Consider the following 219751-nt stretch of genomic DNA (forward strand, 5'->3'; position numbering starts at 1 on the left):
TTTGAGGAACAAGGTATTATCCAGCAATGCTCTGTTTTGGCCACAGCTTCTTCCCAAACAAATAAGGGCAACAAAATGTCTAACAGTCTTGTCTCCTCTATTCCATATTTGGGGAGCCATCAATAGCACCAGACAAACATATCCTTGACAGACCCAGCATCAGCCAAACAACCAGGGGAAAAGCCAGGTATCACAGCTCAGGAAGGTCACTTATTTTCCACCCTGACTGGCTAAAATACATCATCACGACGATTTAAAAAATATACCAGGGGGTAGCTACACTGCAGTACTAAAGGAGTCTGAAACCACTTTAACAGCCCTGACTTTATCTTACAGAATCTTGGGATTTGTAGTTTGGTGAGGTATTCAGCTTGGTCTGTCAGAAAGCTCTGGTGCCTCACCAAATTACAAATCCCAGAATTCTGCAGGATAGAGTCATGACAGTTAAACTGGTATAAAACTGCTTCAGTTCTGCAGTGTGAATACTCCCCGAGATGGCATTCCCTCCCCCGTACAAATAAAGAAGATGACTGGACCCGGTGTGGAATCCACCACAACTGAAATATGATGTTAGTTTGGAGTCTCCTGAAATAATAATAAATAATAATAATACGTTTTATTTATAGACCACTATTCCGCAATGATCATAGCGGTGTACAGTAAAAATTGCAATACAATACAAAATACAAGGTGACAGTTAAAGGGGGAGAAGTCTCGTCCTTCAGACAGTCCCTGATGGTGCTGGGTCTGCCTGATCGCTCCCTCTGAGGCCGAGATGACAGTTGAGGAGGGAGGGGCCTCTTCCTTCAGGCAGTCCCTGATGTTGCTGGGTCTGCCTGATCGCTCCCTCTGAGGCCGAGATGACAGTTGAGGAGGGAGGGGCCTCTTCCTTCAGACAGTCCCTGATGTTGCTGGGCCTGCCTGATCGCTCCCTCTGAGGCCGAGATGACAGTTGAGGAGGGAGGGGCCTCTTCCTTCAGGCAGTCCCTGATGTTGCTGGGTCTGCCTGATCGCTCCCTCTGAGGCCGAGATGACAGTTGAGGAGGGAGGGGCCTCTTCCTTCAGGCAGTCCCTGATGTTGCTGGGTCTGCCTGATCGCTCCCTCTGAGGCCGAGATGACAGTTGAGGAGAAAGGGGCCTCTTCCTTCAGGCAGTCCCTGATGTTGCTGAGTCTGCCTGATCGCTCCCTCTGAGGCCGAGATGACAGTTGAGGAGGGAGGGGCCTCTTCCTTCAGGCAGTCCCTGATGTTGATGGGTCTGCCTGATCGCTCCCTCTGAGGCCGAGATGACAGTTGAGGAGGGAGGGGCCTCTTCCTTCAGGCAGTCCCTGATGTTGCTGGGTCTGCCTGATCGCTCCCTCCGAGGCCGAGATGACATTTGAGGAGGGAGGGGCCTCTTCCTTCAGGCAGTCCCTGATGTTGCTGAGTCTGCCTGATCGCTCCCTCCGAGGCCGAGATGACAGTTGAGGAGGGAGGGGCCTCTTCCTTCAGGCAGTCCCTGATGTTGATGGGTCTGCCTGATCGCTCCCTCCGAGGCCAAGATGACAGTTGAGGAGGGAGGAGCCTCTTCCTTCAGGCAGTCCCTGATGTTGATGGGTCTGCCTGATCACTCCCTCTGAGGCCAAGATGACAGTTAAAGAGGGAGGCGCCTCTTCCTTCAGGCAGTCCCTGATGTTGATGGGTCTGCCTGATCGCTCCCTCCGAGGCCAAGATGACAGTTGAGGAGGGAGGGGCCTCTTCCTTCAGGCAGTCCCTGATGTTGATGGGTCTGCCTGATCGCTCCCTCCGAGGCCAAGATGACAGTTGAGGAGGGAGGGGCCTCTTCCTTCAGGCAGTCCCTGATGTTGATGGGTCTGCCTGATCGCTCCCTCCGAGGCCAAGATGACAGTTGAGGAGGGAGGGGCCTCTTCCTTCAGGCAGTCCCTGATGTTGATGGGTCTGCCTGATCGCTCCCTCCGAGGCCAAGATGACAGTTGAGGAGGGAGGGGCCTCTTCCTTCAGGCAGTCCCTGATGTTGATGGGTCTGCCTGACCGCTCCCTCCGAGGCCAAGATGACAGTTGAGGAGGGAGGGGCCTCTTCCTTCAGGCAGTCCCTGATGTTGCTGGGTCTGCCTGACCGCTCCCTCCGAGGCCAAGATGACAGTTGAGGAGGGAGGGGCCTCTTCCTTCAGGCAGTCCCTGATGTTGCTGGGTCTGCCTGACCGCTCCCTCCGAGGCCAAGATGACAGTTGAGGAGGGAGGGGCCTCTTCCTTCAGGAAGTCCCTGATGTTGATGGGTCTGCCTGACCGCTCCCTCCGAGGCCAAGATGACAGTTGAGGAGGGAGGGGCCTCTTCCTTCAGGAAGTCCCCGATGTTGATGGGTCTGCCTGACCGCTCCCTCCGAGGCCAAGATGACAGTTGAGGAGGGAGGGGCCTCTTCCTTCAGGCAGTCCAAGATGTTGCTGGTCTGCCTGATGGCTCCCTCTGAGGCCGAGATGACAGTTGAGGAGGGAGGGGCCTCTTCCTTCAGGCAGTCCCTGATGTTGCTGGGTCTGCCTGCTGGCTCCCTCTGAGGCCGAGATGACAGTTGAGGAGGGAGGGGCCTCTTCCTTCAGGCAGTCCAAGATGTTGCTGGGTCTGCCTGATGGCTCCCTCTGAGGCCGAGATGACAGTTGAGGAGGGAGGGGCCTCTTCCTTCAGGCAGTCCAAGATGTTGCTGGGTCTGCCTGATGGCTCCCTCTGAGGCCAAGATGACAGTTGAGGAGGGAGGGGCCTCTTCCTTCAGGCAGTCCAAGATGTTGCTGGTCTGCCTGATGGCTCCCTCTGAGGCCGAGATGACAGTTGAGGAGGGAGGGGCCTCTTCCTTCAGGCAGTCCCTGATGTTGCTGGGTCTGCCTGCTGGCTCCCTCTGAGGCCGAGATGACAGTTGAGGAGGGAGGGGCCTCTTCCTTCAGGCAGTCCCTGATGTTGATGGGTCTGCCTGACCGCTCCCTCCGAGGCCAAGATGACAGTTGAGGAGGGAGGGGCCTCTTCCTTCAGGCAGTCCCTGATGTTGATGGGTCTGCCTGACCGCTCCCTCCGAGGCCAAGATGACAGTTGAGGAGGGAGGGGCCTCTTCCTTCAGGAAGTCCCTGATGTTGATGGGTCTGCCTGACCGCTCCCTCCGAGGCCAAGATGACAGTTGAGGAGGGAGGGGCCTCTTCCTTCAGGCAGTCCCTGATGTTGATGGGTCTGCCTGACCGCTCCCTCCGAGGCCAAGATGACAGTTGAGGAGGGAGGGGCCTCTTCCTTCAGGCAGTCCCTGATGTTGATGGGTCTGCCTGACCGCTCCCTCCGAGGCCAAGATGACAGTTGAGGAGGGAGGGGCCTCTTCCTTCAGGAAGTCCCTGATGTTGATGGGTCTGCCTGACCGCTCCCTCCGAGGCCAAGATGACAGTTGAGGAGGGAGGGGCCTCTTCCTTCAGGAAGTCCTCGATGTTGATGGGTCTGCCTGACCGCTCCCTCCGAGGCCGAGATGACAGTTGAGGAGGGAGGGGCCTCTTCCTTCAGGCAGTCCCCGATGTTGCTGGGTCTGCCTGATCGCTCCCTCTGAGGCCGAGATGACAGTTGAGGAGGGAGGGGCCTCTTCCTTCAGGCAGTCCCCGATGTTGCTGGGTCTGCCTGATCGCTCCCTCTGAGGCCGAGATGACAGTTGAGGAGGGAGGGGCCTCTTCCTTCAGGCAGTCCCTGATGTTGCTGGGTCTGCCTGATCGCTCCCTCTGAGGCTGAGATGACAGTTGAGGAGGGAGGGGCCTCTTCCTTCAGGCAGTCCCTGATGTTGCTGAGTCTGCCTGATCGCTCCCTCTGAGGCCGAGATGACAGTTGAGGAGGGAGGGGCCTCTTCCTTCAGGCAGTCCCTGATGTTGATGGGTCTGCCTGATCGCTCCCTCCGAGGCCAAGATGACAGTTGAGGAGGGAGGGGCCTCTTCCTTCAGGCAGTCCAAGATGTTGCTGGTCTGCCTGATGGCTCCCTCTGAGGCCGAGATGACAGTTGAGGAGGGAGGGGCCTCTTCCTTCAGGCAGTCCCTGATGTTGCTGGGTCTGCCTGCTGGCTCCCTCTGAGGCCGAGATGACAGTTGAGGAGGGAGGGGCCTCTTCCTTCAGGCAGTCCAAGATGTTGCTGGGTCTGCCTGATGGCTCCCTCTGAGGCCGAGATGACAGTTGAGGAGGGAGGGGCCTCTTCCTTCAGGCAGTCCCTGATGTTGCTGGGTCTGCCTGCTGGCTCCCTCTGAGGCCGAGATGACAGTTGAGGAGGGAGGGGCCTCTTCCTTCAGGCAGTCCAAGATGTTGCTGGGTCTGCCTGATGGCTCCCTCTGAGGCCGAGATGACAGTTGAGGAGGGAGGGGCCTCTTCCTTCAGGCAGTCCAAGATGTTGCTGGGTCTGCCTGATGGCTCCCTCTGAGGCCAAGATGACAGTTGAGGAGGGAGGGGCCTCTTCCTTCAGGCAGTCCAAGATGTTGCTGGGTCTGCCTGATGGCTCCCTTTGAGGCCGAGATGACAGTTGAGGAGGGAGGGGCCTCTTCCTTCAGGCAGTCCAAGATGTTGCTGGTCTGCCTGATGGCTCCCTCTGAGGCCGAGATGACAGTTGAGGAGGGAGGGGCCTCTTCCTTCAGGCAGTCCCTGATGTTGCTGGGTCTGCCTGCTGGCTCCCTCTGAGGCCGAGATGACAGTTGAGGAGGGAGGGGCCTCTTCCTTCAGGCAGTCCAAGATGTTGCTGGGTCTGCCTGATGGCTCCCTCTGAGGCCGAGATGACAGTTGAGGAGGGAGGGGCCTCTTCCTTCAGGCAGTCCAAGATGTTGCTGGTCTGCCTGATGGCTCCCTCTGAGGCCGAGATGACAGTTGAGGAGGGAGGGGCCTCTTCCTTCAGGCAGTCCCTGATGTTGCTGGGTCTGCCTGATGGCTCCCTCTGAGGCCGAGATGACAGTTGAGGAGGGAGGGGCCTCATTCCTTCAGGATGAAGCCTTGAAAGTGATATCAAACTGTAGTATCTTAATTCAAAGACATAGCCATGTTAGCCTAGAAAATCAGTATGCAAAAGGATCTTGGAGCGACTTTGAGACTTAGGACTTTATCACATGTGAGGAAAATCAGGGGTTTAAATGGGCATTATCCAGTGTTATTTGTATGATCATCGGGGACTTCCTGAAGGAAGTCCCCGATGTTGATGGGTCTGCCTGACCACTCCCTCCGAGGCCAAGATGACAGTTGAGGAGGGAGGGGCCTCTTCCTTCAGGCAGTCCAAGATGTTGCTGGTCTGCCTGATGGCTCCCTCTGAGGCCGAGATGACAGTTGAGGAGGGAGGGGCCTCTTCCTTCAGGCAGTCCCTGATGTTGCTGGGTCTGCCTGCTGGCTCCCTCTGAGGCCGAGATGACAGTTGAGGAGGGAGGGGCCTCTTCCTTCAGGCAGTCCAAGATGTTGCTGGGTCTGCCTGATGGCTCCCTCTGAGGCCGAGATGACAGTTGAGGAGGGAGGGGCCTCTTCCTTCAGGCAGTCCAAGATGTTGCTGGGTCTGCCTGATGGCTCCCTCTGAGGCCAAGATGACAGTTGAGGAGGGAGGGGCCTCTTCCTTCAGGCAGTCCAAGATGTTGCTGGGTCTGCCTGATGGCTCCCTCTGAGGCCGAGATGACAGTTGAGGAGGGAGGGGCCTCTTCCTTCAGGCAGTCCCTGATGTTGCTGGGTCTGCCTGCTGGCTCCCTCTGAGGCCGAGATGACAGTTGAGGAGGGAGGGGCCTCTTCCTTCAGGCAGTCCAAGATGTTGCTGGGTCTGCCTGATGGCTCCCTCTGAGGCCGAGATGACAGTTGAGGAGGGAGGGGCCTCTTCCTTCAGGCAGTCCAAGATGTTGCTGGTCTGCCTGATGGCTCCCTCTGAGGCCGAGATGACAGTTGAGGAGGGAGGGGCCTCTTCCTTCAGGCAGTCCCTGATGTTGCTGGGTCTGCCTGATGGCTCCCTCTGAGGCCGAGATGACAGTTGAGGAGGGAGGGGCCTCATTCCTTCAGGATGAAGCCTTGAAAGTGATATCAAATTGTTGTATCTTAATTCAAAGACATAGCCATGTTAGTCTAGAAAATCAGTATGCAAAAGGATCTTGGAGCGACTTTGAGACTTAGGACTTTATCACATGTGAGGAAAATCAGGGGTTTAAATGGGCATTATCCAGTGTTATTTGTATGATCATCGGGGACTTCCTTCAGGAAGTCCCCGATGTTGATGGGTCTGCCTGACCGCTCCCTCCGAGGCCAACATGACAGTTGAGGAGGGAGGGGCCTCTTCCTTCAGGCAGTCCCTGATGTTGATGGGTCTGCCTGACCGCTCCCTCCGAGGCCAAGATGACAGTTGAGGAGGGAGGGGCCTCTTCCTTCAGGCAGTCCCTGATGTTGATGGGTCTGCCTGACCGCTCCCTCCGAGGCCAAGATGACAGTTGAGGAGGGAGGGGCCTCTTCCTTCAGGAAGTCCCTGATGTTGATGGCTCTGCCTGACCGCTCCCTCCGAGGCCAAGATGACAGTTGAGGAGGGAGGGGCCTCTTCCTACAGGAAGTCCCCGATGTTGATGGGTCTGCCTGACCGCTCCCTCCGAGGCCAAGATGACAGTTGAGGAGGGAGGGGCCTCTTCCTTCAGGCAGTCCCCGATGTTGCTGGGTCTGCCTGACCGCTCCCTCCGAGGCCGAGATGACAGTTGAGGAGGGAGGGGCCTCTTCCTTCAGGCAGTCCCCGATGTTGCTGGGTCTGCCTGATCGCTCCGTCTGAGGCCAAGATGACAGTTGAGGAGGGAGGGGCCTCTTCCTTCAGGCAGTCCCTGATGTTGATGGGTCTGCCTGACCGCTCCCTCAGGTTTTGTAGCATTAGTGGGTCTGTTTTCCAAAAGAGCTGGAAACTCACAAGGAACAGCCAGCAAATTGTTGTCACTGCTTCCTTCCAGAACCAGTAAAAGACAAACCTGCTCTGAACAAATCTTGCCAAGAAAAGTGTGTGATAGGTTTGCCTTGGCATCATCATAAGTTAGAAACAACTTGAAGGCACACAACAACAACAATAATTATACACACACACAAAACATTTGCAAAGCTTACCTGACCAGGTTGTTTCATTTCATCTGGGCATATTGAATGAAAAGTTTTTTTGTGATGGAAGAACCTATCTCTGTTCTTTTCATGTTATTTCTACCTCTGGTACCAATTTTCTATTGAAGAAGTAATGCCCACAGGCACATCTAATAGCTAATGGAAGTACACCTGTGGTAGGCTATTCCATGCACTGGGTAACTTTGACATCTATTATCTATTTAGGAGATTCAGGACCATGCTGCCTGCTGCAACCCATGTTTATGCATGTCCCTGCAGTAATTCAGCTCCTGATTTCCCAGTTCTTAGAAAATGGGGGAACAACAATGTTTTTGTCGTGGAAGATAGATACATTAACACAAATGTCTAATAGAAGAGGTGGAACCTGCAGGTGCAGCTAAAAGGTTTGGATTTGATGCACCAGAAGGTGTGATTTAATAAATAAAAGCTTACCTGTTCTGACTACAAAGCCAGTCTGGATGGCTGATAGGCCTCTATTTGCAGAGGGAAGGCCTATTCCACAATTGACCTATTACAATATCACAATAGACCTTTATAGTCATAGTATAATTTATTTTAATGAGAAACCTGAAATGAAAACATATTTAGAGTTCCTAGAAAAGGTTATTGTGCCTAATATATTGAATGCTACCAAAAAGCTTTATCGTGTTCACAGTTCAAAGGTGTCATGCATCCATGTCATGTTTTCTTCCTTACCAGATTTTATCTGGTAAGAAAAATAGTATGTAGAAATAATGAGAAACCATAGAAGGGCTTGAAAATGATGTCTCCTGAATGTTCTATAAATTTGTATAAATTATAAAGTGTTATTCCATTGTAAAGGACTGATGAAGAAACACCACTGATAAAGTCAAGACAGTCCAATGAATGCCTTAACAGAGGATCTACAGTGCTCAAGTTAATATCTTAACTAAGCCCCTGGCTCAGCTCACTAGGCAATCATGGGCAAATTAGTTAATTATCCTAGAGAATTAATTTCTCATTTGAAAACTGGAAATACTAATGAGTAACCTATGGCAACTTATCTGGACAGTGTAGAAAAACACAAATCATGGTCTCCTTCAGACAGGGCAAATGTGTCAGGAATCATTTGCTGCTGTAGTGCTTGGAGTTTGTTTGTTTGTCTGTTTGTTTTGCGAGGGGGGTATCCAAATTATGTTTCTGTTGTCCCAGATTATTTTCTGGCAATTCCCAGCACCAGCTGCAGCATTTCATTCCCATCCTCAAGTGGGATTCTCTTTAATTTTGAAACATAGCATAACATAAGATGTATTCTTCTCTTGTCTCCTTTTTTAAAAACAAAAATGCTTAGTTATAGTGCATCAGTAAAATGGCCCTGAAACAGCATGAGCACTATGGGAGTTGGATGGCATGTACTCTCAGAGGTGCCCACTGGGCATTCCTTTCCGTGTGCCATTGGAACTGGGCAACAAGTCTATGAACAACCAGAGCCTAGCGAATGGATGAGAAAGGAATGCCTTATAAAATGATGGTGCTGGGCATAACCTGAGTACCTGCCCTTTGGTTTGACAAAGTGCTTTGTGGGGTTGACTGATTAGCTCTTTTATCAGCTTCTTCTAATTATGAGGTATCTCCATAAAAGTCTTAACTTTGCAAAAAAAAAATTAAAATGCAATAACTTGAGGCATTGGTTACTAAATACTCCACTCTTAAACTAAACTTCTAAGGCATGCCTTATACAGTGGACCCTTGTTATACTCTGGGTTTGGTTCCAAGATCCCCCGTTTATAACAAAATCCGTGTATGCTCAAGTCCCATTAAATATAATGACATGGCAAAATGGTGTCCCTTATAAAAAATGGAAAATCAAGGTTTGATATTTGAAATTTATCCTTTTTTGAACATTTTCAAACTGTGGATGCTTGACTCCATGTATAAAAAAATCTGTGTATAAGAAGGGCCGACTGTATATTTTAAAGATTTTGAAGCCCTTTTCAGAAACAGGAAAGCAACAGCAAAAATGATAGCAACGATGCTACAATGACAATGAGCTGAAAACTGAAAGAAAACAAAAGTCATGGAGTAACTGTCAAAGTGGAAAAGTACAATAGAGCAAGAATGAAAATGATGGGGGGGAAATAATGTCAGGTGGTACTCTGCATTGCTCTTACGGATTTGTAACTGAGGCTCCATCTGCACTGCAGAAATAATCCAGTTTGACACCAGTTTAACTTCCATGGCTCAGTGCTATGGAACTCAGGGATTTGTAGTTTGGGGAGGCACCAGAACTCTCTGACAGAGAAGGCTAAATATCTCTCAAAATGACAATTCCCAGAATTCCACAGCATCAAGACATGGCAGTTAAAGTGGTGTCAAACTGGATTATTTCTGCAGTGCAGATGCAGGCTTATGGATCCATAACTGCTCTGTATTCAGATATGCTACATATTCATGATTGGAGCACTATTGTCACTAATGGAAATATATCCCACTCCACATGCAGAATCCACCTTAGACTTCAGGGAGCTACTCCGAATTACATAAATCTGAGGCATGGGTGAATGGGATGTATAAAGACGATGTGACTAGCCCCTTCCTAAGCTAAACTATGGTGTGATAAGCAGAAGCTTCACTTGCATAGTTATGAAGGAAAGGTAAGATCTCAGACATCACCTATTAACATTTTTAAAATACAATAAAATACAATGCACTAAATTTAAAAAAATAATTTAAAATTTAAAATCCATCAAAATTGTTGGGGAATTTTTTTTAAAAAAATTAAATACTTTAAAACAGGACAGGAATGATAGATGTGCCACTGGAAAGAGAATTCAACAGTCACAGAGCTTGTCTCTGGTCACCAGCCACCTAATGTTCAAATAGAAACAGCTGGAACATGGCATCTACAGAAGATCACACTCCATTGGCACCTTCACATGGAAGCAGGTGCTCTTTCAGATAATCCAGATATTGTATAGCATGGCTAGTCTCAGCTTCCCTTCCCCTTCTTAAACTGCATAAAAAGCCACAGAGGGCTGGTATCAAGGAGACGCTTCTCCATGAATTCATATGGTCTCATGTGTTATTTGTTCAGCCTTGTATGATGTGGCTAAGTGTTGCCCCAGCACGGCTAGGAGAAGGGGAAATTGGGGCTTTTCTGACTGGGGAGGGGATTTATCAGAAACATCCCTCTGCCTTCAAAGAAGTATCTGTATTAGTCTCTGGCACCATAAGGAGAAGGACAGAATGGGAAGAAAATGAAAAAATAATAATAAAGGAAATGTGGAAGCACTTTTAAAAATAGCAGGCTTTTATTTTCATATGAGCTTTCATGGATATGAAAATACCATGATTCTCACCTCTTCATGATGGATGGTATTATGGGAGTGGGGTAAAATCTAATAGGATCCAGAAAGATGCAAATCATGTCTCTTGCCCTAAATTTCCAAAGGGTAATTAGGTCTTTCAGATCTTTAGAGTAATTTGTTAGTGGAAGTTAGCAGCAGCACCCACCCCACTCCAGTGACCAGAGTTGATGGAAGCAGAGGCACCCTGGTTGGCAAGAGAAGGCGGGGAGGTCTTGGGATGGCCAATGAGTGACCACCCCATCCAGTGCTCACCCTTCCCTGAGGTGTCACCTGGTGCGCTCCACATCCTCCACTCCCAGTGACCACCCCCTCCCCCAATTGCCGATAATACCTATAATGGAGAGCAGATTAATAATGGAACCTGGGGGCAGGCAATTTCTGTCTGGAGATCTTGAGGCACACATGGGCTAGATGTCCACTGCGGATGCCCTAACTTTGGATTTCATAGATTGAGAAGGCACAGGGAGTGCATAGCCTTCAAGATGTTATTAGACATCAAGTTCTGGCAGCCCAGGCAATGTAGCCAGTATTGAGAAATGCGAAGAGTTGTACCTCATCAGCATTTGAGTGTCACATAATTCCTACCTCTGGACTAGAGAATCATCCCTGTTCCCTTCAACTCTCTTATTCTATTCAAACCCAGCACCTTGAATTGTACCCAGGAACAAAAAGGCAGGCATGTTGTAGTGTTGTTTCATTAAAAATGCTAGTGATGGATGTTCCAAGCTGACACATTTGGAACCAATTGCAGTTTATGACTAATCTTAAAAGGCAACCCCACATACAGCAATAGTCAAATATGCCAATATGAATAAATATCACCCCACCCCTCACAGCAGAATCTTATCCATGTTTACTTGCAGTATGGCCTGGGCCACCTTGCACCCCATTTTGGGGAAACAGCTGAAATATAATTAAAATGTTTGACTGAGTGATTGATTGATTGATTGATTGATTGATTGATTGATTGATTGACTGTTCTACTCTTGCAACCCTATGATGCTATGACTTTCTGTTCAGTGAGTATTGTTTCTTGGCAGTGGCATCACTAGGACAATGTGAGCTGTGCCAAGTGACACCCCAGAGGGGGGAGGTGTCACCTTGTGGGGTGGTACACCCAGAGGGACTGGCACAGCTACTGTGCAAGCAGGAAAGGGTGCTTTCCAGTTTGCCCAGCAGCTGCACCAGACCCCAAAGGGATCCTCCGGAGGCCACACATCCACCCTCCTATGTAGCAGCAGATGCTAGGGGTGGCAGTGCCTTCAAGGTTCCCGGCAGCAGCTACCATGCGTGACTCTGAAGGCCAGGGTAGTGGCAATTTGACCAGACCAAGTGTGAAGAGACAAGGGAATTCAACACACATACACTCCAATCTGGGTGACACCAACCCTAGTGATTCTGCTGTTTCCACGCGTATGCATAAAACCGCTGCTGAAGCAATATTATCCAAATATACCAGCAGGAGGTGGCTGCAGTCTCAAATCAGATGTATGGGATTACAGTCAAACTTTAAGTACCTGTCAATGCCCCAGAATGTATAACTGCTTGATATTATTCCATAGTGGTCAGTATGGTTCATGACCTTCTGTTTCACAAACTACCAAACTTCATTTGGACTGGTGTATTTTATATGCTAGCATACAATCACACATTTAACTCTATGGAGAACACACATTTAACTCTATGGAGAACCATTTTCCCCTGTGGATCTCTCCTTCTTGTTGTAGATCAAAGTGAGAGCTGGAGCATTGTAGGTGGTAGCTCTTTGGCTCGACTGCTCTGCAGAGATGTATTGGACCTCCCATGAACAAATATACATCCGATGTAACATTGTAATCACTGCTTTGAGACTGAATGATGCTGGAGGGTGGGGGAAGGTGAAATTCCTGCCCTTGCAATAATGCAGAAATGAGCCAAGTATTCTGTCCGTGATCTTTAGATGTGAACATTTAAATGGCCAGGAGTCTGTCCATCCCCACCTCCCAAAATGCTGGCTATGAGCACTAACATTTGCTTGTGAACCGAATTTGAATGCTCATAAGCAATGAGCACATGTTCCCAGTTAACGTTTTCATCAGGAGACACTGAAACAAAACATACGTTGGCACAGTGCATCTAAATTGGCTGGAATATCTTCCTGGTGCTGTATATTATTACAAGTGGACTAGCACACAGAAAAATACCTTGGCTGTATATTTTATGAGCAAATGTTTGTGTATATGTGTACATTAAACACATATGCATTTCAGCACTTCAGTCAGCATCAGATTCTGTTCTTTTTTGTTTGGCTTCTACAGCAAACCCTGAGGAAGAATGTTTTCCTATCAATCCTGGCATGTTATACAATTAAGAGACGTCTCTCTTAAGGCATTTTCCAGTATGGTAATCTCATTTCTTCCTGCAAATAATAGAGATGTGGTCCTTTAATTACTAAAAAAGTCTAGCCAAAGGAATATGGTTCCTTATTAATAACATATCTCCTGAATAGCTCTATTGACTGGCTGTCAAATAACTGTTCAGAGCATTGTATATCAAGGCTGTTAAGATGTCCTGCTGGGTTGCTAGCATATATAAGAGTGAAGGAGACCTCCAGTGTTGTCAAACTGTATTCATTACACTGAGCCAACATTTTCTAAATCTAAATCATACAAGCTGCAGACGTTTACCCAGCCTTTCTTTGAAACCCCTGCCCCTCTTTCCTGACCACATTCTATGTATGTACAGAATTAATCAGACTCACAGTTCAATCTCAAAGGGAATGGGGCAATTCAATCTTCACCCCTTTGCACCCTTCAGCTAAGGCAACTGCTTTACTCTCCCTAACAGTTAGGCTAACCCTGTTTTCCATACAACCCTATAGTTATTCTTTGCATTGTCTAAGAAAAAGAGAAAAACAAACAAAATATCACAGAATATTAGGGTAGGAACTTATATTTCCCTTTCATGAACATTAACTTGGTGCTACATACCAGATGCTTGGAAATAAGTACTTGTCAAGTCAGGGATTTTGAATCCTACCACTTGATCTAGAAGTGGTGGGATATGTAACTTTCTGCATGCTCCTGGTGTGTTGCATCCAGTTAATGTTTCCTGGGATTGAAAATGTCATTTTCTGCCCTAAAATATTAATGGTAGAATATTTGACAACACATAATGATGTGCCTATATATGTTGCCATGAAATGGCCAACAGTGACACCATGGTGTTAGAAGTAAAACAGTGTCTTTATCTGGTTTGGCCATCAGTTTTAAGAAATTTCATTTGTTTATTTAAATCAAGAAGGTATGCGATTTTTGCCTATATGAACTGGAGGAAAATGATGAATGAGAAGTGGGTGTCTTGTTGTGGGTGTAAATTTCAGCCCTCTCCATGCTGGACACTGACACATGTTACTGTTGTACCATAAGCTATATTGATGGTAAATTATGGAGGAGATGGTACAGCACATAGGAGCATTCCAGTCCTTTCATTGATGGGGTCCAGAAACCCTCACAGCCAATGACAGAACTGGCTCCCAAACAAATTATTTCTAGGCTATTGCATGACCAGCAATCAAATTCCCAATTTCTGGAATAAATGGGGAGCCCCTGGGCTGGAGTGCAGCCCCTTCCTGGGTGAGGCCAATGCAAGATGGACTCTCAAGGATTATATCATGCAACAAGGCCATTCATACCAGTTAACTCTTTCATACCATTGAACAGTTGTCAACGTTTGACCATGATGCTAACAAGGACTCCTGAACCCATCTGCCTGGTGGCAGAGGCCCACCTCACTACAGTGGATTTTCAAATTGAACTGGAAATATTGTTATTTGTGCTTGTGGACAAGCATAACTAAATCACATTGTTATTGACCAAAGGGAAGTAGTCGCACTTTTGAGACTAACTGAAAGAAATAAGGTGGTAGCATGAGCTTTCCTAGACTTGGGCCTACTTCCTCGGATGCATAGGAAGTTCCTATAAACCTGAGGAAGTAGGCTACCACCTTCTTTCTTTCAGTTAGTCTCAAAAGTGCTATAATACTAGATCCCTTGGAATACTGATTTTCTAGACTAATGTGGCTATGCCTCTGAATTTTACATTATTAAAGAAAAGTCCAACAAACCAAAGGGAGGAAAACCCTTCTAGACATTTGCTGTTTGGTTTAGGAGGTTTAAATAGGAAGTGGAAGGTTTAAACTAGCTATTTGTTTGTAAGCCCCAAGATCAAAATATTTCAAAAATTACTTTTCTCTCAAATTAAAAGTTTTCCATTCCAAAACACAAAATGCCCTGGCTAAAACTCTGCAAGAAAATGTGAATGCTGGAGACCTGTGTTTATTCTTTCCTGAGGACAAGAGAGGATAATAACAATTTCATTCTCATTATTTCGTTAAGGAGTGGTTTTTCAGCTCTGCTTCCAGTGGAAGAAGGGTGTGGGAGAGACAACTATTGCTGGCATTCACTGATTCTAGTAGAACAAGAGCACATGATTGTGGCTGACTAATGCAGTCTGAGGTTTGCTTCATACTAACCAATGCTTATCATGATCTTTTTGTGATTACATATTCCTGGAGTTCTTTATATCATAGACTGCTTGTAGAACAGCCTTTGGGCCTGGAGGAGCCAGTGTCTCTTTTCCTTCCCCAAACATTTGACATTCTGCAGCAACAGCTTGGCATGATCTTGGGAGATAAAGTAATCAAGATTAATATTAAGAGGCTAACGTAACATCTGCAAAGCTTTAAGAGGCCGAGAACTGAGGTTGCAGCAAAAGATATTGGTCGTTGTCTTACTGGCCAATAATAAAAATAAACCAAAAGCTTCATTCCTTATACATTTTACACAACTGTGCTTTCATATGTTTTGTAAGTACTCTAGCAAGAAAACAGATGGGCACAGAAAAAGTATATAGTAGTCACCCTGCAGGAGTAAAGAATTAGCTAATAAAAACAAGGCATCTTGCTTTGAAAAGGTATCTTTGTTAGAAGGTGTCAGAAGCAATCATCTGTACAGGAGGAGAGATGGCATTATATGCCTTATTTTTCATTTTAAAAAAAAGACAAGACCTCCCTGGAAGATCCAACAGCTGAGGAGAGATTCGTGCCTCATTTTTAGTGGCTTGTGTGCAGCCTGAGTATGGCATCTGAAACAACTAGGGCAAAAAATGTTGTGACCAGATGTCTTTGGAAAATTAGCAGTTGATTTAAAATATAAGTTTTCAGCCATGTAAGAGCCTTGTGCAAACACAGGCGCCCTTTGTACATTTTCAGCAAAAGCACATCTATGACAACAGCCACAGAGTTCAAGTAATTAACACATTTGGTGCATTACTTTGCATTTTAAACTGCTTAAACTTTACAGTCACATTTTACATATACATTTTAACATTTGGGAGTCAGAGCTTTGGAGAACTTAAGAATTTACCAATGTGAGTGCTATATATATTGGATACAGTGGTAGCTTACAGTACAGTTTACACACATTTAGCATTGCTGCCTCTAAACTCACATGAGGAACCCATATGAGCCAACACTAGAAAAATATTATATTCCTTCTTCACCATTAAGGAGGCCACACCCACATAACTATAAAAGTAACTTAAAAGATAACAAATACACTATAAAAGGGGGGAAGTTGTCCCTCATTAATGATGGTCATCATGTAACTTGATTAGACCTTAGCTGTTGCAAAAAAGAATTGATTATCATATTATTATTTTTTGTGGGTTTCTCAGGCTATGTGGCCATGTTCTGGAAGAGTTTATTTCTGACGTTTCACCAGGAATAAACTCTTCCAGAACATGGCCACATAGCCCGAAAAACCCACAAAAAATATGGATGCCAGCCGTGTAAGCCTTCGACTTCACAACTGATTATCAGTTTTTATTGTGTGCCTTCGAGTCATTTTCAATTTATGGCAATGAAACTATCACAGGGCTTTCTTGGCTAGATTTCTTCACAGGATGTTTGCTTTTCCCTTCCTGTAAGGCTGATAAAGTGTGACTTGCCCAGGATCACCCAGTGGGTTTCCATGGCTGAGCAGGGATTCAAACCATAGTCTCCAAAGTCCCTGTTCATCTCCCAAACCACTATACCATACTGGGTCTCCGATTATCAGTTATAAATCAGCAGTTATTTCTTAACTCTATAATCCCAAATATTGGTCATGCCTTAGTTATTATAAAAAGACATCAGCAGCTAACTAACTAGTCATTTGTAATTAATTATTTTCATGGTCTGGAATGTCATATGTTATGGAATATAATTGCACCACAAGAGTGTCTACTGAAAGCAGAAACAGTGGAGGGAACGGGTGGATAACATAGTTTTGTTGCATTAGGGGACAAATTAAAAATGGGAAGTGTACGCTTGCCCCTAGTGTTATTTTACCATGTGACATAGAAAAAGAATGACAGTCGCCTTTCATCTCTAGTTAGCAATCCATGACACCAAGATAAAGACTCACATGGTCAATGTGGTGACTTGCTCTAAATTCAGTGGATATAAAGCAAGGGCCATAAATCAGATAATCAAAAAGTAAGAGACAGTGAAGAAAACCATATCTTTATTGATGCTACTAGGCTAACTAGGCCATAGGCCTATTATTTTATAGCTACATACCCCCTGCTCTGAACAGGAAAAAACAGAAAATGATAGATAATGGAAAGAATAGGCCCAGTTCCATTATACCTGTCCAAATGACTGACAAAAAACAGTTTCAGTCAAGTCCAAGACAATTCTGCTCCTCAATGCTGAATTAACTGCTATTCAGACACACAGTAGACACATGGCACAGTACTCCTAGTGACCTAAATTATCGTTTATATATAGGGCTTCTGCTGCTGGAGACAGTGAGTAATGAATAAACTGTCATTGTTAACAAGCAAATATCATAGCTAAGTTTGTAATGTCAAATCAAATATCTGCCAGTAAGCTCATCTGTGAAAATACAGCTGCTCCACTATGAACAGTTTAAAGTTTTCAACCTACATCTGCATGCTTGATATGATTACACATGGGACCAAGTGGACAACTTTGAATAAAGAATTTAATTTAATATGGTATTTTCATGCAGCAATCCAAAAAGTGAGTATACAAAAAATGTCACATGATGTGGAGGAATTATGGCAGCTTTTATGCATTCACAAATGTTACTGCACACAACTTAGGCACTGCCAAAACATATATCACCAAAAAAAGGATAAAGTATGAGCCATAAAATGTGCATATATTAATTTTAATCTGCAAGTCCTGCAGGTTCCCTGATTCCCTCATTCCTCCCGTGGCCCCATCTTAGTGATGGTTGAGGATCAACAGAGGGATATCAGGGTTTTTAGTTTTAATTGCTGTTTTTATGCTTGATATTGTGTTTTTAATATGTTATACTATTTAATACTGTCTTAAGGGGGGGGAGGGATAAAGGGTTTTTAATTGTCATATTTTATATTTTATTGTTGTTAACCGCCCGGATTGGTTTGCCACAGGGCGGTATATAAATAATAATAATAATAATAATAATAATAATAATAATAATAATTATTATTATTATTATTATTATTATTATTATTATTATTATTAGTCCAAATTTAGAAATAATGTCTACAATTTTACTTAATCATCTCACCACAGAAGAGGAGGCTTTGACCAGTAGACTACTATACAGTTTTGTGCGTTGTTTGCCTTTAAGTCATTTCCTACTTATAGCGAATCTACCATAGAATTTTCTTACCATGTTTCTTCAGAGTAGTCACCCATTTATTGGACAGGTTAAAGACCAGAGCATTGTCAAAAATTGGAAATTACTGAAATGTGGAACCCATATTATTGTATAGTATATTATACTACTGTATATGTACAAATATAAGTATGAATATCTGTACAGAGCTGGATTATACGCACACAGTGGCACCACAAACAACATCTACAGTATGCAGTACACAGACTGAATGAAAGGATGGTGCCAAGTGTGCGGTCACAAAAGCATTGTGCAGAGTGATATCTTTTTGTTCAGTCTGTGTACTGTTTACTATAGAACTCATTCGTGGTGGTGTTGTGCGCTTATAATACAGCACCGTACAGCTATTCATACTTACATTTGAGCTTATATTTGATGAAAGAGCAGAGCACGTGTTGAATAAATGGGTTCTGGTAATAATTTAATAGCATCAAAAGTGTGTCTCATTGAAAAGCAACCCATCAAAAAAGCAGGAGATGCATGGACAGTTATAGCACTTTGATTGTATTTCAACTGCCATGGCAGCATACTATGGAAACCTGGAATTTCCAGTTTAGGAATAGGAATTTAGAATTCTCAGCCAGAGGGCGAATCTGGTGCCTTACCTGACACCCAAAATGCCAGAATCCCATAAGATGGAACCATGGCAGTTAAAGCAGAATCAACATGCTATAATTGTGTTCAGTCTCTAAGCCAGGCATCCACTGTTGAGTGTCAAGGCCTCTGCTCTCCCTTCTGATGGTTCTCTGCTTTTAAATTAGACTTGGACAAAACAGCTTCATGTAGAAGACCCTCTTCTGTAAAGTAAATGGTCACGCTCATTCATATATATATATATGTTGGCACTGTGCAGAACTGTGAAAGTTGAGGTGGAGCCTATTGTCCCAATTCTTTCTTGTTGCAAGGGACCACTCGTAGGGGTGCCCTTTTTGCTGTCAAAGCAGCTACCCTGAGAAAGCAAGAAATAGAAAAAGGATTAGCCTAGTTTTTTTCTTGTACAGAGGAACTGAATGACCTTTTTATGATTATTTATTTTAACTGTATGTCATTTCTGGTATTTTATCATTTTAGCTGTTTGCTTGCTTTTGCCATTTTGAAATGATTGGGGATCCATTCAATAAAGGAATGACATGCAGGCATCTGACTAACATCTCCAATTATTTTCCCACCTCCAGTTTGGTTTGTAACATCTTGCCTGATAAAGAAGCCCATGGAGCTTTGAAAGCTTGCAACAAGTTATATTGTTCATTTCAGTTGGCTAATAAAGGTATCACTGATGGATTTTTGTTTGTATCAATAATGAATACTTTGGTTTACTGTCTCAGTTCCTCTTCCCCCATCTGTAGGGTTGAGGGCATTGGCCCCACAACAAGAATTCTGTTGTCCAAAACGAATTTTTCTTCAGTCTGCACCTCTCAGGCTTCCTCATTCCTACCGTCCTCATTATGAAGTCTAAGGGATGAATGCTCCCAACAAAGCCATATCGTTGTAAGCTATCCTTGTTGTTAGGCAAAATATTTGGTGGTTGGCTTGATCTTGAATGGTCAGCCAAGATCCACTAGTTGTTTCTAGTCCTTGTGGAGATGAAAACTGCTAGAACTGGTTTGTTGATCTGGAGCAACACAGCTGTTTGCAGTTTTGGATCCTAATGCAAGGGGGAGGTTGTTTGTCTTTTAGGATGGTTGTGCTGAATGTCTTCAATTCAACATTTACCACTGTGTCACTGAGTATTACAATGACTGCGCAAACAATTCAATAGTTATTTTCTTTTAAAGTAAAAATGCATGGATTTCATGGTTTCACTAATCTGTGTTTTGTTTCAAAATCTGAAGCAAACTTGCCATTTTTAGATTCATTTGGATTGTTTTTTCTAGTCCATGAGACCTCAGGAGTGTCCAGGGACAAAAAAAATTGGTCCCCAGTTTGTTGGATTTATTGTAGAAATAAAGTGGTTTAAAACCCTCAGTTGTCCCATATTTTACCACATATGAAACAAAGCCTCTTGATTTGTTTACCATTCTGCTGTGGTTTACAGAGATAGCTGAAGACATTTTACTGCTTGAGAACAAGATGCTCCCAGCTCTCCTTCCTCCTTCTGAAACTGTCTCTTCTAGTATACTATTTGATACCACATATTAATCTTCTACAGCAGGGGTAGGCAACCTGCGGCCTGTGGGCCGGATGCAGCCCAGCGAGGCCTTGGGACCGGCCCCAGCCCGGTCCTGCCACCGATTGCCGCCAGGGCCTTTGGCCTCTCTTGCGAGGGGCATGGTGGGGCAATTGTCTATAGAAGCCTCAGAAACATGCATTTATCTTAACATTTTTTTAAAAAATCAGCAAATTTTTTGCGTGTCCTCCAATTTTTTAAAAAGTGTCCTCCATTTGAAAATTTTGTCCTACATTTGTCCCGGTTTATTTATTTATTTAATAAATTATTTAATTATTTATTTTTTGGCTCCCCCCCCCCCCCCCAGTTGTCTGAGGGACAGCAACCCGGCCCCCGGCTCAAAAAGGTTGCCTACTTCTGTTCTACAGTATGCAAAAAGATCTTGCAGCTCCATTGAAACTAACTGAAAGAAAGAAGCTAGCAGCATAATCTTTTGTAGATTTGAGCCTACTTCCACATGTGTCTGAGGAAGTCACCTACAAAAGCTCAAGATATCAGTGTTTTGTTTTGTTTTTCTGGGTTTTCAGGGATTTCCCAGTGAATGATTTGTTGCTGGTTATTCCCTAGTTATTCCCAGGGTAAGCCATCTTTAATCATGATGCATGTGAAAATCTTCACCATGATCATACAAATAACACTGGATAATGCCCATTTAAACCCCTGATTTTCCTCACATGTGATATAGTCCTAAGTCTCAAAGTCGCTCCAAGATCCTTTTGCATACTGATTTTCTAGACTAACATGGCTATGTCTTTGAATTAAGATACTACAGTTTGATATCACTTTCAAGGCTTCATCCCATGGAATATTGTGGAGGTAGTGAGAATTTTCTGCTAAGGAGCTCTAGTGCCATAGTCCAGGGAGTAAACCAGAACTCTGTAGCAGATAATGCTATGTGTATATAACCAAACTATAAATCCTAGGATACTGTAGGATAGTGTCACAACAAATTGTATCAAACTGCTATAACTGTGTAGTTATCGATTTTCAAAATCTGAACTAGGCAACTCCAATAATCCCCATCCTCAATACCTACTATTTCTTACAGAGCCAGGACCCTTCTCACAGGTTTTTTTTAATGCAGAGAAATCATAAGCCTAGACTTATCTGGCTACAAAGACAAGCCATAGTAAAAGTAGAGGAAAAGAGCATAAGACCATGGTCTGGTATGTTAGGGCTAGAATGCCAATGGATGTAAAGGACAGATAGTTGGCAGGGCTTTTGTACCTTTAATTAACAGCTTTATGATGAAAAAATACAGTCGATGGAGCTTTCCCCATTTTACAAAGGCAGCCTGGCACATTTTGCTAGCCAAACCAAAGAACAAGTAAGATCATTCTCATTCTATGTTCAAAAGCTAACTGTTGAATAGTGCAGATTATGGGATAGTGTGATGTAGTGGTTTGAGCACTGAACTACTCTGAAGATCAGGGTTTGCTTTCCCACTTAGCCATAGAAACCCACTGGGTGACCTTGGGCATGTTACACACTCTCGGGGTTAGAAAACCCCATGATAAGTTTGCCTTAGGATTACTGTAAGTCAGAAATGATTTGAAGGCACATAACAACATCCTCCACTATAACTGCTTACAGCTTAAGGGACCAGAATAAGCCACACAGCACACAACTCACTTGTCCAGCACCTTGCTGCCCCATCTCAGTGTCTGCTGCCTAAGACAACCACTTCACTGACTTGCCCTACATCTGTATATAATTTTAAATACTTGTGTTGGGGAGAAAGGCTTTGCTTGCTAAATTTCTCATTGCTTCTCCATTGTTAAAGAAAGAGGAAACATGATAGTGCAGTTAAAATATTTGCAGCTAAATGAGATTTATCCTGCCATGGTGATATGAAATGAAAAAAGCTTAATGGGCTAAATCTCTCTCTCTATATATATATATATATATATATATATATGAAATTTGAACTGACAGGCACAAGGTGTTTAGGTATGCTGAAAACATTAGGCGTGTGGTGTGGTATACCTCAAATGGCTCCAAGATAAACAAGAACAATAAAGAACATTGACATAGGGATCACATGGATCTTGCTAATCCCTGTTCTATAGTAGAATCATAGAATCATAGAGTTAGAAGAGACCGCAAGGGCCATCCAGTCCAACCCCATTCTGCCATGCAGGAAATCTAAATCAAAGCGTCCCCGATGCTTAAACACCTACACTCCGAGGGAGTTTGTTCCATTGTCGAACAGCCCTTACTGTCAGGATGTTCCTCCTAATGTAGTAGTCCTTTCCTGTTTGTCTCATAGAATGAGGGAGGCAGATAAAAGCAGATAACTTAGACATGATTTTAAATCAGCTACTTGGCTATGTAACCACCTTAGTCACACACGTAAGTAGCATCTCCTGGCCTGATCCCTCCCCAATCTAGATTTACAGGGCAGCAGCCACTGTGAGCAGCAAGGGTCTGTTCTCCCATTGATCAGGACAGAGCAGACTGACATTTCCACCCTCCTATCTCTGGTGCAACAGACAGAAGCATGATCTCTGTCCTAATTCCCCCTCACATTGGCACTTCATGATGGGAGAGAGGTGGAAACACCAGTCAGCTACATACCAATAACAGGAAAACAGATGCCCATTACTTGCAGTGGATGCTGCCTGGTAAATCTGAATTGGGAGCTTTCACAATCACTACACATTCCCTGTACTATTGTATCTCTACTATATTATCTCTCTACTATCCCTACTATACTACGTAGAGATCGTGAATTCAAACCATTACAAATGTATAACTGCATTTGTAACTCTGATTGCAAATTCCGGCCTGTATCTTTAATCCAGATCTTGGAAAAAGTAAATTTCAGATCTCTGAGTTGTAGATCCCAGAAATAACTTTCTCAAATTGTGCTTTAAGCAAGGACCAATGACAGCCTGAACTTTTGGTAGTTGCCAAACAGGTCAGACCTGAGGGAGAAGGCCCTGCAGGTGTAGGTTAATAATGGTCATAAAACAACAGTGGAGGAGGCAGCACCTTGCCAAGCCTGACAGGTGATGCTTTAACCACAGAGACATACATACATCCCCAGGGTGTGGAGCCGAGGTCTGGGAGTGCAGATGGGGCCAAGTGATTCTTCTCTCTGTAAAGATAAGCATTAGCATAAATGGAATTTGAGCAGGTGCAGCCAAGCCAGGATGATAAACACTGGACATGCTGATAAGGCCATACATAACTCAGTGGCTAGACAATATACTTTGAAGGTAAATGACCCTAGGTCCAGTGCCCCATACTTCCAGCTATGGATGGATGGATGGTGAGTCAGACAAATACACAGATTGTTAGATATACATGCATACATGCATGCACACCCACACCATATTATGAAATCATGAAGCCCTCTGGATGTTGTTGATTGCAAGCCCCCTCAGCCCTAGCTACTGTATATCCAATGGTGAGGAGTGCTGTGAGCTGCAGTCAAACAACTCCTGGAGGATCTCATGGTTCTCACCTCTGCTGTAACCAGAAGTAAGTCCCTTCTTAGCTCAGTTGAGTGTATGCCCTAGACCAGTGGTTCTCAGCCTTTTCTATGCTCCATACCCCTAGGAAATGTTTGATTCATGTTTGCACCTCTTACAAAAGTAATATCACATTTGAAGATAAAGAAGTCTAATTTCTAATTTTTGAACCACAAACTGAACCACAAACAATACTGTGGATGAAGAAACTGAACTTTAAAAAAAGCTTTTAATTCAGTGAATAAAACTGAGCAATTAGATTCAAATTTATTTAGAAAAAATTGAATAATGACTCATCACTCAAAGACACAAGCCACTTTTTGTTGCACCCCCTGAAATTCAATTCTGCACCCCTTGGAGGTGTGGGCACCCCAGGTTGGTAGCCCCTAGAGCTTATGCTTATGCACAGGACAAGGCTGGCCCTACCTTTAGGCGCACTGCTTCAGTCACCAAAATCTGTGGGGCATCAGTGGCATCATCCTGGATGCTTTTCCTGAGCTTCCCAACCATCATTTTCTGTTGCAAGGACAGGATGGTATATGCCACACATGTGACCTTGTTCTTCCTAACTATTCTTCTGGCCTCTGGCTTGAAAGAGGATGTTGTCCTGTCACAAGTATTGAAGTAAGAGTCAACTGCCAGCCCAGTTGGCTTCTGTAAATAGAACTGGAGAGTGCCATCTTGACTTTCACACTAAGCAGATTGTCCTAGGGCACCTTTCACGGACAACAGTCTCAGCTTTTTATTTGAAGGCTGTCACATGGATGATGGAAACAATTTCTCATCTAGGGTGCCAAAGAATAAGAGTCAAACAAACAAGGTAAAATGATAAGAATGGGGAGTGACAAATGCCTTACCAGGGGTGGCCCCATAGTTCCCAGTTTTGATAGCCTGTGGCTCTCACCTCGCCCTAAGGTCCCTCCTTAAAATCCCTCCTTGGATTTGGGTCATTGGCCTCCACGTGTGGACAACTTTGTTTTAAAAGTTGTTTCTTTAATTGTAAGTGTGACACCCCCTTGAGACAAGGTGGATGAAGCTGGTCGGAGTCAGTTTTAGATGTTTACCAAAACAGTTTAACTTTATTTATTATATCAGACAGAATACTTGATGCTTGACAGAGTTCCGTGTTTAGTTCCAAAACAGTTAATAGGCTTCAAGCTAAGTATTGTCAGGCTGCTTTCTTTCATTCACACAACAGCACCCAGTTTCATCCACTCCCAACTGACACTCTCTGAACAGATGCTCTCAACTCTCCAAATATAGATTTTAACAGACTCTTCTCCCAGATACCCTGTCATCCCATCACACAGGGATTTGAACTAACCATCAGAGAAACACCCTGATAGCAAGAGCTGTTCAGTGACAGAACAGACTGCTTTGAAAGATTTTTTACCTCATTCATTAGCTATTTTTAAGCAGAGGTTGGATGGCCCTACTGTAGAAATGTATTTCATTCACCAGTAGGGAGCTGGAGTAGGCAGATTTTTTTGGTATTTGGCAAATACAGTGGATCATTGATATCCACTGGGGTTTGGTTCCAGGACCAAACCCATGGATATCAAAATCTGTGGGTGCTCAAGTCTCATTAAATACAAGTTATTGTGAAATGGTGTCCTTTATTATATATTGTGCCAAAAACAATATTTTCTTTTGTGTGTGTGTGTGTGTGCGCGTGTGTGTGTATGTATATATATTCAAGCCATATATCACCCAAACCCTTCAGAGTGAAGGCTCCCATCCAGTGTGCTAGGGTCCCAATTTACATGCTGAGAGCGATTCTTTATGGCACATGGATGATTGAATCTGTGGATAAAGAACCCATGGATACAGAAGGCTAACTGTATATCATTCTAACAGAGCATTGCTTATAGAACTGTATGCCTCAGTGAATCAATTAAAGTTCTGACTCACTTTCCCTTCTTTTTTATCTTTTAGTCAGAAATATTTCCTACACGACATACATTTTACACTTACCCCCAACCAGTGCTTAAAAATCATGTTTATCATTTAGCCCAATGTACACCTATGTCTTTGTTGTTGTGGAGGTTGGAATGGATGATCTACCATAGAATAATGAGACCAGACATGAGAAGGTGTAAAAATAGAGATATTTTGTTCACCTATTTACTAATGCTTCCACTCCTGAAAGACCACAATAGGGTGATGTCATGGCACATTGCGCCGCCTGCAAGTGATCCTGGTCTCCTCCCACTGGAGGCCCTCAAAGCCAAGTTCTTCCCCAGCAGCATTATACACAATGAGCATCTGGTTATTTCTTTTCTATCAACTCCAAGCAATTATCAGACTTCCCAAACTCACCTTTTTATCACTGCAGCATCCCATTTTTTAAAAAAAATATTGGCCAGTTAAGAATGGAGTGGGAGTTGGGATGGGAGCAGGGGCAGGAGTGGCAGAGAAGCATCCAGTTATGTTCCTACACCTGATATCACAGCACAGATCTCACCTTCCAAGATCTCCAGAAAACCTCCAGGAGAACTGAAAGGATGCTTCAACACTGTGCTTCCAACTATAGGAACACAACTGGATGTTTCTCTGCTGTTCTCTCAGTATCTGCCAGACCATAAATTGGCACTAAGGGAGCTACAGCAGGCTAAAAGGTGGATCCATAGACTGAGGAGAGGTTTCATAGTTCCACTTGTGTGGAATTTTATGATACATTTCCTGGTTCAAAACCCAGCCTTTATTTCCTAGTATGAGTAATCTGATTTTAGGAGAGTAATTCATAACTGTGAGGGGAAAGAGAAACCCAAAGTTTATGGAGTTTATCACATAGGGGCTAATTTCAGCATTGAGAGATTAAAGCACATTTAAAGCATCCCACAAATAAAGTGAAAATGGCGAGTAATTGTGCAAATGATTATCACACACAATTGCACAAATAAAGTGATATCAGAAATGCATTGTCACTGAAATCTCGAAAGTAAAAAGATGCATATTAATGCTTCTTTGTGACTAGTGATGAGTTTTGAGCAACATCGTGTGAAATCGTATTGCATAATTACGTGATTTTTCTGGGATATTAATGGGATAAACTCCCAATCTCCTTTGTGTGATAAACTCCTTTGGCATTTGGACAGAAAAGGGATTTGCAAGACATACAGCTTTTCATAACCCTGTTGGCAGGCATCTGGCCAGTTTTAATGGCTTGGTCTTGATGCCCCTTTTCTGCTATGCCCTCCTGTGGAGGGTAACTTTTTACATGGACAAATTTAGTAAATCTCCATTTGTTGTCTCAATGAATATTGTATTATTTGTTATATATCACAGGATTGTATTTTCTTCTAAACCACTTTGGGGCATCTTTCGGTTATATGATATTGTGTAACAATACATTTAATTAACTTGAAATATAAAGACTTTCATGAAAGATAAAATATAAAAGAGATTCTTGTCTGTTAGCGCTGAGACGAGGACCCTGCAGCCCTCTTGGTGTTGTTGGACTACGACTCCCATTATACCTGGCCACTCACTGTAGTAGCAAGGGCTGGTGGGGATTGTAGTGCAACAACATCTGGGCCACACTTTCTTCCCACTGCATTAATGCCACAGCAGTAGTGATTTCAATGTTGGATGAAGACTCCTGGAGACCAGAGTTTGAATCCCCCGCTCAGCCATGGAAACCCACTAAGTGATTTTGGACAAGTAACACACTCTTAGTTTCAGAGGAAGGAAACTTTCTCTGAACAAATTGTTCCAGGAAATCCCTATTATAGGTTCACCTTAGGGTCATCATCAGTCAGAAATTACTTGAAGGCACATAACAACAGTACTGCCTCTAAATCAGGTTAACAGAGATGGGGAAGGATACTTTGCTCTTGCCATAGTAATAGTTAGCTGTGCAATTGCCAGAAAAGAGAGTGCTTAGCCAAACATCTGGAAAGACACTAATTTTCAAGCCTTGGGACAGCAGCTTAAGCATTAAAAGTGAAGCTTTTTATGTACATCTTGAACGTGGAAGTGAAGCCTTTGATACCATGAAGAGTGTCAGATTAAACTGGACTTAAAAGCAACAATTCCAGTGGCTGATTCAAAGGTTGCCAGCCCTAAGCCCTTATCCAGCAGGGTGTGAGATGTGTGTGTGTCATATTATATTGACAGTGCTTTACATGAAGAAAAAAATCCTGTGACAAGTCGAACTATGTTTGATGTTCTTCCAACTGGCACATAGGCAAATTCCTGGCCCTCCCACCTGCTGAGCTGTAGAAGAATCAATCTGCTCCATTAGCCTAGGGAAAACAAACAGGTTCCCAAGGCAATTACTTCCCCCTTCAGTTTTTCTGTGTACTTATTGTTTCTTGTCCCCAGTTCTACAACAACATGGCTGGAGAGAAATCAACTAATTTTCCTTTGTGGCTCTGCAGTCCTTACCCCACTTTTGAACTATGTCATATCAAACACACTGGAAGACTCCTACAAGCAGCAAGAAGGCTGCAGTCCTCAACCACATCACCAAAGTGTACACAGAGCGAGTAGGAACAGGTACATTTCACCCACATTCATAGCTGGCTGTTGAACTGGTTTGTAAATGCATGAATGTTTGATTTAATGTTATGGGAGGGGGGTCAGGTTCACCCAGCCAAAAAGCCAACACTACCACATCCTTCTGCAATTATGGTGCCTTCTGGGCTTTCCCATTTGCCTCCTTTGTATGTGAAGGAGCTCTATATGCACCCTGATGTAGGATCATAGAGGTTCTCCAAATGAAGGACAGTGCTGGCATAAAGGAAAATTCATACATTTACTGAAATGTTTGCAGGAACTTCCATTCATGTTGTCCTTCGTTCATAAGCCTCCCCAGTTTCACCACCATTTCTTCCATATTTTTCCTTACCTCAGAAAATCTGTTAAGAAAAAAAAGATGGAATAGTTGCAAAGTGCTTTCTAACAGCTTATCTCTTGTCTGAATCTGCCTCGAGGATGCTGGGGATATGAAGATTAATCGTAAGGTTAGAAAATCTGATGTGTTGACCAAGAAAAGGAAGAAAAGTATCTCATGCTACTTGAATGTCTAAATATTGCATCCTCAAGAATGGCCATAGTTCCTGGTTTTTTAAAGGTACATAATGAATTTCATTTCCACAAAGGGGTAGGCTGGACAACTAAAGTTGAAATTAAAATAAGTCATTTAGTGAGAAACATCATTGTAAATATTTAAAAAATCTTGATATGCATAGGCCATAGAAATATAACATGGGTGCCATCTGCTGTCTGTAGATGAAACCAGCAAGGCAATGCTTAGGGAAAACCACCTGTTCAAGCATCTACTAGCTCTTATCTGTAGTGTTATATCTTTTACATTCCCACCTAGAGCTGAGCCCCATCAGTGCTTTCATTGGGATTTATCCCCAGGTAAGTGTTTGTAGGTTTTAAAGAAGACAGGAGCCTTGGCCTCTTATATCTTCCACAACAGTTCTTCACACATGTCCCCTTGTATCCTGCTTGGAATGTTCTACTCCAAAGTATCTTCTTTTTTAGAAGAGCTTCCATGATTATGAAAAGTCTGGACTCAGCTTCTGATGAGAAACAATGCTCATTGGTCCCAGTATAGTCTTTGTTGTCCAGTTGGAAGGCTTGGACTTAGTATTTTTGTTGGATTTGGTATATTCTTATAACTCATACACATACACATACACATACACACACACACACAGGAAACTGGCTAGTATTCATTTGATGTCTGCTCACTCTTTGTGAACTGTGAACAGAAGGAACAGCAGGACTGGTACTTTGGCCGTATTTCCCTGAGACTCTGTATGCATGATTCTGCTATTACAGTAGACTCTACTCTTGTTAGTGCATTTTTAACATGCTTGTTTGGATTACTCCTGTACTAAATGCTTCTTTTTATCACATTTCCCACCTCCATTTAATCCTGGGAATACATGTCTATTTTGCCATTATGTTGAATATTGGTCCACGTCTAATACTCAGTAGTAACTCCATGACTTTATAATAGCACCTAGAACAAAGCTATAATCACACCCACACTCAGAAGAGAGGCACAGGCACTTACCAATTCAAAGTATCCCGGAGCAAGTTTTTGGATGCTATACAGTACTGTACAAATGTGCCCCCTTGTTCACAGAGTCATACATAAAAGCCAATGATGAACCATTTTCTTGGTGATTTGCAGTTTTGTCAAGATTTTCTCAGGGGTGGTGGGTTCCTGTCTGTCAGTTCCCCCCTTCCTTTTTTCAAGTCACTGCTTCCCTCTTGCTTTATCTCTCCTTCTGTGCCCTGTCGTCACAACTGCTCAGAGAAAGACCACAACTGCCCAGAGGAAGTGGAGGCAACACTGGCTTCTCATATTTTTTGCATGCTTTTAGAGGTTGGGTGAGCAGGCAACAACAATGAAAAGCAGGAGGCTCTAGAGCAAGGGTGGGCAACTGTGTGGGGGCCAGCTGGCAATTCCTCCCCCCCAAGGATCCACTCATGGGCCACATCCCATTAAGCCCCAATACCTCCACTATCCTCTGCAGTCACTCTCAAAATGGTTACAAGAACGTCCAGTTGCCATTTTGTGAAGGACTGCAGAGGAAAATGGAAATATTTGTGGTAGTACATGGTTCAACGTACTCATGGAAGTGCTGCAAACGTATTTTTACATATTTCCATGCATTTGATGGGGCATTTCTATGTAGTATGGGGGCAAAAATTGCCTGACAATTTGTAGACAACGTTTTAAAAAATATGTTTGGCATGCCAGAAGGCTTTGGGGTCTGGTGGGGACCTTCAGGATCCACAAATGTGGGACTCAAGGATTGCATGTGGCCCACAAGCTGCATGTGTCCACCCTTGTCCTAGAAAGTGGCATTAGCTTCCTCCACAGGAATGTGATGTTGGCCTTGGCAAGTGCCAAACAGTTTAGAACTGGCCTTGCCTTTTCCCATGTCATTCAGAAATTATAATGAAATGCCTGTTAGTCTAGATGAGCCTTCTATACATGCAGCCAATGGGGAAGAGTTGTTGGTTTTTTAAAAGAAGTAAATATAGATTCTGTGGTCTATGAAATTGAATTATGAGTGTAAAAAGCTGCAGTCTTGATTTAAATAAGAACATGAAAGTGTCACTGCCAGAATCGCCTAGCCAGCATGCCTAGAAGGAGATTTTATAAATCCAAAAGGGTAATACTTCCAAATGAATTTGAACATATGAGCTTTCTGGGTATCAGCTTTTCCTGTAGTGCTAGCACCAAGAGACTTCAGCAGGAAGTCTCCTGATGCTTCTTTGCATTCACATTACAGATGCAGGATATACAAAAACTAGTTTTAATATTGTTTGTGACGGCAGATGCAAGGCAACAGTTCTCTTGTCAAGTTGCTCTATTAGCTTTCCAGGGAATCAGGACTGCATATCAGTTGATCAGCCTTAATCAAGGATAGAAAATTAGGAAAGGATTAGTGAATATTTTGTAATGGTTCAGGAATGTGATTATGTAACTTCTAACCCACTCACCTCACAATTGCCTCATTGCTCTTCTCCTGTGAAAAACACTATAAATGTCCTCGCAATAAGTGGAGTGGGAGGAAGCCTGATGCTGGAAGTGAAGCACAGAAAACTGCCGAGGACTCTTTTTACGAGAAAGATCTGTATGAGTGCTACAATGGGCCCATTGAAAGAAGGTTGCAACCACATTCCACATGACCCAAAAAGCAGGGGCAGAGGAACCTGTTCTGTGATGAGTACAATTCATTACTGTTTTAAGAAAAAAGACCAGGGAGGAAACAATATTCTACAAATAGCAACTACACAGCAAAACATGTGACTTGACATAGTTATGTATTTGTTTATATTTGCTTTACGTTTATATCTTATCATCCAGATTTAGACGAAACTATTACCTTCATAGCAACATGGTCAGCTTGTTCAAATGTAACAGAAAACCATCGTTTATTGGAATAGCATTAGGAGAGAAAGCCTCAGTGAATCCCAGATATGCCTGCTTCCTTTCTCCCTTCTCTTCCAGTGTAACAATAATGAGGCAGCTTTCACAGCTTTGACAGATTACTGTCATCCAAATTCAACAAACTATGATTAATTTTAACTATGATTTGTTGAAGCAACCTGACTTTGAATGCCTTTATTTCAGTTAACAGACCATAGGCACTATAAAAGCAAAACAACAACAGCAACAAATTAAATAACAGCTTTGGTTTAAGAAACTGGCTTGTTTCAACAAGCCACAGTTCAAATGAACCATAGCTTGGGATTTGGACAGAATGCTACACTAGTTGATCTAAAATGGAAACAGAAGTTTCCAGTCCCCTCCTTTCAGCCACAATGGAGGAAAAGCTGCAAGCTATCTGCAAGCTAAACCATGGTTTAGTGTGATGTGGAAAAAAAGCTTAGTTGCAGGTTAGGTAGAAAGGGACCAGCACAAGAAGATCACATAGTACTTGGTCTGACTTCTTGGCAGGTTTGGAGAATGTACCACATATGGTGGGGCCCCATTAAGGGAAAGATATACAAATCCTGTTGTTCTTTAATCAATAAACTGAGCGATACTTACAAATTTAAATGAAACTCCATGACTACTTTTTTCAAAGACAAAAGCCACAATGAAAAGTTGCAGTTTAAGAATTTAGAATTTAGTCAGGGATGCACAACTCTTTTCCAACCCCCTCATGTTTACTTCAACCATCATTTCTCAGTCACCTTGAGGCCTTCCCCTTGACATTTTGAGGAAGAGCTAGAAGAGGAAAAAACTGCACCTGAAATCCCAGAGAGCCCCTGCAAGTTATTGTGGATCCGGAGTAGGAATTGTCTGGACTTCCAGATGCTGCTGAACTGCGACTCTCCCAACAGACCTAGCCAGTACAGCCAATGATAAGGAATGTTGGGTATTCAGCCCAGCAACATCTGGAAGGCTGGATGATTCCCCCCCCCCCCCCGATGGATAATGGAGAAGAGGACAGAAAGGGGGGATTTCAGCACAGAATAAGTAAAGAGATAGTACAGGAATACCTGTTTAACCTAAATGAATATGTCTCCAGGACCAGATGAACTACATCCAATGGTATTAAAAGAACTGGCAAATGTAATATCGGAGCCATTGGGAATAATCTTTGAAAACTCCTGGAGAACAGGGGAAGTGCCAGCAGACTGGAAGAGGGCAAACGTTGTCCCCATCTTCAAAAAGGGGAAAAAAGAGGATCCAAACAATTATCGTCCAGTTAGACTGACATTAATACTAGGAAAGATTCTAGAGCAGATCATTAAACAGAGAGTCTGTGAACATCTAGAAAGCAATGCCATAATCACAAAAAGTCAACATGGGTTTCAGAGAAAGAAGTCAGGCCAGACAAACCTGATCGCTATTTTTTTTAAATAAAATTACCATTTGAAGGGAATGCTGTGGATATAGTATATCTTGATTTCAGTAAGGCCTTTGACAAAATTCCCCATGATATTCTTGCAAACAAGCTTGTAGAATGTGAGCTAGACAAGGCAACTGTTACATGGATTTGTAATTGATTGACCAGCCGAACCCAAAGGGTGCTCAACAATGGCTCCTTTCCATCCTGGAGAGAAGTGACCAGTGGGGTCCCACAGGGCTCTGTCCTGGGCCCAGTGCTATTCAACATCTTTATCAATGACTTGGAGGACAAAATTGGGGGCATACTTATCAAATTTGCAGATGACACCAAATTAGGAGGAGTAGCTAATACCCCAGAGGACAGGATCAAGATTCAAAATGACCTGAACAGACTAGAAAACTGGGCCAAACCTAATAAAATGAAATTCAACACAGAGAAATGTAAGGTACTGCACTTAGGGCAGAAAAAATGAAATGCACAGATCTAGAATGGGGGACACCTGGCGCAATGAAACTACGTGTGAAAGGGATCTGGGAGTCCAAGTAGGCCACAAGTTGAACATAAGTCAACAGTGTGATGTGGCAGCTAAAAAGGCCAATGCAATTTTAGGCTGCATCAATAGAAGTATAGTGTCTAGATCAAGGGAAGTCATAGTGCCGCTATATTCTGCTCTGGTCACGCCCCACCTGGAATATTGTGTCCAGTTCTGGGCACCACAATTCAAAAAGGACATTGAGAAACTGGAGCGTGTCCAAAGGAGGACAACTAAAATGGTGAAAGGTCTGGAAACCATGCCCTACGAGGAATGACTTAGGGAGCTGGGAATCTTTAGCCTGGAGAAGAGAAGGTGATATGATAGCCCTGTTTAAATATTTGAAGGGATGTCATATTGAGGAAGGAGCAAGCTTGTTTTCTGCTGCTCCAGATACTAGGACCCGGAGCAATGGATGCAAGCTACGGGAAAAGAGATTCCACCTCAACATTAGGAGGAACTTCCTGACAGTAAGGGCTCTTTGACAGTGGAACAAACTCCCTCGGAGTGTAGTGGAGTCTCCTTCCTTAAAGGTCTTCAAACAGAGGCTGGATGGCCATCTGTCGGGGATGCTTTGATTGTGATTTCCTGCATGGCAGGGGGTTGGACTGGATGGCCCTTGTGGTCTCTTCCAACTCTATGATTCTATGATTCTATGATCTAAAACATGTTAGTTGATGTTGTGTGCCTTCAAGTTGCTTCTGACTTATGGTTACCCAAAGGTGAACCTACCATGGGGTTTTCTTGACAAGATTTGTTCAGAGGGAGTTTGCCCAAGGTCATCCAGTGTGTTTCCATGTCTGAGTGGGGATTGGAATCCTGGTTTCCTAGAGTCCCTACGCTCAACCATCTTTGCCATGCTGGAACTCAAAATATATGTTCACTCTCTCAAAAATAACTCTGGAATCTTTCCCTTCAACCCAAAGGAAATTAGTCATACCTGGCCCACTTTGAGTGGAGAAACAATTTGCAATCTTCCCTACCTATTTTCTCTAAAAATTACAGAAAATAAAAGAAAACGATGCTTTTGCGTGTGTTTATAAGGGGGATGGTCAAAGTTTGGCTCTTCAAAAGTTTGGGCTTACATTTTCCATTTGCCTCAGCCAGACTGGCCACAGAAACTACAGCGGTTGTGGTCCAAAATATCTGGAGAACATCAGATACAACATATTCTTAGGCCCTAAGTGGTTTTAAAAGCAAGTTTGGGTGTCCATGTATCCCATGTTTATCCTGTTTTAATTGTGACAGTCCTCCTGTTAAAAGCTTCTTCTATTTGAAAAACTGTCCAGTCCAGGTCAATTTTACAGATAAAGAACTGTAAAAAGGGAGAACAGGTTTTGTGTAATAAAGGCATTTTTGTTCTCTGTTTGTAAAACACAATGCAGACAGTAACATAATGCTTCATCCTCCATCTGTTTTTACTTCCTCTCTTTTTCAATACTGGTCTCCAGGATTTCCTAGTTTACCTAGCACTCACACATCACAATTCAGTGCCTGCGCACTCAGAAGTAATATCCATTGGTTAACCGGATAAACACAATAGCCTAGGTAACATACATATCACCCACCACCACAATGCATGTATATTTGAATTACAAGTTGTAAGCAACTATGTCTGTGTATCTGCCTTTAAGTTACATACATAGGGTTTTTTTAAGCAAGGAATACTCAGAGGTGGTTTGCCACTTCCTTTAGGCTTCCCATATCCCGCCTGGGGGCGGGACTTTCCCGATTTGGGGCAGGTCCGCACGGTCCCGCCCCGGTTTGGCCCCGCCCCCGGGACTCCCCCCCCCCAGCGAGTCCTCCAGGCTTGGCTGGGGCTTGGAGGACGGCTGTCTTCCAAGCCCTAGCCATGCCCTGGGGGCTCCTCCGCGATCGCGGAGTCCTCCAGGCTTGGCTGGGGCTTGGAGGACGGCTGAAGCCAAGCCCCAAACCTCTGCCTGGCTGCCTCCGTCTCTGGGGGGGGGGGGAAATCCCGGGGGCTTGGCTTCAGCGAGGCCCCATTCCCTTGCCTGGCTTCCTCCGTTGGCGACGGAGGCAGCCAGGCAGGGGAAAGAGCCTTTCCTCTTTCTCCTCCTCCTCTTCTTCTGCCTCCTTTTCTTCCTCCCCTTCTTCCTCCTCCTCTTCTTCTTCTTTCTCCTCCTCTTCCTCCCCTTCTTCTTCATCTTTTTCCTCCTCTTCTTCTTCCTCCTCTCCTCCTCCTCCTCCTCCTCTTCTTCCTCCCCTTCTTCCTCTTCCTTCTTCCTCCTTTTCCTCCTCTTCTTCATCTTCTTCCTCCTCCTCTTCTTCTCCATCTCTTCTTCTCCTCCTCCTCTTTCTCCCCTTCTTCCTCCCCTTCTTCCTCTTCCTTCTTCCTCCCTTTCCTCCTCTTCTTCATCTTCTTTCTCCTCCTCTTCTTCTCCATCTCTTCTTCTCCTCCTCCCCTTCTTCCTCCCCTTCTTCCTCTTCCTTCTTCCTCCTTTTCCTCCTCTTCTTCATCTTCTTCCTCCTCCTCTTCTTCTCCATCTCTTCTTCTCCTCCTCCCCTTCTTCCTCCCCTTCTTCCTCTTCCTTCTTCCTCCTTTTCCTCCTCTTCTTCATCTTCTTCCTCCTCCTCTTCTTCTCCATCTCTTCTTCTCCCCCCTTCTTCCTCCCCTTCTTCCTCTTCCTTCTTCTCCTCCTCTTCTTTATCTTCTTTCTCCTCCTCTTCTTCTCCGTCTCTTCTCCTCCTCCTCCTCCTCTTCCTCCCCTTCTTCCTCCTCCTCTTCTTCTTCTCCTCTTCCTCCTCCTCTGCCTTTTCCACTCTTCCTCCTCTTCAATGCCCAAATATGCTGTTTGGAATGGGGGGGGGAGGTTAGCTAGAAAGGGAAGTACATTTCTGCCATCTGTCTAGGAACAATGCCAAAATGTCCTCCATTTTGATCATGCCTAAGAAACATGCATTTATATTAACATTTTTTTAAAAATCATCAATTTTTTTGCGTGTTCTCAATTTTAAAAAATGTGTCCTACATTTGAAAATTTTGTCCTACTTTTGTCCTACATTTGTCCCAGTTTGGAGGTCCAGAATTATGGCAACCCTAACTTCCTTCCACCTGAAATATAGCCTACAGCACCTGGTACTCATTGCCAGCACTTAAGGCACAGAGCTTCAGAACATCACCTGCAGCTGTACCTAAGAGTGTATCCACACTGCAGAATTAAAGCAGCTTGACACCACTTTAACTGCCATGACTCAGAGCTTTCTGACAGATCAGGCTGAATACCTCACCAAACTACAGATCCCAGGATTCTGTATGATAGAGTCGTGGCAGTTAAAATGGTGCCAAACTGCTTTAATTCTGCAGTGTGGATTTGTTCTTGTTGTGTGCCTCCAAATCATTTTTGACTTATAGATGACCCTAAGGCAAACCTATCATAGAGTTTTCTTGCCAGGTTTCTTCAAAGGGGCTTTACCATTGCCATCCTCTGAGGCTGAGAGAGTGTGACTTGCCCATACCCCTTTGGAAAGCTAAGGGCCTGGGACAATCCTAAACTGGTAACCCTACTTCTCATCTACCCACTGAAGAGCAAAGAGGAAAAGGCTGTGTCATTGTGATAGTTCAACATTTTAATCCTAATAACAGTTCAGCCCAGCATTTGAGAACAAGCCAAGAATCGCCCTGGCAAACGCCGCAGGAATAGTTTCATCCTGCGCCACCAGCACATTCTCATTTTGCTTCTTTTGGCTTATTATTCTTTCTCCAACATGAAAGGCTGTCCCCATTAATAATCACATTTTAATTAGATGTCCATCCTTTGTAATTAGTCGGGGAAACATCAAAATGATGCATCAGGGAGAGGGCTGCTTTCATTTCAGTAAAAACTAGAGGGATATGGTAGAGTTGCATGAAAAGCAAACTCAAGATATCTAGGATACATAGCTTTGTTTACAAGTAATGTTTGGCTGCCTGGAGATAGCTCGGGTATGTAAACAAAAGAGCATGTGTCATGTGGTGTGTCTGTAACCAAATGATTCAGAGGAAGAGAAGCCAAAATTACCACACACTTTTTCTGTGGTGGAAATACAAATAATCATGAGGAACCAATTCATCACAGTTACTATTAGGACTGATCTTCTGCTGGCTCTCACTGCGATTTGCCAAAGACTGAACTTATTGCTAGCCTCCGGTAAAAGATTACTACAAGATGTGTGGAATATGCTTCTCTAGAGCTACAAACCTCAGATGTCTATTTAAACTTGAGAATTAGGATTTGACCCAGTTTACTCCATTTCAGGACAAACAGTCTGGATCACAACCTTACGTGTCTTATTGAGAGGATACAGCTTATCAGATATTTTCAAAACATCAGTCCTGTTTGGAGACTTCATGTAAAAAGGTCCTTCATGCACAAAGCAGAACTTGGGAAAGGTTAGTTTTTTTCAAACTGGATTACAATTAGAATCCCCCAGTCACCATGGCCACTGGTCATTATATTCTGGAAACTTCTGGGAGTTCTAGTTTAAAATTTAACCTTTCCAATCTCTGGCAGGGAGTTACCCAAGTTTATGTTTGCAGTCTCCATGGCTGGGCAATGTTAGGCTTAAGAGTTTCAACATATCCAACATATTCTCAACAGCAGCTGTTTCAGCCGGTCAGACTGGAGTAAGGTCTGTTGTCACTTCATTTATGGCAAGGGCAAAAGTTCTATTGTCATTGTTTTTGAAAAGGGAATTCGTAGCTTTCCTGTGATATGCACACACACACTTTGAGCTGCAAATGTCAGGAAGACAACATGCAAGGCTATCTTTGTCTTTGGGGTTGTTCCCACTTAAGATTTGAAACGATTTAAAATACAACGTTTTTAATAAAATCGATTCAAAATAACACTGTTCTTATCCCGCTATCCGAATCGCTTTGTTCATCGTTCCCATCTGGTTATTTAAATCGAAGTTTTTACCTGCAAGCGTTCCTACTTGGCATGAAATCGGTGTCTAAATAAAGCGATTCTTCTCCTCCATACCTTATTTGGAGCTGTCAATCAATAGTACGTCAGAATGACGTAACGTTAATCCGGAATATTTGGAAGCGATTTATCTTTTGGCATCGTTTCCATTTCATTGACAGCCAGGGAGAATCCCTTCAGAGAGCACAGAGATCAATGGGAGAGGCTTCTGGCAAAAAGCGAAGCTCTTTCCAGAGGAACTATGGGATAGGTTTTGGAGGGCAGCATCCTGTCTCCCAAGACAGCCAGGGAGAATCCCTTCAGAGAGCACAGAGATCAATGAAGGAGGCTGCTGGAAAAGCAGGGAGGGAGCACTCTTCCCAAAGATTCTCTTTCCAGGGTTGGAGGAGAAGGCAGATTCCATTTGAGAAAGGGAGGGAGAAAGGCTCTATTCCCCCCCCCCCATTGATCAGAGCCCTTCCTTGCCTGGGCGAGATCAGATGCCTCCTCGCGAGGAGCCTTCCCTTCCCTGCCTGGGCGAGATCAGTGCCCAAGCGGGCAGGGAATGCCTCTTTGAGAGGAGCCTTCCCTTCCTGCCTCTCCTCCGTTAGAAATGGACTCTCCCCACACAGAGGGGAGGTTGCAATCCACCGGGGGAAGCCTTGTAGTCCTTTGGCAGATGCAGGCGCTTGAGCAGCTGGGACTTCAGGCGCTTAAAGCGCTGAAGAGATTAAGCGCCTGTAAACCATTAAAATAAAAAATAAAAATAATCCTTATCTCTTATTGAAAGACCACAGCGGACAAAGGGGTGAGGGAAGCAAAAATGGCGACAGCCATGACGGATGGGGACAGAAAGGGCAACTCCCCCAAGGACAGCCCCATCGCACTCCGCTCCTCCCATTCATCTAACGCAATTTCAAAGGCTGTCGTTCCTATTTAAATGCTCCGGTTCCTAAATCGAATCAATGGAAAAACGTAGGTCGGACCCTAGTGTTTTTTTAACACGCGTTAAATGAGGAAAACTCGAATCAAAATTTTATTCCGCTCTACAATTCGATTTGTAGTGGAGACGATTGCGGGTTGCTCTAGAACCGTTCTAGGTTTAAATCGGATCATAATAGGAACGCCACTCCTTGGATTCGATTCAGAACGCGGGGTTTCACCTAGTGAGAACAACCCCTTGGTTACTCACTGGTTTCTTTCTTTAACATGTCTCTATCAATCCCTAATAGCCTATTGCCTGCTATTTTTCTTAGAGCCCCAAGAGATTCAGACAAAAGTTTTTTTCCCCATTCTTTTCCAACACATTTGTTTTTCTCAATACTTTTAAGACAGAGAAGTCAATACAAAAAACAAGGAATTCTCAGTCATCTGCATGTTACTATTTCATACATTTTGTTTTAGTCAAAAATCCAAGGTTGGTCCAAGACATTTTGCTGAGGCAAAGCAATAAATAGCTGTTTTCCCGCTCCCCAATATCCCTAAACCAAATTTAATAGTACCTAAAGCCAGCCAAGTTATTTTGGCACATGAGGTAGAAAATCCCATAAGTGCTTTTCCCCTTGCTAGCAGTAAAACTACAATTATAACAAATTAAACACTAAGTATTTTGCTGTGTTTTCATATTAAAATGTGTAGCCTAAGGCAGTAGCCTCACACTGTCTAATGACAATATGGACCATGTCTGGATATACTATATGCAGAATATCAAATGGCTGCAAATCAGAGATGATCACCAATTAGCAAACATTAAACCTCTAGAACATGGCCACATAGCCCGAAAAACCCACAAAAAACCACGAGAACTCTGTTTTTCATCCAACTATAAGGGTAGACAATCTGTAATGTATGGTACTTATGGTTTCCAAAGCCTTTGGGGGGAGTTCCTGCCTACTGGGAAATGCGAAAGAAAGTAGTTTATCTCAATAAGAGAGTAATTTAAGTTGGCAAACAGAAGGTGAACAACAACCAGTTCCACATACACACACAGGGTCTAGCACAGGGGTAGGCAACCTGCGGCCCGTGGGCCGGATGTGGCCTGGCGAGGCCTTGGGACCGGCCCCAGCCCGGCCCTGCCGCCGATTGCTGCCGGGGCCTTTGGGGGGCAATTGTCTATAGAAGCCTCAGAAACTTGCATTTATATTAACATTTTTTAAAAAATCAGCAAAATTTTCACGTGTCCTCCATTTTTTAAAAAAAGTGTCTTCCATTTGAAAATTTTGTCCTACATTTGTCCTGGTTTATTTATATATTTAATTTTTTAAATTTTTAAATTATTTATTTTTTGGCTTCAGCCCCCCAGTTGTCTGTGGGACAGCAACCCGGCCCCCGGCTCAAAAAGGTTGCCTACCCCTGGTCTAGCAGGTCAAGAACACAGGCTAGTGTTCTTGGTAAAATATATCATGAACTAATGTTACATATATAAAGAGATTACATGTAGTTTCACGATGAGAGGCTCTGCAAGTGTAGTCTTCAAACTTAAGAGGAGAAAGAGCAAAGTACTACACACACAAAATGGAGGAGGAAAATCTTAGATTAGATGCAACTTAACTGAAACTAGGTGGCGCAGGAAGAGAGAAGGTGTAGCTAAGACCAACAAACAGATAATAACATGAATATATAATGTGCCTAAACCCTTAAAGTGACATACACACTAGCAAGTAATGAGTATAAACATGCTACGGATGCTGTCTCTAACACTGCCACCATCATTGGCTGCTGCCACACCCAGAACCCCACTGTTGAACACTGATGGCAGTGAAATAAAGACCCAGCCTTTCTGAACTTCCCTTCCAGAAAGGAAGGCCTAGCAGAGCTCTGGGATTCATAGGAATACACCATAAAGAACTGCCGAGTTTATGCTTGCTGCCTTAGTTCCTGTGCTAGGAGACAGATGGGATAGGGGCCCAAGCATGCCCCTCCCAGCTTTACAATGGCAGTGGAGGCCTCCTCACAAGAAAGCCTCCACAACCATGGCAAAGGAGAAGCCTGAGCTCACCCTTTTGGCCACTGCAGCCCTCCCCCCGCCATACCAGAAGACACCAAGGGTAGGGATGCCACTATCCACAGGGTCGAAGTCAACTGCAAGGCAGTTAACAATAAGAGAAATATGACTTTCAAAAGCAATACACCATGCATTCAGTTTAATTTCACAGGAAACAGGAGACAACAGTGTCCATCTCCAATTAGTTCTAATAAGCTAGTGCTATCCATTTATCAAAAATATTAATGTATTAGTTATGACAACTAATGCAATCTGAATTTCCTGAAAGCAATATGTGGTCTGTTATTTTTCTTCCATTGTCTAATTAAAAGGGAGAGGACCAGTGATTATTTCAACATCTTTTCTGGTTTCTGCAATTTCTTGGCTTGAGCTAATTGATGAATAACTATACTCTGTGATTTCAGCAGAAGAACAGCCAACCAAACTGAAAGCTGCTAAACAAAAGCTTCTGGAATTGAAATTGACTCATAGTGCTATTGAAGGAAACAAAATCATGTCCTGTTTATATAGTCAGACAATGGGGGGAGGAATCTCAAGCAACTGTTGTATAGGCACATGTGAGGGGAAGATGGAGAGGCATCTCTTAATAAAGCACTATGTATTTTTGTACATTCAATTATTATATATCATGAACTATGGGAACCAAGCAAAAGAGTTAGAGGAGTATGAACAATGATGACAAGGATGTATAGGTACTGAAGTCAAGGGGACATATTGGACCACCTACCCATCAGAGGTTACACCACTGTTGGTCACACTGCACTAAAATTGGGTGGCTATTTATAATAATAAAATTGTGAAAAGGCTGCATCTGCCTCCGCAGTGATGCCAAGAGGGGTGTGCTTACCCCGCAGTGGGAAGAGGGCCTGACTGGGTATCATCCTTCTTCTGGGGTGTCACCCAGGGCAGACCGCATCCCGTAGTGACACCGCTGGAAATGGAAGAGACACCTCCAAGGGGCAAAGCAGATCGGCATAAAGAACCAGTTTCAGAGTGGCATGGGGGCATGGCATATGTATGCCAGAAGCCTGAACGTGCCTCCCCAAGCCAGTGTCACACCACTTTGCTGACCACACAGTGGGCAGCATCATGGTGTTTCTGTGGCACGGCATTTACATACGCAGTGCCAAAGAAATGGGGAAAAGCTGCCACCGCAGCAGAAAGGGTGGCTTTTTTCCAGTCCAAAAAGGAGTGATATACAGTTGCTGTGGCTGTCTGTTTTGCCCCCAAGACTCCCTCTCCTCTGCCTCTCTATTCAAGTCCTATAGGCACAGGCCTGTGGTCTCTCTGAGTGAGTTTAACCATTTGATGTGCTGTCTTCCTCTGTTTCTACTGCCTTCCGCCTTTCCTAGCATCATTGTCTTTTCTAATGATTCATTTTCCCTCATGATGTGGCCAAAGTACCACAGCCTCAATTTAGTCATCTGTTTTTCTAGTCTGCTCAAATTAAATAATTTTAATGTAATTTTCTAGTGTTCACAATTAAATAAGAAGGAAAAAACCCACCTTGTAACTTAACAAAGAACTGTTGAAATTACACTGGATAAACCAGCCACACAAAGGAAGAGAAAGAGACTGGATAAAACTGGATTATGATATATATCTGACACAACATACCACTGGAACAAGATGTTTTTAGTTTGACTCTAAGAGTGGTTTATGCAATCATACTGTACATGGATAGCCTTCCACTGTTTAGACCATGGAAATAAACATTCCACACTATTAGCTGTTTGCTTTCAAAGAAAGCTGATCTGTCTAAGCAAGATGAAAGGGGAAAAATATACCTCTTCCTTAAAGGAAATGAGAATAAAACCAGAGTATTGTTCACTCCAATACACATAGAACTGTCATTCTAAACAGGGAAATTCCCCAAGCCTTCTCATTATAAGGTCTAAAAGATTGTGAAGCTATTAAGCAGAGAACTCACAATATTCTGTGTAGGTAAAACTTCCCAGTTACAGCTTTTATTCAGGATTGAGTGGGAGCTGTTTATTTTCAGACGTAATGAAATCATAGAATCATAGAATCATAGAGTTGGAAGAGACCACTAGGGCCATCCAGTCCAACCCCCTGCCATGCAGGAAATCCAATTCAAAGCATCCCTGACAGATGGCCATCCAGCCTCTGTTTAAAGACCTCCAAGGAAGGAGACTCTATCACCCTCCGAGGGAGTGCATTCCACTGTCGAACAGCCCTTACTGTCAGGAAGTTCCTCCTAATGTTCAGGTGGAATCTCTTTTCCTGTAGCTTGCATCCATTGTTCCGGGTCCTGTTCTCTGGAGCAGCAGAGAACAAGCTTGCTCCCTCTTCAATATGACATCCTTTCAAATATTTAAACAGGGCTATCATATCACCTCTTAACCTTCTTTTCTCCAGGCTAAACATCTCCAGCTCCCTAAGTCGTTCCTCATAGGGCATGGTTTCCAGACCCTTCACCATTTTTGTAATGAATCCCTCAGTCTCTTTCTAAATTATTATGAAGCACATGCCAGCATGAGTATTTTGTAACCCTCTCAGAGTTAGGCTACTACAAAACATTTTTAAAAGACCTGTGTTTAAATCCTCTTCAATGCATTGGATGTAGAGAAAGGAGTTGTAGCAAGTATCTATGCACAATCTTAATATTAGTATTTTTCCTTAAACTACCAGAGAAATGGAAATGGTCAGGAATCTCTGCTGAGCCCCAAGAGATAATCTTATTTACTTTTGTGGTTCAAAAACTTCATTCTTCCACATTATGCATTTCCCATCTTTGTATTATGCAGTAATGTTGTGTTTCCCTGGAGGTGAGACTTAAGGATGTGTGGCTTCAGCTCCTGGATTTCTCTGGTTAAAACAGCAGGTGGCTCAGTTTCTAAGCTGCTGCTCCCCCACCCCAATCATTAAATCATTTTCCACCTGGGAAAAATGTTTACCCTTCCCTTCAAGGAAAGTCTAATTATCTCAGGGGAAGGAAAGGGCTGGCCCATCTGTTAGCAGTTTTGGGATGCCATGAGAGGGCAGCCACCATTTAGTAATTTAATTTGTTACTATCATGTTTGTTTTTTACTGCCAGGAATATGGAGATTTGCTGTGGAAAATTTTGGCTTCATGTTTCAAATAGCTTGGCTGCATTCAGATTCTGTGCACCATGATCTGGGAGACTGGAGGCAGTTCTGCCTCAGGTGGCAAAATGTTGTGGGTCAGCCCTAGAAAAAACCAGGTCTAAGCGCAGTGCTTCTTTTCATATAGTTTATTTTATTTATTTATTTATTTATTTATTTTATTTAGGTATTTATATCCCGCCCTTCAGCCCTAATGGCTCTCAGGGCGGCTTACATTTATTATTATTTTTTAACCAGACAGTTCCCTGCCCGCAGGCTTACAATCTAAAAGACACGACACAAAAGGAGAAGGGAATGGTGAGGGGGGAGGGGATCAGGTCTAGCAGTTCTTCTCTCCCTCAGAGGCCTGGACCAAGGCAGATGGACCGGAGGGAGGGCTCTGCTTCTTCCAGGCAGGCCTGTTGGAGTTAGCCTGCCTCTCTCTCCCTCAAGATGGAGGATGATGGGAGGGCTCTTCTTCTTCCAGGCAGGCCTGGTGGAGCTAGCCTGCCTCTCTCCCCTTCAAGAATTTATGGCACAGTTTATGACATAGTTTATGGCACAGAAGAGCAGTAGCAACTGCTCATTTCAGAAAAGGAAACTATTTGAGTGAGTGAGTAAGTGAGTGAGTGATCGATTGCACTGTCACATTATGCCATGCAAGGGGCTTTCCATCTCCCGGGGGCTCCTCTCACACTCTTACATGTCATCTGGCAGATCTTCCTAATTCTGCCACAGGTGACAGGACATCCATGATAAATTTATTACTTTTTAAAACTTTGTTTATATCCGCCTTACCCCACAAAACCAGGAGTCAAGATGATTTTAAAAAGCGTGCTCTTGAATGTATTGTTGGACCAAAGCAAATATGTTCTGTTCCAAGGAGTGCAGACAGTCAGAAAGGGAGCAACCATTTATCTTCCACCCAAAATAGATTATCCTTCACATGAGATATTATATGTGCTACTGTCATCATGTGCACCTTAACGTGAGTCTGATGTACTTCAGGACTGAACTGATCTTTGCCAATGTGATTACTTTGCTTGAGAGTTCCAGTACAATCTCTCATATTTCACAACATGAACTAGTTATTAGGAGGAAAACATAAAGTCCCCAGTGTCTGTAGGGGCAGAAGATTTGGTTGATTTAGACCCAGAAGAAGATTAAACACGCCTTCCTTTCAAACTGCAGTCCTTCCATACAATTCCTCTTTAAGTTCCTGACTAGTGACCATGATTAGTCCCAGAAAAAACAACTTTGGCGATACTTATTGAATGACACTGCCTCCGACCCATAGCTGCTGTATCACTTTTTATTGGTGGAGGAAACCTGTCAATGAACTCCCAATTGCACAAGTTGCAAAAACATCACTGCCGGATCAACTGTGATATTGGCAGTCATGTGGTTTTAGTGTCTCCTCCTCTCCTCATCACTATTCCCAACCAGCCTAATTGCCTTTATTTATTTTTTCTATTTCTTTTCTTTTTTAAACTATATCACAGTTGCTGAGTTTTGGAATTATGTGAGCAAGTTAAAAGAAAAATAATTTAAATTTAAAGTAATAAACCCAAAAAGCATGCTGGGCAGGGCATAGGGCAGGGAGGTGAGCTTAAGGGGAAATTGAGAAGAGAGCATGATGGAAGAAGCAGCCCCTATAGCACAATTGTTAAGACATGCGATATTGGCTGCTCTGAAACTGTTATGTTTCCATTTTTAAAAAACTGACGCAATTGCTGCAAGAACGAGGCTCATGTGGTTAATGTTCTGAGCCTTGCTTCCCATCCCACACTCCACTGACAGCACGAGGACTTTTAAAGAGAAGAGGGTTCTTGAGGCTGGAGCAGATGGAAATGATGCAGAAACTATTACATGCAAAAACATCAGACTGCAAAAATAGTGTGAGGCTCAAGCTGTAACAAAAAGCAATTAAAATAATCAGTACCTTTGCCCAGGAGTACCAAGGTATGAATTTTGAAACCTGGTGTGCTACAGTAAAATTAAGAAATTACCTCATTTCATTTCTTATGCATCTTTCTGTGGTACGACACCTGAAAAACCACTTGGCAAAGGCAATGAAAGCATAACCAAGGCCTTGTATGTTCTGGGATTTGGCCGACATTTCAAGCAATCTGCTTCCAGTGGCTGGAGTCCAGAAACCACTTATTAGCACTTGGTCCTCCTATTGAAAATTTGGGCTACTTGGAAGAAAAAGAATGCTCAGATTACTGCCAAGGGCCATTAACATTTGTATTTCTCAGCTCGTTTCTTGTTGGCATTAGGCCAAAGGAGTTATTATCCATCCTTCTTCCTTTAAGAACCTCCATTTTAAGAACAACAAAGACTGGTGGGTTTTAGAGGGAGAGGAAGGAGGGGGTTCCTGTTTATTTTTGACAGGGCCCCTGGGGTTTCAACAGCTGCTGCACAGACAAAATGTAAAAAGTTATATTTTATTTATTAATTCAGACATTAATAAATAATATCTGTTCAGATATCAGAAAAAATGAAAAAAGAATGGCCAGCAGGTTAGTATAGTTTAGTGTTTCATGTTTCAGACAGTTTAAACTAATGTTGATTCAAGGATTTGTTTCATCTTGCAGCTTGATGCATACACAAGCAACACATACTGAAACCAAATAATTTTAGTTCAGAAAGCTAGGCATCTTGGATACCCAAGCAGGACTTGCAACAAAATGTTGTAGCATGGAATATTTTGTTTAGAATTTTAGCCCACCGTTTGAAAACTCCTTTGGAAGATCCCTAGTCTAGATCAAAGGTATTGCTACAAAGAGCCCCCCCCTTCCAAAAAAAAAAAAAAAAAAGAAGACTGTGAACCACAAAAGTAGGGTTACACATGACCCACAAACAACACTTTCTCTGTCCCTTCTCTAGAGACTTGGGAGAGTATAGTATTAAACAGATAAACTGATCTCACTGTTTAGAAAATTCCAACACAGACGAGAGACCAACATTTTCCTCTGCTTTAACTACTTTGCTTTGTGTCAGCCACAGAATAACCTATTGTAAAAAGCAGAGGAGCAAGTAAAAGGAAACACAGCCAATTCAATTCTATCTGGGGAATTATTCTCAATACTAGCAAGAATAATCTCCCTTAAAGAAGTGGTTTATGGCTGTTTTCCTCTTCCTTGCCTCATTTCCCTTTCATCATAATCTGAAACTTTTTCTCCATCATGTAAATCAAAGTAATTGCCATGTGAATCGGTCAGGAATGTTTCAAAAATTTGAAGAGAAAATTTCTCACTACAAATTCACCTGAAAGGTTGTAATAAAGATTCTGTCTGCCAAATAACATACAGAAATGTGCTTTGAATAGAGGGGGGGGAGACAAAAAAAATGTGTATCCAGTCTAGCAATTTTGCAATACACAGGAGTACCAAGGTACCAATATGTTTCCATGGCTGAATGGGGATTTTAATCCTGCTCTCTCAGAGTCTTAGTCCAACACTGAAATCACTACAACACACTGACTCTCAACTTTATGTTATTCTTCAATAATCAGAACTTTTAACTGGGACATTATGAAAGACACTAGTGCTATCTGGCTGTTAAATGTTTAAGAAACAAAACAAGACAAGATGAACTTACATTATTATTGCATAATTGAATTCCTGCTCTAAAAGCAAAAATATTACTTTTTCTCCTCATTCATGGTAAGTCTATAAATATTGCTGTTGATAATATTATTTGGCATCTGTAAATTGCAAAAGGCTAAAAAGGGAGCCCATGGCTCTTTAAATTTATTAGCTATATTCCTCTCCCCCCCTTTCAAATTTCACAGATCAGTTACACATGATTTTTGTATACCATATCTATGACATGCTGGGCCCAAACAGACAGGCCAAAATAAAGCTGCTTCGGATCACATTGGAGGTATGTTGTTTAAATGATGCATGTGTCCTAAGAGGCTGGAAGCTACGTCAAAGTCACGCTCCAGTCCTAAGGATTAGAGCACAGCTCTGGTCTCTTAGATGCATGCATCATTTAAACAGCATACCTCTAAAGTGAACCGAAGCAGCTTTATTTTAGCCTGTCTGTTCGGACCCGCTATCAGTTCCCCCATGTTTGGCTATCAAAGTTTGCAATAAATATTACATTAAGAACTATTTTTATTTGTTTTTAGAGTACATATGGATTTAATGACTTGAAAATTTATGGTTCCAAATAAATATATCCTTAATTACATACCATTTTGATGAAGTATTCCATGCTTTATTGTGTTAGCACATGGAACTGGAATGTTTTGTGTAACAATGCAATTCCTCCCCAGACCCACTTTTTAGCTGCTGCAGCCCCCTAAATGTGGTGATTAGGAGAGTAGCACTGAAGCATCCTGCTACGTTTCTATAGCTAAATACAAAGTAATTGAACATTTTTTGGATGAGGACCTTCAGAAGATCCCTAGGAGATCATGGAGGATGCCTCTTCATTGTGTGTCCAGCTGTAGGAACATAACCAGATACATGTTCTGATCAAGTATCTCTACTTTAATTCTGATCTCTCCACCTAAAAAAAAGCTTAAAGAGGATGTTCTTCACTAAAAAGAAAAACTGTCAAAGACAAGAGACCATAGTCTGAAGAAATAAATTCCTGAAACACAGATGAACAATTGATGGCAATTCTTCTAAGAAATGCAGTCCTTTGAACTCTTGAATCTGGCCTTTATATGAAATATCATATGACTGTTATGAAACCTCTATTGGTCAGGTAAAGGAATATCCAGTCGTAACAAACAGTAGGGGGCGGTGCTCATCTCAGTTTCTAAGCCAAAGAGCCAGCATTGACCAAGGACTGCTCTGGTGGTTATGTGGCCAACATGACTCCACCGAACACTGATACCTTCCCACTGAGAAGTGGTACCTGTCTATGCACTTGCATCTGCAGGCTTTTGAACTGCTAGGTTGGCAGTAGCTGGGACTAGTGACAGGAGCTCACCCCATCATTGGCGGGATACAGACGGGCAGGGGAAGACGTCTTGGAGGTGTATTCTGCTGAATACGGAGCTTGCAGACTGCCCGCCCCGGGGGCGTGGCTCAGGTGATGGGGCTTCCACATGGGGGGTAGTGAAGACGCCTCACCCGGGGCCGTTTCTGACCCACAGTTTCCATACCGCCGCCTCGGAGGACGCTGCGAAGAGAGAGGCAGCTTCTGCACGGGCAGCCAAAAACGGGGCTTTTTTTTCCTTTTGCCGGCTGGCGGATGCGCAGCTGCGCAGCTGCAGCGCTCAGCAGCGGCGGCAGAAAGCTTATGTGCACATTTAAAGCACCCAAGCCCCTTTAAAACTTTTTCCCTCGCCCTGCCCAAGAACAATAGTGGTCTCCTGCCAGCTGGTGATCAGCTGGTGTTGGCATCCTTGTCTGCTTGCACGTTGCCAATGTCACCAGCATCATGGATGCCTCCTCTCCTTTGGTCCCCGCGCTTTTGCTGAATCTGCAGTGCACAACCACAGCTGTTGCCGCTGCCACCGCTGTCCCCCTGCCATCCCCCATCACCTCCCTTGTACATATGTAAATATTTAAAGTTTTAGGGGTTTTTATTGTTAGGTGAAAATGGCACAGGAATGTGTGTAGGGGCTCACTTTAAAGTCCAAACTTTCCCCGATTCTAGCAGCGCATGCATACATGTTGCTCTAGGGTTAGGGTTAGGGTTAGGGTTAGGGTTACGAGTCTTAAAATGCGCTGCAGCTGTGCTGCAGCTTCCATACCTGCATGGCAGCTGACGCTGCAATTAAAGCCTGACTGCAAACTGCGCATGTTCCAGGACCCCGACTCATTATGTGACGCAGCAGACACGGAGCTTTTAAATGGGCAACTTAAATTAGCAGCGTAACAATTCTGGCGTACCGGTGCAGCAGCTTACAGACGGAGCTGCGCAGCTGCGCATCATACAGAAAAGAAGCGGGGAAAAGCAGCACCTTTTTAATGCCGCTTCTTCCCGCTTGGGGCGTGCGGGCGGCGTGTTCATGGCGGCATTCAGGTAAGGGCCGTCTGAAGGCTCTACCTTCATGACGTCATGAACACACCCCTTTTTGCCCGTCTGTATCCTGCCAATGTTTCTGTTTTTAATACCAGATGTTTCCCATTCCCATCCCATCTTAAACATAGCAAAATGATTCAGAATCATTTCTTGAAAAACACACTTGGCACAACAGAAGGGAAAACAATTAAAATAATTACTCCTATTTCCATTTATTCCACTATTGTGTCATCCCTTATTTTATGATAGGGACAGTGGGAGGTGATAGGTCTGTATAGACTAAAAGGCTTTTCTAGTAGCTCAAGACATAAATCTACTGCCCCGATAAGGGAGCATTTGCAGCCTTATGGTTTCTACTACACCTAACCTCTCAGAAGGACATTAAAAATAAAGAAATTATGCCTTTTATTAAAACTGAAAGACCACAATACAGCTCAATAGGTAATATTACAAGTCTCATGTCTACACAATTTATTCTGATAGAAACAATCTGTGACCTATTGGCTTACTTTCATGAACATGTGCTAAAATCTGGGCATAGATATAACAGGATAGGATTGGGAATGTATATGGCAGCGTTTACCAAGAAAGACAATTTCTTCACAAATAAAGGGACATAGCTTTTACTATTGGTACTGAACTCCCTTGAAGCAGAATTATTAAATGCACAGATATAGGATGGGGGACACCTGGCTTAAGGAGACAACATGTGAAAGGGATCTAGGAGTCCAAGTAGACCACAAGTTGAACATGAGTCAATAGTGCGATGCGGCAGCTAACAAGGCCAATGCGATTTTAGGCTGCATCAATAGAAGTATAGTGTCTAGATCAAGGGAAGTAATAGTGCCACTATATTCTGCTCTGGTCAGGCCCCACCTGGAATATTGTGTCCAGTTCTGGGCGCCACAATTCAGAAAGGACATTGAGAAACTGGAGCGTGTCCAAAGGAGGGCGACTAAAATGGTGAAAGGTCTGGAAACCATGCCCTATGAGGAACGCCTTAGGGAGCTGGGGATGTTTAGCCTGGAGAAAAGAAGGTTAAGGGGTGATATGATAGCCCTATTTAAATATTTGAAGGGATGTCATATTGAGGAGGGAGCAAGCTTGTTTTCTGCTGCTCCAGAGACTAGGACTCTGAGCAATGGATGCAAGCTGCAGGAAAAGAGATTCCACCTCAACATTAGGAGGAATTTCCTCACAGTAAGGGCTGTTTGACAGTGGAACACACTTCCTAAGAGTGTAGTGGAGTCTCCCTCCTTGGAGGTCTTCAAACGGAGGCTGGATGGCCATCTGTCGGGGATGCTTTGATCTGGATTTCCTGCATGGCAGGTGATTGGACTGGATGGCCCTTGTGGTCTCTTCCAACTCTATGATTCTATGATTCAATTGGAGGAAGCGTGGAGAAGTAGACACTTGCAGTCTTGACAGGAATGGCCTAGAGTTATCTGGTTTGGGAACCAAATCTGATTACAATAAGTAAAATCGTGTACCAGAAACTGGCTTACTTTCCTTGTTCTTGAACAAAGATAAAACTTCAGTTACAAGGACTTCATTGCATTACTTTGTTTGGAAGCACAGTTAGAAGATAAACAGCATTGGAAAAACTGCTGTCTATCAGTGGTTATCTGAAAAGAGTTTGGGCAGTAGCTCCTATAAATAAAACAGCTGATAAAAGTTAGTAGCACAAAAATGATACAGACAAATGACTTTATTACATTATAGTTTCCATTTTTTAAAATTATATTAATAAATCTTTGGACTCTTCTTCACCAGTAGTAACTTGCTGATCTATAGAACAATGTTTTGAAAACAAGAAAACAATTCTCTTTATGGATCTTTTTATTACACATAAAATGGCTCAATCCAGAGGAAGGTCCATAGGAATGTGTGTACCATATTGAGAGTAAGTCAGAATATTAATTAAATACATATACACACATAGACTCCTGAATACTACCTAGTGGAACTTGATAAATACAGTCATCCCTCTGGATTTGCTGACTTCCCATTCGCGGTTTTGAATCTCCGCCGATGGGAAGTCAGGAGGGACAAAATGGTGCATGCTCCCATGGCGCGCCCGCAGTGCTGTGCACAGGAGCATACAGCCATTAAAAACAATGGGGCTTCAATATTTGCATTTTTTCTTATGGGGGGGCGGAATGGATCCCCCACAAATCGGAAGGGATGACCGTAAATAGAAGTGCAGATATATTCAAATTTTGCACTCCTTTCTCTACCTCTCTACTTTCCTTTCCAGATCTATTATGAAAAGAGCTTGTTTCCTATGTAAGCAACATTAATGTTTTTGTTGTCTTCATATAAAATCTCTCAAAAATTACATTAAAAATTCAAATCAATACCAGAGTTAAGACTCTGCCTCTGAGGTTAATATCTGCAATGGTACTGCTCAGATGTTGCATGGGACTGAAATCTGGGGTAGGGTGGAGGCTAAATAGCAAGGGGATACTCCCCAAAATAAAAATTTCATGAAGATCTTAGGAATTTTCTCCATGAACTCTACTACTGTCAGAATTGATCTGCTCTATCTCAGCTCTTGGCTTAGGCTGAGGCAAAGAAATGTCATGGCAAACTGAGGAACTGGCGAATGAAGCTGGAAAATGTCAAGAAAATGGCTACGTTAATGCTGTGTCAAGGGCACACATTCGCTGTGTCCTTGCTGGGCAATGTCCCCCATACTCCCATCTTGTTGAGCTGCCTGATTAGCTCCATGTTTGTGGCTGTCTCCTGTATCATTCACATAAACAAGATTGCTGTAGGCAATAAGACATCTCAGTAATATAATGCTGTTTAAGAGACTTTTTGATGTTTAATCTTTCATGACTTTGGTTTGTTTAAAAATAAAGCAGACTAGAAGAATACAAAACACGTCTTCCCACAGAATACACTGGAGCCATATTATCGTTGGGTAATAGTACTACACAAACCAATCTGGAGACATCCTTGAACAAGAGACAAGATGAACAAGACTGATACTCCAGTTCTAGTTATTCGTGAGGTTCCCTCTCACATATGTGCTGATGAATGAATTCTCCAACAGAGCAGCAGCCTTTTGACTGAATTGTAAAATAAATCCTCATTAAACAGAAACATTTTTTTCTTTTTGTCAGTCTGTTGTATCACAAATTTTTCTGTAGTAAAGTGGGTAGCACAGCAGAAAATCAATCCAACTCTATTCAAACATTCTGGTCCAAGAGCTTACCACCCAAATTCACATGTTGAAGTGTCTCTCCACTTGTTATAAGGCCAATGGCACATTTGAAAATAAAATAGCAGGAAATGGCATGTCAAAATCAATTTTCAGAAACACCAAACATTGTTGCATATTGATTCCAGGTGTCTGTTGAGTGTCTCTCATATAACTTCTGCATTTATTCAGCAGACATCATGGAAATGTAAAGGACATTTTATATACATGAATGTATAATTGCCGCTATGTAATGAAGATTTAATCTCAGATTTACATACTCAATCTTGTTTATACAAAACAGGTAGCCTTTTGTCATAGATGAGAGTAAATTAGGGTATATAATTAGTTATAGAAACATAGTGTGATAAGGGGCCTCATAGACCAGCTAGTCTAACATTCTTCTCAGTGGAGAATTATTATTATTATTATTATTATTATTATTATTATTAACTTTTATTTATGAAGCACTGTAAATGTACACAGCGCTGTACATACAATCTTTTTAATTAGACGGTTCCCTGCCCTCGGGCTTACAATCTAAAAAGACATGACACAGAAGGAGAAGGGAGTGGTGGAGGGAAAGGGTAAGAGGTCCAGCAGTTCCTCTCTACCTCCAAGGCCTGGACCAAGGCAGATGGACTGGAGGGAGGGCTTGGCTTCATAATGGATGGTTAATCTTCTCCCAGGGAAAATACATACTCTCAAGTAGGATAATGCATATACAGTACATAGCAATACAGGAAATGGTTTGATAAACAGACAACAAAAGAACACCAAATAGCAAGAATCTCCTGCTAAAGCATCCCAACAAGGATCTTTTAAAATTGATTTTGTACAATTTTGTACAATTTTTATGAAAAAAGTTAACACTTCCATGGGCAGTAATTTGGTGGAGGCAGCCTGAGGACTAGAAAAAAGATGTATGAAGTAGGAAAGCAAAGAGGCAGGCAGCCTGGAACAAGGTGGGAAACAGAAGGGCAAATGTAGGCAAGTACTATGGAATTTACTACGTACTTCCCAAGTACTAAGTGTAGCCAAGTACTAAGGAAGAGAACCTGAAGGGAAAGGTAGATGACGGGCAACTAGTTTTGAGGAAAAGGACACGTGAAGAGGGAACTGAGAAAAAATAGAATGCCCTAAATAATAATAATAATAATAATAATAATAATAATAATAATAATCAGAAGTGGGGAACCCTCCAAACTTGTTTTTGTGAAAACTACAGAAAATGACCCTCCCAATCCAAAATTTGCTGCTATAAGTAACTGCTTCAATGCAAAGCTTGCCATGGCAAGAAGTCAAATGAAGAAGCAGAACCAGAGCAGGATCTCACTTTCTTAAGAGAAATGCTTAATATTGTTTCAGCCATACTGTTAAATGTATTTGAGCTTCCTGAAATCAAACTGATTAATGGCATGTTTTCCTTTCTTTGACCCTGGAGATAGAAGGAATTGGTGATTAAAGTTACTATGCCACTGATTGAAGGTTTGTGCATAAAATGGGGATACATTAAAACTGTGGCACTTTCCACATCTAAGAATTGCTGTTCTTGTGCAGTATTTATCAATCTGTTGCTAAGGCTGTGATAGGTACACAGACAGACTAGGAGCTACGTTAGTAAATGGTGGTATGAAGTTGCAAAGATGGCAGTTTTAGGCATAACTATTCTGTTCTATTGGCTTTAATGGGATTTTCTCCAATGTGTGTGTAAATTATCAGGTCTAAGTGCAAACCAGGGGTGAGCAACTGCAGCTATCCAGATGTTTTTGAGCTGTAAATCCCACCATCCTTCCTAATGCAAGTTCAAATTGTCCATGTGTTGCATAAAAAATACTGGGAAACTGTCAGTTCAAATCACATCAATCCATTAGCTTCTTTTAGAAAATTAATTGTATCTCAGCCTCCCAACTGCAATATTGAAAGAACTATACTGACCTATCCTCCAGAATGCTTGCCAATATAGTGAGATGAAAAAATTGTTGGTAAATGTTGTCAAATCAGCTTTGACGCATGGCAACCCAGAGACACCCTGTTAAAGCCTTGCAAACTCAGGACTTCTTTGACTTAGGTCTATTCTTCTGTAATATACTGTAATCTTTCTTTTCCTAGTGCTTCCACTTTGCCAAGGATTATTGTGTTTTCTAATGAGTCATGTTGTCTCATGAGATGTCTGAAGCACAACAGATTCAGTTTAGTCATTTTGGCTTTTAGGAAGAGTTCAGGCTTCATTTGCTTTATATCCCATGTCTTTGTCTTTTTGTCAGTCCATGCAATCCCTGGAAGTCTCCTTCAGCATCACATTTCAGATGAGTTGATTTTCTTGATGTTGCCTTACCTTACAGTCCAGCTTTCACTCCCATACATAAAATTTGAGGAAAAGATATATGAAAGAAAACTTGACTTACCATACAACAGTTGATTCAGTAGAGCTACTCTAGCTGGGGAACAGCAGTCATATCTAGGTCTAAATTATAATACAGAGGTAGCAGGAAAGGTCTAGGATCAATACTCTAGGCTAAAACTGAAATTAATTTATACATCTATTTTATTTTATTTACCTTGTCGCACTACAGGACTCAAGATGTCCAAATGATTATAAAGAGGCCCACCATATTGATTAAAAAGTCGGAGAACAATAAATAGCAATTAACCTTGTCAGTCTTTGCCAGTTGGTAGAAGGAGACCAGAACGAGGGGACCAGCTCAGCTTCCCATGGAAGGGAGTCCCACGGATCTGAAGCAGCTTACATACCATAAATAAGTGATATTGGGCAAATATTTTATACTACCAGTTTAACATATAAATTCTATTTGGCTGCATCCTTACTGCAGAAATAATCCAGTTTGACACCACTTTAACTGCCAATGGAATTCTGGGAACTATAGTCTTCTACTCTTGTCTGTTAGAGAGCACTCGTGCCACAATTACAGTTCGAGAATCCCATAACACTGAGCCATGTCAGTTAAAGCAGTGTCAGACTGGATTGTTTCTGCAGGATGGATACAGCCTTTGATAAATGCATTTGTTTATAGCTTGCACGATTTCTTCTCCTTCCATAATTCACAATTTCAATGAACTTAGAGGCTTTTTTGAGGGTAGAAGAAGGCAGCTGAGGAATAAAAATAGAATTTATATTTAGGGATGACAAACAAAGCAGTAAAGGAGCATAGAAAAGTCACTCTTTGACCACCAAACTGAAGGAAGAAAAAGTTGAGATGTTTGGTATCCTCTTCAGCAACGATACTAGCTAGCTTACAGTGCTAACTGTACAATGCTGTTATGATGCTGATTTAATGGCGTGGTTTTGTGATCTGATGATAATTTATGAGTACACCCTATCCTGAGTCTTAGAATCAAAGAATAAACTAATGCAGCATTGGAGAAAGCATTTTCCAGATTTAGTCTTATCATTCTATCATCCTCAATTGTCCAAAACTCTTATCATAAAATATATGGTTGTCAAAAGAAAGTCAACTCAAACCATCATAGGGAGAGTAAAGTTATTTTATTAAATCATGCACATCACGTGTGTTAGTGCAAATAGTTCAATCTGTACTCCAGAAATTCTATTGTTTCTTTTATATCTTTACAAAATAGATTTTAAACAATTATTTACTTTTAAAAATGTAATTCTGAAGTTAAGTATTTTCAGAATAATATTTGCAATAACCTATATACAAGAGGTACTGAGTACCACTGGCGTGTATATGTGTATGTGTGTGTTGTGTGTGTTACAGCTTCCTGCAACTGCAAAGAATGAAATGAACAAAAATGACATTTTCTACATCTGTGTACTAACATTCCCTTAAATCTAAATGATCCTCCCATTAACAAATCCCAAGACAGAACCTTTAAAGTAAAATGACCCTCAAAACCGCAAAGGCAAATTATAACTAAAATCTATTTAAATATTTAATTAAATCTGTTGATTGCCATTTAATCCATTAAACCAAACTCTGAGATAGTCTTCCTGTGAAATTTCCATGAGCTGAATTATTTCACTTTGCAATTCATTTCATAGAATTATAGACCTTAATGAATAGAGCAGTTGTGTTGTGTAAGCCCGCACTTCACTTGGCTTTAATAGATGGCCCTATTCATAAGTCAACACTAACTGGAGACATTAATATTAAGGCCATATAAACTGTGATGTAAAGCTTCTAATCATTGACAGCACATTCTTTCAGTTTAAGTTGTTGCATAGAGGACCAATTAGATTATTCTAACTTTCCCAAAGGCTTGTGCATTTATTTATATATATTTTTTGCTTTTTCTTCTTCATTTCCCTAACAGTAGAATCACTCAAGCACTTCACATAATGAAGTTATGCCAATGAAAGCGCAATTAAAGAGACAAATATTATTTCTCCAGCTCAGTTTTGATAATATGTGACTGGAAAAACCATTTCTATAATGTGATATGTGAGAAAATACATTGGGTTTTATAGTGTCTATATACATGAGATTTAATAAATTACATTCAAACTAAAAGTTGAATCACTGCACTATGTCCATCAGAAAAATGGAAGATTTTGCTCCCAGAAAAACCTTAGTTCACTCAGGCACACACATGCACACACCTGCACACAAAAAGTCTAGACTGAGGCTTTCCATTCAGTTTCTTCTAGAGCTTTTTAAGGCTGACAATGAATTGTACTATTTCCCAAGTCATCAACAAAATAGGACCTTCACTGAAGAAAAATATTTGTTTCCATCAGAAGACTTGGAAAAAAAGAAAATTGTTCCCAATAGCTCAGTGACTCACAGCAAGTAAAAAATAATAATGGTATGTTAATATACAAATAAAGTCAAACTGAAAGGCACTGAGCACACTGCACCTGCTTCCATGTATTTAAAGGGTATTTGGCATGGGTGTCCAAATCAGAGAAAAATGCATTGCTTTCAATCTGGCAATCAGATTTTTAATTAAATTATCCACACACCTAACCACCATAAATAATTTGGTACCAAGAAGCCTACTTTAGGCCACCATAATAGTATTTAGAACTCAAACATACTATCTTAAGAACTACATGAAATTGTAAGCAACAGTATTGCTCACGACAGAATGAAGTAATAATTTTATTCCCTCTTTATAAGCAGATACATTTTGTACAGTTTAAAGCAATGACCCTACTGCTGCTCTGAAGCCAAACTCTGTGGTACTAAGAGGTTATTTAAAAAAAAGAAAAAGAAAAAAGGAACAGGATGAATCTGTTTTCCCCCCAGTATGTGAATGATGCCAGCTTCTAAAAGGAGGACGGTGTATGGATTCAACAACGGGTCTCATGGAGACGCTCTGGTTAAACCTGGGTACAGCACCATGGCTGTCACAGCTACCAAAGCTGCCATCACAGGCATCCAAGGCCATTGTCTCTGTGTGGGGGGGAAAAGAAAGAAAAGAATCAATATCTCATTTGCTTTAGTGGACAGTCAATCAGTTAATCCCTTTAAGTACCTGGCAGTCTCTAAAATAGTTCCCATCTGATCTAGCTTTAGAAAATTTCAACTGGATATCAAGGATGTAAATAATGTTGATCTAAGCAAAGGAATTCCAATGTCTCCATGATGTGACTTCTTCAGATTGGCAGCTGCACAATTTCATATTTTAATATAATGCTTCCAAATAAACCCTTTGTAATCTAATTCACTAACAACATTCCTTCTTTGTGTTAAGGTAAATCTTAGTTGCATGCCATGCCAAATTATGAATTCTCTAAACATCTTCCAACACCCTGCAACAACACATGAGGTGAGTTTTACCTTAGTTAACTTTTTTTTTGTCCTAGGTTTAAAGGAGATCTAGAATGCAGCAATGACATTTTACAGGTATATTTGTAATCACAGCTGCTTTTTATCTTACATTTTGACTTGTATGAAGAACATAATTCCATACAGAGGGCCATATTCTCACAAAATATATTTTGGAATATATTAGAAATCAGAGCAAACATCTGATGGTTTCATCTTGTTTTCCCCATATCTTCTTCATTACAAAAGTGAGAAAAATAAAAAGCATTCAGCCCCAAGAGAAACATCTGAATTAGTTGTAAATAAAAAAGAAATATAAGGACCAAATGCAAATATGCAAACTCCTAATTTGTTACATTTAATTAAATAGTTAGATTTTTCTTCAAAATCCTCTCCTTGCAGCATCTTGCAAAAGACAAACATGTTAGAAGAAGAATAGTCAGAAACAATTAGGTTATAAGAGGACACTGTTAGCACTAGCACAAGGATACCAGACAGATGTTAAATGATTAGTTTGCTTGTTTTGCCAGTATTACACATAATAATGGCTTGTTAGATGAAGGGTTTGCATCAGGTACATAAATACCTGTTTTTCACCATGCACTATTACAAAAATGGCACAAACAGGTGACAGGGACGAACATACATGGACTGAATAGTGCTTGTAGTACCTTTCTCTACCACAAAGGGCTGTAACACCAAAACAGGAAAGCCAGGATTAGGCCGATGAATACGGCTGGGACGGGTGGTAATATGGAAGGCTAAAGGGAAGGGAAGGGATATTAAAATCATTTTGTGCTATAAAATATCAATTAGGTAAAAATGATTTAGATAGGGGGAAGAGCTCAAAGATCACATTTTGTTTCAGTTCAAACATTAAAGACATCTAACAAGACACAACTAGTTTGGTATACAAAGTTAGTACACCACTATACAAAGTAAACATGGATACTGAAAGATAAAGCATTTTTCCTTCTAAGACAATTCTTGAAGTATTTCATTTAGTGTTTTTAGAACAAAATGAGCTCAGACTCATTTTGAAGCAGAAGAATGCCCGCCTAGGCAATAGAGCATAGCTATGTTTTATATGCACAAAAATTACAGAATTTCAACCCATAGTCAACAGAGTATTCAGGAAAAAAATACCAATCAGGATTTGCTATCCATTTTTATATGTTGCCATTTAAAACAGTGTTCCTCACGTATACCTTTTCCTTTTCCATCTTACAAATGTAATAGGATGTATACTGTGCAGTATTTTTTTTTAAAAAAAAAGATGGGGGCCATTTCACATAGAGTCGTTCCTGTAGAAGTATAATCTCCATGTAGGAAGAAAGGAATACCAAAAAGGTGACCACCATCAGTTGTGAAGAACAAATACATTTATGTGCCTATAAATCCTCTCAACATACAAGGATGCTTCCTCTACAATCAGGACCTTGATGTTGCCTGTTTGTGGACTGCCATTCAAGTTACTTAAAAAAACAACCTTCCCAGGCAAAGAACTAACTTTCAGTGCTTTATGCTGTGGCACTGAGATACCAAAGACCATATTTATGTCAGTATTCCCTATAATGTTATATTTATTTTTATGTGCTGCTTATGTTCACAATTGTGTTAGCATCTGTTCATCTGAGGCTGAGCTCAAAAGAGCAACTACAGTTAGTCCTCCATATCCCTGGATTTTTATTCACAAATTTAAGTATCCACGGCTTGTAAATATTATTAAAAATATAAATTCCCAAAAGTAAACTTTGATTTTTGCCATGTTATAAATGGGACACCATTTTACTATGCCATTGTATTTAATGGGACTTGAGCATCTATGAATTTTGGTATCCATGGGGGATCCTGGAACCAAACCCCAGCGGATATCAAGGGTCCACTGTAATTACTCCAACTAACCTGAGACTATAGTAAAATGTGAAAAGGTCCCCTTCTCAAAGCACTCTGCTGTCATTTGTTTGTAATCCAACAACTCAGTTACCAGGTCTGAATGAGCCTGTGTTTTTCAACTGTTTCTACAAGTTAATGTTTGATGAGACAATGAGGTGTTTCTCTTTCACAGAAGTCAACAGGAATTCAATGTACAAACAGTAGTCAGATCACTGCTCATGCGAGACCCTGTTTCTTGCCTACACAGTTTGAATGCTATCTGTCCAAGAGAATGGGGAATATCAAACTACTGTAAGTGTTTTTTGTGGGTTTTTCAGGCTCTAAGTGTGTCCATCAAAGCCTATGAGGACAGTGTATATCAGTTCTATACTGTCAAGGATAATATTTATTATTTATTGGTGATTGGCCCATATCATCAAATCCTAATGACCTGATGACTCAGACTCATGAAATGAATCTTTTCAATAACAGCATTCAGTTATGGCACCTGGTACCTATTTTATATTTTTATGACCTTCTTACTCTCTCAGGCCTTTTAATCCTTTATATACTGTATTTCAGTGTTTCCTTTTTTTAAAAAGTACCATATATACTCGATTATACTTGACTATACCCTCATGTATAAGTTGAGGGCAGGTTTTGGGGCCAAAATTATGGATTTTGCCATGATGCATAAATTGAGGGTAAAGCTCCTTCAGTGTGAGTATATGTGCATGCAGCAAGAGAGACTCTGATTGAGGCTTTTTATTTCAGTGTTTCAGCTTTTGTTTCATCCTTCATTCCCCAGACAGCTGGGGCTGGTTAGCAGGATAAGGACTCTGTTGGTTTCCTTAACAGCAACAAATCACCCAGGACTCTTTTTGCTTGGCTCCAGAGAGAAACAGACTCCTCTCTGTACAACATGGGAAAATCTGAAAGAGCTGCTATCACATTACCATACTGACCCATAAATAAGTCGGTCTGGGATTTTGGGGTCAATTTTGGGGCATAAATTTTTAGATTTATAGACACATATATACAATAATTTTAATTTGTTATATTTTTAGATCGTCTTGCGATGCCTGTTTTAGGCCCTATTGCTTTTATGCAATTTCTGCCTTTAATTGTTCATTTTGCAAAGATTTTAGATTTCGTATTTTTATTGTGTTGTTGTTGTTCTTGCAGCATACCTTCAAGCAATTTTTGACACATGGTGACCCTCAAGTGAACCTAGCATGAGTTTTTCTTTGCAAAATTTGTTCAGAGAAAGTTTGCCATTGCCTTGCCTGCCCCTGAGGTTGAGAGCATGTGATTTCCCAAGGTCACCCAATGGGTTTCATGACTGAGCAGGGAATCAAACTCTGGCCTCCAGAATCATAGTCAAACACTCATACCACTAAGCCATATTGGCTCCTTACATTTTATTGTACATCGTACTAAGATCTGTTACCCATAGGGTGACTAATAGTTACCTATAGGATGTTATCTACAGGGTGACCAATTAAATGCATAGATCTAGGATGGGGGACACCTGGCTGAATGAGACTACATGTGAAAGGGATCTAGGAGTCCAAGTAGACCACAAGTTGAACAAGAGTCAACAGTGCAATGTGGCAGCTAAAAAGGCCAATGCAATTTTAGGCTGCATCAATAGTATAGTGCCTAGATCAAGGGAAGTAACAGTGCCACTTTATTCTGCTTTGGTGAGGCCCCACCTGGAATACTGTGTCCAGTTCTGGGCACCACAATTTAAAAAGGATGTTGAGAAACTGGAGCGTGTCCAAAGGAGGGCAACTAAAATGGTGAAGGGTCTTTAAATCCTATGAGGAATGCCTTAGGGAGCTGGGGATGTTTAGTCTGGAGAACAGAAGGTTAAGAGGTGATATGAAAGCCCTGTTTAAATACTTGAAGGGATGTCATACTGAGGAGGGAGCAAGCTTGTTTTCTGCTGCTCCAGAGAACAGGACCTGGAACAATGGATGTAAGCTGCAGGAAAAAAGATTCCACCTCAACATTGAGAGGAACTTCCTGACAATAAGCGTTGTTTGACAATGGAACACTCTCCCTCAGAGAGTGGTGGAGTCTCCTTCCTTAGAGGAGCAGAGGCTGGATGGCCATCTGTCGGTGATGCTTTGACTGAGAGTTCCTTCATGGCATGGGGTTGGACTGGATGGCCCTTGTGGTCTCTTCCAACTCTATGATTCTAATACATTTTAAAAAGTCAAGAAATCAACAGCACTTATAAGTACAATCCCACTTTATAAAAATATGTTCATATGCTCTTTTAGTAAGAATCTCACGTAAATACTCCCTTAACATAAATTTGCCTAGCTATTCCTCATCAGAGCAACAAGCAAGGAAATTGAAGATATACATGATAAAGTTGTACTTGTAAAAGCCCGCAGGCCCAAATAGCAGGAAGAACAGAGATTTTCTTTTTAAAAAAACAACTTGCCAGCAAGACTAACAGAAAAGAAAATTTTGTCAACACGAAATCTTTAAAACAAATATAATTAGTATAAGGAAATAAGAGCCAATGTGTTATAATGGTTTGACTGTCAGACTATGACTTCAGAAACCAGGACTCCAATTCCCCACTCAGCTATGGAAAACCACTAAGTGACCTTGGGCAAGTCACTCTCTCAGCCGCAATGGCAAAGACAAACCCCCTCTGAACACATCTTGCCAAGAAAATTCCATGATAAGATCGCCTTGGGGTTGCCATCAAGCAGTAAACAACTGGAAGTTACACAACAACAATGTGGAAATAACCAATGCTGATCCCACCTAAATAAGCAGTACTCAATTGGAAGGATAGGCTTGTGTGCTATCACCTATGTAACCTATGCCCAAAAGGAGAATTAAGTGACTTGGAAAAACATGGAGGTTTACAGCAGTTCAAATCTTTAAGAAGAAAATATGAAAGGGAGAAGAACCCAAGAGCAACCCAGTGAAAACTGAGCATTCTCAGGGGCCACACCATGCTAAGTATTTAAGGCAGGGGAGGCTTGCAAACTAAAAGAGTGGCATGAAGTAGCTGGAGAATGGCACATACATTTCATAAGGGCAGAGAGAAGCAATGAGAAGCACTTCATTAGCTGAAGAGAGCATTTCAATGAGACACTAAAATGTTTTTTCCAGCTGTTGACATTTTCTGTGTTCATTCTACATCCTGTACATGGGCTAAAATGATCATGTAGCACGTGATATGAATATGATGGGTTTAGTCATGAAGTAGCAGAGGCTGAAGTCAGCACAGAATGAAAAAAGCATGGCTTCTATGGACTCAAAGGTATATATTAATTCTTACTGATTTCCATATTGTTATCTCTAGACACTGAGCACTAGATTAAAACTATGCAGTGGCAAGACCTTATTTGAGAAAGTGTTCAGCCATTTCCCATTTCTGAAACGCCAAATCCTATATATCTACTCCTCTTCCAGTAAATTAACTCAGTTTTCCAATCCTGCAGTTCTATCTTGATTTTTATCTGAAATTATGAAGAATTTAGGGCCTTGTGTCTTATTTAGAGGTGTGCATAATTCACCCCTGAAGTTTGTTTCTCAACCTGAGTCAGGTGATCTTTGCCAGCATAAACCTTTTTTATATAAAAAAATGTATTATTTAATATAATCAAAACCAAGTCTTTGCCATGAACTTTAAAATGAAGGATATACTGACACCTCTTCCTACTAGTCCCAGCACGCGGAGATCTAATTCTGTCCATTAACTCTATGTGATACCATGGGAGGAATAAATATATCCAAAATAATAAAGTGATCAAAGGAAGCCAAACATTAATTTCCCTCTTATTGTAAGCAACTAGATAAATAATTATTAAGGGGGTAACATAAAGCAAACTAACTGCCATAAAGAAACTCCCACTCTCCTTTATCCCCAATGAAGGACACTTTCAACCACATGAAAGGGGGTAAGGCTGTTCTCTCTTCAGTTCTGTTGCAACTTAGGCGTGGTACAGACCACCCAAAAGGGCGGCCTCCTGGCGCCTGTTTTTCCACCGGAGGGAAGCTGCAGCCACCAAACCATGCAGCTTCCCGCTGGCAGAAAAAGAACCTACAAAAAGCGGGTTCTTTTGAAGCCACGGTGGCAGCGTAACAAGCACGCCACTGGCACACTAGTTATGTAAGCGCCGTGCGGTGCTTACATAACAATGGTGGCACCCATGTATAGAGGGTACCACCGTTGTTACGCCCTTGACACATGCTAGGGTTGTGGGGGGTGTGGGCGCTCCATCCCCAGGCAACCCTAGCACGTGACGAGGGTATCACAAAGGGCCCGTATGTACCTGGCCTTAGAACTGGCATCACGTGTAATAAAGTGATCTTTGAATCTACTGCTACTATGAAGCTCATAAAGAAAAAAATCCAAAGGTAAGTTGATTTGAGCCCCAAGGTTTTAAAGTTCAAAAAACCTTTAAAGCTAGTTTGCTGTCAATGTTCTTCTTCTTGCTGAATATTTTTGGCTGATGAGTTATTGTATGCCTCTTATTTACCTTCTTTAAATTAGCCACTTTCTCCACACATAACCATCATCAGCAAATTAATATTTAATAATATAGCAATCCAGGAAAAAGAGTGGTATGGTAGGAAAAATGATCCCATTTCAGCCAATCTGTTAGCCAATCTAGAGAGAGGTTTTCCTATTCCCGAAACCTAGATCAAGCGCTGTCATCAGAATGTTTCTGATCTCCTGAAACCAAACATTAGTTTAGACATTCAGGCCCGCCTGATCTTTTTGTTTAACTGGTCCAACACTTTTATGCCTGAAAACAAATTCTGTGAAGGTTATGTCAGAAACATCAATGAGCAGACAACCTAATCTACACAGATTCTTTATTTCAAAATATAACATATCACATTTGTTCAGCTGCAGGTATAACAATAGTTTGCTTATCTAGCTAGAGTAAAAGAATTCTGTCTTTGATTTAGGGCAGGGATTCCTAACCTTTTTGAGTCACTGAACTCTTTTTAGAATTAGTTTCTATGGTGGAGCCCCTAAGAGGCCTACCCTGTGTTTTACAAGTTAATGGTGTTTAGGAGTGATGGTATGGTGGGGGGGGGGGGGGAGGAAGATGGGATAGACTGTGATTTTCCTGGAGCAACTGCAGAGCACAGGTTGGGAACAGCTAATTTAGGGGATACCCTGAAAAAACAAAAGAGAATACAAGAGAAATAATGATACTAGTATTGGCAGCTTTTTTGGAGACGGGTGAGATGGAGGGGAGGGGGATCGAATTTTCAGAATTAGCTCTCAGGTGGCAGTGCAAAAGAAAACTTTTTATTTCTCAAGGAAGTATGTAAGAGATTTGGCTTTACAAAGAAGTAGTAAACAAAAGATAATAATTGAAGATGAGGAGGTGAATGTCATAAAGGATATTCCAACTAGAATTTTCAGGAAGAGACAAGATTATGCTTTTCTGACTGATGTATTGGAACAGTTTGCGATTCCTTTCTGGCAGGAGAAGCTAATGGGAGCCTCATTCTTTTTCAGTCAAATAAATCATGTACTGTATTCAGTTATGAACGCCAAGGAATTTTTGCGGAGTTATGAGAAGAATTTCAAAGATAATGCAGCTTCATATCAGAGGAGATAGGAAGGCAAACCAGATTCTTCAGGTCATGAATCTAAAGCCAAGACAAATAATGGGATGACAATCATGACTTCAGGAAAAGGTGACTAGGGTACAGACAATGGTCAACTAGTGAAGTAAGAATAGATTTGAAGTATATTTCATGGAATATTAGAGGCTTAAATTCACTGCAAATAATGAAGCAATTTTTTTCATTTCTTACAAAAACATAAAGCAGATGTGATTTGTTTATTTAAAAAACATTTTAAAGGATCAAAAATTAAATATTTACACCATCATAAATTAGCAGAGAATATGTGACATCCATGAACAAGAGGGGTAAAAAAGGAGTTGCAATATTTGTGAGATCGTTAATTCTATCTGAAGTGTTAGTTGATACACAGGGTCAATTTATGGTAGTACAAATTCAAATCCAAGGAGAAAAAATTCTTGAGGTTGTAGTTTATGTTCTTACAAATAATAGGTTGTCATTTTTTGTAAATCTCTTACAGATTTTGCTGAAACTACTTTTGAAAATTTGATACTAATGGAAGATTTTAATGGAGATGTTTCTCTAAATTTAGATAGAAAATTCAAATTAATCTAAGAAAAACTAGCAAAACTTGATTTCACAGAAATTGTGGGATTAAGAGATGGATGGAGAGTGAAATATGATAACACCATAATTATTTTTTTCAGAGAGAGATTATTCATTTTCAAATACTGGTACGTTTTGGATATCTACAGCTTTGAGTATGAGAATGCTTAAAATTGATAATTTACTTAGAATTATTTCAAATCATAATCCAATTGTGATGCATCTGAAAGGCAAGAAACTACATATAACTGAAAATTTGATAAGTTTATTCTTCATAATGGTAAGAGTTTTGAAAACGAAAGGAAGAGTTATAAATTATATTTTGAAGCTAACATAGGCTGGAAACACACAGGCGAAAAGAAGCAGCTTCCAGCTGTGTTGGAGGCGCACCATTTATACGATGCATGTCTCCAACGTGGCTGAAAGCCATGCCAAGGCTGCACTTTGGTCTTTTAAACCAGAGCAAAGAGGAGCCAGGATAATCTGACTCCTGGTGACACAGCTTGGGGCCAGCAGCCACAACCCACTTTCTGAGCAGGCCGTACAGTCACCACAGACCCAATCTGCTGTGGCTGGAGTGACCTTGGGCTGCACCTTCTCAGCTGTCTGCTTTGCCCCTTAGATAAAGATACAGATATTAAAGTGGTTTGGGATGCCGGTAAGGCAGCAATGAGGGTCTTTTTTAATCCTGCAAAACTCAGAACTTAAGAAAAAGAAAGAAAGAATAATAAAAGAAAATTTTAGAAGACACACAGGAGGGAAAGATTTGAAAACTTCACCTAAAAACTAAAAATTACAACATGAAAAAAAGATGTTACAATCGCAATTGGATATGCTGATAGTGAAAGAAACTGCAAAGAAACTTTGATATTTGAAGTTTAGACACCTTGAATCTGCCAACAAATCTAGAAAATGGTTGGTTTATAAACTGAAAAAGAGCATGAGAAAAAGACAATATCTTCCACTTATAATAAGGGAGAAGTAATTCATAGTACTGTTAAAATACAAAACATTTTTACATGTATTATTTAGACTTTTATAAAATGAATCAAACTTTGAAAAAAGAGATAGAGACATATTGAGACCCACCAGGGCTGAATCCGCACTGCCGAAATAATCCAGTTTGACACTACTATAACTGCCATGGCTAAATGCTATCAAATTCTGGGAATTGTAATTTGTTGTGGCACCAGAGCTCTCTGACAGAGAAGGCTAAATGTCTTACAAAACTACATCTTGTCTCCACTTCAGTGGCACTGATCCCTTCTCCTCCTTCTGGGACTTTGGGGAAGGCATCGTAAATTGAAGACACATACGTAATCACAGAATTCCCAGAATTCCCTAGCACTGAGCCATGGTAGTTAAAGTGGTGTCAAACTGGATTATTTTGGCACTATAGATGTAGCCAAGTTCTATACTGTCTATGAGAAGCATAAAAGGAACAACTGTATGGATTGATCGTTTTGGAGGAGGTTTATGTAGCAATTAACATGATAAAGACATGAAAGGTTCCATGATCAGATGGCTTTACAGCTTTATATTATAAGAAATTTTAAAAGGATTTAGTTCTGCATTTAAAGCGAACATTTAACTCAATTTTGATTAAGAAATCTCTGAATCTTGGAAACAAGTAACTATGTTAATTTTAAAAGTATGAGACACAACTAATGTTGGTAACTGCAGACTGACTTACAGAATAATGATTATGAATTATTTGCATCAGTTTTCACTGTGAGACTAAAAGGGATATTACAACATTATATCCATGCAGACCAATGTGGGGTTTTGTTTTGTTTTTACCAAAAAGGCAATTGAGACACAAGTTAAGATATGCACTAGACATTATTGAATTGTTAGACAAACATAACAAAAAACAAGCTGCATTGGTATTTATGGATATAGAAAAGGCTTCTGATAATTCAAATTGGGGCCTTTTATTTCCATTACTGGAAAATATGGACTTTGGATACAATTTTAATACTTGAATAAAGGTGATATATATATATATCATCAATTCGTGAGAATTTTCATTAATGGAGGACTAAAATTTGTGACATACAGAAGGGTATGAGACAAAGCTTTCTGTTTTCACCATTATTGCTTATTTTGGCATTAGACACTTTACTAAGTAAGATCAGAAAGGAAGACCAATCAAGGGTTGAAAGAAAAACAAGACTGGCTAATGAAGTTATGATAGATGATAGTATTGGAAGAGCCATAAGAATTAATTGTGCTTTTGTTAGAGATATTAAAACATTTTAGATCTGCTTCAGGATTTAAAATTAATATAAAATTAATATACAAAAGACTAAGGGGGGAAACAGACTGGCATGAAAAGCCTGCTTCCAGATGGCCGGAAATCATGCCGGTGCTCAGATGTGGGCCAGTTTCCAGGTGCTCAAGAGGCATTTATATGCCGCTGGAGTGGCTTGAAGCCGCCCATGGGCCACGACATGGCAGAAAAAGCCACTTTTTTGCCAGCCCAAAAAGGAGCAGCTCTTTGTCACTCCATTTTTGGCTGGCTGCAAGGCAGACTGGGACTATGGCCTGTGGTTGATGTCGCCCCAATCTGTTTTTGGAATGGGTAACTTAGTTAATTAATAAAATGACAAAAGGAAAAAATGAGAATGTGGACCTTTTATCTGGTTTTACAGTTGAGACTAAAGTGAAATAAGTATCACTTTGACAAACAAAAATTCAATTTTAAAATAAATATGAAAAGGCTTGGCAGGAGATAAAAAGTTTTTAATTTTTGTATACTCAGTATGCTGTACAAATTTACAGCACTTTATAAATAAAGTTTAATAATAATAATAATAATAAACAGAATTTATAAAGGTTAAAAAGCTTGCAGTTATCACTGATGCAATGAATTTCAATGAATAAAATGAATGTCTTATCAAAGATGTTGTTTTTTGTTTGAAACTCCTATCTTAACTAATCAATTGGCTTTTTTTGAAGTGGCAGAAAGATTTATCATTATTCATTTGGCAAGGTAAGAAGCTAAGGATTAGTCTGAAATTGTTAGAGGACTCTAAAGAAAGTCCTATAACAATTTCAGTCTAATCCTTCGACTACCAGATGTAAAACTATATTATACTGCCTGTTTGTTTGGTTAAAACATTAGTTTGGATAACATTAAAGGACTGTTAAACCTAGTGAGTCATGATTTGAGCTTTGGTTGGCACACCTATTTATGGTGTGATAAAGTTAAAGCTAACTTAGGCCCTTTCCAGATGGGCCTTTTAGTACGTACTGTGTATGTACTAGGGTTGCTCGGGGGCATCTCTTTCAGACGCCCCCAACCCTAGTACGTACACAGTACATACAAAATGGTGGCGCCCATTCTACATGGGCGCCACCATTAGGACGTCACGACCGTGCCGCCTCCAAACTTACGGCACTTACCATTTAATTAAGTGGGAAGATAAGGAGGCTACATTTATGTCAAAGGAGGAATCATAGAATCATAAAATTGGAAGAGACCACAAGGGTAATCTGGTCCAACTCCCTGCCATGCAGGAAATCTCAATCAAAGCATCCCTGACAGATGGCTATCCAGGCTCTCTTTAAAGACCTCCAAGGAAGGAGACTCCACCACTCTTCAAGGAAGTGTGCTTGGAGTTGGCCAGAGAGGGATTCACTGCTATCTCTATAAGCAATTGCTGGAAAGATTTAAGGTAGATTAAAAAAATGTTTGGGTTTTCACAAAGAAAAAATTGAGTCTGGACTGAATTTATGTACTGATGATGACCATTTGATTAGGAAAATGTATACAATGTTACTGAAAGTAAAACTGGAAGATGAACAGGTAAAAGATGATCATTAAATATGATCAGGATTTGGATTATAATATTGAAATGGAACACTGGAAGAAAATGTGGATAACAGGATTGAATAAGCTATCATCCTAAATATGAGAGACAATTTTTATAAGATGATTGAGGTACAGATAAATACTTGATGCCAGAAAGATTGTCTAAAATGTATAAAGGATTCAAAAACAAATGCAGGAAATGTGGTGTACATGAAGCTGCTTTTAATCCTTTGTTTTGGTCTTGTAATAAAGGCAAAAGCTATTGGAAACAAATACAAAAGCAATCTATTTTTAAATGTAGAATTGAGTTAAGACCAGAGTTGTTTTTATTGGATATATAAACAAAGAAATTTAAGGTATAAATTACAGTGATGCATTATATGATTATAGCAGCAAGACTGTTTGCCCAGAATGGAAAACGGATCGTCTTCCTTACAGAAGAAGAGTGGGACTATTAAGGTTTTTCATTTGGTTGAGAGGAGCGAATTGGTGATGATGATCAAAGAAAAATCACTGGACAATTTTTTTTTAAATATTGGGAACTATTTTGTCTTCTATGAAGATGAAAAAAAGGAAGATTATATTTGTGGAAATAGAGGCTTAAAGTAATTTTGTTTCATTATTTAGGTCACAAGTAATATAAAATAAGATAGCATTAATGAGAAATATATACTGAGAGTTTGCGAAGTGGGAAATCAAGTATAGTTTGTGTTAGTGTTTAGTGGGTTTGTTTGTTGTGTTAATTGTTATAGGTTTGTACAAGAGGAGGGAGTGACATGATTTGGGGGTTGGGAAGTAATATAAATTAATATGATTTATGGTATGTTTTAGTTTAGTGTAGGATTATGTTATGTGTGTAACTGAGTAATAGTTTAGTTATGTATGTTTTAAAATTTATTTTTTTTAAAAAAAAAAACTTCCTTATCTGTATGTATAACCTATATCAAAATGGGCTCCAAGAGAAAGAAGGAACACATGCTGAATTTGATTTCAGTTGTTGATACTTTAATGGTATTTTACTGATTGATGATGACATTCATGCCTGTTCTTCACAGTTTTATTGTATTTTCAAGTTGCTTTGAGAATTTATTTTAGTGAAAAGGAAGCAATAAGCACTATTTGCCAAGAAATGCTCAAACCGCAAGCTGATGGATATGTTAAGTGTTTTCACCCCAGTTCCAATGAACATACACAGACCTACATCAGAGTACAGCCAGTAGAAGAACTATATAACTGTTTTAAAGCATCCATTGCGTGCATCCTTGGTATGAAAAGTTCTTATTGCTGACTGAATCCTCCTTGGATAATTTTAAGCTACAAAAAGATAATTCTAGACACTGGGAAGGATACTAGTATACCCAAGGTATGCTTTACCTAATGCGAGCAAGGAAGTTGAAATGGCACTCATTCTTGCAAGAAAGTTAAACTGCTGTCTGAGAAAGTATTCGCTGAACCAGTCTGCTGATAAAGAACAACACTGAATCCTTCCTCCACCCCCATATATACAATTAAATTTTATGAAGCAAGATGCTTGAGTAATTGTATATAGTAAATGGTATATATTCACTGGTCAGGTTCTTGGCCTCTACAGGAATACAGAAGCCCAAGAATAGAGATACCAGTGAGTTCTCCCAAACCAGGCTCAGCTACAAAGTCAATGAGCTCATTTAAACTTGTTTCAAAAGAGGTAAAATTTGCAAGCCTCAGAACAGTTTTCTCTGACAAAGAAGTGTTATCTGAGTGTAAATGGGTTATGTCTCTTATCATTAACAGGAAGAAATCAATGTCTGCAAGGGCATAAAGCAAAGAGGGGGAAAACCCTTCACCAATGCCTTTCCTAAAACACACTTAGGTCCAGAACACACTGCAGAAATACTCCAATTTGAGACCACTTTAGCTGCCCTGGATCAGTACTAGGGAATCTTGGTAATTGAAGTTTATTGTGGCTCCAGAGCTCTCTGACAGAGAAGGTTAAATGTCTCACAAACTACAGTTCCCAGAATGCCCTAGAATTAAGACACTGCAGTTAAAGCAGGCTCAAACTGGATTATTTATGCATCTGGTCCTCTTTATTATGGTTCCATTTCATGTAAAGAAAACCACTAATTTGATGTCTGTGTAACATCTTGTAATCAGATTCACAGTGGGTTATACAGTGAAAGTAAGGAATGCTACAGAGAGACAGACAGCAGAAAGTCAGTTTTGTGAACTCTCTGACTGGCTAATTTGGATAATGTCTCAGTTAATCTCAGGTTAGTTTCCTAAAGTTTTCCATCTCAACTGAGGAACCACCTGACAGTACTGTGGATCCTACTGTGGCCTACTGCACTTTACAAAATAAATAAATTAATAAATGTCTAAAGCCTTAGCACATATATACTCATAAAATGGAAATGAAATTACCAGATTCTCGCACACTCTTTATACCAACTTACATGGTTTCCTTTTTCTTGAAGCAGCTTCAGGTTTTCTTTACACTGTTTAAGTTCATCTGTGATTGATTGCTTTTCCTGCTCAGTGATTTCAAACTTCAACTTCAGTTCTGAGAGTATGGTCTGTGTCTTTTCATACTAAAGACAAAGAAAACAAATATCTGCAGATTCATTTAAGCCAGATATCTGTAGTTACAGTAGCTTTTGACAGTGTTTCTAAACTTCTCAAAGTACTTTTCACACTGGGTTTTAAAATGGAAGTTTGTGGAAACAGTTTAAGATGTATTTATTGAGAAAGATTATGTCTGTTTGCAACTGGGCAATAAGTGTGTGTGTATTAGACACAAGGGTAAAAGTGAAAGCAAATGCATAATGCATGTCTATTCCCTATCATAAAGACAGATCTACTAGTGATCTTTGAATAAGGCTTATCTCATATTGTTATTACTGTTGTTTTTGAAGAGGAGGTGGTGTATCAAAAGATAAGAAAAACATATCTCAAGTCTGCTTGACCTGTTCTCTCCCACCCAGCCTAATGCATGACAAGTTCCATGATATCATTTGTTTAGTGTTATTACACATACATAACTGTGAGAAACAATGAAGAAGACTGCAGTCACTTTTAATTCTAACTAATTTTTCAAATGAAACAGAGCAAATATGTTAGGCCTTCTATTTTCCATGGGATACTTAGAAATCTTCCTATAAACGTGTATCAAATTTCATTATGTGTTTTACAAATGCAACTATTAATATGCAGACATAAAAAGACTAAAGCTTACTATGTGCCTACACAATCCGCCCTGCACACTTAGAATATCTGGGAAGTATTTATTGGAACATCATAACACTAGGTTAATGGCAATTTCCCACGGGGCATTTACTACTGCATTTCCAAAATTATGAAATAGCCTACCGGAAGAGACCTGTCTTCACACTACCTTAGAGGCCTTTAAGAAGGAACTCAAAACGGATCTCTTTCAGTGGGCTTATCCACCAGACTCCATATAAAAGGTTATGACTATTGCTCCACTCCTATGATTGTTGGCTATTGATGAATTGTTATTTTAGAGAACTAAATAAGAATGTTGGTTAATTCAGTATTAGTGTTTTATTGATCATATTTTGTATTATTGTATCATTTTTACTGATGTAATCCTGCCTCGATCCTTGGGAGACGATTGATATAAACATCCATGTAGGTGAAATCAGTTTGCTATCTACCTCATTTTGAGCATCCTTGGCTTGGTTTTCTGCCTGATGAAGAAGGGTTTTTAGACTAGCGGCATCTCGCTGATGTTCTTCTTTCAAAGAACCCATTTTATTTTCAAGCTCCTTTCGGGTCAGTTCAAGAACACTCAAGTCACTGGTAAGTGCCAAACTCTGCTGCTGAGAGCTGAAAATGACAAAATGGAAAACAACAAAGGAATATTGTACGAGTAGAAAGAAATATTTTTTAATTAATTTGTTATGTTTCATCTTCAAAACCATGTTTTATAATCGCTGTACAGTACTATGAGAGAACAAGTGTGGTGCAGTGATTTGAGCATTGGACTATGACTTTGCAGACCATGGGTTGAATCCTGACTCCACCAGATAAACCCACAGGGTGACCTTGGGCAAGTCACACTTTCAGCCTCAGAGGATGGCAATGGTAATCCCCCTCTGAAGAACCCCCCCCGACACACACACCATGTTGAAAGTTGCTAATTGGTACAAAGGTGTGTCATCCTCTGTTACATTTCTTCAGAGGTCCAGCATAAAATGGGAAGGAAACAGAATCTTGCTGCACCTTTTAAGAGCAACCAGTCCATTCTAGCTTAATTTTCGGCAGATTTATGTCATAAAGGTGCCGCAACACTGTGCCTTATACAGTAGTTCCTTCCTTCCAGACTTTCTTTTTGAAAAAGGAAAGCCAGTTACTTTCTCTTTCCTACCTCACTGGGCTGTTGTGAGACTAATTAATTGTATTCAGTTTTGGAAAGTGGGACTAAATTAGTCATGATAAACTTCTGGTAATTTCTGGTAAGAGCCAGTGTGGCTTAGTGGTTTGAGCATTGGACTATGACTCTGCAGACCAGGGTCCAAATCTCTGCTTGGCCAAGACACCCATTGGATGACTTTGGGAAAGCCACACTCTCTCAGCCTCAGAGGATGGCAATGGCAATCTCCTCTGAAGAAACTTGCCAAGAAAACCCCATTATAGGATCACCTAAGAATTGCCCTAAATCAGAATGACTTGAAGGTACAAAACAACAACAATGCACTACTATGAATCTGAGACATCCCCTAGATTAAAGAGAATATTGATGCACTGGCATCGTGTATACAAAGGAAAAATCCATGCTCTATGGAATGATGAAGGTTTGTTCGTGGAAGTGCAAACCATTTATTTATATTTATTTTGTTATTAAATATAATTGTATTTGCCAAAAGATTATATGGGTAATCTTTTCAGTTAAATAAATAGGTTATCAAGTTGTTGCAAAGAATATGAAGTATATCCAACTCAAGTGAACTTATCTTGAAAGTATATCAGGTGTGATAAAGTATTTCCTGTGTGCCCAGCAAGACACACAATAATAATAACAATAATAACTTTATTACGGCCATTTGGCCAGCACAAGCAAGACACACAAGAATTGTTGGGATCACATCCCATTCTACTTTAGGACATAACAGCAATACGACAGAAGTATAGTACATAGTTTGAATGCAAAATGGCCCAAGTTCACTTCCTGGCATCTTACTGAAGGTTAGGAAAGATACTGTGTGAAAAACAGTGGGCCCTTCCCTTATGCAGGGGATCCGTAAGGGAAATATTGTGTATGCTGGAGCTCCATTAGAAGTAATTGGGCTTATGACCGCTGTGTGCACCACCGTGTGCGCCACGGGCTCACGTCCCATTACTTCTTCTGGGGCGCACAAGGGTTTTTTCCGGCACGGCTTTCGGCTTTCAGCATATGACAGTCAGATCCAAATCCCTAAAAGTCACTAAAAAGAAGTTTAACATACATGTTTAAAACATTTAAAACCTGACTGACCTTAAGGAACTAATTCACATCTCTTGCTCATATTCCTAACTTGTATCTCTCACTGACTATTCTAAGTGAATGACTTGAATCTAACCAACATTTGTCTTTGACCCTGACTAACTTTCCTAATTTCTCTCATTCATATTTCTAACTAATTCGTAATACTGACAGACTCAGCTCTCACTTTGACAGCTACTTAACCTTTTTAACATCCTTTCAAATCATCAGTCAGTCTCAACATTTTATATTCCCACCCCCTAAAAGATGCTTACCTTATTACATATACTACACATAACTATGTTGCTGTGTGTTGTTGTTGCATGCTTTCAAGTCTTTTCTGATTTATGGCAACGTAATGCACACCTATCATTGAGGTTTCTGAGGCTGAGAGCGTGTGACTTGCCCAAGGTCACCCAGTGGTTTTCCATGGTTGAGTGGGTCCAATGCTCAAACTATTATGCCATGCTGGCTTCTCCACATAACCATATTTTACCTTAATTTCTCTAGTAAACACACTTTTCCCTCCCTTCTTTTTCTTACAAACTTCCATATCATCACACATTTCCTGTTCTATACATTTTATATTTCCACCCTTCTTTTCATGGAGGGATATCCATTTTCCAGAGTGGGAAGCCTTCTTTTTTTTAGCTGTTATAAGAACTGCCACTGCTGCTGCTCTTATCACTAGGTCAGGGATCTACTTTGGAGGATAGATGTCTCTTCACATACATGTAAATGTTTTGTGTGTAAAAGAGAGGGAGGGAGAGAAGACAGTGAAAGATTTGCAAATACTATCCTTTTCCAAAAAGAACAAAAACTTCTTTTCCTTTAGACACATTTTTTTTACAACTAGTATATAATAAATAAGATAAGGCTCTGTTTTACTCATTCAGTATTTTAATTCAGCAACACTTACTTATGTAGCTCCTTCTCCTGTCGCTGAAGTTCACCCGCGAGCAAAAAATTCTCCTTTTTTAATGAAAGACATTCAGCTTCAAGAGCAGTCCACTCCTTTCTCAACTTTCCAAGTTCACCTACAAGCAAGTAAAGCTATGTTATCCATGAAAATGACCAAAAATATGTTCAAAGATATCCAGCAAGTCTACAGATATATCTTCATATAATCTGAATTGTTACATTAATTGTTATGCTTATTTTGTGGCGTTTAAATGTCTGAATAATGAGTAACCAACATAATTACTGCATGCAGATTACTGCAGAGAGAATAGTCGGCATTATTATACGCTAAGCAAACTTTCCAAAAGCAACCATTCACACAGTGTTATGAACTACCAATAAAAGGTTTAAACATCTAATAAAATGCTACGATAAATCATAATCCTACTCATCAAACCAATCTGAATTGAAAAAGAAACTGATTCAACACAAAAGCAAGAGCAAAATATGGGGGGAAAACCAAATGATTATTAAGACTTTATGCCACTGTAAGTACACATGCAAGTAGCTATCTTTAGGGTTTTATCAATAATTTAATGGGAAAAATTTTAAGTATCATCTTAATGTCATAAACCAGCTCATTTTGAACTAGAATTAAATATCCCCTTCTAGTTTACAGACATCAGTGTTCTATGTGCTTATGGCATAATTGCTATCAAGGAAACTACAAGAAACAAGGGACACTAAGCTAACATATATAAAATGTACAAAGAATCCAAACAAAATATTGGGAGCTTAAATATCATTTAGTACTAATCAGTCTAATTTGCACTGAATGAAATCAAATGAACTTTAAGGAAGCAGATGAATGTGGCCACAATTCTTGCAAAGACCTTTACAACTAATTAGCACAAAAGTTTATATGTGCAAATTAACCCATACACAAGTTTGATAAATTATTAATATAAAAATGGCATCACAACAGAGTGGCGTATTACATTAAATTACAGTGCGCCCTTCCTTTATGCGAGGATCCATTCTGCCCCCCCTGCGCAAAAGGGAAAAACATGTATGCTTGAGCCCCATTAGAAGTAATGGGGATCATGCATGTGGCTCGCCGCAGGGCTCGTGCGGCACGCCGCAGGCACACACCCCATTACTTCTTCCAGGGCGCGAGAGGTGCACTGTAAGCTCTTGCACATTATCACCAATCTTAATTTTTCTGGTGGTCCTTCCTAACCAACAATTCAGAATCAAAGTACTTCACAGATGATATGCATAGGTAAACTAAGAATAGTTTTTTTGTGAGTTTTTTGGGCTATGTGGCCATGTTCTAGAAGAGCTTATTCCTGATGTTTCGGCAGCATCTGTGGCTGGCATCTTCAGAGATGCCAGCCACAGATGCTGGCGAAACGTCAGGAATAAACTCTTCTAGAACATGGCCACATCACCCAAAAAACTATGGATGCTGGCCATGAAAGCTTTTGACTTTAGACTAAACTAAGAATGTTTTGATATGGTCTGCTAATATAGCATTACTTAACATTGCATGCCTTTTCCAGGAGTGCAGGGGCAGTTTCTAGAAAAAGGAGTTTAGAAATCCATGTGCATAAAGTCATAAGCAGTGCTAGGGACTGTGGTGAAAGTGTCTACACAGAACAATCATATTGACAAAGACCACTGGTTCCTGGGCACAAAAGCTTATCAGAGACTAACCTCTGATATTGCCACTTTTCTAAAACATGAGGCACTATAGTGGAGGACTGAAGTGACAAAAATAATGCCATGCTCTGTACTGCCAATACAAAAGAATAAAGGGAAAGGCATAACAATAACATTTCTACACTAAACAAAGAGATTTGTTTAGTCCACCATCAGCTAGATGTCCCTAAGGAACCCAGTGAGAGAACATGACGGCAGCAGTGCTCCTCTGGTATTACATCTCCACCCAGTAAGTGGGATTGTCTTATCCCTTTTCTCAAGTTATGGACTTCTATAATTATGCACTGTGTGAAGAAGTATCTTCCTTTGTCTCTAATATACAGTCTATAAATTTCAGTAGGTGACACCCTGATTTTTAATGCAATAGGTGATGGGGTGGACACTGCCTTTGTGACCTTTCTTTATATTGTGTGCAATTTTAAAAACTCTAACCTCTCCTTCTCAATTGTAATTTCTCTAAACTAAAAAGTCTCCACACTTACTGTATATACTCAACTATAAGTCGAAAAATTTATGCTAAAAACCTGAGCCCAGAATTCTGATTCGGCTTCTACAAGGGTCAATATGGTAATAGTGCTGAGAAAGTTCCGCCTGACACACCATTCACCTTACCTCCGCAGCTGCTGCTCAGCCAAGAAGAGTTTATGAGTTCCTCCTTTCTCTGGGAAGAGGGAAACAGCCCCGATTGCTTTTGCAAGGTGCTCATGTGTGTGTGTTGTCTCCCTCTTTCCCAGAGAGGGAAAGAGTCCCCATTTCTTTTTGCAAGGTGTGTGTGTCTTCTTTTCCCAGGGAGGAGGGAAAATGCCCCGGCTGCTCTTGCAAGGGGTGTGTGTGTCCCTTTTTTCCAGAGAGGGAAAGAGTCCCCAATGCTTTTTGCAAGAGAGGTGTGTGTGTGTCCCTTTTCCCCAGGGAGGGAAAGAGCCCCCATTGCTTTTTGCAAGGTGTGTGTGTGTGTGTGTGTGTGTCCCTTTTCCCCAGGGAGGGAAAGAGTCCCCATTGTTTTTTGCAAGGTGTGTGTGTGTGTGTCCGTCCCTTTTCCCCAGGGAGGGAAAGAGCCCCATTGCTTTTTGCAAGGGGTGTGTGTGTGTGTGTGTCCCTTTTCCTCAGGGAGGGAAAGAGCCCCATTGCTTTTTGCAAGGTATGTGTGTGTCCCTTTTCCCCAGGGAGGGAAAGAGCCCCATTGCTTTTTGCAAGGTAGGTGTGTGTGTGTGTGTGTGTGTGTGTGTGTGTGTGTCCCTTTTTCCCAGGGAGGGAAAGAGCCCCATTGCTTTTTGCAAGGTAGGTGTGTGTGCATGTCTCCCTTTTTTCCAGGGAGAAAGGAAAGAGCCCCATTGCTTCCCCCCCCCCCTCTGGAAAAGGAGAAAGAGGGAGACATGCGTGCCTTGCAAAAAGCTATCAGGGTTCTTTCCCTGCTCCCTGGTAAAGAGAGGAAGGCATAATAATAATAATAATAATAATAATAATAATAATAATAATAATAATTTATTCATACTCTCTCTCTCTCTCTCCCCTTGCAAAAAGCAATCAATCAGGGTTCTTTCCCTGCTTCCTGGTAAAGAGGAAGGCAAATGCACATGCCTCACAAAAAGCAATTGGGGCTGTTCCCCTGCTCCCTGGGAAAGGAGGGAAAGAGCCCTGATTGCTTTTTTTTACAAGGAGAGTGTGTGTGTGTATGTCTCTCTCTTTCCCAGGAAGGAGGGAACCTGCCCTGATAGTATTTTGCAAGGAGAGCATGTGTGCATATCGGGGACTTTGTCATTTACATCCTCTGTTACATGCCCTTAAGTTGTACCCTCGACTTATCCACGGGTCATATCAAAAGCCAAAATTTTGTCCTCAAAACCTGCCCTCATGGCATCGACTTATACATGAGTATATACGGTAGGCATTTTTGTACCTTAGATGCAATGCAAAGTTAGAAATTGCCATCTTCTTGTCCCCTTCTTGATTTAGATTAATGATATAAATGGAGATCATTTAATCTAAACCACAGGACTCAAAAAGACTTGCAGACAATAACACTGTGAACACTGCACTTTATACATTTCATTAATTATGAAGCACTTCTGCTATACCTTGTAGACGGGTGGCTTCCTCTCTCTTCTGCTCTTCATACTGCTGACATCGTAACTGAAAACTGGCCTGGAGATTAACAATCTCTTTTTCATATTCAGAAGCCTCTTTGCGCCACCTTTCAAGCTCAGCTCTTACATTCTGAAGCTCTTCTTGTAAAGCAGTGACGTCTGTTTCCCTTTCTGATGCAGCCTTTTCAGCCACTTGCTGCAGCAAAAGAATCTCTCTCTGAGCACTAAACAACTCATTCCGTGTACTGGAGATCTCATCCTCCTTTTCCTTACGAACACGTTCAATTTCTTCCTGCAGCCGGTGCAGCTGAGCTGTGAACATATAGGAAATCAGATTTTCTGAAGCAATTACTAGCAGCTAATGGAACTTTAAAACTTACTTAAAAAAAAAAAAAGAGATCCATACAGGGAAATAAGTTGGGAAACAATGAACTTAATGCTAACCCTTTAGTCATTCTACCAGTACTAAACTAGCATCCTTTTAAGTATTTGATTTAAAAATGGAAAGTGAGGTAAATTAGTATTTTGCACAAAAGCACAGCACTGTAAAAATGGGAAGACTTGGATGTTCGTATCTTTAGAGGTCCTGAGGTTTTTAATCATAGCTGACAATATGTATTTTCTTGTGATAGTGTTGAAAATGTAGCACTGCTTGCCTGGATGGGCATCTGCCTACTTGAAAAGCTGAGAAGTGATCACCAGAACACTGTCACCTTGTCCTGCATTTTAAAGGAACAGGAGCTACCAATACTGTTATAAATAGTAACAGCTGTAGACAACAATCAAGGAGCAAGAGTGATACCTGCTCCTGAGCTTTTTTTTTTCTCTGAACATCAAGAAAGGTGATAGTGTGCCACTCTCCAGATGTCTTCACAGTGTGTTTTGATCACTAATGGAAAGGTACCTCCTCAAACAGACAATAGCGCAAATCTATAGTTTCTCATTAGAAAGACAAGTGTGAATATTTCTTTCAGCAGACCTGTTTTTACAAGAATAATGAAAATGAAGAAAAAGACTCAACATAATCATAATCATGATACTGAGATTGAAAGGAGCTTAACAGAGGCGGGATACATACCGCCATTTAGTACGTCTTCTATACGTACTAGGGTTAGGAAGGGGCGGTGCTTCCGCACCCCCCTAACCCTAGTACGTATAGAATACGTACAAGATGGCGGCGCCCCTTCCACATGGGCGCCGCCATCTTTACGTACTGGACGCACAGCGTCCAGACGTGTCGCGCCGCTTGTGACGTAGCGAGCGCGCCCCTGGCGCCTCGCTACGTCGCAAACGCGACGAAAAAAGAAGCTCCATTTTGGAGTTTCTTTTTCGGTCCGCGCGGGAGTCGGGCCGTGTGAAGGCTCCGGCTCCCCCGCGGACCTACTGGCGGCGGCGGCAGAGCGGCGCAAAGTGGCGGTATGTACCCCGCCCGAGACTTGTAAAAATGATAAACTGCAAAGCCAAGAGAATGAATTACCAAGGGAAGTGACAGAGATTCATCCCTGGTTGATTCAAAAAAGAGACTGGATCAGGTCATTCAGTGGTTGACAAAAGACTATTTCCTCCCTCAAAATTCTGTCAAAGTACAGTACTGGAAAATCTCAACTGGAGCCGATACACTGCCAGAAACCTGGTATTTAGATGTGTGAGCCTTTCTTACTACTATTTTAATCAGTTCTCTTTTAAATGCATATTATTAACAGCATGCCAAAATAAAATATTTGCTGGTCGGTTTTACATAAATAGAAAATTTAGATTTTTAAACACTATGGCAGAATACAGACCGCCCAAAAACACTATGGCAGGATACCGACCACCCTGGTTTGCTCTGCGAGGGAGCCGCAGCAGACAAACTGCACGGCTCTGTCGCGGAACAAAAAGAACCCGCAAAAAGCGGGTTCTTCTTGTGGCGCCTTTGTGGTGCCACAAAGGCGCTGGGACGTGCGGACGCTATGCGTCCATTGCGTCAAAATGGCGCCCGTGTGTACAGACGCGTAAAGGCCTATTTAAATTGGGCCTATATTAGATAAATTATTAGGGATGCTTACTTGTCAACCAGTATCTTTTTGGTTTCCAGTGACAACATGTTTTTATCTTTCTCAATATTAATGTGTTTCAGGACCAACATATTGCTGACCTGTTTATTTACAATTATTTTAAAATTATTTCTGGACATTCTGAGACCCTTTGAGCATATGGGGAATGCAAATAAATATATAATTAATAGGTTAACAAATGAAATCTGTAAAATGTTACAGAGAAATTGCACTATCTGATTATTTTCTGATTATTTAAAATAGCCATGGGCAAAGGATAGCAATTTAAGGGTTAATATTTCGCAATGAGGACCGAATGCAGCCAACACCAGGCCAAATAAGTCTAAAAATAAAACCAGTATTTATGTAATTTATATCCTGATTTTCTGCTTATACAGGATCTAAGGCAGCTTACAAACTTATTTAAAAAAAGAATGTCGTTTAAAATATTATTCCAATGTAAGTTAAAAAAACAATTAAATGACAATTCAACTAAAAAAATACAAGGGCAAAACAATACACAATCGTAATATACTAAAAAAAAAAAGATTAAAAACCCCATTCCATTAAAAGCCACAAGTTCTTGGAAATCCACTTTAAGATTCTTTGTTTTGTTTTGTTTTGTTTTAAAAAAAAGCACACACACACATTATGGTTTTATGGCTCTCCCTAAAACCGGAATTCCTGAAAGCATCCAGGAGTGGAAAAAATGTAATTTCTGCTGCATTTGTGTTTTCAGTACAGGTTAGCCACCAGGAGTGCTTATGGCAACAAAAAACAGTGAATAGGCCAGAATGTTTATACCATTGACTAGAATCTTTTTTTTATTGATAAACAAGCATCAAGCATCATTACAAAATGCATGAAGATGTACCTGAAAGCTATATATATGCACCTAGGCTTTACAACCTCCTCCCTATTTGGTCTCTTCTGCTGAAATCTCCCTCCCTCCAGCCCATATGAAGAAACACTTTGAAGTAGCTACCAATGTAAAACAAGGAACTGCAGTTAATGTATCCGTATGTTTGGGCACGTATATATTTAGCAGTAGTAGTAGTAGTAGCAGTAGTACAGGGAGCACAATGATGATTAGAGAGCACTTTTCACAAACTACTTGTCTATTGACATGTCGGCAGCAATGGTTGTGTTGTTTCATATGTAATGCAATCACTCTTCTCTGTTAATTTGTCCAATCATTATTCAGAGTAGAGGCTTTGTTGTTTTCAGAAGAATGTTTGCAATTCCCTGCCCCTTTCAATGGCATCATCTCCCCACAGTCATCCTTTGTATTATTGAAAATATTCCTTCCTTTTACCTTGGAGTACTTGAATTTGCTTGGTGGACTCTTCAGCTTGCAGTCGGTAAGCTTTTCTCTCTTCTTCTAAGAGAGCTGTAAATACAATTAAAATATCTTAACATTTTAATTGGTTATTTTTACTGGTAGGTAATTCGAATATTAGAAATTAGTCTTTAGACAGGTTATTTCAAGTTTAGTAGGTCATAACAAAGCCAAGGGAAGTAAATTAATATATTTAAATGACTGAATTATTTTGCTAGTTAATAATAAATGTTAAAGTTTGTTCAAAATGTTCTACACCTCTTTTCTTCCATGACATCACTATGCTAGGGAACATAATGAAACTGATAATAAGAAAAGGGTCTTACCCTGTTTCCACTGACTACATTATATATACATTTACTCTTAAATTGCAATGCAATCCTATACATGTGTACTCAGAACAAAGTCACAATGAATTCATTGGGACTCACTCCCAAGTAAGAAGACAAAGTAAACAAAGGATTACAGCTCTTTTCCCCCTTCACTAAATGCAGAGCATAAACTCTATGTATATAGATTTAAGCATCTTTTCTATCAGTTATATATTTGGGCATATACTTTCCTGGATATTCTGCAGAATCAAAGGAATCTTAATCTCACCTTGCAGTTCAAAGCATTTTTGTTTACTTGTCCTAGCTAGCTCTTGGGCTTCAACCAGTTCCTTGTGCAGCTGCTGAATTTCTTGTTTAGTTTCAGTTTCTGATTGTGCACCCTGCAATTCATCTGCTAAAAGAACATTTTTCTTTAAAGCATCAGTTTTGGCAATGACTTAATTTCAATTAACTTGTTAAGACAGGATCTTAAAGAGTCATGCAAAATGAGTCAGCTACACATCACTGAATTAGACAATGGTTAAGAGATAAACTGTTGTTATGAAATCAAATACCCGTACATTCAAATCCAGCATGCCAAAATAAAGTATACATCAGCAGGGATAATGAAGGCTGGTTTTGTCATGTTAAGATTTCAGACAAGAGCAATTTTCATAAATATATTCAAATTAACATGAAGATAGCTGATATTTCATTTCAGATACTGATTTTATTATTATTGCATTTATTATACAAAAAAGAGTATTTAGTATGCCAGATATCTTGTAGAAGAGAAGTGAGGCTTACTATACCCAGAGGAGCATCCTGTGGGTAGCCACAGGCCTCCCCTTCTATTCTGCTAAGACAGTAAACAGTGACCTTTGCTCTGATACACCAAAACTTTCAGTCCTGAGATATGGGTGCAGTGAGGCTTGGAAACACCCTGAACCAAATATGTCCATCTGTCACCCATCTCCAAAATAGCCTGGCACCCAATAGAAAGCACTGGGTTCTTGTTCCACTTTGGAAATGTTTCTGTCCATGGCAGAAATTATAAGAAGTTGAGCTATTAGTTCCTCTCTTCATCCCCACTGTTAACAACACCTTGCCTTTTTATTTTCCTATACACAGTAAGAGGAATTGATTAGATCAGTCACATACAAGAAATGTGGGGCTATCAGTGCAAGACAATTTTTATACTTTTCGCAAGAAAAATAATAATAATAATAATAATATGTTTTATTTATAGACCGCTATTCCGCGATGATCATAGCGGTGTACAGTAAATGTTGAAATATGAAAACGTTGGGGAGAATATCAATTATAGGTTTAGCATGAACCCTGATGGGATATTTAAGATCATTTTTTATCGTAGTAGAATGAGTGGCACTGACTTTTGAAGTAAAAAGTAAAATACTGCATATGAGAACACAACTGTAATAAATTACAGTTACTCCCAATGACATCAAGTGGTACAGCTTCCAATGAAAAGGACTTCACTGGAGTGGGGGAAGGGATGAACACTATTCCTACATGCAGACCACTACGAGATGTACAGACTACTAAAACATGCCTCATAGGGCTTTCTCCATTGCCAGGATAATAACCACTGTGCTAATCTAAATAAAACACATACATTAAAATAATATACATAAAATAATATAAAATAACTCAAAGGAAAAAAGCATTCAGTTGGTAAAAAAGTCAGATATTTAACAGGGTAACTGGTTAATAAACCAAACAAAAGGAATTCTGTATGTACTCTGATCATGAGGGGAAATAGCACCCATGAGATAAAATACCAATGTATGACTCAAAAATGAATGCATTACGCTAAAGAAATCTACTCCCAGAGAACTGTTATAGGCAAAAGGTAAGACACAAAAGGTTTGTGAAGGTTTATTAAATGATGCATATATGTTGAAATGATTTATCTAATTCAGTAATTAGAGGATAATTTAGCACAACACAAAGAAATGACAGTTTTGTTTTCAAAAGAGAGTGTCAAATTATAACTTTGATCTCTAATTGTACTGAAGATTTCTCTATCTTAACTGCAAAATGATAAAAATAGTTTTAAATCTCTGTCTCACCAAACTGCATGGAGCATATGAAAAGCCATAGTAATCAATTGGTTTAAGCACACTTAGTTTTGTGTTTATCTCTATCCTGAATATTTATTTTATAAAATGTGCTAAGAAAATAACTGCTGACATACAAAGTCAAGACTCAACTAATTAAATGTTGTCTCCCAATCAGTCAGACATTAATGTTCATCCAGAGGTATGAAATTCACCTGTACAGATTCATTCTAATTCCTAATCTTAAATCCTAATCCTAATATTAAAACAGTCATGAAAATGCACTTGGTTCAAAATTCACAAGTCTGTATAAATGCCAATGGACAAACTAGATGAAACAAAAGAGATACATTTCTTGCCATCTTGCTCTCTGCTTCAAAACAAGTGAAGGTGGAGCAAGGATTGAAGTTGCAGCATGCAGGAAAGACTGAAGTCCTTTTACCCACACCAGTTGCAAAAGGTAATTTCCTTCCCTTTTTCTCCTCCTGCAACTAAGAGAAATCTTCAGGGGCTGAATTGAGGAATGGCATGTGTCAAAAAGGGTTAATCCCTTCTTGCAGTAAGCAATTTGTGTTTACTCCAGCTTGCAGATGCCTTTAGGCAAAAAACAAGAAAATGGGAAGGTCAATCAAGGATCTTCAAAGCCAAATCTTATTTGGCACATAGTTAACAGTGACTGGTACACTGCAAAGCCTTTCACAAAGAGTCACCTGCTTCTGAGCAGGTAGAAGTAAGCAGTAGTTGAACTGAGCTTGGTCTCCATGCCATTCCTATATGACCCATGACTGTATCTATGAGAAGTGTCTGCTCTTCAGTTCTAAAAACCTGATGAAAACCCAAGCATGCCTCTGCAGCACTAGCACAGATATGTACACTGACTCATTACATTACAGCCACACATGCTGCATTAACTTCATCTGAATTTAAATAAGACTTCTGTGCAAGCAATAAAAAACCCGAGAGGAAAGTGTATTATTAGACGACTTTGTAAAGTATCAAACTTGTTACTTCAGATATTTCAGTTTTATTGAACACTGTTTTTGAAAATAATGAAATGAAAATTAATTAAGTATTGCAGTTAATTGGATCTGGTGCCCAAAGGTGGAACCTTATGAGCAGTTTAGCTTACAAAATTGTTAACAAATTCTTCACAAAGTATGCATTCTAAATAATTCCTTAAGGCTACACTCCTGTGCAGTTACACTACAGTAAATTGCAGCAATCTTAGTAAAAGATACTTCTACAAACGAGTCAGCTACTGGTGGCACCTATCCTTACTGCATCAATTCAGATATCAAGAAACAATTTTAAAAAATCTTCATTGCTTTCTACAAGCAAAATGTATTTTTTCACTCCACCATATTTCAAACTTAACATTCTTCACTATCAAAACTTTAATTATATTAAGAGAAAACATCAGGAAACAATTTGAAATGTGAAGAAAATCAGTAATTTACCTTTTAAGAGGGCTACTTTAGCAATAGGTTCGTTTAATTCATGGTCATCCATTTGAGCATCTAAGGGGGGAAATGAAAATATTTTAGCAGTCCAAGCATCGTATTATTTGAAAAATCAGCAAAGTAGCAACATAAGTTTGCCTGAAAACAAAGTATTTAATCCCTTAATGTAAAATTGTAAAAAGTTTGTTTTTATCTTTTTTATTTTTATCTATGTACATTTAAACTTCACCCCAAACATACCTGTAGTGTCGTCACTGCTTTTCTCTTTGCTTGGGCTAAGAGTATCTGACAATTCTGCTTCTTTAGCTTTTGTTTGATTTTCTATAAAATAAGAAAAATGCCTCTGTTACAATATGTATATATATATGAGCAGTATTTTTGTATTGCTTCACATTGTATGACTTGTAAAAATGTAAGATCAAAATCAATGTTTTCTTATGCCTTTCCACTCCTGTTCCCAACTGGATTAAATATCTCTAGGTCACATATTTAATACTTAACAACCCAACACAGGATGCAGTTGCCTCATGCATAGTTTAGCCTTTTGTTTAAAACTTGTACTCTGGCCAGCTGGAACCCAGTGTAAAGTTTGTTGTTTTGTTCACTAATTCAGGGAGCAAATCAGGAGAGAGGGACACACAAAACCAGTTCCAGAACAATACAGATATTGTAACATGCTAGAAAGAAAAAAGCTATTAGGAATGAACACTGCTTTACAGCACGTTGTGTTGGATAAGGGAAATGCTTGCATAATAATAAGAGGAGGCATCAAGTACAGTAGCACAAAGTTTAAAATAACTCAACATTTAAAGTTATGCAGATCAATACGAACAATTTTTCAAAAGGAGTGTTAAAAGAAAATGAAGTTCAAGTAGTCCTGATGAATTCAAAACTACCTCCATTTCTCATACTCATATTTTATACAACCTACCCACCCACCCACAAATTATGCTTCAAAGGTTATCTGAAGCACTAATAATAATAATAATAATAATAATAATAATAATAATAATAATAATTTATTTATAGCCCGCCCAATCACAAGGAATCCGTGCAGGTTACAACAATAAAAATAAAGAGAATAAAATAAAATACAAAAAATAAATAAAATACAATAAAATTAAAGAGAGTGAAGTGAATAAATTAACAGTTAGGCCTGATGGAAATCGGGCCTCTCTTTTTCACTCCCTCCCAGGTCTGATGATGACGAGATGGAGGGAGGGCTCTTCTTCTTGAGGCAAGGATTTTATTTTAATTAATTATTTTATTTAATTCTTCTCATTAAATTTAAGAGAAGAATTGGTGGACAGAGTGACATAAGTCACAGTAAATGGGGAGAGGAACTAGGTAGGGAAGGCCTGCTGGAAGAGATCCATCTTAAGAGCCTTCTTAAAGGCTGTAAGAGTAGAAATGTCGCAGATCTCCTTCGGCAGGTCATTCCATAGCTTCGGAGCTGCGATGGAAAAGGCCCTCTGGGTGACTGAAGTTAGCCTAGATTTTATTGACTGAAGTAGATTCTTCCCTGAGGACCTTAGAGTGCAGGACGGACAGTACGGAAGAAGGTGTTCCCTTAAGTATTCTGGACCCAACCCATGTAGGGCTTTCACTTAGAGCTGACTGAATGTTCACCAGTTATGAGAAGAATGAATACTTGATTGTGAACTTTATTTCTCATCCTATTGCATTCTATAAATCTAAACACACTTTTTGTAACAAAATTTCATCTAGAAATATGTAACAAAAAATAATGGTAGAAACAATCTAAAAGAAGCAAAGTATGAATCATTTGGAAAAACTAATTCAGTTTTAACAAAGTACTCAGAATTGAAGTTATTCCTGTACTTCTGGAAGATACAGCCATTATCATAGAATCATACAGTTGGAAGGGCCACCCAGTCCAACCCCCTGCCATGCATGATCTCACAATCAAAGCATTCGTGACAGACGACCAACCAGCCTCTGCTTAAAAAACTCCAAAGAAGGAGACTTCACCACCCTCCAAGGGAGTCAAATAGCTCTTAATGTCAGGATGTTCCTCCTGACATTTAGGTGGAATCTCTTTTCCTGTAGTTTGATGTATCTGCCATGTTTTCTTATGCATAACAAGTAAGTAATTATACTGCTTTTAAGTAGGTGTAAGCCCATTGTTACAATAAACGTGATATATAAATAAATAAAATAGTCATAGAATGATAGAGTTGGAAGGGGCCTCATAGACCAGCTAGTCCAACCTCCTCTTTTTTAAGACATCTTGAGACCCCACCACCTCAGTAGGCAATTAATTGCACTAACTCGCTTATTGTGAGTAGGGCTGCATTCACACTGGAGAAATGATTCGATTTGATAACACTTTAACTGCCCTGGCTCCATGCTGTGGAATTCTGGGAATGGTAGTTTGTTGTGGCACCTGAGCATCACTGTTCAAAATGTGCTCTCCTGTAACTTAAAACCATTAGATCTCATTCTACCTTCTGGCTCAGCAGAGAACAGCCTTTCTCTCTGTGATAGCACTTGAGGTATTTGAAAAGTGCAATCATCACTCCTCAAGTCAACGCCCAGTTCCTTTAGCCTTTCTTCACATTTTGTTCTCCACACCTCTTATCATCCTTGTCAATAAATGACATCCACAGCATATCCATCATCTACTAAACTAGTGACCGGATTGAAAAAAGATATAAGATCAGTTTTGCAGGATCTGTTCATGACATACCATGCTGGCTCCTCCTGATCACTGCATTGTGATCAACATACTTGCAGACAGACTCCTATATAATCCATTCTATTATTTTTCCTGGTATCAAGGTTAGGCTGTCCAGTCTATCTATAGTTTCCAGGATCTTCTTTTTTGCATGTTTTGAAAAGTGCGGCAATGTTTCCTTTGGCACTTCACCTGTCCTCTAAGATTTTTCAAAAATGATGGCAAGGGGTTCAGAGAGTACATCACCATGTTACTTCAGTACTTTGGGATGTAGTTTATCTGGCCCTGAAGATCTGAACTCATTTAACTTAGCAAGGTGATTCCTGACTAACTCTTGATTTGCAATCCAGATCCCTTGCTAAGGTCTCTGCTGCTGCATGGAAGTGCACAGTTCTCTTTGGGGATGGGGGGGGGAGACCTGAAGCAAAATAGTCACTGAGTCATTTTGGCCCCACTGTCTCCTTAGTCATTGTCTTGCCTTGAATGTATCGGGGGGAAAAACCTCCTTTTTGTTGCTCCTTGATTGCCTAGCTAGTCTCAATGCATTCTGAGCTTTAACTTTCCTTACATTATTCCCGCAGGGTTGAACTACATATCTCTACTCTACCTTGGTAATTTGTCCTTTCTTCCATTCTATATACATACTCTTTTTTCTTTTCTTTTCCTTCCTGCTGTGCAACCACACTGGCTTTTCCATTTTAATTCTTCCATGGGATTGCTTGTGATTGTGCTTTTTTGTAACGCTTTCTTCAAGCATTCCCACCCTTGCTGGGTGTCTTTTTCTTTTATCTTGTGTCGCTGTCCGGATGGCTTCAGAGCACAACATTTTGACACCACACGCTCTGAAGCCAGCTTCACACTGCCCAGCTGCCCACACGTGGGCCGGCTTCCGGGCGCTCCAGCAGTTCGGCTTTACATGGTGGGGCAGAAAAGCCAGCTTTTTGACGGCACAAAGAGGCCACTTCTTCCAGCAAAAAGGTGGGTTCAGGCTGTGACGTGCAGTTGCCAGGCCCCCAATCTGGCTTTCTCAGTGGCCATCTGTTTCACTCCTTAATCTCCCAGCAGATATCAGGGTAATATAGCCAAAAGTAGAATAAAGCTGAAGAAGAACTCAAAATCAATCACCATGCTAAAATATGATCTGAAGAACATTCCAACAGAATTTAAAGGACGTATAGTCCCCCCTCCCCATATGCGTGGGATCCGTTCTGGAACCTCCCCCCCCCCATGTATGGGGAAAAGAGTGTATGCTCAAGCCCCACAGAAAATAATGAGGTGCACATAGTTAAGGAGGAATGCAAAATGATATCTATGGCCAAAAAGAAGGAGAAGAAACAGTGGATGACAGATGAAACACTTCAAGCAATTAAAGAAAGACGAGAAGCAAAAGAAAGGGGAGACAAAAACACAATTAAAACCTTGAATGCTACTGTCCAATGATTAGTGTGCAAGGACAGAGAGAATTACTACAACAAACAATGCAGATAAACAGAAGCTGACAACAAAAAGAACAAGAGATATCTTCCATAAGATCTGGAAATTCAAAGAGAAAATGAAACCAATGATGAGGAGACTCTACAATCCGAAGAGAAACACAACACACAACCATGAATGAAATGACCAAAAACCATAGCCACGATACACAGAAGAGCTACATAAAAATGTGAAAGGATGAACAGCAAATGAGAAGAAGAAACTTACTAAGATGAACCCCAAATTCTGGAAAGTGGAAGTCGCACTATTTGGAAAAATAAATCACTAGGAACAGATGACATACCAACAGAACTTCTACAAGCCACAGAGACAGAACCAAGAACAGTTCTAACTAAAATATGTAAACAAATATGGAAAATAAAGCAGTGGCCCACAGACTGGAAGTGATCAATATACGTTCCCATCATAAAAAAAAGAGATAAAAAAAGATTACAGTAACTACAGAACCATTGCAGTAATTTCCCATGCAAACAAAATCATGCTCAAATTCTGTAGCAAAGACTCCTACCATATATGGAAACAGAAATCCTAGTGATGAGGGCAGGATTCAGAAAAGGAAGAGGCACTAGGGATCACATTGCAAACATATGATGGATAACAGAGTGCACTAGGGATTTTCAAAGGAAAATCTGCATGTGCTTTTTGACTAAAGAAAGCCTTTGACTGCATAGATTATGAAAAGCTATGGAATGCCCTTAAAGACATGGGAGTGCCACTACATTTGATTGTCCTGATCCTGTACTCAGGACAAGAGTCTGCTGTCAGACCTGAACATGGAGAAACAAAATGGTTTCTAACAGGCAAAGGGGTCAGACAAGGCTACATATTATCACTCTATTTATTCAACCTGTATGCAGAAAATATCATACCAAGAGAAGGCATACAGACAGGAGGAGTTAAGATCAAAGGAAGGAACATTAACACCCCAAGCTATGCATATGACACAATACTACTAGCAGAAGCCAACAAAGACCTCAAGCAATTACTCAGGAAGGTCAAGGAGGAAAAGGCCAAGGTTGGATTAGCAAAACAAAAATAATGTCCATGGAAGATCTACAAAAATTCATCCTAGATAACAAAAAAATTGAAATTGTCAAACGGTTCCCATACCTTGGATTAAAGATCGACCAGAACAGAGACTGCAGTCAAGAAATTAGAAGAAGACTAGGACTGGGAAGAATACCTATGAGTGAACTGCACAAGATCTTGTGTGTTTGTGCAATGGTATGTTTGCAGGGGGAGGCAAAAAAAAAAAAAAAAATTAACGGCGCAGCTTGAGGCCACATGGTGCAGACTACCCATGAGTGTTTGGCATGCTGTGAGAGTGGGCCATATTACCACCTTGGAAGCCTTTTAAAAGGCTATTAAGATGGATCTCTTCTGGCAGGCCTTCCCAGACTAGGTTAGATCCATTAGATCTGCCTCCCCACTCTATTGATACTGACACCAAAATTGATTAACACCATCACTCCCATCCTCCCTCCTCTAGAGGAAGATTCATTTCTTACACTAATCTGCCCGAAATCTTTAATGTATTCCTATTGGATAATTTTACATTTTTTGATGTTTAATCTTTTTTAATAGGTTGATTAATGTTTTTATCACTGGGGGTAGGGTTGTGGTTTTGGAGTTTTTTAATTGCAATTTTTAATTGTTTGATATTTTATTTATACTGTTGGAATCTGCTTTGATTCCTTGTGAAAAACCAGAATAGAATTATTATTATTATTATTATTATTATTATTATTATTATTACTACTACTACTACTACTACTACTACTACTGGCCTGTGGAGAATATCTCTTTCTTGGGTAAACCACTTGAGGAGATGCTGGCTGTTCAGCATGTGCTGTAGTTCAGTAACTAGACAGCTTTTCAAAACAGCTTTTCATTCTGTTTGGGTCACTGGGGAAGGGGGAATGACCTTCACTGGGAAAGCAACAGATTGTGTGTGTCCCTATTGTTTTTTGTTGGACCATAGAGTAGGTTTTGAAATGATAAAAATATAATGCCCTTCTGGATCAAATCCGCCAAAAAGTTTCTATATGTTGCAAAGTTAACTTTGCCCAGTGATTCCAGAAGTTTCCGAACAGCACTGCGCAGGCGCAGTGAAACCCATTTGTATGATTCGCAGAGACCACGAAGAAGAATTGAAGCATTTTGTTCAAAAGTCCTGCTCCTAACTAGATGACCTATTCCAGAGTGCAGTGACAGGATACTGTTGGTTTTGGTGCCATGGCACTTGTGCAATGGTCTTTCACAGGTCTCTATTTTATCCCCCCACTTCTTCATCTACATAAACCTACTGGCAGATGTTGTCCACAGGACTGGGTGAGATCAATATTCATTCACAATATTTATGAACCAGTTACATCTGGGAAAGTTTGCTGAAACAAATGCATTTCAGTAGCTGTTGGAAAATCAAAAGAATAAGTATCTTTGAAATTTGAACTGGGACAGAGTTCCAGACAGTAGGTGCAGTGACACTAAAAACTCTGTTCTGCAGCATTCTGTCCTGCATCTCTGATATCTTCAGCACCAGCTGGAGACACAATGAACACAGCATCCCAACAAGGAGACAAATGATCTTTTCAGTATCTTTCCTCGGATTGTTTAAGACTTTGTGAACAAGCACAAAAACTTTAAACCTACACTACTTTTTTTTAAAAGGTAATTAAACGTTAAAGCAGTGGTTCTCAAACTGTGGGGTGGAACCCCCCAGAGGGGTGGGAAAGAGCTGCTCAAGGGGTGTGTGAGACTTGGAGGCCCTGATCCCTCCTCCTTCTCCCCTTCTGCTTCCTAAACCTTTTTTGCCCTAGAAGAGAAGAGAAAGGCAAGAAGGGTGCTTGGGACCTCTGCCTGAAGAAGGAGACCCTTTTCCTTATGTGTTAAAGTATGAATATATTTGAATGTATGCGTGAACAAAAATACATACACTAAACAATTTTTATGCATATATTACATCAAGCGAGGTGTGTGTGTGATGTCCAGATGTAGATGTAACAGGGGTCAAAAGGGTAAAACGTTTGAGAACCACTGCCTTAAAGCTTACAGATAGTCAGCTCAGTTCCCTCAACAAATGTGTAAACTGCTGGCCATAAGCCACTACAGTCACCACTCACCAGCCTGGTTATGGCTTTCTTTTGTAGCTGAAGATTCTGGACAAACCTAAAGGGCAACCTACTATAAAGTGCACTGAAGTAAACAGCAGTATAGATGACACATAGTTCTCTTCTTTTCAATCAAATCCAGAAAGAGATGTGCATAAGTCTTCCCACCGAAGTGGTACCTATTTATCTACTTGTATTTTATATGCTTTCAAACTGCTAGCTTGGCAGAAGCTGGGATTAGTGATGGGAGCTCAACCCATCACGTGGCACTTGGGCCTCAAACTACCAACTTTGCAATAATCAGAATTGGCATCTTAACCACTAGCTTAGACCAATAACAAATTGGGAGAAGTCTAATAAAATATTGTTCAATCCAAAGAGAATTAAGGTCTTGTTGTTTAATGGCCTACTAGCCTAGGGCAGATGTACTCAACCAATTCAAAGATCATTTTTGGCCATACAATCATATCTGTAGCTTGGTGAATCTTTTTTTAAAAAAAAATTAAAGCTTTATTCTTATAGAAAGAGAAATACATAGCACATAATATAATGACGATGTATATCGGTATCACATTCCAATTTTCATAATTTATATTATATAATATAAATGTGTATAATATTTATCATATTACATATGATTACATGGTGAATCTTTTAGCTCCACAGCACTGAACATCCTTCACTTCTTTTAGTTGAAACCTGTACCAGCTGTCAAACTCCTTGGAGAGAAAATTATAGATACTTTAGTAAAATACAGGCCAGATTATTGTAATATGTTACATATGGAAGTGCCTTTATATAACTAGTATAAGGCATAGCAACCAGATTGCTAAATGCAATTGACTATACAGAGCCAATGATGTCCACATTAAAAAAAAAAAAAGATGCCCTGGCTACCCTATTGTTTCTTGGATGGATTTTAATCTGGCTTTAATCTTTAAAACCCTGAAGAGATTCTATTAAAATCTAGGTAATGAAGGTGCCTACTAGTTCAAAGAACTTCCAATGGATATCACCATCTTTTCAGGAAGTGGATAGTTACCAGAAAAATGATGACAACATTTTTTAACCTCCCTTGGAGACATGTGTGCCTTTACTATTAAAAGCATGTCTTGATTCTCCCTTATCTTTCAGGTTCTTCACAGTATCCATGATTCATTAATGGCTTTAATTGATCTGATACTTTAAATGATTTCAGTGTTGTTGTTTTCTGCTGCTTTTATTGGGGGTGGCAGGAGTGAATGCTAAAATGCTACCAGACTTCTTGATAGTTTACTGTCTTTAAAATATTAATCTGAGCATGCTTTTTGCAGCAGTGTAATTCATATTACCCTATATGGACAAAGAAAAAACAAAGGAATGGCTTGTCTGTGAGGCATGGTGGTGAGTCATTTGAGACACAGGCATTAAAAACAGCAGTTTAATGCCACTGGGTTTCATTCTCTATTATACCTACTCCACTTAGTAATTCTGACTCTAAGCTCTCTCTCTCTCTCTCTCTCTCTCTCTCTCTATATATATATATATATATATATATATACACACACACACACACACACACACACACACACACACACACGCACACACACGCACACACACAGGTGTTTGTATAAAAAGTAAAAAAAAAGTGATGACTACTCTTCAGTAGAAGATAAGGCATCCAGTTTTTTAGTACAGCTAAGTATAATGATAAGGACACAAAGACCTTTCAACATGTACTGGACGCCCCAAGGAGAATTTTACTTATGTTTTCTGGATATCAGATCCTCATGCTGCATAGAGAAGATGTTTGAAACTGAGAGAAGTGAGAAAGTAGTTTGTGATATGTCATAGCAATCTGCTGCTGATGAAAATTCAACAAGTCTACTTGGATGGGTAGTCTACTGTAGCTTTTAGATCTCAACCATTAAATTATGTTTAATATTTTTGAACTTGGTTTTAGATTTCAAAGTCATTCTATGAAATATTTCATAGGAACCCACACAGACCGTCCTGGTAGGCAACTCCCAACAAAGGAGGTCAAAAATGTTATGGATCTCATACATTAAGGAGACAGCATATTTTGCTGAACCTTCTTAATGGAGCCACCAATTATTTCAATATAAGAATGATCACTTGTAATATTAAGCTTACAAAGCTATCCTACACTAAGTCAAGCTATGCATCCATGCAGTCTGACAACAGTTTTCCGAAGTCTCAGAAACTGATCTTTTCTGTCACTTGATTTATTTGTTTTTTAAATTGGTATGACATAGATATAATCTCACATCCTCTGTACAGACAATATGAACTGTTCTGCTGGTACCTTTCCTTGTAAAAATGCAGCTATTTGTGTTTACTGTTATTGTATTTGTCAGTTTTAATAACTGGATTCTACTAGATAACAAACTCACTTTTTATCAGGGAGGACTTTATAAATTTCCCTTATTTTTATATTATAACTTAATATTAAAGTCTTGAACTTTATATTATTTTACGTTTTATTTTAAAACATCATCTCTGGATCTTTTGAGGGTTGATGGAATGTATTACACATCAATGCAAAAATAACTCACCATTCTTCAAGATAATACTGGCATGTAAGCATTAAATTACACTTGCATTTATTGTCTGCATTCTTTTCCAAATATGGCATGCCGCCTGCACTTTGCACAAACGGAACACACAGAAAACCAGGTGCATACAGATTTCGAAAACTGTCACTGTCTAGAGATTTAAAATGAAAGCATTCATCTGTGACTAAAATAATTTGATGAAATTATTAAGAATTCAATAAAGATATTCACAGGGTTCGGGGAAATGTTTACAATACAAACATTATAACAGCAAAAATTAAAACCTTTAATAAAATATAGTTCACATGGGTGGGAAATTTTTACCAATAAGGGATTATTTATCAGAAGGGAATTTATTTGTAGGGGGAAATATTTGAACAGAACCTATTTCTGTATTAAGGCTGAAAATTTCAAAGCTGTACCTGTAATGTCAAAAGTACATGTTTGAAATCTTTCTCCATTCTTCCCCCCTCCCCCCGTCATGAAGGCTGGCATTGCTAAATACATAATTTGGAAGTAAGGAATTACATTTTTTTTCCAGAAATGGGGGGGGGGGGGGCAAAAACAGTAAGGATTTAGTGTATTATATTCCTTCAAACATTCTTCACATTTAGAAGAAAACCCCAATGCCCAATCCAAGGATTCATTACATGCCTAAAAAATAAGTAAAATAAGTAAATTAAAAAGTCTAACCTTTCAGAATCTTTGTTTCATCCACTCTGGAAAGATGTCCTTCGTCTATGAGCTTGTCTGCTGAATAAAATATGAGTTACTATCCAAGCTGAAACTGTCCAAGCATTTCTTTGTACACGTCTCAATCTACATTCCATGACCAAATTTAAACAAGCAATTACCTCACACTTCTCTGTGCTTGTCTGTGAGATTTTTTTTCTCCTAGTGCAATGAAGCAGTTATACAAAACACAGCTTTAATTATTTATGCCAAAATTTTAATCTAATTTAACTTTTATTTAAAATATTGTGAAAGTTTTTGCAAACCAAAACCATTAAATGAAACACAGGGACATAAAAAGAAGCCCTGCTGGATCAGATCAAAGGTCTAGCTAGTCCTACATTCTGCCCCTACAGTAGCTAAAAAGATCCCTATAAGCAGGAGAAAGTACAACAGCACTATATATGTGCCTTAGCACCTAATATATAGAAACATACTGCTTCCAACAGTGTTTAACACCAATGACCGGTAGCCACTACCACTGCTTATGATCCACTGCATGAACACAAAGATTTACATGCTTATGTATTTTGAAGAAATTCCACAACAGAAGACTTTTAAAAGCTTGTGTGAAATACAATTCACAAACACAAAACGCAAAACAAATACATATACTCATCACTGAAAGTGTCTCAACAAAAAAAGGACATCTTTCCATAAACATTATTTACTACCTCTGATTTACCTATACTCCTTTCTGTATATTCCTTACTTCATTGTTTTAGGTGCTCAACGGAGATTTGCATTGTTCATTCAACACAATACACAGAGGTGCATTCCATTACAAATACCTAGTATCCACAAATGAGCCACATGATGAACAGTTCTGAAGACAGTACACAGAATGCTGGTACGTCATCTAGCTCACACCAGTACAGAAATACTACTGTAGACATATCTTATACTTTTAAGAGACCAGCTATCTCTACAACTTTATTATTTTATTTAATATATGTCCCACCTTGCTCCTGACATGAGACCTAAGGCATCTAGCAAGATATACTGAAACAAAGTACAGCTACTTTTATCGTATACCTCTACGGCACATTTACTCCAGTCCAACTATGGCTTCCCCCTGTTTAAATTGAAGGGGGAAGAGTAGAACAAGATTCCTCTCCCATGTAGTTGGTAATAAGTTAGCAAATCAATACTAGACTTTTGATTTTTATTTTCTTGTAATGATCACTAGTATGACTAGCAAGTGGGAATGAAAGAAGATTGGAACAAGATGTACAGTCTTGGTGGCCTCATGCTTTGTTAGCAAACTAATGAGGCAGGGAAAACACACAATACAAGAATAGGCAGGAAAAGAAAATTAAGTTAACATGACAATCTGGAGACATCAAACTAAGAGGCCAAATTAAACTATGAGGGGAAAGAACATACATAACAAGAAGAGCAGTGAACTGAGGTATGAGAGAAGAACAAGAGGTAGCACAAGATAGATGGGGCAGTAAATGGGACGACTACACGCATTCTGTACTATCCTAATGCCAGAACCAATAACAATATGGTCAGGAAAATGTGAACATCTGTGGAAATAATTCACACAGAGTTCAACTATGTATTTTAGTTATTCAGTATATTTTAATGATGTCCTCCTGTTAATGACTGTGGCATTACAATCTGAATGTATGAACAACCTTCAAGAACAAATCTCAGCCAAAACTGTTTTCAATTAACATAGTTCATATGTCCATATGAAAGATGAATTGATCAGATGCATTTTACTACTTCTGATGAATGTTTCATGTATCTGAACAAGCACTAAGCTTTTTCATATGCATTTTTGCTAGACAGACTAACAGAAAGAAGGCTGAGCAAGACAACTGAACAAGACAAATGCCAAAACTTATGCTTAGAGATAAGAGGGCAGTGCAGTGCAAGCAGAAACTATTCAACCTAAGAAGTGACTTTAGGTATCTTATCATAAAATGGAGAGGCTAAGGAAAGCTAGGCCACATTTCATCTAAAGAGAAACTGATGCTTGATGTGTGTGTGTTATCCATCAATGATAAACCTTATCTATGTTTTCATGATAAACCTTGTCTTTGTTTTCATGATAAACCTATGGTTCTCTTTTTTGTTTATCTTGACCAAAGCATTACATATGAACTCATTTATCTATTGTTTCATGCCAAGCCAATAGGTATTAAATAAGAAATGCATCTTTCCTAAATTACCATTAGGCAACCTTGAGATCAAAGCACTGTCATGCATCTATCAAAGTAATGTAATACTGTTCACTGGTCCCATAGACTGAGGAAACCATGATGCAAGACCAGCCCACAATATAAGGTTCCTGAAACAGATCCGTTTTGCCAACGAATGCACTAACAGGTTACTCAATCTGATGCTTCTCAAAAGTTAGAAAAGCAATTTTATATTGTATTTTATCGCTTCAAGGATCACTTGCAGACTGTTACCAATTCTTTGTTTATTAACTAACTCCCCGATGTTTCTTGAAATACCATAACAAAACAGTACCGGCCTAGCACAGTGATTAATTAGGAGCACAACTAATTGTTTTGTTTTGCATATTACAGTCTGCCCTTCGCAGGGGCTAGGGGCACAATACCCTCACAAAAAGTGGAAAAACAGGAATATGCATGACTAGTGGTGCCCCAGGCCTGAAGTCACTCAGTGCGGGGTAGCAATGGCGGGGCCTCCCATGCCTTCCCAATTCACCTGCTCACTCAGGCAGCTGCTTGCCTAGAGCTGTCAGATGGGGGCTGGGCAAATGAGGCTCCAGAAGGGAGAAGGAGAATGCAGACACCCTTCCCAGCTGCTCTTTCCCAGGCTTTTCCCCTCAGGAAAAAGCTTGGGGTGGAGGAGGAGCAGATAGCAACCTTCTCGGCTGCCCTGTTCTGGGCTTTTTCTCCAAGGAAAAAGCCTGGGACATAGGAAGAAGAGGAGAAGTACATGTGCACTCTTCCTGGCCATGTCGGAGGGAAGCACGGTTACCTTTTAGACACGGACAAACTCATGAATAATCAAATCCATGAATGTTAAACCTACAAATCTGGAGGGCTGGCTGTAGTTTATTTATTACAGTACCCAAGGTCCAATGATCTATACCGGTACACATATCAACAGAATCAGAACTTTTTTCCACTTCCCATGCTGCACCAACAGTCTGTTTTGACAAAACCCTGCAGAGTAGACTATCAGGGTGCATATGACAGGGTGACTATCAGGAAGGGGAGGGGGTCATAACTCTGGCAGAAGCAGCAAGAGTACATCTTTGGACTCTGGCTAGCATTTTTTACCCCATTTTAATATATGAACAGCCTCAAAGAGACTTACAGTAAAGCTAAAACTCAGCACATTAAAATAAAAAAGCAGTAGCCAGAAAAAAATAACACTGGAGTCACTATGGTTGGCATCACCTAGAGCAGTAACTCATGGGGTCACCTCCTCCATTGACCTCCTCCTGTACCACACCATATAGAATCCTTAGTATTTATTTATTTATTTGCACTGATGTTACTCTTAAATTGTAATTCCTGTATATCACTGAAAGTAATGGTAATAGTTGTGACATAAACACCTAGTAAATTTAAAACATACCTTTATGTTACAATTTCATACACACAGCCTAAATGTATTTATATGTAATAGTGTCATGTAGTTAAAGTAAAAATCTGGTAAGATGTGATGTTTTTAAAGAATTTTTTAAAAATTAATTTAATTTTTTTTCAAAAAATTCAAAATGTGAGGCCTTTCCTTTCTCCTCCCACTGAGCTTCGCTCCACTCATACCATCTCTTTAGCATTTTAAAGAGATGTAGGTGAATGCCACACTCCTTCTGCTAAAAGGCAGATGTCTGGGGAGCAGTGCTGTCACCACCACCCCCTTAGTGTGTCACCTGGTGCAGCCCACATCTCCTGCATTCTCTAAGTGATACCCCTGACAAATAAAACTAGAAGGTAAAACATCACAAAACTATTAGAAGGGGTCCAGGTAGTCAAGATAGAAAAGTTTGGCTTGCTCTACACCTTGTATAGATTTCCTGAAAATTAGCAGTAGTGATTCTTCAAGGGGGTGAGCAATGCACTGGGGGTAATAAATGCCCAGTGAGCCACTAGGAAACTGTATTGGGAGTATACCAAAGCATAGCCATAATACAGTAGTAATAGTAATAAAATTTATTCAGTCATTGACCAGTATAAAAACAAATCACACAAGCAACATATCAATATAACAATAACAAATTAAAATATAAACTGATAGTAGACTGTACATGTATGGTATCAAACAGTTCTTTCTACACAGTAATAAAATGGCCATTTGACAGCTGAGGGTGCAGTTTACAAACAATATAACATAATTTAGCCACCTTAAGGGATACTGTAGGATCATTGTTGTCCAATAGGAGGCATAAATAAAAGGAGTCAGGTTTGCCTGGGAATTTACACAGTAGTGGGCTAATCAGTTGGTGACGAATGTCTCTATAGAATTGACAATAAAGGAAAACATGCTCATTGGTTTCAACAGTGCCCGAGCCACATGGGCAAAAACGGATTTCAAAAGGTGTTTTTTTAAATCTACCTTCCAACATGGCTGTGGGCAACACATTGAAACGTGCCAGAGTTAGAGCCCTTCTGAACTTCGGGAGAGTAACATGGAACAGATATGGAGCTGGGGAGGGGACCAAAACTTGAGCACTGAACATGACATATTTTGAAAGGGAAGTTGAGTCCATATATCTTTCTGCTTCTAGGATTTTTTTTTTAATAGTAGATTTGGCTCTATCAGTGTCAAGCTTTAAAATTTCTTTTTTATTGAGACCAAGCTCATTTAATTTCTTAAGGAGGGAAATTTCCCAAGAGGATTTAAAGGAATCTAGGAAAATTAAATTTGTCAGACCTCCAGAAGTTTTATGCAATTTTTGCCAATAGGTGAGTATACTAATCCACAGACTAGATTCTATTTTAATAGCCCCAGCCTCCCTTCTGAGAACAGCGTTCGGAACACAATGGGCAACCTGATACATAATACAGTCTTACACATAACTTTCAGGCATCTGTTTTGTTGTTGGCATACATGAAAATATTCTGCAGCTTCCGGATGTATAAATATGACAAAGCAAATATACACTTACATTTTCACACTCTTACGTATGTTTTCTATATGCAGAAAAAGCTGTCTTATGTTAAGTTCATTTCTTACCAACTGCCTACATGGTAAGCCCTTCTGCAAGACTATTAATGACAATCTAACTACAGATTTCTTTATTTCAAACTTGTCTTTAATGCTGTTTTTTAAAATAGAAATTTAGTTTAATTATGTTTTAACTTATGTATGAAGAATTTTTAAATTGTATTATGCTTTTAAAACATATGCCACCTTGGATCCTGTCCTGGCAGAAAGGTAGGATATAAATTAAGAAAATAAATTGAAGTGATTCCTATGTGAAAAATCCATAGTTCTTAGCAATATTTTTAAAAAAGTTATTCTCAATTTTTACTAAAGTAGATGAAAATCATTTAAGCATCCACAATAGTAACTTCAACTTCTCCAACAAATTCAGTACTGAGAGAAGTTATCTTCTTACACTTGATCTTAGCCAAAAGGCAGAGAAGAAGTTATCTTCTTAACAATCTCTGAAAGACTGTGGAAATCGATGCGCTTGTGAATATGCATCTGGAAACGATCCCATGTTTTGGAACCTTTGTCAAATGGTGTTTTCCTTGTAATAATTTGCAGAGCTTTGGTGGGCATGCAAATTGGTCCTTTGCTTTTGAATTAATCATCTTAGTACACTGATCAGACCTGCACAGCAGACCTTTTCTAGAGACTTCACGTTCTATGATTCTACGATTCTATAAGTTAATTCTGATTAAATGAATTGCTTTCTCATTATCTTTAAATGCCATGGCTGCCCCCAGCTGAGCTTTCCTGACTGACTTACTCCTGGCTAAAGTGAGCAAGCGCACAAGGGTAACAGAACAGCAATGAATCAGGGAACAGCCCCACTTACATTGAGAGAAGAAGTTCTTAGCAATCGTAAGAAACTAGGATGAACCAGACTAGTGTGTATCTATTAGTGTTAAAGAGCTAAAAATAAGAAGAAAAATCAAGGGAAAGGTAGATATTTGCAGAGTTTTTTCTGTACAGTTGTTCTTAAAGAGAGAGGAACATTTGTACTGTTGACATGGAAAATCCTGGAAGCCTTCAGTCAGTGTAACCATCTATCAATATTTTAGTTCAAGGATTTAAAAAAAAAATTCTCATTAACTTATCAAAAAATAAAAATAAATCCTTTTTAGAAAAATGAAATCACCAGTAGAAAATAAGTGAATAACAGAGCTGCAATGTCAGAGCTATATTACTGAATATAATGAAGGCAATTCTCTTTTAAGATTTTAAAAATGAAGGATAATGATCATCCAACTGTTTCAGTTAACAACGTAACGTTTATTTGGTAAACCTCATCCCACAAAAAAAAACAAAAACAAAAAAAACTGAGACTTGGTCCCATGCTGGATCTACTAAAGCTACTTAAGGTTGCAGAATCATCATAGCTAACATAAGTATTCAACTAGGTGTAGCTATTTACTGATACAGTAATACTGTCTATAATTAAAGTACAGTTGCTAACCTAGTAACATATGTTAAAATACACTCAATTATAGTGATCTGTGACTTTGGAATCATTTTTCAAATTCTGTAGCTCTTACCATATCTCACAAAAATACCACTAGAACTGCATAGGTGATAGATGATGTTTTTTTAATAAACTTTTTAGTGAATGTGATGAATGCTGTGTACTCACTCTGGCACTCTATGAACTGATGAATAAAAGTGCAGTCCCCTCCACTCTTTGAAAGAAAGAGCTCTAGTAAAGAAAGAAAAACCTTTAAGTTCACATCTCCATCTTTTGAGCGCTCACAACAAAATTTATAAGCCTCACAGACACAGGGGAAGGGATGACTGCTTAAAAAAAGGCATAAAAATAAAAATAGAGGATACAAAAAATATCCAAACAATAAACAATAGTGAAACATAGAATATTCTGAAGACATAAATATGAAAACTTATTAAACCCTATGATATACAACAATGCCTGTTAGATATGTAGACATCTCACATATACCAAATGCAGACTGTGTCAACAGTCACTTTTTTTTACAAGTTACCATTAGTTTAATGGGAGAAATGTGTTTTTGCCCCAATTCAGTTTTATGTGAGTAATGAGTAAATATTCCCTCCAAATTTTATTATTCCAAATTAATAGTACTTTCAACAAATCCAGTTCCCTATATTGGACTTTACATAGCATGTTAGTGTGATTATAACTACTCTTCCTATTACCTAAAAAAACCCTCAGAAAAAGAGTAACACTTTTTAAAAAATAAATGAACTAATAGATTAATAAATAATTCCAAATAAACTCCTTCAATGCAGCCTTTACATGATTAAGGAGAATGCTGATAAAGTCTGCTGGATACTATCATCTGTTTTATATAATATAGCACCAATTTCTCAAATGGCTTGTTTTTAATAATACCAAAATAGATGAATATAAGCTGTAGTTGATGTATCATATCTTCATCTCTCCATAATAATATCATGATTTACCTAGCATATTTTCTTAATACTGTATGGATTAAAATGTGTAGAGTAAGAGTAATGGCAACTGGTGTAATGTTTTAAACAATGATGCTATCCAACTTTCTTCCCATTCATCTTCAAATATCAGTAGGCAATTCTCTTTCAAGATTTTTTCTTGAAAGGCATTGTATCTGTCATTTAAGAACTGTACTTTTAAATTTCAAAGGGGCTCCATGAACAAGATTATACCTCACTACAGGCTAAGAGGGGAAAATTCACTGATTTGTTATATTTGTATTCTACTCTTCTTTTCAAAAACCTGATTTGACATGGCATTTTAGAAACACAATAATCCCTTGAGGCCTGTTTTCTTTCTAAAAGTACAGACTTTCTTAATGTTACCAATATGATTCATAGGTAAAATCTACTTTTCCATGTCCAACTGCATTCCAGTGCATCACTTGCCAATTTACCACTCAGGCATCAACAAATACTGCCATTATATTTATGCTTTGAAAAGAAAAATAAGTTCATTTGAACAGGACTATCCACAACAGACAGGGATGAACAGAGATCTTCTAAAGCACCACTGCAAAGAGACTCATGGGTGCTTACTCTCTACTTATGGTAGGGCAGCAGCAACCACCTTGAGAATTTGCCCTGAGACTAAGCATTTATGTAACATCATGCCCAAAGCAGCCAGGAGGGTAGGCGGTACTGTGGAAGGAACTAAGAAACTGTAGGTATAGGGCAGAATCCTGTAGGGAGTTGATGAAATGGCACACAGCCAAAATTACAGAAAGTGTAATAAGAAGAGTGGGTGAAGTTTTGAAAGGCAATACTAGGATGAGATATGCTTCTTTTACACAGAAGGAGTAGCAATAGCCACTGTATCACAAGAGCTACATGAGACAGCAGGACTGGGATAGCCTGCCTGCCTTTGCTCATGGAAGGATGATGGCCTCTGCTACAATCTGATGACACTGCTGAAACTGAAGTTAAAACAGGGGTGAGGAAAATACAATAAAGTTCAGGAAAAGGTTTGTTAGGAATTCCGAGTAGCAAGCAAAAGAAAGTTGCGTGGCAAAAAGAGATCCTGACAGTTAAACTGTGAAGAAAATATGGAAATTAGGTGACATTAAAAGAGAGCTGGGGCAAAGAGGGGGAAATATGAAGCTCATAAAACAAATAAAAGGCCAAGAGGAGCTTCCTAGAAAGGCCTAAAGAACAAGAGCGCAATTACTGAGCCCCTATGATAAAAAACTGCTTGAATTGGTGTGAATGTAATTTGGGAAAACAACCAAGATTTGTTTTGAAGTGAATATGCCTTATAAAAGCTGGAGAGACAACTACAGGTTTTAAAATAATTCAACTCCTTACAGCTGGATAAATGTACAACATCATGCGCTTTTGAATCTTGGCTTTGAATAGGAAACAAATTTGTTTGTAAGCAAATATTTTCAAAGTATATGAATTCCCAAAGGCAAAGCTTGATTTTGCCAGTTTATATAGTGGACACCATTTTTCTGTGCCATTGTGGTTGAAAGGACTTGGGCATCTATGGATTTTGTTGTCCGTGGGGAGTCCTGGAACCAAACCCCAGTGGATACCAAGGCCCCATGGTACTGACATTTTAACCACTGTGCCACTAGGGCCCCAGGAAGGGAGTTGGACTTTGATGGTCCTTGAGGTCTCTTCAGTTTCTGTGATGATTCAAACAAAACCTCCAGGAAAGGGCTATTCAATGAGGCACAATTTGCCAATTCCAAGAAATACATATGTTTTCTGCTGAGATCAAACAAGGTAGTGATTGTGACTTAAGGCACTCATGACTTTGGCCTTATTTATTTGGAAAGGAGGTAGTTTATCACAGGAAGGAAACTGCATGGCCTGCTAAGGCCCCAGGGAATCCCATCACCAAATCCTTGCCCCCACCCAAGATTTGGCTTAAAAATGGACTATCACACTCACAGAAGCCTCCAAGGGACCTAGCTATGTGCTGTAATGTTTTTTTGCTACACCCCCTCACCCACATACCACACACACAATCGCAAGTTACCCTTGGTTGCTTGTCATTTAAAAAAATAATAATAAAAGGAATAGTGAGAGTATGTAGAGTCAGGGTTATGTACAAAACAGGATTGGTGCAATCCACAGATCATAAAAAGTTGCCTACCCTGATTGGTGGATTGGGAACAGTCCATAAAAGTATCCTCTCACACTTTTGCATGCATTTAAGTTTCAATTTTCCAAACATATTAATCATCATGTTTGTTATAATGGCTAACTCTGCCAAAATGAAATCTTATCTGGACGTTTTCCATCGCCGCCCCGGCCCTCTGGAATACGCTGCCCGCTGAGCTCCGCTCGACTACCTCCCTGGCCCAATTTAAGAAGGATTTAAAGACCTTCTTATTTCATCAAGCATTCCCCCCATGAACATCTTTTTAGGGCCTCCCTCCTCTTCCGTGGCCATGAGGAAGGGCTAATTGGGGTTTTATCTTTTTTATTGTTTTTATTGTTTCTTTGATGCACTGTTTGCGCGCGATTTGTTGATTTATGTATTTTTCACTGTTGTAAACCGCCCTGATCTATGGAAGGTTGCGGTATATAAATAAAACTTTTATTATTTATTTTATTATTATTTATTATGATGCTTCCAAATTTGCTTTGATAACCAGGTTTCAATAAGGTCCCCAAAATGAGTATGGAGATAACCAGAAATAATTTAAATTATATCTACCAATTGTCACATAATATCAAACTGGGCAGAAGGAAGAAGGGAGAATGCAGATGTAGGAGAGGATGCACAGAATTCTGTGGCTCAACCCCTGAGACTTCAGTTCTATTTTTTCTATCCTAATTCTCACATCTTTATTACAGCTGATGATGATAAGTCTTTTTATTTCATTTTAAATGTATGTCTGGTCCATTAGGTATGGCAGTGTAGCAGTAAAAACTATAGAGAAAGCCCCAGGTGTCCAAGAGGCTTCTCTGGATTCCAGCAGGAGTTGCAACAACGTTTAAGAGAAAGAAGATTAATATTTTAAAAGAAAGAAGCTGCTATTAAAGTATTATCTAGACTAATGTTGAAGGACTATTTAGGAAAAGGTTAATGCTCAAAATCATGACATCGCTAAAATTTTAATGGCAAGAACAATGTGCCACATTAGCAGACAGTTATATTAGTGTCAGTAGGCAATCAAATGAAAGATTTTGAGGCCTGCAACATTATACTACACACCTAGCTGTGAGAAGTCCCACTGAACTGAATGGGACTTATCAACTGGAAATAAACTTCTATAGTCATCCTTATTCAGTTTTGAAGATATTACTAGCATCCCAAACAAAATGTTTTCAGTGTTTTGATATGTCTAATAGCAGGAATTTTACATGAATTTAAAAGAGACTACAATCAGCATCAAAGTTAAAATGTAAATGTTACTAGGATTATTATCCTAAATTGTTGTGCAGGTATTATCTGCCTTTTATGCTGCAGTTACTTCCCTGCAATCTGACAAATTGTCATATTGTGTAGGCATGATTCTGTTTATTAAGATTTCCTCTGTTGGTAGAGAAAAATTTCAAATCAGACCAGTGTCACAATATGTAGACCTCGTTCACTAGATTCTTTAAATTTATAAGGAAACACCAATAGTTTTGTCTATAGTACTTTATTTCTTTTATGTTTTAGAATAAAAATGAGCAAAACTAATATGCTCAAAATTAAAAATACCACCAGAAGAAAAAATTGTTATTATTCAGGATACTCTACCTTTTTCTGTGCTTCCATTAATTTTAGGAATGAAGTCATCAACTTGTATGCCTAGAATTAACAAATGATATTAATTCTGAATATGTAAAATCTCAGCTTCCTGCATTGCTTAGAGCTGAATTGAAAGACCCACTGAACTTTGCTACCTCCATTTAAAGGTGGCAAAAGTGAGGTAGGCATTTAAGTTATTTCCAAGGGATAATTTCAATGATAGAAATGCACAATTTATTATGGTTCTCATTCCTTGCTACTGTTGGCCTTCACTTCTCATAATGTCCCCAGATATGAGTGCAACTCTAAGAGGCCACCTTCTTATTCTGCCTACCAGAATGATCTTCAGAGTAACAGTAACTCTGGGAGCATTCTGAGGAACTACACTGTGGGCTTAGAGGAACCAAGGTAGGGAAGGAAGAACCAGTAAACTGTGTGCTCCTATGCTTCAAATGTAAGAACAAAGAAATTGCTTAATACCAAGTCAACAACTCATCCATCTAGCCCAATATTGTATTTTACATTGCCTGCCTACCAGCGGCTCTCGCTCAGAGTCCAAAGATAAGAGGTTTTAAGCAAAGGACTCAATTCAGACTTTTTGCATTCTTCAGTACTATTCTATGTTTTATCACTGTGCTACAATCATCTGTTGAGCTATTTTCCTACCAATCCCCAAAAGGAAAGAGCAGAGGCAATTACACCTTCCTCTTCTGCTGCAAATCTGTTCAAAACTTTTTGAATGTCTAGCTAAGTTCTAGCATGCTTTTATCATCCAATTTACAGAAAACAAGAGAACAGAATTATGTCCTTAAAAACAGATACGCTTACATATCAGATATGGCAATGCCAGGGTACAAACCGAAATCAAATGGTTAATGATGTAACGAAAAAACCCAGAAAAAGTAATACTGTGACTTTAAAAAATGCCTAAAGAAGTTCTTTCTGATAAAATACTATAAAAGCAGTGCCCTCTGCTGGCATTTTCTTGCAGCCATTTATTAACTAGTTTATCAACTGTTCAGAAATTAAGCTACAGCAAGAGGAAAGTATATTTTAGACATTCTTGCTCTGTATATAATCATTTAACTGTTTTGCTATTCTAAGAAAGGGATAAAAGTTAATCATTCAAAATCAGCATTAAGCAAAGTACTTTAATATTAGACCTACCTAAGCTGTTGTGTTCTTTAAGAGCTTTCTCTTGAAGATGTTCTAACCGGACTGTAAACAGAATTCCAAAAAATGTATATATTTCACAGTTTAAAAGAAAAACGTATAATAGAAATATGTTTGGACTGCTGAACTGACCTTGCAAAGCAGTTAGCCGTTCATTGGTGAAGTCATTATCTGCTTGCAAAGCCTCTATTTTTGCCTGAAGTTCCTGCTCTCTCTCTTCCATTTCTTCTATTTTCTGCTGCAATTCCTTCTTCTCAACCTGTCCTTTTTGCTGGATTTCTTCTTGTCTTCCTTCAGCTGCCTATATAAATACCAGAGAAAATATCCATACATCAAATCAATTTAAGGGGAAAAATAGAGATGTGCTTTGTTTTGCTAACAGCATGTCACAATATTTGTTCTGTTATGTAAAATGCCAATTTTATTCTTAGAACAGACCACTGTAGACTTCCACACGCCTAGTTTTTGTCTGCCCATTGTCATCTTACAGCATAAAATGGGATATGGGCACAGCCATGTGGGGAAGCCCAGTGAGTTGGATTCAAACCCCAAAAGCACTGGATTCAAACCAAAGTCTGACGTTTGTCACTCCTGATATAAATGAACATATCTTCAATCTGCATTACATTCTCATCTTACTTGTCATGAAGTACTCATACATGAATGTTCATGCTCCCAAAAGCTATGACAGGTTTCTATTCATAAAATGACAAACTGAGGGGCTGGACAGACAGGCAGGAAGGGGCAGCAAGACTTTCTGCCCTGGATCTTTGCCACAGCAACGATCCGCTCCCTCTTGGGAGCAAAAAGTAGCTGCTGTAAGCACGCCATGACGACGCTCCTTCTGGCCAGCACCATTTGGGCGCTGCACCACCCTTGTAAATGGGCATGCACCATGATGGCACCCGGGCAGCAAACTAGGGTTCTCAGCCATATGGATACCGAATCCCAGTCCGCATACAGGCCGGCGTAAACTGCCGGTCTGTACGGGGCCTTTGTCCATCCCACCATAGAGAAGTACTGTATATTCTGTTCTGTAGCATCACCAAACAATACTTTTGGGACATTGTTAATTATCATTCAAACTCATGGCGAGCCTACACCTCCTAAAATGGCTATAAGTCAAACTGTACCATACAAGATAAATATCAGATTTGAACTCTATACATTCTAATACTTTCCCAGGAAAAACTTTCCACATGTAAACATTTGTATGTTTATGTATAATATATAAAATTTAGTGGGATTTCCTCCTGTTCTTTGTTCCTTAAGTTGTACAACAGCTAAGTGAAAGCTGTAAAACTCCTCCAGTGAAATTGTAATAGTAACAGTAACATCCCTAATCCCACTTAATTATTTGCATGCCTGGTGAAGGAGTTTGAAAGAATTTGGGAAAACTAAAAGGTTTTGTAGCATTTCAGTAAATCCTAGGAAATGTCTTGTTCACCTGTGCATTTTGGCTTTCTTTTGTTGTAATTGAGCAACATCCTGATTTTACATGAAATTTAGAAGTCTTTTGAAGAAAATTAAAATCTGAATATAAGATAAGGGCATACAATAAAGTAACAATTAGTAAATAAATTACACTTAGAAATCAATAAGCTTCTTTCTTATTTTTAAAAAATGTTTGTTATTTAGACTTCTTGTTATAAAATTAACAAAATAAAAAGTATAAATTAGTGTAGTGAGATGTTAGATAAATAATTATTTAAACAGCTTCTTCAAAGGACAGATGACTCTGTGGAAATGAGTATAGGTGATTACCTAGAAGCATAGAACTCTTACCATTTAGAATGCTGTATTTGCCCAAAATGCAAAACAAGCTAGTATCTCGAACGGCCCTTAAACTAAATAGTTATATGCCAGAAATCTTCAAATGACCACAACACACAAAACTCTCTGTACTAGACCACCACTAGCAGCTGGAACACTTGGAAAAATTTGGGAGAGGACTAAATTGTTGCACTCCCCAAACATGTCTTTCATGCTGTTGCTGACCTTCTTTGTCAGACCTGTTTCTTCAGGGATCAAACTGATGTTCTTCACTAGCCTGGTCCACTATCCTAAAAGCCCCACTACTTGGGACTGTGCACATTGCACAAGAACCATCACTGCCTTTGCTGTGATTGGTTTGCTTCCATGTTAGACTTTATTAGAAGTAATGTTTCTCCACAATTCACTGGGAATAGAGTTTAAATGGTAGTTCTATACAACACGTATTATGGCACTACCTAAGATCAATACCTAAAATCCTTCTATAAAGTTTACTAATGGTTGAAACAGACAGTCTTTTTGTTGCACCACTTGGATGTTTACACAGGTGCCAGCTTCCAGACACTCCAATGGTGCAGCATTTATACACCGCACACAACTGGAGCACCTTAAAGCCAGCTTCCAGCCACAGCAGGGCAGAAAAGATGGCTTTTTGCTGGCCCAAATAGGAGCAGCTCTTTGCCATCCTTTTTCAGTCAGCAAAAAGGTGGATTGGGGTCGCAGCATGTATGGTTGCCACAACCCCAATCCGCCTTCAGTAGGGGCGGCCTAGGGCGTACTATATACATACTAAATAAATAATAGTAATAAGATGTGTTGAGCCCTGATAACATCAATTCCTGTTCCTTCTGTGTGGGAGCAGGAACTGACATTAGAAAGATTCCCTACATACTCATCAGATAGTAATGTTTCAACAACAAAATAATGAATGTATGTAGCCATCAATACCTTTAGTTTGTCAGTTAAATCTTTAATTTCATTTACAGCTCCATTGTATTTGTTAGCCAATTCCTGCAACTCTTCCTGAGTCCGTTCATTCATTTCTTTCAAGTGCGTACATTCATCTTCAGTGTTGCTTAAACTTCGCTGTAAGAAGAAAAATTGCACGTTACAACTAGAAAAACTTTATTTAATCTGTTTTTAACATTTTCAATAATTGCAAAAAGTTAGAGAACTATAATCACTTCCCAAGGTAAGTGTACTGAACATCAATCAAAGCATCCTCTCTTAAGATGGCATCTGAAGCATGTGGCGACAAACCTTCTAGAATGTGTTATTCATTAGAATTAAGTGTTTGCAAAAGATCTCACCGTAAAATAATCCTCCTCTGTGTATTTACTAAACTGGTTAAGTATTGTCCAAAAAAGTTATCTCTAAAAGTTATCTCTACAATTGTAAATAACATGAGCAGTAACTAAATCAGTTAACACAAACTCTAATTCAGTCTTCTCCAATCTGATGCGTTCCAGGCTATAGCACTGGCCATTCAGGCTTGGTATGTTGGGAGCTTAATCTGAAAAGCAACTGGTTGGGAAAGGCTTAATATTAACATGTTAAAAATATACAGCACTACAGTGCCACATAATCCAGTTCTACAATCACTAAAGAGATCTCCTTAATTACAGGGTCTCCAGTGTATGATGAGTATGTGCAGCATCCAACAGTTTGACAGCCTTCAAGCCAATTGACTGTCAGACCCAAGAATTAGCAGCACCTCTGACAAGAGAAGAGAATAAAGGCAATACTCTATCTGTGCTGCTTCCTTTTTGAATTTTCATTCATTCTGAAAGTAACATTCAGTGTGGTGTGATGTCTAGAAGATCAGGTCTGGGAAAACCAAGTTTAAATCCCTACCGAGCTAAACAGTTTTCTTTGTGGTCTTGGGCACTACATGATCAGCTTTCATGTCAATGACTACAGGATCACTGCTTGCTTGACAGTATAAAGTGTTAACGGTATTAACTGGACATCCATTCTCTGCTGAAGAGAAGGCCTGTTCAGGCATTCTTAAGCAGGTTTATTCAATATAGAAGGAGGAAACCCCTGCCCACTTTTGATATCACTTTGTTCATGTGTAAAGCAATTACATCTGAAGGAAAGAAACTCTTCTATCTCTGGAGGCTTCACACACCAACCAAAAACTTCTCATATCAGGCTTCCATGGGCAAAAGAGTTTCTCTGCTTGTGACATGTGAATGGTAAATTAGTAAAATGCCAAATTTACTAATAGAGCTTTACACTAACACAAACTAACAATAGACAGCATTAATGAATTTTAACAATGAATTTTCATGGTAAGGAATTCTGGACAACAAAGTTTCAGATAATGGGACCTCAGCTATAATCCAAATATCTCCCTAGCTGTTTCAGCTTCATGCAGTGTTATTCTGTAAAAATGTATTTTAAAAAACCTTAATTGCTTTTAAGCAACAGTCCAAGTAATTAGCACTAATATATTTCAAAGAATTGTTCTATTATGGATTCACAATTAGTAAACATCCCACCAACCTGCAAAGTGAAACCTCTTTGACAATCATCGAGATTAAGAGAACATTTTAGTCCTCCAGAGTCACATTTGATTTCAGAATTCACATGTAGCTAGACCTAAAAATAGGCGTGTCACTTGAAAAGCTGTAAGCAATGTCCTTGAGTTTCAGCCATGTACAGTTTTTGTTTCATTTTTTACAGAAACATCTGAGACAAAAAAAAACCTTCCAACAAACCTACTGGATTTGTGTAGGCTACATTTTTTGGCAAAAAAAAAAAGGGGGGGGGGGCTGAAAGCTATTCTAAATAAGTATTTCACCTCATGTGAACATGCATTTTCTGGCCCTGGGTGCTAGGATACTGGACTACTCTATAGGGTACGAGATGTTTGCACTCATAAATGCTCTTGTGGGCATGGGGCATTTTTATACCCTGGAAGAAACTGGAATTTTCATTGAGATCAGAAAATAGCCAAGAGTAAAGCACTGAATGGAAGTTTTAAAAAAAATAAAAAACAGCCTGGATGTAGATTAAAGAAACATGATTTAGCTTTATTATTTCCCACAGTGAAAAGAAGAAAGAAATATGGAGCATGGGAGCCCAAAATGCATTCCCATTTTCCCTAGAGATAATCATGGAGGTAAAAATATCTGTTCATAGCCATAGACACCTTAGGATAAACCACAAAAGATAAACAAGACTGAAACAAACAAACAAACAAGATCTTAATGAAGATGTAAACACAAGGTTTTATTTTTATGATATGTGGGTGAAATAATTTTTGTGCTATAAAATTGTGGACAAAATACAATTAGCAAATACCTCCACTTCAGAAAGTTTTCTGACCACTTCAATTTTTTCCTGAAGGACCCGCCTCAGGGACTCTTTGGCAGTTGTCTCATAATTATGTTTATCTTCTTGTAATGCTATAAGTTCCTTTCGTAAACTGTCTTCTGTTTGATTCTGTAAGTAAAAACAACAAGATGGTCAAGATTTAAAACCCACAGGTTTTCATTTATATTTTAAAAAGTATTGCATTCAGTTAGAAAAGCTCTGATCCATTTTAGAATTACATATTGTTTTCACTGGAACTGAAGACATTTGTGACTCACAAGCATCTTTGATCATCCCTGGATATCAGGAACTGCTCTGCTTTCATTATTGTAAGAAAACTATGGATTAATATCCATTGTGAACCACTTCTTCTCTCATGGCTTAAATGTACAATATCACTTAATTTATAGCTTGTGATTTTTCACAATCTAATTTAATTTCTATAATTCTTTATAATTCAATTTTTATAATTCTCCCTGATTGCAATATTTTATTCCATTTCTCCCTATATTCTCTATTCTTACCTTTAGTGTGTGTGTGTGTGTGTGTGTGTGTGTGTGTGTGTGTATAGAGAGAGAGAGAGAGAGTTAACTGCAAATAAAATTTATCAGGTTGCTAAGTGGAAGACTTGGTTATTTAAAATTATTCTTTAAAGATGTAAATTAGAGATTATCATTGATAAGGACAAGATAAGACTACAACCCTTTTCCAAGCCTGAAGAAAAAGAGCCCTCCTTCCGGTCCATCTGCCTTGGTCCAGGCCTCAGAGAGAGAGAGAGAGAAGAATGCTGGACCTGACTCCCTCCCCCCCCCCCCTCACCATTCCCTTCTCCTTTTGTGTTGTGTCTTTTAGATTGTAAACCTGAGGGCAGGGAACCGTCTATTATCCCCTCTGTTGTAAGACACCCGGATTCCCAGTGATTGGGCGGCATATAAATAAATCCTATTATTATTATTATTATTATTATTATTATTATTATTATTATTATTAACAGAAAGAACAAGTCCAATGTTAGCAGTTATGGGGGGGGGGGTAACTAACCAGATTGTGGTTAGAAATGGTGATGACTTTTTTAAAAAAGGATTAGTTTTCAGTGACCAGGAGTGCTTTTCCACATTTAAAGCTTGTGTGCCAACTGCAACCATTTCTTAAGAGTCAGATATGGCCACAGTAGTACATGACTTGATTACATCCTGTTTGGACTACTGTAACACACTCTGCTTAGGGCTGCCTTTGAGAAGTGTTTGGAAACTTCAACTGGTCCAAAGAGCTGCAGTCAGACTGTTAATGGGGACAGGTTACAGAGATTACATAAGACCCCTATTGAAACAGTTTCACTGGCTACCAGTGCACAACTCAAAGTGCTGGTTATAATCTATAAAGCCCTATAGGGCCCAGGTTCAGACTACTGACAAACTGTATCTCCCTGTATGAGCTGGCCTGGGCTCTGAGATTATCAGGAGAGGCTCTTCTCTCAGTCCCACCACCATCACAAACATAGTTGGTGGGGACTCCAGAGAGAGCCTTCTTGATGGCTGCCCCTAAACTGTGGAACTCCCTTTCCAGAGAGGCCAGAATGGCCCATTCCTAGTTGTTCTTCCACCAGCAGGCTAAGACCTCCCTGTTCAGACAGACATTTAAAACAGAAAGTTTTTAAAGAATGGGCTGGGGTGTTACACTGTTTTAAAGTGTTTAAAACATTTTACCTTTTTAACTGTATTTTATCCTTTTCACATGCAATTTGTTTTAATACTGTAATAATTTAATTCTATTTTAATGTATCTTTTTTGTATGCTGTTGTACTTATCTTAATAATAATTAACCTCCAAATTCAGGTAATACACCACTGAATACCAATGCAGCTAGGAAGAGGTTAACAGTGGGAAATGTCTGCCCAATTTACTTATGGGCTTCAACATTGGGTTTGCCACCGTGGGAAACAGGATGCTGGACAGACCTTTGATCAGATACAGCAAGCCTCCTTTTAAGTACTAAGTAACTACACAAATACATACTTGCATGCTATTAGATTTTTCTGAGAACTGAAATGTTTTATATCACAATCAAGCAAGGTACTTACTTTTGAACACACTTGTAACTGGTTTCCCATAACCTCTAACCTTGATAGTAGCCTATCTTCATCTATCAATGCCTGTTTAAAAAAAAATCCAAACTCATTTTTAACTTAGCAAACATCCAGCAAAATAAATACACACAAGAAGCATTTCATAAGGAAATGGTTTTCATGTGGCATATGCAATACTTTATCGCATGCCTAACTGCACCAGATCCGGGTAATTTAGTTGTAATCCATAGCTCCAAAAACTGAAATTGGAATAGACAGACTTAGTGAAAGGGGCCCACACAATACCTGCCAGCTAGTATCTGATGCCTCTTGAGTGACAGCAAGCAATCGTTGCAAGGTGGCCAGCTTCTGTTCCAACATTTGCTCCCTGTGTAAGGCTTCCTACATTGAACATACACCAAAAAAAGTCAATTCAAAACAGTAGCAGTAGGAATTTTAACAATACATTATTTTAACTATTTTCTTTTACATTTTAAAAGCATATGCAGTCTAAAGAAAGTAAGAAATCAAGGGACGAACACTGATTTATGCCACAATGTTTGCGCTAAAGCCTTTGGTGTTTTTGAATGGATTCAGACATTTATCATACTAATGTGAATTTCTACCATGTGGTAGAGCCAGGAAACTAAGCAGATGACATAATGTGTGGCATTCCACACAGATGCCAAATCTGAGGATTTTCTCATGTTTATCTATAAAACAGGAGATTTGCTGACATATGTCACAAGAACAGTATTTTCTTCTGTTGGCAACTGGAAAACTGCATTGAAAGTTTTAGCTGTATTGATACGATTCCTTTAGGTCAAGGTATCTGGAGAAACACCAAGATATATCAAGAAAAAAAATCAGTGGCAACGGTTTGTGCTTTCTTCCTTTTATGATAAAAGCAGGAATAACTTGAATACAATGGTGCATGTTCTTATGTCTACCGCAAAAGGCTTGGGGAGGAGGTGCTAAAGGATTCCTGGGTGTTTATCAACATTCAGGGATTGGGAGTGACTGGAAGGGGAAATTTCGTGAAGCATCTAGATCAGGTTAATGATGGCACTGCTAATTCAACCATTGGTTATACATGGCAATCATTCTTATGTTCTTACCAGCAGCAATCCGTGCAACATGCTGGATTTTTAATGAGAATATGAGGCTTTTGCCTCCTAAGACTCATTGGAAATATTACAATGCTTCATAAAGTAAAAGGCAGTAGCAAAAGAGGGAGACCACACTACAAGTGGATTGATTTAATTGAAGAAGCCATGGACCTGAGGTTGCAAGACCTGAGCAGGACAGATAATGCGTGAGCTTTTGGAGACCTCTTGTTCACAGAGTCACTGTAAATTGAAATCAGATAGATAGCAATTAACAATAAATTTGTAGGTTTGCATTTATTCCCTGTAAGTCTTTTAAATTCCATATTTTCTTGCATTTCCACCAGTATATCCTTTGAAATTTTGCCTATGAAAAAAATTGACATTTGTTTGGAAAGAGTATCCTGTACTGTGGGAAGTTCTTCATGTCTCTCATTTTTCTGAGTTATATCTGATTGCTTCAGCCTTATTAATTTAGCTAAAGGTTGTATAGGCTAGTTTTAAGTCTCTGGCTTTAGTGTTACTCTATGCAAAAACTTAGCCATTGGTTTTCTTAGGAAATTATGAATGAATGAATGAATGAATGAATGAATGAATGAATGAATGAAATATTTATTTATATCCCGCCTCTTCCATTTTGGGGATCGAGGCGGGTAACAACATGATTATACGATACACAATGATAAAACAATAAACCCACAAAACTCTAACCTAACCCTCCTCCCTCCCAGTTTAAAAATTACAGTTTGAACTCATGTAAAGACAAGGTAAAATAGTTACTGATGAATGGACAAAGCTGAACAGGTTTTAAGATGAGATCCCATCCTTTAGGTCAGCTTTTCCTAATCCGACAGTTTCTAGAAGTGTTGAAGTTCCACCATCCCCATGCAACAATTTCATAATGAACTGTGCAGTTCATTCATAGCTAAAACCCAGTTTGGGGGAAGGCAACATTAAAAGGCAAGCTTACTGCTGAACATTAAGAAAACAAAAATAATGACCATGGAGGATATACATAAATTATAGATGATGAGAAAATTGAAATAGTTAAAGATTCTTCATATCCTGGATCAATCAGTGATCAGAACTGAGACTATAGTCAAGAAATCAGAGGAAGACTAGGACTGGGAAGGGCAGCTATGAAAGAACTAGACAAGATCCTGAAGTGCAAAGATATACAACTGAACGTTAAATTTGGGACTGTTCATGCCATCATATTCCCAATCATTATGTATGGCTGTGAAAGCTGATGGAAAGAAAATCAACTCATGTGAGATGTGGTGCTGGAAAAGAGTTCTGTGGATGCTGTGGACAGCTAAAAAGACAAACAAATAGGTCCTAGAACAACTCAAACCTGAACTCTCTTCAGAAGCTAAGATGACTAAATTGAGGCTGTCTTATTTTGGTCACATCATAAGAAGGCATGACTCACTAGAAAAGACAATAATCCTTAGAAAGGCAGAAGGCAGTAGGAAGAGAGGAAGAATGTATACAAGCTGAATACACTTAATCAAGATGGACTTGAGCAGAGCTATTGAGGATAGATAGGGTATCTTGACGGTGTCTCATTCATAAGGTCAACATTAGTCAAAGTCAGCTTTAAGGCAGTTAACAACAACATTAAAATTGTTGTTGTTGTCATCACCTTTGAAGGTGCCAAAAACAAAATATGTCCCTCAGGGGTCAATGGTAACAACCTCCATGTCATTTTCTGTAAATCTTATGGTCTGGCTTCAGTCAGAATTTGAAATGAACTAATTACTTATTACATAAATAATGAAACTAATTCAGTTTGTTGCACTGAAGGAAATAAATTAATGTACCCATTTCTAACATTCTAAATTATCAAATAATTTTCAAACGTAATGATCTAAGCTCTGCTTATCATGACTAGAATGCATAAATGACAAAACACCATTGGTATTCCACTATAACCAGGTTTTTCATTTTGAATTATCTCTTAATTGGGGCGGGGGGCTGCTTTCTCAAATTTCAGACTTTGTTTGTTCAGTTGCACATGTTGACAAACGCTACTATATGTATGATGCCACTACTTTACACCAGCCTCATATCTACCAAATCAAAACTTTTGATTCTTTATACACAAGTCAACCAAGTCAAATCTGCAGTATGAAACAGAAATTACCTGTAGATACTGAGAAAGCTGAAACAGTTCCTGAGAATACATACTGGGAGTGTTAGCAGCAACCTGTGAAAATGGAAAACATACATGTTTATCAATTTTGTTTCACACTTTTAAGATTTCTTTACAGCCCATATTATTTTAAACTCATAAAATGAACTGATCAGCAAAATTCCTCTGGTTATTTTGGCTGTAGGTACCTTTTATCTTAATCCATCCAAAGATTGCCCCACAAGCTATCAAACTGAAGCCATGTTACTAGTACTTGCTCAGATTGTTTTGTAATTAATCTAATAAGTTTGTAAATAACACTAGTAGACTCTTCAGATTCTCACAAGGCCATACTTAATTCATCAACACCAATATACTTTAGTAAGGAAAAAAGAGAACATGTACAGACTTGTGTACCTCACTTTGAGAGAAAGCAATTTATTCAGAACTTCCTTAGCTCAACTGAGCAATCTGAAATAATCAAAATGCCTCTACATTAGTTTGCGAACAAAGGGAAGAGGGAAGCAACAGACATCTGTCTGTTAAATACATTTTCTTTATATGACAGGTATGGGACGCAGTGGTTTAGTGGTTAAGATGCCAATTCTGACGATTGTAAGGTCGGAAGATTGGCAGTTCCAGACCCAAGTGTCGCATGATGGAGTGAGCTCACGTCACTAGTCCCAGCTTCTGCCAACCTAGCAGTTCGAAAGCATGCAAATGTAAGTACTGTAGATAAATAGATACCACTTTGGTGGGAACGTAATAGCGTTCCATGCAGTCATGCTGGCCACATAACCATGGAATCGTCTTCAGACAACACTGGTTCTTTGGCTTAGTAATGGAGATGAGCACCGCTCACTATGGTCAGTTACAACCAGACATACATGCCAAGGGGAAACCTTTACCTTTACATTTTATGGTTCTCATAGGTAAGAATGATGTTATCTTGGCACAGTTCAGCAACCCCCAGAAGGGATGTATTGGAAACCTTGGAGGAGTACTGTAACAAGTTCTGCATAAAATGCTGACAGCTCCTCTGACCTTTACTGGCACTAGAACTCCCTTTAGAGAAGTCCAAAACAACACCTGGTCTTGCTGTTTGAGATCAGTTTTAGTTGATGTGGTCTGAGGGTGCAGACAATGCACTTGGAGGATTGGGCTGACCACTACAGATCATTAAACAAAGAGTCTGTGAACATCTAGAAGGCAATTCCATAATCACAAAAAATCAACACGGGTTTCAGAGAAAGAAGTCATGCCAGACAAATCTAATCTCTTTCTTTGATAAAATTACCAGCTTCTTACATGAAGGGAATGCTGTGGATATCGTATATCTTGATTTCAGTAAGGCTTTTGACAGGGTTCCCCATAACATTCTTGCAAACAAACTAGTGGAATGTGGGCTAGACAAAGTAACTGTTACATGGATTTGTAATTGGTTGACTGGCCAAACCCAAAGGGTGCTCAACAATGGCTCCTTTTCATCCTAGAGAGAAGTGACCAGTGGAGTCCCACAGGGCTCTGTCCTGGCCCCAGTGCTATTCAACATCTTTATCAATGACTAGGATAACAGAATTGGGGGCATACTTATCAGAATTGCAGATGACACCAAATTAGGAGGGGTAGCTAATACCCCAGAGGACAGGATCAAAATTCAAAATGACCTTGATAGATAGAAAGCTGGGCCAAGGCTAACAAAATGAATTTCAACACAGAGAAATATAAGGTACTGCTCTTTGGGTGGAAAAATGAAATGCACAGATATAGGTGTTACCTGGCTGAATAAAACTACATGTGAAAGGGATCTGGGAGTCCAAGTAGACCACAAATTGAACATGAGTCAACAGTGAGATGCGGCAGCTAAAAAGGCCAATATGATTTTAGGCTGCATCAACAGAAGTATAGTGTCTAGATCAAGGGAAGTAATAGTTCCACTCTATTCTGCTCTGGTCAGGCCCCACCTGAATATTGTGTCCAGTTCTGGGCACCACAATTTAAAAAAGATGTTGAAAAACTGGAGCGTGTCCAAAGGAGGGCAACTAAAATGGTGAAGGGTCTGGAAACCATGCCCTATGGGGATGTTTAGCCTGGAGAAGAGAAGGTTAAGAGGTGATATGATAGCCCTCTTTAAATACTTGAAGGGATGTCATACTGAGGAAGGAGCTAGCTTGTTTTCTGCTGCTCCAGAGAACAGGACCCGGAGCAATGGATGCAAGCTCCAGGAAAAGAGATTCCATCTAAACATTAGGAAGAACTTCCTGACAGTAAGGGCTATTCGAGAGTGGAACAAACTCCCTCGGCGTGTAGTGGAGACTCCTTCCTTAGAGGTCTTTAAACAGAGGCTGGATGGCCATCTGTCAGGGATGCTTTGATTGAGAGTTTCTGCATGGCAGAGGGCTGGACTGGATGGCCCTTGCAGTCTCTTCCAACTCTATGATTCTATGATTCTATACTTTGTACTGGCTATCTTTGCCAATCTTGCCTAGCTGCATCTAGCCTATGGGAATCATTAGGTGGGTCCTAGAAGTGATTAATGTCTAATTAGAGATGGGAAATGATACAGTCTGTCCTGGAGGATATTACTGTGTGGTCATTACTTGCAGTCTATGCAGTGGAATGATAGGACAAGTCTCATGCAGGGGATATGATGAGCGCTCCTTAAGAAAGCCTCTCTGAGCTTAGAAGATGGCATTGGCAGAGCAGAAAAACTATGCTTTAGGGCAAAATGCTTGAAAGGGTAATAACAATCCAACTCCCATTTCAACCTGGGTTCTGATTTAGTTTTGGCTATGAAACTCCCTTGGTTGCCCTAACATATGACTTCTATCAAAAGATAGAGGGATTTTATATGATTAGGTCTCATTGACTTCTCAGTGGCAATGGATCACTGTACGTTGCTAAACTGTCTTTATCTGGGGGACACGTTGATTCTGCTTCTACATACAGGACCATTTCTGTTAGAGGATTTCTGCTTCACCTGATGGCTTGGTCTGATGGCATATTTATTATGATATCCCACAGAGTTCTATTCTACCCTTTTAAAATTAATATTGATATGAAGTTGCTCATTGAGGTCATCTGAGGATCTGGAATGAAGTTCAACTAGTTCTCTGCTGATGTTCCACTGTTTCTCTTTGACAGTAGAATCGACAACAGCCATGATTAGGTTCAGCGTCAGACTAAGTGAAAGACAATAAATGGAAGCTGAACCCTGACAAGATGGAGCCACTATTTGGGAAATGGACCTTGGTTCAGGAAAAATGGCATTCAGTGCAGTTGAGATGGGTTGTTTTCCCCCTTAAAAAATATGTAACTTCGCATATGTAATTTTGTCAACAGAAATTTGAGTGGTGTCAGATGCACAAAAGTACATTTTATCAGCATCAGCTGATTCGCCAGTTACTGTCAGAGACAAAGATAGTCTGACCACAGTGATTCATGCTCTGGTGAACAACTTGGATTACTGTAATAAATTATGCATACACGTTCCCTTGAAGAGGACTCAGAAACCCACTAGTATAGAATTTGTGTACCATAATTTTATCTAGTACAGATACTGCCTGCAGAGCTGGTACAGGAGGATACTGAGGTTGATGGCACCAAAAGTCATTGAAAGATCAAGGAGAATTAGCAAGGCTTTATTCCAGCTGTCTCCCTCCTGAAAAAAGTAATCCATCAGGGTGATCAAAAGCAATTGTATCCTGGATTGGAAAACTTCTAGATACTCTGCTTCCCCAATAGAATTATAATTATCGTAAGCCACAAAACCCAATATGGGCTTTTTCAATAGGCACATTATCACTTCTTTATAATTGGAGGCATCAATCCATTACACAAATATGTTTTATTCCAGATCCAACTCTAAACCCATCCAATCATTTTTTCTTACTCAGCCACAATAGGCAATGGTTGAAGAGGAAACATGGCAAATTGCTACAAATTTGCCTTAAACTGACACTCAAAGGATTGTAAATGAAACACCAAACACACACACACACATCTTTAGAGAGGGGATTCCAAAGCCTTCTTGTTTGTAATTACACATAACATTTCCAATAGGGAATCCACTTGAAGTAGGATTTCAGTTGCGGATCTCAAGGCAAGATGACATGGGAAAAGAGATACTTCCAAGTATGTAATATCAAGCCAAAGATGCAACAGTACTCACCACGTTTCTTGTGTAAACACATTATTTATTTAGTGTGTTTAATCCCTTTCTTTTGACTAGAGTACCCCAGAAGGACTTCTACAATTTCAAATGGGATGGTAGGAAGAGATGGGTTATGATGAAAGGTACTCATTAATCAATAGCCTCATAGTATGATATTCAAAGTGCCTGCCTCATTTCTTAAGAACTATTTAGACATTGATCTGACAGAAGGAAATAAATGTTCTAAGACTTACCTTATCAACAGGACTTGGTAATGAAGCATGGATGACACTGCAAAAGAAAAACATCACCATTTAAATAGAGCATTTCTGCCACTCATTCACTGTTAACAAATATTTAAAGTTACAATTTCTGCAGCGCTTTACTTCTTAAGTGTTTACAATAATGACAGCTCATTATATTTGAAGTGTTCTAATATAGATTAAATAAAAAGATTCCAGGAAAAGAATACCTTTTGCTATAAAATAGTGTCATCCAATAGCCCCACAGGTACAGTATATAGGATCTTAAACCCATTTCTTAATATAAATAAGCATTCATGTTGTATATCCCAATGGACTATACAGGTGGGGACAGCCAGGGCATTGCCATTTTTAAGTTCTTACACAATAAAATGAAGCGGTCCCTGATACATAGAAATTCTGTAACATCTAAAACCTGTTGGACATTAGAGCAACAACTTTGAAGTTACACTTACTCTGACCGTAGCCTAGCTTCCATACCATCCGGGAGAAATAGTTTTATTGTGGAAACAATGCATCCATGGGTGACTGGAAAGAACATTAACAATGTAAGTTCTAAGTAATAAGTTAGTGAGAATTTGTTAATAAAAAAATGAAAATTATTTGAACTGTTCGGCATAACTGTAGCAATGCTATCCTACAAGAACACATATGCACACATGAAAGCAATTTTCCCAAATAATTTGATGAGAGAGAAGAGCTGGCTCAGAAAGATTTAAGTCCATTACCAGCTCCCACCTTTGCTGTGGTTCCCATTCTGAATTGTTCAGACAGTAAGAATGAAACGTCTTTCAGAAAACTGTTTATGATTAGGCCAAAAAAAAACCAAACCATATGTTAAATAAATATATTTATATCTGGGATCATACAGTAGATCATTTTCAAACTACAAGATGATAGGCTGGTAAAAAAAACTAAGATCAGACTGAAGCTACATCAGAAAAATAAAGAAAGAAAAAATAAGTAAATCTACAAGCAAATAGTTCAGACTTGCTATTCAGTTAATTTGGCCAAAAGAAATGTTGACACAATTATACAGTACATCTCAACAGGGAAAATATTACTGTAAGAAAGCTAACCATGTTTGGCTTAATACTGATTTATACTTAAGAAAACAAACTAACTCAAAGCACCCGCTACAGTATTTTCCAGACTGTTAGCAGCAACCTCCAAGCCACCAATGAAACAGTCCTTAGATAGCCAACCATGAGATCCCACTACCATCCCAAGCACAGTTGGTAGTGACATGAGAGAGGGCCTTTTCTGTAGCTGCCCCTAAACTCTGGAACTCCTTGCCCAGGGAGGCCAGAATGGCCCCTTCCTTGTTATCCTAAGACCTACCTGTTTAGACAAGTTTTTAAAACAGGAAGTTTTTTTTAAAAAATGGGATGGCATTGTATTGTTTTAAAGTATTTTTAACATTTTTGTCTTTTTAATATGTAACTTGTTTTAATATTATAATAATTTAATTCTATTTTAATGTACTGTTTTTGAATGCTTTTAATTGTACTGTTTTTTTAATGTTGTGATCCACCTTCAGTCCCAGTTTTGGGGAAAGGGTGGGATATAAATATATCATCAACATCATCAATATATCATCATCATCTGTGGGGTTACACCAAAAGAAAAAAATACTAGCAAATTGTTTGTATCTGTACAAAAAGACAATGCCTGCATATAGCAGTGCCTCTGAGTCTATCTAAACAGAAAAATAGTACTAATGAGAAATGAAAGATTATGATGGAAACATGACATTCCCAACCCAGCATCTCTCTCACAGTGGTGCGTTACAGAGCGCCCAAGAAGGGTGCTCTGCCGGCGCCGCCGGTTCCTGCATCCGGGAACCACAGCGGTCAAACCGCACGGTTCCCGTACGCAACAAAAAGAAGCCCCAAAATGGCGCTTCTTTTTGCGCCCCGGAAGTGGCACCACGAGTCACTAGTCACACACTCGTGGTGTCACTTGTCGCGCAATGTCAAAATGGCGGCGCCCGTGTAGAACGGGGCCGCCATTTTGTACATCCTCAGGACGTACTAGGGTTAGGGGCGTGCGTAAAGCACGCCCTTTCCTAACCCTAGTACGTCCCCAGGACGTACTTTATGCCCGTTTGTAATGGGCCAGTGACAAAAAAAGAGCCTAGAGAAGATTTGTATGGAAGAATTCATTAGCTGCATATTTTCCTTTCACTTATTGATTCTGCCTTGTAAGTTTGTCCTATCCTGCATCCCCTATTATATCAGCAATGGGCAAGTGGTACCACAAATCTGTTGGTGTAGCATACATTTTGACCTTTATTATTTCATTACTTGCAATTCAAATACTGAAGGAAATTCCAGATTTCTATCTTGTCTATCATTTCATTTCATTGTGAAACAAAAATGTTAGTACAAACATTAAATACCAATCCTTCCAGCCATACAGCAATAGGGAGATTTTCAAAGTCCAGGAAATTTAAAGTCCTTGCCTGCAAAAGATATCCTTCCCATCATAACATCTTTACTAAGGACTAAAACAATATGCAGGCATCTGACTAACATCTCCAATTGTTTTTTTCTCCTGTTTGATTTGTAACATCTTGCCTGATGAAGACGCCCATGGAGCTTCGAAAACTTGCAACAAGTATATTGCGCATTTCAGTTGGCCAATAAAGGTATCGCTGATAAATAAATAAATAAATAGGTTTTAAACCAACCCTGGTTTCATGTTCAAAATTTATTTTAAAACCTTATACAAAATTACTTTCATGTTATGTATACATGGAACATAAATGAATTTAGTATTCAGTCCTGGGTCCCATCTCCAAGATATTTCATTATGTACATATACTAAAATACAGGTATTCCAAAATTTAACAAAAATCCAAAATCCAAAACACTTTTGGTCCCAAGCATTTTGGATAAAGGAGCCTCAATCTGTAATATCTACCAATAAAGGCAGTGTAAACTACACACTGAGAGACAGCATGGCATAGTTGTTTCAATATTGGACTACAACTCTGGAGACCTGTGTTCAGTTCCCCGCTCTGCCATGAAACCACTGGGTGACCTTGGGCAGGTAACATGCCCAAGCTCAAGGGAAAGCAATGGCAAACCTCCTTTGATGAAATCTTGACAAGAAAACCCCATGATAGGTTCACCTTAGGGCTGCCATTAGTCAGAAATGAATTTAAGGCACACAACAACAACTACACATTATGTTAAATGTAGTTTGGCATCTGTGTATAGCTGGTTTTCTAATCAGTACTTGCATGGTGTAAGGAGAGCAATCTGGGAATCTTGGAGCACAATACAGACAGTTCTCTACAACATGATTCTGAATTAAATCTGCATCCACAGCTACTGCTCCTGGGGCTAACAACAACCGTAGAAGGAGAGAATTGTGTACCAATCACACATGCAACAATTGCTGAAATCCCCTCTCCTGCACAACTATTAAAGGAACAGGATCATTGTACCATATTTCATCTAGCAACTCTATCCAAAGGGAAACACATTAGTTCTGGAATGTATTTTGGCAGTGATACTTTCAATTCTGTGTTATTACATTTTAATCAGTAATCAGTTCTGAAGGAACTGATATCTAGAGTTTAGAACGCATGGCGCATGGAGGAGGGGAGAGGAGGAGAAGAGAAGAAGAAAGAGGAGGAGGAGGAGGAAGAAGAGGAGGAGGGGGGAAGAGAAGAAGGAAGAGGAGGTGGGGGCAGCAGAAGGAGGAAGAGGAAGAAAAGGAGGTGGGGGCAGCAGAAGGAGGAAGAGGAGGGAGGAAGAGGAGTAGGGGGCAGCAGAAGGAGGAAGAGGAAGAAAAGGAGGTGGGGGCAGCAGGAGGAGGAAGAGGAAGAAAAGGAGGTGGGGCAGCAGGAGGAGGAAGGGGTGGGAGGAAAAGGAGGGGGGCAGCAGAAGGAGGAAGAGGAAGAAAAGGAGGTGGGGGCAGCAGAAGGAGGAAGAGGAAGAAAGGGATGTGGGGGCAGCAAAAGGAGGAAGAGGAAGAAAAGGAGGTGGGGGCAGCAGGAGGAGGAAGAGGAGGGAGGAAGAGGAGGAGGGGGCAGCAGGAGGAGCAGAAGGAGAAGGTTGTGAGTGGCCAGAGGCCTCAAGGTTTTTTTAAATTTTATTTTGTGTGCTTTTAATGCTAACAAGTCTCCCTTGCTTTGACAATGATAGTGTGGTGATGATGATGATGATGATGATGATGATGATATGACTCAGCTTCAGAGGCATGCAAGCACTGTTTCAGAAGCCGAGAGAGTGTCACCTTCTAAAGTGTGTTTTGACTCAGCTTGAGAGGCATGCAAGCACTGTTTCAGAAGCTGAGAGAGTGTCACCTTCCAAAGTGTGTTTTGGGTGCTTTTAATGCTAACAAGTCTCCCTTGCTTTGACAATGATAGTGTGGTGGTGATGATGATGATGATATGACTCAACTTCAGAGCCATGCAAGCACTGTTTCAGAAGCTGAGAAAGTGTCACCTTCCAAAGTGTGTTTTGGGTGCTTTTAATGCTAACAAGTCTCCCTTGCTTTGACAATGATAGTGTGATGATGATGATGATATGACTCAGCTTCAGAGCCATGCAAGCACTGTTTCAGAAGCCGAGAGAGTGTCACCTTCCAAAGTGTGTTTTGGGTGCTTTTAATGCTAACAAGTCTCCCTTGCTTTGACAATGATAGTGTGATGATGATGATGATATGACTCAGCTTCAGAGCCATGCAAGCACTGTTTCAGAAGCCGAGAGAGTGTCACCTTCCAAAGTGTGTTTTGGGTGCTTTTAATGCTAACAAGTCTCCCTTGCTTTGACAATGATAGTGTGATGATGATGATGACGACGACGACGACGATAATGATATGAGTCAGCTTCAGAGGCATGCACACACTGTTTCTGAAACCAAGAGAGTGTGACTTTCCAAAGTGCCTTTTCTGTGTGTTTTTGGTTCTTTAATGGTGATATTGATATCAGAAAGCCTCTGAGGCAAGGCCAATGTAAATTGCTCTGATTTTTACAAACTCATGCGCAGTGAAGAAAAACCAAAGTCCCTTGACCAAGTACACACTTCTGAGAAGTACACTCGGTGCAAGAACAGTGAAACCACCTTGACATGTTCAATATGCATAGCCATGTTAAACCATGCTAAGTGTGAAACCCAAGGGGGTTTGGTTATGGAATAAGCCTCTGAAATATGCAAGAGGCCACATTAAGTAAAGCCATGTGAAATGCACAAATGTGCTGTTGTGTGTGTTTTGGAATGCAGGTTGGGGGTGTTTGGCCAGAAAGGGACCGAGGAGGAGAGGGCGTGCACGCGCCTCCTCTTCCCCGCGGGGCTTCGGTGGAAGCTCCGTCCCCTGGCATGTGCCCCCCCCGAAGGGTGGAAGCTCCACCCCCAGCTTCGGCCCCCCGAGTTGTCTGAGGGACAGCAACCCGGCCCCCGGCTCAAAAAGGTTGTCTACCCCTGGTTTAGAATTTCTCAGGTATCCTTACACATGCATCACTATCTGGACAAATAGAAGGTAGAACAAACCAAACAAAAGATAGGTTAAAAAGATTCATTGTCTGAAGGGAGGAAAGTGTACTCACACAACTCCATGGAAATTTCTTTCAAGAACATATTTTACAACATCATAGGTTTTGTTTTTTTCTTTCCAGCTTAAATCTAAATTAAAAATAGGAGGGAAAAAATGATCCGTACCCTTACCTTTCCGCGTGTTCTCCGTCACATCAACGCCAAACTGGATTATGTCGCCAGACAGAATTTCACATGGTGGACTCTCTTCAGATCCTCTGCTTAGTCTCTGACTATTTATAAAGGTACCATTACTACTCTTAGTGTCTTGAAGATAGAACTGTAAAGGAGACATAAGAAGATTGTAAGTCATACGTAAAAAAAACCTAGAATAAAGATGAATGTCAAATTTAAGGTTAAAATGTTACACAAGCCACAAACATGCAGATGTAAATAGCATATGGATGGATGGATAGATGGATGGACAGACAGATAGGAGAGCCAATGTGGTTTGCATTTTGGACTAGGCTTTGGGAAACGAGGGTTCAAATCCTTGTTCAGTCATGCAATCCCACCAGATGACCTTCAGCAAATCACATTCTCTCAGCATGAGAGAGAGAGAGAGAGAGACAAATGACAGCCAAACAAATCTTGCCAAGAAAACCTTACAATAAATTGCTTTAGGGCTGCCATAATGCATACAAAAAACACACACAATTTCACTGCATAGGCAGATAATATCAACCAGTAAGATAATACCAATCTTTATTATGCTCTATGATCAAGAATATGAAATAAAAAGCATACAACAAGATTAATGAATAGACCAGGCAAGGCATAAAACGGATTATACTTCCAAGGGGAGGAAGGTGCTGGTTTGTACAAAAGCTTGTTGAACAGAACATGAAACTGCACAAAATCATAATCATCAACAGCAATGATAGCACCATGAATTCACATGATTTAAAGGTATGTTTTTAAAGTAACTTCTTAAAGGAGCTCTAAAAATACTAATCCCACTTCTGCATCTGTTATTGGACACTATTATTTCCTATTTTGCTGTTTACACATCCAGAGATAGGTGTGTTGACAATACAGCAAAATACAATAACATCCAAAATCAACAAAGCAGCAATATTTTTATTGGGTCCACTAAAAATGCACAAAATACATGTTGTAGCTCCACTGGCCTCTTTATTAAGCAAAGGCGTTAAAAACCATACAGGAGCAGAAGAAAAATGACGATGTTAGAGTCAAAGGCCTACATTTTGTCAAGAAGTTGCTGTGTGAGGCTGTGCATTAGTTAAGAAGGTCTAGGGATCAAGTGCCCAAACTAAAACTTTAGGGATCACGTGCCCAAACTAAAAGGCCTTCCAACACCAGGTGTTACCCAGTGCCAGGGGCAGGCCTTCTGAGGGGGGGAGACAGGATAGCACAAGAAAAGACTTCGGCGGGATACAAACCGCCATATAGTACGTATTCTATACGTACTAGGGTTAGGAAGGGGCGGTGCTTCCGCACCCCCTAACCCTAGTACGTATAGAATACGTACAACATGGCGGCGCCCCTTCCACATGGGGGCCGCCATGTTTACGTACTGGACACATAGTGTCCAGACGTGTCGCGGTGCCTATGATGTTGCGAATGCGCTAGCGGCGCCTCGCGACATAAAGGCGCCGCAAAAAGAAGCTCCAAAATGGAGCTTCTTTTTTGCTCCGCGCGGGAGCCGCGCGGTTTGGCTGCTGCAGCTCCCGCGCAGAGCAAATGGCGCCGGCGGGAAACCGCCGCAAAGCGGCGGTCTGTATCCTGCCTTCCACTCTCTAGCTGCTGGACTTCCAGGATGGGAGACAAAGAATCAACTCCATTAACAATAGCAATAGCAACAGCATTTACATTTCTATAACGCTTCATAATGAGCTAAGCAGTCTCTAAGGGGGTTGCAATGGATAAGCCAATTACCCTCAACAGAATTAACAACAGAAAAAGTAACTTCTCTTGAAATCCAGGCTGCTTCTGTCCTATGTAAGGCTGCACATCCCTTTCTTAGGCTGAAAACATCAGTCCCTTGGCTCCCTCTTCTTTACAATTACCCTGTTGTGGCTAAAATGGGACATCCTCAGATCCAGAAAACATATCCAGAGCTAGCTGTGCTGACCATGCCGCAAAATACAGTAACATCCTGAATCCACAAAACCAATCAAGGTAAAAACTTTTTTTAAAAAAAAAAAATTCTAACAATCTGACCAATTTGTTCATCTCCACTTTCTTTCCAAGAACATATGGGCTAAAGGCACTACATCTTATGTGGAGAGAACTACTCATCCCCTTCACTTGATTCTATTAGTGCATGATATCAGGTCCCATAGTTCCCTCTACTTCAAGAGGTTACTGGTTGGGAAAGTGGGGTTATATAAAAACAGAAAGGCAGGATTAATAAATTTTAAATTAAATAAATAATAAATTTTAAAAGGCTAAAAGAAAGGAGAGCTTTAAAGCACCCTTCTATTTAACACTAAAGCAACTGCATGCAAGCAAATGAGTAGGCTGAGGAAGGATGGAGTACTCAGATTGTCTTTTCAGCCCACCAAATAAATTTAGCAAGCTGCTGGACAAAGAAAGCCCCTTCTTCCTGACCCAGCATAAGAATGCAGCTCTCTCTGTTCCTCATCTAGTAACTGTCAGGGGGCTAGTTACAATTTTTCCTTGTATGGTAGTAACTTCTGGGGGCTTATTTATAAAATCAATTGAAAGAGAAACATTTGAGAGTTGAGGCAGGAATGATTTTGTCTGCAGAGTTCTGGGCAAAAATGAAAGGATTATAGATGCAATACTTTGTTTCCATATCAAAGGTAAAATTATTTTTTGCTTGAGTGCCATAAAATACTTTACTTATAGCTTAGTTGGCATATAAAACTGTAGTACCTGAAATGTTTATAAAATTTAAAAATATAAAAGGCTTGTGTGCATGCTCCTTCAAGTCACCTGATGACTTATGCCGACCATATGAATTTTACAGGGTTTTGTTAGGCAAGGAATACTCAGGTTTTGCCAGTTCCTTCCCCTGAAATATAGCCTACCGTACCTGGGATTAATCAGTACAAATTGGGAATATATGCTAAACTAAAGAAAAAGCTGAAAACTGCTACCTAAGCCCATGAATCTTAGTTTTTGTCATCTGAAAAGTAAAAAATGGGAACAGAAACCACAAATATTGTAATTAATAAAGTGCTTTATTTGGACAAAAACAGTCATGTGCAGTGACAATCAAAGTATTAGCTGCATGATGGTGAAGAGGGGATGTAAAAACATTATTGGTGCCAGAATGAAGCAGCAGTTTTGCTCTAAGCGCATTAAACTTTGGGTTGGGAAATAATGGGATTTTACTCTGGCAGCCAGAGTGGTGTAGTGGTATGAGTGTTGGACTATGACTTTGGAGACCATGGTTAGAAACCCATCTCAGTCATATAAACCCACTTGGTGATAGTCACAGTCTCGCAGCCTCAGAGGAGAACAATGGCAAACTCTCTCTGGAAAAAAACTGCCAAGAAAACCCCATGATAGATTCACCTTAGGGTCACCACAAGTCAGAAACAATCTGAAGGCACACAACAACAGTTCTACTGTAGCTGTGTATACCTTTTTACAACAGACAAAGTAAACAGCTGCTGTCTTCAGAATCTCTCACTCAACACCCACAAACAACAAATCAGTTATACCATTAAATTTCAATATCATACGCACAGCCTAAATGTATTTACATGTAAACAGTATCATGTGGTTAAAGTGGAAATTTGGTAAGGTGTGACATTTGAAAGAAAAAAAATTAAAGCTAATATTTTTAATTTTTTTAAAAAAATTAAAATTTTAAAATGTACTTTAAAAAAACAACAACATGGATCTTCTCCTTCTCTTCTCACTGAGCTTCTCTCTACTCTCACCACTAACTTCCAGTGACCTCCAGCATTTTAAAGGGACACAGGTGAACACCACAGCCCATTTCTATGAAAAGGGGAGCAGTAGTGTCACTCCTTTAGGGGGAGACCTTGTGCAGCCTGCACCCCCATAAGCAAGAGTGAAGGAAATTGTGTTAATACACAATTAACATGATTGACGTGTTAATTAACTGTGGGAGGTCAGAGGCTCAATAAACCCTTATTATTTATTTGCTTGCTTGCTTGCTTTCTCCTGGAAAGGGACCCAAGGTGGCTCACAAATAAAAATTCTAACAAACATATTACAATACAACAATTAAAACATCAGCTAAAAACAAAGCCTTCTCCTGGGGATCTTCCGATATAGTCTCTCAAATAGTCTGGACCTAAGCCGTGTGATGATAATAGTAATAATAATAATAATAATAATAATAATAATTATTATTATTATTATTATTATTATTATTATTTATACCCCACTCTTCAGCCAAAAGGCTCTCAGAGGTCATGAACAGCACTTTGAATTGTGCCCAGAAACAAACCTGTAGCCAGTGAAGCTGTTTCAGCAAGGGAGTTATATGCTCACTATAACTGGCCCCAGTCAGCATTCTCGCTGTGGCGCTTTGCAGCCGCTGAAATTCCCAAACAGTTTCCAAAGGCAGCCCCAGGTATAGTGCATTACAGTAGTCTAAATGAGATGTAATCAAAGCATGTGTCACCGTAGCCAGATCTGACATCTCAAGGACGGGCACAGCTTGCACACTAGTTTTGTTTTTGTTTTAGATTTGATTCTTTTTATTGATTTTTCATAAAGTTCAAAGAAATAATATATCAATATTTCTCATTTGTTTAATGTCCTCAACTTCCAAATTTTGCATTTCCCCATATAAATTATTCCCCCTACAATGTATCTTAACACATAATAAATTATTGCTTATTTAGACTGAGTATTTTTTATATCTTTACATGTTCTCTTTTATCCCCTATGAATTGCTTAAGGCACACTAGTTTTATTTGTGCAAATGCACTCCTGGCCACTGCTAAAACCTGGACATCCAGGCTCAGAGTAGAGTCCAGGAGCACACCAGAACCAGAGTCCAAGAGCAAAAGAATGTTTATTAATTCTGCTGCTCACTCAAGATTTCATAAAATATGTTTTTAACAAATGTATGTATAAAAGTAAATACTTTTTAATAAGCTTTCAGAATCTGGGTGGAAGAATAAAATTTTCTAAAAAGAAAAGTAAAACAGGTAACACAAATAAATACTGTATTAACCAAGTGAAACAGCTACCTTTTTATTTGTTTGGAAGTTATGGAATGCAATAGCACATATTTACTTATTCAGTGCGCCCGCGCCAGACACCACTTCCAGCATACGCTGGAAGCCGCAATGGAAAAACTCCTCTCACGCCCCAGAAGTAGTAATGGGGCATGCTGTGGGCATGAGCCCCATTACTTCAAGCATACAAGTTTTTCCTTACACGGGGAAGTCCAGAACTGATCCCCACATAAGGGAAGGGCACACTGTAATGTAAAGCAAAAAATGGCATTTAAAAATAAAAAATTAAGATCCATGCTTCAGTCCTATGTCAAAATAACTGAAGGACATTGTTCTTTTTTTAAAAAAGATTATAAGTTTAGATTTCTAAAGCATTTGAATGGGTTTTGTGTCCAGTGTAATTGTGTTCCTAAAGTCTTCCAAACATTACTATACATTGGCAAACAACCACTATTAAAAAATGCTCAAATGCCACTCCAATCTCTCATCTTTAGTGTACTTATAGCTACTGTCTCAGTATTATTCTTGTTATTGTGCCTGACACCTACTCATTCCCAGAACTTGCCTTTTTCCAACAGCACTAAATTTGTTGCATTATCACATATCAGGAAGTAGATGAGCCAGGAAGATCATATAAACATATCCCCAGAAGCAGCATCAAGTGAACAAACAGGAAATCAGAACATTAATACAATATGCTTTCTTTCATTATAAAAGAGTAAAATATCTCAGTGGAGCACTCATAGGATTGGTTTATAAGTAATTCTTAGATTAGATTACCTCACTGGGCAACGGATTTATTTCTAATACAAACAGAGACTAAATATCTAAATATTTTAAAATCTAAATATTTAATACAATTTTTAAAAATAATGAACTTCCTAGGTTCCTTCATTTTACATTAAACCTACCATCATTATTTCCCTCAACTATTGCCAGTCATTTTGCAGAAAGTTTTAATTCTGGTGTGGATTATATCCAAGTACTAAATCTTCATTCTGTCTCCAGGGTGTGGAATCATTGAAAGTGAAAAGGCCAAAGTCAATGTCAGAGAGTTTCTTCAGGAATGCATTCCAGTCGTAGGTGGAACCAAAGGCATAATGGTACACCCAAAAATATCAGCATATTTTAGTTTAAAGTTCTTACTGCCAGTAACTAAATCTAAGGAGAGGTATAAAAAGAAGAAGGAGGAAATGGTAGGGCCACTGCGTGGGGAAGATGGCAAAATGCTAACAGGGGAAAGAGAAAAGGCAGCATTACTCAACACCTTCTTTGCTTCAGTCTTCTCACAAAAGGAAAAGGATGCTCAACCTATGGAAAATGAAGAAAACGGGGGAAATCTCAGAGCCACTGGCAATAATCTTTGTGAACTCCTGGAGAACAGGAGAAGTCCCAGCAAACTGGATGAGGGCAAACGTTGTCCCATCTTTAAAAAGGGAACAAAAGAGGATCCTAACAATTAACATCCAGTTAGTCTGACATCAATACCAGGAAAGATTCTAGAGCAGATAATTAAACAGAGAGTCTGTGAACATTAAGAAGGGAATGTTCTTCATATGTTTTCAATTTCAGCTTCCAGAATTTCCTACCATCATATCCAAAGGTTATGATACCAATGGTAATGGATACCATCATGGTCAATGGTCATGGATTCCCCCATGGATACCAAAATCTGTATACATATAAGTACCATTAAATACAATGGCAGAGTGAAAGAGTGTCCCATATATAAAATGGCAAAATCAAGCTTTCCTTTTTGGAATTTATATATTTTTAAAATATTTTCAAGCCATGGATATACATGGATAAAAAATCTGTGCATAAGGAGGGCCAACTGTGTATTTGAATGGCATGGTCAAGGACACCATCTATAGTGATTTAAGTGTATACAGTGGGCCCTCCCCTTATGCGGGGATCTGTTCCAGATACCTTCGTGTAAGGGGAAAATCCGCGCATGCTGGAGCCCCATTAAAAGTAATGGGACTTGCACCTGCTCCACACCACAACCCCATTACTTCTTCCGAGGAGCGCGAAGGGCTTTTCCAGCACAGCTTTCAGCATATGGACAGCTGACTGTAATACTGTCTTGTACATTTTCATTTCATTGTATAATGAACATCTTAATTTCTAAGTAAATATATTCCCCTCATCTACTTAAATTATATTTGTCAATTTTGGCCTAATATAGACTGGCACTTTGCGCCAGCCTGGGCCCAATTTTAGGGGTCCACAGGGCTGGGCGTCCATACGCATCCAGCCCTACTTTCAGAACCCATGCACAATTGTGCCACACCCCCGTCCACACGGGGCATATGACAATGACTCATGGGTGTTAGAGCACTCAAACGGCACTTGGCAGAAGTGGCATCGTCATTATGACGCCCTTAAAAGAAGCTACTTAGTACAGCTGGTGCAGCACCGATGAGGGACAAAAACAGGCGGCATGGAGCCGCTTGTCTGTATGTCATTTATGCTAGATTCAAATTCTCACTAAGTACTCAGTAACTATATAGGTAGAGGTGATTGTTCCATTTGTAACATAATGATTATTATTGATATTATCTGAGAAATCAATTTGAAATCTCACTTAAATTTGCCTTTTTGTGCTGCACACAAAAGAACGTAGCACATCTCAAGATATTTGTTAACAATAAAGCATCACCTCACAGCATTTTAATAGTATCTCCTTGATGGATGGGGTTTATCAGATGCTTTCAGATTTTTGCCATTTCTGATGTACATCAACCTATTCCATCTTTACTAGAACCTCACATTTGCAGTGATTTTTTTTGTTTTTTGTTTTAGGGGAACATGACTCATATTCTCTGCAGACATAACTGGTGCAGTCCAGTCTACTAATACATTCTGCTGCATGTGTAGACAGGCCTTGGGTAATTCCTCTTACCATTAATTAGACAGGTGCTGTGAACACATTCATATCTGCATTAAGCTGCATTGTTCATCCCGATCTGATGACTCTTTGGAATCTGATTTTCTACTCATAAAACTGAATAAACAGCTTGGAAGTTGATGCATATGCTCTTGAGTGCAAATGTGGCAGTCTAGTTTTTAAAACCTCAGTATATTTAAGGTTAATTGCCAAAAAGGCTCTGAACAATATTTTTGTCTAACTAAACATCTTTATGCTTTCTTTATGCTTACACACATATTATTATTATTATTATTATTATTATTATTATTATTATTTATCTTTATGCTTAAACTCTAGGAGACACTGCTCACCTCTACTTTGCTTGCCTGTGTTGCTCTCTTAGCACTAAAATTCTTACTAACCTTTCAAGACCTTTCATATTCTGTAGAAAACAAAACATAAGTAAATGTGATCGGAGAAAATGCAACATCTATAAAATTAAGAAAACAGGCCTTACAGAAATGTTCACACAAGCCAGAGATTATATTTTCAATTGAATCAACAAAATTGGCTGAATTGATGAATATAAATGCATACTGAACTTTTCTTTCAAAAGTTCAGAAGCCCAGATCAGTAAAGAAATATGATTCAAGATAACTCCACTTTGACCAGGAAAATATCTCAGTAAAGAATTATGACTGAAGAATTTTTAATTTAGTCAGAAAATATATATGGAATCATGGACTAGGGAACAGGTTGCTTACCTATAATGTGGTTCTTCAAGTGATCATCTTACACGAAATGGGATCTTTACACCTGCGGAGTGCAGTTTTCAGGGGGGGGCCTAGATGACGGTGGAGGTAAACTGGGATATTGTCTCAACATATAGAGATGGTGTCGAGGGGGTGGTTGGTACCAATGGTATTTGTCTATCTGCCTGTGGAGCCTCCTGGTCAATCTTTTGATCATCACCCGGACTGATTAGTATCATACAAGGTTCAGTAGGAAGATCAAAATGCAACCGGGCAGATGGGTCTCACCCAAAATGTCCATCTTTACACTTGTTTAGACCAAATTCAGAAATAGGTGCATGATTATGTGCACGCACACACACACACACACACTGATTTAGACTGTTAGCTACTGAGTTGTGAAGGTTACAGAAAAATATTCATATCTTTCATATGTTTCTGAAAATAAAGCTGTAACATTTAATAACATTAAGAGCCCTTCCCCCGACCACCATCTTGAGGGAGAGAGACGAGGCCTGGCCTGGAAAGACTAAGAGCCCTCCCCCTGACCACCATCTTGAGGGGGAGAGAGGCCTTGCAATTTTTTGTATTGTATTGCAATTTTTACTGTACACCGCTATGATCATTGCGGAATAGCAGTCTATAAATAAAACTTATTATTATTATTATTATTATTATTATTATTATTATTATTATTATTATTATTAGGAGACAGTGACTTCTCTCTTCTACAATATGGACCTTTCCTTAACATACAAAAATAACAATACAGGCACAGATTATGTAACTAGAATTTTTAATATAAAATATAGTGACAAAACAATCTAATTTGCAAGTGAAATTGTGTGTGTGCGCACATATTCATATTCTTATATATGTTTTATACTGACATTCTGCAAGATTTATAGCAAAATATTTGTCTCCATAGCTACTAATTAATACTTACACTTTTCTTTTCCTAAAGTTTGTCACAGTTGTCTCCATAAAAACTGACAATTATTTTTATGTCATAAATTCTGGACATCTCTAATATAATTACATTTTTAAATATTTCCCCCACCTTTAAACAGAACGTATTTATTCTACTTCAAATGTTAATATTTTTCATCAACACCTGGCCGGGTTTGGGGGGTGGGGGGGAACCAAGACATTATCTTCAACAAAATTGCAAATAGCCACAAAATATATTTTCAAAATCAGTCCAAAAATGGTACTTTGAATTGACTTAACATAAGACGTGTAATCAAATTAGCTAGGCTTTTATGGCTCCCCAAATGGAAAGCAATTTGATTCTCATTAACTACTGGTTTACCATATATAAACTATAAGTCAAGTTTCTGCTACTCCAGAGAACAGGACCCAGAACAATGGATGCAAGCTACAGGAAAAGAGATTCCACCTCAACATTAGGAGGATGGCTATCTGTCAGAGATGCTTTGATTGTGATTTCCTGCATGGCAGGGGGTTGGACTGGATGGCCCTTGTGGGCTCTTCCAACTCTACTCATCGTTCGGCCTCTGAGGGAGAGAGAAGGCTGGCCCAGTACCATCAGGGGCTAGCCTGAAGAAAGAGGCTCCTCCCTCCCTAACTGTCATCTTTCGGCCTCTGAGGGAGAGAGTAGACTGGCCCAGTTCCATCAGGGGCTAGCCTGAAGAAGAAGAGCCCTCCCTCCGGTCCATCTGCCTTGGTCCAGGCCTCAGAGGGAGAGAAGAATGCTGGACCTGATTCCCTCTCCCCTCACCATTCCCTTCTCCTTTTGTGTCGTGTCTTTTAGATTGTAAGCCTGTGGGCAGGGAACTGTCTGTTATCCCCTCTATTGTAAACCGCTCGGATTCCCAGTGATTGGGCGGTATATAAATAAAACCTATTATTATTATTATTATTACTCCAACTGTTGCAGTGACTAAGCATGGCATCTCTCCTCTGGATGCCTGCCTCAAGTCGGTAATGGGCTGGATGAGGGAAAACAAACTCAAGTTGAATCCAGGGAAAACAGAGGTACTTGCGACAGGTACCCCAAGTCCAGGGACGGAGATTTGTCAACCAGTCCTAGACGGGATCACACTTCCCCTAAAGGATAAAGTTTGCAGTTTGGGAGTACTCCTGGATCCATCTCTACAGTTGTCATCTCAAGTAGATGCGATGGCCAGGAGTGCTTGGTACCACGTTCGGTTGATACACCAACTGCACCCCAACCTGGACCAAAAGGACCTTGAAGCAGTGGTACATGCACCGGTATTAAAATCCCTTCATTGGTTGCCGATTAGCTTCTGGGCGCAATACAAAGTGTTGGTTATTACTTTTAAAGCCCTTCATGGCTTGGGCCCAAGTTACTTGAGGGAACGCCTCTCCCTACACAATCCGCCCCGCACTCTCAGAATATCTGGAAAGAACCTATTGGAGTTCTCAAAAACCAGGTTAATAACAACTTCTTACAAACATTCACCGCTGTGGCCCCCAGATTATGGAACAGCTTGCCAGAAAAGATCCGGTCTTATCACCACCTTAGATGCCTTCAACAAGGCACTAAAGACTCTTCCAGCGAGCCTATCAACCTGATCTTTTATAAGAGATCTTAAATACTCCGCTTCTTGATCTGATTGTATGAATGTTAGTGTGAATGTTAGTTGATGATCCGTTATTTTAGTGAATTAATAGTAATGTCATTGTTTTAACAATTGTATTTTATATGGAATTATTTTATTGCTGTAATCCCACCTCAATCCACAGAGAGAGGTGGGAAATATAAATTATTATTATTATTATTATTATTATTATTATTATTATTATTTTCTAAAATTCTGGGTAAACTTATATATGGGTCATTAAAGTAATACTGCTTAGAAAGGTCCTGAAAGAAGCACAACCCTGTGTACCTTGCAGTGATTTCTGAAAGAGCTGTCAGGCAAAAAGAGTGAGAAAGAGAGAAAGAGAGAGAGAGAAGTGATGTTTTCCCCTTTACATCCTTCGTTACATGCCTCTAAGTTTTACCCTTGACTAATCCATGGGTCATATCAAAATCCATGATTTTGGCCCTAAAACTTTCCTTCGACTTATACATGAGGTCAACTTGTACAAGAGTATATATGGTAATTAATCCATCAGTCATAAATTTAATTGGCTGGAACACCAGCCAGGAAAGCATGGAAGACAGCAACCACCCTTGTTGAATACGCTCGAACCTGAGCTGGAGAGTCCCTTCGAGTCAGTCTCTATGCCAGATGGAGGGCCAAAGCCACTAACCTCAAAAAATGTTGTAAGGATATGAGCCTCCATATGTAAGTGAACTGCAATTCCCAACAGTCCTCACCATTATCTATACTAGCTGAGGCTGCTGGGACTTGCAGTCCCAACAACATCTGAAGGGTCATATGACTTCCACTCCTAAGCAGAGCTTAACTCAGAATAAATGTCCTGCCATCTTCAGTGCTCTCTCTCCATTTGCAGTCCCAGTGCCACTTCAGTCACTGTTCCAGCTGGCTCCTCAACTCAAAACAGCAAATGTTCGAGGGCACAGAGGAGTGGGGAGTTGACAAAGATACAGTGGGCCCTTGGTATCTCTTGGGTTTTCATTCCAGGACCCTTTGTAAATATCAAAATCTGTGGAAGCTCAAGTCCCATTATATATAATAGTGTAGTAAAATAGTGTCCCTTATGGCAAGATCAAGTTCGTCTTTTGGAATGTATATATGTATTTTTAATATTTTCAAGCCATGGATAGTTGAATCCATGGATAAAAAAATCCATGGATATGGAGGGCCAACTGTACTTGCTTGATGAACACTGGCAGTTCTTTTTTCACAATTCATGCAGCAATCACAATTCCAATAGCCTTCTTCCTCTCAAAGGTAGGAGCCAAGCCCTTCTTGACTGAATCCACTTGTAATGTGATGTTCCTCTTTTTTAGTATCTTCTACCTTACCAAGCATTATTTGCTTTTCTAGTGAATCGTGCCTTCTCATAAGGCCAAAGTATGATAATCTCAATTTAATAATCTTGGCTTCTAGCAAAAGGCGTGATTTGTTTTAGGATCCATTTTTGTCTTTTTAGCCATCCACGGTACCCACAGAACTGTTCTTCAACACTATCTTTCTTTCTATCTGCTTTCTTCCTGTCCAGCTGGGAAATACAATGATATGGACAATACTAACTTTAGTATTGAGTGATATATCTTTACACTTCAGGATCTTGTTTAGTTTTTTCATAGCTTTCCTTCCAAGCCCTAGTCTTCCTCTGATTTCTTGACTGCAGTCTCCATTCTGATTAATGACCGTGCCAAGGTATGGAAAATCATTATTTCAATGTCTTCCTTGTCTACTTTAAAGTTATATAAATCATCAGTGGTCATGATTTCTGGGGTTTTTTTTTGTTTGTTTCATGTTTAACTTTAACTCTGCATTTGCACTTGCTTCCATGATGTTTTTCAGTAATTGTTCCAAATCTTTGTTATTTTCTGCTTATAATATGGTGTTATCTGTACCTCCTAATCTTTGATATTTCTTCCTCCAATTTTCATGCCTCCTTCCTTTGAGTCTTAACCTGTTCTAGATATACAGTCGCCCCTCCATTTTTTCAGATTTCGAATCCATGTCTCTCGCCCGTTCACAGGCAGCAAACGGAGGGGGACAAAATGAGGCGCTTGCTGTTATTCAAGCCAACAGGGCAATTTTCCATTTTGCAGGGAGGGGGTCCAGAACAGATCCTCCACGAAAAGGGCTACTGTATTTTCAGCATACAAGCTGAACAGCTAGGGTGTTAGAATGCACCTTTGCATGATGCTCTTTCCAATTAGAAACCACCGTGTTTCTCCATATTCTGTTCTGACAGTAGCCTCTTGTCCTGAGTACAGGCACATCAAGACAACCAAATATTGTAGTACACTCATTTCTTAAGGACAATTCATAGCTTTTCATGATCTATTCAGTCAAACGCTTTATTGTACTCTATGAAACACATGCTGATTTTCTTTTAGAATTCTTTAGTATATACAGTATGTTTGCATGTTGATCTTTGGTGCCTCTTCCCTTCCTGAACCCATCTTTCACCTCTGGGATTTCCCGCTCCATATACAGTAGCTCCTCCTCATTGGACAGGAGAAGCTTTCGAGTCTTCCTTGACGCGGGGATCGTGGTAACCAGTGCAGCAGCAGGGAGGCTGGGAGGTTTGTTTTGCCTACTGGCTTGGGGAGCAGCAGCAGAGGCCGGTGACTCCAGGAGAAGTGTTTTAGTTTGTTCATCCCCCACTCCCTCCTCCCCTTGAAGGCTGGTTGTCCAAACCTGAAATTACAGTCGGCCCTTCCCTTATGTGGGGGATCCATTCCGGACCACCACCACCCACCCGCATAAGACAAAAAACATGTAGGCTCAAGTCCCATCAGAAGTAATGGGGCTCGTGTCCACAGCTCATCAGCACTTTTTCCAGCACTGCTTCCAGGATATAACGCGGATGCACTCCCTCAGCCTCAGGGGATGGCCATGGGAAAAAAAACCTCTGAAGAAACTGGCCCCTTTCCTCTTCCTTCCTCCTGGCACAGTCTGTTTGTCCAAACCTGAAATTATTACACACTCTCTCTCTCAATCTCCCTATGGTCACCACTCTGAGGCAAACTTCCTCCTTTTCCTTTAACCCAGGGGTGACCAGATGTCCTCCTATTCCAGGACATGTCCTGCACTTCACAGGGTGACCAGATGTCCTAATTGCAAAGGAAGACAAGGCACTGCAAAATGGAGGAATTCAAGAAAAAGGGAGAACATGGCTAAAGAAAAGCAGAACACACTCCTAGAAATTATAATTCTTGCTTCTTGGCCATGCGCCAAAAAAGGGAGGACCTTTGTGAATTCCTCCTGGACAGAAGGCTGAAATGTAGGGCATGTCCTGGAAAAGGAGGATGTCTGGGCACCCAGTATATCTCCACCTTCTGTCCAGGAGGAATTCCAAAATGCCCTCCCCTTTCGAGCATGGCTGAGAAGCATGAATGAAAGCATGAATTAATGTTTTTGGCTTTTAGTTGGTCATGTTCTCCATTTTTCTTGAATGTCCTACATTTTGTCCCAGTTATATGGAAAAGAATTTTGGAAACCCTACACAAGGCAGATGTCCAGAGTGTGTGTGGGCCTATGTGCCTTCAAACTGCTGGTTGACATATGGTGACCCCATGAATTTCATAGGGTTTTCTTAGGCAAGAAATACTCAGAGATGGTTTTGCCAGTTTCTTCTTCTGAAATATAGCCTACAGCACCTGGTATTCATTGGTGGTCTCTTATCCAAGTACTATTTAGGGCTGATCCTGCTCATCTTCCAAGATCAGAAATGATCTAGTGCCTTTAGGGTACATCCAGTGGGCAGCTCACTTAATTTAGACAGAACATCTTTTATGTTTAACTTATTTCAGTAAATGAATGAATAGATAAATAACTAAGCAAATCAATGAATTCAAGATGGCTGGATGATTATGTGCTTTTGGATAAAGATGTTGTTTTCCTTAAGAGGTCTCTTTGTATCTATGAATAAACAATGTTATATTTAGATGTTTGTCCTGAAAGTGATTTATGTCATGAAAGAGCATTTGGGACTAAGTTTTAATCACGCATTGGAACACTCAATATATTTGTAGATTACATTATACAGATTCAGGTTTTGAAAGTTATTATATAACACTGCACACTTCCACTGAGAGTATGAGTAATTTTTTGGAAACAGGGCCAACTGCAGAAGGGTGCAGCCTCTCCAAGTACAATGATTTATATTTATAGTGCAAAAGTATAAGTTATTTCTGATCTCGAAAATAAAATCTTCTTCCTCAGCCAAATATAGTAAGAACAGTAAAATGGCCTAGTAAAAGAATAAAATTTCCCACCACAAGCCTTCTTTAAAATCATGAAAAAGAACAAGAATTATAATTCCCTGACATACAGCTGAAGCATTATTGTGCCTCCTTTGGACTCAAAAAATAATACAGGCTAACACTTTATTTATTTATTTATTTATTTATTTATTTAGATTTCTGTATTGCCTTCTAGTTCACAAGCACAAGGTGATGAATAAATAAAAACCAGTTAAAACAATACAAAGATAAAAACATTTTAACACACATTAATATATAAACTCTATATCTTCTGGGGTCATTACTTTTGTTTTCTTAATGTTCAACATCAAGCGTACTTTTGCACTTTCCTCCTTGACCTTCTTCAATAACTGCTCAAGGTCTTTATCAGTTTCTGCTAGTAGTATTGTGTTGTTTGAATATCTTCGGTTACTAATGTTCCAATCTTCACTCCTCCAGCCTCTATGTCTAAGCCTGCTCTGCCTACGATTTTTTTCTGCATACAGGTTGAATAAATAGGATGACAGTATGTATGCTTGTTGTTGCTGCTGTGTGCCTTCAAGTCACCTCTGACTTATTGCGACCCTATAATAGGGTTTTCTTAGCAGGATTGGTTCAGAAGATATTTGCCATGCAACCTTGCTTGACCTTTTTTCCAAGTGGAAGCCATTCTGTTTCTCCATATACAGTTGTGATAGCAGCCTCTTGTCTTGAGTACAGGTTACATATCAAGCCAATCAAAGGTAGCATTACTCCTATTTCTCTGAGAGAAGCATTATGCCTCTAGAATACTCTGCCGTCTATGTCAAAAACACTAAACATTCTAAACCAATACAGTCCTGCAAACAGGTACCTTTTTGTGATAAAAAAAATTATACAGTGCACCCTTGTTTTACATGGGGGATCTGTTCCAGACCCACCTCCCCCCACATAAAACAAAAAGTGTGTATGCTCGAGCCCCATTACAAGTAATGGGGCTTGTGCTCACGGCGGCGCACAGCACCAGAACAAGAGACGCTGCTTTCCGCGTATGCTAAAAGCAGCGTATAATGCGCCCGCATATGACGCGGGCACACTGTACTACTTAAAAAGCAACTGGCCTCTGTGCTCATGTCCGCATTGTATAAAAATATGTATTACCTACTTTTTACATTATTCTAGTAGATTTTTATGGGATGCCAGAAAATATTCTACAGATAAACTAACAACCAATATTTAAAAATACTTTATGAACAATTTTAGGTGTTTCCAGCACAAGAGGAAAAAGTCACATTTTAATGATATTCCCCTGATTCTATCTAGCACTTATACATTTCTATTTCAAATCTTGATCCAATACAAATAATTTTTAATTAGGTGAACACTTAGTATTAATCTAAGAGATGAAGTTTTGTTTATTTTATTATTCAGTGGTATCCTTCCATTTATAACTACACTCGTCCCTCCACATTCACTGGGGTTAAGGGCACAGGACCCCCATGAATGTGGAAAAATCGCCCACAAATAACAAAAACACTATTTTTACCTGAGAGAACACCTCTCTAGGAATCTCTAGATCTTCCAGTCCAACATCTGCCAGACACAGACCTTAGAATTGCGCTGGTGGAGCTACAAATGCTTACTGGAGTGTTCTCTCTAGGAATCTCTAGGTCCTTCAGTATGACTTTTGGTTAAAGTTGTGCTGGAGGACCTAGATATTTTTATACAGAACATATTACAGTTGGCCCTCGCCTTACGCGGGGATCCGTTCCGGATCCCTCCGCGTAAGGTGAATTCCGCCTATGCTCAAGCCCAATTGTAAACAATGGGGCTCATGCGCAGTGGCGCGCGGGGTGCAACGGGCGCGCGCGCCCATTCAATTGAATGGGACGCGCCGCCCCTTCCGCCCCGCACGCGCCCCACGTCTTGAGCACGTATGCTCAAGCCGCATAAAGCGCGCCCGCGTATGACGCGAGCGTGCTGTGCTAAAATCCGTGAATAATCAAATTCTCAAAAGTTAAAGCCAAAAATGTGGAGAGATGAGTGTATTCTGAAATGATTCATCCTGCATACGTTTTTTAGTATCTCATTATGATCTCAGCAGAAAGTTCTACACAGTACTGCAGCTTTTTGCTACTGCCTTATAACCAGAGTAACAAAACTAACACCTTCCTTATGTTAGCTAATTTAAAATTAGCTAACATAATATTATGCTTTGTGGCACTGCAGTAAACACCACTCTCTGTCTATTTAATTTAAAGAACATTCTGTTTTACCTGATTAATACTGGCTTTGGTAGCACTTTTTAACATTCCTGGGAACATCTAGACTTAAAAAGTTCTCCAACTCAAAAGGTCACTTACAGCACTTTAAAGATTAACTGGCAAAAATTAAACAAGTTATGCTTGCTCTGCAATTCTCACAGTGGTCTAATCACACATACACACACAAAAAAACTGAACATGTATTAAAAGAAGGATAAGCGGGGGGGAAGAAAAGTTTTTTTTTTCATCTGTCCTTGTGCTACAGGCGTATACACTATACAGCTTGTAGTCTCATGAAAGCCACAAAGCCAAATGAGGTGTGGGCAAAATGCAGCCTGAAGCATCCCAGGGCCATTTTTGTGGCCTGTAGTGCCCCAGAGGGTCAAAAATTGTTTTTTCTCCAAAATGCCAAAAGAAATCAACTTTCGGGTGTGTGGAAGGCATAGCTATCTCATATGGAGCCTCCCCTCCCCTCAGGTGTCAAAATGAAATGCTGTGATTTTTTAAAATTGCCTTATAATGCCACATTTTATTTTATTTTATTTAGAGCATTTATATCCCACTCTTCAGCCAAAAGGCTATCAGAGCGGCTTACTTTTTAAAAATTAGATATTTCCCTGCCCTCAGGCTTACAATCTAAAGAGACAAGACACAAAAGGAGAAGGGAATGGCAGTGGGGAAGGGGGAATGTCCAGCAGATCTTCTCTCCCTCTAATGCTGGACCACGGCAGATAGACTGGAGAGAGGGCCCTTCTTTTTCAAGTGAGCAGTGACTGCATTTGGTCAATCAACTAATTACAAATTTTCCTAAAATGAGCACAGACTAGGTCACAGTTTGCCACCTTGCTTTTACTTTTGCTGTAAGGCTGGTGCAGGCAAAAGGGAGGGGAGCTCCTCTGGGAGCTAGGAAGATCCAAATACTGTCCTAGTTCACTTGGGAAATGACAAGTTGGGTGGTTGATTAGCAGTCAAGAGCCAGGATACAGTCAGAAGTCATGGTACCAAAACCGGTGGGGGGGAGGGGGAGACATAGAAGAGTACAGAGAAGAACAGAGCCTAGTGTCTGACCTGGCTTGAATGTCTATCACACAATATGTGACTGACATTGTTTCCAGTGGCCATAAAGAATACCTAGGGAGGATGACTGTTCAGTGCAAACAGCCAGGGCCACACCAATGGAGCTATAGGTGTGCCGAGACTCTTCCCAACACATCAGATCTTCTAGTATCTCTGAGGGAACCCTAACAAAACATGTCATCATCTGCTCTATAAGTCAAAACACTGATTTTTATTTTTGCAGGAGCAGTTGCAGTGGAGAGTGCAGTCCTCCAAGGTCTCCTGCATGGCTAAAACAACTCCCACAGTTGCCAACACCTGGTCTAGCCCAATGCTCCCGATAAGGGCACACTTTATATGACTACCTATCAGATTAGTTTATCTGTCAAACTTACAGTGAAGTACACACCTAAAACACACAAAGCAAGATATATTAGGTCAGAGGAACTTGTTGGACAAGAAGAAAATTTCAAACCAGTAGACAGCATATGCTGCGCAATGGGGTGACTTAGGGTGGGGTGACTCAACTATTCCCACTTCCACACCATCCCAGGATTTAGTTATCTTATTTTTGTAAGGTAACTAATTTCTAGACAGCAGGATGGTAACAAGGACATCAAATTAAATGTGACTGTAGATGACTGAATTGATTGACACCTGGCACCAAGACAATTCCTAAGAGCACCAGTGACTGGGGGTCAAAACTATTTTAGCAATTCCCTAAACATAAGGGACCTCTCTAACAGCCATATTACTAGCAAGGCTTAATACTGTAAATACAGTCAGCCCCTCTTTATCCACAGATTTTTAAGCCACAGATTCAAGCATCTGCTGCTTGAAAATATTCCAAAAAAGTATAAATTCCTAATAGCAACCCTTGCTTTTCCATTTTATATAAGGGATACCATTTTACTATGATATTGTATTTAATGGGACTTGAGCATCCACAGATTTTGTTATCCATGGGTGGTCCTGGAACCAAACCCCAGCGGATAACAAGGGCCCACTATAGTTTTCTCTTTGTCCATATTACTGTATATACTCATGAATAAGTCTAGAACTTTTAGTCAAAAAATTGACCCAAAAAACATGGGTCAACTTATCCATGGGTCAATGTAAGTTTAACTTTTATCAAAAAAGGAACTCTCCCCTGGTGAAAGACGAGAGCTTAGTCCCTCCTTGCTAAAAGAAGCACTGACCTCCTCGCCTACTCTCTCATCCATCCAGCCTTTAGGGTGAGCACAAACAGTTCTGCTGCCACAATTCTGTACGTTCTTTAGCATTGTTGTCCTTTGCTTCATCCTTTACATTCTTTGGCAGTGTACAGACCACCCCTTTGGGGCAGCCTGCACCCGCCCCTTTCCCTGACAGATCGGGTCCTCAGCTGCCACAGCGGCAGCCCTGAGGCCCCGATCTGCCGCTTTTCCAGGCTGCAAGGAAGCGGCAAAAGGTCACTTCCCCACGGCCTGGAAAGGGGTGTCCTTGGGGCTTCATGCCCCAAGGATACCCCAACAGCGGCGGTGAACAAGAGAAATGGGCCGCTTGGCCCCTTTCTCTTTTGTGTCGCTGGCACAACCATGTAAAGGCTGCGCCAGTGACATAAACAAAGGAAAGAGCTCCGTTCCTTCCAATGCCGCTGAAAAGGCACCACAGACACCCCCATTTGGAGGCAGCGTGGCCATGACGTTGTAATGGCGGAGCCTATGTAGAATGGGCGCCGCCATTACAATGTACTAGGGTTGCGGGGCGTCTGGAAAGGATGCCCCGAGGCAACTCTAGTACATGTGCAGGCTGGTGCAAAGCGCCAGTCTGTACAGCGCCTTTGTTACATGCATCTATGTTTTACCCTCAATTTATCCACAGGTCATATCAAAATCGATAATTTTGGTGTCAAAACCAGCCTTCAAGTTATACATGAGGTTGATTTACTGTCAAATGTATACAGTAATTTATCTTATCCATTTCCAAAGTACTCCTTGATCATTTTTTGTGGGGGTTTTGGGCTACATGGCCATGTTCTAGAAAAGTTTATTCCTGACGTTTCGCCAGCATCTGTGGCTGGCATCTTCAAAGAATGCTTGCCAAGAAAAAGTTGAGTGTGTGTGTGTGTGTGTGTGTGTGTGTGTGTGTATACATACATACATACATACATACATATACTGTGTGAGCCTGAGAATGCAGGAGTGATTTGCATGTGTATTGTTCTGTTGCTGATGGTAGGCCTCAGGCTGGGAGGCTAATGCAAAAGAGGATTGGTGTCTGCAAATTGGTGATCATTATCTGCTGGGACAGCCCCTGACTCTGAGGGGTTTACCATTTGCTGAGTCCTCGTTTTGCTATTCTTCAGGACTGGTAGCCAAATTTTGGCGGGTTACAGACCGCCATGAAAGTACGTAGTCAGTCCGTATTAGGGTTAGGAAGGCGCAGTGCTTCCACACACCCCTAACCCTAGTACGGACAGTGTCCGTACAAAATGGCGGTGCCCCATCTACATGGGGGCCGCCATGACGATGTCACGACCGCGCCTCCTCTATAAGGGGCGGGGCGGACGTGACATCGTCGCTCCGCGACAGGGTGCTTAGTGAACCCTTTGCGCGGAGCAGGAAGGAGCTCCGTTTCAGAGCTCCTTCCTGGTTTGTGCCACTGGGCGCAGCCTTCACACGGCTGCACCCAGCGACACAAAGGAGAAAGGGGCCAAGCAGCCCCTTTCTCCTCCTCCCCGCCGCCGCGGGGTGTCCTTGGGGCTTGAAGCCCCAAGGACACCCCTTTCCAGGCTGCGGGAAAGCGGCCTTTTGCCGCTTCCCCGCAGCCTGGAAAGCGGCAGATCAGGGCCTCAGCGGCTGCCGTTCTGGCCACTGAGGCCCCGATACCCCGGGGAAAGGGGCGGGTACAGGCCGCCTCAAAGGGGCGGTCTGTAACGTGCCCGAGTTAATTTTAAGGGTTTCTTCTTTCTGGTTGAAATTATCCAGATGTTTGTGGATTTCAATGGCTTCCCTGTGCATCCTGACATGGTAGTTGTTGGCATGGTCCAGAATTTCAGTGTTTTCAAACAGTATTTTATGCCCAGGATGATTGTGGCACGTTCTGCTACTGCTGGTTTTTTTGGCTGGCCCAGTCTACCATGTCTCTCGTGTTCCTTGATTCTTGTTTGCACGCTGCGTTTGGTGGTCCCTATGTATACTTGTCTGCAGCTGCATGGTATGCGGTAAACTCCTGCGGCTGTGAGAGGGTCTCTCTGGTCCTTGGCTGAGCAAAGCATTTGCTGGATTTTCTTTGTCGGTTTGTAAACCATTTCAAGTTTGTGCTTCCTCACCACTTTGCCTATTCTGTCTGTGACTCCTTTGATGTATAGTAAAAATACCTTCCATTTGGGTGGCTGCTTGTCTTCACTTCTCTGGGTTTTCCTGGACCTGGCAGCCCTTCTTTGTTACATGCATAACATTATTACAAAAATTTATAAATTTATCTTCAAGTGTATATAAAATGTAAATTAATTTTGTGTTTAAATTTGGGTCCTATTTCAAAGATAGCTCATTATGTATGCATACGCAAATACAAATATTCCAAAATCCAATAAAATACAATAAAATACAAAATACTGTATTTTCTGGCGTGTAAGGCTATTTTTTAACCCAAGAAAATCTTCTCAAAAGTCAGGGGTCGTCTTATACGTGGGGTGTCCTCTTATAGGGCAGGTGCTGAAACTTCTGAGTGGGACTGGAGAATCTGTGGTCGCCGCATATGATGGGAGGAGCTCAAAAACAGCCGCAGCCGCATCTTCACCATATGCGGCGACCATATGAAAGCAGCAAGGGTGGCGCTGTACAAGTACGGTAGAAGAAAATCCATTCACCAGGATTCATGGCAAGAAGTGACTTAATGTGGTCCCAATGACGAGGTGAGGGGGTGTCTCACCAGGAAGGTGTAAGTGAAGGGCGGAGCAAGCTGCAGGCATTCAGGACGCCCAGGGTATGGAAAAAAGAGCTGTGTTTGTGCTACCGCTCTGATAGTCTTGGAGACAGGGAGGGCTGGGCAGGCAGGGAGAGCTGACCAATCTAAGCAGGCTTTCTATACAACAAGTTTTCCTGTTAAGTACCTGCATGTCATAAGCATTTGAATTAAAATTACCATATTGAAATAAAATCTGATGGTTTTTTTATTTTTATTTGGTGTGCGTTGGAAGAGGGGTAGTCTTATATGGCGAGTATATCCCAAACTCCATATTTTAACTGGAAAAGTTGGGGGTCGCCCTATATACCCAGTCGTCTTATACACCAGAAAATACGGTATTTCTGGTCACAAGCATTTCAGATAAGGAACACTCAACCTGTATTTCCAGTCTTTCTTTTCAATTTGATTCTATTCTTTTCATAAGAACAAGAGCTATACATGAGGCTAAGGGAGACTAACTGGCACAAGATCACCAAAGAATTTCCATGACACAGTATGGATTAGAATCTGGATATTTATGACTGAGTCCAGCATTTACACAGACATCATAGTCTAGTGCATTGTTTCTCCTATTAACAATTATTTTGGACAACTTACTCATGCATCCATTCAATCCCAACCCAAATAAGACAAAGGAAGTACTGAGAAATAAAATTAATTGGCTGAACATTAAAATATGCAATAGGGTACCTGGATGTTTTCCCTAGCACTGATTTACATGAGGACTGAATTCAGCTGAAGGATCATCATGCTATAAAACAAAAGCCAAGATCACATTTGTGTTCTTCCATTAATGTTCCAGCCCACAACTTTGAATTATAGAGTCTTTGCCAAAGAAGAAGAAAAATGGTTTAAAGCAAATAATTACAGTTGATGCTATAACCTAAAAAAGCAATGAAATCATGACCATGAATCAACCTCCTCCTTAAATGAAAACACGGACACACTGATGGACAATGAAATGTATTAGGATGAAATTTATTTTTAAAAACACACCTTTAAATGGACAAAAAATCCTCCCTATTTATTATGCATTGATTCTTGTAGAGTTTTTAAAAGTTTTAGTCTGTTATAACAATTACTTGCTCACCTACCCCATTCTCTCGTCACTTCAAATATTTCAAACTTCACAAATTCCCTTTCCAACTGAACCAAATTAATTCTGTTTTTATTTATTAAGGAAACTTATATGCCACAATTCCAATGTACTGTCAAGACAGCTTATAGCACAGAAAGCTACCTCATACAGAACCAGACCATTCATCTATCTAGTCTAATACTGACATGCTGAACAACAGCAGCTCTTCAGGGATTAAAGCTGGAACATTTCACGCACAAGTCTTTCCATCCTCAGTCCACCCCAAGATCCTGATGCAGACTGCTGTCTCCTTCATTGGAAAAGCAGTTTGTACTGAGACAACAGGGGAGTGGAGAGAACACACTCCATACCTTCACAGTGACAAAAAAGGATCACTTGTGTGTGGGTATGCATACACATGTGGCTCCTGACCCATAAACTAGCACCCAATGAGGTCCTTGGGGCTGAAAAGTTTATGCATTTGAGTTAAAATATATCTGGCAACAGAAACTTGGAAGTATATCTGGCTAAAAAAAAAAAATCTTGGAAAGCAACCACTGGTCAACACAAACTGATAATCTTCAACAAATAGGTCAGGCCCCAGAAATGAGTCACAAATAACCCTGAGATAGGTCATATCAGTGCTGCCACTGTCATTTTGTTCTTTACTGCTAGAATCCAGCACCATCCTAAATATATAGGATCTTAGAAATGGATATCATGTTGTAGGGTGATGTTCCAGGTGGGTTCCAGCTCATGACCTGAGTAAATAATATTAGGCTAGATAAATCAGTGAGCTGATACAATACAAGACAGTTTTATTGTGCCAAGGACATCAGTAAACAATCCTTTGTTAGGCTGAAATCTTGCCAACAATCTAAATTAATCTGCTACTATTTAGAAGATGGGAACTAAAGACAAAATGTAGACCTGGTAGCTAGGGATCTATCTCCAGCTGTCAGCATGCAATTCCCATCATGAGTTAGAGAAGGTAACATCTTTCTAGGTAAAAGGGAGAAGCAGCAGAACAGTTTAGGCAGCATTCATAGTTTGGATTAGGGTAACATTATTTTAATCCTCACTGGCCAAGATCCATACCCACTACTTGGAAGCTGTCAAGACCAAGGAGGGGCTCCTTCTGCTGTTGTCTCTAGGTGGAACGGGAAAAGGAAAAACAATTCAGAGCACAGAGAAGCAGCTCATCTCTGCTCAGCAGGTGGGTGGGAGAAATGAAGGTGCACTATTAAATGGAGTACACCCATCTTTTCCTTCCCTTGGGATCTCACAGCAGCTGGATCTACACTGTCTGACTCACCTCCCCCTCACCACTAGTGAGGGGAAGCAGCAGGAACAACAGCAGGAATCTCTCCTGGGTTTGATGACTCTTAGATGCTGGAAGGTTTTTGGATGGCACTCAAGGACAAAGGAAAACTCCCCTGAGCATAATCCAAAATGAGACCTAGGCACATGGAAGGCACTAACAGGATACCAGCTAATAGGTGGAAAATCTTTCTTTTCATGTGTGTGTGTTCTGTCTCCTGCATAAAGCAGTCAGAGATATAAATCTGGGAATCTGTTCTTAGCTGTGCACTACACAAGCTTTTAAAGGATATGGCTATACATATTACATATAATTTATGACTTTGTGGCAGTCAGATAAAAGACAACTTTCACTTTGTGGAGCATTTAAAATTGTCCTCCATTCACAGAAAAATGAAAGCAACAATAGCTAACTTCTTTTAACTATAAACATTTCACATAATAATTTCAGCTCCTGTAACGGAGGCCCATTTCCTGAAAAAATATTGTACCTATCAAGTAAAAATGTAAATAAAATGGCAGCAACCAACCATTGCCACATACAGTATTTGCCCTAAAAATAGCCCACCATTACACCATTTAACCACCACTTTACTATAAATAGACAAATCTGTATGCAGTGGAGAATCCAAGACAAGCAACTAAGCATTCATTTCTAGCTCCTAATATGAAAACTGTTCCACAACAGAAAACAAGGTTACATTATTGACTCTGAAGATTCTCAAAATGCCATAACTAAGCTTGCCCAGCAATTATAATAGCATGAGGCATGTGCAGCTAAAAGAATATCAGCCTTTATGTTATAGTACAGTAATTTTATGAAACAATTCTCCCTAGCAGATGGCTGATCAGATCAGTGATTTGTTGTGCTATGGCTCCAAGAGAACCATGAGGGGATCTATGTTTACTGACTTAATAAATAACATAATTATTTTATCTAATAAACTGAGCCTTTGTAAAACGTAGGTTGTTAGATATAAAACTTTGCTATCTGCCCTAATGTACCAAATATACACTGTAGCATCTCATTTGCTTGTGCTTTACATAGCTCAGTACATAATCTGTTAATACTATCTCCAGTCTTCTTAAAATAAATAGCTTTATGTTGATCTGGTTCAACAAACATTTCTCTTTAAAATACCGCATTCTTCAGTTATTCTGCTTCACATTTTCCCCACACTTGATGGGGTGCTCTGCTACAGCCTATATACCAAAGAAAAATATGATAATGTTTTTAAAAATTAAGAATACTCCTTTGACTGTCCTTGGAGGCAATTTCTAGTCTTGCTACCATGGGGCCACCTTAGGTAAACAACTAAATTTCGTATTTGCTTGGGCAAAAAAAATCTTTGTAACCTGTTTTCCACTGGCCTCCTTACTGTTTGGACAGTGCACTGGATTGACTGCAGTTGCATTAGACAGAATGGAAAATTCACATAATCCCTACATCTCGTCTCCAAAGAAAAAGAAATGAAAAGAAAAGAAAAAGGGCATTTCCCCTTTCCCCCAACAATTCAAGCTACTATTCGGTTTTCATTTTTAAAACAGGGCCAGATACAGCCAGCTTTCCATATCTATGGATTTAACCATCCACAGATTCAACCATCCAGGTCTTGAAAATATTCCCCACCCCCAAATTTTTTAAAACACTTATTTTTGCCATTTTATACAAGAGACCAGAGTTTTATTACATCACTGAATATAACAGGACTTCAGCATCCACAGATTTTGGTATCCATGGGGCATGCTGGAACCAAACCCCAGTGGATACCAAGGGCCACTTTACCAACAACGATTAGTTCAAGCGCAGGATTTTTTTTTTGGAAATGATGCAGAGTAATGGTATGTTTTCATAACTTTCATGACCTTACACAGCATATATTCAGCCAGGCAAACCACCAATTTTTAGCCCAGCATATATTTCACTTTTTCACTGAAATCAACAGGATCACTTAGGATTTCTTGGATGTAGGCAATTGGGGGTGGGGGGGGGTAATTTTATATCTTTCGGAATGTATGGGCACACTCATAAAGTTTGTTCTTGCTGTTGTGTGCCCTCAAGTCATTTCTTAGTTATGGTGACCTTAAGGTAAACCTGTTATGGGGTTTTCTTTCCAACATTTGTTCAGGAAGGGCTTGCCTCTGCCTTCTTCTGAGGCTGAGAGTGCGACTTGCCCAAGGTTGTCCAGTGGGTTTCCATGGCTGAGCAGGGATTCAAACCCTGGTCTCCAGACTCACAGTCCAACACTCCAACCATTAAACCACACTGGCTCCTCAGATACTGTTCTACTACATGTAAAATTACCACAAATACAAACAGGCAATTTCATCCACAGTTTTATTCTGCAACTACCCTAATAAAATCTGGAACATAAAAATCAACACTAACTGTCTTAAGGGTGCAAATCTAAATTCACTTTTTAGTGCACACGCCACAACAAATGCAACAGGACCTACTTCTGTCACACACAGGGATATGCTGCAAATTCTGTCAAAGGACAATATGACCTTGATTTGACTATACAGATCAATTCAGACTATGACAGAATCCACCTCCAGAGAGTTAATTAATGCTGTACACTTTAATTCTAATTAGGGCATTTTAACTTTGTAGGAACTAACCTTAGCTCAGTTGTATTATTTTATTCTTCCTATGTTACAAAAGCAAATCAAACAAAATAATGAAGTTCTCCACGTGTCATTGGACTGTATATCCCCAACCAGCATAGCTAATGGTGAGCAATGCTGGGATCAAGAATTCATCAGTAACTTCTAGACTGTTCCCCTTCACTTAAGACACTTTAACTAAATAATTTAAAAATCATTCTAAATGTGAGTCATTCTGACACTAGTATATTCCAGTTTAATACAAATGTATCAGTTTCATACCAATGTCAACATTTTATTAACCTAGTTATAGTTATTTGAAATTAAGTTAGGATTGGTTTAGGACAGTGATCCCCCAAATTTTGGGGGCTACTGCCTCTTAGACAACAATGCTAGTGCCCCCCAACACCAACTATTTTTTGATATTAGGTCAACTGTTTATGCAGCAGCCAGACAACTAGTGATGTCTACCCTCAGCTGCACTCAGCTCACCGTTGCCTCCTCCTCTACCTCAGCCTCTCAGGTGTGAACACAGCAGCATCAGCCCAGGCCCGCTCCTCCCTCTCACCCACACCTGCCTTACATCAAAAGGAAGTGTAACTGGCTGTTTAGTTGCTGTTTGTAGGATAACTGGGTGCAAACAGAGCAGTGACGAAGCAGCCAGTCAAGCAATGGCTGAACAGTGTTGCCAACAGGCCTCGAAGATATTCCCCAGAATATTTTACCAAAATCCCCAGAATTCCCTTATATCTACCGGAATATTCAGTCAAAATCTCTGGAAAGAAATTAATTAAATTCCCCAGATTCTGGGGAATTCCCCGGAAATTTGCAACGCTGCGACTGAAAAACCCCTCACTTGTGCTGGCTGCTCAACTGGCTGCTCAGTCCCTGCTCCCATTACACCTTAGTCACCCTGGAAGCAACAAGCTTCTGGCTGAGTAGAGATTGAAAAGCTTCTCATCCAAAGGCTAGAATAGGTGAGAGGCTTCTCAGTCGCTGCCTGACCAACTGTCCAGCTGCTGCTCCCAAGGTGACTGGGTGAAAACGGAGAAGCTTATCCCTGGAGAGAAAAGACACTCAATTCTTCATTGGGGTGGGGGAAAGTGCAGACGGCTTCCCACTTTTCTACCTAGTAAGGAAGGAGACCTCTTCAAAAACTGACCCTGGATACTCCTCCCCCTCTTTCCCCAGAGATGTGTCTTCCTCACACAGCTTCAATTCATCCCTCCACCACATGCGCACACTCACACACACACTGTTCCTGCTCCTACCTCTTTTCTTGGCCTGTCCAATGAAACAAAGCAGGAGCAGCAACACAGCTCCAACCCACCAGCCAATTCCTGGCAAAACTAACAAAGCTTAAGCTGGGTACCAAATGTGAAAGCTACTTTTTACAGCCGCTTCTCCCCCACTGCCAAATGCTCTAATTTCTCATCCCCACCATGGTCATAAAGGCCATTGGTTCCCTTTGTCTTTCTGGTGCACCAGTACTTTGAAGGTCGCCCTGATGCCCCCTTTTCCCTTATAGCCAGCCTAGAGCATTCCACTTCCCCCAGGGGAATGATACCATCCGATTTGGGAATCACTGGTTTAGACATATTATGTAAATGATTCATATGTTTATGCTTCTTCAGCATATAGTCTAGTATTTGCTCATACTTCTGTCTGAGTGATGAATCAGAAACTATTTGAAGCCACACAACAATAAGCAGTTGTTTGCTGTGACATCTTCACAAGCCAATCTATGATTTGCATGGTTTGTGGTTTAGAACAAGGACTAGACTGGCAATGGTTTCCCAGAGGACTTTTTCATTTCCTGCTCCCAGACTGTGGAATGACCTGCCAGAAGAGATACAACAGCTGAAAATGCTGACCGTTTTTAAAACAGCCTTAAAGTCATATCTCTTTCGGCAGGCCTGCCAAGTCAATTTTAAACCATGACTTTTTAATTGTATATGCACCCTAAGTGAGTGTATTTTAATGATTTTATAGTGTTGTGGGTTTATGTGTCTTTAATTGTCTTCTGTATTTTAATATGTTGTACCCTACCTTGAGACTTGAGGATAGGCGGGAAAGAAATACTTATTATTATTATTATGCTGATGAACCCACTCCTTCAGATGCATTCCAGAATGATATCCAGGCCTCTGGGTGTAATACAGTATTATATAATCAGCATATTTAGATAGGAGTAGGAGTGGAATGGAATGGAATAAGATCCAGGAAGATACATATCATGATCTTTGCCCTAAATTTCCAAAGGGCTCCTTAAGGTGATACAGGTCTTTCAGATCTTTACAAAGGTCAGTTAGTGTTGATGTGTGTAAGCAGTAAATCTGCTTCCATAAAGTCTGCTTCAATGGGTTCAAAACCATCTTTGAGAAGATTCCTTCTGTTATGTTGTGTGTGCAATAGTAAGGACTCTCGCATTAATACATGTAGTGTGCCATAAAGCTATTGTCTTTATTCATGATAATATATTCACTCCCTTTTGTTTTTAATTGGCTGTAAATCTAATACACATATAATTGTGGGGAAACACTGATCACCTTATTAATTGAAAAGATAATCAACCTAATATTCTAAAATCTGATTTCACCTAAAATGATACATATTGAATTAAAGATAGTTCTATCTAAAATTGTTCATTTTCGCTCAATTTATTTAAGTCACACATTCAAATGTTTCTTCTTCTAATTTCCCCCTCCCATGATGCTACTCTTTCAAAAGCTATTCAGATTTCAAGAAAATTCTCAAATCAAAATGTATGCAAATTATACCTGTCATCAAAGTGGAGGCAGCCACAGAATTACAGCGTAAGTACAACTTATTTTTAGCTGAAGGAAGAATTTAACTGTTGACTCACACTGAATACTGAAATAAGTAACTTTTTTAAAAGTACAGCTGAATTTAGCTTTTAAATAGTTAGCCTTTAAAATATTTTCAATAATATCAGACAGTATTTGCTGTTTTTCTTTTTAAAATACAGAATTAAAAATCATTTGAGAATATGCAATTCAGAACACAGTAAAACTGAATAAATTAGAAAAGTGAGTTGCCAATATCTATGCTGCTTATAGAAGTACAGCTGAGAAGAGATTGTCTTAACTGTCTGGAAATTTCTGTAGATACTGCTGGCTGAAAAAATGTTTGTGGATAATGAAAAAAAAGATTAACAGGCATTTCAAAGAGAATATTCTAAATATAACTACTGTAAAATATTACAGGAGCTACAGTTGTCTTAGCAGTTTTGCAGCAATTCTGTCTATGCTTTCCTGAGAATAAGCATAACTGAACACAGTAGCACTTAACATTGAATAAGCAGACTTAGGATTGTACTGTTAATCAGTTTTCTCCTTTAATCAAATGACTTTACAAGTAATTCTTCAACATCACATAAACCAGGGACAAGAACTGTGTTCCAGTGTTAACTCCCAACATCCCTCACTATTGGCTACAGTGGCCACAAAACATTGGCAGTCAACAACATCTGGAGGGCTGCATATTCCTACCCTTATATATGTATGTATACAACATATACTCCTAATACATTAAACACAAATCACATGAAACGCCTCGGAAATATAACATTACCTTAATTTGATCTGGAAACCCTCCATATTAAGAAAGAACTCTGCTACTGGAACAACCTAAACTTGATCAACATTTAGTAAGTAATGAGTTAAAATGAGGAAGTGATAGCGCACTTTTTAAAGTGTTTGGCAACCTAGGATGTGAAATATCTCCTGCTGATTACAACTGTGCAGACCTGGAATTCTCACATTTTGTGAAAGCTGGCTGCTGTAAATAAAGATTAAATTAAACACCTTCTTGAATGTGAAAACATGTGCTCTGGTGTTTATTAGGGTACATTTTTAATCTGCAACTGCCTACTGGATTTACACAGCCAGACAAAAAAATCTAGAGTTATTGGCTATGCTTATATGGCAGCATAGTTTTTAGATAATTTTATATTTTATATACTTTTTAATGAAATGAAATGAAATTTTATTTATATACCGCCGTTCCTATGATCACGGCGGTTTACAGCAAAATAAGATACAAGCAGCATAAAAACCATATACTACAATACAACAATAAATCCATCCTATTCAATTAAATAATAAAACAATCTAAAAATACATTAAATAGTATACAGCAGCGAGAAAAAGACAGGACATGTCCCAACCAACCCCTAATAAGAAAAAAAGTAACTAAGCCCCTCTCTATCTCCCTCCCTCTAGAGAGTCCCCAACAGCGGGACCAGGCAACAGTCCTTGGCACTCCGCCCTGGTGGTATAGGCGGCGGACAGAGTCCCCTGGGCCGCTCCTGCCCAGATGGAAAAAGGGTGACAGCGGCGTCCTCTTCAGGGGGAGCCGGCGGGCCGGCTTTTGTAGGGGCCGCTCCCACCGGCCCCGCCCCCCGGAAAAACGCCGCGGCGGCGGCGGACAAAGTCCTCTGGGCCACCCAGCCCAGATGGATTAAAAAATGACACTTATTTAAATTTATAACAGAATCATCCTGGATCATTTAAAGTGAAGGCAGAGGGTGAGCAGGCATGGGAAATCTTATTCGCTCTAGAGACCAAATTCCAATTTAAGAAAGTTCTCAAGGGGCACTTTCCAACACTGGACATGACTGATGACATAAAGTAAGACCAAGGACAGAGCAGGACCAGGTTTACAAATTAAACATGCAGTTTCATACAAAGCTGAATTTTATGCATGTCAGGAGCAAGCCCCAGTGGAACAGCTTTTCTTACTGTAAGCCGCATTGTATCTAATTACTGTTCAATAACCTCTATATCAAGGGTAGGCAAATTGTGGCCCATGGACAACATACAGCTGCAAAGTGGAGTTCTTGAAGCTCCCCAAGGACCCCAGCCCCTCCTTCCGAAATTCAAGCAAAAATTGTCCTTTCCCCTCTCCACAGCTGCCTTATATTAATAATTGCCTGAAGACAGCAGGAGAAACATACAGGCAAGACAGGAACCACCACAGGCCACAACTGATATCTTGGGATTCCTCCTCTCTCTATGCAAAATTTTAAAATATGACAACTGCTCTTTGGGCCAAGAAGAATTCTCATATACAGGTAAAGTCTCCTTATCCAAAATGCTTGGAACTAGAAATGTTGGGGGGATGAGTTGTTTTGTTTTGTTTAATTTTGGAATACCTGTATTTGCATATGCATACTCAATGAGATATCTTAGTTGCAGCCAAAAAGTCTTATTTTCTGTGAGTACGCTTTCAGTAATGTTATTTATTTTTAAGCACTAAAACTTCACTGATGCAAACGCAGAAGAACAGGTGCTAACAAAAACTTGAGTCCTCATGACAGAAAAGGGAGTTGTTGCAAAAGCATTTCAATGGGAACTGAGGTGGTGACTACAGTGGTGACCTGAAGGATCTTTCAGATCAAACTGTACAACTGTATCTCATTATCTATTTTGTTAAGAGCAAAAAGGAACTTTTAACATGTATTCCTCAGATACAAGAATCTATTGTAATGTGCCTTGAACTCATTTCTGACTTATGGCTCGTCTAAAGCGAACTTATTGTAAGATTTTCTTAGTGGGATTTGCTCAGAAGGAGTTTGCCATTGCTATCCTCTTGAGGCTGAGGAAATGTGACTTGCCCAAGGTCACACAGTGGCTTTCCATGGCTGAGCTGGGATACAAATCCTTGTCCCCCAGTGTCCTGGTCCAATGCTCAAACTACTGCACCACACTGGCACTCATGGCCTCCTTAAAATGTTATGTAAACTAAAGGCATTACCTGAAGACTGTCTGAATACAAAAGGCAAGAAAATACAAAACTGTATGTTAACTGTAATTTAAAAGTTACACTGCAATGTAAGATAACAAAAGGGGCCAGCGAGGAAAACCACACATACATTTCTTCTGTAAAAAATAAAGAAAATGTCTCATTTCAGCCGGCAGGAAGGCACTCAATATATATGATTTCTGATAGAACAACTAAGATGTCATTTTCTCCATGGGGGAAAGAAGCACTATCAAAGTTCAAAAACAAAGCAACTACTGAGAAAATACTACTGACATTAAGCAACTCGCTGGGTCTTACACTGAACAAAAACTAAAAAATATTGAAGAACAGAGGGGATTGATTTAGCTCTTTTTCACAGTGCTCCCTTACAAGAAAAGAATAAATTGCACAATAATACAATTACTACAATTAACTATTACAAAATGTGTTGTATATGCTGTATAACACAAATAAGCCTTAGGACCCCATTCAATATGACATTCACAGCATACAGCTGTGTCATTTCACATTCCATACAGAAGGAACTTAAGAATTGCTACTGTAAGCAAACAAACTGCTTTTGTGCACACAGATTAAAAGACATCTGAATTTCTACTCCTAAAATCACAGTTACAAGAATCCAGAAGGGTCATCCACTCCAAACTCTTTCATGCAGGAAGACACAATCAAAGCATCCCCGACAGATGGCCATCCAGCCTTTGTTTTAAAACTTCCAAAGCAGGAGACTCCACTACTCTCCAAGGCAGCATGTTCCACTGTCAAATGTTGTTTAAGTGGAATCCCTTTTCCTGTAGTCTGAATCCATTGCTCTAGTCTCTGGAGCAGCAGAAAACAAGCTTGCTCTATTCTCAATATGACACCCCTTCAAATAATTAAACATGGCTATCATGTCACCACTTAACCTTCTCTTCTCCAGGCTAAACACAGTGTATCTTGCACTGGTTGCTGCTCTAGAAGTCTCCTGTCCTTCAAGGGATTTCTCAGGAGCAATTGTCATAAGAAGGCTAACCAGACTATCATGCATGAGGTTTTGGAACAGAACCATGATCATGCTATTTAATCCATGCTTAACATGGTCTCCTCTTGATCCCATCCCTCAGTCCAAATCATTTCCTTCCTCCAAAATCACATACTCACAATCTTCAGAGTTCTGAAGTTTACATTCCATGGTTTTCTAAGTTACCAAAGGAACAATTTTTTAAAAGCTAGTGTTTGCTAGGTTTCCAACAAAACAATTAACTTTCACCATAGTATTTCCCTCAGTGTCAGAGACTTACACAAAGTAACTGACAGCTTTTTAAAAAGGAAGACAGCATCTATGTAGGCGAATTCACAAATGTCATCATACGCAGCTTCAACATTTTAAAGGGCAAAGTCTCATCCATTGTTGAAACACCAGAACTCAGAAGAATTCTTGAGATGGCTTGTTCTTCCATCACTATTTGCAAGTGAAATATTTTATTAATGAAACATAAATAATATATTCTTATCATTTAAGGATAAAATTATACTTAAAACATTAATACCTTCTACTGAAGTCTGATGAACTCCCACATCTCTTGATTGAAATCCTGTTAGTGATTTACACTAGCATAAATACCATTATGCAAGTGGTGCAATTTCTGGCAAATTACACTAGGGAATATCATGATCAGGGTTGCACATGTGGTATAACTGTTGTGTAGCACATCACCACAGAGCATTGTGATCCCATTCATGCAGATGTTTAGTGACACAATCCAGTATAGCATACTTGGCATAACTAAGCTGCTGCAAATTTACACTACTGAACACCATTACTAAACAGGATCTTGGTCCATATATACTTAATTCCTAGCAAATAGTGAAGGTCATCGAAAAAGCACCATCCAAAATATTTCCAGCATCTTTACTTATTTAACCTGAACTAATTTACAGATATTTCATTTGAAAGTATGATTGTACACATTTAGCACTGGGATCCCAATAACTCATATACAGTTGACTACATCATTTTCAGAACCATGACAAATTTCAAAGTTATAATCTATAACAAGTACAGTTCCAGAATACTTAAGCGTATGATTCAGTGAATGCACAACAGATTTTGTTGTTGTTGTTGTTGTTGTTGTTGGGTGCCTTCAAATTGTTTTTTCTTGGCAAGATTTGTTCAGAGGAGGCTTACCATGGCTTATCCTTGAGGCCAAGCCAGGAATTGAACCCCGATCTATAGAGTTGTCATTCAGCACTCAAACCACTATGCCACACTAGCTCTTGCCATTAGTACTTACAGGCTGCCATCTTTTCTTTCAGATAGAACTTTGTTGAAAGAAATGAAATGCAGTGCTGTGGGATGATAAAGGAAGGGGGAAGACTCCATCCGTTGACTTTCTCTAACTATGCGAAGTCACAGTCTGTGTTAGTAAAAAAAAGGAGAGAAAAGCCTAATTTTCTATGGCAATGACAGCAATTTGTATTTTGTGGAATTCTGTTCCAGAGGGTCACCCAGCTTTTGAACGTGGGGATGCTAAAATGTCCCTGCCAAGGCAGCCTTCAGTACATAGGAACCTTATGAGGGCTACGCTAAATTCTTCTACCCAATTTTTAGCTGCTGTCCCCTTCCAGAACATCTTGTGAAGACATGATTTACATGCTCTGAAGCCCTCTATGGAACTTTAGAGAGGCCTTTTGAATGGTATTGGGGTATGCAGAGGGAAGAGAAAATTCCCTTGTGCACAGTTGTCATCCATCTCACCCCAAGCACTGACAACAGACTAGGTTACAGCTTTCCAATGCCAGGCAATTTCCATCCAGGCAGCATTCATGATTATTTTGTGTAATAATTTTGTTCAACTCTTCAGGAAACAAGATTAAATAAAAATCCCCTAAAATCAAGATCAGCCATTGTCTTGTCATTTTGCTAGCTATTTGGTAAAGCTGTGCCCCAAACCTGAAAATAGCTCCACAGCTACATCACAGGACAGAATTAGCTTAGAATATTGCAACCCTGCTACACACATGTCAGGGACATTCTGTACATTTAGTGAAGTTTAAAATATGCCTAGTTCCTTGCTCCATTTGTAAAGGAAATTATTTTTAAAAGGGGATTTGTGGCATATCTATACATTTCTTCTCTGTGATGGAAGAATTTCATGATTTTTTTCATCCTGGATAAACACCATTCATTCCCAGGTCTATTTTTCTAGAAAGACTGTTAGTACAGTGCTAAACAATTTTACTGATATGTCCCTCTTAAGCTTATAGATGACAAACAGATTGGTAGAGGTGATGCAACTATTAATATTAAATCTACTAATGGAAAATTCTGTATTTTAATAACAGTTACCTATCTTTAGCACAACTGAACTAGAGACATTTACACTGAAAATATACTACAGATTATTATATTCACAGAAAAGCAGGTACACACAACTGGACCCAAAATTCCAAATGTATGTCAAAATCATATTTGGTCAAATTAGCATAGCCACAGGAATTACTGACTGAAGCAAAACAATACAGAGAAAAACATGTTGTTCAAATTTGCACACTGGGTTTGACACAATACAAATATCCATTCAAGGCACTGGCACAGCAAAAGTGAAGACTATATGATGTGGGTCCTGCAACTGCCAATTGTTTGAGAACTAATTAGTGCCAAAAAACCAATTAGCTCCCAAGTAAGTTGCATGCACCTTGCTTAAAAGTTCTCACGTAAACACCGCACTGGAACTTGCTAATTGTTGTGCTGATATGTGTGTGCACACATGCATGCATATTTCATAACATAGGTTTTAACCTGTTTTTAATTTTTTATTGTTTAAATTTGTTTTAACTTTTGTTTCTGATGAACATTTAATTATGTGGGTTTTTCACATTTGTTGTAAGCCGCTGTGAGTCTTGTACTGGGAAAAAACATGATAGAATGATAATGATAATACAGTATCTCTTTGCTGCAGATTTCAGCAGTTCATGTACAGCATTGGGAGGGAGACTTGGGAACACAAAAACTGTCAAAGGATTGCATTTGTTGCCCACTCTTTGCACAGAGTTTTAGATATTCAAGGAAATACATCCACAAATGCAAATATATGTACTAATGATGTTGTGGGGGATCTTTTTGTAATCCTTAAAAACCACAACAGTGCACTAGTTGCTTTGAAATTTGACCTGATGGATCAAACATACATTTTTACCTTTTATGTTACAAAGGGAGACCTTTTGGACAAATGTATAAACCCAGTCTCATCCATGTATCTGATTAAGAAATCGGAGTTGTTTGCAAGATATGTATCAGTTTGGAACTACCGTATACCTAATTATTTTCCAGAAGTTTAAATGGGTCACAATGATATAAATGGGATCTAAGCCACTACATGAACTGAAAAATTTCCAGTCATAGAATTGTGTTTATGAAAGAATTTCAATCACCAGCAGGTTACATTGAGTCCAACCTTCTATGCTTATGTACTGATGAACTCAGCCTCATTGCTTTTTAAAGCATTGCCGTAGCATCTTATCTGTAAATCCATATTTTGTCTGGGATGGTGGACTAAATAAAGTTAAATAAATAAATAAAGCTTATTAAACTCAATAAAGCTTATTATGATCCAGGATGAGGAAGTTATCATGTGTACTTGTTGACTCGGTCTGATTCAATCAACTAATAGGAGAGGATCTCACTAGGTATGTATCAATAGTGTGAGTCCTCCATACATGCAAATGTCTCCTTCATTACTTAGTCACTAACATAATCATGCTCCCAAGATATCGACTGAATTGGCAGAAACAAAGCCCTGATGAGGAGAAACTCCATACCTAAAATATTGCCACTGCTGGTAATCACAAGAATCGGTATGGTTAGATATCTGCAAGCAGTGTTTGCACATGAAAAGCTAGTTGAACCCAATATAAAGTTATGCACTTTGCTCAAAAACCTCAATTTTCTTTTCACTGTTACAAATACAGTTGGACCTCCATATATGCATCTTTGACTTCTGCTGATTTAATTATCTGCAGTTTTGATTGATATGTTCTCTCTAGGAATCTCTAGATCCTTCATGGCAACTCTGCTAGACACTGACCACAGAATTGTGCTAGAAAATCTATAAATTCATAGAAGAAACACTCATCTAGACATTTGTAGGTCCTCCAGCATGATTCTATTATCAACTTTTGGCAGATGTTGACCATAGAGTTGCACTGGAGGACTTGCAGTTTCCTAGAGATCTCTTTCAGGTAAAAAGAATTGTGTTTTTTTATTTGCAGTTTTCCCACATTCATGAAGGCCTTTCACCCCTAACCTCAGTGAATGTGGAGGGACCACTGTAGTCCTAGTTTAGAACATTCCTAACCTAGTTCTCACTTACCTGCATTGATGTAGTAAAATTCTCCTCCCTCCCGCATCCAAACCTATAAAATCCAACCTTAACTCTGTGTTCAGACTTTGCATTGCCACTGATCTGTTTCACCTCTGTATTCCATGCAGCAGGCAGCAGAATCTACCTTCTACTTACTCTCCCTGCCATCTCTCCCACTTACTCCTATTCTCATTTTTTTATGTTGTTCTTAGTACAAGGAATATTTCTACTAAGGCAAGAAAGTGTAACTTCTTTGGATCAAGGGACTACATTGAACCCCAGAATCCAATGGGGGGGGGGGGGGCACTGTCCAAAAGAGCCTCTACCAAATCTGGGTGGTACATCACCCTCTTGTGCTCTCTTCTGGAAGTGATAGGGATATGAAGCTGCTGCAGTTCTCATGGTTAAGATGGTGGCTGCCATCACCAGTCCCACAACGGCAATATTATGAGGAGGATGAAAAAAACAGGAGCATAAGTATCTACTTCACACTTGGCACTGTAGCCTTATACTCTAAAAAGTGTCAGTCATCTGCAGTACCCCACTCATTTAGTCCATTTCTCCACTAGATATTACTTACTTACTCCACTAGGTATTACTATTAGTATCCTTGTGCTTAGGACAATTTCAGTGGGACCTTGTTATCTGCTGAGGTTTGATTCCAGGATCCCCTGTGGATAACAAAATCCACGGATGCTCAAGTTCCATTAAATAATGCCAAAGCAAAATGGTGTCCCTTATATAAAATGGAAAATCAAGGTTTGTTATTTGGAATTTATACTTTTGAATACTTTCAAGCCATGGATGCTTGAATTCATGGATAAAATATCCGTGGATAAGGAGGACCGACTGTATATGGACCAATGATTTCTCTCCAAAAAGAAATATCTTCCTAGGTGAAGTAATATAGATTTTACAAATGTACATACATTGCCCAAATATCTTATCTTCCTGTTTCTCTCTCCCCACTATTTAACTGCAGTCTTTCCAACCTGTACACATCCTGTACACAGCCTTTTCTATCAAGTCACACATCACTTATATCAAGACTTTGCCCAGCTATGATTAGGCAACCTGGGTGTCCCTGTTTCCCCAGCACCCTCCCACATCCTCATGGAACATACATGTCACCTGCAGGCTGCTCTTTCACCACCCAACCATAAAGTAAGGTCATTGTGCCATTCTGACTTGTACTTTGACATCATCCAACCTCAAGAGGGAAGAGAAAAGCCAGCCAGCTCCATCAGGCCTGGCCTAAAGTAAGAAGAAGAGCCCCCTCTCCAGTCCATCTGCCACGGTCCAGTTCTCGGAGAGAGAGAAGAACTGCTGGATCTGATACCCCTTCCCACTGCCATTCCCTTCTCCTTTTGTGTCATGTCTTTTTTGGACTGTTAGCCTGATGGCAGGGAGATGTCTAATGAACTATCTGTAAGTTGCTCTGAGAGCCTTTCTGGCTGAAGAGCAGGGTATAAATACAGTAAATAAATAATACTTTCAAACCAGACATTTTCATATTTTGTGGCCCTGCAAGAATTTCAGTTCAAAACTATCCTGTTTCCAACTTAGAACAGATTTTCTCCATTTATTTCAAAGGAAAGGGCTGAACTAAGCAACATATTCATTTGCATGTACCAAACACTCACTCTGCTGTTAGGAAGAGCCACAGATGTACCTTCTACATTTCAATATATTAATATATACATGGCTCTGAGTGGTTGAAAACATATACATTATTTTATATGTTTATTTTGTTCTCAAACATTTAGCATAAATATATGCCTACCACAAATTTCCAAATAAAGGCACAAGGTATGGCATGGATCTTAACACTCATTTGTAAAAGGAACAGATTTCATATTCCCAGAACATCACATTTCTACAGCTTCTGTGCTTCCCCTAAAACTTATTTCTGAGGTTTTGGGGACCTTCAGGAATGATGTAGATACAGTATAAGGGACAACACATAGAGCCAGAGGTGGCAGAGATCCCACTTTATCTGAATGGTAATCAGCAAACAAATCAAATCTGTATCAAGAGCAGCACGACTGATAGTTGCTTTTCTGAAACAGAACTTTGGAAGAGGATATTTGAATATTCCAATTTCAACCGAACAGCTTAAAATTAGAAAGTATCAGCTGATAGTTAAGAACTTGATTGTTGATTACAATAACAGGCATGAATAATTTTATTAAAGCAAGAAAAAACAAAAATCCTTAAGCTAAAATTTTGTGTCAAAGCCTTGAATACTTTATACAGAAGAGGAAAAAAGGATATCCCCCCTTTTTATAACATGGTCAAGAAATACTAGACAATACTACAAATTCCATCAACAATAGGAATAACAGGGCAAGTGCACTCAAATTCATCAAGACTGATAAGCTTGTTTAAGATTAAGGATTTAAGAAATGATACACAAGGGACAAAGAACTAGTATAGCATAAATACTGGAACAATATTTATAAAATAATAATGCTATAAAGCAGAAAGTCAGTCCTTAGTTCAAATTTCACCCCAGTCATTATATCCCTCAATGATTTTAAGCAAGGTGAAATCACAACTGAACTATGTGGGTAATACTGTCTAACATCCGAAACAGACCAACAAACTACACGACTTCCCAGAAGCTTGGGGCCATGGCGTATGCACCCAAGCCACCAAGCCACCAGGAAACCGGCGTGAAGCTGCCCAGTCATTTAAATTGTGGCAGATTTTTGGTGCTATGGCAGTGCAGTGTTTAGGCTCTGCACACCGCAGGAGCGCCGGAAAGCTGCTGCGGCGGAAAGGGCACACTTTTTCTGGCATAAAAAGGAGTGGCATTTTGCCGCTTCTTTTTGCACCAGAAAAAGCTGTATTGGGGCTACAGCATGCAGTTGCTATAGCCCCAATCCAATACTCAAAGGGACGGCATCACGCCACCCCTTTGGGCCAGTCTCTTTCAGCCCTAACTTTAATCTTGTTTTAAAGATCCCTGCCCAAGCACAGTATGCTGAACATTCATTATTAATATCATCAGTCATACCTGTGTCTCACCAGGCAAGTTATTTGTTAGTGAATATCTGAAATGAATTAGAAATAAATATAAAAAGATAGATATTAAATAAAAGTAAATATTTTAAAGTTAATGTTAATTTATCAAGTATTTTTTAGCAAAAGTTGTCAAGGAAATGCAACATGGGACATGCAGTTATAGAAATAAAATATGTATGTGAGAGTCAGAATGACTAAGCATGAACAATTAAGAAATCACACAGGTGTAAAGGATGATATAATTTAGAAGTCTTGGGAGCCAAGGACAAAATTAAGGAATGTACATTGGTAACACCTGAGACTTGCTACATGTACAAGATGATCAGATGATGTTCATGGGTTGGACTTGAGTATGGGATGAACAAAAGTCAATCAATCATTGTGAATGTACACACCCACTGGGTGGTAATTGTCTAGTGGGTGGTAACAAACATTTGCTATAATAATTGCCAGTTTTGCTAATGTAACTTGTGGGTAGTTGTGGAGTATTGGTAGAGTGTAGAGATATTGTGGATTGTCGGGCATATAGAGATAGTAACTATATAGTAGAATAAAGTAGATCTTTTATCTAAGACTACTGAGTTGTGTTGGTGTCTTGAGTGAAGATACAAGAACCAGCAGAATCCTGATGGTGTTTGGAGACATATGAAGAAGAAGAGTGAGAAGGCTTGGAGAAGATTGTCAGGGTCTTCAGCCTATTCTCAGAAAACTCTGCTGCTTTGGGAGAAAGCAATAACCACTGACCAAAGCTGGTCAGCTCAGCTTCATTAACAAGGTGGTGAGTTACAGCCTGAGGTGTAGAGCAACAACTCCCATCATCCCTGACAAAAGTATGTTAAAAATGCTGTTAACCAGCTTAATATTGACACAGATTTAATCTTTTCTAAGCAGTTCAGAGACACATTGTCTATATGTTAGTTATGTATTTACATACTATTTTTCAAATAATGGTTCCCTGTTGAGTTTAAAAGGAATGATTCTAAGGAGTGATTCTAAACAAATGCACTATTTTAATTATAGCAGAAAACTCAAAGGAAACTCGCAGAATGGAAAGAAGAGGAAGGAGGACCTTCATGTCTGGCTAGGTGGACACAATCCTGATAAGAACAGTACTGATTACTCCAGAGTTTCACCCCTATAGTTACATTCCTATATAACTATTTCAGGATGCTTAGCCAATCACAGCATGCTAGTCAAACAGTTCCAGTCACTGCTATAGGTATGCAAAAGATAGATTTTGAAATGATGAAGAGATCCAATGAACACATGCCTCAAACACTTTATTACTGCTACTTGCCTTTTTGCAAATATAAGTAAAGCTAATTAATGTTTTAGTTTTTTAAAGATCCAAAGTAAGCACATATCCCTTGCTGCCATATGGTTATTTTAAAAGCCAATTACAAACTACAACATCTTTCTTAAATAAATAATAATTTTAGCTGGCGTTCTGTTGCATCTGGGTCCATCAGTGTTTTGGCACATTCTTTACCTGGTGCCTTGTCTGACCAGTTCATAATTACCATTCCCCAAATTACTCTTCCCTCACACAGTCCACTTGAGCTTGAGAAATAACTTTACATCTCTCACATTCTGTGCTCTGCTCAATGAGTCAGAGTAATTAACCTGCAGATACCAGATGCCCAGCTCTTTGAAAATTTAGGGCAAGGGACAGGATCCTATTACATTCTATTCTGCTCCCACAACAGTATGAATATGTTTTATACCTGAGGCCTTAAGATACTCAATACTGCATCTGAAGAAGTGAGTTTATGCCCATCAAAGCTCATGCTAAATAAAAACCAGTTAATCTTAAAGGTGTTGCCACATTTCTTTTTTCTCTCCCTCACTTCCTCCTTTTTTATTGTACAACTCTAGTCTCTATCAAGATGTGGGGCAATTAGGCATGTTTATCACCCTGCAATCACACCCAAATGTTATACAAACCTTCAAGATCCATGACCTAAATCTAAAAGATTGAAATATAGAATGAGAATATCCAAATGCCTTTATTTACCATGCTCCTCTCTTTTCTGCTCAGACAACATTACACATAGTTGGTGGCTTTAAAAAGAAGCAAATTTTTATTTGTGGGGCAATTAATTGCTATGACACAGATTCTCAAAGCCTGATTCTTCTGTAGAATCACATGGTCACACTAAAAGAACACAGTAAAACTATCAGGTTCAATACAGCTTGTTGGTCAAACCCCTTTAAGAATACATAGAGTAACAGCAAAAATTGAGTATAGTACCCAGTTATCGTATCCGCAAAGGCATCTCATTAGATACCTTTTTTAAAAAACAGAGCTATTCAATGGCTCGATCTAAGTGTAACACTAAGCAGAGGTTTGGCATTATGTGCATGATGACTCTTGGGCTCCATAGCAGTTACAGAACCAAAAAATAGCAATTCATCTTGCAATGTTTAACACATGAGCCCTAAACTGTGGTTGATCTTAAGTTTCCCTTAAGTTAATTTTGGCTTAAATCAAATCAGTTTGGGGTTAAAATTGACTTGATTCCCTACATCAATGTTATGACACCAACCATTTACCTGGGATTACTCATAAAATGCACTCAGTTAAAAAGAAAAGTAAAAGTAAAAGATTCTGATTTTCTTTTGACAGAGAAGGAGAAAACTGAGAACATAAAATGAAAAGAGATATCTCTAGTCCAGGGGTAAGGAAAGTGTGGGCATGGGGCTAGAAGGGACCCCAAGTCTATTTCTGTAAACTCCAAAGCCATTTTGGTCCCTGCAAATATATCAAACAAAAATGTCTGGATTTTTACTAAAAAGAGTGTGGAGCAATTTCACCATGTTTTGGAGATGCCAAGACCCTTTTATTCAATCAAGAACTGAATCAGTACTCAACATTATGGTGTGAGCGATGTTTCTAGACATGAAGAAATCAGAAAAAAGCTTTAAAGAATTCTGAGGGTAAGGTCTGTATTGATGAGGGCACAACAGGGGAGGGGGTCCTCTGCCAATTGCTGTATCCCCAAGTTGCCCACTCCTATGATAATTCTATACAGTTTGCTTGTTGTATCAAAAATTTGGAGGACAAAACTAGAATTAACAGTCCAAGTGTGGATACTTCACCAAAATAATGTTTCCCAAACCAGCCTGTTATTTACAAAATTACATCTTTACTTTGACGCTAACTACTCATCATGATAAATATTCACTTCTGAAAACACATAATTAAATAGTTTTATTTTTATTGTTATCTAGCAAGGAGCTGCTAGCAAATAACAAATTTATCTACATGCTTTTCTTTCAGTTAATATGAGTGAGGTAGGCAATGTGTACATTTGGATCTCATCATAAACCATAGTTTCCCATGCCAGGATCTGCCACAGACAGCATGGTGAAATGCTGCCTATTGTGGGTGGCCTGATAAGGATTGCAAATAAACATTCCTCTGGACAGCCTGCAATGCGACTATAACCAAACCCACAAACAGGAATCTTCACAACAAGGAACTACAAACCAATGACAAAATTTGTTCACAACATCTCTGTTTAACACAGATTGCACTGTGCAGTTAGGGCTAACAGCATTTAATTGTTTAATTAAAACCAAACTGCTACAGTAACTCTGGTATTCAGTTCAAAGACACAGACATGTTAGTCTGGATAAATATGCAAAGGGATATTGTAGCACCTTTGAGACTGAAAGACTTTTGTAGCATAAGCTTTCACAGACTGAGGTCTGAAACAGACTGGCAAGAAAGGGTGGCTTCAAGCTGCCCCTTCCAAAGACAGATTGGTGCTGTGGCAACCACATGTCATGGCCCCAATCTGCCTTGAAGCTGGCACAAAAAAGAGCCGGAAAAAAACTGCTACTTTTTGGGCTGGAAAAAAGCTGGCTTTTGTGGCTCTACCAAAGCTGGCTTTAAGAAGATCCAGCAGCATGCTGCATGTAAATGCTGCGCCACCGGAGCATCTTGAAGCCACTCTCATCTGGGCGGCTACCTGACCTCCGGGCAGCTTCAGAGCATGCAACATATAATCGCCGTGCTCCCAAACCACCAGGACAGCAACTTTAAAGGGCCATCCGTTCTGGACTCGAGTCTTCTTTATCAGATATATGGAGTGAAGTGTCTCTGGACAGACATTTATGACCACAAATGAGCAGGGGTGTGTGTGACTTATAATAGAAATGAACAATCTTTGAGTATGGTGATAAGGTGCAAGTTCAGTTTTAACTATTGCTATTAGGGGATAAAAGTGGGAGGAAAGACACTGCCTAAAGCCAAGATGAGCAGATAATGATATGAATGGTGGAACAAGTTCTTAGAATATAATTTGACGCTAACGGGGAACCAGAAAGGAGTTTTGATAAAATGGTCAAGATAGGCCTCATGAAGCTAGAATGTTAACTCATGTTACAATATGTGCAGTGTGCCAGGAAGCTATCGTGTCTGTTGACAGAGTGGAGTTTATGGATATAATCCAATTCAACTGTTTCTCTGTCCATCCTCCCTTTGAGGGTTTACTGTTGTTGTGCAAAGACTGCCATTCTGAGGTCCAAGACAGAATACCCAGGAAGAGTGAAGTATTCTGCAACTCGGTTTTGTGTATTCCCATTCCTAATATCTGGTGGATATCCATATATCCTCTGGTGCAGAAACTGACCGGTTTCCCTGATACAGGATTCTGAAGGGCATTGCTGACAGAGGATGGCATATATCCCATTAGAACGGTGGTCCCCAACTGTGCCCTTTAAGAGATTTTGGACTTCAGCTTCCAGAAGCCTCAGCAATGTTGGTCAATAGTCTGTGATTCTGGGAGCTAAAGTCCATAATCCCTTAAAGTGCACAGTTTGGGGACTAGTGAATTCGAGAAGGACCAAGTTAAAGTACTTTTAATGTTATGGGTGATGTGATTAGATCTACCTTACCCAAGTAGATGTGAGGACAGAGTGAGTTAGTGGCAAAATTTTGTATCCGTCTCCCCATCCATCTTGCATCCTTTTATAGGTAAGTAACTATTTGAGATTGCGAGGCTGTCTGTTGGCAAGTAAAGGCCTGTGACCATGAGCCCATGAGAGCATTATTGTCCAGAACAGATTATAGTTCATTGATGATACATCTATGTTGTCTCAGTTGGGAACTATATATGACCACTAGTGGGATTCTGCCATTTTCTGTCTTTGGTCTGATCTGCAATAGAGTAGTGCTGGGTACAAGTCTTGCCTTGTTGATTTGTTTTCAGGTTTTTTCCTTTATATTGTAGGTACTGTTGCTGTAATTCCATGAATTTGGCACCCCTGTCTTGTGGGTCTGAGCAGTGGCAATTGTATCAGAAGGTGTGGTATTCAAGTAAGTGTTCATTTTTTTTAAAAGCCTCTGATAAAGGATTTGCCATGTTTTTTATTTATTTTTTTAAGTATGCTGGAGATACGCAGCCCAAGAATTTCAAAAGAGCAGTTATCCACCTTATAGAGAAGCATATGCTGTTGATGTAAAACAGCTCTAGAAAAGAAGACTTGGAAGACTCATGCATTTAGTCAGAATGACAGTGCTTCTATATCCAGATATTTTAGCAAAAATTCTACACATAATTCATTGAAAGAGCATTTACTATACTGCCCTCCATTTTTCCTTGCAAGAAAGTGGCAGAGGTTGTATTACAACATTCATTTGTTGTAGTGTCCCTACAAGTTTCCAAACTATGGCAAACCTGAGGAAAATCTATCACAGGGTATTGTTGGCAAGATTTTTTTGATGTGATTGCCATTGCCTTCCTTTGAGAGAGGAGACAGTATGACTTGCACAATATGATCCAATTGGTTTCCATGTCCAAAAGAGATTTTAATCCTGGTCTGCTGGAGTCCTAGTCGAACACTCAAACCATAACATGCTTGCTCTCAGCATACTGTTATCCCAGTCTATATACACTATACACACACCTCCAGGCTTCCATATGATCAACATTATGTGAGGCTAAACACTAGACTTGTAGCTCCCCTCCTTGCCATAACAAAGAAGGCTGAACCCAGAAACCCATTTTAAGAACAGAGTGCTCTCCCTCCATAACTTCATCTTTCGGCCGTTGAGGGAGAGAAGAGGCTGGCCCAGCGTCATCAGGGGCTGGCCTGAAGACAGAGTGCTCTCCCTCCATAACTGTCATCTTTCGGCCGTTGAGGGAGAGAAGAGGCTGGCCCAGCGTCATCAGGGGCTGGCCTGAAGACAGAGTGCCCTCCCTCCATAACTGTCATCTTTCGGTCGTTGAGGGAGAGAACAGGCTGGCCCAACATCATCAGGGGCTAGCCTGAAGATACAGTGTATCTTAATTGTAGATTTTTCTGTTTTATAATTTTCTTGTACACCGCTATGATCTATTTGGAATAGCGGTTTATAAATAAAACATATTATTATTATTATTATTATTATTATTATTATTATTATTAAGAAAAGAATATTCCAGATATCTACCATATAACACTGTATTCTGCCCTTTTAATATTCCCAATCAGCTGATTGGCTTTTTGAGTGTTCTATGCACACACACCATCTTCTAACACAATGTTAAATTAGGAGAAAAAAATCTACTCTTAAAATGAATGTGTGTGTGCATTGCATAGAACAACTGGGACATGTAATAAAATATTGCAGTATAGGCTTATATTCTTTTCAGTATTTTTACCAGAAACTTATTCCTTTTTCCAGGACACTGCACCCAACCTTGCATTTTGGGTTTCCATTTCTCCCTGCAACAGTGAGTCAGAATTCTTTAGTGTTAGGGGTACTGGAGTGCCATTACGTTGTTTGGGAGAGGACGTCCTCCCATGACTTTTCCCCCCTAAATATATTGTTGAACTTTTGAAAATCTTGGTGTTATCCCAATCATATTCATACAGTACTTCCTTGGTGTTATCCCAATCATACTGATACTTCCCACATAGGAAGTATCAGTATGATTGGGATAACACCAAGATTACATAGCCAGTGAAATCCAAATACTGGAAATAGAGAAAATAAAGGTGGCTCCACAGGATATTGCATGAATATGTTTGGGAGAAAAGATAATCAAAGCTTCCCTTCTGAGATATCAGTATGTAGAGAGATCTTGTAACAGCTTTGAGACTAACTAAAACAAACAAATTGACAGCATGAGCTTTTCTAGACTTCAGTCTACTTCCTCAGATGCTTTTGATGGAGTGGCTTGCACACCACCCAAAGCATCTGAGGAAGTAGATTGACGTCTACGAAAGTTCATGCTGCCAACTTCTTTCTTTCAGTTAATCTCAAAGGCATTACAAGATCTCTGTACATACTGATTCTACAGACTAACATGGCTATATCTTTCAATTCTTCTCAGGGGTGACCATTAGACACCAGTAAGTAAAGAAGTTCTCATTCAGATGCTTCTGAGATTTCTTTCCCGTCCCTAAAATCTTCCTAAAGATTGTTTTAATTACTTCTACATACTTCAACATCACCTCAGGTTTGCTATTATCTCTCTTATGCATACAGCCGTTTTGACAATATAAATGATGGCACTTGGACAACTGAATCAGAATTAGAATACAGAATGATCCTTCAAAATGAAAACATCTGCACAGTCACTATCAAAAGGGTCCTTTTGCCCTTCCATATCTTGCTCCAAAGGGCACCATAAATTTGTTCTAAGTCAAAGACATAACTGTGTTCATTTGGATTTGTATGCAAAGGAATATTGTGGCACTTTTGAGACTAATTGAAAGAAATTAGTAGCATACCGGTAAGCTTTCCTAGGGGTCATGCAGATGGGCCCAAATGAGCGGAGCAAGGCCACTCTGGTGCTGACTGTGTGGGGACCGTGGCAACTGCAAGCCCCAGTCCAAAGCCGACAGGCCACCAGCAGGAGCAGAGTATATCCAGTCCTTTCTGGCCTGGTTCCTTTTCATCGGTGCGGCCTTGCCAAGTAGTCTAGGGCCTGTAGCCCATCTGTTTTGGGCCCTAGACTATTTGCTAAGTAGATACAGTCTACAAAAACTTATGCTACAAACTTCTTTATATCCGTCTCAAAGATGCTACAATATCCCTTTGCACCATTTGATCTAATCAACTCTCCCTAATTGTCTCTCAGAAGTACAGGTTTTGTAATATTTAGCCAGTTTTAATGTAAGCAAGAAGCCACGAGTCCAAGAAAAGGTGGCTATTTATTCCTGGAGTTATATGCCTGTATCTTCTTTGTTCAACCTCACACTGAGTATGTTAAGCAATGACTCTCAATTCTCTTCAACGCCAACCATCCTGATTGTGGGTCTTGATACAGAAAATACATTGTCATACTGGTCTACTAAAAAAACATCTAACCTGCTGCATATTCCTTCTCCTCTGTTCCTAGCACTCCCCATTTCCTCCTCTGGTGATAAAACTCAAAATTTAGAGTCACTGCTCTTCTCTCTTATTTGTGCTGCCTTACAAACCTGGACAAAATTCTACATCCACAGAGCACACACTGATGTCCTCAAGCTACATCCATTTCAATGCTGCCATTACTTCAAAATTTCTGTCTGCCACACTTGAGGGCTCTCCCATTTTGAAGGTATGACCACATCATTTACAAGCCTATTGATGCCTCAAATAGCAAGAAGCCATATCCTGCAGTGAGAAAACTACACAATGGCTCAGAGCTATTGACTTAGGCACACTGGTTTGTCCTCCTGCAGCCAATTATAGAGTCAAAAGGTGCTGTGTGCCAGAAATTCACTCCTGGAGAAGGTGCTCCAACACTTCTCAGTTCTAATTCTTGCTTGTGTTCCCTCTATGTTTGTTATTTGTGTGTGAGAGAGATTTCGAATTTAAGAAAAACTATTCCAGTGATCTCCATTCTAGATTCTGTTTTTTAACTGTATTAAGACTTGTGCAAGGCTCTGGAGTCCTGAGGCAGTCATTAGTCTTCCTACCATTACCTGTATCAGCCGGATCTGGATCGGACTGAAAATTATGAGCTGAGTCCAAAGGTGATTAACTCCACTTTCTGATCCAAAAGCTGACCAATATCAGGACAGCCTATGTCCACAGGGAATGGTTCAATAACGAATAACTCAGTGACCAGCTAGAAAGTAAAATCCTCCTTTGAAGAAAGGTAAATATACATGCTCGGAATATTTTCTTCTTATTTGTCCTATTACACCTTTGAATGTCTTCATCCTGAACAAAAGCATTCATAATTGCAGCACTGTGTCTTAAGCCCCACTTCTCCTTTAATTCACACTTCAACCATGCTCCCAAGTGATTAATATGTTTCAACCACAATCATAATTCAAAATCTTAACCTTTCTCTATACCTGAAAACCCCTTCATCTGTGGTTCAGGGTTCCCACATTTCCATTAGTTGGTTTAAAGGCTAGAAAATGATTTTTGAAATGTCTTGAAATACTCTTATTATTCAATCAGGATTTGGGTTAATACTAACTTAACAACAAATAGATTTTTTTCCAATCAAACTTAAGAGAGCAATGAGATGCCCTTTTGAGATGTAGCAGTCCATTTTAAGGATTAATATGTGGTTCTAGTTCTGAAGAACCAAAGCAATGTGACTATTACTGGATCAGAGCCAACAATTACAGTATTAGCTCTGCAGCACTGGCTACATTTGGTATCACTGCAGGAAAATCCTGATCAGTAGGCAGTAGCATCTCTCACCTAGTAACTGCTGGAATCTCTTCTCTTCCAGATTCTAAAATTAGATGATGCGATAATGAAGTTTGTTTTAATTAAATTAAAATGCATACTTCTCACACCAGAACATAAACTGTGCAAACCAATGCTTCTAATAGAATCATTTTCTATCTTTCATTTATAAGTCACACTCTGCTTCAGAGATGAAAAGATTCAATGTCTGAAAAAGAAAAAAATCCTTGTAGCACTAAATACTATTGAAAACAAACCAAATAATTGTACCAGCTTCAAATCCAGCTATTTCCCTATTCTTTTATTTGTCTCAATGGAAAAATACTGACAAAAATAATAACATTCTGCTAACCTTTTACCCTGGGCTAAGTCTGAATTTTACAACAACTGTTCAGTTATGAAATTCCTTTCTGCTTGTTATGAATTTTCTTACATTTCATGCTTTATATTTCCTTTAATACTGAACAGTCATACAGCTTTCAGCTCTTTTGTAATTATTAAGTTTCACACCATTTAATGCTTGTTATTTCCATGGATTTGCCCCTCACTGGCTCTGACATAAGACTGACACAGAACCGAGCAACGTCCTGATGGTAATCTACTTTGCTTAAGTGTTCAAGGTAGGTTAGAAAGAATGTAATGTTTCCTAGCTGAGAAATTAAGTTAAGGGATCATTACAATAATAATGGACACGTGCTTACAGGTCACATGCATGTACACAGGTATACAATCTGTTACACTTGTTCACTTGACCTTCACTCTTTGATGAGCTCTGCAGTATCCATACAGAGAGACAGGTATGACTTTAAAAAAAACAACACTGTGTTTTTTCTAAGAGTGGCTATTATTACTATTTTCCAACCCTCTTAATAGAAAAACAATTGCTGTTTGGATTTAAGCATTTTAACTATAACAGTTTATTGGCAGTGTTCCTTGTTAGACCAGTATCCAATGTCAGTTGCTTCTTTTTGATCACTTTATCTTATAGTGCAAAAAATGCCGTTCGGAAGCAAATCCTTCAATTAAGACAAGTTCAGCCAAAACAACTTGGTTTAAAAGAGCCCATTTTAAAAAAACAAGTATTGAAGCTAGTGGTTATAACAGTTGAACTGCATTTTGCTACTTAATTTTCTGAGTTAGTTCTGTACTGGTGTAATCCTACACGTTAACACAAAAAAACTGGTTTAAACAAAAAAAAAAGTGTCTTTTGACTTGTTACTTTATTAACTGTTTTTTTCCAGCCCAGAGGCCAAAGCATCTAACAAATTACCAAATAACTGAACAAAATCTGTTTTGACAAGTTTAAAAAGGCATACTCCCACCCACTACAAATACAACCCAAACTGCATAGATGGGTTTTATAAATACAACTCAAGTGAGCCCAGATACCTCCTATACTGGGCCTACTAATATTGCTAATGGTTTGACATCCTAAGCCATTAACAGTTGTTTCAACACAAACTAGTTCTAATACACACAAGATAATGCAATACCTGTTGCGGTGTCCAACACCATATGTATTCTAAAGTGACCAAGATTTTCAACTGGAGACTGGCAATATAGTCCAATTTTCTTACATTCTATGCTACCACTGGCATGGTCTTTGTTATCTTTCAGTAAGTTTATCATGGATGGGCACAGGATGGTACAGCTGTTCTTCACACTAAAGGGATTAGGTCAGTGGTTCTCAAACAGTGAGGCAGGACCCCTGGTGGGGCACAAGAATTGCTCAAGGGGGGCATGAGACTTGGGGGCTCTAATCCCTCTTCCTCCTCCTCCCAAACTTTTTTATGTATAAGATTTACACATGTTGACTTAAACAATGAGTTTACAAAAATAAAACTGTTCTAATTTGAATGTTTTCCTTATATTATGTTAATAATAATAATAATAATAATAATACTGTTTATTTATAGCCCGCTTTTCCAAAAAATGATCAAAGCGGGGTACAGCATAAAAAGTTAAAATGTGAATATACATGAATGTACAAATGAAAATACACACACTAAAGAAATAAAGTGGGGGGTGCGATATCTATATGTAGATGTAAAAGAGGGGTGCCAAGGTTAAAAGGTCTGAGTACCACTGAATTAGGTGAAGGGAAGGGGCCTATAGGGCTCCATGTGGTGTGCAGTAACACTGCTAATAGTGGTCTGGCTCCTCAGTCTGAGCAACTTGTTGTTTAGATCTCAGTAACTCTCTTCCCCTCTTACCTGCCTGAGTGGATTCCCAGATTGGCTAGCAGCTTGTCTAAAGCCCATCTGCTCCTTTTTAATACAGAGCACTGCCCTCCCAAGTACATGTATGGCTGTTATTTTCCCTTCTAAAGCTCCAAGAGCTACTGGCTCTTAGGTTAAAAGAGCTGTATACATGGGCTTTTAGTTCTGCATTATGTTAAACAATGCAGTGCCATGAGAATTCACATGTAATTCTATCTCAGCTGCTCGCTACAAGTTAGGACAGAGACTTGTGGCAGCCAAGAGAAGGGCAACCTACTGTAGCAACACCTGCATGGGTGTGGGGTGAGAAGCAGTGGCTCAGGCACGTAAAACGGAAGATGAGCAATACCTCCAAAATATTTAGATCCCAGATTCTTACAGCCAACTTAAGCTTGTATCCTTATTAAGCAATAACAAATCCTTACTAGTAACTCCAACCTTCCAAAGTGTAACTACATACCCTCCTATATATTATAATAAATTAAAACCCATTTAAAAATATGTTGCTGAAGCATATAATTACAGACTCAAAACTCTGCCTCAGTTTTCAAAGTCTAGTACCATGTGGCTGACCTGTCACTTTGCGCACTGGACTATGTTTTTTTGTGGGTTTTTCAGGCTAAGTGGCCATGTTCTAGCAGAGTTTCTTCCTGACGTTTCACCAGCATCTGTGACTGGCATCTTCAGAGAATGTTTGCCTGGAAAGGACTTGGCTATATATAATGTGTGACCTGGAAAGGCAGGAGTGATTTGCATGTATATTGTTTGTTGCTAGTGGCAGTCCTCACCTTCCTTTTGGGTGGCTGCTTGTCTTCACTGCTCTGGGTTTTTCTGGGCCTGGCAGCCCTTCTGATGTCTGAGCTGGAATAACCATTAGCCTGTAGAGACTTAATCCAGCTCAGACATCAGAAAGGCTGCCAGGCCCAGAAAAACCCAGAGAAGTGAAGACAAGCAGCCACCCAAATGGAAGGTATTTTTACCATACATCAAAGGAGTCACAGACAGAATAGGCAAAGTGGTGAGGAAGCACAAACTTCAAATGGTTTACAAACCGACAAAGAAAATCCAGCAAATGCTTTGCTCAGGCAAGGACCAGAGAGACCCTCTCACAGCCGCAGGAGTTTACCGCATACCATGCAGCTGCAGACAAGTCTACATAGGGACCACCAAATGCAGTGTGCAAACAAGAATTAAGGAACACGAGAGACATGGTAGACTGGGCCAGCCAGAAAAAATAGCAGTAGCAGAACATGCCACAAACCATCCTGGGCATAAAATACTGTTTGAAAACACTGAAATTCTGGGCCACACCAACCACTACCATGTCAGGATGCATAAGGAAGCCACTGAAATCCACAAACATCTGGATAATTTCAGCAGGACCCACAAAAAGCTATGGATGCCGGCCATGAAAGCCTTTGACTTCACACTGGGCTATGACTCTGGAGACCAGTGTTGAAATTGCAACTCAGCCATGTAAACCCACTGGGTGACCTTGTCACACTTTTTCAACCTCAAAGGATGGCAATGGCAAACCCCTTCTGAAGAAATCTGCCAAGAAAACTCTGCGATGGGTTCATTTCACCTTATGGTCACTGTTAAGTCAGAAACAACTTGAAAGTGCACAATAACAACGACCTTTATAACATAATTATCAATCATTAACCGTAATTTTCATACAAATAATGGAGTAATTCTGACCATAGGAGATATAGCATGACATGTGCCATGTTTTAATCAGAACTGTAACTGAATATTTTGGGCTATTTCAACCCATTCTGTCAAACTGTCAGGTACATCTTCCCGGCATGGATAAATGGCATCTGCTAACAACTGAATGAAATCTTTTTTGTGCAAAAGGAAATAGACTCTCCATTGAGAAATGGCTAATGTTCTTTCTATATACATACCAGATATTCTTCGTTCAAGTCACATGAAATTCATGTTACACCTTATGAAACTGACCTTTTAACTTGCCCCATCATCTTTGTCATTACACAATATAAAGTAAGAGACAGAATAAACATTCTTACTATGCCCATGTCATACTATGCCAATGCAGCAGTCAGGAAGTACTTTTGTTAATATATTAATTATTAGTCTTCTCCAGAACCAGAAATACTTACACAACATACACAATAAAAGCAACAAGAGATTATATTTGTTAAAGAGAGTAAATACATGACCATATCAAAAATATATTTGTCAGTTAGTGAACTACTTAGATTAATGCTTCATTTCTAAGAAAGCTGTTTAGTTACAGCGAAATTGGTTTAAGTGTCCCAGTTCAGTACCTAATGGACAGAAGGCAACACTGCAAAGCCTGTAGCATTTAAACTGCAGCTGTTCTTATTGGAAAGGCCTAGCATGAGCTAAGATGACATATAATGCACATGCACCAACTCTCTCTTGATTTGCAAGGAAATGTGTGCGTGTTAAAGAAACTCAAATCCTTCATAGTACCTGGTAAAATTACTGTCATTCAGGAAAAGCTGGTTTGGATCCAGACTAGGTTAGTCACAGTTGGGCTCCAATGAAATCAATAAATGTGAAAAGCTAGACACAAAAGCTAGACACAACTTATATCCTAATGATTTCCATAAAACATAAGCAAGTAACCTAGTGTGGATCCAACCCCATTGTACACAATTCAATCCTGTACCAAGGGAAGCCACAACAGCTATAATAACTCTACCCGCATTTATTTTGTCAAATGCATAAAATTAATCTGACTGTTGTCAATGCTAAAATATTCTTGCCAGACTACACAAACACCAAATAAACCACACAAGACAAATACATGTTTAGATCCAGTTAAGCAGACACGCAGTTTCCAATCCACTTAAGAACTCTTCAGGTGTAGAGGAAGGAACAGTAGAGTAACTTTCAGGAATATATTTACTTCTTTGCGGCAAAATGTTTAGGATGAAAGACTGAAAAAAAATGTTTTTACTAAACTGCATTCCTTAGCATGACAGGCAAGAACCAATTTCAATATTAGATGACACATTTTGTTTTGCAAAACTGGAACAATCTCCAGTTTTGGGCCGTTATCATCAAGCCATTACCAGATCTGGACCAATAACAGTTTGGATGCTGGTAGTGGATGTAAATTTCCACTGTGGATAAAGACTTGAAGTCAAAAGACTGACTTAACCAACCAGTATTTACTATGGACTAGTGAACCTGCTGTCCACACATACTATCAGAACATGGTGTTAAGACATCACTGGGGTAGACCATGAAGGCTTCAGATAGAAGTAAGAGTAAATTAACAAGTAATTTTCCAGTCCTGATTATGTGTCTCTCATGGAACAATGCTTTATAGGCAACAGCAACCAAGCCAGTTTTATTTTATGAAGGCTGAGCAAGAGCAACCACTAATGAAAACAGTGCAACATCAAGTTTATCATACCTCTTTTGGGGGACTATGTCTTGTGTCTTACCTTTCCCGTCTTCTGATCAAACCAGACCAGCGCATGGTTCCTAGAGAGGACCTTGCAGTCGAAGGTGGCGTTGTTCTGGGCCGGTCGACACCGAGCCACCGAGCGGCCGATCTTGACGGGCTCATCCAGGTAGACATGGCGCTCTTGGAAGGGGTGAGAGTTCGGGCGGCAAGTGAAGATCGCCAAGGCCGAAGGCATGGAGGACAGATATGGGGCGCCACAGCAACCAGGGGAGAAGAGGGACTCTTCCTGATCCAGGCCTCCCTCCACAGTCGACAGAGGCCAAGGTTTCCCACAGCGCTTCACATCAAAGCAGGGGCAAGCGTTTCCTGCAAAGGAGGCCTAACAGCTCACACTTTTGGTGGGCAAACCAAGGCTGGCCACAATTGGGCAAAGCAGCCCCATGGCCTCCTCCCACAAGGCCCACTTCAGTCCATTCCTGTCCATAAAGCCAAGAAGCATCTGACAAGAGAAAACAGAGCAAGGTGCGGATAGACCCACAATCCAGGAGGCAGCCCCTCTATTCCCTCCCAGAGTTTTCCTGCTCCATTAAAGGAGGAGAAACACCGCAAGGTTCAGGGAAGATGGAGGAGAGGGAGGCAATGGGGACTAGAGGGCCAGTGGAGCAAGGGCAGCAGGAGGGCCACCGGGGACCCTCTCCAGCCGGAACCCTGAAGGAGGAAGCAGCAGGAGAAGCAGCAGCAGCAGGAGTCCAGGGGCCATCCTCTCCAGACATGGAGCCGGGAACCTCCTCCTCCTCCTCCTCCTCCTCCTGGGGACTCCCCTGGCAGAAGGCAAGGCCCAGGCAGGGCTCCTAGGCAGGCGGCCTCTGGGCTACGAAAGCAGGCAGGGGAGCTCTATTCCCCATGGAGCCTTCTTAGCCGGGGGTCTTCCATGCACTTGGCAGCAGGGAGACGCAGGGGCGGCGGCGAGGGTCTCCAGCAATGCGGCGAGGAGGCGGCCTGGGGCGCCGCAGGTGGCGCCGGCGGAGGAGGGCCCGCGCTGCCCTCTCCCTCGCAGCCCGGAGCCTGGTCCCAGGGAAGGCCTGGCTGGAGGCCGCGCTCTCAGGCCGCGCTCGACGGAAACTTTCCCTCAACCTGTTCCGAGAGAGAGAGAGAGAGAGAGAGAGGTTGAAAGGCGCCGTCAAAACAAACACTGGGCTGAAGGGGAAGAAGGCCGCCCCAAAACCAAGGCTAAGGCTAAGGCTGCTGCCGCCGCCGCCGCCGCCTCCCTTGAAGCCCTCCCAGCCGCGCTCCTTACCTCCCCTGCGGCCGCCATAGTGACTGGAAACCTACCCGGTGTGGCAGCAGCAGCAGCAGCAACAGCGCTGCCGGGGAGGGAGGGAGGGAGGGAGGAGGGAAGGGGAGGAGCCAGGCCACAAAAAAAAAAGACGGCGGACCGCCCTCATCCTCTTCTACGCAGGCGCCTGTCCGCAGGGCCCTCGTTTTGGAGCATGCGCAGAGAGAGAGATTGAAGCCACAATTTCCGGCTGAGCGGATGTTGGCTGCCCTTAGCTGTGCCCAGGCCTGCCTTCCGGGTTACCGCATGCGCGGCGGGAGGGACTGAAGCCACAGCTTCCGGCTGAGCGGATGTTGGCTGCCCTTAGCTGTGGCCAGGCACTGCCTTCCGGGTTTTCTTTTAAAGAGGGGAGGGGTGAAAGAGGAATGAGGCAGTCGAGGGATGGGTTTGAGGCGCCCCAAGGAACCTTCGGAAGGTGGACAAGGGGCAGAACTGCAGCCCTCCGCTTGGCCCCGGTGGCGCAGAGGTCAAAGGCCGGTACTGCAGCCCACTCGCGCGCAGAGCACAAGGTTGCGAGTTCGATCCCAGCCAGGGGCGGTCTTCAGCTCAGCCTGGCATCCCGGCTGAAATAAGAACCCAGATTGTTGGGGGCAATTGGGTTACGCTCTGTAATTAGGGAGTGTTCAGAGCAGCATGAAGCAGTATGTCAGCATGGCACTGTAGTGGTTTGACTAGGGCTCCTCTGGAAGGCGGCAGGAAGAATTCAGAGAGATAGCCCTGCTAGTCTCTGGGAGCAGTGTGCAGAGGGGCCTTCTGAAGCGCCTTTGAGGGAAAATGAAAGAAGTTGGCAGCAGGAGCTCCCACAATAGACTAAATGCATCTGAGGAAGCGGACTGAGCTCTAGGAAAGCTCACGCTGCCAACTTCTTTCTTTCATTTACCCTCAAAGGTGCGGCAAGACCCCTCTGGAGACCAGGGTTCAAAGCCTGGCTCAGGCAAGTAAACCCATTGGGCAACCTTGTCTGTTTATGTATTTTCATGTAGATGCCGCTTTTCTCCCCAGAGGGACCCAAGGAAGTGGCTCACAGAGAAAGCATTTGAAACCTCAATAAAATCCACACAATTAAAACATCTGATTTAAAATCACATAAAACATACATAAAAGTTAAAAACAAGCTAAACCCCCACCTGCTCCATAAAACCTGCCCTGCTGTGCATTAGATACAAAGTGCCACTCTCTCTCAGCCTCAGAAGATGGCAGTGGCAAAGCCGCTCTGAAGAAGTCTGGCCAGACGTCCTACGTTTCCAAGACATGTCCTACATTTTGAGCATGACTAAGAAACATTAATTTATATGAGCGTGGTTTTTAGCTTTTGTTTTGTAACATCCTACATTCTTCTTCTGTGTCCTCCATTTTTGCAGGGTCAGTCCTCCTTTGCTCTTAGGACATCTGGTCACCCTGCCCATGATAGATAGATAGGTTCACCTTAGGGTCGCCATAAGTCAGAAATGACTTGAAGAAATGAACAAATAGCCATCTGAACTGAGGACAAAAGCCACAACATCTTGACAAAATGCAGGCTTATGTTTGCCACTGTTGTTTTTTTCCTTTCTCCTCCATCATTTTTAACACCTTTGCCTAATGAAGAAGCAAATGGAGCTTTGAAAGCTGGCATGGTGTGTTTTGTGTATTTTGGTTGGCCCCATAAAGGTATCACTGGTGGATTGACACTGTTGTTGTTGTTGTTGTTGTTGTTGTACTTTGCTATGGCCAGCACATATAGGAATCACTTTCCCCAAGGGATCAGAAAGACATAAGCGTGGGAAACAACGGTGTTAAAAGAATATGACTGGCACCTTTGCCCGCAATGGGAAACGCTTGCCTTGGGTAATGATTCCAGACCCGTAACAGGATGCAGCAAGTGAGCACTGGGCCTGAATTCCTGGAGAGAGAGAGAGAGCGCATGAGCCCAAGGCTTGCTGCGTGATGCGTCTTGTTGCTGCTCACAGACGTTGTGCTAAACTGTGATTAACAGGAAGCCCAAATACCTGAGAGGCACCCAGTGCCAGGTGCGCCCTGGTTAATACTTGGGTGGGAGACCGCCAACATGTATCAGGTGCTGTAGGCTACGTTTCAGAAGGAGAAACTGGCAGAGCCACTTCTGGGTATTCCTTGCCTAAGAAAAACCTGTCAAATTCCTGAGGTGATTAACAGGCAACTTGAAAGCAGATACACACACACTAAGGATATGTGCCCTGTGTGTGTGTGCATGCAGGCCTTCAAATAGTCTGTCAGCAATGGCTAAGTCCAGTACTGTCCCCCAGCTAAAGAGGACCATGGAAGTTAATGGGATTTCACAGCCGGCATCCATAGTTTTTTGTGGGTTTTTCGGCCTATGGGGCTGTATTCTAGAAGAGTTTATTCCTGACGTTTCACCAGCCAGAGCTGCTGGAATAAACACAGCCTCATTGCCCAAAAAACCACAAAAAACTATAGACGGAATTTGTTGGTCACCATAAATTCTCTTTATTTCAGTGAATGTGCTCTAGTTAAAACTAGTGCTGGGTTTAATTTTAGGGTTTGTTGTTCCTTCAAGTCATTTTTTACTTATGCTAATCCTACGGCAAACTCATCATGGGATTTTCTTGGCAAGATTTGTTCAGAGGAGGTTTGCCATTGCCTTCCCTTTAGGGCATGTGGCTTGCCCAGGTCACGCAGTGGGTTTTTATGCTCAAGACGGGAATCAAACCATGTTCTCCAGAGTCATAGTCCAACCTTCAAACCACTTTTGAGTTGCCTAGGAGTAACTCTCATTTACCTCAGAGAGGATTATTTCTGAATAGACTACGGAGTTTCTCACACTGGGGCTAATTTTGGCCTTAAAGTGCATTTAAAGCATACAGCAAATAAAGCGAAAATGGCAAGTAATTGCACAAATAATTATCACACGCAATTGCACAAATAAAGTGATGTCGGAAATGCATTGTCACTGGGCTAAACTCCCAGTCTCCTTCGTGTGATAAACTCCAGTAGGTTAGTGTCCATGGAGCTATAATTGTAGATTTGCTCACAGTTAAGAAAGCAGACTTTATGATACTTGTCAGAAGAGAGAAGAGGTATTTGTATGAAGTGGTGCCTGAAAATATCTCCTCCTGACCAAGAAGGGAATGACCTAGAGCAGTGGCTCCCAAGCGGTGGGGCAGGACCCCCGGAGGGGGGGCAAGAGTTGCCCTGGGAGTGTCTGTGTAAGATGTGTTATATGTTGAATTTACTTAGATAAAACATTCCAATTTGAATTGCTATTTCTTTATAAATTGTTAAAATATGACTATACACTCAGATTTTGGGAAGTGGATTGGGCCAAGAACTTTTCAGCACCCATTCATGTTGTCCTCCGTCTTTCACTGAATTTTGCAGGGGTTACAGAGGCTGTTATTCTTCTAACCCTTCTCTGGTTTTCTATTGCTTCTTACATCATCTCTACCACATGGAATACATTAAGGAGCAATGGAAGCACTACACAGCACTTCAGGCATTCCTTGACGGAGCACTTCTCATGCTAGCAGCTGGAAGGAAACGTACAGCTATTCTGTGTTTTTCTCCTCAATGGATTTTCTGCTCTATTTAATTAATTAATTTGTATTCTGTCTTTCTCTCAATGTGGGAATCAAGGGGACTTCCAACATATTGATGCAAAACACAGCTGAAATACCAGAGTGGACTCAATAAAGGTCCAAATCAATTTATCAGATTATATTAACAGACTGTTTATTTCTAAGGCTGGAGAATAACACAATGCAAAGAGGCCAGTACTTGGCAGCAATGTGTGCTCTAGTGTTTCAGAATGGACAAGGCCTTGGGGAGGAGTACATACTGCCCAGTAGGGCTAGCAAGGAAATAGGGCAGTTAACAGTGGATTTCATGATAGACATAACCAACAATAGGTGGAATCAGCTTAACCTGGAATTGTTTTACAAAGGAGGGAAGGGAAAAACCCATGTGCTACAAAAAAATACCCATTGAAGCTATCATTATATATTCCAGAAGGACCTCACTGCACAGAAACAGGAGCTGAGGCTGTTTTTTTTTTTTAAGTTACACTTGAAACAACAACAATAACAATTTGAAAATTTGAAAAATAACAGGTCCAAAACATACTGGAGAAATAATCCAGTTTGAGACTGCTTTAACTGCCCTGGCTCAGTGCTAGGGAATTCTGGGAGCTGTAGTTTTGTAAGACATTGAAAGGCTAAACAGACCGGCCAAACGGGCTGGCATCGGGGCGGAGTGGGGGTGTGGCGGCCACACGCCGCATGCCCTGACTCCAACCCCAAGCTTCTGCCACACTACATGCCTGACAACATGGCAGGTAGTGTTACGGTGCTCCTTTGGCGCAGCGTTCAAATGCAGCATGTCGACACGGTGGCAAAGGTGCCCTTTTCCCGCTCCCAAAAGGAGCAGGATTTTGCCGCTTCTTTTGGGGCAAGAAAATGCCAGATCAGGGCCACAGTGTGCGGTTGCTGCAGCCCCAGCCCAGCACTCAACGGGGCTTTGGAGCGGTCTTCTTTGCCCTGTCTTCTTGTCAGAGACCTCTTTTGCCACAATAAACTACAATTCCCAGGAATACCTAACACTGAGCTAGGGCAGTTAAAGCGGTCTCAAACTGGATTATTTCTGCAGTGTGTTTTTGGACCTTAAAGAGGAATAGAGCTCATTGGACACCCACATCCTTTCATGATCAATCTGCACATCCAAAATGCTAGGACTACAAATAAGAAAATGGTTTTTCAGGGACTCTCAAGATAACTGTCTCTCTCAATCCTACTTTTATCTCTCAAACAGCTACACCGTTACTTTCATGACATCTGGATTAGGTTTTTAAAATGGGAGCTGCAGGGTGGAAACCCAAAGCAACATGCCTACAAACTTCTGTTCACTTCAGTCCCTCTGAACTTCAAACCACAAGCTGATGACTGACTGTGAGCTGTTACTCCTGCAGAACTCATCACACACATATAGAGTCATCGAGAACTACAGGCACCAACCACTCTCACTACCCCTTTTCACTCTCTCTCTCTCTCTCTCTCTCATTGTCCTGTGTGGTTCAAAGGCTGCAGTTGTATTTTCTTTTCTACGTTCCGACCTCAAGGAGAGCAAGAGAGCTAGATGACTGTTTTGGCATAATGCATTGGCACAGGAAGACATTTTTCAAAAGATGAGTTGTCTGTGGGTGGTCACCAAGATGATTTTTGATTGCAATATTTATATTACAAGTAGTATCACTAATTATAGAGAGACTCATTCATTCATTCATATACAGTATTAATGTTGTGGTGGTTATTTTAACGTAGCATAAAGACTGAGCATCTGATGGGACTGCTCCTTGGTCCTTGAAATATGTGTGGAAGAGGTGAGCATGCATGTGCAAAGAGGACAAGGAAAGAGCAGAGAGATGAGCAGACAACAGTGGAGAGATCATATGTGCAACAGCCGGAACAACATCTGTGAGACAGTTGTAAGATGGGAAAGCTCTCTAGGAGAATAGATAAAGAGAATGGGGAGATGGGCAGACATTGGTGGGAAGGTGCTGCCCTGCCCACCCAAACCCCTGCTGCTCTTCTATAATTGGGGAAAGATATTTACATCTTGCTGTGACCAGAGAAATTATGCTTGGGCACTGCATCAACCAAAGTGAAACAAAACAGAAGGCGGGAGAGTATAGATCAGTGTATTCTTGAGGGATGGATACAAGATTGAGAAGGCATCTCAAAGCAGATGAGATGTTAGGAATGTGTCCCTGTAGTTCTGATAAATGAAGCATGCTCTGAATTAAAAATACATGCATAGTTCAAGTGTATGTCCCACATATTTACTTTTAGGCCCTATTCCCACTGGGCAAAAAAAGTGGCTTATTTCGCTGTGATTCTGACTCAGATTCTGACTCGAATCTGACCCATTGTTCCCATTAAAAACGGGTGCAAACAGACCTGGACTTTTTTACCCCTTTTTTCATTCCCATTGGTATTTTCCCTGGGGTAATTTGAAGCGGGTTATTTTGCTCCCCATTCCCATTGCCCTTCCGGAGCCTTTTTTTTTAAGGCAGCTGTCAGCCAATTGCTTAACCGCTTGATGTCACAGCCAATCAGCTGCTTAGGCGCTTTTCCCCTCTGGGAAAGCGAAAAGGGAGCCGCTATTCACCCCAAATCCCTTTGAGTCCCAGGCTTTTCTGTGTCTCCCCATAGTTTCTCTGGGAAAGAGAGAAGAGGAGCCTCTCTTTGCCCCCAATCCCTTGGCATCCAGCCTCTTCTGTGTCTTCCCATAGTTCCTCTGGGAAAGAGAGAAGGAGCCTCTATTCCTCCTAAACCCCTTGCATCCGAGGCTCTTCTGTGTCTCCCCAGACTCCCTCTAGGAAAGAGAGAAGAGGAGCCTCTATTCCCCTCAAATCCCTTGGCGTCCAGGTTCTTCTGTGTCTTCCCATAATTCCTCTGGGAAAGAGAGAAGGAGACTCTAATCACCCCAAATCCCTTTGCCTCTCCCATTGCTCCCTGGGCTGTCTGGGGAGCGATCAAGCAGGCATGTCCTGCAAAGCCCATCTGCTGCTCAGGCGCTCAGGCAGAGGCAAAAAAGAAATAAAAAAGAAAAAAACAATAGTTTAAAATGGTGTTCAATGGCTCTCCTCACACATCAGTCTATGAATGTGGAGCAGAGGGGAGGTTGCAGGAGGAGTAATGTGTTTACTGCATTTGGAGCTCAGTGTAGCGCAGTCACCTTACCCTGCTTCCCAATCCACTGGGGGAAAGGCTATGCGAATGGAAGAAAATGGCACTGGCGATGCAGAAAGAGAATAAAGAGGATGACACCCCCAGGCGAGCCCCTTGAGCGCTGCTCCTCCCATCTCCAGGTTCCCGAATCAGACACCCTTTTGTTCCCATTCATTTGCCCCGAATCAGACTCATAGAATCATAGAATCGTAGAGTTGGAAGAGACCACTAGGGCCATCCAGTCCAACCCCCTGCCATGCAGGAAATCCAAATCAAAGCATCCCTGACAGATGGCCATCCAGCCTCTGTTTAAAGACCTCCAAGGAAGGAGACTCAGGAAGCTTTAAAACCATTTTTTAAAAAACTGATTTTTCGACCTATAATTTGAGTTTTCCTATATAAATCGAATCAGATTCGAATCTCAATGGGAACGATTTTGGAGCAATGCGGGTCAGATTCACGCTCAAATGGAAACGATGCACCCAAAAATACAGCATACAAAGAGATCCTGTAGCATCTTTGAGACTGAGATAAAGAAGGCTGTAGCATAAGCTTTTACTGACTCAGTGTACTTAATCAGATGCAGAAAGACAACAAGGAGCCAAGACAGAGCTTTCTTTTTTTCCCCAAGCATGATAAAATACACCAATTGTACCCCATGCATATAAATTACAGAAGCACAATGCTTTCGTTCCACATTTTGTTGTGTTACAATTTGGAACTGAAATGGATTTAGCTGGCATTGTTACAACACAAGATACTCAATGCTGAAGCTGCAAAATATTGTTGCTGTAACACAAACCAACTAAAGAAAAACAGCTACCATGTCTTGGTTGCATAAGCACTTGCCTCCAATGCTATGGACACCTAAATAAACTGGTGCAACCCATGCCTCTAAGAGACACATTAAGTACTGTACTGGAATGGCATGCAGAATGCCACTTGATTTCAGATTGAATACACTTGTTTCTGGAAGGCCTCAAAATTTGTCATGGAATATAGTTTTTAAAACAGATTTATGGTGGCCAAGAAACTATGAAGACAAGGGAGTTTATCAAATGGACGGGAGGCTCTCAATTTCAAAAGAGAAGATAGTGAGGTCAATTGAAAATTCATGCAATTACGTGATTACTTATCACACCTTAAATTCGCTGTAATGGCCTTCCCGAATGCAACCCAGATTCTGTGCAAAGTAAGCCATCACATCGGTGGGTTCTTAGAATTGGCACACTTGCACATGCTCAGTGAGACTGGAGCATAGCATATTTAGGCGAGTGAGAGAGAGGAACCAAGAAACCCCACAATTTACAAAAGAGGTTGGAGGGGGCGGGAAGAATGGTTGAAAGAAAATGTGCTATTCACGTTAAAATGAGCATATAGTCACTCTTGTCATGTTAAAATGTGAATATAATGGTTATCCAATAGCTCCTGGTCCATGCCTCTTAATTAGCAGGCAGCAGTCCCCCCTCAGCAATGCTGAAGGACAACTGGAAGCAAAATTGAAGTGGAATTGCAGCATGGCTTCATGGGAAACACCCCCTTCCAGATTGGGAGGGGGGTACCAAAGGAGACATGCACATCACACCAAACAACAGCGCACTGAGTGCAAAGTTGCCTAGGAATAGGGTTTGTGACTTTGCTAGTTCATCGAATTTACTTAACTGTGGATTGACATGTGATTGCGTTCGGAGTGCGTTCAGATTGCCAGCAATCGCGTGTGGTAACCTTTCGTGCAATAACGTGAATATGCATGATTGCATTCAGGATGACATTGGATTATACTTCCAATTCAGTTGTGTGATATCTTCCAAGTTCAGGATAAAGTAGTACAGAAGGGCAAGGTCATGTCATGTTGGATTATTTTTTAAAATACCAAAATATGAACAGCTCACAGGCCACCATTAAATCCACAGACTAGTGAGTTTATTGCATCCCAAAGAAACCCAACTCACCTCTCCCAGGTTAGATTTGATTACAGGATGCAGTCGGGTATTATCACAGGGAAAATGCTGCCACCTGACTGCATCCCACCTAAAAACTGACTACAAGCTGCACTCAGATGGCTGATATCCAAAGTCAGGAGCTTCCCGACTTTGCAAATTGGCCATCTGAGCTCGACTTATAGCCGGGTTTTAGGTGGGATGCAGTTGGGCAGTGGCAATGGTGACATTTTCCTTGCGATAATACCCAATTGCATCCTATAATCAAATCTAACTCAGGAGAGGTGAGTTGGGTTTATTTGGGGTATGATAAACTCCTTAGACACAGAGCAATGGATGCAAGCTACAGGAAAAGAGATTCCATCTCAACGTTAGGAGAACCTTCCTGACAGTAAGAGCTGTTCAACAGTGGAACACAGTCCTTTGGAGAGTGGTGAAGTCTCCCGCTTTGGAGGTCTTTAAACAGAGGTTAGATAGCCATCTGTTTGGGGTGTTTTGTTTGTGTATTTTGCACGGTAGGGGGTTGGACTGGATGACTCTTGAAATCTCTTCCAGCTCTACATACATGCATACATACATACATACATACATACATGTTTTATTTGGTCAATGACCAGCAAGATTTTTTTAAAAAATCTTCCAGCTCTATGATTCTATGATTCAAATCTATTACTACAAAATTGAGATAATATGGTCCTTCCACTGCTCTGGCTAGAGAAGGCTATCCACCCAAACTAAGATGTTTATCACACTATGCTCTTAAAGAGCTACTATTCCAGTGTGACTCCTCTAGCAGCCTCCTGTTGCATGCTGGGATTGGCAGTTTTAAGGAGCTGAACTTCTCTGCCTGAGAATTCTAAATACCCCTCCTTAAAACTGCCAATCCCAGCATGCAACAGGAGGCAGCTAGAGGAGTCACACTGGAATAGTACCTCTTTAAGAGCATAGTGTGATAAACACCTATGTGACTGGTGAAGAAGACACTAGTCAGAGAAACAAGGGTCCAATAGACACTCTGAAGTTGCTAGAGAGATCTGCAGCTAAAATGGGAAAAACTGAATAGACAGCTATCACAGATGTTACTACAAAATGAGTCTTAATGGAAGAGTAGTGAGAAGAAACACAATGCTGAAACAAACCCATATTAAAGTCCATTTGGAGTTTGCAGCAAAAAAAAGCACGTGGGACATGCAGCAAAAATGTAGAGGTGAATTATCTGATGAGATAAAAATGTAACTTTCTGAACTTGATTCAAAATGCTATCAGTGGCAGGGTACAAACCGCCAGAAAGAGGTGCCTCCCCAGCGCCTCTCTTTGCTCCACAGGAGTGCTGCAGCAAGCAGCTCCTTTTTGTGGTGCTGATGCGATGCTGCAAAGTGCCAGAGCCAGCGCAGTGACATTGCAGCTGCGCTGCCCCATCTGGAAGCAGCACAGCTGCGACGTCATCATTATGCGCTCCGTCTGGTGGGTGCGCCGCAGCTGCAGCGCTCTCGTCACGTGTGAGGGTTGCCGGGTGTGTGAGCGCTCCGCCCACCAGGCAACCCTTGCATGTGACGAGGGCACCACAAAGGCACATCTGTTCCGGGCCTATGTGTGGCTAAAAGCCAAAGTGTTTATTGTCCCAAGAACACCATCCCCGCAATGAAAAATGGAAGTAAGAGCATCATGTTGTTGGGATACTTTTCTTCAGGGACTGGAAACCTGATCAGAATTGAAGGAGAGATGGATGGAAGCAAAGACATGCCAATTCTAGAGGAAAACCTGTTTAAGTCTGTGAGAAACCAAAGACTGGGCAGAGGTTCACCTTTTAAACCCACAGCCTAAGTGATACTGGAGTGGCTTATAAACAAGAACTTTAGTGTCTTAGAATGGCCCAGACAAAGCCCAGAGCTCAATTCAACTGAGAGTCTATGGAAAGACTTTAAAGTTTTCACAAATGGTTCCCAGCCAGAGCTGGAGCAATTTTGCCAAGAAAAATGGCAAAAATTACATGAGCCAGATGTACGAAGCTGATAGTGAAGAACACCCAAGAAGACTCACAGCTATCAAAGGTGCTTCGACCAAGTACTGACTCAGTAAGGTGAATACTTACATAACCAAGGAGTGCCAGATTGTTTTTCTTTTGCTTAACCTTTATGCTGTTACTTTTGTAATATTTTGTTCTGCGTTAGGACAACCTGATAGGGAGAGAAAGTTTCTTTTTACCCACATTGTACATTTAATCAATAGTAAAAACAATCAATACTGTTATATTAAAATGGACTTTTTAAAAAGAAAACCGTATGTGATGGTGGAAGAGATGATGATGAAAACAGTAATATAACAATTCATATCATATTCACTCAGAGTGGCGTACCATTAAAATGTGATGTTCTGCAGTGAAAAGTAATACTTTTTGCTAAATGTTGTTGGCTATCTGACATTTCTGAAGCACATTCACCTGCACAGAACCAAGTCCCATTGAATTAAATGGGGTTAAGTCCAGGTTGAGTGTGTAATGGACTGCACTCTTAATAGCATGTCACCTTTTTTGAACATTGGGGGAAAATAAACTTAGCTTAAAAGATGAAAATATCTATCTTTCACCTCCCTTCCTCTCCATGGATCAGAACAAATCTACTCCACCATTCCATTTGCAACTAATAACGGAAAAGGCTGTTATCTTGACTCTTGATTGGCTTTGTTAAATGAATTAGCCAATTGGTGGTCTGCCACATACATCCATGTATCTTTCATTTTCCCATCATTGGGAAGAAACTAGATTCTTTTTAACCTTTTCAACAAATGAGTAAAAATATGCAGAAAACTCACAAAGAATATTGTTTCAGCATATGTACATAGACACCTTAGTCATGAGAAAATAACACATTCAAAAGTGTACATTAAGAAAAATGTGTAGGAAAGTAAATCCATCTCAAGTGCAAAGTAGAATAGATAGGAATTTCCATGCAAGAAGAAAAAAACAAGAGCACACAACTTAATACCAAAAGAAAAAGATAAAGGGAAAAAAAATGAAGGTTGGATTCAGATAAAAGTAATCAAAAACTAAGATTTTCACATCTGTGTTTGCAAGGGTGTTGTCATAACTCATCCTCTGGACTCAGAGGATTCAGATACAGAGTCAGATGTCCAAAAATGTACTGCTCCTGATGACAGTGGTATTTCCAAGTCTGAGGACCTGGGGGCAAGGGGGGGCACTACATACCCAGCAGGAGGTGGCAGACACAGCAGATGAGTAAAGTACACTGCTCCCGTCTCAGGGGCTCTTAAATAGGGAATGCTGATTAGACACCTGGTGTTTTGAGACAGCTGCCTATAAATCCCCCAGCAGCTAGCTGGCTTCTTTGCTGCTTCCAACTGTCTTATCTAGATGACTGGCAGTATTCTTCAGTTTTGTAGACCTTGCACTGTCTACACTTTGGTAACTCTGTTTATTCCTTGCTGGCTTCATGTATCAGGACTACTGACTTGCTGTCGTAGCTTCTGGACCAGCTGACAGCCATCTTCTTGCTTCTCCCTTCCCCTTGGATAACTAGCGACTGACTGTACTGGATACTTGACAGCTCTTGCACTCCAACCAGTTGCTTCCTGGGTCACATACTGACTAGAGTGCAGGAAAAGTGGCAGCTTCCAGGTGTTTCTAAGAAACCTAAAAGGAGGACAAATGCAATAATGCATATTAGCAAAAGCAACAGCAAGTACATTAAGTACTTTACAATGTGTGTAAGCTAATTGTCCCTAACAAGCTGGATACTCATTTTAGCAACCTCGGAAGGATGCAAGCCTGAGTCGAGCTTGAGCCCTTTTGCTGGTATTGAACTTGCAACCTTATGGTTTGTGAGTGAGTGGCTGCAGTACAGGCATGTAACCACTGCGCTACCAGGGCTTATTTGGGGGTAAAATAGGATATTACTAATTACCTAATCATCCTGTATTACATCTTTCACTGGTATTCAGGAGTATAATGCTCCTCAGCAGGGAGGCTTCATTTAGTTTTCATGATCAATAACTATTGCTGTCCTTTATCGCTGGTGGTCACAATGTTGCAGTGACAGCAGAAGTGACAAGTGGAGAATCCCTACAGTAGTGGAGTAATCTTATTGGCATATAGACTTCACTGGGCCATTCTACCCTATACTGGCAATTGTGGGCACCCACATGTATTCAACTTACAACTCCCTCACACCTAACTAAGGACAAAATAACACTACCCTGCTATAGTACTATTACTTAACCTGCTATGTCTGCCTCTTGTGGAATCCTGGAATTTGCAGTTTAGGGAGGGGTATTTAAAGTTCTCAGTCAGGGAGCTCTTGGGCCTACAAACCCCACAATTCCCCAGAACCCCAGAAACTACAAACCCCAGAATTCTACAGGAAGTAGACATAGCAGTTAATGTGGAATAATAGAGCTATAACAGCATATTGTGATACTGACATTAAATTGACCATGGGTTGTGAGAGTTGCAGTAAAAAAACCATTAACAGGAGCATAGTTGCCCATACCTGTTTTCAACCTACCAATTCTCTGACTCTGTGTCTAATAGCCCCTGTTAAATTTCCATTACATTTGCTCCTTTCATCTATCCTTACTCTTTGCTGCATTACACACAGCTGTATATTCTCCAAGGCCTAACACGTTTTCTCAGCTCTCTGTTCTCCAGGGCTATCTCATTGCCTGCTTTTCAGTTTAAATCCTGTAAACTAATTTGTCATATTTCCTTTGTCATATAGGACATAATTTTCCTCACCTATATATTTTATACTTAGCATGCCTTGTTTATGACAGATCATTAGAATGTAATCAGAGCTTAATTTGCAGGTCTGGTTCCTGAGGCAATTATGAAACCCTGCTGTGGGAGGGGAAACTAGTTAATTGCAGGTTCTTTCATATTTCATGTCCCCACTTCCCATAGCATCAGGCCTTTCTGTTACCCCCCCCCCCCCCCAAGCTTCTTAATATCATGATTCCATTTTCCTCATGCCTCTTTCACTATGTTTTCCCCTCTGTTCCCACTTGCTTACTTTAGTCCTTAGGGCTTCTTGTATCTCTAGGTCTTAAAGAGGTTTTCTTATCAATCACTTTCCAGTACTTTACAAAAATTGGGTGAACGTTTCCCTGAATACGTAGTTGGAATGTTTTTGAATTATATTACATTCTACTTCACTAGTTCATAAGAACATAAGGATTCTGTTAGATTGGATCAATATCCTGTCTTCTAGTTCAGCATTGTTATCTTACACTATGGGAAGCCCACAAGCAAAGTATGAAAATAATAACACTCTCTTATTTATTTTCTCCAACAAATGGTCTTCAGGGGCAAACTGCTTGTAACAATAGGGGTAATATATAGCCCTCATGATCTGTAGATGTTGATAATATTATCTTCCATTAATTTGTCTAATCCCCTTTTTAAGCTATCCACGTTGGTATCTTTCACTATACCTGTGTCAGAGCACAATGCATTGTTGTTTGCCATTGTGTTTTTCTCTAAGTTATATACATAGTAGTGTTTACTTCTGCCACTATATAATACACTGTATATTATATATAGCAATAGAAGCTTCATTTATATACCGTTTCATACCGCCTAAGCAGTACCTAAGTGGTTTACAATGTGTGTAAGTTAATTGCCCCCAACTAGCTGGGTATTCATTTTAGCAAACTCGGAAGGATGCAAGGCTGAGTTAACCCTAAGCCCCTGGCTGGAACTGAACTCGCAACCTTGTACAGGCATTTAACCTCTGCGCCCCCCGGGCTCCTCACTTTACACTATTACACTATATAGGCAATACGTCATGAATCTCAAATAATTTAGGATTGCTCTCCCCTTCTCATTCTGCTGTTTCCTGCTGCTGTTCTAGCTTTAAGGGCTGTTATTTAATGCAAAATGCGCTGGCTCCAAGATGACAACAACTATCTATGATTTCAATCTTCAGCGGGAGTGTATTGCCTTCAGTTTTCTATTTGTATATCTGCTTCTGCTTTCAAATACTTAAATAATATGTCAACAATCTCATTGTCCTTATTCTCAAGCAGTTGCTAGAGAATGTGCCATGATGGTGTATTTTGCACTGTATGTTTCCATATTATGCATTCATTTCTGGCTTACCTAAAGATGTCATCATGTGTAAACATAGGTGTGTTTCTGTGTATGGATAACTGAGAGGCCAGTTCTGCAGATACATGCACGCTAAATTGCCCGACTCTGACTTCATGCAGTTCTTCCCTTGATATGACACAATCACACAGCTTTGTTATGTAAGTAGTAACTTTTAACTTTGTATTGTGAGCAAAGTAAAATGTTATAAATAATTTTTTACACATTAGGCAATGAAAGAAATGACGGAATTAAAATAATGTGGTGTTTAAAGCCTTTAGCCTAGTGAAGTAAACTGAAAATGTTTCAGATTGCCTTTGTAATTTTAATTTGCAGAAATTGTCTTATTTCAATTTGGAGGAAAACAGGTGGATGTTGTACAATAGATGTTCTCTTTCGTATCCCTGGAAGTTGTTTTTCATGGTTAGTTGACTGATAGATAACTGCTTATGTGAAGTTACTACCATAGAGATAGGAGAGGTTACCACACATCTCAATAATAATATGCAAGCCATAATGTGTAATGGCAAGAAGACAGTTAATTGAGCATGTTAGTTTAGAGAATGTATCCCTATCAAATAAAGTCTCAGCGCAGCCAGTCACAGCTTCATTGTGCCTTGGCCTCAGCTGAGAAGCCCTCCCTCCATTCCAGTTGCCATCACTGTGGCCTCTGTGAGAAACGAAGAGAAGGTAGTATCTGCTGGACTTAATCCCCCCCCCCCTGTCCTTAAGTCTTCTTTAGACTGTATGCCTAAGGGCAGGAACCTGTTTAACTACTGATGTGTAAGCTGTTTTTGGATGATAGGATGGGATATAAATACTCCAGATAAATTAGGTTTCAGAATAATTAGATGTTTTTATGAACATATTTACTATTTAATATATTTATTTTAAATTTCCTGTCGGTCTTTCTATCTTTCTATCACTTTCCCAAAGTTAAAAACAATTTTTAAAAAAATAAAGCAAAATACCATAAAACAAAGTATGTACACTCACTGGACCTGCATTGTCTGGAATCTTGTGGGACACTGACTTTATGCTTTTACTTTCAGGGTGTGAATCATGTAGCCCTCCAGATGTTGTTGGAGTGCAGCTCCCAACTTTCCTTATCATGGGGTTAGACCTGCCAGGCATGCTAGGAATTGCAATTTGATAGCAGCAGGAGAGCTACATAATCCCCGTCCACGTTCTGTTTTTGTTTTTAAGTGGGACCATGAAGCTATAGACAGCCCACATTTAGCCTTAAATAGCTTGGGATCTTCATATGTGAAAGAGCCCATCTATGTATATATGTCTGCCCAAGGAATGAGAGAGAGAGAGACACTCTCTATTAGTTGGAAATATGCCTTAAAGAAAGACATGGAAGAGGGCCTTCTCTGTCATGGCATCCTATTTCAACTTGTTACATTGCTTGTTGCTGGAGCTTATCTAGTGCCATCACAGCTGCCCTTCCAAATCCTAGTCTTGACTGCAATGTCCATTATAATTAATTGCTGATTATTTAATTAAAATTTTATTGTAACATTCCACATTTTGCTAGCAACAATGTTATTTTGTCCTTGCCCAATTTTGCTCCACTTTGGCCACTGATCTCCATCACTGAAATGCCCCTCAAAATGTAAACAATTTAATGCAACCCTTGGGTTAAAAATATTTTTCTACTCCTCTCCTAAATGATACAAATAAGGTTTACACTGTACATATGAAAATATAATCAATATATACTTTTGCATCTAAGGAAATTTAGAATTTAATTTCAGCTAAAATAATCAACTGGAATTGCAAGAAAATGCATGATCAAAATGTAAGTTATTTAACAAATAGAATAGAAACTCATTGCTTTAATAGTACTTAGTGGTTAAAGTCATGAACATATTTCAAAAGATTTATTTCAACAACAAAAAAGTATGAATCATATTTAAGTTGCAGAACAATCTTGCATAAGACTTGAGGCAAATCTGTGGCCAAGAATGGAACATTGAATTTAGAAAATAATTTATGGAAAGTTATGCAATACAGGCAGCCAGTTCTGACTGCATTAATCTACTTAGGCTTTGCTGCTCCCTGGAACATTGCCACTGATTATCAGCATTTTTGCCAGAATGCCTCCCATCATCCTTTCATAAAAACAAGCTAGATAAAACGCATGTGTAAAAATGCTTTAGAAGAGAGACAAAACTGTCGAGATTTATAAAATGTCTGGAAATGCCTGGCTGCTGTGGCACTCAGGAACACTAAAATGGTAGAATGAAGTGGTTTTCTAAAGTCATTTAAAAAAAAGTAATTTGTTGGTTGTTCTGTACTTATATTTAGTTGTCAACTGTGTATGAGTGAATATATGAATGCCCATAAAGAAAAGAGAAAAAATAATTTAAGAGAAGTGTGTCTTACGCTGTGTGTCTGCTCTCTTACGCTCTCTCTGTGAGTACAAACTTGCTGGGGTCTGAAATGGAACAATTATAAATAGGTGTGTGGGGGTAGGGGTTAGAAAATGATTATAGAGAATGTTTTCTCTTTCAGGATGATGAGTTATTTTTGAAGAACAGTGTTTTTAAACTAATCTTGTTATACAGAATGATTGCTGCTAGAAATACCTCAAATCCAAAATTAAAAGGTAGCAATGTAGTGATGTTAGCTGTGCTATTGTGTTTGATTGGATTACAAAATAATAACATCCTGTAGTTTGTGTGGGTTTTTCGGGATACATTCTCTGAAGATGCCAGTCACAGATTCAGGCGAAACGTCAGAAATAAATTATTCTAGAACATGGCCACATAGCCTGAAAAACCCACAAAAAACTATGGATTCCAGTCATGAAAGCTTTCGACTTCACAATAACAGGCTGTTTTGAGGAGTAAAAGATTATAAACTTTCCTTCTCTTAGCATCCTCCAGTTAACTTGCCATGATCCACCCCTCTCCAAGCAACCCCAGTCACTCTATCCCATATTGTTCATAACCCTGAACTTCTAGAGTGGCTTCTGAAGGCATTTCCTATCCATCAGTTTATGATACTACCCCACTCACCATCGTTTTCTCGTCCCTTGCCCAGGATGACAGGATGAATTTCAGGAGAAATTGCTGGGGACAGAGGTTGAAACCCTTCCCCATATGTGATGGATCCAATCCAGATTGGTCATCAAGTACTTGTTTGAAAGCAAGTTATCTGAAACTGCATGTTAAAACTTGTTTAGTCGTCAGTTGGCTATAGTCAGGAGGAGAATATGGGAGACGTTCTTGCAGTTTACTTCCTGCAATTAAGTTATCTTAGAACCCAAGTCAACAACAATCACATTTAAAAAGGGCAGGCTAAACCAGCAAAAAAACACCAGCACAAGCCACAATAATATATAATTATGAGCTGTAAATAATATATGTTAAAGGCTTTGGCTGCAATCCTGTTGGAGCACCATGCTTGGATAAAAACTGTCGCACACGGTTGTGTAAGTGCAGTCCCAAATGTATTCAAGCGCACAGAGTGCCCTATCTTGCCCTTAAGAAAACTTTATTAAAACTCTAACACACCAATCATTACAAATGAGTAGTTAAACAACAAATTAATCAGTTCAAAAAAGGGAGAGAATGTATAATTCATAATCTATGTTGATCAAAAAGGATTGCCTCCATATTTTTTCAGATGGTTGGGGGAACTAAATGGAGAACGTATTCTATTCACATAAACAATAAAGTTATACCACACTGATTTAAAATTGTTTGTATTATTTAGTGCTCTTAAAAGCCTTGGTTTCCTTTCCAGTTTGAGTCCAGACTCTATCAAGCTGTAAAATGTGGTCTAGACTTGTTATTGTTAGGTGGAATTAGGCCAGTCCAAAGAATATTCATTAATGGCTGCTTTTCATCCTGGAAAGAAGTTACTAATAAAGTGCCACAGGGTTCTGTCCTGGTCCTGGTGGTGTTCAACAACTTTCTAAATTACTTGAAGGAAGAGAAAAGCATATTTATCAAATTTGGTGATGAGACCAAATTAGAAGGGATAGTTAATACCCCAGAGGACACAATAAGAATTAAAAGTGATCTTGACAGGTTAGAAAGCTGGGCCAAAACTAACAAAATGAATTTCAGCAGTGATAAATTTAGACTATTGCAGTCAAGCAGGAAAAAAGAAATGCACAAACATAGGATGAATGAAAAGCAGTACATGTGAAAAGGATCTAAGTAACATTTCTGTATTGAGTTTTGGTGGCACATTAAAAAATGAAAAGCATTACAGCATGAGCTTTTGTATCGCATACTTACATTGGCATTTATAAGGGTACAATATATCCCACACCATCCAAATCAATTTGGGCTTAGCACAGTTAATTAGATTTATAGTTTTTATGGCACTTGGAGCTAATCCTGTGCACTTTTATCTACAGGCTTGCTCATAAAAGATTGCAGTCCTATGTGTGATGATAATAATAATAATAATAATAATAATAATAATAATAATAATAATAAATATATTCTACTTAATCTCGAGGAATTGAAGCGGATTACAGCAATAAAACAAGATACAATTAAAAGAAAAAAAGCATTACAAGTTTCAAGATCCCCATCCCCCCGTCATAAAAGCATAATAAACGCTAAAAAGAGATTAAACCAAAAAAGAGCTTAAAAACAAGTGTACAGTAACAATGAAAATGAGATAAAATTTCAAGCGGAGACCAGGTAGAGTAAGAGGTAAAGATGGAAAATAATGGGAGAGGGGGAGAGGGGAGGCAGGTCAACAAAGATGTTCTAAGTCAGAAAGACCTGCCAGAAGATATCGGTCTTAATAGCCTTCTTAAAGGTTTCCAAGGTAGTAATCTGATGGATCTCATCCGGCAGGTCATTCCAGAGTCTAGGAGCAGCTGCAGAAAAGGAACGCTGGGTCACTGCAGAAAGTCTAGTCCTCTTCGGTTGAAGGAGATTCTTCCCAGTAGAGCGGAGAGTGCAGGGAGGATGATAAGGGAAAAGTCAGGACCCAGGCCAATTAGGGCTTTAAAGGTTAAAACCAACACTTTGTATCTTGCCCGGAAACTGATAGGCAGCCAGTAAAGGGATTTTAAAACAGGAGTGATATGGGCAGATCTAGGTGTGCCAGTAACCAGCCTGGCTGACATATTCTGTACCAGTTGAAGTTTCCAAACTTGACACAATGGTAGTCCCATGTAGAGCACATTACAGAAGTCAAGCCGAGAGGTTACCAGAGCATGTACCAATGTTTCAAGGTCTTCCCACTCCAGGAAGGGTCGCACCTGGCATATCAGCCGAAACTGAAAGCAAGTGCTCCTGACTGTGGCATCCACCTGAGCCATCAGATGGAGAGATGAGTCTAGGAGCACCCCCAGGCTGCGAACAGAGTCCTTCAGGGGAAGTGTGACCCCATCCAGAACTGGCTGACATAACTCCATTCCCGAATTAGGGGTCCCCATTGCAAGTATCTCCATCTTACCTGGATTCAACTTGAGTTTGTTTTCCCTCATCCAGTCCATTACCGCATTAAGACAGGCATTTAGAGGAGAGATGCCATCCTTAGTCACTGCATCAGTCTGAGACACAGAGAAATATATTTGAGTGTCATCAGCGTACTGATAACACCTCACCCCATATCTCCGGATGATCTCACCCAGCAGCTTCATGCATTGTTTTAAAAAAAAGTTGAATACACTGCTGCTCTTTGCATCATCCTGTTGGGATGTTCATTTTATGAGCTTTTATATGTTAGTTTCTTCTGTTCTAAAGGATAATGCTGGTTTATGCAGTGTAATTCCAGAACCAATGTTTGGTTTACCAAAGAGCTTGTGTAAAATCAGTCTTTTTTAAAAAAAAATCTGAATAGCAAATTGCAATGCTATCTCACAGCCTGCTTTCAAATTCTTTGTTTTAAACAATCCATCTCAAGCTGTCTGATGTGAAAGACCAGCCAAGAACTGGTACCATATTTGTGCACACTGGCTACAATTGTTTCTTTACTCTAAACTTGAAAAGGACAAACAACCAATGAGTCATGGACCTGCATTGGTCCATTGACTACCATTATGAGTAGCACCATTTTAAAAGATTATTGCTATAAAGCAATACGGTTGTTATTTTGGAAATGAAATAATAGAAACATAGAGCTGGAAGAGACCCCAAGGGCCATCCAGTCCAACCCCTGCCATGCAGGCACTTACAATCACAGCATCCCCAACAGATGGCCATCCAGCCTCTGTTTAAAGACCTCCAATGAAGGAGACTCCATCATACTCCAAGGGAGTGTATTCCACTGTCGAGCAGCTCTTACTGTCAAGACGTTCCTCCTAATGTTGAAGTAGAATCTCTTTTCCTGTAGTTTGAATCTATTGTTCTGTGTCCTATTCTCTGAAGCAGCAGAAAACAAGCTTGTTCCATCTCCAATGTGACAGTACTTCAAATACTTAAACAGGGCTATCATATCACCTCTTAACCTTCTCTTCTCCAGGCTAAACGTCCTCAGCTCCCTAAGTTGTTTCTCATAGGGCATGGTTTCCAGGCCCTTCACCATGTTAGTCACCCTCCTTTGGACATGCACCAGTGTCCTTTTTGAAATGAGCCCTGGTGGCGCAGTGGTTAAATGCCTGTACTGCAGCCACTCACTCAAAACCATGAAGTTGTGAGTTCAATACCAGCTAAAGGGCTCAAGCTCGACTCAGGCTTGCATCCTTCCCAAGATGGATGGATTTTTAATATTAATATCCCCACCGTAGAACCCCACAACATCCCGAGGTCACTAAAATGAGTACCCAGATTGTTGGGGGCAATTAGCTTAGCTTACACTTTGTAAACCGCTTAGGGAGTGCTTAAGTGCACTGATAAGCCGTATAGAAATGTACGTGCTATTGCTAATTGTGGTGCCCAGAACTGGACACAATATTCCAGGTGGGGCCTGACCAGAGCAGAATATAGCGGCACTATGACTTCCCTTGATCTAGACACTATACTTCCATTGAGGCAGCCTAAAATTGCATTGGCCTTGTTAGCTGCCATATCACACTGTTGACTCATGTTCAACTTGTGGTCTACTAGGACTCCTAGATCCTTTTCACATGTCATTGTATCAAGCCAGGTGTCCCCCATCCTATATATATGCATTTAATTTTTTTCTGGCTAAGTGAAATACCTTACATTTCTCGCTGTTGAAATTCATTTTGTTAGTTTTGGCCCAGCTTTCTAATCTATTCAGGTCATTTTGAATTTTGATCCTGTCGTCTGGGGTATTAGCCACTCCTAGGGTTGCCATAACCCGGCGGCCCCCATGTCAATCACGGTTTCGGGGGGCCCCTCCCGGTCCCGGTCCGGTTTGGGCCCCCACCCGTGCCTTGTTCCCGGTTCGGGGGCCCGCTCCGGCCATTGCTGCTGCCGCTAATGCGGCTGCTGCGGCGCCAACCCACCTCCTCCTCGTCATCTTTGCGGTGGGCAGCGCCAACCCACCTCCTCCTCCGGCTCCGCCTTCCTCCTCGGTGGCAGAAGCGCCGCCGCCACCGCACCTCCAGTGTGAGGGCTTGCGCGCGCGTGGGGCTCCAAAGCAGGAGCTCGTCCCTTGCTTTGGCCAGCCAGCCATTGGCCAGCTGGCCAAAGAGGACGGGCTCCTCGGCATGCACCGCCCAGGCCTCAGCAGGGGCCAGTGGCAGCACGCGCGCCTGCCCTGCTTCCATCTGCATGCGCGCGCGCCTGCCCCGCTTCCCTCTGCGCACGCCAGCCATCGTGAGGAGGAGGAGGAGGAGGAGGAGGAAGGATCCGGAGGAAGGGTGCCTCGAAGGGGCCAGGGCAGAATTGGGGCAGAGGAGGAGGAGGAGGAGGAAAGATCCGGAGGAAGGGTGCCTTGAAGGGGCCAGGGCAGAATTGGGGCAGAGGAGGAGGAGGAGGAGGAGGAGGAGGAAAGCTGAGTCAGTGGCCATTAGGTCTGCCTTGGTATTTTGGGGTTTTTAAATTATTTTTAAAAATATAAAATACTTATTTTATTTAATTTTTTAATTTTTATTATTGCTTTTTATTTTATTAATTTTTATTATTGCTTGTTTTTATTTTATTTCATTAATTTTATTATTGCTTGTTTTTATTTTATTTTATTAATTTTTATTATTGCTTGTTTTTATTTTATTTCATTAATTTTATTATTGCTTGTTTTTATTTTATTTCATTAATTTTTATTATTGCTTGTTTTTATTTTATTTCATTAATTTTATTATTGCTTGTTTTTATTTTATTTCATTAATTTTATTATTGCTTGTTTTTATTTTATTTCATTAATTTTATTATTGCTTGTTTTTATTTTATTTCATTAATTTTTATTATTGCTTGTTTTTTATTTTATTACATTAATTTTTATTATTAAATATATACACCCCTGCCTTGTTTTTTTTCATTATTTTTTATTATTAAATATATGCAAGTGCATTTTCTGTGTATTTATGGCGCTTTGAATGCTAACAAGTCTGCCTTTCCTGGACAATTGTGGTGGTGGTGGTGGTGGTGATGGTGATGATGATGATGATGATGATGGTGATATTGATATCAACAAGCCTCTAAGGCATGGCCAATGTGACTTGCTGTGATTTTTACAAACTCATGCGCAGTGAAGAAAAACCACAGTCCCTTGACCAAGTACACACTTCTGAGAAGTACAGTTGAACCCGAGGGCAAGTACATTTCTGCCATCTGTCTAGGAATAATGCCAAAATGTCCTCCATTTTGATCATGCCTAAAAAACATGCATTTATATTAACATTTTTAAAAAAAAAACCTCAATTTTTTTAAAAAAAAAACTCAATTTTTTGCGCGTCCTCCATGTTTATGAAAACGTGTCCTACATTTGAAAATGTTGCCCTACATTTGTCCTACATTTGTCCCGGTTTGGAGGTCCTCACTTATGGCAACCCTAGCCACTCCTCCTAATTTGGTGTTGTGTGCAAATTTGATAAGCATGTCTTCTGTTCTTTCATCCAAGTCATTGATAAAGATGTTGAGTAGAACTGGGCCCAGGACAGAAGCCTGTGGCACCCCACTGCTCAGTTCCAAGATGAAGAGGAGCCATTGCTGAGTGCCCTTTGGGTTTGACCAGTCAGCCAATGACAAATCTACCTAACAGTTGCATTGTCTAGCACAAATTTTACTAGCTTGTTTGCCAGAATACTTTAGGGGACTTTGTCAAAGGTCTTACTGAAATCAAAATATGCTATATCTAGCTTTTCCTTCACCTACCATTACAACATGTTAATGGGCATTTGGAATAAGCTATGTGGAATTCTTTTGGATTTACATAATTATTTTTAGATCTTTATATAAAACCTTCCTTTCATTTCCTAAATGCGGGTGTTTTCTGTGTTTATCTACCATTGTAGTCAAACCTTCCCAACTGGCAAAACTTACTCCAAAGTCATCAGTAGCCCCCTATAGGTAATTTCATTTGACATTTTATTTGTTTACATTAGTAATTTGAGTAGAAACCCAATAGGTGACCCTAGGCAAGTCACACTCTCTCAACCTCAGAGGAAGGCAAAGGCAACCCCCTCTGAACCAATCTTGCCAAGAAACCCCCATGGTAAGTCGGAAATTACTTGAACGAACACAAGAACAATTTGAATCTAAATCTAAATTGGTTAAAATATACATATTAAAATCCCTCACTTCTCTCTTTATGTCCATTAATAACAGCTTTCACAAGGGGCACATTCCAGATTAAAAGACCTAATTAGCCCCATTCATGAAACTGCCTATATGATATATTATATAAATCTATATTACAGAGGAAAAACATATTCAAGTATGCTTGAAGGCACTTTAACGAAAACCAAATCTATCCATAATCTAATTAGTTTTTATCTCACTAATGAATGAGAATGTAATAAATATTTATAGGATGCTCGAGGTTGCTAATAGCTCAGTCCCACAAAGAGGAGAAAAAGAAACTGCTAAGAGGCAGATCATAGCATGCAAGCAATTTCCTGTTTTCTTGTGTGTATTTTTGGGTCATGGGAAACATGCCAACCAATGACATGTAAATACAGCCCCACTTCCCAACAAACCTCTGGACATTTTTGACTCTTTCTTGTGGCTTAATTATTTGATTAGCTTTCCCCCCAACATATTTGTTTAAAAAGTTCTATAGCTAATCTTTGACGCTCCAAATAAAGTGTATAATGCATTAGTAGCACTTATATTAACTAATATAGAATTTAAAATCCCTTTTGCTAACATAGATAAAAAGCACTTTCAGTGTCTTGATGTGTGATACTTCTTTCAGCTACATGTTAAGGAAAGGGGAAAGAAGCCTAAAGAATCAGTCCATTCACAAAGGACTTGTACCCAAGTATTGGACTAGGACTCTGTGTGACCAGAGTTCAAATCCCTGCTCAGCTGTGAAACCTATTGAGTGACCTGTGGCAAGTAAGACACTCAACTGCAAAGGAAGGCCACAGCAAACATCTTCTGAGCAAATCTTGCCAAGAAAATCCTATGGTGTGGTTACGATAAGTCAGAAATTACTTGAAGGCACACAACAACCAACCAGCTACCCAAGACCAGATCTATATGTGGTTAACAACTCTTCCTCTGCAGCTAGTGACCACATTTTGACTTCAGCAAGAATTAAAGTGCAGCAGTATTGACTCCATCAAGAGACTCACATCTAAGGCAAACCAAGATTCAGGAAAAGAGCTCATAAATGTCAGGAAGAAACTCTTCTAGAACATGGCCACATAGCCCGAAAAACCCACAAAAACTATGGATGCCAGCCGTGAAAGCCTTTGACTTCACAGCTCATAAACCTCCTCTGACATCCCCAGAAGACACAGTGATTTTGCCAGACTTCTCCTTTTTATAAATCTCAGATGCTTGTTCCTATTTGTCTTGGCTTTTGGCTTGTGAATGGGAGTGAAAGCTGAGAGGCAAAATGATCTCAAGCTTGGCTCTCCTTTCTTCAATCTGTGAACGAACATGGTAAAATTGACAATCTACTAGAGTCACAGTCCATATCCTGTAAAGGCATCTGCTAATGGAAAGATGATTTCATGATCCATCTCCTTTCTGTACACAAATGCTGACTTCTGCTAAGACCAATTCACCTGCTAACATACAAATCCATTATTTCCTACTTCCAGCCACAAGGACATTGGAGTTTCCACTTTGCTTTGTTTTGTTGTTGTTGTTTCATTTTTACTGTTTATGTATAGCTTTGCAAATTGGCATTTGTGGAATAGTGTAATGCCTGACTTTTCCTTTTCTTTTAACATGACAATAAAGTTTTAAAAGAAAAAAAAGGAAAACTCAGACTTCATGAGACACAAGACATGCTGTTAGAAAGCATAGCTTGGAATAGTTACTTTTTTGGACAACTCCCAGAACCCCAGCAGGTTCTAGGAATTGTAGTCTCAAAAGGATAGAGGAACTTTGTCTTTCTCCCATTTCTGTGTGGTTCCAATCTATATTAGGGATCCTCTACCAACTAGGAGAAAGCTCCTTCTAATGACAGACCAGGTGATGAAGAGGACTTATGACAGATATAATATTTTCTTGAAAAATATCCATATCACGTATAATGCAACTATAATTCCATAGAAGGAGAAATGCCCTGCATGCCATTAACTGAACTAAATTGTTGCTTCAAAGATGCTCATTGCCCCATGGACAGAAACCAATGTATACCCAAAGATGCATCAATATAGATAAATTACCAAACAGAAGCTACTCTGTCTTCGTTATATTATGAGACAACACAACTCATTGGAAAAGTTGATAATGCTTGGTAACAGTGTTTTTTGAAGGTTGCATTCACTATGAACTCAAAGCTGACTTAACAGCAATTAATAACATTAGCAATCTAAAGATGTGACATGTCTAAAAGCCCTTATTATAAATTTCTCAGGAAACTTACAGAGCAATATTAAAAATGTACTCTGTTTTTTTAAAAACAAAAACAAAAACTCATGCCTCTTTATGTTCTGCTGGGAGCAGTGATTTGGGCAACTGAGTAACTGTGTACTAAAATACTCTAAAGAAAAAAATGCATGGAAATTTTGCAAACACACAGTCATCTTCAGTGTGTGAAATTATGTGGGAGTTGTTGTGATTAACATTGTTGTTAACTGCCATCAACTTATGGCGACCCTAGGAATTAGAGACCTTCAAGTCACCCTATATCTTCAACAGACCTGCGTAGATCCTGCAGACTCAGGGTTGTGGCTTCCTTGATTGAGTCTATCCATCTGGAATGTGGTCTTTCTTTTTTCCTACTGCCTTCTACCTTACCAAGCATTGTGGACCTTTGACATGAGTAATGCCTTCTGATGTTATGGCCAAAGTACTACAGCCTCTTAGTCATCTTGGCTTCTAGGAAGAGTTCAGACTTGATTTACTCTAGGACTCATTTATTTGTCTTTTTAGCAGCCTGTGATATTTGCAGAAGTTTTCTCCAACACATTTCAAATGAGCTGATTTTCTTCCTATCTTCACTGTTCAGCTGATTAACATTTTGTTGTTAACTGCCCTCGAGTCGGCCCTGACTCATGGTGACCCTCTGGATGAGACACCTCCAACACTTCTATCCTCCTCTGCTCTGCTCAGTCCACACAATCCATGCCTGTGACTCCTCTGACTGAGTCCATCCATGTTGCTGGCAGTCTTCCCCTCCTCCTTCTCCCCTCTACCTTTCCTAGCATTATTGTTTTTTCTAGTGATCCATGTCTTCTCATTATGTGGCCAAAGTATGACAGTCTCAATTTGATCATCTTGGCTTCCAAGGAGAGTTCTGGCTTGATCTGTATAAGGACTCATTTGTTTGACTTTTTGGCTGTCCGTAGTATTCTAAGCACTCTTTTCCAGCACCACATCTTGAATGCGTTGATTTTCCTTTTTCCTTTTGTCTGGTTCTTATTGCACATATTTAAAAAAGGATTGCAAAGTGAAATTCTCAGTAATGTATATGCACATAATCCTTTAGAAGTGTTACAACAGCATGTAGAAAGAAGCTTGCCTCAGTGCATGGGACTGAGCCAAATGGCATGACCTACAAGTCCTTCAGGCTTGAGCTTCTGTGTTTGGGTGTTGTTGTTGTTTTTAAAAGAACCTCATGCTATATATAACCAGGGAAGCAATTGGAAGACTCTCTAGCTGTGAAACACTATGGAGAAATGAGTATGCGAAGGGATCTTGTAACACCTTTGAGACTAACTGTGTGAAAGAAGTTGTAGTATAAGCTTTCCTAGACTAGATCTACTTATTCAGATGCATGGGGAAAAGAGGAAGGCAAGGGTTTGTTGTTATGTGGCTTCAAGTCATTTCCAGCTTCTGGCAACCTATTAGGTTTTTCTGGGGCTGAGAGTGTGTGACTTACCCAAGGTCACCCAGTGGGTTTCCATGTCTAAGTGGGGAATCAAACCCTGGTTTCCAGAGTTGCAGCCCAACACTCAAAACACTATGCCATGCTGGCTCGCTAGGCAATGGTTTGTTGTTGCTGCTCCTAGGAAAAAGGAATTTTAGAAGGATCCAATCTATCCCCTTATTTGCAGTGAAGAAAGGATAATAAAATAATAATAAGATAATAAGATACAGAATATATAACTATAAATAAACCATATGAAATGAATTTATATTTATATTAGTGTTTTATCTTTTATTTTATAATGTAATGCATTTTTCTTGAATGGATATTTTGTGGTGTCTTGTCCTCCGTTGCAATTATGACCCCTGGTCACTATGACGTATGATGACAGTAAGGTGACCCTGGCATGCGGTTTTCTTGGCATGTTTAGGCAGCAGTAAGGTGTTGTTGTTAACTGCCCTCCAGTCTGTCTATCTCCTCATGGCACTCCTGTGGAAGAGACACCTCCGAGACCCCCTGCCCCCCACTGTTCTCCTCAGATCCTGCAGATTCAGGCCCATCAGAAAAGAGAACAATGCTGGGAAAGGCTGAGGGTGGAAGAAAGAGAAGAAGACCGCATGCCAGATGGATGGACTCAGTCGTCTATACAGCTGGCATGTGGCCTTCCTGTTCCTTCTACGCTCAACCTTTCCCAGCATTATTGTCTTTTCAAAGGAGTCATGCCTTCTTGGGATGTGACCAAAGTGTGACAGCCTTAGTCTAGTCCTC

The 219751-nt window shown here is 40.3% G+C and overlaps 1 protein-coding gene across 37 annotated transcripts; it reads right to left on the reverse strand.

Moving 5' to 3' along the window:
* Window positions 1-58915: 58915 nt before the first annotated feature.
* On the reverse strand, window positions 58916-190916 carry SLMAP (sarcolemma associated protein). 37 transcript variants are annotated; one of them, XM_089521898.1, is made up of 25 exons: window positions 190884-190914; window positions 189624-190720; window positions 132449-132602; window positions 127231-127303; window positions 126767-126803; window positions 122372-122434; window positions 119426-119521; window positions 119135-119206; window positions 117043-117183; window positions 114682-114819; window positions 112093-112261; window positions 111955-112005; window positions 110797-110847; window positions 106243-106305; window positions 99426-99485; window positions 89116-89196; window positions 88873-88932; window positions 85624-85746; window positions 85000-85074; window positions 81640-81960; window positions 77862-77979; window positions 75135-75306; window positions 73914-74048; window positions 60269-60358; window positions 59136-59222 (listed from the first exon to the last, which is right to left on the reverse strand). In XM_089521898.1, exons 2-24 carry the CDS (start codon window positions 189819-189821, stop codon window positions 60275-60277), a joined length of 2535 nt encoding a protein of 844 aa, XP_089378024.1. In that variant the 5' UTR covers window positions 189822-190720; window positions 190884-190914; the 3' UTR covers window positions 59136-59222; window positions 60269-60274. The 37 variants fall into 37 exon arrangements, with proteins under 37 accessions (XP_089377989.1, XP_089378042.1, XP_089378016.1 ...); XM_089521925.1 differs by having other exon boundaries at window positions 99426-99482; window positions 132455-132602; window positions 190884-190913; XM_089521908.1 differs by having other exon boundaries at window positions 99426-99482; window positions 190884-190913.
* Between the last annotated feature and the right edge of the window lie 28835 nt (window positions 190917-219751).

The sequence above is a fragment of the Sceloporus occidentalis genome, unplaced genomic scaffold (assembly GCF_023333645.1).
Source record: "Sceloporus occidentalis isolate IW3139 unplaced genomic scaffold, rSceOcc1.0.p SCAF_1, whole genome shotgun sequence".
In the NCBI taxonomy this organism is placed as follows: domain Eukaryota; kingdom Metazoa; phylum Chordata; class Lepidosauria; order Squamata; family Phrynosomatidae; genus Sceloporus; species Sceloporus occidentalis.

What these genes read in the sequence shown, in the direction of transcription:
- SLMAP (XM_089521846.1), bottom strand. Translation starts at nt 189,821, where the DNA reads ATGCCTTCGGCCTTGGCGATCTTCACTTGCCGCCCGAACTCTCACCCC. An exon ending in AGCTTTCTCAGTATCTACAG is followed by an intron (nt 119,522 to 122,371) that starts GTAATTTCTGTT and finishes TGTTCAATGTAG; the next exon opens with GAAGCCTTACACAGGGAGCA. An exon ending in CAGGAGAAGGAGCTACATAA is followed by an intron (nt 75,307 to 77,861) that starts GTAAGTGTTGCT and finishes TGTCATTTTCAG; the next exon opens with CTCTCAGCAGCAGAGTTTGG.